General features: G+C 46.9%; 16 protein-coding genes and 1 pseudogene across 29 annotated transcripts in view; 7 read left to right on the top strand and 10 right to left on the bottom strand.

The window, feature by feature from the left end:
* Positions 1–1,108: 1,108 nt before the first annotated feature.
* LOC149347970 (VPS35 endosomal protein-sorting factor-like) lies at positions 1,109–30,643 on the bottom strand. The gene is made up of 21 exons (XM_089587801.1): positions 30,372–30,643; positions 29,780–29,876; positions 29,346–29,468; positions 27,554–27,716; positions 27,385–27,458; positions 25,476–25,604; positions 23,529–23,613; positions 22,570–22,647; positions 21,148–21,292; positions 19,785–19,878; positions 19,627–19,704; positions 16,852–17,133; positions 14,899–15,015; positions 13,075–13,128; positions 10,726–11,202; positions 8,904–8,981; positions 7,107–7,221; positions 5,549–5,884; positions 4,398–4,516; positions 2,960–3,106; positions 1,109–1,435 (listed from the first exon to the last, which is right to left on the bottom strand). The coding sequence occupies exons 1-21, from the start codon at positions 30,383–30,385 to the stop codon at positions 1,334–1,336; spliced, it is 2,907 nt and encodes a 968-aa protein (XP_089443927.1). The 5' UTR covers positions 30,386–30,643; the 3' UTR covers positions 1,109–1,333.
* Positions 30,644–30,807: 164 nt separating this feature from the next.
* On the top strand, positions 30,808–31,826 carry MED9 (mediator complex subunit 9). The gene is made up of 2 exons (XM_089587807.1): positions 30,808–30,938; positions 31,589–31,826. Exons 1-2 carry the CDS (start codon positions 30,877–30,879, stop codon positions 31,824–31,826), a joined length of 300 nt encoding a protein of 99 aa, XP_089443933.1. The 5' UTR covers positions 30,808–30,876.
* LOC149347972 (uncharacterized) lies at positions 31,826–33,642 on the top strand. The gene has a single exon (XM_089587802.1). The coding sequence runs from the start codon at positions 31,826–31,828 to the stop codon at positions 33,554–33,556; it is 1,731 nt and encodes a 576-aa protein (XP_089443928.1). The 3' UTR covers positions 33,557–33,642.
* Positions 33,635–57,113, bottom strand: Sirt7 (sirtuin 7). Of its 2 annotated transcripts, none has more exons than XM_089587804.1 (6): positions 56,871–57,113; positions 48,057–48,194; positions 42,245–42,423; positions 40,424–40,832; positions 38,328–38,515; positions 33,635–36,928 (listed from the first exon to the last, which is right to left on the bottom strand). In XM_089587804.1, exons 1-6 carry the CDS (start codon positions 56,892–56,894, stop codon positions 36,619–36,621), a joined length of 1,248 nt encoding a protein of 415 aa, XP_089443930.1. In that variant the 5' UTR covers positions 56,895–57,113; the 3' UTR covers positions 33,635–36,618. The 2 variants fall into 2 exon arrangements, with proteins under 2 accessions (XP_089443930.1, XP_089443929.1); XM_089587803.1 differs by lacking the exon at positions 56,871–57,113 and adding an exon at positions 48,304–48,931.
* LOC149347974 (lysophosphatidylserine lipase ABHD12-like) lies at positions 49,252–61,469 on the top strand. 2 transcript variants are annotated; one of them, XM_089587806.1, is made up of 5 exons: positions 49,261–49,405; positions 54,328–54,385; positions 54,847–55,118; positions 56,915–57,119; positions 59,222–61,469. In XM_089587806.1, the coding sequence occupies exons 3-5, from the start codon at positions 54,847–54,849 to the stop codon at positions 59,873–59,875; spliced, it is 1,131 nt and encodes a 376-aa protein (XP_089443932.1). In that variant the 5' UTR covers positions 49,261–49,405; positions 54,328–54,385; the 3' UTR covers positions 59,876–61,469. The 2 variants fall into 2 exon arrangements, with proteins under 2 accessions (XP_089443931.1, XP_089443932.1); XM_089587805.1 differs by lacking the exon at positions 54,328–54,385 and having other exon boundaries at positions 49,252–49,405.
* A 4,231-nt stretch (positions 61,470–65,700) lies between these two features.
* Positions 65,701–113,368, top strand: LOC149347975 (protein deacetylase HDAC6-like). 2 transcript variants are annotated; one of them, XM_089587808.1, is made up of 31 exons: positions 65,701–65,855; positions 66,001–66,169; positions 67,815–67,973; positions 71,583–71,623; positions 72,955–73,054; positions 74,980–75,051; positions 76,688–76,818; positions 78,239–78,307; positions 78,963–79,089; positions 79,632–79,697; positions 79,787–79,846; positions 80,631–80,720; positions 81,375–81,484; positions 82,850–83,173; positions 90,831–90,918; positions 92,163–92,203; positions 92,893–92,989; positions 97,767–97,838; positions 98,622–98,752; positions 100,932–101,000; positions 102,230–102,356; positions 104,372–104,437; positions 104,512–104,571; positions 105,777–105,866; positions 106,915–107,018; positions 108,375–108,442; positions 108,862–108,901; positions 108,972–109,032; positions 109,578–109,724; positions 110,343–110,471; positions 112,708–113,368. In XM_089587808.1, the coding sequence occupies exons 2-31, from the start codon at positions 66,119–66,121 to the stop codon at positions 112,771–112,773; spliced, it is 2,856 nt and encodes a 951-aa protein (XP_089443934.1). In that variant the 5' UTR covers positions 65,701–65,855; positions 66,001–66,118; the 3' UTR covers positions 112,774–113,368. The 2 variants fall into 2 exon arrangements, with proteins under 2 accessions (XP_089443934.1, XP_089443937.1); XM_089587811.1 differs by lacking the exon at positions 74,980–75,051.
* Positions 113,369–114,013: 645 nt separating this feature from the next.
* Positions 114,014–123,378, bottom strand: LOC149347976 (diphthine methyltransferase). The gene is made up of 8 exons (XM_089587812.1): positions 123,255–123,378; positions 121,137–121,252; positions 119,632–119,876; positions 119,007–119,161; positions 118,108–118,177; positions 116,957–117,022; positions 116,081–116,259; positions 114,014–114,268 (listed from the first exon to the last, which is right to left on the bottom strand). The coding sequence occupies exons 2-8, from the start codon at positions 121,248–121,250 to the stop codon at positions 114,123–114,125; spliced, it is 975 nt and encodes a 324-aa protein (XP_089443938.1). The 5' UTR covers positions 121,251–121,252; positions 123,255–123,378; the 3' UTR covers positions 114,014–114,122.
* LOC149347977 (ADP-ribosylation factor-like protein 4A) lies at positions 122,349–123,609 on the top strand. The gene has a single exon (XM_089587813.1). The coding sequence runs from the start codon at positions 122,527–122,529 to the stop codon at positions 123,127–123,129; it is 603 nt and encodes a 200-aa protein (XP_089443939.1). The 5' UTR covers positions 122,349–122,526; the 3' UTR covers positions 123,130–123,609.
* LOC149347978 (uncharacterized) lies at positions 123,426–148,948 on the top strand. Of its 2 annotated transcripts, none has more exons than XM_089587816.1 (2): positions 123,426–123,547; positions 145,347–148,948. In XM_089587816.1, the coding sequence occupies exon 2, from the start codon at positions 145,466–145,468 to the stop codon at positions 146,060–146,062; it is 597 nt and encodes a 198-aa protein (XP_089443942.1). In that variant the 5' UTR covers positions 123,426–123,547; positions 145,347–145,465; the 3' UTR covers positions 146,063–148,948. The 2 variants fall into 2 exon arrangements, with proteins under 2 accessions (XP_089443942.1, XP_089443941.1); XM_089587815.1 differs by lacking the exon at positions 123,426–123,547 and adding an exon at positions 123,710–123,845.
* Positions 140,117–143,279, bottom strand: LOC149347979 (uncharacterized; annotated as a pseudogene).
* A 623-nt stretch (positions 148,949–149,571) lies between the features above and the next one.
* On the bottom strand, positions 149,572–155,079 carry LOC149347980 (large ribosomal subunit protein mL62-like). Its single transcript, XM_089587814.1, has 6 exons — positions 154,665–155,079; positions 154,553–154,592; positions 152,911–152,970; positions 152,371–152,453; positions 150,517–150,689; positions 149,572–149,788 (listed from the first exon to the last, which is right to left on the bottom strand). Exons 1-6 carry the CDS (start codon positions 154,815–154,817, stop codon positions 149,701–149,703), a joined length of 597 nt encoding a protein of 198 aa, XP_089443940.1. The 5' UTR covers positions 154,818–155,079; the 3' UTR covers positions 149,572–149,700.
* A 2,605-nt stretch (positions 155,080–157,684) lies between these two features.
* On the bottom strand, positions 157,685–166,324 carry LOC149347981 (18S rRNA aminocarboxypropyltransferase). The gene is made up of 6 exons (XM_089587817.1): positions 166,103–166,324; positions 165,828–166,023; positions 164,959–165,152; positions 161,992–162,162; positions 160,078–160,120; positions 157,685–157,839 (listed from the first exon to the last, which is right to left on the bottom strand). Exons 1-6 carry the CDS (start codon positions 166,224–166,226, stop codon positions 157,725–157,727), a joined length of 843 nt encoding a protein of 280 aa, XP_089443943.1. The 5' UTR covers positions 166,227–166,324; the 3' UTR covers positions 157,685–157,724.
* A 4,038-nt stretch (positions 166,325–170,362) lies between these two features.
* On the bottom strand, positions 170,363–202,861 carry ebo (exportin ellipsoid body open). 5 transcript variants are annotated; one of them, XM_089587822.1, is made up of 19 exons: positions 202,236–202,861; positions 199,914–200,015; positions 197,898–198,010; positions 196,059–196,259; positions 195,351–195,510; positions 192,604–192,770; positions 190,427–190,596; positions 188,764–188,890; positions 187,000–187,245; positions 186,226–186,377; positions 184,472–184,549; positions 183,331–183,439; positions 181,136–181,282; positions 180,209–180,362; positions 178,480–178,626; positions 176,554–176,813; positions 175,336–175,581; positions 173,043–173,318; positions 170,363–170,932 (listed from the first exon to the last, which is right to left on the bottom strand). In XM_089587822.1, exons 2-18 carry the CDS (start codon positions 200,002–200,004, stop codon positions 173,049–173,051), a joined length of 2,838 nt encoding a protein of 945 aa, XP_089443948.1. In that variant the 5' UTR covers positions 200,005–200,015; positions 202,236–202,861; the 3' UTR covers positions 170,363–170,932; positions 173,043–173,048. The 5 variants fall into 5 exon arrangements, with proteins under 5 accessions (XP_089443948.1, XP_089443947.1, XP_089443946.1 ...); XM_089587821.1 differs by having other exon boundaries at positions 190,427–190,599; positions 199,914–200,010; positions 202,492–202,859; XM_089587820.1 differs by having other exon boundaries at positions 190,427–190,599; positions 202,492–202,859.
* A 4,501-nt stretch (positions 202,862–207,362) lies between these two features.
* LOC149347983 (small ribosomal subunit protein uS2-like) lies at positions 207,363–215,449 on the bottom strand. The gene is made up of 6 exons (XM_089587824.1): positions 215,308–215,449; positions 214,474–214,673; positions 213,348–213,641; positions 211,738–211,860; positions 210,881–211,089; positions 207,363–207,893 (listed from the first exon to the last, which is right to left on the bottom strand). The coding sequence occupies exons 1-5, from the start codon at positions 215,438–215,440 to the stop codon at positions 210,898–210,900; spliced, it is 942 nt and encodes a 313-aa protein (XP_089443950.1). The 5' UTR covers positions 215,441–215,449; the 3' UTR covers positions 207,363–207,893; positions 210,881–210,897.
* A 4,586-nt stretch (positions 215,450–220,035) lies between these two features.
* LOC149347984 (small ribosomal subunit protein uS2-like) lies at positions 220,036–231,311 on the bottom strand. Its single transcript, XM_089587823.1, has 6 exons — positions 231,222–231,311; positions 230,652–230,817; positions 227,145–227,344; positions 225,880–226,173; positions 224,888–225,010; positions 220,036–220,303 (listed from the first exon to the last, which is right to left on the bottom strand). Exons 2-6 carry the CDS (start codon positions 230,782–230,784, stop codon positions 220,100–220,102), a joined length of 954 nt encoding a protein of 317 aa, XP_089443949.1. The 5' UTR covers positions 230,785–230,817; positions 231,222–231,311; the 3' UTR covers positions 220,036–220,099.
* Positions 231,312–232,829: 1,518 nt separating this feature from the next.
* On the top strand, positions 232,830–249,346 carry Ntan1 (N-terminal amidohydrolase 1). Its single transcript, XM_089587825.1, has 11 exons — positions 232,830–232,979; positions 237,000–237,084; positions 239,074–239,176; positions 239,739–239,804; positions 240,323–240,431; positions 242,755–242,828; positions 243,453–243,506; positions 243,894–243,947; positions 244,293–244,393; positions 245,013–245,126; positions 246,101–249,346. Exons 2-11 carry the CDS (start codon positions 237,001–237,003, stop codon positions 246,269–246,271), a joined length of 930 nt encoding a protein of 309 aa, XP_089443951.1. The 5' UTR covers positions 232,830–232,979; position 237,000; the 3' UTR covers positions 246,272–249,346.
* A 4,913-nt stretch (positions 249,347–254,259) lies between these two features.
* Positions 254,260–282,521, bottom strand: part of LOC149347986 (voltage-dependent T-type calcium channel subunit alpha-1G-like) — a 362,795-nt gene continuing 334,533 nt past the window's right edge. For all 6 annotated transcript variants that reach the window (XM_089587828.1, XM_089587830.1, XM_089587829.1 and 3 more), the window contains 12 exons: positions 282,248–282,336; positions 280,054–280,246; positions 279,062–279,246; positions 278,825–278,951; positions 275,911–276,471; positions 272,537–272,646; positions 270,436–270,566; positions 268,874–269,023; positions 267,933–268,054; positions 265,675–265,923; positions 264,171–264,273; positions 254,260–262,067 (listed from right to left, as the gene is read on the bottom strand). In XM_089587828.1, coding sequence (XP_089443954.1) covers positions 261,292–262,067; positions 264,171–264,273; positions 265,675–265,923; positions 267,933–268,054; positions 268,874–269,023; positions 270,436–270,566; positions 272,537–272,646; positions 275,911–276,471; positions 278,825–278,951; positions 279,062–279,246; positions 280,054–280,246; positions 282,248–282,336 — 2,796 coding nt within the window. In that variant the 3' untranslated portion in view covers positions 254,260–261,291. The remainder of the gene's footprint in view (positions 262,068–264,170; positions 264,274–265,674; positions 265,924–267,932; positions 268,055–268,873; positions 269,024–270,435; positions 270,567–272,536; positions 272,647–275,910; positions 276,472–278,824; positions 278,952–279,061; positions 279,247–280,053; positions 280,247–282,247; positions 282,337–282,521) is intronic.

The following is a 282,521-nucleotide window of genomic DNA, read 5'->3' on the forward strand; positions in this document are numbered from 1 at the left end:
AAACTCGAGACTGCGTGCAAAATGTACACAATAGCGGCAACTTGAGACATACCATCCCTTCTATGCCCCCTCACGGCGACCAAATGCAAAGCACTGGCTTTAGAATGCCACCCCAGACGCAGTGTTCGCGACGCTAAGTAGCCCGATTAGTCCTCGTATGTTGCTTTCGCCAGACTGAAAGCACTGTGATGGGCTCAAATGAAGTCCCAAAACTGAATGAAGTCCCAGTCTAGGGACTTTAGGCCTAACCGCTAGCGGTATGGTTTCGGTTTCCTCAGTGTAGTAAATGGTGTGGTTTCACAGCCTAGCACCGAGACTTATTTGGTCGTAAGCGTTCTTTCTTGTCCGCTATCATCCAAGGTACTCAATTTGTAAATTCCAATGTACGAAAATTATGGGTGATAGCGGTCATCACGAATTAACCGCAGTAGCACATGCGTGCTGCAACTTCGCCTGTTCTGCTATCCTCTGCAAGTTCCGCTTTCATGCTCGCCGCGTTCCTCATCACAGTGACCGAAAACGAGAGGATCATTAGCGTCCGTTCACTTCCATCAGCGCATTCACAGCCAGTTGGCGACTGTGTTGTGGTGCGCAGTGCTGCACTTCGCTGCGAGACTCGCGGATGACACCTCCCGATGATCAACACTTTTTCCGCGTGCTGGCATTCAATTCTGAGAGGTAAAGAAGCTAATTGGTGTGACACAATAAGAGCAAAATGCTGCATCTTGAAATTGCCACGATGTGTGGCTGCGAGTTCTGAAGAAGTGGAATTTGCATTAGGTTTGAATGCTTCGGAGGTTCCGATGCTTGGCTACGCGCTCCTATTTCTTCATTTTCCCAAAATACGTACACCCATGCTTGCTTTACACTATTCCTTTTAGAACTTTAGTTGGACTAATTGCACTGTAATTGCTTGTAGCGGATCATTTTGCTATGCAGCCAGTCACTACTAATGTGCATCTCTGTGCTCTTTGCATGAATTTTAGGAAGGAAGAGACAGAAGCCATGAAAGGCAGGGCTCCTCAGCTTCTTTCGAAAGCCGTTGGGGCTCCACAAAGCTAGAACCTTGAGAATCCCTGCTTTACACTACGAGAGAAAGCCAACGCGCTCCAGCTATACACATTTATTTGCTCTTCTTTTCAACTCCCAACCACCCTGAACGTGATGCCACCAATCATTGGTTCAGAGCAGCTTTTATGTGCACTGCCATCTCCGCCGAAGCCAGGTGACAGCAATCCGGCTGCCATCACTGTAGGCTGGCAAGGTGCACTGAGGCAGTGCAGGAGCGGTGCACAGGGCACTTGTGGGATGGTACAAGATCGAGATGGCGGGCTCAGACGGGTGACGGAATCTGCAGCTTGGTGGCCAGCTCTGCGTACGGCCCCTTGTTGCCAGCTCTGCAGGCCCGCTGCTTGACAAACTCCAGGCAGCGCACCTGCAACGACAGTCGATGAGTTGTGCAGTTGTTTAATTAATGGCCAGGCTATAACCTCGCTCAGCTGCCAAGTTCCAAGTGGCAAAACATTTTGCCGTGCTGCGTTGCACATTCACACACAAGTCATCTAATTGCCACCAGTGTGTTCACTCCACAGATAGAAAGACAACCAGCGTTGTTGGTAGCACTTGTGTTTAGAGCTTGAACAGCATGCTCTGTTGTGTGTTTGTGATATCCATCGCTGCCCACTGGGCTCAATGGAGTTTATTTGATACAAGAGAAACCACCATCCATGCAAATGTGCGTGCATGACAAAGCATTGTTTCAAGCTCTATGCCATTTGTAAATGATGCCAGTGTACTACCATAGCGTGCAGTTCAAGCTTTCTGGACAAGTTAAGTATACTACGTGTGCGTTCAGGTGCAAAAGTGTTTTTGAAATGCTTTTGTGTAAGACAGTTCGGAGCACAGGAGCAGATTTACGACTAACTTTTCAAATGGGCGGTCCAGTTTGATCCACGTGTTTTGTAAACTTTTCTCGTAAAAAAAAATGGACTTCAGCATGGTTTTTCTATGTAAAATCCACCCCGATAGAGCACGTGGGATAGCCCTGCACATACGCAATGTATAGGCTGGATACTCTGAGTCAATGCGCTCGCGGAGTTCATCTATCCATGACAGTAAAGTTTCAGTTGGGGCTTAATTTAGTTCTAAGAGGATTCTGGTGTGGGCTAGTTGGTTCATACTTCCTACGCGGTTCATACTTCCAGCATACTTCGGTTGCGCTGTGTTTCTCTTAGTTTAGTGGAAGAATAGAACAATTCACATGCTGCAATACGCATGTGGCTTCTTTTTATCGTGCTACCACTGCGTACTACCAGAGAGAGGTGTAGCAATACATAGTGCATGGCCTAGCAACCTGATCTCCTCCGGCAATGGAATGTGAAGACCCTATGCAAACAATCTCTCTTCTTCCCCTTAGAGCCAGACACATTTTAACGGCAGTTGCTGCAAAAAGACGTTAAAAGGACACGCAAGACAAATTCAAGTTGGCCTGTATCAACAGGTTACCACACTCTACACAAAGAGACCATTCTCACCACAAAGGAGGCTTTTTTAATCTAGAAAACACCAGAAAACAAAATATGGGTGTCGCCATCACCGGCCGATTTCGTAAGCAAACAGCGCTATGTCTACGCAGTTTTTCCGGCATGGATCCCACAGGATATAGTCTACACCGCCATTCACTCTAAAACGGCGATCACAGATTTCAGTGTGGTCATCACTAGTTTGAATCGAGTAGCAAAAAAGTTTTTTAATGCAATTTTCACAGGAATAAATGCCTCTTTTGCTGCCGGAAGAACATCAGCATACCCAGAAAGAATCCATTTTTACTGAGAAAAAAAAATTAGATGGAAGTGTCCTCGGTGTTCCTTAAAACTCGCGCCACTATTTCCTCACATTACTTGGGGGCACCCCAAGAAGAACCAAATCTCGTCGTGGGTTAACGAAGGTGGACACTTACCGAGGCACGGTGGTCCAGGGCTGCATTCCGGTGGGCCAGGCCCCAGAGGCTCACCGCCAGGGAGAACAGTGGCCGCCGCTCCAGGTTCGCTCCGATGACCAGCCGCTGCAGAAGCTCCAGAGCTAGCCTGGCCTGGCGCTCCCCGTGCTACAAACATATGCACGAGCATTTCACTATTAGAGCACAGATACATACAGCAATCCTTCCTAGCACAGTATCACACAGTTCATTCTTGCTTTCTCTTTTCCATTCGTCCTGTCCTTCCTTCTTTTGTTTCGCCTTCTTTTGGTGAACCTCAGAACTATCTAGTACACAAAACCACAGAGCTTGGTTTAGCATGTTGCGTAAGTGGCTAGTAGTGGCTTTGATAGTGTAAGTTGAAAATCCGGCACGAAAATGCACATCACAATGCAAAGAAACAAGCTAAAGAAACATCACTAGTACTGTAAGGCTACAGGCTACAGGCTACAGGCGCAGGCGCATCTTTCGTTACAGGCGCAAAAAAAGACAGAACACAAGACAGAAAGATGGGACGAAACGCCACTCACAGCTGATTTATTCGAAGAAAGCATGCACAAATATATGCCGTCTTACATGCAAGGAATACTGTCATCATCAAAGTTGAAGTTGATATGTCATCTTCGAAGTTGATATGTTCACCTGTTCACTATCATATCAACTTTGAAGATGACAGTATTCCTTGCATGTAAGACGGCATATATTTGTGCATGTTTTCTTTGAATAAATCAGTTGTGAGTGGTGCTTCGTCCCGTCTTTCTGTCTTGTGTTCTGTCTTTTTTCGCGCCTGTAACCAAAGATGAACAGTTACCAACTTGCCCAGCGAGACATTCGTTTAATCTGAAGCTGCAGTGGACAATAGCAGCTCTTTGCTTTGCTGCAGGCAAATGTAGTTTAGTTTACTGATGCACTAACTGACGGTATTTCAAGTTCACAAAAAATTGTGCCGTATGTTTGGTTTATGGTTTATGGGGGTTTAACATCCCAAAGCGACTCGGGCCATGAGGGACCCCGTAGTGAAGGGCTCTGGAAATTTCGATCACCTGGGGTTCTTTAACGTGTGCCGTATGTGTCTTTCAGACTGTAAGCTTAGCCACACAGTTTATGCAGCTGAAAGTGATGCCGTAAGTGCCACTTGGTAATTCGGGTAGCACCACAAGCTGATAAAGAAAAGCAGGAGAGATTGTGACAAGTTGGGGAAAAAGACCCAGCCACAAGCCTAGCGGTCACATTATTGCCTATCACTGTGCACGTGTGTGTAGTACCATGATGACAGTCTGACACACTTATCAGCTGGATGCTCAATAATACTTGCGAGGTACCATTTATTAAAAATGCTCGGCAGCTTTGCAATTTTCAGCGCAACTCGCCACCTCTTGCCGAGAACATGCATGTGAAGATAACTGTGAGGGAATCTTACCCCAGCTTCACCAAGTGTACGCAGGTGTCCAAGCAGCTGCTCCAGCACACTGGTACACAGCTGCTCCAGCTGTGCCCGGAACTTGGGGTCACCACCGTACAGCGCATCGTTCGAGTCCACTGCAAGTCCAGCACTAAGGTGCTCACTGCCAAAATTTCTGCGTCCCACAAAGCTCACCACCATCAACAAATCTTTGGGGTCGACCTTCTAACATGTCATCTTCAAGAGCAGATTTATGTCTCTGTCATATTCTTGGCTCTTCATTGGCAGTAGTTATATGCACAACCAGAACCACAGCGATTCCAGATATGAATGCCAGTTACAGCACAGGCCAAAGGAGATGTCATCATCATCAGCCTGACTATGCCAACTGCAGGGCAAAGTCCTCTCCCACGTCACTCTAATAGACCTCTCCCTGACGTAAACAGTGTGCACAACCAGAACTACGGCAATTCCAGATATGAATGCCAGTTACAGCACAGGCCAAAGGAGATGTCATCATCATCAGCCTGACTACGCCCACTGCAGAGCAAAGTCCTCTCCCACGTCTCTCCAATAGACCTCTCCCTGATGTAAACAAAGTGACGTCAAAAAGGTGTGCCCTGATGGGCAAAATCGCCGACTTTTGGTTCTGAACCGGTTTTTCTGGTGCCGAGCGCTCCCCCACCACCTTTGTTCCCCAATTCGAAACGCATCACAGCCTATCTTCTCCGGGTGCGAGCCTTCTCAGTACGGCGCATGCTTTGGCCATCGGACCAGAAACACATGCACTGATGACGTAGGCCGGGAGAGGTCTATTAACCCTGTCTTTTTCCAGCTGCAGCCACCGTATCCCTGCGCACTTCTTAATCTCATCTGCCCAGCTAACTTTCTACCACCCCCCGCTATGCTTGCCTTCTCTCGGAATCCACTCCGTTGGAATCCACTTAAGGAGATGTATTTGCGCTCGAGCCAAGATAGGCTTGCCAGTAGTTCAAGATACAATTCAATGCACCAGAACAGCACAGAAAAGACACAGAACAAACACCGAAGGATTCTATCTTTTTCCTACTAATCAATGCTGCTGAGTCACATCATTCCTGCTCCTTAGGATAGCAATGAGCAGAAGTACCGCGGAACAGAGTGCCACAGTCGAGAAGACACAAACTCACCCTTGTCCAAGTGGTAGAGGTAGTGTTCCTGGCCCAGGGCCACGAGCAGGTTGAGTGCGTTGAGGAAGAGACGCGCCCGACCATCGCCGCCCGAGCTGGCCCACGCGGAGGCCGGTCGCTCGTGAAGCACCTGCAGCAGGCCACGCAGCAGACGTAGTGGCTCGTGGTCAGGGTGGTCGGGCACTACGAGCAGCGTCGACAGCAGGCTGCTCGTGTACGACACCAGGAATGGCTCCGTGCTGCTACTGCGTTGGGTCCCCGCACCTCCACCTTCGGACTCCACAGTGGCCGGCAGCTCTGGAAGCAGCTCGATGGCTGCCTGCAGGAAGGCGTCCCCTGTGCAGTACGTGGAATAATGGTCATGCGGCGCAGCAGTCTTGACGTACTGTCAACAGTAGCACCTCCTCTTTTGTCGGCAAGCATCTATGAGCATGATGGTTGGTTTGGTTTATGGGGTTTAACGTCCCAAAGCGACTAAGGCTATGAGGGACGCCGTAGTGGAGGGCTCCGGAAATTTCGACCACCTGGGGTTCTTTAGCGTGCACTGACATCGCACAGTACACGGGCCTCTAGAATTTCTCCTCCAAAGAAACTCAACCGCCGCGGCCGGGATCGAACCAGCGTCTTTCGGGTCAGCAGCCGAGCACCATAACCACTGAGCCACCACGGCGGCGCAATCTATGAGCATGAGTATGCGGCACCTGCTCTGTACACTTGACTGTTAAGGTGAAAGCCTTTAATGCCTCATTGTTGTCGACAGAAGGTTGTCAGCAGAGGTGTCACGCTTTTTCTAGTCAGACCAGAGAAAAAAATCTTTGTGCACGATGGGATTCCGAACCACCATCCTTCCGTTTTGTAGTCGAGCGGGCTAATGGCTACGCTACTTCCTGCCAACGCACATGTAGTTCTCCTTGTCTAGAACACTGGAGAGTGTCTGCAGAAAGGCGTCGAATCAGACGGATGCCTCCCAGACGCCCTCCAGTGTCTCCAGCATTTAAGATTCACAAACAATTGTGTGCTTAACATCTTAACCACACATCAGCGACACAAGCAGCAACACCGCGCTAAAGGCTTTCGCCTCACCGCACTTTAGGTCATCAAGGTGCCCCCCTGAATTTTTTGTTTAGTTAATTCATATTTATGTTGATCTGGATATTATCTTCCTACAGCAACCAGCACAGCATTAATACAAGATGAACCATTTAAACCATCATTATCATACATTGATGCAGTCAGATTTTACATTTTTTATCAAGTGACAAGGGAAAGAAATGTCCTTCCAAGCTCAGTTGTTACCATTATTACTCCCGAAAAATTTCTCAGCACTGAAATGCACAGCCTAACGGAGTAAACGTTTACGACTCTTTTCTCCGTTTTCTGTGTGGTTGCCTCACTTTTTTACCCTTTAAAATACTGGTTCTGATGTATTCACTGCATGTTTGCTTCAAAGCAGCAGTGATATTAATGCTGCATTGCGTTCACGCTTTACTTGCTACATGTTTCCCTCCGAAGTTAAAACGGGGTTAAAATAGACACACGCTGCGCAAAGGATGGGTACCTTGCGAGAGGCACTGGTTGAGGTACGCTGTCTGGCCTGACAGCAGGTACAGCTCCAGCCGTGACTGCACACTGCTCAGTGAGGGGATTGTGATGAAGCAGTAGGCAGCACAAGCCTGCAGGTGCAGACTCACAATGAAGGCAAGCACAAGGTCTCAATGAATTTGAAGTTCTTTACCTATATAGAGTCCGGTGATGAATGCTTGACAACTCACCAGTGGTAAGTGAACTGGCAATAAAGGTCCCCAGAATACCAAGTACTAGGCGAGCCAATGTCATGACCAGTTCCCTTTACATAAAACAGGCACACATCTTCCTAATTCTTTAATTCTTTTTTTTTTTCTGGACATGATTTGCACTGTGTTTTGGCAGATCATGAAAATTCGAATTTGATATAAGCACTAGATGGAATGAATGACCCGGTATCAAGTTTTTTCATTAACTAAGTTCAAATTTGCCTTTAACATAAGCGCAAAATTTTCCACAGGAATGTTCCAGGTGATCGACATGCTGTGAGTATTCAGGGCCATTTCACTAGACACATCAAGGGGCAAGGATTTCTTCTTGATCATCAAATAAAATAAACACAATAAACAAAAGCAAAAATCCACAGCTTGGAGAACACGTCTGAGAAACTTTGAACCATGCGAAAAATATTTATAAAATTAAAAAAACCGTCAAACAAATGATAACACTGATATAGCTATCGTACCTCTTTCTAGAGGCCTTAATGCACTGGTTACAAAGGTGCTGATTGCATGAAAATCGATTTAAACACATGAACGTGTTGTTTTAGTAGCTGCAACAAAAAAAAAAAAAGAGCTGTCATTTAAAGAATAAAAAAACAAGCACTGAACTCACAAAGCATGTTTACAAGACTGTGTTGAGCAGAAGGCAATTTTGTGCCAGCAGACTCAGGAAAAGGGCCCCTCTGCATCAGTTTAGCAAACCACATGAATCACTGCACTAAGTATAAAAGATAAGTGCCCTCTTTTCTTTTCGTTGTTTCCAGTTGCATGGCGCCATCTAGTGACCACACACAGCACTAGCACTTAGCTGCCGCACCAAGATAAGCGAATTCAAAGGCGCCAAACCATAAGCACACACACACACAGGAGAAGAAAGAAAGACGAGACAGAGCACCACTCACAACTGATTTAATGTGCAGAAAGACACGTACATATATATGTCACTGTCGGCGAATCGTCACTGCGTCAGCGAAACGTCGATAAACCTGTATAAGGCTGAAAAAGCGTTTTTTTGATCGCTGCTTATCCTCACGAAGCTGAATGTCTTCCTTGCGCATGCGCCGTCAGTGACATATATGTACGTGTCTTTCTGCACATTAAATCAGTTGTGAGTGGCGCTCTGTCTCGTCTTTCTTTCTTCTCCTGTGTGTGTGTGTGCGTATGGTTTGGCGCCTTTGAATTTAATTATGAATAACTACCAACTAGCCCAACAACAAGTTCTTCCAAGATAAGCGAATTAATGCCACGGATCTTACTCCACAAAGTGTGGCTACACAATTGGAGACAAAAGCCTCCAGGATATGCAAGTGGCGGTCAGAGCCAAAAGCTCTGTTATCAGCCAGCTTCTCGAGACCGCTCTTGCGGAGGTGAAATCCTGACTCGGGTGCTGCTGTAATGCAAAGCAGTGAAACCTGGTAACCATTAGCACACATCGTACCTGTGCACATAGACTGCTTTTTGCACATGCTGGAGACTTTCACCACTTGTAGCACACGCTTCATGAAAAGGTGTGCGTCACAGAGGAGGTAGTCTATAAGTGCGTGTCTCACCCGAACAAAGGCGGCCGTCTTGCGGGTGTGGTGTCCCTTCACCACCTGACGGGTGCGCATGGCCAGCAGGTTCACGTCCTGCACCCACATGCGAAGTGAGACAAGAGGCCACTAGATGTCACCACCTGCTTTAAAGCTTACTCTGCAGGAACATTATGTGGTACCCATACAGAGAGGGCATGAATGAATGCAATAGAGGTGGCAGCACCCTTCCTGTGATCACGCTGTTTTGTGGATGAAAAACAAAATCTACACAATAAATATGACCCAGTTTGAAACTGACATCGCAGCCTCTTCATATCTGTCACTATTCAGTGATGCTAATTAAAAACTCTGAAATGATGAAATGAGAGAGCAATTCCTTGCTCTCTTGAAATCTTAATCAACCTTTGGGGATTCGCCTAAATGTTCAACTAATTAGAGCACTGTTCTTGCCTTGGTTCCCCCAGTTCTACCATCTAGGGGCTACAGTTAGTCAGATATGGAGCAAGCAGAGCTCCACATGGGAGCCCCAGTTCCAGGAGAAGTTGTTGATCCAGCGCAAAATGCGTTACAAGATATGAACGCCCAGAATCGACCCGGCCCAAGAAGGGATACGAGAAGGTGGTGTGACTGCACAACACCGAAGTGATGGCACACACGGAACACAAGCTGCCACTGCACGTGATTCAACAACCAAGATGGGTAGTAATGTGGAAGGCTGAAAGATCATGCATACAAAGCGGCTAAAAGGCAGACAGAAGAGAAGGTGGAGTAGTCTGAGAACAGTGCAACGCATGAACAATGCAATGAATAAAATAGCATAGAAAGGTTGCTTCAGGAAGAAAACAGAATGAGCCAACCATTGAGTGCTGGGATCATCATCACTAACTACGTGCTGTCTTATCAAGCGGAGCTCTTCGGCCATCCCAGTTGAGAAACTATGGTTTGGAATCTGACCATTCCCCATGGCCACTTCGCGCGAGTTAACAAATAGTGGTGCTGCCTATTAGCTGGGCTGTCAGCCAACAGTGGCATACTGCAATATTTACTTCTCTACTAACTTCTTATCCGAGTTTTGAGCAATTCTTAGCAGTCTGTCTCAATGCCACAAGTAGCGTGACAGTCTGCTAACCTTCGACTTCAAGCCCAATCTTACCACAAGTTCTGCAAGTAGTTTTACAGTGGTGCCACCTATCAGCGGGGCTATCATTAATGGTGGCACTCTGCAACTTCAATTTCTCAACTATGTTCGTGTTTTGAGCAGCACTGAGCAGTTTGTTTGGATGCTGTAAGTGGCATTCATCATCATCATCATCAGCCTGACTACACCCACTGCAGGGCAAAGGCCTCTCTCCCTTGTCTCTCCAATTAACCCTGTTCTTCGCCAGTTACCGCCACTGTATGCCCGCAAACTTCTTAATCTCATCCGCCCACCTAACTTTCTGCCGTCCCCTGCTACGTTTGCTTTCTCTTGGAATCCACTCCGTTACCCTTAAGGACCAGCGGTTATCTTGCCTTCGCATTACATGCCCTGCCCAAGCCCATTTCTTCCTCTGGATTTCAACTAGGATGCCATTAACCCGCGTTTGTTCCCTCACCCACTCCGCCCTCTTCCGATCTCTTAACATTACACCAATCACTTTTCTTTTCATAGCTTGCTGCGTTGTCCTTAACTTAAGCTCTGAACCGTGTTTGTTAGCCTCCACATTTCTGCCCCTCTCTCTAAAAGGCAAACTCTAAGTGGCATTAGAGTTTGCTAACCGCCACTGTTCTGGCCCAACCAGGCCGATGAGTTCCACAATTGATGTTATCAGAGAGCTCCGTCATCCGGCACTCTCACCTGGACCAGCTGCACAAGCACAGCATCAAGAGCGCTGAACGCCGCCCGGGCGTCCACGTAGAAGGCCAGCTGCTGCTCGAAGTCGCGGCCGAAGCCAACCCGCTGCAGGAACCCGCACAGCAGCTGTCCGATGTGCCGCCGCTCGTCCTCGAGAGTGAGCGCGTTGAGGGAGGCGTGCAGGCACTGGCCCACATGCATGAGCGCATGCAGCACCAGGGGGTCCCGGGTGGGCTCCTTCTGCTGGGCCAGGAAGGCAGCCATGACCGCCTTGCAGCCCTGCAGCCGGGCGCCTCCGTCCCGCGGAAGAAGGTCCAGGAGGGGCAGGAAGTGCTCCATGGCACACAGCCGGCCAAAGTCAGTGACATGCTGCAGCAGCCGCTCGACGATGCGTGCCAGCTGCTGCGGGTGGTTCTCGTACGCCCGGTCCGGCACCAGCTGCCGAACCAGGGCACCCAGCAGGGCATCCACCTCCCGCACCTGCATGTGCTCAGGAATCAGCGTTTCGACAGGGTACATCACCACCACCACTATCAGCCTAACTATGTCTGCTGTGGGACAAAGACCTCTTCCAGCCCTGTCTCCTAGGCCAGCTGCAGCCTCCTTATTTATCCCCACAAACTCCCTAATCTTATCCGCCCACCCAACTTTCTGACTTCTCCTGCTAGGCTTGCCCTCTCCTGGAATCTACTCTGGTGGAATCCACTCCATTAGGGATACAGCACTGACTAAGTGCTCATTAAGTGCACACCAGTGAGGTGCTTGGCTTAGATTAGGGGTGTGCGAATATCAAATTTTTCGAATACGAATCGAATAAGAATACTTGGTTCCGAATATCGAATAATCAAGGACAGACGCATTTAACCACTACAAAACACTTATTTGAGCACCCAAAAACATCACAGTTCAACTATCAGTGATGAAATGAGCACAAAAGGTGTGTGTGGCTGCACAAAAAGTATCGAAGTCTCGAACATTGTTCTTACAAGAGTGGAAATATCAGAGAAGATGGCTAGTACACAGCATTGATCAAGGCTAGCTTGCCATAAGCACAAAAGCGCGTTGCTGGGATGAACATAAAAGGTCGTGAAGGAAAACCGGCTGCCCCACATGGTCAGGCAGTAGTAGTTCCCTTCTAGCTGAAACGACTTCTCAAGCCAAAGAAAATGCCCTCTCAATTTGCACTAAACTGGCACGTATTGCGAGGTATTTTGTGCACAGCTCTGACTATACCAGCTTCGCAGGTATAGCCACAAAGAAGCTCACCAGCGCAGTCAGCTACTGCATGGCCCAACGTTACGCATTGCTCTGGGCGCCGCCATGTTGTTATGTCTCTGTCGATAGGACTTGCAGACCGAAATGAATGCCAGTGCTCGCAATAGAATATTCGGCTAGATACGAATATTCGCGTCGTGTCGAGTATTTGAAACAACACGAATACTTGGATTTCGAATCGAATACAAATACTAAAAATATAATATTCGAATTATATTCGAAAATTTCGAATATTCGCACACCCCTAGCTTAGATATAACTTTCCCAACTCATATTTTAGAAGAAACGCCCTAGTGCACAGAACAGCAAAACCTAAAACAACCACCCCTCCGCAACAGTCCCTCTACTAATTCAACAAAGAGAGTGGCTGGCAAATTTCATCAATATAGTGTTCAGGTATATATTATCTCATTACTTCGTGGTTAAAAACCTACCGCACCTTGTGTGTTATTATGAAGCAGTGCTTAGTGCTGTGCTCGACTGCTCTCAAGGCCTACAAGGCACTGTTTTGCTTCCTGAGAGCGACTAGCTTGAGGGACCAATTGTGACTGTGCTCGTCGCCCCTTCTCTCTTTCCCTTTTCAGTCCCCTCATCCCTCTTCCCCAGCGCAGGGTAGCCAACCAGAACACCCTTCTAGATAACATCCCTACCTTCCCTCTTCCCCTTTATCTAGCTATCTAGTGCTCGGTGCTGTTTTTAATTTCACTGGGACAGGTGGACTTTTAAACCATGTTTTCAAAGCAGCAGTCTCAACTCAAAGTTCTGACACCAAGCCAGAACCAAGGATGTGACACAGTGTTCCTGACAAGCACTGATGCGAAACCCAAAAGAAAATGCTAGCAATCAAGGCTGAACGCATTCTTTCCACCTTTAAAGAGGCAAGGAGTTGATCTGCACAAAGGAACAAATAGCACTAAATCCTCGGCTACTAAACTTTGCTGGGCCACAAGATTTGCCTTAGGTTTCTGGTGGCATATAGTACACGCACAAGAGGATACAAGTGGGAACATGTCAGCAGCAGTAGCAACATGCAATGGGTGATCTACGTACGATTCAAACAACATGAGATGTCCTTACCGTGAAGTGCTTGCACGGGTACTCGATCCACACCTCGACGCAGCTCAGGTAGTCCTGCAAGAGATGCCAGCCTTGTTGCCAACCCACAGCTGTAGAAGCGCACGGCTAACTAGACTAGCACAGTTTCTGACCAGAGCACCACTGGACACCAGCGCAACTGCCCAGATTGCCACGTAACATCAGAAATCACGCAAGAAGAAAGTAGCCACAGGCTTCAACCACATTTCTTCACCACTGGATGCTTGGTTTATTGGTCACATATTTCTTTCTTTGTTCTGTGCTTCATCAAAGAGCCTGTCATGTCTCGTATGAAAGTGAAGTCCATGGCTCTAGGTTTAGATTTTGGGATTTACTGCAATACACATCAACACTGACAGTGTCTACGGTTGACCACACCTGTCACACATACAACTGGCTGCTTTACATACTAGAAGCCAGTTGCTATTTCCACAACAAAAAACTCCTTTGGGCCCAGACTGCATGTTATCCTGGTCTTCTCTCAATATAGGCAAGCATTAAAAGAAAAACTTGGGGTCTTCCTAACCACGTTCTTAAAGAAGAAAATGCGATATCATCTGAAAAATTCCAAAGGAGCCCCAATATGCTGAAAGTAGGCCCATCCCCACAAATGGATTAAGGTGGATTAGTGTGGATTAGTTTGTGGATTAATGTGGATTAGTGGGTTTGATTAGTACACTTCCATATGATAATCCAATGGAAGTTACTCAAACATCCTAGTCCTCAGATTTTCTAATTATGCGGTGTTGATGATGTCGTGACCAACTCGATCAATCAGGGAATTCAGTTACGGAGAAACCCGGTAATTTTGGCAAGATGAAAACCTAAATGCCATCGCATTAAAAACTTTAACTAAGACTAATTATAGTGCTTTTGTACCTGAAGCTCCACAGTGGACTATTACAGTCATGACTTCAAACACCCAAGGATTCATCAATGGGCATCAAAACCATGGTGTATGCTGCAGTGAAGATCTCTAGATTAATTCTGACAGCCTGAGGTTCTTTAACATGCATTTAAGCCTAGTACACAGGATTTTTTTTGCTTTTCGCTTTGAATGAAAATGCAGCTAGCACAGCCAAAATCAAAACCTCAACCTCATGGCAAACTGAATATTCAGCAATCACTTATGAACAGATGTCCACGAGGAACAAGAAAGCTGGAGACAAGTAATCGAAAAGTGTGTGGGGACGCCTTCGTCCCCTGCGTTCGCTTTCCCGCAACGCACTAGTTCCCTGTGGTTAGCTTCCCTGCAATGCACTCCCCTTAGTTGTGTTACTTTAACTAACAGGGGAGGGCGGTCGCGTCACCGCGACACTAGCGCCACGGACGGTGTGTTTTGCTGTGCGCACGCGGGAGAGAGACGGTCTTCTTCTGCTCGGCATCGGGAAAGCACGCGGACGTGTCGTGTGCCGCTCCTCTCTTCACCACGGGCGCCTCGTGGTCGGAACAGGCTCCCGCCACCCCGTCCCGTCCGGCCGCGGAGCTTCCCTTTTGCCCTAGCATGGGCGAACGTTCGTTCGTAACAGTGCTGGTGAGTCGGACATCCTCGATTCCTCAGCGTATTTTGTTGCTAGCTGGCGTTATTGTTGCTATATCAATAAATGCCTTGTTTGTGTTGTTCCTTTGTTCCCGCAGAGCAAGGCCTGCCGTGGTCGGCGAGCGCTCGGTAGCGTACGCGACCACGGGGTGGGGTCCGTGCAGTTTTGAACTGTGCCAGCCGCGGTTAGGCGGGGAGAACGTGTTTATATCTCCCCATTTAAAACCCCACAAGTGAGAGGTGCAGACAGAAAGGAGGGGACTCACAGCTGGGCTGCGCAGCTTGGCAATGACCTTCCAGGCCTGGCTGAGGACTTGGCGCCTCTGCTCCTCGGGTGGGTCGGCCAGCACCAGGCACAGTCCCAGCGTGCGAAGCAGCACATGCTGACAGGGTGAAGAATGCGAAAAAAAGAAAGAGGACTCTTAAGCTCAGCCGTAAAGATACGACGCGATAGCGTAATTAATTCCCATGTATGTAGAAGGTCATTCTCTCTTTTCATTCACAGATCCCTGGGAGTCCTCATACCACTCCTGGCGCAGTGGTGCAGCGGTTAAGCAATGTGCCACTGCCCTGCGATGGCAGGTGCTGCCACCAATGGGCCCTGTGCGACCAAGGTTTTGCTCTTCCCGAGCAACCAATCATTAATGTAATTGCCACCTGCCAAGGTGTCACAGTCATGCTTGTGATTTTTCACTCACAACGTCGACACCGACAACGCCGACACAGAATTTTCTGGACAACAAGGCCTTCAACGCTATCGCTTTAAAAGAGGTTAACATGCCACTTCTTCCAACCAAAATCATGATGGTCATATGCGGCACCATGTAGAAGGCCTTTGGAACAGATGCTCTATCAAACTGTGACAACTAAGCCCTGTTATACAAGCAGCTCCAGCAGCCCTGAGTTGCTAGAGTCAACGGAATGGTTCAGAGATCTATCAAGGCTCCTGAAGCCTTTAAGTAATGGCAGAGTGCACTCTCATATACGAGGTGCTAGAAGCTACACGCGGAGGAATAAAATCACAGCAGTATAATTAGAGTAATTACCTAATTCTAACATACCCCCAGATCTAATGCAAACTTGATTTCTGAAGTGCACCCCGTAGTGTGATTTGTTTTGTATCCAGTTGTAAGTGCACACCGTTTCAAGGTTCAATTTTCGTGAAAAAAGAAACACCACGTTAGATTTGGGTAAATACAGTATTGCAAAACATTAAAGCATGCATAATGTTGTAACGAGTCACACAATATTGCCTAGCACAAGCTTGATCAAAAGTGCAAGAGGGCTATTACAGCCTACCAAGTACCCCAAAATATATTTTAAGAACAATTAACAATACTGTAATGGATATATATATATTGCTTTTAACCTGTTCAGGTTGAACACATGGGCCAATTGTTTGCATGCCTGCAAAATTACTCACGGCAAAGGTGACGCTACAACAGCTTGGCGCGAGGTAATGGAATCTTTCAATGACTATTGAGTTTGCTGTGTAGCTGCAACACAAATCCTTTGAATTCATTTGCAACTGAGAATCCCGGAGGCACTTGACTCAAGTCATCCGAAAGTGGCTGGAAATGCGGAAATGCGGAAATGCTCAGGTCGATTCAGGCAGAGTGAATGCATGAACTGCTCACTGTTTGCCTTATTTTTTTAAGGCCGCTTTGCATTTACGTGCAATAAACCTAGCACCTTGTGCATTGCACTCGCACTGAAAGTTCAAATTGGCATGGGGTGTAACAGCAGCTACCCTGCGATACATCTGACAGTGCTCCTAATATTTTGTCCCCGATATATTAGGCAATGGTGTAAGCGGTGGTGCCTCTATTTGTGCAAACCGCCATCCATAAACTTGCCTACATACAATTTCTCAATATTGACGTTCGGAAACTAGTTTTTCAAATATCAACTTGTGCAAAAAAAAAAAAAAAGAACTAACATAATGTTGCTTTACCACTGCCTGCACAAGTACCATGCATAAAAAAATAAGGCTATTGTTAGGTTTTGTTTAAAAAGCTTGAGCAAGCTTCTGCAGCTGCTTTGGCTGTCCCATCAAATTTGAAGAGCAGAAGATCAACGAAAGACAGCGCAGGAAAGAAAACAAACTTGAGACAGTACTGTATCTTTCCAATCAGATCATGAAGTGTGTTTTACAATGTGCAAAACAAATTGCACTGCGTAACGCCAATACAACACAGGCTTTTGCACTCGGTGCGCACCTTGGGGAAGGAGGCGTCGTCGCAGTCCCTCATGAGCCCAACAAACTCGAGGGCCCGGTTGGCCACGAACTCGGGCCGGAAGGCGGTCATGATGGAGTTGAGCAGCAAGGCGCTGTTGCACTGAGCCTTGCACCGGGCCAGCACCTGGTCCAGCAGGTCCTCGGAGGCCCCGTGGGCCACGCACTGCAGGATCCAGTCCAGCGCCGGGCAGTACAGCGTCAGGTAGGTGGACAGGTCCAGCTTCTGCTGCCTCAGCAGCTGCTGCACCACTGGGCGCTCCAGCTGCACGCAGGATGAGTAGCACATGCACGGCACGTCAAGTACACGTGTGACACGTCAAGTTTCGACATAATGCGAAGCTGGTGCAAGCTGGCACTTGCTTGTAAATCGGCAAAAGTACCACGATAGGACCGATGTCAACAGCATGCGAGAAATTGGGCACCTTTCAAATAATTCTGCACCTGTCAAAGTACCACATGCATCTCTCGCGTCTCTCAAAACCTTGTGATTGCACAAAGTTGAGGAAGGTATGTTGCAAATACGTTATACTCAGCCACTTCGCTCGGTAATGCCCCATCAGGTCTTGAGAGTACAATTGAACCTTGTTATGACAAAGCTGAGCCTGGCAATTACTTCATTATAGCCATAGATTCGTTATAGCCTGTGTTGACCGAGCTTCCCAGGGGAATCGTCATATCAATTGTTATCATCACTATTATTTTATTATTATCAAGTATTATCATTATCATTAATCATGACGTGGTAAATCCACGTCATCTTTTCACGCAATTTCATTTTGGAATACATTGCCACCCGCTTTAAAAACATCCATTTCCTTGCCTGCATTCAAAAATAAGCTGAAGGTATTTTTGTTGGAATGCTGATGTGCTATTCTCTTTTTATGTATATTACCTGCGTTATTATGATTTTTACTCTGTCTTTGTGGTGAAGTATTGATTTTATATTTTCTTTATATTGTAGCGTGATACATGCCTTCGAAGAGACAGTAGTAGTGCATGCGCTAGTAGAGAAAGAAGTTGGTTGTCTCTCGCGCGCGTGCTCGAACCACTGAGGGGCCGCCGCAGATTTTTCCTCTCTGCGCCGGTGTTCTATTCGCGTTGCACGCTACAGTTTGGTGGAGCAGTGCTGGGTACGCTTCCCGACCCACGCACTCCGTACAGCGTCACTACGGACCTCACACCGGTTCACCAGCGACCCAGCCGCTGTCTCCGCGGAGAGTCGCCTGAATTTGGGCTCCTTCCCCCGCCAACAAGGACGACGCAACCTCGACCGCCGAGCCCAACTGACATGGCCACTGACACCAGGCCCTCGCCGCCGATCCAGCCTCTACCGTCGAGTCCAACTGCCATGGCCGCTGACACCAGGCCCCTGGCGCCGATCCTTTGCCACCCACCGCGAACACCGCCATCTTTTCACGGTGACGTGTTCGAAGACGCTGAGGATTGGCTGGAGACTTTCGAGCGGGTGGCACGCTACAACGGTTGGTGCGACGAGCGCAAGCTAAATAACGTCTACTTTGCCCTGGAAGAGTCTGCCAGGACGTGGTTCGAGAACCACGAGGCCACCCTTCCCACCTGGGAGGCGTTTTGCCGGAGTCTCCTGGCCACGTTCCCCAACGCTGACCGCCGGGAGAAGGCTGAAGCTGCGCTGCACTCCCGAAATCAGCGCACGAACGAAAGTGTGCGCATGTATACCGAAGATATGGCCCGTCTCTTCAAGCGCGCCGACCCCAACATGGCAGAGGAGAAGAAACTGCACCATCTCATGCGTGGGGTTAAGCAGGAGCTGTTCGCGGGCCTCGTGCGCAGCCCACCCCGCACGGTGGCGGAATTTATAACCGAGGCGACCACGATGGAGACGACGCTGCAGCAACGGGCCCACCAGTACAACCGGGACATCAACAGCATGGTGCCCGAAGGCTTTTCGTCGTGTCTCGGCGGCAGTGCAGACACACTGCGCGAACTAATTCGCTCAGTTGTTCGGGAGGAACTTAAACGGATCCATCTGCCCCAGGTTGCACCACCTGCGCCGCTGGCAGCGCTGACCGAAGTCGTCAGGGACGAGGTGCGACAGGTTGCGCAGGCGCCTCCTGTCCCCGAAGCGCCGCCCCGGTTCGAGGAGAGACAACCAACTTCTTTCTCTACTAGCGCATGCACTACTACTGTCTCTTCGAAGGCATGTATCAATATTATAATTTCCACTAACTAGGCTGTAATCATCTCTTGTATTATTGATTTATTGAGGGTCCCGGTGCAGTCTTGGACTTTGGGACCCTCGTCTGTACATTTATGATCTTGTGTATAACTTTTTGGGACCAATAAAATATTATTTCACCATTATATAAATTATTTCATTATAAACGGTTTCGCTATAACAAGGTTCGACATATCAAAAAATAAGCCTTACATTTGACTCGTTATCTCCTACACCAGGAGGAACATGGCAGGGAGTGTGATGATCATGACACGGACCAGGTGTTAACATCATGGCCACCACACCATACTCATTTGCGTGTTGGTGTGCCAGGGTACCTGAGGCACAAGTCAGGCTTGACCTCAAATTGCGATTTCCTAAACACTAAATTGATACTCCTCACTTCTCTGTTCAGAGGCTTTTCTTTTTTTTGGGGGGTGGCGATGGCTTTGCTTTGACAATAACTAGCAACCACAGAAAAACAACACAGAAAAAAGTACCCGTCACAAACTATGCGTAAACCACTCAGCAGAGTAACCGCCCCCTGGAAAGGCCACTGACCTGTGGGTATGTGAGCAGGAAGTGCCAGAAGTTCTCGAGGACATGCTCGTGGGCCTCTGGAGCGACCGACATGCCGACCTGAGTGAAGAGTACAAAGGAATCTGTAATGTCCAGCCAAAGCCAAAGAAAGCCGCAGCCACAGCCACAACTGTGCCTACCCTGCAGAGGTAGCAGCGCGCATAGGCGGCCACCAGGGGATCCCCAATACCACAGATGGCTCCCGTCAGCCGCAGCAGCACACTGGAGTATTCCCTGCACCAGAGAGAAACCTGCTGCGGAAATCTGCTACTTCCGGCTGCCATGTTTGGAGAAAAGGTTACAAATTAAAAGACGAAAACTAGTGCTGAAAGATGTGCTTCACAGCTCCTTAACTAGCCTTCCTTTAAAGCTGATGCACTTCCAGAACAAGTGAACCTCAGAGAAATCCTTTGATTGAAGCTTACATAGCTTCAATCAAACATAGCTTGCATGTATAACGTGATAAGGGAGTAATTACTCATTGACATCCACCCAAGCGCAACGTTTGACCAACACTGTTACCACTTCGAGTTATTGATCAATTCGCTCTCATCCTATCATAAGCTTGCTGTCCCGGTTAGCCCAATAGGTAGAGCGACTGCTCCGGTGAAGCGGTGGTCCTGGGTTCAAACCCCGGACCAGGATGAATTTTTCTTTTACTAAGAAGTTTCTGAGAAAGCTGTATAGCTTTCCTCTGCAGCCGCATGGCTGCGCTATGCTCGGGTGGATGTCAATGAGTAATTACTCCCTTATTACAAATCTACTCCACCTTGGGGGATTCCCCTAACGTTTGACCATGTATAATATGTATTCAAAACTTCTTGTTATTTAAACAAAACTCCAGTTAAACAGTTCATCAGTACTTCCACTTATTTATTTATTTTGCGCATTTATTAATTTTATTTAGATACCCTAAATGTCCACTAGGAGCGATTACATCAGTGGGGACATAAACCAGAACAAGATCATTTTGTAATGAGCAACAAGACGCGGCGCGCAACTACAACAAGTACAAAAACATCATTACGCAAGTGAAATATTTGTACAAAGATGTGCAATGCATATATAGAAGCAGTTGTGAATAAGTCATGAAAAAAAAGCTAATTTTGTCGCTGGAAGTGGAATGACTCCAGATAAGATGGTAGCGGTGACCGAAATAACGAAGACTCTGTTATCGCAGTGATCATCAAGAGAGATTTATTCCATTCTTTTATTGATACTCCTTGGGGCAGATATTTGTACTTCTCAGTCTGGGCAAAAGTATGGTTAACTCAGTAGATGTGACAGACATGATGCGAGGCAAAAGGTGGTGGTAAGATATCCCCGATTTTTACCACTAGCATATTTTTCAATGGCAAAGCATGAACGCACTTTTTCTTACTGATTATTACACCCAAAGTGAAGGAAGGTTCCGTATTTGAAGCACACGCTTAACACTGTGAAGGCTTGCATTACCATCAAATAAATTCACAACAGCAAGGCCGCATGGAGGGGGCAACAGACCTGCGGGTGAGGAAACTGCAGCAGCGAAGAATGGCTGTTTCAACGTAGAAGCGCGGAATGAGCTCCCGCACCGAGGCAATCTTGAAGAACCAGTTGCGGCAAGTCTCCTTGGCTGACTCGGGCACCTGGTCTGGCGTGAAGTCCACTGCAAGAGGAATTGTGTTCGGCGCAATGCTGTTTAAAGCACCTGACTGCAAATATACCACACACCATTCTTCTATGCACGCCTTTTCTTTCTTTCACTTTATGGAAATACAGTGCAAAGAAGATGGTCAGAAACCAGCGATGTAAATAAGGAGCGACTGTAGTACCGCATTTTAATGACAAAAATGCTAATCTAACTGAAAACAGAGCCTGTATGAGCTGGATAAGGTCAAATAATGAAGTAAATGTATGGCCACTACTAGTCATTTCTTACCTGGATCTCCAATCTTGATGTCACGAGTTTCAAACGAGCAGTGAAAAAAAAAATTGATCTTTGAAATCGCATTTGAAATCGCATTTTCTCTGCAATAAACGTGCCTTACGTTGCTGGACAAACATAAACATGGCATCAATATTCACTAATGGTGTCTTCGACTGGTCGTTTCAGATTGCTCTACAGCGCTCCGAGATGCAGCCGCACGTTCGGCTGGTCGAAATCAAGCACTCTGACTACATTCGGCTGGCTCTTTCAGAGAGCCCACCTCAAGCTCAGAGCGCTCCGAGCTGCTCCGAGAACAAAGTCGGAGCGGCCCCGAGATGTGTTCATGTGACAGAGCCACTTCCTCCGGGCAGCAATGCAGGTTCAGTGGCGACGGCGGCGTGGGCGGTGCAGACTGTGTGATTGCTGTCGTTGACACCAGCGGCAGCGGCGGCGCCACTGCGGTGTGGCGGTTCCGGAAGTTATGTCCTTTTTCTGCTTCCTGCGCTTTCGGTCTGAAAACTTGCTGACCATTCGGCTTGACCGGTCTCGCTATGCGCTCAGAGCTAGAGCGGTTCTCACTTTGACAAATGCGAACCGGATCGTGGGAACGACCCGTCGAAGACACCATAAGAATAAAAACTGGATGGAGTTGTCCACAGCACCCCTTTAACCCCCTAATGGACTCAATTTTTTTTTCGAAAATGGTACCAAAATGGCCACTTAGTACCTGTGCTGCCATCTATTGGCAAATAAAAAAAGCGCTACAGGGCAAGCCCTATTCGCCTTATCTCCTCAAACCGGACACAGAGTGCCAGTAAACGCAGGACAAGCTGGACTCGTCATGAGCCAGGAATGGCAGTCTCGTCCAAGTCTGCTGGGGGGTTAAGAACAAAGTTCAGACGAAAACCAGATGACGAAGGAGAAGTTCTGCGATTAATACACTGATTGTTCAGGCAAATGAGAGGAAGGGGCTCTGCACAAGGCAGCTGTTCCCTGTCCATCGGAATGACACTTACCGGGCAACGGGACGGGCACCTTGCTGCCGGGCTTCAGATACTCGGCCTTGGAGTGGATCCGCTGGTACACCAGCTGACCTACGCGTCGGGAAAAGCCGTCCTAGTCAACCAGAAATGTCAGGCACTTCGCACATGCAGTTCTCTCTTCTGGAAGTGAACACTACTCTCAACACACTGTAATAGACTGCTACACCTTCCGTGGTGCTTACATTTCCAGATTTCTGCAGGGCTGAAGACACACATAACAGAATGCAATATGCCAAGCAGTTGTGACTGCATGCATTAGCTTAAAGCCTGTATTTAGCCTCGAGGGTGGCGCACAATGCATCTCAAACATCATTAATTGTCTTCAAAAGCAATTAAAAAGCGTAAAAATGCTGTCCTCATTGACGAGGACTGTGCAAGAGAACTCATGGTTCATAGAAAGGCAGTTCCTTGTCTTGTGAAACAAACTTCCAAGAGGCTGTTCAACTTTCAGATTCAGGTTGGCCCACTCCTCACTAAGATGTTTTGGAGGGCTAGGTGCTCATGGAGCACCTAGAAGCAAGTTATGCAGTATAGAACCAAACTCTACGGTTGACTGCAGGCCATGCACAGATTGCCGAAATTATTTTTTGGTAAGCTAGAAAGCTGCTTCTTTGTAAACGCCTCCTCATGTAGGCACATCTCATTACCATTTTACTCTTGCTTACAAGAGTTCAGGTGCAGGCTAGTTGGTTAATCATGTTAGATGAAACAGTGCAAGGGATGAACCTCATATTTCAGCAACTCTTGCTAAACCTCTACTGCATACGTGCTATAAAAGCTAACGTAACTTACTTCGTTAATATGGGCCAATAATAAGCTGAACAGACTTACAAGTCTTGTCGTGTATTTTTAGTGGAGCCCACTGTAATTGAATTTACCCACTGCATGCAAATCACCCATAACATGCCTCACATGCCAGCTTTTGGGCTCACCAAAGTTGTCCAGGATGTCGGTGATGAGGACAAATTTGCTTGGGTAGAATTGCACTACCGATGTGTCCACCAGGAGCTTGGAGCACTGCAGCATGCAAGAATAATCGTTCTACTCACGGAACACTGAACAGGATGCAAGAACAACGCCTTTTGGAACACCTACTGGGATGCAAGAACAAGCAAATGCACAAACTCTGGACTAAACACACATAGCACAAGACTAGTGCCTTTTCTCAGCTTCGACCAGCATGCTATTTTGTACAGGTTGAAGCTATTTTATGAGCTCACAGTATTGTTTATTTGTAACTTCCGCTCTGATAAAGCCCAAAATATTAGACTGTCCACACAGCACAATGTATACAGCACGTTCTTAGAATGTCATGACGCCTGCCATTCCAACTTGTACAACAGCACACACCAAGAGCAACTAAGCGTAAAGTGACCAGACGTCCCGATTCAGGCGGGACATGTCCCTCTTTTGTGGGCCTGGTCCTGCTGTCCCGCCAGCATGCTTGTGGGACGGCGTTTTGTCCCGCCTTCGCTACACTGGCTACACGCGCTCTGCCTAGCTCCACAAACCAGCCTACATATGCAAAAACAAGCCATTGCCAGGCGGCTCGCGGAAAAGCGCTCGCAATGGCGAGTCGCGTCTTTTCTCGTCCTTTTCTCGAACTATAGCTAGATCTAGCCACAAAAACTTTTAGTGTTGGCTAGCTAGTGAACCGAAGTTAAATCCGGGTACAAAAATTGTTTGCCTATGCTATAGTTATGCGTTTGCCCACGCTCTTCCCTCCGCGTGCTTGCGTTTGTTTGTTTTAATGCTTCTTTGTCGCACCAATGATAATGCCTGAATGGAAGTGCAAGTTCAACGGAGAACTGGGTAAAGAGTTCCTATTCCTGAAGAAAGTGAAGTCGGAGTACGATGTCCGCTGCGAGAAATGTGGAAGAGACTTTTCCATCGCCCGCATTGGACGTCTTGAAATTTTAAAACACATAGGCACCGTGAAGCACAAGCGGTATATGTCAGCTGCTGCGTCTTCCATTGTACTGAAGAAGCTTTTCAGGCAAGAACATGACCCCCCCCCCTTAATGTCCCGCTTTGGGGCCAGAAGAATATGGTCACTTTAACTAAGCGGAAATTTGCAGCATTCACCAACAGTGCTAGACAGTTACTAAACCTTAAGGTTAAGACATTTGCTTAGTGCGCACAAGTTTGCTTAATATTGAGAACGCTTTTTTGAGTTTTTCTCACCATCGCATTATACAAACACCATCACCTCTGCCTGATAACAAACTGGAATGAGTGGCCACTAAGTCTCGATTCTCCACTATTATCGCACTGAAACTGTCACAGAAAGGAGAAAAAGGTCACACATAAAGCCATCTTTACTTTGTTTTACCAACAAAAGAGCACTATATACTCTTCTCATCTTTCTTTCTTTCCTTCTTTCTTTCTTTTTCTTTCTTTCTTTCTTTCCTTCTTTCTTTCTTTCCTTCTTTCTTTCTTTCTTTCTTTCTTTCTTTCTTTCTTTCTTTCTTTTTTGTGTACTGGCAGCAATCTGAAAAATGGCAATTCAAAGACAGTGCCAAGCAACTGGGTGTGTCTGGGCAGTGCTGCCACTGCTGTGTTTTCAATGTATAAATACATTCTATGGCTAGCATGGCTGATTTTCATCTACTTTTACATCCGCACTTTGCAAACAACACTTTTGCCGCAAAGTGCAGCATACCTGGATAACAATAAAGACCGCCCGTCTCTTGACTGGCAGTTTTGCTTGGCACACGATGGCCCAGGTTGCTTATGCACCATTAAACCTAACACAACAACAACAACAAAGTCTTTATAAGTGCATCCAACATTTCATGAGTGTATCTGCAACTAATATATATATATATATTTGCAGCACCTAAGCCGTGCCTGGACATACATGCTGAAAAGGTATATACCTGGATGGCGATCTTGAGGGCCTTGACACGCTGGTCCTGGTCCCAGGCCTGGCGCAGGGCCTGGTGGAGCTCCTCAATGCGCGTGGCATACTCCTGCTGCGACAGGTTCAGCATCTCCCGCACTGAGCCCTGCACGTGCAACCAGGCAGGGGTAAACAGAAAGGAGGTCCCAAGATGCCTGGACCAACACTCAAACATCAGAATTCCCACTCTGGCATACAAGCAGCTCCCAATTCTAACAGGCAATATGTGTGCCATATTCCTTAATCCACAGTCACAATATGACGGATGTTACAGGTGTGCACTAATGATTGCACTCCCCGACAGGCTGCCTTGGCAAGAAGACCAACCCACTCTAACAACCTATCCATTTGTTGAAAACGTCCGATATGCTCAGAAAGCTTTAGTTTTACATGACAAAAGGAAGTCAATTAATGCAGAAAGTTGGACAAGTCAGTGAATGCTTGTGACGAAAAGTAGCGCTTAGCAAAGACAACAGATGCACAAGAACAGGTGCCATCTGCCTATTCTTGTGTTTCTGTCCCTCTGTTGTCCTCCCTATATGCTACTTTTATAGCACAAAAAGGCAGACACCCTGCAGTGTTAAGGAAGAGCTTTTGTTAACATGCAGTTCAATGCATACTGTAATTTCCGGAATACAAGTTGCTGTTTTAATGCGATCATTGAAGCCCCATGAAGCCAAAATGCGTCGTTGGTAATAAAATTTGACCGTTGGCTGGAGGGAAGTGAAATCAGCAGACTGGAGCACTCCTATTGGCTGAAAGGAAATGACATCAGCAGACCAGAGCACTCCTATTGGCTGAAAGGAAGTGACATCAGCAGACTGGATGTGATGTCACTTCCAGCAAAGGTACCGACAGCTGCTAATGCTATCCCACTGCCAACTCATAAAGGAGTTAGGTGTCCCTGTGGATTATCTTTATGAATTTTTCATCGCTGCATTTTATACAACAGTGCGACTTATATACAGCAAACAATGACGCACCACTGCACGCTACCTTCTGCCATGCCTAGTCATTATGTTTGAAAAGAAAGTCTATGTGTAAAAAATGAAAAAAAAAAACAAGTTATTTCTAAAACGATCTTTTAACAGCAGATGCATATAATCTCGCCACAGCCAGACCGAATGCGGCAGCAGCGTGAAGCGCATGTCACTGCTGCATAAAGCCCAGCCAGTTTCTCGAAAGTTCCGATTTCGACGTTTTATCCATTCGGCTTTATGCATGTTATGCAGTGTCATTGCTCAACGTGATGCCGCCTGTGAGGCAAAGGAGGTCAGGTGCAAAATAAAAGCTGCATGTCATTAAATATGCTTTGAATAGTGACTGATTTCGACACGAGCGCAATGCCACAAAAGTGCTCTGGTCAATGAAGCCAACAAAAAAGGCAGAACGCAGGAAGAAGGCATGCTGGCTAGAGCTCGAAAATCGTCCGTGTGAGTTAGCTCCCGCATTCTATGACAAAGGGATCCTCAGTGTGTTTTTGCAGTGCTTACTGAATGAACAGGTGCATCTTATACACCGGTGCAACTTGTGTAATTTTTTTTTTAACTGCTGTTCACGGGGGTGGGTGCGGCTGATAGACTGGAAAATATGGTACCTTTCTCTTTTTGAGCTTCCATCAATAAATGATAAGGCGTTTGAGTAACATCTTTCATGCTGTTCGTACCCTCCCCTAGACTCATGCTATGACAGACAATATATACACAACATGACTGTCAGACTGTCATACACTCTTGCTTGACCTGCACAAAGGCACTATAAAGCATCACTATCAAGTGCATGAAGCAGCACAGTCTTACACACCCACAGGACATGGCAGTACGAAGGTGGAGGTGCTCGCTGATCAAAACTCAGCTGGTCGATGTCTTCCCAACATAGAAGCTCACCTCTTCAAAGTCATCCAACTGCTCAAGCCGATTCTTGACCTTGTCTGTGACCGAGCTCTGGGTCTTCACCACCACTTGAAAAGAAGAAAAAAAAGGAACTGTCACTGGGACCTGGCTACAACACACAGCCAAGGGCATTCAAAATACCACAAGCAGAAGTCGCCGTTACCTTTCTCGCCGCCCGACAGGAAGCTGGTGGCGATGGAGAGCTTCTCGGCAGTTGAGTATTTGGCCAGGATGGCTGCCTTCTTGTGCTCCCAGGGCTCGAAACTCGGCGACACGGTCTTCCCGCTGCCCTCCTCAACTATGGTGGTGCCCTGCTCCTCCAGATCCTGCACAAGCCACATGCGCCGCAGTTTGTTAACTGCAACATAATTTGGCAATTCCAACAGCTATCCTACACTTGTGAGTTGCTTGTTCAGAGTTTCTTAGGAATGCTGAGGAGAAATTTGAGTTACTGGTGCAACACAAGGATAGTTTTTCCTACCTTCCTATCTTCATCCTATCTTCGATCATAAAGTTGACAATGCAATGGGCAGTGACTTACTTCCAGCATCAGATAAAATGTGAGCAAGACAATCGAAATGCAAGCAGCAATAAGAAATGATCTCAGATGAGGGAGATTACACACTAGCGTAGTTGGACTTCATTTAGAAGACACCTCTTTGGAAGTGTTCACAGACTGTGAACACTGCGTGTGTGTGTTTCTGTATCCATGTTTCAGACCTTGATGCATGAAAAGAAGGAGAAAAAAATTTAGGGGACACTTAATTACTTAATTTACTCTTACTTAATTTAACACTTAATTTAAGTTACATTTTTGCTGTGTGTCACATGAAATGTTTTCACGTGGTGTTGTAATTTGTGTTATCTTATGCCCCTCCTGCTTGGGCCAACGCTGGCCTGCAGTATTTTGAAATAAATAAATAAAAAAATTACATTACTGACCGAAAGTTTAGGGGAATCCCCCAAGGTGGAGTAGATTTGTAATAAGGGAGTAATTACTCATTGACATCCACCCAAGCGCAGCCACACGGCTACAAAGGAAAGCTATATACAGCTTTCTCAGAAACTTGCAGCCGTATGGCTGCACTTGGGTGTATGTCAATGAGTAATTACTCCATTATTAATAACATTACGTGTTTAGAATGCAATAGCATTAAAGTCTGAAATCAACTCGGCCTGCTTCTCTGCCTCTGTCATTGCTGTTCGCCGCATACATTGAGTGTGTGTCGCCAGCGATACTTCATCTTCAGTGAAATACTTCCGTGGTCGCTCTCTCTGTTTGCGGTGATTCCCCCTACTATAGACACACGGCTTTGATAATGGCTCTACTCCAACCTGATATGCAGAGCTGTCTAGACACGTCAGCACACAACCAAGCACAGCTGCCAAGTGATGCTGAGCCTGCCACCGCACTCGGCCATGTCATGTGACCAGAGCACCTGCCGACTGCCAGTGCACCTGCCAACTTTGCCCTGTCACGTGGTCTCATGACATCGCACACCTTGTCAACCAATCAGCAAATTTTATGGCAAGACGCCGCCGGACACTGCCGGTTTTCAAGAGTCAGGCTTTTAATGTTCAGATTTTATGGCAGTCCCTTTGTCCAAGGTCTTTGTCCCATAAGTTTTAGGCTTAGTACAGCTGAAATGCTCGTTTTATGTGTTTGACGAAAATTAGTAGGTCTGCTAGTGTTGCGGCTAGGGTCAGGCAAACAGGTCTGAACAGAGAGAGAGAGACAGAAAACATGAAAAGGCTGCACTGCACAAACCACATGGAATTACTGTGTATATCTGTCTTTAAAATTTCTTTTGAGTCACAAAAAGTGTTCATTCTTCTCAAAGACACTTATGTAAACACTTCCAAGTGATACTATGCGGTCCGATGACTAGGTCGCGTCACTGAAGCTTCAATCCAACCATCAACATCTACAGGGGAGAGGTCGGCGAAAAGCTCACAGGCTGTTGGCTGGCCATGGCGGAGAGGGGGTCAGCTCCTTCGCTGATGGAAAGCGGGTCTGGACCAACCCAGGCATTGCTAGATTGCCTCAACCGTTCCGTGGGAGCTGGCCGTCGTTGCTCCTGTAGAAGTTAACACGGTGAGAGTCCAACAGATCAAAAAGAAGAACCATGCTAGTAGGGCAACACATGCTCTGCTAGTATTTACACTTTGGGAGATAGCTTCTGCTGTAACTTTAAGTATCACATATATTACAACAATGCATTAAAGCGTCCTACAGTGTCTAACATAGTGCTGTGAGAATTGGCAAAAGGTCATGCTCAGTATGAACAGCTCATTAAAAGCTTTGAGGGCAAAAAGTTGAAAAATATTTTACAGGCTGTCATCTCAAAATAACAAGTGCTTTTGTGCAGGAAACTGTGTGTGTACTTACTGTGATAACACTGCTCTTGAGCGGGTGGTCTGTTACCTCATCCAGAGCAGACCGCCGTTCCCTGCGCTCCAACTCATAGTTGATCACTCTGCTTTCCCTGAAGAAGATAAAAAGCACATGTTACCCACCAACTGCAACTCGATGCCACGTTCCTGACCATAGGAGGGTGAGTAAAATTCGTTCATCAAGAGCAACTGTGTCTGGTTGTTGTTGTATGCAAAGTTCCTCGAGACGCAACAAAACGGCGATCATTTATTAACTTTTCGTTACCGCATAATAAAAATCGGCGGCATACTCCGGAGCCGGTGCGCCGCTCCTGATGATTGTTGATGATATAACAGCGTGGTTTCTAATTTTAAGCGACGCACAGTGTGCAAAAGTTGTTCTCAACCAAGATTCAATGCTTTAAAAGAAAGACAGCTCTACTCTTTTTTAAGCGGCAGCGTATATATTGAATTGGCAGCAACGCACGATCAGTTGTGTATCCGCGCTCTAAGGGAACCGCTCCGCGTAAGCTCGCTATCGCTTAGGGTGTCGAGCTCCCCGACCAGCGGACGTTGTATAGCAAAAGTAGAAGAGCCGGGCGGCTTACCAAGTTATTGTCATAGCCGTGCGAATATCACCGGCGAAGAGCTGTGCACATTGGTACTTCAAGCGCTTCAAGTGCACCGGATCGGTGCCTGGCCGGATTGCCTTCCTCCGCGAACTGTGTACCGCTGAACACTTTGACCCCTAATAAATAATCTGGGCGAACGCCCACCACCCAATTCAATTAAGGCCAATGATTAGCCCGGTTTAGAGGGTTGCACAGAAACAGAAACCACTCAAAACAGTAGACGCACCTCCCACTACACTCATGCACAGCGATCATGCGCCACCTGAGCAGGAAGATCGAAATAGATTACAAGGTAGTAAATTCTTTGACAGGGCGAAATTAACTTGCCATAAGAGTCTGCTCTAAATTTTTACTTTTTGACTGTTTATTTTTGTAGGTTCGTAAACGGCATTGACGGCATGACGGCATATCTTGGCTTAGAGCTGCTTAGAGCAAACTCCTCGCTATCCTCGTCATCATCGGTATCATCACGACGTGCAAGATGGCGACGATTGAAGAAGTCAGCGGCGAAATCTTGCACCTTATTTACGACGTTATTCGAAGGTAAGTGATGCGTTTCTTCAGTTCCTAAGTTCTTAGTATTTAAGAACAACTCAGTTGCATCTGCTTGTAGCAAAGTGTGTGGAGTTATGAGTAATTACGAGCACGGAGTGAATCAATGCCAACCGGCTCGTGGCAATGCATTGCGATTTGGTTCTGGACGTTCTGGATCCAGTGAATAATTTGCAAACTGCTCGGTGAGACGCGCATGCAGCGAGTGCAGGCGCGTATTGTCACATGTGTATAGCCCCTTTAAAACTGTTGTGTTCGCAGACGTAACGTTTTTTTTTTTTTTTTTCTGTAAAAGTAGCGTGACAGACTTTAAAACTGTTCTGTGTTCCTAGACTTCACGTTTCTCTGCGAAAGTAGCATGACAGAGCACGTTGAAGCTAACGGGACCGAACTGGTTAATCTTGAACCTATGTTTTAAGGCTGCGAGCCTGAGACATATAACTGTTCACTGCTACCCGCTTTTTTCAGAAAAATTTCCGCATATCAAGTAGGATAAATCGATTGATGAAAGGGAGCAGCACAAGCCCGTGTTTCTCGATTCCTGCTTCGCTAACAACAAAAACTTGCTGGCATACCCTGACGTGTTGTGTCCGACATAGTAGTCTCAGTGCCTTTCCCCCTCTCTCTCTATCCCTGCGCAGCATCGAGAAGGACTCGCACGACCCCACACAGAAGCGGGACAGCTACGACAGTGCCGCAAAGATACAGGAGCTGCGCGGCAAGCTGCAGCTGTGTCGCGACATGATCAACAAGCTACCGGGCATCGAGCTCACGCGCGAGGAGCAGCTACGCCGGGTGGAAGCCCTGCGGCGCCAGCTAGTGCGCAAGCGCGAGCTGCTCGTCAAGTACAAGAGCATGTGCCACTTCGACATGAAGTGATGATGGCACCAGCGACGACGACGATACGCCTCCTGCTGCTGCGCCTCCACGGCGTGGCTTCGAACGCCGCCGCGCACCAGCGGCGCAGCTGCAGCCACTTCGTGAGAGACCACTATTTCAACTACTTCCGGGAAAGTGACGCTTACCGGCAGACCATAGCGAAGCGAGATGCGGAGCCAAGACTCCCGTCTTCGCCCGCATCTGCCCTTTCAGCCGTCGGCGACGAGCACTTGCCGGATGCTGTGCTGTCTTTTGCAGCTGTGCCAGCCAAGAGGGAGCATGCGCGCGCCATGGAAAAGGAGTGCTGCCGTAGAGTGGGCCACCTTTCGCCGGAAGTCGCAATTCGCGTGATGGATGCCTGGGCTTCCACGCCTCACGGCTCCAGCGGTGCCTACGCGAGACAGCTTCTTCGTGCCATTGACGTCACACAACTGCCCCAGCCGCACTTTGTACATCTGCTGTACCTGTTGGCGCTTGAGAAGTGTACTGTGCCGGACGAGTTTGTCAGTTCTGTTAAGCGGCGACTGCCAGAGCTTCAGCGTGAACAAGACTTTAAGGAAACGGCTATACTATGCAGTAGTCTTTTCAAGTTAAAGATCAAAGTCTTAGACGATGCCTTTCTCAACAGTGTTGCACAGCATGCCAGCGATGCTCTGAAGTTGAGCAAGGACAGGTTTGACATTATAGCCGCATTGAAATTCTTGCGGCTTTGCGAGCATTACGATGCGGACGTTCTCAAGAACCTGGCAACATATGTGACCAATCACTGCCAAGAATTTGTGCTCGTAGAATGTGCCCACATGTTGGCTGCATTTTCTAGCGTCGCTGCTTACGACAAAGGAACGTTCGAATGTCTTGAGCACAGAGTAACTTCCATACTTGGCATGCACACTCGAAGTGCCGCAGGTTCATCAAGGTTGCACCCTTCCTTGCAGCCCAGGGTTAAAGACGTTGCGAAAGTGCTGTGGGCTTTTGCAGCCGTGAGTCACAGTGCAAAAAAAGAAAGTTTACAAGCATCTGTGCAGTTTCTCGAGCAGCAGTTTGCATCGCACAAAGATCTATACCACGTGCTCGACGCATTGCAGTCACTGATCTGCCTCGACTGCTTTCCCTGGGACCTCATTGACAGGGCGACGTCACCGAGTGCAGAGCGTGTGGTTTTGCTCAGCAATAGAAAGAAAGCTACTATGCGGCTGGCATTTGTCACGGCGTCTGCACAGCTGGCCAGGGGTGGTGCTCTTTTGCCAGCGGCGAGGCTCGGCAGAGAGCCACCACTGTCAGGACGAGACGGTTTCGCCGAGCTGGCAGCTGTGTTTGGAGCACATGGTCTACGTGCCACCTGCCTGCTGCCACACATCCGCATTGCCGGCGTGACATTCTCCGTGTGTCCGCGCTCGTTGCGTGCTAGTTCAGTGCTGGACCTGGCAGACTTGCAGCGCAGGGCAGGACTTGCGGGTGATCATGCGCCTCGTCTCATCAGCGTGGAGCTACTCGACGACAGCGTCCTGGTGCGAAACAGTGGAATGCGTCTGCGCGGCATCATGGCTGCCAAGGTGCGGCAACTGCGTGTTCTGGGTGTGTGTGTGTTGGGCGTGACGCCCGAAGAAGCCTCTAGACTGGCTACCCTCCCCGATGAACGCCTGTGGTGGAATGCCTTTGTGCGAGAGTGCGCTCTAGGCGAGCCTAGACCGGGTGGTCTTGGAGTTGTGCTAGATGGTGACACTGCTTAAGCCCACTTCGGAAAGTGGGTGGCTAAGGCTTGTAACTTTGATGAAGTAGTTTACATGCATGGGAATAAGAAGACTCTGTTCCAGTGCTTTTGGTTCTTTATTAATGTACAGTACCCCTCGCAGCATGTGGTACACATCCAGTGACAAACCACATTAATGAAAACCATAACATGATTGAAGGAAACAAAAATGCCGTGACAGAACATTTATGTTCTCTAGTAGGCTTGATTCACAAGAAAATGAAGTTTACAAGCCCAAGCGGGAAAAATCTGACCTCATATAAAGTCCTTAACAGCCATCAAAACACAGCTCACTTGATTGACATTGCATGCACGATCTGCAGCCTTTTTTTTTCTCTCAAATATTTTGAATTGCCACAGAAAAAAAAAGTGCTACATTACCGTGGATTGCATACTTTCAGTTTGGTACACAGATGAAAACAAGAGTGGAAAAAAGTAGCTCGCAATACAGATCACTCCAGTTGCATGTATGGTAGGAAGGTGTCTCAAGAGGCTTGCTCTCTCTGGACCCTGCCTCACTCAAAGGAACAGCTCGATTAAAACGTTTTGTACAATGTGTATATTTAAAGAACTGAGCTTTGCTGCTCTTGCGCGTCGTTCAATGTATGTACATCTGAAAAAATGCACGCCGCTTAAAAACGCAGCACGATTCCTCTCGTCTCAATATCGCAGATGTGCCCGGACTGAACTATACGGTCACCTTAACCTGACTGGCAGGCACCATGGGCAGCAAGAGGGATACCACCAGAAATGTTTCTGGCTGTTGCAGATGGTCCAAAGCTTTGATAAATAGTACGGGTTTGCGTAAAGCATAGAGTTTCTTACTATTACCTAGAGGGAAAGCTGGCGACCCGTCTATGGGAGTTTGCATGGCGACCCCTCGAGACCACTTCAGCCACCATGGGCGCTCAAAGCATCATGGGGAGGTGAGCTACTTGTTGCGGAACTGCAACTTTTGGCCAAAAAATAATAGAAAAATTAAGCTGTTTGATAACTACAAACGTCCTAACATTCAAAAGCTTGTCTAATGATTGCAACAAATGAGCAGAAAAGCATTTGACAGCCGTCGCCGTAGCTCAGAGGTAGAGCACCGGACGCGTAATTCGGAGGTCGTGGGTTCGGATCCCACCGGCGGCAGTGGTTGTTTTTTCTTCTACTTTTCTAATCAATTAGCTTTAAGCGACAACATGTTCAGTAATATCTAAATTGATCAACACCACAAAAAAATAAAAATAAAAATCCCCTGTGCCCCTTGGTTTCTGTGGCTGTTGGCTTCTTTCATATTTATAACGAGCCCCTCATTTCCCTTCCCTTGTTTGCTTAATTGCTTAGTGAGGGCTTCGGTTCTGGCAGCCTGGACACCATAGGAAGCATAAGAAGGTTCTCACGCAGCTTCCACCCTCTCCGTTCGATGACGTTCTACGTCCGCCGCTTATGAACGTGGGTGGCGCTGATGAACACTCTCAAGGTTAGGTTACTTGTAAAACATAAATACCCCCGAAAGCAGAAGATTTGACAGCCGTCGCCGTAGCTCAGAGGTAGAGCACCGGACGCGTAATTCGGAGGTCGTGGGTTCGGATCCCACCGGCGGCAGTGGTTGTTTTTTCTTCTACTTTTCTAATCAATTAGCTTTAAGCGACAACATGTTCAGTAATATCTAAATTGATCAACACCACAAAAAAATAAAAATAAAAATCCCCTGTGCCCCTTGGTTTCTGTGGCTGTTGGCTTCTTTCATATTGAAGTGTAAAGTTTGCCCAAAATTAGAGACGACTCGCTCTCCTATTGGCCAAGTGATGAACACTACAAAAACAAATATTTCGTAATTAACAGGCGCACTTTTAAAAGTAAATATGTTTTCAAAAAAAAGGTTGTTGCTTAGATACTTTAAGAGGTTCTTTAAAGGCATTTCGGAAGAGTAGAACCTTTTATTGGCGTCGTGTGTCATCGCATTTTCACTACTATGACTTTTGCACACTGCGTTCGCACGAAAGTCGTCTGCGCACACACGAACAGCGTTTTCGGAATGAAACGTCTTAGTAGTGCCACTCCATATTCCCGAAAAATTACGACTGTGCCGCAACAAGTAGCTCACTGCCCCATGATGCTTTGGGCGTCCATGGTGGCTGAAGTGCAGCGCCGCCAGCTTTCCCTCTAGGTAGTAGTAAGAAACTCTATGGCGTAAAGACTTGGGTTTCATAAGTGTTCCTACGTTTTCTTCGCAGAAGGCTTGCATGCACTTCGTGGCAACATACACATGTGCTTGTCTTAGTCCAGTCCCACCACAATAACGAGCCTGTCGCTGGAACTCGTGGTTTTATCAATCGGGCAGTAAAGTGAGTGCACAATTACACCTCAGCTTCCCAACACCACGTGCACACCATTCTCTCAAGCCACAATTCAACTGCACGTGTGTCAAATGCAGTACCCTCTCCATCAAAAATTAATGCACCAATGCTTCGCAGGCAAACAGCAAGGACATTCAGGACTGAGTGCTTCCCACATACCCCAGTGCACATGAAAAACAAACCTTCGAAAAAACATGCAGCGGCACAAAACAGCAGTGAAAATTTGCTGCGACAGTGATAGCAGTAAAAACCACCAGGGGTGTTTGAAGGCAGCTTCACATGCATGCCGGTAAACACTCACTAAATGCTTTTTGGTTACATAGCACCGTGACAGTTCTCTCTGCAACCACCAGGTTCCACCAGCGAGCAACTTGACCCCAAGCCGCTTGCCGCACTTGCAACGACATTAAAACACCGTAACAAATGGCGGAACTTCTCTTCAATACTCCCGCTTTACATTTCCAGCATCTACTTTGCAAATCACTGGCTTTGCACCGACGCACACTTCCCCGAGTGCGTGCGCTGGTTAAACCGCGTACTCCTCTGATCCGACGCCGAGCTCAAGTTCGTGCCAGCAGCTCCCGGCCATCACTGCATCGTACTGTCACTTGCGACAGCTAGCACGGCAGAACATCCCGCAGTGCACAGATCGCACGTATGACTTTCTTTTCACAGCTGGTGCCAGCAGTGTGTGTCAGCGTTTCCGGCGCCACTTTGCACACCCCTTGCCGTACCAGCCCACCAGCCGGGGTCGTTTCTGGCTGCTAGCCTTTTCCTCTTCGTCGTCGTCTTCTCCGTTCTCTTCCTCCTTCTCCTGCTTGACAACAACTTCGCTATTGCTGCATGCATCGTCGTCGTCGCCATCCTCTTTCTTGATCGGCAGTGCGTAGCAGTGGTCCTCGTGCGGTGGCTGATCGGCCGCTATGGCAAGCGGTTGTCTGGTGAATGTGCGTAGCTCCTTCGGCCGCACTGGCGTGTGTAGCCGCCACAGTGGATCCTTGTGCCTGCAGGGTAATGCAACTACACTGTAGCCCACTCAAGCTGTAGAATAATACCCCTGTCACACTAGCAATTTTAATGTCATTCGAACCTAATGGCATTCGATGCATCGAATGTCATTCGGTCTCTTTCTGTGCTACACGGGAAAAAATAATGTCATTGGAAAATGATGGCACCGACGATCAGTGAAAAAAAAAATAGTCTAACTGAACGACATCAGCGAGCAGAAAATATGTTTGAAATTGCTGTGCAGTATTTCAAAAGCGGGTGAGAACATTTGTGTGCCGTATTATAAGCTTAAAATCTTATTTGCGGCCATTCTGCACCACTTTAGCCATCAAAAGCCAAACCAAGTACAAAGTCAACCACAAATCCGATAAACGTAAACAAACAAAATGGCTGACATGGCGGCGCGCGGACACGCGCGGAGCTTGGAAATGACTTCCAAAAGGTGAACTGCTCAGTTACGTCTTTAAGTTCCTTCGAGCTTAACGAACATGGCACGCCAACCAACAAGAATCACGCATCCCAAAATGACCGACGGTCGTGGGAAAGACGCTGCTTCACGCTCGGCCGCTGCGGTACGCTTCTGAGACCGAGAGTAACAGCTATCCACGAAGCCTCTAGTGTGAACAGATTCACACAAACATCAACTTTTTTTAGCAGGACTAAATAAATGCACTTTCTAAGTTTGACAGTGTGCACATTATTTTTTTCTCGTCGCTTGTTCCTGCTGCGTATCTGGTGTCCAGAGTACGCATTCGGTTCGAGATCGAATGCGAATGAGTTCCCCTAACTCATTCGATGGCGAATGTCATTCGAACCTAATGACATTACATGTCCCCGTGTAGCAGTCGATTAACGACATTAGGTGCTAATGTTATTCGAATCGAATGACATTAAATTTGCTAGTGTGACAGGGGTATAAGACAACCTTAGATGCTGCAGTGGAAGTTGGGAGATGACTGCGATTAGCATTCACGTGAGGGTGCCCTAGTGGTTTGAGCAGTCGCTTCATTTTATCCCGTTGTTTGAAACAAGCACCACCTCACTTCTAGGGAATTCATTTAGTACAACAGTGATAACCGTATTGCCACTTCCACGCTGATCACTTCGGTCTTGCTCTAATATCTCCCAGATGGCCTGGTTAGCTTGACTGATGTAGTGAATGCCATAAACGCAGACTGCCCGACTTGCAAAGACAGCACCCACATTTTCGTCTACGAGAGCGGCAAAGCGAAATGCTTTGTGCCAGCTGGGCACGCCGTTCCGAGACCAAGAACACTTGTTCACTAGCTATCAGAATTCGCAGATTATAATGGGAGCGCTTCTGAGCCGCTGCTACTAAAAAAATTCTGTTTAAAACGTATTACACCCCTGCGTGCGTTCCATCACTCAGCTTACCGCTCATACTCAGGGACTGCAAGCTGAAGGTGCTCCATAACGGCACGCATGACATCATCACACCGGCCGTTGATCTTGAGCACTGCTGAATCGTCCTTGGGCGTCCACTGCAGGTTTACAATGAAGAGCTTGGGCCGGTCACGAGCGGGTCGGTCTAGCCCCCACAGGCAGCGATACCGCCGAAGCACCTGCAAGGAGAGTAGCCAGTGTTTCAACTACTAACATTAACTCTATGCATGCATATTCCCTGTTGTCATAATCATCATTTATTTACCCTTAAGGGCCCCTGGGGGCATTACATAAGGGGGGGGGGGGGGGGGGCGAACAGTAATCAAGTCACAAAGAACAAAGTTGGAACATAAACTTAGACACATGTAGATACAGCTGTGAACACTTCAAAAGAAAAACAAGCGAGTAAGTAGGTAAACACAAGAAAAAGAAAGAAAAGAAAAAGAAAAAGGGCCTTCAACAGGAATCATTTGGGGAATAAATCAATTAACATCTGTTTAAATTTTAAGGAATTAACTTCATTCACAACACTGTCTGGAAGGACATTCCACTCGGCTATGGCAGCTGGCAAGAACGAGGAATTGAACGCATTGGTTGAACCATGAATGCGTTGAATACTACAGCAATTAAACAAACGTCGCGATGATCTTAAAGGGGGCAAAATTAGGCTCTCACGCAGTTGGGGAAAATTATAATAAAGTTTATGAAATAGACAGAGCCTTGCTATAACAATAAACTGTTGCGACAGGTATTACATAAGAAACGTTAATGGAGAGAGTACCTCAGTACAATGTAAATATCGGCTCCCATTGCTGAGTTCGACTGAGCGTGAACTGTCCAAGGGGTGAAGTTTTTGCTCTGCTAGGCCTCCCACTGCAAGCCACCACTCAATGCCTATTTAGAGAATTGTGACAGCCACACAGTAGGGGTAGCTGCCACACAGTACGAGTGGCTGTCATATTAAACGCCGCATTGCGTTCTTTCTTGTTTTGTTTTATTTCTTTTATTCTCTTGACAATGTTCACATGAATGTTACCCTTTCACACGATGAAAGCTGGCCAATTATGGCATTTTTGTTTTCGTGATGTTACAGGCATCATGCTAAAGTGATGAAGGATGGCAGCGAATCAAAACAAACGCACAAAAGAGCTAACAGGGCTAGCTCAGGGTCACTTCTGGTGAAGAATTTTTATTTACTTGCACTGTGTAATTGGTCCACAGAGAATTAGGCTGCCTATATTATTTTCAGGCTGTGTGCAAATACAGCTATGGACAAGTATTTTTCAGTACTAAAGCAAAGCCTCTTTAACTTGGATGTAAATGTTCTGTGAGAATGTGTGCGAATGTTCTAATTTTAAAAAATTTCGAATTATCAAACGAACGAACCTTTCCCCCCCCTTCCCCCCCATAAAACTGGCAAAAACCGTTTGAAACAGTGTAAATCTTTTTGGTGAAAGACTGGGCATTGGTCGCCTGCTTTTGAGAAGAAAACTGCACTGCAATGCATACTCTTCACAGTTCCTGCAATGCCTTAATACATGCACACCATACAAGTATCGAAGACCTACTCCAAAATGGTATGGCCATCTGCGGCATCCTTGACTATGTGAAGCCATATAGGCGGAGCTTTCTGACAAGTGGAGACAAGTCCAGCAGCACACCAATTAGAATCCAAAATGGCATAAAGCTGTGCTAGGCTGGCTGGCTGATGCATGGCCAACATAGCTACCATCTTCGCCGTTGGATGGCGCGAAGCTTGCAAAAGCAAAACCAGAACTATGCTGTCGGACTATTTCTCAGAGACAAGCCCACAGGGCCCTCCACTCGTTGTCACGCCTGCTGTTGTGTGTCATACTTCAGCACAGCCTTCCTTCGGGACTTCGTCCGATTATTAACAGGCACGAGCCGACCAGTGCCCAAACCTGTGAGCATCCGACGCCACAGGCTTGCATGGGCATTGGGCGAGACTAAGTCGCCAGCCTGAATTACTCTGATTATCCAATTGATTAGCATCGATCCATGAACCTTTAAAACAGTGCACTTCATGCTTCGCACGGGAAGCAGCGGCAGCAGCAAATTGTCCGAACCTTAAGGCTGGTGCCCAGGCAGAGGATGGCGTCACACCGGTCAGCAGCCCGCCCCGCGCCCTTCCAGTTGAGTGGCCAGCGGAGCCGGCCCGTCTCGCCGAAGTGCACGATGGTGTCGACCAGGTCCGCGGAGCAGACTTGACACTGGCGTCCCGTCCGGTGCCGCCTCAGGGCCGTGCGCTCGGTGACGTCGAAGAGGCGGAAGTACTGCCGCAGCGGCTTGCAGCGCGGGCACACCTCGAGGAACATGTTGCCGTGCACCTCCGAGAGGCAGGACCGGGGCAGGCCGCTGCGCACGTGCAGGCCGTCGCAGTTCTGCGACACGACGTGCTTGACGTGACCCGCACGCTGCAGCTGGGCCAGGGCCATGTGCGTGAACGTCGGGCACGCCTGACTCAGGTCCTGCACGCTGTGCGGCGCAACGGAGAAAACGCGGGGCAACTTCTCAGACTCTGGAGTTTTCTGAAAAACGGGGCCAGTATTTTGCAAGAATTGTTTCACCTTTTTATTATGACTGCAAAGAAAGCAAGGCAAAAAACATGGAGCACCATTTTAGGAGTGTTTTCAGTCTACACTCTGCCATACTTATCGGTGACTGAACAAAAAGGATTTTTTGCGACATGTTGGGCCTGTTCCTTTTCTGTCGTTGTGCAATGAAACCGCGCACAGAACACATCGAAGTGCCAAATAATGTGCACATGCAGCTGCGACACCCATGCTGAACAGCAAAGGAAGGTATGCTACGGCCCATGAGTGTTTTGCCACGGGACTGCCTGCCTCCAACCAGCAGTTGCTAAAAGGTGTGCGAGTGTGCATTCCACACACCTTGCGAGATTCCACGATCCCTAGTGTGCTTTCCTAACACATGAGAACATTTCGATGTCACTATTTCAAACAAATTTGATACTTTGTACGGAATTATGCACACTGTTGTTAAAACTTACCCACTGGTCTTTCACGCTCAAAAACCGACAAATTTCCTTTCTTGAGGCAAGAATATACTACTTAGGCGAGAAAATAATTGATTTAAAAAAACAAAAAAATGGCGCCTGAAAGGGATATACAGAGCACCACAAACACTGCTAGTGCAGTACAATTGGACAGGCAGCAAGCTACAAAACGGAAAGCAAGCAACTCGCTGAACATTAAAGGTGCACTGAAAAGGATTCTGAACTTGTCTTTTTGCCGCGGGAACTCGATCTACACGTTTCTAGCATTCTTAGAAACTGCAACTTATTGCCCTGAATGGCCAATTTAAATGGCCGATAATTAAATCGAATTAACGTCCGGCTCCCGCCCCTTTTTTTAATTCCACCTCGTACGATGGGCGGAGTCGACCAACGCGGGGAGTGCCTTTCAGCCAGCTACGTGGAGGCTTTGCTTTCGCTTTATTTTGTTTTTTAGGTTTCCATGAATAAATAGTTTCATTCGCAGATAATATAGCCGCAAAATAAGCCCGCAGAAATAAAAATACGGGCGGACTATTTGCTACTACAGACTACAACGTATTACTCCGCCGATGGCAGAGCGGCAAGCCGCCACGGGACTGGGTGACAGGCACTCCCCGCGTTGGTCGACTCCGCCCACCGTACGAGGCAGAATTTAAAAAAAAGGGCGGGAGCCGGCCGTTAATTCGATTTAATTAGGGAAATCGGCCATAAAGGGCAATAAGTCGCAGTTTCTAAGAATGCTAGGAACGTGTAGATTGAGTTCCCGTGGTAAAAAGACAAGTTCAGATTCCTCTTCAGTGCACCTTTAAAGACATCACTCAGGAGGGCACACTTTGGTGTCGTTGACATGCAAGCACAGGAAGCCACGCACTCAGGCAACCGGTGACCCTTGTTCAGCAGGGTCCAGACACCAGCGGGCCCCCGATAGTCTGGGATGCACGCCGCTGTGCTGATGCCGGCGCCCGTGTACACCACCAGGTGGCATGCCTCCGCTATGGCGGTCGCCAGTTCCTGGCACTTCTCGGCCAGCACTGCTGGGGGATCCTGTACCTGCACGGTGGTGTGTGTGTGTGGGTCCACATTCACAACCCGCATGTGCTGACAATGTAACCCAATAGCTAAGATATAAAATTGTGCATGATAGAGTTAAATATTGGCAAGGTACTTCCTTCCTTGATTAAAGGGACCCTGAAAATGATTTGATGGTCATATTCTAATGGAACAGATCTGCAGAGGTGGTCTTTGTGAGTATTGGAGCCAAACTTAAAAGTAGGGGTGTGCGAATATCAAATTCTTCGAATATGAATCGAATACGAATACTTGGCTCCGAATATCGAATAATCAAGGACAGACGCACTTAACCACTACAAAACATTTATTTGAGCACCGAAGAACATCACAGTTCAACTATCGATGATTAAATGAACACAAAAGGTGTGTGTGGCTGCACAAAAAGTATCAGTCTCGAACATTATTCTTAGAAGAGTGGAAATATCAGAGAAGATGGCTGGTACACAGCATTGATTAAGGCTAGCTTGCCATCAGCACGAACGCGTGTTGCTGGGATGAACATGAAAGGTTCTCGTGAAGGAAAACCCGCTGCTCCACATGGTCAGGCAGAAGTAGTTCCCTTCTGGCTGAAACGACTCCTCCAGCCACAGAAAATGCCCTCTCATCTGGCACTGAACTGGCACGTATTGCGAGGTACTTCGTGCACAGCTCTGACTATACCAGCTTCGCAGGTATAGCCACAAAGAAGCTCACCAGCGCAGTCAGCTACGGCATGGCCCTTGGAGGAAGGTATGCGCATTGCTCTGGGCGCTGCCTTGTTGTTATGTCTCTGTCAATAGGGCTTGCGGACCGAAATGAATGCCGGTGCTAACATTAAATATTCGGCTAGATACGAATATTCGCGTCGGGTCGAATATTCGAGACAACACGAATACTTGGATTTCGAATCGAATTCGAATACTAAAAATATAATATTCGAATTATATTCGAAAATTTCGAATATTCGGACACCCCTACTTAAAAGCTCTATGTGGGCCCTATAATTTGCAAACAATTGTTACAAATTGCTGCTAGCAGTAGCTTCCAACCAATTAGGGCAACACCACACTGCGCGTCCCCTACCCCGATGATGTCAGTGAGCAGTCTGGGCGAGGCTTCTCATAGGGCATGCCCAGGCGGCGTGGCCAGGATAGGGCTAGATGGGGTACGGAGGGATGCAGTCCTGCAGTATTGCATTTCCCATGTTTCTACATATGCATTTTGTTTGCTTTGGTTGAGAAATCTCTGAATGAATCTTCACTACTGGGCGATTGGAGAACCGCCAGAATCAAGCCGTTACACAACACCGGAAATAAAATGTGTTGAAAACTGCCACTCCATGTCACGAACTTTAGCATCATGCAGAATTGCAATTCACAAACATCATCATCATCATCAGCCTGACTACTCCCACTGCAGGGCAAAGGCCTCTCCCATGTCTCTCCAATTAACCCTGTCCTTTGCCAGTTGTGGCCACCGTACTCCTAAGCTAGCCTCACTGTATATGGTTCTAGCGTTAAACATTGCCAGGTTCAGTTTCCAATGGTGGCCTGTCCGCAGCCAGAGATTCTTAGCACCCTCTGCTGCGTCAAAGGTCTGACCGCCGCCTTGGTCAGTTGCTCGGCAGCCGCTGGGGTCTGAGGGCCGTGATGGCGTAGAGGTAGAGCATCTGCCTCGCGTGCAAGAGGACCGGGGTTTGAATCCCGGTGCCAAGCAATTCTCCACCGGGTTAAGAGGAACTTTAGCGGCTAAAGTGGTGAAAGGCGGAAGCCTGAGAGCTGCATTCTGCTACGCGATTGTTCACTGCACATTTTGTTGGTGCATTAATTAACTGCCAATTAATGACGCTTAAGCTTCGCCTTTAGGAGTGGAACCCCACAGCCTGTTGTAGCACTGCCATGGAGTCCAAGGAACGCCACCACCCCACAATGCCTTGCCCTTTGAACACAACGCTTTTTGAGGAAAGGAAATGGGGCTGTAATTCTCTGTCATCTCCATGGACACCTGAGCTGCACCGTACAGGAAGGGAGGAAGTGTGAGTGAAAGAAGAAAGAGGGGCAGTAATGAAGAAAATGAAAATTGTATTTGAGGAAAGGAAATTGCCCAGTAACTGTCTCACATCTTTGTGGACAGGACACCCATCAAAATGCCTGCCCAGACATCACAACAATTTGGACCAATCTGAAACGCCCTCTGGTAAATTGATTTTTGAGGAAAGGAAATGTCTCTCAGAACTCAGTGGACACCTAAACCTCCTAGACACCTAAACCTCCTACCAATCTGAAACACCCTCTGGTAAATTGATTTTTGAGGAAAGGAAATGTATCTGTCTCTCAGAACTCAGTGGACACCTAAACCTCCTAGACACCTAAACCTCCTACCAATCTGAAACACCCTCTGGAAAATTGATTTTTGAGGAAAGGAAATGTATCTGTCTCTCAGAACTCAGTGGACACCTAAACCTCCTAGACACCTAAACCTCCTACCAATCTGAAACACCCTCTGGTAAATTGATTTTTGAGGAAAGGAAATGTATCTGTCTCTCAGAACTCAGTGGACACCTAAACCTCCTAGACACCTAAACCTCCTACCAATCTGAAACACCCTCTGGTAAATTGATTTTTGAGGAAAGGAAATGTATCTGTCTCTCAGAACTCAGTGGACACCTAAACCTCCTAGACACCTAAACCTCCTACCAATCTGAAACACCCTCTGGTAAATTGATTTTTGAGGAAAGGAAATGTATCTGTCTCTCAGAACTCAGTGGACACCTAAACCTCCTACCAATCTGAAACACCCTCTGGTAAATTGATTTTTGAGGAAAGGAAATGTATCTGTCTCTCAGAACTCAGTGGACACCTAAACCTCCTACCAATCTGAAACACCCTCTGGTAAATTGATTTTTGAGGAAAGGAAATGTATCTGTCTCTCAGAACTCAGTGGACACCTAAACCTCACTGTAATGGGAGAGGAAGATGGGAGTGAACAAAGCCGCCCTATTCACTAGAGGCACTTTTGTTCATTCCAAACCATCGAGCTGGCATGGCAGAGTGGTAGCACTCTGGAGAAAATGAAAATTGTATTTGAGGAAAGGAAATTCCGCATTAACTGTCTCACATATCTCAGTAGACACTAGTCGAAAATTGTATTTGAGGAAAGGAAGTTGCCGAGTAACTGTCTCACATATCAGTAGACACTAGTGGAAAATTGTATTTGAGGAAAGGAAGTTGCCCAGTAACTGTCTCACATCATGGACACCCATCAAAATTCCTGCCCAGACATCAGGACAATTTGGACATATCTGAAAGCCTTCTGGTAAATTGATTTTTGAGGAAAGGAAATGTATCTGTCTCTCAGAACTCAGTGGACACCTAAACCTCACTGTAATGGGAAGGGAGGAAGATGGGATTGAACAAAGACACCGTATTCACTAGAGGCACCTTTGTTCATTCCAAACCATCCAGCTGGCATGGCAGAGTGGTAGTGTCTCTCGACTCTCGCACTCCAGAGACCCCAAGCTTGGCCAATTTCTTACTCGGTTTTATTTATTTATCTGGTCTGACTAGAAAGGTTAATGGACTAATTGGTTAAGTAAGCAATTAACTAAACTCAGTCAAACTAACTTGGAGCATCACTATACGATCCCTTTAATTGGTTGCATGGTTAGTAGCCAAAGTACAATTGGCCCCGTTTGAAATTCGCGCACTCTGACGTCGCGACTGTTTCGACCAACTGAAAAGCGTGACATTTCTGTCGACAGCTCCTGCTTACAACGATGAGGCATTAAAGACGTCCGCCTTAAAAAGCCACATGTCGACGGAATTGCATAACCAGGCCTGGAGTGCGGCCTGATCTCGGTGACCAGAACCGACAACACACTTTCTCACCAGAACAGGATTTGGCCACCCTGGTGTAGTACTTGGCCGCAACCTTCTATGAAAAAACCAATTAATTCATAAACATACGGTTAATTTAGTCGAAGAACACGTCTACTCAAAAGTTCGGGTGTGGGTACTGAACATCACTCTCTCAGTCAAAGCTATACATGACTTTGCAATATCAATAACTGAAGGAAAACGGAGGAACACAATTTTCATGAACTTTTTGAAGGCCATTGATAAAATTTTTGCACAGCAAGCTACTTCAGATACTGGGTTACATAATGAAAAAATTACAAGATTGCACATATGTCTGCTTAGGAGCGAAAGTGCGAGAGCCTTTCCCTGTCCTCTTTTTCTCCCTCCATATTTTTTCTTTTCGTTTTCGCTGTTTTTAACAATGTAGTTACAAAAACAAAAACTCATTAACATAATTCGAACAGAACTCAAATTAATTTTTTCATATTGTTTTTGCCTTTATGTATGAGAGCCCGCTGCATGAACTGTAACACTACCAGGTAGTTTCACAAACTGAAACCACATATATTTAACGCATCACTGACCACATAGTACTGCAACTGCACGTTCATTTCCATAGTTTTCATTTTCTCATCAGGTTTTTCTTTTTGTTTGCTAATTATATGTCTTTGACAATACTATAGCTGCTATTTCTGACATATTACCCAGTTCTCGTCACTTTAAGAAGCCTATGCTGTGATTCCTCTTTTGTTATTCATTTTCTCACGTGTTATTGCAAGAAACTGCTTTGTACAGGGATTGAGAATCCTGTCAAGAGTGCCTCCCAGCAACTTTTTCCTTGTGCTCCCTCTACTTTTGGTAGATATAAAAAATGCTAATGGGCATTAAAAATGAATTAAAATTGAAGTAAGAGCCAGATGCGATGTTTGCGAAGGTGTGAGTAGCAATCAGCAGTTATCGTTGAAAAAGAAAAAAAAAAGTAATCAGTGAGTTGGTGAGAACATTATGCTGACAGGCCTCACAAATCTACCAGCAATCGAGCAAAACATGTTTGGTCGATGCTAGTATCACAGAGCCTCTCAAGGCACGAACGACATGTAAGCATGGCAAACACTCCATCGCCTTTTGACTGCAGGTTGACCCCATGTTAATTACCTCAGCATTGGAGCTTTATTAGTGACCTTGATTTCAACAGCTGCAAAAGAAAATGCTGGAACCCACATAGATATTTCAAACGGCACACGAAACCTAAACAATAGAGGTACTACTGACCAATTATCACCTCGTCCACCGCCAACCGAAACTGCTGTAATAAATTCTTCACTCTGACACTACTTTTCTTAGCAGAGTAGCAGCGCTAAATGCTCTGCACTGTCGGCAAGCGAAATTTTAATAGTTTTCGCCCAACGTTGAAACCACACGAATGACTTCACAAACATTATCGCGCGATCCCAACATACGCTACCGTAAACCCGCAATCCATTGAACGTGCCATCGAAACTTGCGCGAGGAATCGTGGCAAAATGCAGCGAGCGCCCCGGAAGACGGACGACGTGCAACTTTAGCCAACAACCGATGCATAACGTCTGCGCTGGCTACAACCCCTTTAACTGCGAGCTTGTTTTTGTTGAGGCCGTACGAAACTCTTCCGCTAAACTGGCGCAACTTCGCCGGTACGCAGTTCGAGATCGGTAACACTAACCCGATTTAACGCGTAACCACACCACCCGAGTACCGACTTATAGGATTGAGCCAATGTTGACGATCTGCGTATACCTCCTGGAGCCGTTGCTCATTACACCGGCGTTTCCGCGACCGTTCCTGCAAGATCTGGACCAGGTCACGCGAGTTCTCCAACAGGCATTCTTCGTCCGGACTGCGCTCCCAGGCCGGCTTCTTCATCAGCTTCCGAATCTGCGAGCGAAAAGCAGTGAATGCATGCCCTACGCGGCCGGATCGCGACACTCCTCCCCACGGGTTTATTTACAGGGGGAGGCCGAGCGCCAAGCAAGACACGACCTACGTGTCTGGTTTTAGCCTGCTCCTCTTCCTTGAACAGTATTCTCCTTAGGTCTGCAGACTTGCGCAGCTCACGACGAGAAGATTCGAGGTCCTCCATGCCGATCGCTGGCGCCGAAGAGCTTCGGCGGGAGATGTTTTGATCCCTTCCCCTACTACGACCGACAAGTCAACAACCAGATTTGGCTGCCCGACGCCATTGCAGAAGGACGAGTTTTTGTATACCTACGCTACTACATACTCCTTGTTTGTTGTAAAGTGGCATCTAGCGCCGCGGCGGCTCTCTGTTCCAAGTTGTGCAAAATTACCAAAAAGTTATTTTTTTGACCATGAGCCATAGCATCAGTCAGTGCCTGCATCAGCTGATGTGTAAATCACTCATTGCATGCCGGGCAACATATGCTGCGCTTCGTGCTTGGGTGCACCCCCAACTCCTCCTCACTGGCAACTTTCGTTGCTTTCGTCTTACGTAACCCATCGTCGCTTTTTATTTTCTTGCGGGGCCACTTTCTTGTTTAGTGACCCGCCGTAGATGCAGAACTGTGCCACGGTGCCTTTCCCGCACAGTGTTTTTGCACATCATCGGCCTGATCGGTATGACACACGGATCACGCGCATCACATGCAAATGAAAAATTACGATTTTCGCAGTTTTCGTATCTCTCCAGCCGTCGTCATTCATGCAGCCTGTTTCCGGAACTATCTCCAGTTTGTTTTAAAAATATCTTATCTTATCGCATGCCATCACGCGTTTACGCGATTACCACTTGTACTTGGATTTCGATATGCTTGATTTATGACTTAAGTCATTGTTACAATTGTAAAGCAATAATCATAAACAAAACTTTAAAAGTTATTTTTTATTTTTCAGTGCAGTAACTTGAGCAAGTTTAATGTATGTTAGGATACATTAAAAGTGTTTTTATTTTTACTTGTCGTAAATGCGAACATTATCATCATCGTCAGATCTGTCTCAGAAAGAGCTGTCTGCTGGCGGAGGCGTTGCTAGCGGCAGTCAGTGAGCTACGCGCTTCCTCGGTTGCCGAGCGTGTCCGACTGGCCTGACCTCCGTACACACACATAGCAGGGCAGCAACGCTTCAGGAAGGTGAGCAGTCAACAGCGACCTTTCGACCCCTGTCCCCTACCAGCGACGCGGAAGCGTAGTGTAGAACCGCAGCTGAAGCTAAACTGCACTCAACTGAGTGATGCCGATTTCGGTTCCAATTAGCTCCATTGTGCGACACTGAAATGGCAATTCATTCCGCGCGTATGCGACGTGCGCGCCCTGCAGCTATTGCTGCGAGCTTGGCGCCTTAGAGATCTCGTTTCACACGGAGCTCTTCCTCCTAAGATGCGGGGAAGCGATCATTGTTCTCGGACTCCGATTACGTCATGGTCGCGAGGTGCAGTGGTAAGCGCGTACCGTCACATGAGTAGCGCCAGGCGCTCTTTGTGACGTCGAGACGGAAGGACACCCGAGCTTCTGCGCTTGTAGCTTTAGCTTTTTGTTTTATTCAGACAATGGGCATGAATAATTGTTGACGGGCGCGCGGCCGCGATGTCCTGTACAGTTTGCGCGCGTCTCCATGTGCGCTCATCATAGTAACTGGGCGTGCATTCAGTCGATTGGTTGCTTGACAGAATAAATGAGCTTAGATGCAGCAAAATAAAATGTAGTCTTATGGTTTAAAGCTCTTAACTGACGAGCCTTGGAGAATTTGTCTCGGAAAATGTAGCGAAAACGGTGCTGATGCGACAAAATGCGTTCACACTATATTGTGCGCTATCAGCATAGATATCTACTGCTCAGCTGCTGAGATCATGCTAGGGGAAAAGTGATGGGTGTTCTTTTTATGCATTGAGATACGACCTATCGTATCGCAAGAGCGTGAGGTGCCAATCCGCGCATGTTATCGGCGCAATTTTTTTGTCCGATTCGTTGTATCAAGTATTATACAGTAGATACAGTTTTCCTGGAATTTATCTGTGCGGTACTGGACTCCAGGTATAGTCGGTGTTCTTTTTTTCCTCTTGAGCTGGGATATATGGTGTCCATTCCTGAAGTTTCTGTCATCCTGTATTGCCAACGGATGGGTTTGGCAGTAAGCATGATGAATCACTGCAGTTTTCAGAACAGCCGCAGCTGTGTGGAGTGGATTTGCCCTCGTCAGGTGCCCAAATGGCCGACAGTACGAACCATACAGGAAAGGACACATTCAGTGCATTTGGCAACGCGCACAATGCATGTGGCTAAATTTGCTCCACATCTTTTTCCATGCTTTCTTTGTTTGCTTAAATCAGCTTGTTTGCTGAAGTCATGAAAACAAATTCTTCAGGCAGAAATATTTAACTAATTCCCGTCCTGAAATTATAGAATACCGTTTGTTAATAAAAACTCATCTTGCTTTTCACTACACTTTTCTTTCAGAGCGCTCTTTTTTTTTTCTGTTTGAAAAGTTTGCTAGCTTAAAAATTCACAAGCATAGCAAATTTATGGCGCTGCTGTTTTGTCATAGGCCATGGGTAGATCGGAGTGCATATGACGGGTACTCTCAATTATATTGCCCAGCAAGTCTCCCAACAGCACAGTTAACTGTATTGATTGCTCAGCACTTTAACATCCATGACTGCAAAAAGCAAAATGGCATTAGACATGAGTGCTATTCCTATGAGGTATTGATCGACACGACGATATGTCATTAAGATGTCAGGTTAGTTCCCCTTTTTTGGGCCCCACTGCTACCATGCAAAGCCATTCTGCAGTGGACCTAAGCCATGGATAACAATGGTTAAGAGGTTTGTTATCACCAACCATGAACTGCCATGATGTTAATGCTGTGAAGATGAAGGGAACCTGTAATGCAGGGAACAGATAACTAATTGTCCATTTGTGCAGCTGATGGAGTTACCAAGAGCAGGAAAAAATAGCCGGAAATGGGAGAATGTCAGGTGGGCAGATGAGATAAGGAAGTTTACAAGACTATAGAGTGATCGCAGCTGGCACAAAACAGGAAATCGCGCCGAAAGGCCTTTGTGCTGCGGTGGATGTAACAGCGATTATCACCTATCACTGTACTGAAGAGGCAAGTATATGCTAGAAATGGTCAGGCAAATAGGCTAAGCTCACAATTTGCAATGATAGTCCATATTTATGGGGCAGTGTCTTTTCGGATGGAAATAAGCTTCAATCAAATCAGTATTAAATTTGCTGCTGAGATGTGAAATTCAGGAAAATTATATTTTACTCGAAAATAAAGGATCCTGTTTGTAATGCTGAACTGATGCCATGCATGTGCATCAATTCAATTCGTGTTCGATTCTTTTTCAAGTGCTTGCTGGGTTTTCTAAATTGTCTGTTTCTTTTTACGTAATGACCATAATCTTCCTCTCAAACTTTCTTTTGATTACCATTGTGAGTTTGTTTTATACTGTGCTAATTTTTTAACTGTGCATGTAATGTTTATTTCTTTCGCTTTTGTAGTCATAAACTTGACCGCCCTGCTGAACGAACATGGGTGGTGAGAGGTTTGTCGATTCACAAGACACAGCTTTTTACTGCCATTGTGTGCTGAGCATGTATTAATTGAAAATTAATAAAGAAAGACATCTGTTAATTTGCTACAGATATATGTGCACAATTAAGCGCCATATAATGGATTGCAAAACTGTTTTGGTGAAGCCTCGTTAGTCCAGACTTTGAAAAGAAAAAAAAACGTCCGAATTATCTGAATGTAAAGCTATCAAATAGCCCCTCAACGACGCCAAAAACCGCTCGCGTGTAAGTAAAATTTATTTGGTGAAAACCTCTAAAAAAGTTATCTCCAAGTTTTGAGACGAAAACTCCGCAACAACGGCAATTTTCGCAGTTGCGTCAAATGCTCTAATCCGCGCTCACTATCGGGAGTGACCCGCCGTGGTGGCTCGATCGTTACGGCGCTCGGCTGCTGGCCCGAAAGACGCGTGTTCGAACCCGGCCGCGGCGGCCACGTTTCGATGGAGGCGAAACGCAAAAATGCGCCCGTGTGCTGTGCGATGTCAGTGCACGTTAAGGATCCGCAGGTGGTCGAAATTATTCCGGAGACCTCCACTACGGCACCTCTTTCACTCCCACCTTCCTCTCTTCCCTTACGGCACGGTTCCGGCCGGGCTCCCGATATGGCGCGCCATGTCAAGGTATGACTGGTATGACGAGGTATGACGCTTGCTCGACAAGCGTCCACCGAAATATTCGTTCTCAGGCTTGTACTTGATATTATGTTGTTTCCCGCGCACCTCTCACGCACGCGCAACGGCAGGCGTGTTAGTTATCGCTCCCCGCCGACAATCCGTGAGTCCGGCCGCATAGTTTCGTTTTGGGGACTCGCCGCCAGCCAGCGGTAACGGCGGCATGCGCATGTCAGATATGCCAGCCGAGTTCATATCAGCATGCCCTTTATATCAGCAGCATGTCCTTTATATCGATCATTTATTGCCGCTTATCTTTTTCTTCTCTTGCTTTTCGAAATCTTATCACATGCCGCTCGGGCGGAAATGTGCACTTTTCTCGCTATCGTCCGCGTGACTTTTCCGTTCTTCCAGGCTGTAACTCCACGCTCGTCGGGTGCTCTTCACCACATCCACCATGCGTGCTGTTCGAAGTTTGTGCTGAGAAGCCGCCTCACGTGCTACCGACGCATACACGTGAAAGGCTTCATTCAGATCTATACCGCGTGCACTAAAAAAAAATAAAATAATAGAAACCGCGGAGATCTTAGTCATTACGGAGCTATGATGCCTCCGACACTTCCGATAGGGTGTTTTTTTTTTTTTTTTTTGAGGAAAGGAAATGGCGCAGTAGCTGCTGGTAGCTGTCTCACATATCTCGGTGGACACCCGACGAGCGTAGAGTTACAGCCTGGAAGAACGGAAAAGTCACGCGGACGGAAGCGAGAAAAGCGCACAGTTCCGCCCGAGCGGCATATGTGATAAGATTTCGGAAAGAAAAAGGAGAAAAAGATAAGCGGCGCGATAAGTTATCAATATAAAGGACATGCTGCTGATATAAAGGGCGTGCTGATAAGGGCTCCGCTGGCATATCTGACATGCGCATGCCAATAGCCGTGGTTACCGCTGGCTGGCGGCGAGTCCCCAAAACGAAACTATGCGGCCGTACTCGCGGATTGTCGGCGGGGAGCGATCATTAACACGCCTGCCGTTGCGCGCACGTCAGAGGTGCGCGGGAAACAATATAATATCAAGTCCAAGCCTGAGAACGAATATTTCGGTGGACGCCAGCAAAAAGTGATACCAGTCATACCTCGACATGGCGCGCCATATCGGGAGCCCGGCCGAATTAACCGGTGCCAGCCCCAGGGCGTCGGAATAAACGAGCTTCCGACGACAGAGTCTTGCATCGGCGTTTGGCGAGAGGGGGGGGGGGGGTCGAATAAACGTGGTTCTGTTGAGGGAAGAAAATAAGCGCTTGATGAGGACAGTGCAATCACTTACTCTTTCCAATAGCAGCAGTGCAAAACTCTCGATAAAATGACATCATAAAATTAATGTACAGGTGCCGTCAGTATAAATGGAAAGCAGTATTAACGAAAAAGTTTAATCATTGCCCCCTCCCTCCCCCCCCTCGCCGATTCATGCATCCTTGAGTACATATGTGCAGCCTAATTGTGATTTCGCGAATTGCACTGTGCACCAACAAACATGGGCCATTATCCTTTAGATTTAAAGAAATTAAATTTTTTTCACAAAGTTATCTCAACAACTAGGGGCGTGGCCATATGCCTCGCTGGGATGTTGCAAGGGATCATGAAATAGGGGTCCAAACCGGGAACCCTTCCCTTAAATTGGAATTAGTTTTGAACTAAAATAACCCAGCCTGGTGAAAGCAAGGAAGAAGTGATAGTTCCAGTGTGTTTTCCATGCACCCAATGAACCTTTGGGTTGGGAACACACAGATGTCAAAAAGCACCAGCTCTTTGCACTATAGAGGACAGGTGCAATAGGTCTGCTACTGCTGCTTCATGTTTTTGCCAGGTTCACACAACGGTCCACTTAGGGACTTGCTGACATCCGGAGAGAGCTTATTGGAAAGGTCTGTAGCGGAATTCTTCCTGAATGTCTTTTGTTGCAAAACCCCAAAGTGATGACAATCTATCATGTACCCCTCTTTAGCCCTGTTTACATGAACCCGACAGGACCGGGTAGAGTCAGCGTTGGGTTAGGTGACTCGCCCCTGATTCGCCCCGCTTGTTGTCTACGTAAACTCGGTTCAAGCGCGCAAGTATCGCAGCGGCGCCTAGCATCGAGGTTTTTAGAAAGGCAGGTCAAGCGAGTTAACCTACCCCCTGCAGGCGAGTTAACTCGACTCGCTCTGCCGCTTATTTTACTCGACCCGACAGCGTTTACGCGAACCCGACGACTTGTTTTTTACCCGACAAGCAAACTTGACTCGACTCTATCGAGTTCATGTAAGCAGGCTTTTTTGCAAGTGGCGCTTTGGTCTGGGAACTTTTCCTCACAGAAGCATACACGAGGGAAAATGGTCTTGTGCAGATGCTGCGCTGGCGTGGTTCCACGACAGTGGCCGAGGCCAAAGTGCCTCAGGAGAAGGGGAAGCAGGCAGCTTGCCCACCTCAGAAACAGAGGCAGGTCGGCCTGTTTCCAGCACTGCTGTTACTGCTGGTATCACTGGCCGTCGGGGTGCTGGTCGTGGCACCAGCCGTGTTCTACGCATCGCCCTGGGTCCGGCGTCAGGCAGTCTTCCTCACCTTCGTCAACATCCCACCATTTCCACGTCTGAACGACCCACGATCATACGACCTAAGGTCGGGCTTCTGGCCTGCATGGCAGGTTTTTTCGGATCATGAATGGCAGTTTACCAATGTCACTCAAGAGAAAAGTATACAACAGGTATTCACCTATGGGATAGAAACATGGGGGATAACGAAAAGGGTTCAACTTAAGTTAAGGACAACGCAGAGGGTGTGGAAGAGAAACAATAGGTGTAACATTAAGAGACAGGAACAGGGCAGAGGGTCAGGGAACAAATGTGGGTTAACGACATCTTTGTCAATATCAAGAGGAAGAAACAGGCTTGGGCAGGGCATGTAATGCGAAGGCAAGATAACTGATGGTCGTTAACACTAACGGAAGTCAAGGGTAGGAGGGGTGGTAGAAAGTTTGATGGGCGGATGAGATTAAAAAGTTTGCGGGGAGAGGGTGGCCGCAACTGGCACAGGACAGGGTTAATTGGAAAGATATGGAAGAGGTCTTTGTACTGCTGATGATGGTGATGTCCATCATTACTGAAGCGCTCCTTTTGAGAAGTCCTAAAGGGAGTCTTTCAATGCCTCAAACTTAGAGGGAGCTTTTTGGTTTACTGCACTTAGAGATGCACCGCAATTAAAAATGATATTTGTGCAAACTGTGGAAGTACCTTACACACCACACAGGTAAAAAAGGAAGGTACGTTTGCAAGTGTTCGTTATGTTCGTCCTTCAGTTCTGCCTGCCGCCTTTGTTGTGTTAAAAGTGCCTTTCATTTAAAAGAAAGAGCCTGGAAACTCAATTAAAAGCAATTTTGTTTATTAACCATTGTAATGGTGGCACAAGTGATCATCGTGCTGCGTCCATGTGATGCCACATCTGTGAAGGTTTGAAAGTCCGAATGCAGTGCCACTTTGTGATCGCATACAGGGTTGTGAGCATGACTGTCAGGTATCTTGGGCCGTGGCAGGTCCACATGACACTAAGTCATAGGAATGCACAGCTGACGCAATCATATGTCACCAACTAAACCAATAAGATACCCGGTGGCATCAGTTGCTCTGTGGAAAAGTGGGCTTTGCAACTTAATTTGAATTTAGGACTTCGCTCTGGAGAGCTTCCAAACCAAATCAAGAATGTACCAGTATTGTCAACCATATTTCTTTTGCGTTGTAACCAGCAAAGTTGAGTACCAAGCTGACTCACAAAACTTCGACAAGCAGAAAAATTGTCATTACCTTGTTTTATTAACTTATTAACTCTAAATTGAAACTCCTTCACAAGTTCAGCTTAACAGTGATCTTGTTTGAGCCAATAAACCAGTCTATAATGAGCTGAGCTCCAGCTCCGTTGTTAGTTAGTGCAAATCATAATGACAGAGTGACTCTGCTACGAAAGCAAAACACTAATGGCTGCTGTATTGTCGCAGTGAAAGGGCATTATTAGTACCTCAAAGCCCCACTAGGGGCATTACACGAGGGATGGGCTAACATGTCATTTAATTAGATCAGTGATGAATGATTTGAAGGATTCCAGGCCAGTACGGATAAAAGCTCCAGCGGGCAGGTTGTTCCAGACTCTTGCGGTCTGGGCGAAGAATGATTTCAGATGCGCAGAAGTGGATGCTCGAGGTGTATGAACAGCTTTCGGATGACTGATGCGAAGTGAAAGGCGGTGTGCAGGGGTGATAACGGAATGACTCAAGAGGGAATGATAAAACCTGTGGAAAAGGCAGTCTTGTTGAGGGCAAGGTGACAGACAACCCAGACATTTCAGAGTCAGTCACATGATCTTAGCCTCCGCTTATGTCACCTGTGGCCGGGAATGCTGGAACATGGGGCTGTGCACACTTGCAGGTGTGCACACAACCTGTACATCGACTCTGAGGAGGCAGGGCTACGCCTCGGAGCCTGGCACATTCCTCCGGCTTCCTCCGTGGATCAGCTCGGCTGTCAGAAGCTAGACCAGGATTGGTTCACACATGACAAGCGGCCCGCTGTACTCTACCTGCACGGAAATGGTGGCTCTCGGGCTGGCGGGCACCGCGTCAGCCTCTACAAGGTGAGGGACTGTAAAGAGTTTAACTGCTGGCTCATGCTTGACCATCATCATCATCATCATGGCAGTGATGATCATGCTTAAGTAATGAATGGCCCTATGGAGAGGAGGAGAAAACAAAGGGTCAATTCCAGCCTGTTGTTTTGCTAATAGTAAGTGTAAGAAAGAAATATGTGTGTTTAATAGTCAAATTGGCACCACCTGGTGGTGGGAAGAGGAAGTTTAAACTAGCATTACACAAAGAATTTCTTGGTGCGCAATACCTTGCATAGTTGGTGCTCTACCGTTAGGCTTTTATAACCATGCTCCTCTGTGACTGCTCAATCACCTAACATGCTAAGTGCAGCAGAATCTCGTCTATTCGAACTTGAGGTTTATTCGAACTACTACTGTGGTCCCGTCTACCACACTTATTAAAAGACTGTGGAACCTCATTTTAGTTGCTTGTTTTCTGATGATGCATAAGACACTAGAATACATAGGCTACCAAGTGGCATTCGCCTACTAGCACTAAATAATTTAACTGAATTTCTCTTATCATCAACTGAATGATGGCTGGGACATGCAAAAAGTGTCTAGGACACGCGAAGCATGAAAAAAACTACAATATGAGCACTGATATGTTGTTTCTGTTATTCCACTGCTTGAAACAGGCTGGCTTACGCATTGCAGGGAATTAAAATTGCGTGTTAGCAATTGTGGCATCAAGAAGAAATTAAATTAAAAATTACTTATCGGTCATAGGGAATTATCCTGTTATATTAATGTCTAATGCATCATTAATGTCTAATGCATCAATCTAGTACTCTGTCCGGTTCAGGTCCCGCTTTTCTCAAGGTTCATTTTTATTTATTTATTTGTTTATTTATTGTGGTTTCGCTCGGTTACACTGACAACGCTGTTGCGGCTGAACCCATGAATGGGCACTTGAGAGCTGCGCTCTAAAATTGGCAGAGGACAAGTGTCGTGTTGAACTGACATTTACTTTATAGCATCAAGTTACAAGAGCAGTATGCATGCATAATCTTATGTAACCACACAGTCCATTTTTTTTTTTTTCCTGCTGCCTTCTTCATAGTTATTAGTTCTCGACCCAGCTCAAAAATGTTCCCATTTCCACCTAGGCTACTGAACTGGAAATCATGCCCTTCCAGCTGGAAACCATTGAATCCCAGCTGGGATGACATCGGTCCGCAGCTGAGAAACTCCATATCCGGGTGGATTTTTGAACTGGAAGTCATGTCCAGCTGGAACACTTTTTATTTCCACTTCCAGTTAGCTCCAGCTGGAGCTAGGTTCTGCTGGAATCTCAAGTGGAAGCATCACTCCAGCTGGAAAATGCAGCTAGAAAAATGCTTTTCCAGTTGAAATGGTAACCCTGACTAAAGTCTGCCCCATCTCCATTTTCATCTGGGAAGTCTGCATTGTGCAGGACTTCTTGCTTGGCACACAATGCTATCACAGTCATTGCGACCGCCAACCGAGAATTGGTTGCACTTTAACTCACACAGACAAAAAAAATGCACGCAATTGCAGTCCACTCTGCTAATTTAGAAGTTTAATGCATAGGATTGTGTTCTCTTTTAGGCACTGAGACTCTGTGAAAAGAACTTAGCCAAACTTGTGTGTTTCAAAATGCAGTTAGGTTTCGTTGACTTGTCCCTAAATTGCACTGAAAGGACACAGACACTGTCATCAACTGATTGAGCCCCATTTTGTGAAACCTTGGAAATCGTATGCACAGAAGAGAGTGTGCACCAGTGCACATAGTGGGTCAAAGGCCTGCAATGTGTAAAAACTGTTTGCAACGCTATGCACAGTGATTTGAATAACTCATTTCACAAGCCAGTGAGTAATAGAACCCACAGCGTACCAGTTCCAGTTCACTGGAGGCGTATTGTAAACTGGCGGTTGAACAAAAAGGAGCCATTCTCAAACTAAACTACTTATGAATGCACTGCAAGACTTTACTTCCAAAGTGCTAAACAATACCAAGAAACGTGTCCTCTCCTATATAATTTGTACTGTTGCTCATTGCATTAAAGCAAGCCTCAGGTGAGTTGCAGTGAGTATAGTAATGATACTGTGGGCGTATGTTTTCGCAGGTGTTGACTGGCTCCCTGGATGTGCATGTTCTGGCGCCCGACTACCGGGGCTACGGCGACTCGGGGTCTGGTGCCACGGGTCCTTCAGCTGAGGCACTGGCACAGGATGCCCGCACAGCACTGCGCTGGCTACAAGCGCGTGCACCAGGCCGCCCACTAATCGTCTGGGGCCACTCGCTGGGCACCGGTGTGGCCGTGCGCCTGCTCGAAGAGCTGCAACGCCGCGGAGAGCCACTGCCGACAGGCCTGGTGCTTGAGGCACCCTTCGATGCGCTGCACCACGTCGCAGCTACACATCCGATCTCAGTGCTTCACCGCTGGCTGCCTTACTTTCATCCGACCTTCGTCGCAAGCCTCAGGGATGACCCCGCCGTCGAGTTCGACAGCGCAACCCGCGCCCGCTCTATCTCGCCCAAGCTGCCAGTGTTGGTGCTGCATGCTCGCGATGATGCGACGGTGCCGTTTGTGCTAGGTGAAACGCTGCACCAGGCCTTGCGCGAGGCCCGCAAGGGCGACCCCGCTGCTGCACCACTACGCCTGCAGGCGTTCGACGGCCAGTTGGGCTACGGACACAAGCACGTGCATCGTGACCCACAGCTGGCACCGTTGGTGGCAGAGTTCTTTGCCTTGAATCGCACTGGCGCGCGGCACTAGGAGCGCACCTTCAAACCATGCAGCTCGGGCTCAGACATTTGACAGCGTTGACGCCGTAAAGCTCCAAGTGGTGCCTCCTGGGACCAATGTGCTTTTGTCGACTCTCCCGGTGATCCGTGGGAGAAACTCATTCAGTATTCAAACCTGGTGTCTAGCCACAATGGGCACACAAGTGCCACATTTGTGCTCGTGTGTTTTATGTTCGCTGTGAGGCAGCATATTTGTGGAGAGGGTGGAATGCCATACTGGACTCACTCCTACTATGTCATATTCCACTTTCTCCAGCCTGGAACACGGCAGAGCGTGTTTAGTGGGCTTCTTAATGATGCCACAATGTGTACACACGAGGCTTCTCAGATTGGGAAGGGAAAAGAAGCGTTTCAGTATCACTTGCAATGCGCTGTGCCCTTTCTATTCATACATCATTTTCAGGGCTCAAATATAACTTATTTGTCACTGGGCAGCGGGCGGGAGCAGTTCCGAACTGCAATGCGCCTTTTTGTACATGTGATGCACCGTGGAAGCTGTGCCTTTGCAGTCTTGTCTGCTTTGCCTAGCATCGTTCAGTGGGTACATTTTTCTCCGTTTGTCTTCGCAGTGTCGTGTCTATAGGCTTCAAAGTGTTGAATGTACGAGTACAGGCTGGTTTGGTTTGACGTGGTTGTGTTCCGCGGTGCTGGAGGGACTCTATAGGACGTACTTTTGGCAGCATGTAATGCATATCTGTGAACATGTGACGTACAGAAGCAGTGCGTGTCCACTAGTCCTCACCAGAGCATTCAAGTTATTGTTCTATATACTCATATCTGCTAACAACGTAACATAGGCAGTCCTGGCAAGTGCTACGAGCAGTTATTTGCAGCTGTTATGCTGTTCCCATGGGGAAGAGTGCATTATCAAGAAACAAGCAATCTAGAGAGTGGGAAACAATTGTTAATGCCGCTACTATCAAAATGTGTTTACTTTTCATCGTGTGGTGTTTGCATACGCCTGTTGCTCTTCTAGAAACTGGCTGATGAAGCAAACTTAGCTTTGTGCACTTTTCTAATGGTTATGAGTTTCTGATGGTTATGATGCAGGCCACGCCTTTCAGTAACGAAGCTTTTGCTCACGGGCATTCCTAGCTGTACACCCATAGTTTTGGTTTTGGAAGATTGCACCGCTGTAATGTGCATAGCTGAAAGCACTAAGAGCAAGCTGTGTTGTGTGTGAAAAGCGCCAGGACTTTTTTTGGGAGCAAGTTCTGTTTTTAAACATTTCTTTATGCTTGTTTTTGCGAATGGAACTTGGCTCACACCTTTACAAAAGCCAGATGGAACGTGATAGACTGCTAATAGCATATGGGTGAAATGTCAACATGGTGTGATAGACTGCTAATAGCGTATGGGTGAAATGTCAACATGGTGTGATAGACTGAACTCAAGTGGTGGTAGCTCGATATTAATCAAATGATTAAGTGCCTTAAGGGTGTGTGCCAAGCATAATGCCTGCTTATTTTGTGAGCAAGATGGATGTTTATAGTTCTTATATACATGTAAATGGCATATTTTTTCATTGTGATGGTATAAATAAAGACTGTGGTTTTACAATACAATTGCATTGCTTACGAGTGCAGCTTTATTAATAATTTGACTAGTAAATTTTCGGGCAGTGCCTGCAATAGAAGTCCTTGCTAATATAAAATCAGGTGCAAATATATAAGCGGCCATGCAGGAAGGAATTTATTACAAATTATTGCAATGGATGTAGGCTCAACAGACTATCTCGGGCACATCGATAATAGCATAAAGGAAAACGTGCAGCAAATAAAGTAGTGCATAATTTATTAACACTAAACTGATCAGGGTGCCCTTAGTGAAGACCTACAAACACAGAGAGGTCGTGGTTAAGTCTAGTAGCAATTTTTCTATTTTTTCTGTTTTGCAGCTTTCACATGTTACTGTTCTCTTGAACCTTTTTGCATTGTCTTTTATATCCTTGCTTTGCTTAGTTAGAAATTAACAATTTTTTTTAATCGAAGTACTGTTTCAAAACCATTGTCGAGCATATTTGAAATAGTTGTACAATAACACAAATTGTTTTTGTACTGTGTTGCTTCATTGTTTGATACACCTCGGCCACCTTCTCACATCTGAGAAGAAGGCGGAGATTTTTATTTGATTGGTTGGGAGGCTCAACATCTTTGCCTAGCCAAGGATGGCTGCTGAGGCTACCCGACCTTCTTTAAAGCTTCTACTATTAGCCAGTTATAAGATTTCTTTCCTGTGTCATCACTAAGTAATACAAACCAATGTTTTAGTCCCTCTGCACCACCGATTTTAATATTTGTGTATAATTCAGCAAAAAACAATTTCCCTATACCTTGAGCTTGGCACATGATGGCCTCAGTTGCCTATGTGGCGTAAAACACAACACACAATGGTTTTGCTGTACATGTTGCTTAAAATGCAGTGGTCTAGGCTTTTGCGAATGCATGTCCATTTGTACCAGTGCCACTTTGCATCATTTGTGCAAAGGCACCTAATCATACAATTGCTACCTATAGTGAAGAATCACTGCAGAGGATATGAATGGGAGCGCTAATTCATCTTGGTGAATGAATGTATTTTTTAGCATAGATGGGCTTTTGGGTCTTCCACACATGATCACAGATGTACACAAGCTAGAAGGGGCCCGTGCAGAAGTCTCGGGGAAACTGCTAGGACAGCAATGTGTTTGTGTGCAAGTATATGGATGGGGGTGTATAAGAAAAGCGTTATCTGTTGATAAATAAGAACACATGCCTATTTTGTCCGTAAATGAGGTATACGCAGCCAACCACTGACTGGGACCAATCAGCTGCCAGGTTAAAATAACCAGCTAGTTAACCAGCAGTAATGTAAATGGAACTGACTGGCATTGCCATCTTTGGAGAGAAGATAGCGCAGGCCATTCCACTATGCCGGAGTGTTGCAACTGATGTAACTTATGCCCTGCAGTTGGTGGCACACGAACTGTGTCCGCCCAGCATAGTGGCAACTGCCATCACACAGTCCAGATATGTACCCCCTTTCCACCCACTACTGTACACACCTTGAAACCAGATTGACACGTCCAGCCCCCTCCTCACAAACACCTTTCTTCGAAGGATGCCTGCATGCTATGCCAAATGCAGACTTATTTCCCCATCTCCAGCATCTGCACTGCCTTATGTTAACTATGAATGCATGCTCCTGGTATGGTGCCATCCCTACAGTTCTTCATATCACGTACATGGACATGCTCCCATAAACCACACCACCTAAAGCCGCCCAGTGCGACCTTGGAGCAGTGGGAGATGTGGATGAACAGTGGCACCCTGGAAGACCAAGCACACTGGCGCCATCTCCATGACATCGGCCAGAGTCACTGTTGTTGTCCTCGAGAAGATGATGCATACCCACTGTGGGGGATTTGCCAAGACACAGGCAGCGACTGACAGGTGCTCAAAACATCAAAAAATAATAAAATAAAACAAAAAAATATGAGTGTATATTTGCTCACTGAAATTAAAAATACCCGCTGCAGTGGCTAAGTGGTAGGGCACTCGGCTGAGCCGGAGTACCCGCGGGTTCGAACCCGACGCGGCGGCCGCGTTTCGATGGAGGCGAACGCAAAAGGCGCCGGTGTGCTGTGCGATGTCAGTGCACGCGTTAAAGATCCCCAGATGGTCAAAATTATTCCGGAGCCCTCCCCTACAGCACCTCTTTCTTCCTTTCTTCTCTCAGACTCCCTCCTTTACCCTTCCCGCACGGCGCGGTTCAGATGTGAGACAGATATTCATTTCCTTTCACCTCAAAAAAAAAAATTAATTTAAAAATCAAACACTGTGAGATTGGTGACTGGAAATGAGAACGGGGCTAACCGTGCCCTGTTTTGGGAGCTTTGCTTACTGATGAAAGGAAAGTGAATGGCGGAGAGCACATTCCTGTTGCTGTGCCAGATAAATTAACCTCGGCAGAGAAACTTAGACCGAGCTGTCATAACGGCCGGGTGCTCTAGCAGGCTCCTCTGTAAAGAAGAGAAGCGGCGGCAGGTCAACAAACAGTGATCTACCGTCTCGGGTTCTGCGCAGAGCGGGCACAATGGGAAGACCGCAAGACGTACTAAACCTAACCAACATTGGGCGCATTTGTTTTTCAGTCCCGGACTGTCCGGGACTACTTGCGGACTCGAGTCCGGTATTTGTTTTTCTCGGGCAGCCCGAAAGCTCCGCCCACCTGCTTGCATCGCCATAGCAACGCGTTCGTTTTTAGCCTATGGCAGTCCGCGGGCTGCTTGGGGCTGCTGAGAAGGCAGCAGACGATAGCTGCGCGCCGCGCTGGCAGCCATATTAAGTTAGACTCCGTGTGCATTTTGAGTGCTTTTCGTGTTCCTGGAGGTCGATATCATGCGTTAAACCTTCATATGAGCTCCGTAGCTCCTCTCTGAGCCATCGCAAGACTTTTTGTTCTTGCATCTTCGTTTATTTTCTTGAAATCCACCGCACACGGACGCGCGTTCGGAGCTGCGAGCGCGTATTGTTAGCTCGTGTCGTCAAGAGGTTCTTGTTCGCTTGTTTTGCCACATGCTGTCTGTACGCTTACCTGAAAGCATCGCAGGTGAACCACTCGTATACTGGAGCAGCTATAGAGCTTGTTGTCAACATTTTTGCGGAGGCTTTCGTCTATCCGCCTTTCCGCAACGAGTTGGGCTACTTTGTGCGAACTTCGCCGCAAGCAGTAGCGGCGAGCATACCTCCGAAGCTGAGTTCTGTAATGCACCTACGCTAAGCTGACAGTACAGTCTTTAAATCGACTCAGTATCATGATCGAGCGCACGGCGTTGCTTCGGCGTCGTAGTGGCCGTGGCTTGCATCGTCTGCTAGCAGATGACAGCGTCCTTGTACGGTAACCGAGGGGGAGCCCGGCTCTGGCGCCGTGTTCGAAAGCAGCCTATGGCAAGTAGGTCATGTGACCATGACGCTTTTCCTGTCCGAGCGGAAGCCCAGACCTGCCAGCAAGTAGTCCGGGACTGGAAAAACAAATGCGGCCATTGTTGTTGCTACCCACGATGGGGGATTGGCCAGGGTTTGGTCCAGATGTTGAAGAATAAAAACAGCGCAGCAACAGGGACAAGAGAAAAGACGGGACAGCTGCGCTGTTTTTTGTTCAAGTATGTACCTCTCACCGTTTTATTGGTGCAGAGCCAAACAGGAGAAAAATTAAAATTCATTTCTCTCAATAACTCTTTATTTCTTCCTTCATTCCTTCCATGCTTTACGTCTCCCGACGGAAGAGTCACATCACCATTATCACTGAAAGTAATTTTACTGTCCCTTACCGTTCACGTTTTTCTTTTCGGCGGACGCGGCTATTGCGACGCGCGTCTTTTATCTTTACTCTCACATCTTTCAACTCTCTTCTGCACGCACGTGACAGCGGTTGTGGCGCAGCCCGAGCCAGTGGGCAGGCCCGTGCACTTTCCCTTTCCTCCTTCCTACAGTCACAACAACAACAATGCCTTTTGTGCGATGCGATACTGAGGGAAACCTAAATCAGTGGCTTCTTTCCTTCCTTCGTTACAGAAACATTTCACAACGCAAAAGATAAGGGTGCCCCTGTTTTATGTGACTGAGGAACACTGTAAATTCAGAGCCGCAAGCGACGCGCAATCATCTGTCAAGCTTCTTCTTCGCGCACACACACACACACACAAACACACACAAAAAAAGCGCGCAAAGGTGGCGCCATCTGGTAGAGCAAAAAAGTACTCCAAACTTTCGTTTTCGCCTGTCGCGCTATCGCTCCTTCGCTTTTGCAGCGCTCGCCTGGCTCGTCTTGAGAAGTTTGAGGCGCGACCATAAACCTATAAATGCAGAGTCACGTGTAGGCTGGCTGTCACGTGCGGTGGTGCAGCTCGAGAAAGCAGCAGTGGCACCGCAGAACTTCGGAACTTCTCTGGACGCATACATGAAAAAACGGTAAGCGGAATTCACTACAAGCTGAAACCTTAGCTTGCATGCGTCGAGTTTGACGAGTATTATATTTCTTACGGAGCATTCACTCTGAGTGCCCATGCGACAGGGGCGTTGCAACCCTCGTGCTGTTGTTTATGTTCGTGTGAAGGACAAGCGTGTGCTGCAGCGCAGTGGAGGACGACACCGGCTGTCAACCGCAGTGTAACAAGGCTCATAGGTGGGATTCGTTCGTTCCCTGAGCTCGGCGCCAGGCGCTGCAGTCAAAAATGCCTGCTACCGAGCACGGAGGCGGGGGAGACAGCGCCTTCAAGTCGGCGGTGAGTTTGGTTCGACGCCCATGCAGCTGTTTGGCTCCATGCCACTGTAAACGTCAGCAAGCATGCTTGCGGAGCAACAGCTGGGGCCGGCTGTTTCAAGTTATCTGTTAAGGATAGCCGCAGTTTGCCGCGCGTCTTTTTTTTTTTTTTGTGACTGGCGCTAGCTGAAGTGGTTAATTGGCGTTAGACAAAGCAGAGGCAGGTCAACCTCTGTTGGCCAACAACCCAAGACGCCTGTTGTTGTTGGACAACAAATAAGTTATCATGGATTGGAGTGCCTGAGCTTATTTCGGTGTCTTGTTTTTTTTTTCTACTTGCAGTTCAGCATTTGGTGACTGCTGGTTGACATTGATATTTTCCGCGTGTTGGTTGAGCAAGTATTAATGTATTAATTAATTTGATATACCGACGAACTTGTGACCTATGCTGCTCGATTGCAAATAGCACTACAGCAAATATGTTATATGCAGTGCGATACGAGAAGACATTATAGTAAAGAAAGACAAGGGAAAAGTAGTAATTCACCAGAGTACCGTGGAGGTGCAGTATGTATAAAGTGTTAATTGTTGTCCTTTTGAAATGAAGCGGTAATGCCAGTGTGTAGATCTGGGAATGCAAATCATTTTTGCTTGAAGCAGGGATGAGGTCTGGGCTGCATGTTGAATGAAGAGGCAATAGTTACAGCCTGGCTTCAAATCATGAGTGAAATGGTGCAGGCAGTAATGAGGTGTGCATCGCTTGGAACAGTGCATTTTCTAGAGATAAGGACTTGAAGTGTGTGACCGACAGCAGAGTTAGTGCAAGGGTGTTTGAGTGCCTGTACTGGAGGAGCATTGACTCAGGGCAGAGAAAATAGCTTGATAGCTTATCAGGACACAAAGTGAATATACTGAGTTAAAGTATAGACGAGACCGAAGACATTGTCGGGGCGAAATGTGGTGTGAAGGAAGTTGGTTACTGAAGAACACAAAGTTTAATTGGGAAGTGAGACATGACTTCAGGCTAGGCGGTTCATAGATTCAGCAATTTAAACATTGAGCAAAGAACCACTTTTCATGGAATAGATCCAGTTTGAAGTTTTGCACCTTGTGTGTGCGTCTTTGTGCCTCTTCTTGTCCTGTCATCTTTGCGCGGTTTTATAATTGCTTAATTGGGAGCATGATGTTCAGCGGAAGTTCATAGTGCTCTGTTCCTTTAAAAGCTATTGTATAATGCTGCGTGTGAAAGGAAGTGTGGCTAAGAGTATGAATAACATATTGGCTGTGAAAATGACGAGAAAGTATTCAGATGCCTTCTGTTGCAATGTTGCATTACTTAGATGTGTTGTGTGAACGTGATCTTCCCTCAGTTTCATTGATAGTAGAGTGAAACTAAATGTAAGATTCAACACAGATGCTGGGTAAAGGTAGTTTAAGGAAGCTCTGTCTCCTATCTTCCACTTCAACTACTTGACTGAGGCAAGTGTCAGCTAGATGTTTGAGCGAAGCGGTTTTTCGAAGTTGTCAAGAGAGAACGTATGAGTGAGGCAGTGGGGATAATACAAATGAAAAAACATGATTGTCTCAGTGTGGTTCGGGGAAGTTGCTTAGAGGAATCACACTGCTATAGGTGTGTTGTGCAATGCATTGTGCACTTGACTCAACAGATGGGCACGGGCGAAGGCACAGGCCTGGTTTACGATGAGCGCATGGCTGAGCACCGCAGCCTTTGGGACGGCCGGCACCCCGAGCGCCCTGAACGGCTGACGGTCAGTTACCAGCGCTGCGTCGACTATGGACTGGTCAACCGCTGCGTCCGCATACCCGTAAGTGCCTTTGCTGCTGTGAGATAGGTTTATTAGTTGTGTCGCTTGCAAAACTATTTCAAAACATGGACCTCTTTGGTGGTCATTTTTCAGAAACAGTAGCATGCAGTTAATCTGCAGGTTTGCTGCTGGTTGAAATCAAGACCTGCGAACGCGGTAATAGCAGCATTAGTGGTACAGTTAAAATTTGATAAGCATCTCGTTAATGACGTTGAATGGTTGCTGAAAGTGCTTCAATTATTGGTTTGCTACATCAATGTTGCATTGCATTTTGTAATAACATGTTATAGTATTTCCGGAATTGCATTTCATTCATTGCATCTGTTACTTGGCTGTAAACTTTTTCGTTATTTAACGGTAAGTTGTGTTGCAGTTGTGGTCGGGCCTCATGCACATGACTGTCAGTGAAGCCATTGTGGCAGCTACATGCTTTTTTATAATTTGTAGTTAAGAACTTTGCAAATAAAATTCAAAATCAGTGGGTTAAGCATGCCGGGTTTGAATGCTGCAACACTTGCTTCCGTTTTTGTGGTGATGGCAAAGGGTTGCACTAGAGCTGTACATATTTGTACTTAGTTGGTTTTAAAAAAAAAAAAAAAAATTAGGGCCTAAGCGGACACGCTACCTATGCAAGCTCTGCAGGTTGAAAGTTGTCGCAGAGAATGAAAGTTTTTTTTATAATAGGTCCTCATGAATATCAGGGAGGTGACGTTTGCCACCTGAACCTTTTTTTTGGCCTTTCTTGTGTTTGGAGGAAAGGGTCCCAGAGATGTTGTGAGGACCTTCAATCTTTGGAAAAACCTTTTCAGTTGGCCTGTTCGTAAAAAAAAAAATTAAAGAATGACAAAGAAAAGGATGTCTTTAATGTGAGATTCTGCTTTTGGGCCAAAGTGAAAAGTCTTGTTCAGAAGTAATATATGGCATACTATTTCAAGTTAGCAGAGGGCAAGCTTATACTGGAAGCAGCTGGCTGTGCTATTCAGGTACACTTCTGTTGTCACGCTTCACATGTAACTCATCATAATAGCACAGTGGCTATGTCATTCTACTGCTGAGATTGGTAGTTAAATTAGGGCCAAGGAGTCGGATTTTCAGTGGAAGTAAAATGTGGTGATGCTCGTATGCTGAACATTTAACACGTGTTGAAGAACCACACATGGCTAAAGCTAATTTGGAATCCTCCTCTATGATTGGCTTTCACTTCCAACGAACGGCCATTGTGCCCTTAGAGTGAAATTCAGCTGCACATACATGGTCTGTTCTGAAAGTAGTAGGACTCATTTTTTTAAACAAAATTCATTCATGAGAATAGTACAAACGATTACAATTTTTCCAGTAGCAAGCACCCTTCCGCACCTACACGCTGCTGCCAATGAGTTTTACAGTTTTCGTACGCCTCCAGGAATGCCTGGACCGGAATGCTGTTTAGCTCCCTCGTCACGGCCTGTTGAACCACCTCTACCGATCCGTGATGTTTCCCCTCGAGCGTCGATTTTATTTTTGGGAATAGAAAAAAGTCTGGCAGGGCCAGGTCGAGGCTGTAGGGGTGCTGAAGCAGCGTTGCCGCCTTGTGCTGGGCAAAAAATCGGGGTCCTCATTCACATGATGAAGAAGAGCCTACCGGTTGGCCTTTTCCTCCTCTGACAACACTCCGGGCGCTAACTTCCCGCACGCTTTCCTCATGGATAAGTTTTCTGTCACGATCTCAAACTCGGGTTTGAGGAATGCTCAAGTCATCAGCAATCATTCTGATCCTCATTCTACGATCACTGTTAAGTAAATGTTTCACTCGCTACACATTTTCAGTGGTGCTCCAGCTGCTCCATTTGCTCCATTTTGATACATTTACATTTTGCTGCACCAGTCTGCTCCAAAAGTGACAAATCGATCAATATTGCTCCTTAGCTGCTCCAAAAAGAAGATACGGTCGCGGGAAAGCAACTATATTGAGCCATTCAGGATTTCGATTGACAACCTACTAAAATGTTTTCGCAGTTGCCAACCTAGGGCGTTGGTGGGCTGCCTTGTGGTAAAATTTAGCAGCCAGTTTTTATGGAGGAAGGAAAGAACTCGGGAGAGGCTGTTACTTCACATTTTTTGAAGCCGGCTCCTGTAGGGAAAGAAACTGAGCAGGGAGCGTCCAGTGAAGCCTAGTCATAAAGACCATCGTCGCCCCCATTGAAGCGCGTGATTTCAGACCTTCATGTAGTAAAGGTGTTGCGGGAGTTGACCTTGATGTAACGAACTGGCTACGCCCTCTCTGTTAGTGCTGAGCCACTCAAAATTTGTTAGAACCACGCGAAAGTTCCGTGACGATAAAGCACGAACTGACATGAGAGGAACGCCTATCGCATCAAGCCGCTGCAGTTGGCGCAACGCGCCGTGCTCCAGCGCCGTTGGCGCATCTCTGGCTCTTTCTCTTTAGGAACGTCATACCACGTGGCGTTACAACTGTTCATGCTCAAAAGCAGCGAAAAATGATAGGGCATAGCAAAAAAGAAAAGACACGAGCAGTGCGCGGCCATCACTGCCGCGTGGTTGTAAAGAAAAATGCAAAGAAAAATCTCAGACTTTTTAAAAATTTCGTTATGTCCACGTTTAACTGTAGAGCCAACATGAAAAAATGATTCTAGTAAACGTGTTCTCTGGACTTTTAGTCAAGCACACTTGGTTGAACTTGCGTGCAAGGCAGTGTGAGCATTAATAAAATATTTTCTCTGTTTTTGTGATTGTTTTTTTTCTAGCTACGCATGGCTGAACCTGATCTCGTTAGGAACAAACTCTTTGTGACTCCTTTATTCCGTTCATGCTGTTCCTATGTTGCTCCAGGGTTATCGTTCTGATACAAATGTGCTCCAGAATGGATATTTTTCTGCTCCAAAAATTGCTCCAGAACTTGAAATGGCTGGACCACCACTGCATTTTCGTTGGTCTTGCCGGTCGAAGGGCGTCTGAAGCGGTCGTCTTCCTCCACTCTTTTCTTACCTTCTCGGAAATGATTGTGCCACTCAATAAACAGCTGATCTACCCATGGAAGCGTCATCATAGGCCTCCTTAATCATGTTGTGAGTCTCTTTGCCCGTTTTACCAAGATTTACTCAAAATTTGATCGCGTATCTCTGATCCAGTAAACGCTCGATGATTCTGCGTGACGAGACGTTTCGACAGGGGTTCACAGTACAAGTGACCTCCTCTCTTCAACGGCCGAGAGCCTACTGCCGATTTTCCCCAGCGTTCCCAATATCCCCCTTCAACGATCCTGCACGCGCAGACAGCCTCTCGTCTGCCTGTTCGCCCAGGAAAAAACCAGTCCTACTACTTTCAGAACAGACCCTGTATATTCAGGCTCCCTTGGCTGAGATCTATCTGGTTTTCTGTTTGCGTCTTGTCTTTTTTGTGTTTGACCTGACACTGACACTACATTGCCAAGATGTGTCATTTGTAACAACGGATGTCTGGTTGTTATATAGTACAAAGTGTGCCTTTTGTATCTCGCACCACATGTGCAGCTTAATCTGTGCACCAGTCTTGCGTTGCAGACCTTTCATATCAGTTGTGACAGTACCATGATAAACGGCGGGTGAAAGGTTGTGTGTGCTTTTGTTGCAGGCTCGACGAGCTGAGGAATCGGAGGTCTTGGCCTTGCATGAGTGAGTAGCTGCCCTTGTATATCAGCCTGCTGTGAATGGGAAATGAATAGGCAGTGATTAAAGGATGCTACCAGCACGATAGGGTGCCGCAGTTACTAAAGCAAAAATTTGTTGCAGAGTTTCTTAAGAGCATACCATTTGAGATACTAAGCACCTTTTAGTTTGTATAAGGTTTTTAGGATTTGCATGTGACTCAAAAGACTTGCTAGCATGGTCAGTGTGCACGTAATAGTGAAATAGGCGAAGTCTGCAGTAGAAGAGACAAGTTTACACAGCACTGATGTGCTCCCACATCTTGTTTCTTTGTGATGTCATATTCATATGGTATTGTACTTATAGCCATGTGGTATATACATCAGATATTGTTTTCGATAGCGTATTTACTCAATGAATGCACCAATTATTTTCACTTTGCAAAGTGTACAGTTTGCTAGTATATTACCCTGTGTAATGAATGCACCTTTCAAATTTTTCTCAACTTTGGAGGGAAAAAAGTATTTGTGAAGTGAGTTGATGTGGTACATAATGTTACTCCTGGAAGTTGCATTTATCGGGACTGATGACGGTAAGATGTGCTCAGGTTCAAAAACACAGAACTTTATGGGGGTAGGTGCTAATCAAACTGCTTTCATCACTTGGAAACTGCACTTTATTGGTTATTGGTTTTCGTTAATTCTGATTAATATTAGACTAATACAATGAAAGCAGCCTTACTAGTGTTAACAGTAAGTGCCTTAATATCCGTTGATGTTTGTCCTCTTTTGTTTCTATGTGGTGTGCTTCACTGAGTAAAGTGGGATCTTGTTAATTCAGAATCATATAATTCCAAATGGCACTGTGGTTTTTCATGATCCAGTATATTGAAAAGAATATTGAAAGTATATTGAAAATGGAGTTTGAATAATTGAGCGGTCAACTCTACAGGCTGTTGTATTTCAAATGGAGGTAGATGTAAATGCTTCTCTTGTTTAAGCTGCTGGTTCATTTTGCTCATAAATTAAACACTTGCAGTATTTCATATTGGTTACTATATAATAATGCATTGCTCGCCTGTTTTGTACATCTATCACAAGGAGGATAGAGGGCTTTGCCTTTTCAGGAGCTTATGGTGTCACGGTTCTCGCTTGTATGATGGGCTGTGTTTATGTTAAACCTAACCAAACTCCATTGCTCAGTGCCATCTGTAGGTGAGACCTTGACGCAAGCTGTCACGTGGTTCAAGAGGGTGTAGCATTATTGTGGGTATTCACTGCTTTTCGGTGCAAACACTGTTGCACCTCTGGTCGCACCGGTTGGTCTGATGGTTTGAAAACTACCCTTGCATGGTGCAGGCAGGCCCACCTGGAGAAGCTCAAGGAGACCGCTGGCAAGACAGACGCTGATGCACTGGAGACCCTGTGTGCACACTTTGATTCGATATACATCCACCCGGTAAGCACTGTTGCTTCCAACCTCATCTCTCCCGACAGGGATTACGGGTTGTTTAGGTACTTGTTGAACGCGTCGTGCTGATATGATGTATGGTGACGTGCTGTCGGGATATGGTGACGTGCCTGTAGGGTGCCACTATTCCAGCCGTTGTCAGTATATCAGATAGGTCAATAAATGCATGCATGGATGCATGAACGTGGTAGCGTTAAAGGGACACTGAGGAGAGCACTATTAATATTTTTTTTATAGTAAAATCCGATAGTTCGGCATGTCATGGCTTTGTTGCCACTTGGCCGGCAGCGAAAGATGCATTTATTTCTAAGAAATTTGGATTCGAAGTTGAAAAAGTTTTTCCCGCCGCTCTGATTCAAACTTGGGATTCTCCTATGACGACACAGGACTAAGTGACGTGAAGCATGACGTGCACATTACGTAACGCAGACTCCGTGATTTCTGGTACCCAGCAGTGCGGCCTAGCAGCAGCCGAAAAGAAAGCTACCGCCGGCTGCACGTTGAAGGCATCTATCGGCTATTGCGGCTGTCGCTACAGTCACTTCGATTACGTTTGCACTGGCGTTTTTCCAGCGTTACGATGGATCTCATTCTCGAAGTCATCAACGAAGTTCTCTCAAATAGACACCTTTAGCATACCGTGTACCTTGTTACTGCTAGCGGAATACCGGGAGCCCGCCTACCGTCGGAAAACAGGTGCTGATTTGTCCCGATGCTTCAGGAGTGTGCGTAGCTGCCGGGCATGTGGCGCCATCTGGCGACGTCAAGGAGATTTGCGCATGCATTGGCTGCGCCTCAGTGATTCATGGCTTCTCGGTTCCTGGTGTTGCTAGAACCATTGGTTCTAGCAACACTGTTTTGTCCTATGACCTCATCGCCTCATCACGCTTGTACTTGCGAGTTTGGCCTGTGGCGGCGATACCTGTATTTTGGTTCTTGCTCTTTTCTACGTTACAAGAGCTTTGTTGTCAGTATGAGTGGCGTTTTTGTAATCAGGAGCTGGTATTCTGGCGATACAAGCCAACTTCAATTTCTCCTCAGTGTCCCTTTAAAGGCTCCGTTCACCAGAAGATCCGGTGTCGGCGTAGGTGTTGTTGACGTCAGCATTGTGAACGAAAAATCGTGGCATGGTTCTGGCTGGTGCTTTCCAGAGAGCAACCTAGGAGGCAGGTGGGCCACTAGGTCACATGACCTTGCGGTGTAATTGAACCTGCCCACCATATAGTGAGCAAACTGCCCACCATGGTAGGTGGCAGGTAAATTAACAATTTCTCGCTCGGGCAGAGCAACCTGGGCTACACAAGGCCCACCGGTGGGAGCCGCTGCCATCGCAGGGCAGTGGCGCATCTCTTAACCACTGCACCATTGCGTCAGGAGGAATATGAGGACTCCCAGGAGGGCTATGAATGTAGAGAATGACCTTCTGCATATTATGGGGTTTAAACCATTACGCTGTCGCGTCATGCCGTTAAGGTGGAGCTTGTCTCCTGCTATTTCTTTATTGTGACATTAGGATAGAAAAGTGTCCCTCATCCTGAAATGGGTACAAATTGGTTTTTAAATGGGTACGGCATCAGGCTTCTCTGCACAGAACCATCTGCGACCATGTAATTGTCAGGCCGCACTTCTGTGACCTAAATAAGAACTTGTGAGTTCCTGTCTTTTTCACGGTTCTTTCTTATTTTCGTGTTTCGATTGCACAATGGCCAGTATAGATTATTCTTGAATGGTGGCAGTGATTTCAAAGTGTGGTGGGCAATGGCCCTCTGTGTGCGGTTGTCTGGAGTATCATAATAAAGAAGTAAAGGTTTTCTTGACGCTCTCGCACTTCTTGAAGCAGTATCTCTAACATGTGCTGTGTACCTAAGATGTTTCTGGGAACAACTTCGCTGATACGGATTCTTTGTCTGCAGAGGACGTTCGAGCTGGCTATGCTGGCTGTGGGTTGCACCGTGGACCTGGTGACAGCCGTCGTCAAGGGAAAGGCAGGTTGCGCTTCACATCCTCGTTTTTCTTTCTCGCATTGCATTGAAAAAGCACCGCACAGAGAACACCGCAGATCCGACGCTGATTGGGACCTTTTTTCACCTTGTGGTTGAGGAACGAGGACACAGATTTTCGAAGTCAAAATGAGTGCACATACTTTTCCCAAACAATTTGTTCCTGACAGGGCTTGCAGCACATTTTGGTTTAATTTCCCAGATTGCATGGAAGACACGTCAAACTGTAGTGCACCATGGCATCAATGAACAGCCAACATTGGTGCACCTGAGCATTTGCATTTGTCTGAGCTCTCGGTGGCGAAACGCGAGTGTAGGCAGAAGCAGCCAGAGAATCATTGTTACTAGTTTGATTTTGATCGAAAGTACTAATTTCTGGATTTTGTTTATACAGTGTTCATAAACTAAGAAGGAACGTGTCTACCAAATTTGGTCATGATTTGTGCAGTAGAAATGTAGAAAATTAAGCGTTTTCCCATGAAGATGGCAAGTGAGGTTTTGCCGGTAGTTCCCTAGAAACATTGTTTCCAACATGCAGCACAATGGCAAACAGCATATCACGGTTTGTTTACTCTTTCTGGGCTGTTGAGGCATTTTGTGAAGAAGGCAGCAGAACCGCACCGAAAATGAAAGGAAAAGCTGTATAATCATGGCCTTGCAAGCCATAATTGGTGGTCAATGTAAAACTCAATCAGTGGTTAGCGAAATGCATCAGGTGACCTTTAAAAGTGCATTCATAGCCTCTATTTCTTAAGTCGACCTTCGTTTTATTGCTGTCTGTGCCACTTATCTTTACTCTTCAGCTTATCTTTACGTGTTTCCACCCATGGACAAAGTCTCTCCAGTGTTCAGTAACAGCAAAATAAGGAACAGTACTGCATCGCATTGAAGAAGGGCCTACCTATGAAGAAAGTGTTTCTAACTGATGAAAAAACCTTGTTAAGCAAAAAAGTGTCTCAAATCTTTGAAGTTGGTTTTCTCAGTTCATATTTGTGGAGCTTACTGCTCATTTAGGATAACTACTCTTTCTGTACTGCTCATCCAAAATTTATTTTAGTGTTTTCTCGGCGGAAATTTTTGAAGAATACGCTAAGGTACTTATCATGCTCTGCCTTTAGGTTTCTATGGCAAACAGTCAAATTTTGAAATAGCACTGACAGCAAAGCAACCTAATAGCTTTTAAATGCTGTGATTTTCTAAACAGGTGGTCATAAAACAACTCTTCCCCTTATCCTGTGCAAGGACTTTCCTATGGTCAACTGGGCTGGAAAAGTGAATTACCAGTGTTCAAGACAGTTTTTCTAAACTGACACACTCGCTGGCTCATTGCGATGCCAAGGAACACACCATCGCTGAAAACTTCATCAAAATCGATGCACTGACTAAAAAGTTGACCTTTCAGTCCTGCATTCCTCCTTGCATTGCTGAGCATTGTTATTTTGTTGTTACATATCGGAGTAGTTGTGCTTTGCCGTGGGTCAGAAGACTCCATAATAACTCAATCCGCCTTTTTCTCAAGGCTGCTCTACGCATTTTCAAAAAATAAAAACTGGAAAGTCCAAGGCCTAGTTGCAAATTAGCCCCCCCCCCCCCCCCCCCCCCCCCCTCTCGTGTTGTGCAGGTTCGCAATGGCATGGCCCTAGTCCGTCCACCCGGCCACCACGCCCTGCGCAACGAGTACTGCGGCTACTGCTTCTTCAACAACGTGGCCCTGGCTGCTCAGCACGCCCTCGACAAACTGCACCTGAAGAAGTGAGTCCCTGCTCCACTTGTGAATTCACTCCCCCACTGTGCTGCTGCTCATTTCAGTTTGTTTCATTTCCTCGAAGAACTATGTATAGGGGTCGTCGTATCACGGGTGGAGTGCAGTGAGACATTTGCTTGCAACCGGTTTAAGAATATCACCTTCTCTGCTCTTTTACGTGGAAACATAAACCTTGTTTTTGTGTACTGTATTTGAAAGTAGAAAGGTAAAATATTGCTCTGTTCATAGGCACTATTCACGTTTCATTCTGGCCTGATAGTACAGAGGGTCCTGTTTTGGGGATGCCGATTCTCTTGCCATGATCTTTCACAGCCATTACAAGAACTACTTTAGTCAGCTCATAGACTTATCTGCAGACAAGCTGTAGGCTGTCTCGGGTTTGTGAGGGTGTGCTGTCTCGCGAAACCAGCTGTGTTCTCACGGTAGTACAGGACGACAGGATGTAGTCTGTGCAGTGAAGCCCCGCTGTAGTAAACTTGCATCTAGAAAAAATGCGGGTATAATACAGTGAAACTGCAGTCCCGTTTTGCCTTCCATAGACAACCGTACTTAAATTTTTTTTAAATTTATAGTAAAACATCATTAATAACGAAATAGTTAAGAGTAAAGAGCATTTGGCCTTTGGAACATACTTCCCATTGAATGATATCATGGCACATGTGTGTTCTATATGTTAGAGCAACATATACATAATGGCATAATCGCAAGACCAACCAACAGTCAAAGCAGATTTCAAAAACAATAAAGCAGCACTTTTTTTATTTATTTATTATTTTTTTATATAGCTTGGCCACCTGGCTAATGAGATGTAAGGCAAAGCGTTCGTGCTGGGGGTGGAGAAGAAAGCCGGTTATGAACTTGGAAAGGCAGCGGCGTAGACCACTGAAAATGGCTGTAGCACTGGGTGGTGCAAAGCACGAAGTAGTAGCAGAAAGAAAAAAATAAAGGTGCAGCGATACTATGTGGAGGTTTTGGCGCACTTGATTGTGCCGTGTGCCGACTATTGCCATTTAAATGAGTGTTCACGCAACACTTTCGTTTTCATATGAGCTCAAGCTCCGCTCTCGCATTATATTCATGGCCGCATTATAGCTGTGCAGATGATATACTTCAGCAAGACTAGCAAGATTGAAAATGAAAGAACAAAATTGTGGCAGATGAAAATAATTTGCTCATAAGATGATTAGAGCAGGATGGAAGGCATTTCTGATCACTGTATTTAGTAAGTAGCCAATTTTTCGGACAGCATCCTTGGAGCCATGTCATCACTAACAACTGGCGTAGTAAAGATGCAGATACAGTAAAGATTTTTGCTAGTCCAAGTCAAACGGCAGAGAGGTTCGGCAGTATTCACAGTTAACCTGCCCAAGTTGCAACTGACCTGCCATTCTGTGTATCTGCACACAGGGTGCTGATTGTGGACTGGGATGTTCACCACGGACAGGCCACCCAGTATGCATTCTATGAGGACCCCCGGTGAGCTGGTTTTTTTTTTTTTGCCATTGATTTTGTATACTGGCAGCCAAATCAAAAGCTTTATATCACGTGAGGGACCGTTGACTTCATATGATGAGGAGGAGTGGGGAATATGTCAGAAGAAATGTGACGGAGGTGGACATCGAATGGGAGAGGGTAAGAGAATAGCAAAAATGAACTGGAAAGAGAACTGATGGAAATGTATATTCTTAAGAAGTTGTCAGTGGACACAGCCCGGGAGAAAGGGTCGGTAAATCAGGAACTATGATCCCGCTGAGACAAGGGGGATATAAAAGGAGAGAGAGGTATCATGACAGGCATAGTAATAGTGTGTATTTTATGTACAAAAATTACGGAGGGAGCATAGGAAGCAGTGCACATTTCAAGTTTTGCTAAACAAGCAGACTTTCATTTGTGCAACCCAAGACAGTAAGCAATTAGCTGTAACTCTGAAAAGGTCAACAATGTGAGGCAAGTTCAGGTCATTTTCCATTCACTTTGTTGCAACCTGTGTTGCTTGCGTTACGTTGCCACTTTCTGCGAGTGCCTGCCTCATCTTTGGACCGAAAATGCGGGTCTGAGTGCAATCTAAGTCACTCTGACAACAAAACATTCTCCTGACCTGGTTCACCTGGTTCGTGATTCACTTGTGCAGGGTTCTGTATTTCTCCGTTCACCGGTATGAGCACGGCGAGTTCTGGCCCGAGCTGCGGGAGTCTGACTTCCCCTACGTGGGTCGGGGCGCTGGTGCGGGCTACAACATAAATGTGCCCCTCAATCAGGTGCGTCCCCTTCTGACATTGCCTTCCAGTTGCAGTAGAGGCAGAGGCTTGTGCAGTTTTGTTTCCGTACATCGTACAGAGGGCAAACACTCGTCTAGAATGCCCAAGGTGTGTGGTTCCGAATGCAAAAGCAGTTTATGAAGCTTCTGGGGTGACTAACGGCCAACAAGGTGCGAAAAGACGGGGAAGTCCCGTCAGCATATACTAGAATTAGCACATTCAGCCAGTTCTGCTTGCCTCGAACCATGCTTTATCGTTATGATTGCCACGTGTGTAAGGTTGAGCACCCAGATTCGGTGTTCTAGACAAGCAGTTAGCCCTCTGTATTGCTGCTTGAGTCTGGTAGAGATGCTGGTCTGGTCAAAAACCATGTTTAGCCAAAGCATAAGGTACTTGCGATCACTGAATCTCCATAATTATTTTGAAGTAAGGAACTAACCGTTGGCTTCTTTACTCCGTTGTTAACTTACCTCTGTTTCCAGGAGGATGACTTTATTGAACAAGCTCGCGAACTTGCTGATGCAAACACATTCCTGTCGCAGGTGGGCCTTGGGAATGCCGACTACCTGGCCATCTGGCACCAGCTGCTACTGCCAGTGGCATACGAGGCAAGTTGCGCTTGTCGTTAGGCATTTGTACCAACCTCTCACTGCTGGCAACTTTTTCTGTAATCTGTAACTTTTCTGTAACTTTGCAGTTCCAGCCCGAACTGGTGCTCATCTCTGCCGGCTATGATGCGGCTCTTGGATGTCCCGAGGTGAGTGGGGATTGATCGTAACAGCACTGCGTAATGCAGTCCCTCAGAGAAAGCCGGCAGTCCTTAGATTTAGCCTTTATTCTTTATTCAAGAGTTACCCCGCATTTGCCCGAAGCGTTATAGCAGGGGGGTTACAGATTGGCAAAAAATACATCTTCACTTGCAGACCACACTTGCACTTCGGAAAGTCAGTTCCACTGTTGCACTGTTTTAACAAAAAATGAATTTGCAAACAAGTTCGTCCTGGTACGGTACTTTCTAATTTTGCGGGAATTGTCATGTCGTTGAGAAACGTAAAAGGGCTGTTTTAAGTAATTTTCAAAATCAATCCCCGTTTTTCCGTGAACAGCAATTTTAGCCTCAATTTTCTTCTACGGGAAGCGAGTGGTTCCCATTGCAATTCTTTTTTCATTGCTGTACAACTATCCCTTCGCCCGTACCTGCCCAAGACGAACCTTGCTGCTCTGTTATGAATTTTTTCAAGTTTTTCAATTAACACCCGATGTGCAGGGTCCCATACAATACAGGCATATTCAGTGATAGGTCGAACACAAGAGAGAAAAGCAGTTTTCTTGAGGTTTGGCTGCAAAGACCTTAAACTCCGCTGTATGAAATTTAGTGCCCTACCGGCTTTGGTAACCACATGATCTACGTGAGCATTCCAGGAACAGTCATCCGTTAGTCTCTGCATGCACAGGATTGGAACAGTGTACAAGGCGTGAAAGTAGAGCAGTAACGCAGAGCAGTGGTACAGCACTGTCTGAAGAGCTGCCATGTTGTGCAGGGCCTCATGCGCCTCTCGCCAGCAGCATACGCTCACCTGCTGCACCCACTGATGGCTCTGGCAGGAGGCCGTGTCTGCGTGGTTCTTGAGGTAGGTGCAGGAGATGCATTACGATCCCGCTTTTCTACTACATTGCTTCTTCATTTCTGTGTGGATATCTGTGCATCTTGTGCGTACCTGTGCATCTCGTGAAGTCTGGCTTCGCTAATAGCAGCCGTGCTCAGTGCCAGAGCAAGTCCTGCAGTTTCTAGAAAAAGTAACGTGCTAACGCGTGCAACCACTGAACGAGAGGTGAAGCACTAGACACGGTGTCTAGTGCTTCACCTCTCATTCTGTAGTTACACGTGTTAGTGCTGTTATTTTTTTTTCTAGAATCGGGATGTACCAACTTGCCCAGAAAGAAGTTTTGATGAGGTACCCTGCAGTTTGTAGTCGCAAGATTGCGTAATGTTAATCGTGTGTCGGAAAGCATTGTGTACAAAGGCATGATCAGTTGTGTAGTTTGCCAGCACCATGGCAAAAACTGTCAGCACTTCCGTGTCGTACCAGGGCCACAATTGTTTTCACTATGCAGATTTAAGAAAGCTGTCTAAAAAAACTGATTCCATTCCATTTTTGCATTTCACACCCTTAATCACTTGCTGAAGAGACGCCATGCCTCGGTTGTTCAGGGACCTAGCTTTCTGTTGTAGCCATGCGACTACTTTTGTGTTGATGTTGTTTAATGTAGCGTTGTCCTCTCAGGGTGGCTACTGTGTGCCATCACTGGCAGACGGCGTGGCACTGACACTTCGCACCTTGCTCGGTGACCCTTGCCCAAGCCTGCCACATCCGCTGGGCCCCATCAGTGACAGGCAAGTTGCATTCCTGTCTCCTGCTTCGTTCATTGGGGCTGAGGGCGGTGAACTTCCAACAGAAGCATAATATCCGCGCTGGGAAAGTGAGACTGCTGTTGAGAGTGAACTCTCAAAGCACCTCGGCCTGCGAGATGTGCCGATGCCAAACGGCCGCCGCCGGTCGCTGCCCACCATGCACGTGTACAGAAAGGTTCTAACGCGAAGCTTGGTGTGCTTCATATTAGCGCAGGCATCGCCTTCCAAGGCATACATTTCCACGGTTGCATCTGTTAAAGTTTTGTCTGCTTTGTTCACATCACGCCTTTATTACTACTTTATTGAGTCGAACCCATTTTTTTTCCCAAAGAAGGGGGATTGCACCACTGGGTCTGATGTACAGCCTTTGTCAAAAGTTTAGAGCCCAGGGGGTTTGCTTCTAAGCACTATTGTGGCGCTCCTGTAGCACTAATGGAAGTCCTACGCATCGGAGGGAGCAGGGCCAAAAATCTTCTTACCTTCAGGAGATTTGGGACGCTGAAGACGCATTACGAGCAAAGCAGTGCGGCCCAGAAGCAAACCCCCTGGGCTCTAAACTTTTGACAAAGGCTGTACTTCCTTCAGCCACTGTCCCCGCAGGAAGTGCAAGGTTTTCGACAGCAGGGCCCAGTTTGTGGCACCTCCTCGTTAGCTGTAAGAGTTGTTTGGCTATGCTTATTCATTGTATCTGAGACGCAGTGCCATTGCTGCAATACATATTCCTTCTTAATAAGTGAGCATTCTTAATAACTACGGCCATTATCATCATCAGCCCGACTACGCCCACTGCAGGGCAAAGGCCTCTCTCTCCAATTAACCCTGTCCTTTGCCAGTTACTTATTTGCCAGTTGCGGCCACCATATCCCCGCAGACTTCCTAATCTCATCCGCCCACCTAACTTTTTGGCGCCCCCTGCTACGCTTGCCTTCTCTTGGAATCCACTCTGTTACCCTCAAGGACCAGTGGTTATTATAAGTGGATTCAACTGTATTTGCTTCAAGTGCGTCCAGCGGCTCTCTTTATGTATTCATTTATTCCTTAAAGGTTCAAGGGACATTACTTGATGGGTGGGCTGACAAAATGGTATTATTTCAGATATAGATGATCTTCAACGGTAGATTTGAAGTGAACGGGATTGACGATAGTCGCCGCTTCGGATGGAAGGCCATTCCAGTCGTTGGCTGTTCTAAAGAAAAAAAGACTGAGAGATTGCTCGGGGTGGACGGCATTAGGGTGGCAATTACGGAATATCCGATGAGCACATGCGATAAGGGGGGCATCGTGGTTAAAGATGTGATAAAATCGTGTTTTTGCTTTGGCTCATTGTGGACAATGGGTCTTGTGCAGCGTAACGGAGACCCTGCTGAACTGCATATCAGTGCTTCGGCATCACTGGAAAAGCCTGTGCGTCCAAGGCACCAGCGGCACCAAGAGCGCGGTGGGAGGCGTCGAGCACGTGCCAAAGTCGGAGTACCGGGGCCAGCTGGGGGTGAACAGGCCGGAGCAGTTCCCGACGCGGAGCGGCTACTACGAGCATCCGCCGGAGGACCGGGAGCGGTTGGAAGCGGAAGTGGACGCGTTACGCTCGAGCACGAACCTCGAGGTGCCACCGCACCGCACTGCCTTGGTGTATGATGCTCGGATGGCACTGCACCGGTGCCTCAGTGAGAGGTCTGTGTGCACTCTCATAGTCTTTTTTTTTTTTTTTTTGGTTGCAAAGTGCTCGCATGCAGTGCCAAAAAAGTTGTAGCAAGTTGTAGTTGTGCCCCGAAACACCGTCACTACTATTTCACATAGAAACTTTTACTTGTTTGACCCTGCCTTTGCTTTGATGGTTTTAGCGAATTTTAGCTCCTTTTGGATTGCCTCCTGATTGCTGTTTATTCTTGTTTTTACTGTTTAGCCGTGTTATTTGTTGGCCTCTCTAAATGGTTGGTTGGTTGGTTGGTTGGTTGGTTTATTGGGTTTAACGTCCCAAAGCGACTGAGGCTATGAGAGACGCCGTAGTGGAGGGCTCCGGAAATTTCGACCACCTGGGGTTCTTTAACGTGCACTGACATCGCACAGTACTGTATGTGTTTCTACGTTAATATGTTGTGTTAAAATAGGTTGGGGTTTTGTAGCGTGAGCTACAATGGGGGAGGTTGAGCAGTTTCGCTGGCTCCTGGAGCTGTGCTGTGCACGTGGGAGGGGCAGTGACTTCACACAGCTGAGGTGCCTCGCTGGCGCACCAGCTGTGTTTCTGGCACAGCCTTGTCAGTGCCTTCGGCCCCCTTCTCTCTCTCTCTCTCTCATCACCCCATGTAAATATAAGGATGTTTTCAGGTGTCCACTGACCCAGGGCACAATGTTGTCAATGCCACTTAGCTTAAAGCACGGTTGAGGTGTCCACTGTTCCAGGAGGGCAGTTATGCACCTTCCCTCTGGTGCAGGTGTCCACTGAGATGTGTACACCTCGCCCTCACCTCAGGCTAGGTATATCCTGGCATAGCAGAGCTAAGCCACTGCCAATTTTTTTAAAACGTGACTTGTTTATGCTTCCTGTTTTTATTGTTTTTCGCATGCTCGCTTGGAGTAAGTTTTGTTTTCCTGACTCCGCCCTTCGGCCTCACTGTTGTTAGCCGTGTAGATGAAAAACAATCGGAGGGGACACTTGAGCTCCGCCTTAAGACTGCTCACCAGCCACAAAGCAATTCAGGTTTGAACTTTTTGTGTCGATAGGTGGCAGCACTTTAGTACCACAATAAGAAGGTAACTTCTGTTTCCCTTCCAGGTGTGTAAGTTACACCGCGACGCAAAACTATTAGTTCTTCCTTACATGAAAACGTAGAGCCGAGAACTTTGTGGATATGTAGCCTAAGCTGGGGGACGGAAGCACAAAAGAATTCACCCCTTTCAAGCTATCGAGCAAAGGAAGAAGGGTCAGAGAATGGACCTTTGTCGTCTAGCGCACCATTCTATCTGCCGCCGGGCAAAGTACCTTTTCTGGTTTGGGTGGCCTAAGTTCCCTGGCATCTTTTCTGTGAAAATTCATTTACAGTAATCCCTCGTTATAACGAAGTCAGCGGGACGGCGAAAAAATTCGTTATAAGCGATAATTCGATATAAGCGACCGCTCAAAAAAGCTAAAACAGTCTAGATTTAATTGCGCCACAACTGCGAGGAAGCTGGCGGATGACCTTGAGCCGTTGCCTAGCAACCGCTGCAGCTGGCGGACGCCGCGCGGCGTCCGCCAGCTGCAGCGGTTGCTAGGCAACGGCTCAAGGTCGGTCTCTGTGCCTCCTCGGAGCACTGCCACAGCGAAATCGCAAGTTCGTGGCCAATGTAGCTTTCGCTACAAAATTTTCTCGTAGCACATTTGTTCTACCAGCAACTTAGTTTTGGTTAGCGATCCTCAAAGATGATACAGTTTTCAAATTGCTTATACCAGAGTTTATTATCTATATCAAGAACAAGCTTTAGCTCATTTTTGTGATCCAGACGGGATCCAGGCTGATCGACAGGCCGGCAGGCCACGGCCGGTCTCGACGCGCGCGAGCGAGCGAGCGCGTCGAGACCGGCCCCGGCTCAAAGGAGCGCGCCCTACGTCATCATGACGCTGCCGCTCTCCGCGCTTGCGTTGGCTCCCGCTTCCCGTCATCGCGTTTTGCCGCGGGCGGCCCGTCGTTGACGTCTAGCAGGTTGGACGCAAGCGGCGCGCTGCGATCGGACGCTGCGGCGCCGTTCGCAACCTCGCGCCGCGTTGAATTGCGCTCGCTTTTCGCACATGTGTTCCCGCCGTAACAACAAAATTCAGTGACCCTAACGCGCATTTAGACCGTTTGTCTAGTCGAATGGCGCGAATCGAGCATGACCGGCCACTTTTCCGCATTCAAGACACCGCGGTTTTCTGGCATCGCAAAGCGCGAGGAAAACTTTATTGAAGCGAAAAGCTTCACTAGGCTCGTCAACACCGTGCTTCGCGTGGGCGCCGCCGCAGCGCGCCCTTCCCCCTCCTCGCCACCCCCTCCCTTCTCCTCCTCGCCACCGGTTTACCCTTCGCCGTTGCTAGCGGTTCTTATCGCGTTCTTATCGCGTTCTTATCGCGTTCTTATCGCGTTCTTATCGCGTTCTTATCGCGTTCTTATCGCGTTCTTATCGCGTTCTTATCGCAAGGCGTTGTGATAACGCCTGAGCGCCGGCGGCGGACATAAAAGAGGCCGCCCGCCGCGGCGCGCGCTCCATCGCCACTTCTCCTCGCCACCGGTTTACCCCTTGCCGCTGCTGCGCGGTCTCTCCGCGGTCCCAAGAGAAGGTTCTTGAAGCAAGGCGTTGCGAGAACGCACGTGTGAGCGGCGGCGGCCGTAGAAGAGACGCAGACATTCGCCATGGAAGGAAGAAAAGAAGACCCGGAAGTGGTAGCGAGGGAGTTGGCTCAAAATCTACACCGCTACCGTGGTGCTCCCAGTGCCTTGTGCGCGAACTGCGACAGCCATGATGTCAAACAAAGCATAAATGCAGCTTTTCGCTTGTATATCCAGGCTTAACCGGAGCTAAGCCACTGCCAATTTTTTTCGTGTGGATTCTGTCACGGGGAACACCAGGAATGCGCTTCCGACCGAGATTAACGGTTCGGGCGCGCTGCACCATGGAATTTGGCCCCGCTGAGCAGGGGGCACTCGACACTCTCTTGGTGCCGGTTACTAGGCAGGTCATCGATCGTGGGTTTGGTACTTTTGTGGCCTGTTCTATGCCTGCATGAGTTTAATTCGTCGGCGGTATTAATTTCGCACTGCATGCGCAAAGGGTCGGCGCCACGGCGGCGATGCCTACGCTCGGCGGCGGCGATGCCTCCGCTCGCCACTTCGCTCTAAGCGGGTCAAGCTCTTCGTGCGCTTCGAGTAATGCGGCTTAAAATGCATGCGCTTGGGTCGGGACCGGAAGAAATTTCGAATAAAGCGATATTTCGAGTAAAGCGATTTCGTTATAACAAGGGATTACTGTACAATGATAGGGTGTGGTATACAGGCCATAGTTAAGAGCAGTGCTGGTTTTGTCTGGCCAGAGCAGATAAATGCGAGTCATCTTTTGACACACCTTGGGTACACCTCCCCTTCGATGCTTCATATGTTCAATCCGGGACAAACCTTGCTGCGTTGCCTTGCTTGAGGCTGGTGTGTATTCTGTTGGCTATTCCATATTCCGCGTATTCCCCTGTTACCACATGGAATACAACCCCAATGACCGTTTATTGAGTGGACGCCGATTCGACGCCGGCGTTCACTGAAAAGCTTTTTTGTGCTCTCATTGTTTATTTTGCATTGTCTTTGCTTTTGTTTATATTGCTTTTCATTAAGGTATCCGGCCAGTGTTTGTTTGAGAGGGAAGTGATGCCGTAAAACTTGTACTGTTTGTTTGTTCGTGTTCAAAACGGTCGACATGCGAGTTTTAGTTGTGAGAGTTGCGAACAGTGTCACCTCGAAGGATTGCAGCCTCTCGCAACTATATTGACATTGTTGTGGGTTGTTGTATTGTTTCTAGTACCTTACCTTGAAGGTACCTCTTCTTCGATGACTGCCGAGCATGTTTGTAGCTATCGCTGCTGCCAAGTTCTTCAGTTTATTTATGGGCGCAGCCCAGTGAGAAGTTTTTTTCAGTGCCACGTTAATTTGCTTGTCTGTTTTTTTCTTTTTCATGGCATTATAACTACCTCGTGACAGTATTTAACTAAATTACAGCACAAGTACCATATAAACGCGTGTAAGAGCCGCACCCCTGTATGGGCCGCACCCCAAAGGAAATGTTTAAAAAAAAATAAATCCGTGTAAGGGCCGCACCCGAACTTTCCATGACTCAGGCGGGAATTCCTTCTAAATGCACGCGCCGTGGCCTCCGCGATCGGCTCCGGCTGCGAACAACGGTGCGCTTGATCGCGGAGGCCAAGCACGCGCACAAGAGCTTCCAAAAACCGTCCATGGATGGCGCCCGAGGCCGCAGCCATCATCATCGTCAATTTTTTTTTCTCCCCCGCGACTTCCCGCTATCTAATCGCATCAGTATCGCCAGCTCCAGCCTTTTATGGCGTTCGCCGTAGTTTTGGCTTTCGCGTGCTGCCGCCGAGTAATGCAGTTTTAGCACGATGCGCCAGCACCTTATCAGCTACACGGCTGGGAGTTAGCTCTCGAACGCAGCATGCGTGCGGCGGACAGGGAATTCGACGTGGCCGAGAAGTGCGTCCGATGATCGTGCAGTCAAAAGGGTGCATTGAGAAACACAAGCTGCAAAAAGCGCGCTTTCCGAGGAGAGCCGTGTGAGTTTCCCTAACTGCTCTGCTATGTGATGGAAATGCGGAACAACGGCTACGCGTTGACAGTGGACATGCTGCGCGGCTTCTTTGGGATGAGCGTGCACCTGAGCACAACACCAGCTCAGAGTCGAAATACTCCGTGAGTGACGACTGAACGTAGAATAAATGCCGTTCATTCCCTGATTGCTGTTTTTGCTTTAAAAGCAAAAACACCCGAAGATTGGCTCCCGAATCTGGAAAAAAAAGTGCGGCCCTTACACGCGTTTATACGGTACTTCCCTTCATGTCTTCCTATAATTTCACAACGAAACAAATCAAAGTTGGATAAAAGGCCGAGAGGTGCGGTTTGCAAAAGCACTGAAATCATCCTGTTGATACTCATGGTGACTTTGAACGTAAAATTCGCCATAGCACAAGCGAGTTTCTGTTTTGGACAAAGTTGCTATCACTGGTTTATGTTTTAAAAATAAAAAATTGCAATCTACATAGAAGGAAAGATGGGCATTGACAGCACCACCCCGCCTGTGCTCTTTTTGCAAGTTAAAACGGCAGCAAACCTCAACGGAGACCCTCCAACCAATGTCTTCGATGTATCGTCATGACGTCATGGGTTTGCCAGCGAAAATTACATACCTACTGTGGTTTCCAGGAAAGTCTAATTATGCGCCCTGCTTTGCCATGTTTTTTTTTTTACCACTCTCTATTTATAGCACCCCTTCAGAGCACCTTTCTGGTTAAAATGTGAGACTTTTGGAAGCGTGGTGTAGGAGGTGCAACTGGGTGTGACGCATATCAAGAAGAAAGGCAGTTGGGGAACGCTTGACACATGCGAAACCAGTTCAGAAGTGAAACTGGATGGTTTTTCCAGTCAGACCATGCCCCTATGACAGCATTGTTTACACCGCAGGGATGTCTATCGTGGAGTATGAGGACTCTGAAACCCGCAACCTTCTTTCTGCAGAGAGGGTGCACGCCTACCTGCGTACAGTAGACTCCACCTGCGCTGGTTACTGCGCGAACATTTCTGCAGAGATCTGCCTGGTCGGGTGGAGAATTGGAAAGTAAAGAGTGATGCTCGACCAAAGATTCATTAGAGAACAGACATTTCGATGCCCACCCGACACATTAGGGGTTCACTAGTTTGGAGTCGGGGGCATGTTTTTTAACTTGCCTGCGAGCTATTGTTCGGAGTTCATCGCCATGCAAGTCAAGAAAGCAGTGGTGAATGCCCCACTTGTCTTCGACCGGTTCTCACCACAAGGTCCAGCGAAAAAGAGCAGCAGCAATGCTTTAGAAATACAGCCCAAGCAAGAAAAAAGGAAATGTAGTAGTCAAGTTCGTCCAAATTCTGAGAAAAGCCTGCACGCACGAGCACAGACAAGCGGTTGGCGGTAGAGTGTAGCAGCGATGTATTTCCTATCGATGCTGTCATTGGTGAACTCTCTTAGGGTGAGATGCGGGTCTTGAAATGAACATTTTTATTTATTAAAGATATCGTAATAAATTTAGGTGTGTATGTGTTTCTTCCTCTTTCTTTCAAAAATATTAGTTTCAGTATGTCTCTATTAGTTTCCATATTATAGGAAAATAAATGAAGCCTAAATAGTGTGTTATGGGTCATTAAGGCACTTTCTGCATTTTTTTCAATTGAAATGGGGCTGTAAACAAGGACCTGTCATCTGGAGCTATGCTAAACCCAGGTTGCTATTCCCAAGCAACCTCTCGTGACCAATCATTAAATTTACTGCCACCTGGGACAGTGTGCAGTTTGCTCGCAATCAGGTGGGCACGTTGTGATGACACCACAAGGTTGCTGACTTAGGTGGCCCACTTTCCTCCTAGGCTGCTTCTTGGGATTTTTTGTGGATTTTTCGCTCACGGTCAGTGACGCCGATGATGCCGCCAGAATGTGTGCCACATGAGCTACTCGCTGTAGTGTTAAAAACTGTACTGCTTTTTTTTTTGCCTTTTTTGGGGGGAGGGACTTTATTGACTCCGATTGACACATGGTCTGTGTTATGGCTTTATAATGTGCTGGGTTGCTTCAGATTAAACAGTTCGGAGTTAGCACCCATCCTGTCTTCAGTGTCACTTCTGTGTTCCGTGTAGTTTTTTGTGCCGCCCTCATGTTACAAAAGTTAGGAAACGAATAAAACTGCGCAAAGAGTACGGGGTGCACAGCTTTACTGGTTCGCTTCAAATGTAGCAACTAGCCCGCCAGATTGTCCTACAAAAGTAAGGCTTAGCGGTAAATCAAAGTCTAGCCTCTCTGTGAGGCAGGAATGGTACCTCTGTTTCTCAACCCTCAGACAGACACTCTGCTAATTGTACCGCGGATCTGTTGATGCAATCGGTTCAAAGGAGTTAATACTGCGTTCCTAGCTAGCAGCGCATGGTGAAAAGCTAAGAAAAAAGTTTATGGCAAGGTTGTAAGTTATTCTTGATTTGCTTTGCCCACATTCAGGCCATTTTTTGACACAGTATTACTGGGAATTGCCTGGCAGCCTGTACAAAAATTTTTGCTCATTGCACTCCATTATGTTAACACAGTTGTGCAGGTTTGAAAACTTGGTGATGAATTTTTGCTGCTAAGGCTTTGCAGTGGGGAACACAGTAGCAAAAATTCTACCTTGACAGCCTTGCCTTAAACTGAAACTGAGATGGTGTAAACTGCTCTTACAGCTGACAAGCATGTCTATTCTTAGCGTTAAATACGCTAACCAAAATATTTTTTACATGCGTTACTTTTAAAGCCAGGAAAGCATGACTTCATGCCTACCTGCTGTAAAGACCATTTGTCCTGGCCATTTGCCTCTCACTAAAGCAAAGTGTAACCATAACATTAGGATCAGCCCACAGACTTGGACATGGCTGATGTTTTTTTTTATTTCACTACCGGCTGAAGAACAAAATTTTGCCTCGTTATGCGACTGTTCGAATTTTTGCATTGTCGCTGACCACGGCACACTAGCAGATGCACTGCCTCGTTGTTCTGCAGTGTTGTGCTCTTTTCTCAGCTCAGAAACCACTGCCATCATGCAGGGGCCATCCGGAGAGGCCCGAGCGCATTGTCAAGCCTTGGGAGGTCTTGGGAAAGCGGGGACTGCTTGACCAGTGCCTCCTCCTTGATGTGAGTACATTGAACAAGGACTAGGGCCATGCATGCATCTTTGTTTGTGCTTAGTTCAGCTGGCACTTTAATTAGTTAAGCTAAAAAACTGTCATTGAAAGGAAGGCATTGTGGAGTTGCCCCACGTTGCTGCATGCACACCTCATTGGTGCTCTTGCATTGTCATCATCTCGGCTAATTTGGCACTTCACTTCCGGTAGTTCTCGCTCACTGAATCCACTGAGTGGCTAAGGCATTTGGTTGCTAAACCCAAGGTTTAGAGATCAAGTCTTGGCCATGATGGTCTCATCTTCACGAAGGTGCAATGAAAAAAAGCTCCTGTCTTCTGTGCACTCTTGGTGCATGTGAAACGACCCCAGATGGTCAAAAGTAGCCGAAAACTCTCCACTGTGGTCTCTCTTATAGCCAGTGTCCAGCTTATACATTGAACTGTACATGTCTAACCTACTATAGGAAGTTGTTTTGGACCCGCTGAGATGGCTCAGTGGTTACAGCGCTTGTCTGCTGGCCCGAAAGACGCGGGTTCGATCCTGGCCGCCGCGGCTGAATTTCGATGGAGGTGAAATTCTAGAGGCCCGTGTACTGTGTGATGTCAGCTAGTGCACGAGAAAGAACTCCAGGTAGTCGAAATTTCCGGAGCTCTTCACTACGGCGTCCCTCAGCCTGAGTCGCTTTGGGACGTTAAACCCCAATAAATCAAATCAAGTTGTTCTGGGTTCTTTCTTGTGTTGTCACTTTGTACTTGTCGTTTTCTTGTAAAATGGAGTCTCACCTTAATATATCAAGATATGCAAATTATTAGCTATATCGAACTTTTCTTCAATATTTTAACAAACACAAGAAAGTTAGGTGGGCGATGAGATTAAGAAGTTTGCGGGGATACAGTGGCTGCAGCTGGCAATGGACAGGGTTAATTGAAGAGACTTGGGAGAGACCTTTGCCCTGCAATGGGCATATCAGGCTGGTGATGATGATGATGAAGCACTTTTGTTGTATTTTTTGCTGCTTCTTTGTAAGTGTCGTACCTCCTAGCTGTGAAGCTAGCCCTGCTCACTCCATTTGTTGTTCAAATGTATGCCTTGCTCTCAAGTATCTGTGCTGGGCCAAAGCTTCCTCAAAGCATCATATAAGTAGTAGCTCAAAAGCAACCCATCCTAGAGTGCATCAGTTTGTTGCCTGAAGTTGCTGAGCATAAGAGGCGCTGGCAGTGGAGAGCTTCATGCATCCCTGTTCTCGCTTTGCAGTCCCGGTCGGCCACCATTGAAGAACTGCTGCTGGTTCATGAGTGAGTTTCAAGTCAGTAGTCGCTGGCTTTTTCTATCCTTCTCTGGCCTATACGATGCATTTCAGAGAGAGTTTTGGCCACATTCCTATTCTTTTTCACATCCCAAGTAATCTGGTTGAGACAGATTAGCAACGGCAAGCCTGACCGGACACACAACGGTTACCGGAATCTCATTCTGAGAGCATCCACAGACGCTGAAAGAATGCAACTGTCCATGCTTGTAGCACCCAGGGTAGGTTTAAGAGATTAATGTGCAATGCACTATAGTGGAGAGCCCGCCTTTTGCGGTGAGCGTCTTCCTCTTAGAATGGCAAGGTATCTTCTAATCCTTTAATATGTACGGCCAAGGCAAGACAGACGATAGGCATCTTAGTCCGATTCTCTTTCTTGCAAAGAGCAAAAAAAAAAAAAAAACTATGCTGGTACTACCTTCATATATGAAACAATTTCTAGTCTGTTGCATGAGTAGCCGTTGGTTTGTCCTCAGTCCTTGTATTTGTCTTGTTCATGTTATATTGGTTTGTCCAAGTGCAACTCTGATGTCAAGTGTGATGTTTGCTGCGTTGCCATCGGATCGTCCTCTGCCTGTCTCCTATTCACTGCCACGCTTTGCTGCATTTGACTTCACTGCACTTGATTTCAATGTGCCTGATGTCTCCGCACTCGACTCGTCCCCTCCTGTCGTGCAGCAAGGAATATGTTGCCACAATGCGTGGCTCCCAGGAGCTGCGGGGTCGAGACCTGATTCGGCTGCAGGAGAAGTACTCATCACTCTACCTGTGTCGTGTGAGTGGTTCCATGTGTTTCCAGCAGTTGTAAGATCTGGGCTTCTTTGTTGTAACCCTGCAGGCCTTCCTCCCTCTTATGTGTTGTGTGTTCTGCTAGTCTGCCATTTGCACAAATCTCGCAGAGATATTTAAAAAATGGCTGGTGGTTTAACATTGCTAGGCAGTAATGGACACCGTCGCTACATAGCTAAAAGTGCGATTGAGATGTCCTCTGACAGAGGGAGTCAGTTATGTGCCTTTCCTTTTTAAGGAAAGGTGCATAACTACCTCAAATCTTGTCTTTGTGTAATGCTAAGACACTGACTGTGTTCGCATGACTCATCAGACATTGCATTTTTGTGCTCGTTCACTCATTGTTCACTCATTCGTTCCACTCACTCACCTACTCGCTTGCTCGCTTGGTCACTCCACGCACTCATCCGCTCGCTCGGTCACTCACTCACCCACTTGTTCGCTCGCTGAGTCACCCAGTCACTCCATTCACTCACCTACCTGCTTGCTCGATCACTCCATTCACTCACCCACTTGCTCGCTCAGTCACTTCACTCATTCACCCACTCACTCGCTCGGTCATTCACTCACTCACCAACTTGCTCGCTCGGTCACTCACTCACCCCGGTCACTCACCCACTCGCTCGCTCGGTCATTCACTCACCTCACTCGCTCACTCAATCACTCACTCAATGCTGTGTGTGCACCCTTCCTTCCTGTGTTCCTTTTGTTGCTTCATTTTTGCTGCAATGTTTAAAGGGACAGTGAGGAGAGCTCTATTAATATTTTTTTACAGCAAAATCTGATAGTTCGGCATTTCATGGCTTTGTTGCCACTTGGCTGGCAGCGAAAGATGCATTTATTTCTTGGAAATTTGGATTCGAAGTTGAAAAAGTTTTTCCCGCCGCTCTGATTCAAACTTGGGATTCTCTTATGACGACACAGGACTAAGTGACGTAAAACATGACGTGCAAATGACGTAACGCAGACTCCGTGATTTCTGGCTGCTAGCAGTGCGGCCTAGCAGCAGCCGAAAAGAAAGCTGCCGCTGGTCGCACGGTGAAGGCATCTATCGGCTATTGCGGCCGTCACTACAGTCGCTTTGTTTACGTTTGCACCGCGTTTTGCCAGCGTTACGATGGATCCCGCTCTCGAAGTCGCCAATGAAGTTCTCGCAAATAGACACCTTTAGCATACCGTGTACCTTCTTACCGTTAGCGGAATACCGAGAGCCCGCCTACCGCCGGAGAGCAGGCGCTGATTGGTCCCGATGCTGCAGGCGCGCGCGTAGCTGCCGGGTACATGGCGCCATCTGGCGACGTCAAGGAGATTTGCGCATGCATTGCGCCTCAGTGATTCGTGGCTTCTCATGTCCCAGTGTTGCTAGAACCATTGTCCAATGACGCCATCAGGCTTGTACTTGCGAGTTTGGCCTGTGGCGGCAATACCTGTATTTTGGTTCTTGCTCTTTTCTACGTTACAAGAGCTTTGTTGTCAGTATGAGTGGCGTTTTTGTAATCAGGAGCCGGTATTCTGTCGATACAAGCCAACTTCAATTTCTCCTCAGTGTCCCTTTAAAGGGCCACTGCCCAGGGTCCAGACATTTTTGAAAAACAAGCCCACTGCATAGATGAGGCATCGAAGATAACCTCTGCAAAATACTAGAGCCATGCGTGCCCCGAAAAGCTGCGAAAATTCAAATCAAAGCCCGCTCGTTCTTTCCTTCAACAAAAACGGGCCCGGCCCACTACTCTGAACCCCGTTGACGTCATGGGGGGTTACTTTCGCTGAAGGCACTCCATTGGTGCATCGTTCTGACTGACGGGAGATTGGGCGTAGCCTTGGCGTCGCGTCGTCTGCACAACGCTTTCCGCAGCTCCTTCTGTTCTGGCTCATGCCTACAAACCCGCATGAAGGAACAAAAAAAAAAAAAACTGCGGAGGGAGCGTGCGGCGCCAGCCTTGAACCCTTGCCATAAAAAGTAAAAAATAGTAAAACTGAGGGAGTTGGTTCGCCCCCCTCCCCCTGCCGTGATCACCTCACGAGACGCTGTGCGTACGCGCTCCCTTCTCAGATTTTTTTCTTCTATGCAAGCCCCCCAAAACAAGGTTTTAATTACTAGTGCAGCAGAGCCTTTCCCTCGCTCGCCCACTTGACCGCTCCGCACACACACCGCTTATCTTTCGTGCATCTTGCGTACGCCTTGACTCCAATGAATGACATATGCTTTGGAGCGGAGAAAAGACACAAACACGCATGGAGAAAAGCAAACGGGCGGTTGCCGGGTCCGCGCTTCGCCGTGTGTTTCGAACACAACCAACTTCCGCCCCTCCGCTCGTGAAACGGTGGGGAGGCCTAAAAGAAAATGAAAAGGTGGCTCGTTAACTGGGAATGACAAACAGATGTATGAAAGGATGCGCTCGCTAACAAGTCTAGGTGGTCGGGCCGATCGCGCCTCTCGATCGTTCAGTGTGCGGAGAAAATGCAAAAACCAAGAAAAGAATTCTATTGGAGGCGGGGCCATGACGTCGCCCTGTGACGCACTCCACAGACACCACGCCTCCAACTTACACCGGAGAAGGAAGGGGTGATTTTGCCTTGCCGATCCTACTCGACGAGGAGCGGGAGAGAAAAATTTCGAGGAGGGAATGGAAGGAGAGGAGGCTCGCTCAAAGTGAGGTAGAGAGTGTTTGGGACCATGGGGTGGGCAGGGGCCCTTTAAGGGGGGAGGCTACCCTTGAGCATAAACTTTTTTATTTCTTGAGATATCTGGATGAAATTTTCAGGGTAAGCTTGTAGCACAAACATTTGAAGAACTACCAAGTTTCATGGAGCTGTGCCTCTGGTTCTCAAGTTATAGGAGTATATCAAGGTAGTTCACATGGGTTCCTTGGGACATGCCTGGAGAATCTGCAAAATGTGCTGGCACTTTGAAATTCAGCATAGTCATTCCTGGATAGGTACCCCAGGGCATGATAAGGCCCTTTTTTGTAAATTTCTTTGCTGAAAAATTTTAGCACAGCCCTGAATTTAGTGTTACTTATTAGACCTTCATTAACCAAATTTTAATTGTTTGTTACAAATTCCAGAGACAATATCTTAAAAAAACGGGCTTGTCTTGCCCTCAGAAATTTATTCAGGTATGGTGCAAAAGAAACCTCATGAAATTCTGATAAGTGGTTCCCAAGATATGGCTTTCCCTAGCAGCCACGCCAGGCAAAATATTGATTCTGAGAAAATGGCCTTAGAAGATTGAGAGAACACCAACTTTTTTGTTTCTTGAGATATCTTGATGAAATTTTCAGGGTAGGCTCACAGCATAAACACCTGGAGGATTACTAAGTTTCACAGCGTTGTGCCCTCTGGTTCTGAAGTTAAAGGAGTATATCGAGGTGGTTTACAAGGGTTCTTTGGGACAGGCCAGGAGAATATGCAGAATGTGTTGGCACTATGACGTTAATTTATGATAATTCCTGGATAGGCACCTCAGGCAACAACAAGGCCCTTCGAAAATTCTTTGGTAAAAAATTTTAGCAGATCACTGAATTTAATTACTACTTAGACATGCACTAATTAACCAAATTTTATCAACAATTCCAAACACAATATCTTCAATAAATTGGCTTTTCTTGCCCCCCAAAATTTATTTATGTATAGGGTAAAAAGACCACACAGAAATCCGATGAGTGGTTTCTGAGATATGCTGGGGTGAGCAGCCATACAAGGAAAAAAATAAAAAAATTCAGAGATGATGACATTTCCAGGTCTAAAATGATCCTGCTGAATAGCTGGAGCTGTCTCCGTGCTTTCTTTTTTTTTGCCGCCTCTGAGTTGTCACTTCATTCTGTTCCTCAGCCTTGCCCATGCGCAGGGCATCTTTCTCCGCCGCTGACCGACCCACCCGTACATATCTAGGACGCTGGACGCGTCGATGCAGTCGTTGGCAGTGCGCTTCGCCATGCGGATGGACCTCATAGAATGTGTCCGTACACCGAACGCCTGTCGCGTCTTGAATTTCGTTGTAGGCATCGTGACCAACCGCGCAACGATCAACAAGCTACACGACACTGTTCAAAGGGCACGGCGACAGACTGTAAAGATGGCGATCGCAAAAATGGCGAAAGGCGAACACACTGCACAAAGGAGAGTGAGCAGCCGGAGCAGACGCCGCGCAGGGAGCAGCCGGCGGAGACCATCGCGTCAGCGCACGCAGCAGCCAATAGCAGCCGCCCGTTCCCCCGCGTTCTCGAGGAGCGCGCGCTTGGTCCAATCGTAGCCTCGGATTTCGGACGCGGGAAACTCGAAAGCAGCCGCGAGGCCCCCAATCAAAAGCTAGCCACGCCTCGAGCACGCTGTCGCCGTCGCCGCCGGAAGCAGCAAAGAGAAGCGCAAGAATTCACGAACAAAACAAGACCAAAATGGCGGTGCTCGGTTCAACGTGGGAGAAATGGCGCGCGCGCGAAGTTGGGGCATTTTCGGCGCTTGCTCGCGGCTCAGGGGCCGCCGTGGCGTGTTATATTTCTAATTTTCAATATTTTTACGGCGAATTAGGCATTGAAAAATTACAGAAAAGGTAGTTTATAACATATACAAACGAAATATATACTTTTCCAAAACTCGACTTTTTTGCGATTTTTTGGTTTTGAAAGGTAGCGTCCCCCCTTAAGTGTTGAGCCATTGAGAAAAGACTCTAATATAGTTGTAAACTGTGGCCCATCATCTTAGTTGCCCTTAGTTGCCCCTTGTAACACATAGGAAGAAAGCCATTCTCTTTATCCTCGCAGGAAAGCTTCTCCAGTGCATTGCTGGCAGCTGGTTCCTTGCTCCAGCTTGTGGACGCTGTCTGCATGAAGAAAGTGAGTATGGGGCACTTTGGGCACGGGGCATGTTGTCTGGGCTTACTGAGCTGTGTGGGGGTGGATGCCGGTGTTGTGGATGGGCAAGTCATTTGGGCATGCCCCCAGGTGTGTGTCTGTGTGGTGTGTGTACAGGAGGGGGAGGTGTGGTTTTAGTGCTGTGTGTGAGGGAAAATTTTTGAGGAATTGTGGCGATTCTTGGAAACAGTGCTGGAAAGGGGCATGACTCAGTGGAAGCTGTTATTGAGAGAGCGTGAGCTCTTGGGAGAGAAAAGTTTTACTATACTAACAACTGTGGGCCTGCATTGTTGCTGGCTATCAGCGAGTGTATATGTGCCATTACATTTTGTTTCAGTGTTGTTGTGTGTAAGGTGGACAGACAATGCCTCAGATGAAAGTTAACTTCTTTTTTTTTCCGTATCCACCATGGTAGTCCAGTTTGGCTGTGAAACAAGTGTTCTATTTTGATGGAGGTGAAATTCAAGGATGCCTGTGTACAGAGATATGGGTGTATGCTAAGCACCCGCTTATGTCTTGAACTAATCCAGAGCCTTTCACTAAGGCTTTGACTCATAGCCCACAGTGTTGCTTGACACACACAAAAAAAAAAAATCGTTGCCATTGTATTCATTAACTATTGATGCTTGCTTTCTTCTATTTCTGCATTTTTGTGTCAGTGACTGCCCACTTCTGTGTTTCTCTTTTAGTCGCCCGTCATTACTGTTGTCATTCGCGTTTAACTTGAGTGTCGTAGCTAAGGCAGATCTGCGTGTGAATGTGCAGTGCCTGAATGGCATGGCTCTGATCCGGCCTCCTGGTCACCATGCTGAGCGTGACGAGGCCAGCGGCTTCTGCCTTTTCAACAACGTCGCCATCGCCGCTCGGCACGCTCTCGACACACACGGGCTGCAGCGGTGAGCACCGTACATATTTTATGGATGGAAGGAGCTTTAGTTTTAAGACTTTGTACTGATATTCAAAACTGTGCCTTTTTTTTTTTTCCTTGATTATGTCACAAACCTCAAACAGTTCTGTGTGTGTGTGCAATACAATATTCACTGTGGTCACGTTTGTGTGTCTTGTACATTTTATGTCTGCATGGGGTTTACTGACACGACTAATTACAGTGAACCTGACTAATGTGTGGCATGCATTCGTTATGTTAAGAGGGGATTAGGGTCTCGAAAACTTTAATTTTTGTTTCTCAGCGTATCATGCTGAAACTTGTCGTTAATTGCTGATTTCAAATGAACATTTATATTTCAATTATCTCATCTGAAAGGAAAGATATGGCAAATTAACATGTCCTAATAACCATATTTGCACTATATAAAGCGACAACGAATATGACGCGAAGGGAGAGTTTGAGATGTCACAAAAAAAAAATCTCACGATTGTAAGTCAATCGGAGCTTGTTCAAGCCAATTAAGATGAAGATTCAGAAATAACGGAGATGGCACGCAAAGATGCAGAAGCAATGAATGCGCCTGTATTATCTGTATTATTACATCTTCGACCACAGAAAGCAAACGTAGCAGGGGGCAGCAGAAAGTTAGGTTGGCGGATGAGATCAAGAAGTTTGCGGGGATACGGTGGCCGCAGCTGGCAAAGGACAGGGTTAATTGGAGAGACATGGGGGAGGTCTTTGCCCTGTAGTAGGCGCAGTCATGATGATGATGATAATGGTGATCTTCAACCACAGCAAAGTCTCCGACACGTTTATGCATGCAGTCCCCCACGCAGTGGCCATCGTCTCCGCCGCTGCTTCGAGTTTCGTGCTCCCCTCTAAGTCCTGTCACCTTTCACCCTTCTTTCCATTGCCTACTCCTCGCAACTCTTTCAATGCCCTCTCAGACACCCTCTCCTTCAACCTCACATGACCTCAAGGTCATTGAAAAGTTGGCTTCTCCTGCCAGCTCATCATGAGTCTGGTAGTGAAGGTCACTGTAGCTGTCTTCAGGAGAAATGAGAGCCAAAACAATCGCGTTACGTTCGTACCTTTGTTTCGAATTAACGCGAGATTTGTTCTGAAAGCGATGAACTGAGGGGGAAAAAAAGCGCATTATATTCATGTAAATACGGTAGGTCATTTCTTAACGAGCCATTGTGGTAATTTCTTGTTTAAATTGTGGTTTCAAGAATATGCAGGCAATTTCAAAGGCCCAGCACACATCCTAAAGTTGGGAAAAGCCTATAAAGTCAGGTTATTTATCCTAAGTAAAAACAGATTTGTTCAGAAAAAAGGAAAGGTGTGGCAGTAATTAGCTCACATGGACCCATTTGTTTATCTGGTTTAATGAAGAAAAAAAAAAAAGGAAAGGTTTAGCATGCAGCTGAGGTATTACAGAAAACAAGCATACAAGTCTGCTGAAAGAAGGCTGTGAAAATTGTGCTCAGTTTTACTGGCACTACTGATTTGGGCCCTCCAATACATATAAATTGTCCTTTTTTTATTGCTTAAAGAAACGTACATAGAATTAATATTTTGCAGAGACATACTTTGGACAATAAAGGCTTCAAAATTGTGATTTTCGAAAATTTTGCATTTCATTCTTTTTTTTTTACTATTTCAAGGCCCATATTGCCCCTTAAGTTTGGCATAAGGGGACTTGGCAGTGCTTATCGAATTCCTACAGCTCTGACCGGCATGTCATGCTCGTGACAAGATCTTGTCACAGCACCCCACACTGCAGCTCCACATGCAAATTTGTGACTTGCACCTGAGTGTGTGCAGTTGCCAGGTTCTGTTCAATACCTTGTGCTGTCATGCTTGTTCAGTGTTGAGATATGCCTCCTTAGCCTAATTCGCATTGGGAGAAGCCATGTCTCTTGGCTTGTATGGAGCGTTTGTTTTAAGCGTGTTTAGGCAGTAGCCATATGTGCATTGGGGATTTTCTCTTTTTTTTTTGTTGTTGTTGAAAGGTATTGTGAAATGTATTATGTACAGTTAAGTTCGATGTCGACTGATTTGCAGCATCAACATTTGCATGCTTGTGTACAGCTGCTTTCTTCATTGTAGCCATCCACCGATTTTGACGGTGTGCCGTCTTTCCACACTTTGCGTTCTTCCGATAAGTGCACGTTTCTCCACAGCATCCTCTTGCTGGACTGGGACGTACACCATGGCAATGGAAGCCAGCATGCCTTCTACGATGACCCCCGGTGAGTGCTTTCTTCGTTTGTTTTCAGTAATCTTCAAGGACCAGGTGGGAACAGCTGAGATACTCAGCGTTTATGACCGCTTCTTTTGGGTGCCAGCCCCAGCTTTCAGTGTTTGCTCTCATGCATAGCATTTATTTTTTCCTTTCTCTATGCAAAGGCCCTTGGGGCTCATCAGTGTACACTGTGATCGAATTGTGTAGACGTTGTAGTAGTGCATTAGTTCCTTGAATGTTGGCTAGATGGTGCCACCTGTTTCATCTGCATGCATGCATTTAGCATTGCATTCGTTAGAAGGTGTGCTGTGCATTCAAGAAAAACTAAAAATTTCCCTGCCCGGTTTCGCTACACAAATAGGCCTGAAGATACCTGAAGGCCACATGTAAAAGAGGGAGGGGCAGATTCTGAATCGTACCTCAGTTACAGAAATTGATCAGCCTTTGTTACCTCAGTGACTAGGCAATGGCTATGCTTACTTTTTAGGTCTGAAGTTTAGTTCTCAACCTCTGTGTGTTCATGTCGTGTGTTGTACTAAGCTGCAACTGAAAACCCAAACCCTGTGATGAGTGCTAGGGGAAAACAATACTTGAGGCTGTAACACAGTTCTATCAATGATTCGCTGGTTAAAATGGTCTCCTTGTGCTGGCAGAAGTGTTAGAGCACATTTGGCCAAGATAAACCTGATAACTGTGCATTTTTTATGGACACCAAGAGTAGAAAATATTTCACTGCCTTCATAGCAAGCATATTCTGTTGTTTGTGGCCATGGTTTCTTCAGTGTGCCCCCCCCCCCCCCCCCCCCTTTTTTTTTCAATGCTGAGATTTCATATTCAGAGGGTCCTCTGGCCTAGCTAGTGCTGGTATTGTGTTGCTTCTCTTTCTAACTAATAAACCCTCCCTTGAATCCACCTTTGTCTTGCCAAGGCTAATATCTTATTGATTTACACGATTTCTCAAGATGCCTCTTGTTGGAACTGTTGAGTCTCATCAGTGGATCATGCACTTGCATTAGCTACTGACATATTTTCATTGTAGATCCGCACTGTTCTAGTTTCTGACTGCTTAAACTCGCGCGATACTTCTAGTGCATGATGTGATCAGAAGTTACTGACGATCAAACTTTAGGACTGCCTTTGTGTTCTTACAAGTTTGTTTGAATGAGAACAGTGCAGATACGTTCAGTGGTGGCTGTGAGTGTACTGCTGCTTTCAGGTGTTGGTCTGCCAATGCAGGGTGCTGTACCTGTCACTGCACCGGTACGACCATGGCATGTTCTTTCCGTGCTCCTCGGACGCAGACTGTGGGGCCGTGGGTAAGGGCGATGGCCAGGGGTTCAACATCAACGTCGCCTGGAATAAGGTACGCTGCACTTGTCACACCAGCATTGCATCAAAGTGGTGTCACCTAGAAAATTCTTAGCTAGGAAAAGCAAATTAATAATGTAAGACAGAAATTTGAAGAATTCAGCTTGCGACAGATGCATAAGTAACAGATGCTTAGCAACAGATGCATAGTAAAAGACACATACAGTCGACGACCGAAAATTCGGACGCCTGATTTTTTGGACATGCTTGATTATTCGGACTTTTTCGCGGCACCGCGACATGGCCCATAGAGCCAATGTGTAAGAGCGCTTGAAATTTCGGACGCACTGCAACTGACCACTCGGTTTTTCGGACCTCGTTCGCACTCGCCGCCAGTACCCAAGCCGCCATATAATGTGTACAGTGGAACCTCATTAATTCAGACTGCAGGAGATATCGAAAACTTGATCAAACAAAACGAAATTCAAGCTTAAAGGGAGCCTCTTGCGACGCTGAAATTCTGCGCGAGTCGGCACATTGCGCTCGCGTGTTTTCGAATTCGTACTGTCCTTGAATGTTTTCCGCCGCACGAACTTGAACCGTAGTCTGAGTTCACGGAATTCATCTTTGCCGAGTCTTTAGTCCTGAACACGGAACGCGAATACGATCGCGGAGCGCTTGATCGCGGAGGCTACGCGCACGCCGTGGCCTCCGCGATCGAAACGCACTTCGGGCGCGCCACCGGATCATATCGCAGCCACGATCTGCTCCGGCGCTGCGCCGTTCGTGGAGGCCACGCGCACGCACCGGAGCTTCCAAGTGCCGTCTACGGATGGCGCCGTGATCATTATCATCAACTTTTTTATCCGTCGCGATTTTCCGCTGTTCACGTCGGCATCAGTATCGCCAGCTCCAGCCTTTCGTGGCGTGTTAGCATGCGTGTTAGCGCGTTCGCCGTGATAGTGGCTTTCGCGTGCTGCCGCCGAGCTTCACAGTTTTAGCGCGATGGGCAAGCACCTTAAGCTACACGGCTGGGAGTTAGCTCTCGAACGCGGTCGGTAAGCGTGCGGCGGGTGGGAAATTCGACGTGGCCGAGAAGTGCGTCCGATGATGGTGCAACCAAAAGAGAAACACAAGCTGCAAAAAGCGCGCTTTCCGAGGCAAGCCGTGCGAGTTTCCTGAACTGGAAGAAGAGCTGCTCCTCTATGTGATGAAATTTCGGAACAACGGCTACGCGTTGACAGCGGACATGCTGCGCGGCTTCTTTTGGCATGAGCGTGCACCAGAGCGCAGCACCAGCTCAAGAGTCTAAATACTTCGCGAGTGACGATTGAACGCAGAATAAATGTCGCTCATTCCCTTGGTGGTGTATTTTTACTTAAAAAAAAATTTTTTTCGCACATCACGTGTATGGGCCGCACCCTGAAAATTGGCCCTCGAATCTGGAAAAAAAAAAGTGCGGCCCTTATACGCGTTTATACGGTATTTCGCGCGGCGAAATATAGTCATGAGGAGCTTTAGAATGTGTGCAATACAATTGGCCGCTTTCTCCGGCATAGTGGTAATAAGTTCGTGATTTTTTCGGTGAAATTTGATTTTCCGGACTGCCCGATTTTTTGGTCGTTTTTGCGGTCCCTAGAGAGTCCGAAAAATCGGTCGTCGACTGTAGTAAGAGATGCTTAGCAGCAGAAGCATAGTAACAGATGCGTAAGTAACAGATGCATAAGTAGCAGATGCATAAGTAGCTGATGCATAAGTAGCAGATGTACAAGTACCAGGTGCATAAGTAACTGATGCATAGGAGCAGAAGCATAATAAATGATGCATAGTAACAGGTGTGTAGTAACAGATGCATAGTAACGAGATGCATGAGTAACAGATGCATAGTGCTTGACATCACTACAGTAGCGGCGAAAGATCCCCAAATGGAAATGACCCTGCTTTAGTCCGTAAGCATCCTGGCTTATTGCTGTGTTCTTGCCTGGGGTTAGCTGAGAGCACAGTATTGTGTGCACAAGCAGTAGTGACATTGCTGTGTGCATCATCACTAAAGCCAGCCTAAATGTGCAGGACGGTATAGTTGACGCCGACTACCTGGCAGCCTTCTTCCAGCTGGTTCTCCCCGTCGCCTATGAGGTGAGTCATGGGGGCAAAGGGGCAGCTAGTTGAGTGGTGTGGCACTGCTTGACCCCGCACTGGATCTCGTGCAGTATGCGCCCGACCTTGTCCTGGTGTCTTGTGGCTTCGACAGTTGCGTCGGGGACCCACTGGTGAGTGTGAGCTTTTGTGATCCTACGGTGCCGGTAACCCCTGCTTATACTTAAGGCTGCTTGTCATGCAGGCACCGTAAATTGAGCTGAGATTTGCAAAAAGAAAACAAAACAACAGCCAGCACATGCACAACTCAAGATTTGTGGCCAGGAAGATAAAGGCTGCAATAGGCACAACTGTAGATCTTGTGATGGGGTGTGAAGTTGGAATAGAAGTGTGGCCTGCCCTGACAAATGGAATGTGCTGTTGCTGCACTAATTTTCTGCTTATCTTCGGAGGTTGAATGGCTGCACCATAAGCTTAATTGAAGCCAGGCTACAGCTTGTTGTTCTCTAGTTGGGATTACTACCGTACAAACTTCTGTAAGAGCCGCACTTTTTTCTTTTGAATTTAAGTATCAATTTTGAAGGTGCAGCCCATACACAACTTGAAAAAAAAAAAAAAGAAAAGGAATTTTTTTTTTTCTCAAATATCTAGTCCAAAACAGAGGGTGTGACCTACACGGGTGCAGCCCTTGCATGAGATTATACAGTATTTCTCCCTATCTCTCCATTGCAGTGGCTCTGTGGCTGAGCTGTTTTGCTAATAGACACTTTATGCATACCATGTACCATGTTACCGGTACCGGTACCAGAGTACCGGGAGCCTGCGTGCAGCCAATGCGCGTGCGCAAATTGCCTTGATGGCGCCAGATACTCGTCAGCTATGCTTGCGCCCGCAGCGTCGGAATCAATCAACGTGTACTCACCGCCAGTGGGCGGGCTCTTGGTACTCCGGTAACGGTAGCGGTAACACGGTACATGGTATGCTAAAGGTGTCTAATGTCCTCGAGGTCAAGGGTATGATTCCTGGCTGTGGCGACCGCACTTTGATGGAGGCAAAATGCAAAAATATCTGTGCACTAGGATGCAAGTATGCATTAAAGAACCCCAGGTGGGCGGACTTGATCGAGAGCGCTCTACTACAGAGTGCCCCATAGGTCAATGTTGTTTTGGCGTGCAAAGGCCCGCCAACTATTGGGAAAACCATCAACGCACTCCTACACGTAATAGGTTGCAGAAATGTGCACAGAATTTACATTCGGTTGCCTTAATTGGGTTGAGAGAATGTAAGGCAGTGTTTTGTTGTTGTAAGCAAGGCGAGCGTGTCTGGAGTGCAGACAAGCTGGACTCCCCATTGACTGTGGCTACCCGTTGTGTGGTAGGGCCACTGCCGGGTGACAGCGGAGGCGTACGCCCACCTGACACACCTGCTGCAGCCCCTGGCCAACGGCCGCATCATCCTGGCCCTGGAGGTGGGTAGTAGAACAGTGGCGGTGCATTTTAAAACAACGGTCGTTAACTCCGAGTTGAAATTTTAGCACGCGATACCGACGTTGCGCTTCGTACTGCCAAAAATAGCAACAGCTGGCTTCGCTTCAGTGCTTCCTTCTTTGCTTTACCCTGCTGTAAGAAAAGTTATGAACAGTGTTCTTTGTTTAAGGTAAACAAATCTCTCTTGGGCTTTTTACCTTCAACTTCCATCCCCAGTGGTAGAGAAGTGACAGTAGTCGCACTATATCACCCCCCCATACTGTGGCCATTCATGTCTGTCTAGAGTTCATGGCCAGAGATGGCACATTCTTTAACGGCCTCTCTGCCCAGTCCATAGGTTGAGGTAGCTCCAATATAAAAGGGAACATTCTTGTTGCATACAAGGACATATTGTGTCTGCTTCGGCACTGAAGTTGAAAGTGGCTTATGGGCATTATCTGTCCAGAGAACCTGCGGCTGTGCGAACGGATCTCGTTTAAGGGACACTCAGCGAGACAACTAGGCTATTGCCACAGCCAGCACGCCTCGTGTTAAACTGCACCACACTCTCGCGCTGTGCATTGTGTAGTGTTTGTAATCGACATCTAGCCTAACGTTACTACTCTGTTGGCCACTATGAAAGAATAAAACATGGCGGCTTAAGTAACAGGCTCGCTTTATCAGTCCCTCGCCCAATCTCATCAATCGGACCCCATCACAGTCTCCGGGAACACTAAGCATTGGAGAGCGTCATTTTCATTAACTTCCATCTGCTCCGTCCCGTGGCACTGCCTGCTCACCGTCGTCTTCTACGTAGCAAAAATCTGTGATTTCGCTCCGATTCGAATGGAGTAAACATTCTCTCTAGTTTTTTTTTAAATTGTGTGCGCGCGCGTGTGCGTGGGTGCGTGCGTGCGCGCGCACACCATTATCTATGAGCAGTGAAAAAGCAAGGCCAGCTGTTCATCTGGCCCACAACCCATGTTGTTTCCTGCGACTGTTGTGCGCATGCACAATGGCCCTGTGCTAACCTGACTCTCTCCGATGTAGGGTGGCTACAACCTGTCGAAGCTTCCATCCGCTGTGTGCCACTGTGTTGGAGCCCTGCTGGGACATCAGCCACCCCAGCTGCGCTCAGCTGCTCCCTGTCCAAGGCAAGCATTCCTCTGGGTTAAAGTTAGCAAGGCAACAAAAAGAGAGGGTAGTTGGTATTGCATTGCTATGTAGCTTGAATGCGCTGAGTCATTACAAGGACATACATTTGTTGTTTTGTTTCGTCCTTGGGGCCACTCGGCACATTCAAGGTACCGTATATTGCCGATTATAAGTCGACCCCTCAACTCGCGACCCCCTTTGGGCAAAAAAAGTTAGACTCCGAATTTAGGTCGTCGCTGCCGCACCCTGCGGTCCTAGCTCGCCCAAAAAGTTTTTCAGAAGGCCAAGTCATAAAGAAATATTTATTCGTTCACGAGACATCTCTGACTCATCGTCGCTTGTGAGGACACAGTCGCGGTCATCGTCTTATGAGCCACTGCTGCCGCTGGCTTGTCGATAACAAGTTGCTATCGTATTAAAACAAACCTTTGGTGCATATCTCAATTAAATTCAAGTTTTTTTGAAGCAGATCCACTTTTGCACCGTGTCTGACAACTATTGTGGAATTACGAGCGCACGGGGCGTGATATTATCCATGACTTGGTCGAAAGTACTTTTGACCCCGCTTATAGGCCGACTTTAAAGACTCCGCGTATAAGTCGACCCCCAACTTTAGAAGGACAATTTAAAAAAAAAAATCGTCGACTTATGCGCGGCAATATACGGTACATAGCAACTGTTCTGAGGTTGCTCGGTGGACACACAGGGACTACAGAGCACGTGTTATGCATAGTGGCTGCGTAGTTACCCTTCAGAGAACTAGCACTGCAGTTATTCATCCCCTGTGGAAGTGCTAGCAAGTGTGAAGTTCATGTCCGGCTTGGCTAGTATATGTATTTTGGCTAAAAATGGGCCTCTGGGTGCAGTAATAGGTCCTTGGCAATGACCCCAAAAAAAGCGCATTATTAGTTTCAAAATGCACCCTCCACTGAATATTTACGTTGCAAGGTGGCTATCAAGGTGAGAAATTTGAAATTTCGAAGGCTTCCCTGTGTCGTTCTTTCAAATTCTGCATCCTGGACGAATAGTTCAGTGGTTTTTACGACTGCGGCAATACTCTGTCTGCATTTTAAACAGTATGGAGTAATGCATGCATGCCCACGCTGGCGTGCGTGTCACACATAAGCTTGGGCATGTTAGGCCTATGCAACTCTCGTCTGTTTTTCTTGTTGCCCTTTTTTTTTTTTCATTTTCTTAACCACTTGAACTCTGTCCTAGCATTGTATTTGTGGCTGCACAAGATTCGTGCAAATGCACTATGCCCCTCCTCCCCCCCCCCCCCCCCCCCCCTTCTAATTTCTGTGCCACTTCAAAACGGAACGTGTTGGAAAGGTGCCCATGCAATTCCATTTCAGTGCCGTGGAGTCCATTAGGCGCACCCTGGGGGCACACCGTAGCTTCTGGCCCTGCCTGAGGTCATCTGGTTAGTGAACACATTTTATTGGCATTTCATTGATGTGTATGTGGGGACAGAATGGAGATACAGGATTGGCATTTTCCGACCTCTTCACTTCTTCCTTGTACTTGGATGCTTTTGGTCCTGAGATTCCAAGTGATTAAGTCATTTAAGACTCCAGCAGGCTTCCTCACAGTGTACTTGATGCCTCGACTAATGCGCGGATGCTTGAACTTTAGTTTTTGCTGACCTGATACAGCGGCTTAGTGGCTATAGGACCAGTGGCAACGGGAGGACATGGGATGAGATTTCGGTTGTGCCATCTACGTATCGATGGAAGCGAAATACAGAAATGCCCATATGCTGTGTGATGTCTAGTGCGTATTAAAGCACAGGCCGGACTGGAGAGGTTTTTAAGACCCTCATGATTGTTCTTACTCTTTCAGGTTTTGACCTGCCATCAAGGCAGTGGCTGGAGTCCAGCGGGTAAGTATGTCTCTTGACTTTGGTGCCGCTGGCTGCACTGGTCATGACACCGACTCTCCTTTTCTTCCAGCCTCATACCTGATGGTGAACCACAGTTGGACTTGGCTGCCCTGACCCTTGAAGAATCTGATGTGAGTGAGGCGACATGTCGCTTTGTGCACTTGAAAACTTCGCACCATTGCACCCATCTTAAAAAGAAGTCATCTAGTCCATACGGTTTGCTTTCCACCTGTGTAGTGGAGCACTTGTTTCACCCCTCGTGTTTAAGTGTCCTTGAGGTGAGAATTTTTTTTAGAGCGCAGCTCTTAGGCGTTCGTTCCTGTGTTCGTTGGCGTTGTCTGAGTAACCAGTTGCCCAAGTATTAGCAGAGCGAAATGCCACCTGAAAGGTGCTGCATGGGAAGATCCTGGGGGTTGGCTAGCAGCGTAACATGTCACTTGCCAGTGATGGCAGGCCGCATCTGAAGAGCTGCACTCAAATCTCGTGCTACCGACTGTCGTAATCATAACTCTTGGCTCCCAGGGTTGCCACAGTTGCTCTGCTACTTGTATGAAAAGCACACCACGTGGCCTAGGAGATTTTTGACCATGGGTGCTCTTTGCTTGGCCCCTTCTTGGGCTGACAGTATAAAGTAAAAAGAAACAAAAGTAACCCTGTCTGCCGGTGCGTGGTGCAGGCGCCCTACTGCATTGTGCCTGAGACCTGGTGTCCGCATTTGGACAGCCTTCCCCCACTGCCGCCGGACGGCCTGTGTGACCCCAAGGAGCCGTGCATGACCTGCGGGGTCGTGCAGGAGGTGTGGGTCTGCCTCCACTGCTTTCAGGTACGTTCACAAGCTGCCGTTGTGTTCCTGCCACTCTTTAAAGTGATATAGCTGTCATTTAGTGGTTATTAGCATGCGTTGAAAAACACCGTCATTATGTGCATAATGTGTTGAGAAACGGAGGAGAGTAGTGTAGACTAGAGGGAGGACAAATTCACACTGCGTCTGTTCACTTGTGCGGTCTTTTTTTTTCTTATCTACTTGCATTTTTTTTTCTTCATATTTTCACATTCATTGTACTCGTGATTTACTGCGTTTTTACGCTTGTTCCTCCTCTTTTCCACTACTATCGCTGTTCTGACACAACACAGTGGCTTGCCAGTCAGTTGAGCATCTTCTCCTTAAAGCTTTACTAGTGCATCAACGAATGCTGCTGCTGTTATTTCTAACTTGACGGTGACCATTTGCGATGTTCAAGTTTGTGCGCTTTGTGGTGTTTTCATCACCGGAAATCCCTGCCCATTCCACTTCCTCAGTCCCCCAGTGATGCAAGGTAGTTGCAGTATGAGAAAGTACAGTTTAGGAGCTGGTTCCATTGCATTGCTGGAACCGTTTACCAGCTTGCCCAGCTTGACATTGTTTGCAAGAGCTGGCCACACTGTGCTTTTGTGTTTCCAGGCGCAGTGCAGTCGCTACGTGAACGGTCACATGCTGGACCACCATACCGAGACGCAGCACCCGCTCGTGCTGAGCTACTCGGACCTCTCAGTCTGGTGCTACACCTGCAATTTCTACGTCAGCAACCCGGTACGTCCCTCGTGTAAGGCCCCAGGGTGGATTGAGTTATTTCGGTGGAAATCAAGAGGAAGAAACGGTGTTTGACGTTGGGATGCATGATGCAGACATCAGATAAAATGAGCGGTCTCTAAGGTGGCAAGAGTGAGCACCAAGATAGGAAAGTGTAGCCAGGGGTAACAGAGAGTCTGGCGGGGAGGCAAGATAATGGAAATTTGCTGGAATAGGGTGACCATGGCTGCCACAGGAGAGTGCTAATTTGACGCTGATGATAAAGGCCTTTGTTTGTGGCAGACAAAATCAGGCTGGTAATGTGATGATCGCAGCCTTATGGCTATAGAGAAGAGGTGTGTGCATCGCTGTCAGACCCTTGTAGCCATAGAGGAAAGCAGTCTGGAACTGAATTTGAGAAATTTGTACGACTTTCGATGAGAATGCTCATTTTGCTTATTTTGAGAACGAGAGTTAGCAAGTGTACAGGAATAGGAATCTGAATGAATGGTGCCGTCCCGCTTCATGTTTAGGCGAAACAGCGCTCCGGCACAAGGACGATTGAAGAACAGACGAGACCCAGCGCTGCTAGTTTCTCGTCCTTGTGCTGATACACTGTTCCGCTTAAATACGATATGTCAAATCAAATTGCCTATCAGTTTGCATTTCGGTTTTATGTGGTATCTTTGTTCTTATTCTGTGCTTAAGGAATGCATGATTGCAGAGAGAATGATTCTAAAAGTAAAAAAAAAAAAAAATTGAGAGGGTGGTTACCACTGTGTAACGCGAGGTTCAGGGACAGCTGTTAAATTATTTATATTTTATGCTATGTTGGAGTAGAGAATACGAGAGCGACTTCATACCTGTACAATACTAGAGTGCTCTTTCTGGTTTTCCACGCATGCTCGTTCTCTGACTATAACTCCCCTCTCCAGTCTGCCACTCTAGGTGCGCGGTACGGCATGTTTCACAGCACCTGCCGTGGATGGGCTGTGCTACATTCCTTCACTCTAACCACTCTGTCCCTTCTTCTTCCGCGGTAACTGCGCACACCAGTTATGCATGCGTCCGCCACTCACATCATACCCTCTTCCATCCACGCAACCAACCTTTGAGTTGTCCCCAGGGCAATGCGTCCACCGGTTATGCCAGCTACTACAACACACTGTACTTTTAAATACTACAGCGCGATACTCGGGAAGGGTGCACCTTCTTTCCTTACCACGGCACTAGGCGTCGATCGCCAGTGAACGAAGTTTTTGAGCGCGAATTTTAAAAATACCACTGCGCCCTGGACTTGTGGCGCCATCTCGGTGATTTTATACAAAGTAGAGTTTCCGTTTCTGCACGGTGCACATTTTTACCGCGTGGCAGCGATTTTTGAAGGGCGCGCGGGTGCGAAGGTTGACGCGCACTTGAGCGGAGTGATGGCGTCGACATCCAAAACCGCGCGCTCGAAAGATCGCAGTTTTGCTCAATCCCGACGACCCGGCAAGTGATCTTTTAGACTCATCGAGCACAGATGACTCGGACATCGATGTCGCATCGTCGTAGTTACTCATTTAGAAAGTTTGCAGTGAATTTCATTAATTATTTGTGATTGCTAATTTTTATTACCTATTTTGTAATTACTGTATTTCGTAATGTGCTTTTGTACTGTGCATTTAGCACGCGCGTTTTGTTATATAGTATTGTGCTATAAGTTAATCTTTACCTTGAAAAAAAACATTTAAGTAGGACTAATCAAGAACTTGAATATTTCACTATGCGTCTTGTAATTTTTCCTAAATCAAAGAGTACTGAGTGTATGGGTATCATTTTATAAAGAAATGTTGCCTATTGATATACCACAATTTGTATATTTTGGAATTTCGGTAAAAAATTTTTTGCCAGAGATATTACTCCCTACTCAGAAACTTTTTGCAGTTTTTGTTTTTTTTTGTTCATGAATATTTTTTTTATGTAAATCAATTTTTTTTGTATTTCTTAAAAATAAATCCTGCTTGAAAGCACGTTCATTTACCTTCACTTTTATGTACCGCATGGCACTGTACATTTAGTAGCTGTTGCACAAAGAATTCGTAACTAAACCATATACACAACAGCCAATTTCCCCGTGGTAAGGAAAGAGTTAACAGCTGTTGCTGTAAAATTTTCTGGGTGTTTGATGGAGGTGTAACCTGTATCGTCTTCAAAATGAGTCGCGGGAAAGGGAGAGATGCTATTTTTCGTGCTGACAATGCTGTTGCTGTTGCAGATGTTGCAAGCTGCCAAGGAGGATGCGTACCTGAAGAAGTTTGGCTCTGTTGAGTTTGTTCTGTGATTCAGTGAACATGTCTAGTGAAGGAACAGTTGACGTTTTTGTCGCTGGTTCAGTACAGTTTTTTTTTTTTCCACACTTCGAGTTGTGTTGGGGGCCCATACTGTAGAGCCATTCCACACCAACGGTGTCCTCAGATCAAGGATCCGTGCTTCCCACCGTCATTAATTTGGAAAGCCGTTGAATGAGCGTGGAGAGTAGCGCCATTGTATGTCCCCGTCAAGGTGTTTATTAAAAGAATGTTTTCTGAATTGCCTCGCAAACTGCTCAGAAATCACTGGCTACGTCAATGCCGCAGTGTGACTATTCAGACCCAGCAGCATGCACACACATGCAAGGAAAGCAGTTGTCCCCAGTGTCGTTCACCATCGGGCATGGCAAAACGTGGCGCACCTCACAAGCTAAATGCAAGATACAGATGAGCTGTGCCATCACCTCTGGTCATCGTCAAACAAAAATGTGCGGATGGATGCCTGGCCCAACTTCCGGAACTGGCTGTGTATGAGAGCTTTCGTTGGGCTCCTTGCCTGAACATGTTCATGGTTTGCTAGTTGATCAGGATTAGGTACAAATACAAATAAAAATGCAGTTTATGTCATGTTTTTGTTTTACAAAACATGGAGAGGTGAGAGAAAAAAGCTGCTAAACAGCAGCTTGACAAGCTCCCTCCCTCCGTGGTTACAAAGGGAACAGCAGAGCGCACAGAATGCATATACATACAATTCATTATGTACAACTTTCATGAAACGTTGTTACATACAATGTTGCACAGACAGTCCTGTTCAACATGACATGAAATATTGATCACACAGAACATTGGCGGTGAAGAAATAAACGTAGCATGGATGATTTTAAGGGAAAAAAAATTAATTAGGAAAAGTTCTTTCATAAAAGGTGTTGAACATATATTACATTAGTTATTAGAGCAATTGCTTACATGAACTTTCTGTGGATTACTTTTGGATGCGTACTAAAGGAATAAATTTCTGAACTTTGTGCTCGAAATGCGTGTCACGTCAATGCCCTTTTCGAAAAAGTAATTAAAGATAATCGGCAATGTGTGTCGCAGCATTTGGTCTCCATAATTAGTGCGGCTACGTTGAACTGCCCAGTACTCGGGATGTCTAGTTTTATAATAATGCTTACTTCTTTGCAAGTTTGCCAGAGTAATTAGCAGGATTAGGTAAGCACCCCACTCCTAATTGACCGGCGGAAATCGCCGTTCAAAATTCTCAAACATGAACACAGTAACAACAACATGCTTTAATGCTTGTGCTGTTCATAGATTAGTAACTTCAACGTCCATCAGATGCAAGGCACTGCACTGTGTTTTGTTGTCCATGATGTGGCACCTATGCTTCCTTGAGGGCACTGTGCCTCCAGAGGGCAAGGCGCTTGTCGTAGAAGGAGCACGAAGCCAGGGTGTCGGACTCGGCCCAGTCGATGCCGTAGACCATGGAATGGTGACCGTTGAAGGTACACAAGCGATCCAGGATATCTGCGCATAGTGTTCAGTTGTGATGATCACTTGAAAATGCTCATAAAATCTTGCTGTGGGCAACGACCTACATGTTACATGTTACAAGAATCGGGAGATTACAATACTCTCACATAGTTGCGATACGCAACAGCCAATAGCATCACGTTTTATATTGTTCTCTGTCTTTTTCTCAGCTACAAATCACAGTCAACCTTTCGTTCTGGTGGCAAAGAAAGCTGAAGCATCACTCTTTCAAACGAGATCAAAGACTCAGCGCTGCGCTGGCTCTTTGACGCGACAAGCGATGCAAAAAGGGCATTTTCTAACGGATTTTCGCAAACTGTCTTGTCATGATTGCATCTTCACGTGTCAGTTTCTCATGAACTTTAGGGTATTCAGCCATGAAACTTTGCAATAAGATGGAAAATGATGAGACATATCTAACTGTGACAAAAAATGAAAAAATCAATGTTTTTTTCACGACTTTTTGGCTCCAAAGACCTGCGCTCCCTCTACTGCTCACAGAAACATGCATAGAGACGCCTACTTTTAAGTGTATTGCCTCTTCCAACTTCTGGCATGAATTAACAAAATACAAGCATTTGTGTGTAGCAGCACATTTCATACAGATGGCTGGAAAACCGTTTCATAACCCACATTATACTGGTGAATTCCATTTGCACAAAGTGAAGACCAAGCTGGATAAAAAAAATAGTGAAAGGTGTGCCTCAATCAGAAAACAAAAATGGGATCACGCAGGCACATGAAAGGGCGAAGACGAACTGATATAGGCTCAAGCGGTGGAAGGGAGAACTTTTTTTAGCATGCACTCAGTAACTGCTGTTTTCTGAGTGCAAACCATGCTTATTTATTTTTTTTAAGTGGATCTCTACATCTGTGATCCCTTCAATGCCTTTTCAAGTTGTAAAAATAAATTCAGTTCTTTAAGGGGGGACATGGGTCTTTGAGCATTTTTTTTTATTTACAGACCAAATGCAATGAAACTGCACAGACTTGTTTAGTTTTTTCTGCTGATTTCAAATATGCAATGTCTTTAGTTATAGACCAATTAGTTCCTGAGATATTAATATATATCATGCCATTGTCTGCTGAAACAATAGAAAAGAAATGGGCCACCAGAAATTTAATTTAATACGTGGTAGATGCTACAATGTGTGAGGAATGCAACGCTGGAAGCAGTTTTCAGTTTTTTGTCCGTGTGGACAAATGGGCTTAATAGTTAGTTTTCAAGGGAGTTGACCAGACATACAGTGCCAGAAAACATGACACACTTGAAAACTAACTGTTAAGCCCATTTGTCCACACGGACAAAAAACTGAAAACTGCTTCCAGCGTTGCATTCCTCACACATTGTAGCATCTACCCACGTATTAAAATTAAATTTCTGGTGGCCCATTTCTTTTTCTACTGTTTCAGCAGACAATGGCATGATATATATTAATATCTCAGGAACTAATTGGTCTATAACTAAAGAAATTGCATATTTGAAATCAGCAGAAAAACTGAATAAGTCTGTGCAGTTTCATTGCATTTGGTCTGTAAATAAAAAAACGATCTAAGACCCATGTCCCCCCTTAATGTGAATACTGTTTCACATTACGTGTACCTGTTCACTGGTTGTACTGCCAAAACTTCATGTTCCGTCTCATAGTGCATTAGCCAAGCCCAGCAGCAAATCGTGACAAACACAGCTGCAGTCTTCTACGTATTCTCAATACTACCAGGTGCACTGACATTCTTTTTCAGCACTAGCTACGCACATGAGTAAATTCAGAAAAGCACGTGCAAGCCGCAAATGCGGTGCATTACCTGTGGAGCTGTGAGCGAGCACGCAAGCCCCGCCGTGCATAGCAGCGACAGCCAGTAGGTGGCGGTGCTGTCCACTCCCCGACCTCCAACGAAGCCGCCAGGCACCGCCTCCGGCCTGACCCTCGGCCAATGGAGTAGAAAGACTGCGGCTGTCCCAGAGCAACACTCCCTCGTCGTAGCTGGGCAGAGAAACGCTGTATTCACTTCTAGAGCCAGCACACAAGGGCATAGCCAGCTTAGGTATTCCTTGCTGCTGCATAGCATTCAGGCTAATAGTCTAGCATGTGATCACCTTGGAGCTACCTTATTTCTGCAAAGTGAGCTATCTAATTCTCATTATAAAACAGCTCAGACAAGACAAGGACGGTGGAAAGAAACATAAAAAACGAGTGCTGACTTACAACTGTTGTACGTTTCTTTCCGCTGTCCTTGTCTTGTCTGCGCTGTTTTAGAATGAGTACCCACCAACTCGCCCAAACTTCTAATTTGAGCTATCTAACATAATTTTCCAAGCTAGTTGTAGCTCTAAGATTGGTACTGTTGTATTAGGCCTACATCTGTAAAAACAAAATTGACAGTCTTGTGATCTGAAGGCAAACCCCCTAAAATCCGTACTGTAGTATTAGGCCTACATTTGCAAAAAACAAACTTAATTTACAATCTTATGATCTGAAGGCAAACCTCCAAAGATCCGTACTGTTGTATTAGGCCAACATTTGCAAAAACAAACTTAATTTACAGTCTTCTTATCTGAAGGCAAATCTCCTGAAATTCGTACTTTGTATTATATGCAAAAACCCTGTGTGAATCTACAGTAGTTGCACTGAGAGTAGTTGAACAGAGTTTACATGCAACTTTGAGATGATGAGTACGAACCTGCCCGATGCCAGCATGTGCTCTTCGGAGGGGTGTGGGGCAATGGATGTCACCCCCATGGTGTGCCTGCAGCAGTGACAAGTGCAATACAGCTTTCTTGCCAGGAAGTGAAATGGCAGGCTTTGCAGGCTAATGCAGGGTTTTCTAGCAAACTTTTACAGCTTCCACGTCTTGTTGCTTTCAAGCATTGAAAGTCCCTTTCAATGCCCGAAATTTATTAAGGTGTTCAACACTTTTGGTTATGTTTATTGAGGCTTTTAGTGATGTTAATGCACTCGGGATGTGCTGTAATTCTGGGCTTCAGGTTGGTGCCATGTGTTGTCGAAATTGCTGTGAAAATGTAATTGTTTGGTAACCTTTACTTACTGAAGTAAATGCAGCTTGTTCCAGCACTGCATTGACAGTGCTAACTGACCAAATGGATTCGAACGCTGCATACATTTGACATACTTTGTAATGCCCATGCAGTGAAAATTTGGAACAAAATAGCTATGTACTATGTGGTAAGAATATGTGGTAAGGTATGTGGTAAGATTATCAGGACATATAGTTCTGTATAAATAAAATTAACGTATTGCACTAATTCCTCGGTATCCAAAAACAATGGCTACGTACATGCTCGGGCATGCAACCAATGAATCGACAAAATTCAAAACCATTCGATCACCACCTCGTGCAGCAGTGTGTCCTTCGAAATTCTAGACGGTTTCACTGGAAGGTTCAGGTTCTTCAGTGAGTAATCTTAAAGCAGACCTTCTCTGCTTGTGACATTAACACACTGACTGTGCTCTAATAAATATTTTGGGAAAGCCAGTTTGTGTAATATGCTGTAAGGACTTGGCATTCTTTTCAAAGCAGGAAAGTAAATCACATCTGTAGAATCTGTATTATCCGTTGCACATAAAGCATTTCATGGCTAAACAATCAGATGGAAGGTGTGCCACGAATGGTACACTGTTGCTGGAGCTGCCCTTAACAAATGTAAAAGTTACATTTGTGGGGTCTCTTTTGTGCTTTTTGCTTTTTTGTCTTCTTCTTCAGCCCTTCCTATGTTCTCTTTTTTGCACGAGAGCTGAATCACTGGCAAACACATCTTTCTTGACAAAGTGTGATGGGTCATTAAGTGCTACTGTAGAGCTTTCTTTAGCTACCTGCGAAGGGTGCGCGTCGCCTGTGCGGGACTACGCTGGTCCCAGCGGCAAAGGCGGCAGTCGTCCCCTCCTGCAAACAAATAAACATTTCGGGATTTCGGTTATTTCGATTTTTGGCAGTGTAGTGTACTACAGTTAACATTCATCAAGTTACTAGAGGATGACAATGGTATTGTACGAAAATTTGCACCAGTGTCGCGAGCCTTGTGAAAAGGGAGTTGGGGAGGTGCGTGAGTCACTAAACAGAGGCTTACTGACAAGACTGCTTAAGGTACCCACAAACTGCAAAACTGATGTCTATTTTTGTTTTTTCAAATGAGCATACTAACATTGTATGTACTATGGAAACTTTTTACTGCGCGTTATGGACATGGACAATCTCGTCGAAAAAGGGGGGGCTAGAAAAGATTAATGGAGAGCAGTGACCTGTAAAAGTAAACTGACTAACTAATGAGATTGTTCATTTAATGTACCATTCAAGATCCATTACTGCCGTGCATGTGCTTTTTTTTTTAAACTCCTTGCTCTTGTACCTGCTTGACGAGGCCTATGAGTCCTTTTACACTCTATTAAAATGGGGAAATGCAACCCAACATGAAGGGAAGGTTGAGAGGTCAACCAGAAGTGGACCCTGGTTGGCTACCCTGCACTTGGGGTAGGGGACAAGCGAGCAAGCATAGAAGGTGGAATAATGTAAATAGTAGAAATGAGAAGAACTCGACATTGTCATAACCTGCAGCACAAGTGTGACACTTGCAGGAAGTGTACAAAACAACACGCATTCACGGCTGACGAATAGCACCTCTGTGAAAAAAAAAAATAGTATCTGCCAACCAGCCTGGAAGCAGCAATTATTACTACAGAAGTGAAAATGCCAAAGACCCACTTTACACCCTTACCGGTGTAGAATACGTGTGGCTGGAAGGCGTCCCACACGACACACCAGGCCTCGAAGCCATGACACTGTATCTGTGCAACCGACTCTAAGGAGGCCGGGCCACGACTCACAAGCGACACGCTTCCATCTGAACAGCTCACGGCCAGGTCCTTTCCCCTGCATTGTACAATGCCAACCTCAAGCATCCACTGCTTGCCACTGTTTGGACTGATTTTCACCTCACAGGTGGTTAGCTACCTTCCGTTTGATTTATGCAGTGAAGAAACACTACCAGCTGACACTGAAACATGCATGAAGGAAGCATGAGTTACTCTCTCAATATCTCCTCACTTGTCCTGTGTAAAACACTTGTTTTACTCTTGTGCTCTTTTACCTAACAAGCAGGCCTCAGACAAACCAAATCAGGTGTCAGATACCAACTTTATAAAACAAACTCTGCCCTACGGATGAACTTGTATGAGAAAATATCCACAGTGGACTTATCGCTGCGACTGATAGCAAGTTAAATGTTCCTGCAATACGGCACCATGCACTTGCATAGCATTTGAGGCTATGCACCTCGAAAGGCAGTTTGCCAAGCACACTTTGGGGTTAAGTAGATGACCTGGGAGAAAGGGACAACAGACCCAGGTGCCCAAGCCACGGACAGTGCCAGGCAACTGGCAGCTTGACAGGAGGCCATGGTCTCCAGCTGCCGGTCTTTCATATGGAGCAACCTTACGGAGCCATCCGAGAGGGCAGCTGCCAGCAGGTCTTTCTCCCACTTAATGTCGAGCACGCCTGGCAGGGGACCCAAGCTGCACATCCGTTGGACATCTCCTCCGCCCAGCCAGTGGAAGGCATTCAGCGCACCCTCGCGCTCACCCACCTCCTGTAAAAAAAGTGCAGATGAAAAGCCGAGGCTCTCCAAGATTCTGAGGCCACTTGAACTTGATTCTAGATCTGGAAGCCATTCGACATTAATGCGAGGACAGATGGCTAGGAGAAACGAACGAAATGAGCCCTGACTTTGAGCCGAAATTCTAGTCTTATCGTAAAATCTCCACTCCGTTCTCTTGTTACCATCATCACTCTGTTCTCGAATTTACGACCAACTGGACCTGCAGTTCTGCTCTATTTAAGATTACCTTGATACAGAGAATATTGCTTCCAGCCCTGACTAAACCTTTCAGAAGATTTAAAGCAACCTAAACTGCACCTTTTAGAAGTCCCTACCCACCACCTCAGAGGCCCTGCCCACCACCCATGAGAAGCCCATGCAGCACTGCAACATAAAAGCAACAGCGTAATAGAACTCCAAGCCACAACAGGAAGGCAATCATTGTAGCAGCAAAATATACACTAGTACTGCTAATACAAAACTGTCACATTACCTCGTATGAATTCCTGTGGAATTTTTCAGGATTTTTCAAAGGTTTAAGTCGGCTGGGTGAGTTTTACTGCATTAATTTAGCATAACATAAATGTCTTGTGCTTTGTGCTGTGTTTCGCAAGGCTAGTTGCAGATAACAGGTCATTAAAATAAAGATAACAGTCAAAGCAATTACTTTAACGTGAGCTTGTTTTGCAGCTTAGTTTGCCAACTGTGCAAGCATCAAAGGAAAAACTGCCAGCCCACTTCCGTGTTTTATTTTAGTAGATTGTCAGAATGAAATGTTACTTCCATGTCCCATTCTGCAGCTTCTGATGTGACATAAAGAAAGATGACACCAGAGGTATGATAAAAAAAAAAATGTGTGAAGTTGTATGACATTCCGTGTGGCCTTATGTTCCTAGCTCAAGTTTAATGTTTGCTATCACCTTTTTAATAATCAGTGGGTGCTTATTATCGTAACAGAATATTGGTGCTTAGCACATTACCAAGCTCACTGGCACAGCGATTCCCTGTGGAGAAACACTTTACATCAGATTTTGATGAAGTGACGATGAAGCCCATTGACAATACCAACGTTGAGTAAATACGGGTGAACTGAAAAACTCGCGGAGATGCAGCGTCGTATGAAACTGTACATCGAAGCGATGAGGTTTAATTTTGCCGCTCGCAGAGAAACCACCCGCGACATCACGCCGTGACTCGCGCATCGCAGCAGAATGACTTCGGACATAAGACGCTGATGGCAAGATGCCTTACTTCGTTCAGTCTGTACATTCCGACGATGAAGAGATCTGGCTGAGCCGGGCAGAACTCGACGCTGTCAGCCGGCAGGTCGAGGTCAGTAGACCACAGTTCAGCTGGTTCCGCCATGACTGTACAGAAGTATCGGATTTGCTGATATTTAACTTTTCGGCGGATCTGCCTAGCGCGATCGCGCTGACCGCGCTAAGTTGCGCATGTCCCCGTATCACCGTGCCGCGTACAGACAGCGTTGGGGCCATGCGGCGTGGTCAGCATGGCTAGGGGGGCGCGACTGGAATAAATGAAACGTAGCTTGGTGTAGCACAATAATAGTGGTACTAGCGGTAGCAAGTCCAAATTCCTCGTCACAAATGCCAAAATACCGACAAAGCAGATGTATCTGTCACCTTTCTTTAATAAAATTGATCACGCCACGAGTAACCGCAGTAAAATATTTATTTTTATGGTTTACTTGTCTCAATGTAGGTGGCGCAACAATTGGTCAATATGCCAAATAAATGCGTGTGTTGCAGAGAAGTTTCGTTTTCGAGTTGCGGAGCAGGCCGCTTCCTGCGTCGTCTGCTCGTCACTGCAGCCGCCGCGAACGCTTTTGTCTCTATGCTTCTGCTGGCGTACGTGGACGCCGTGATCGGAGGCTGTTACTGGATTTTGCGGGTTCTGTAATTTTTTGGCAGATGGCGACACCAATCAACTTTGCAGTGACGATAGCTTTCTTTTTTTTTTTAAGGTCTGAGCTTGCCAAGAGCTCCAGCAGCCTCAAACCGCCTATTTGAACCAACGACTTGGGCATGGGATCGCGCGCTTACAGTGACAGCCTTGCACTCCTGCAAATCGTAGCTCTAATTAGGGAAAATGTGTTTTTGTACAAGATGGATTTCTAAACGCGATCCCATTATCGTACAGATGTCGAGACAAAAACGGAATGCAAAGTGAAAATTAGTATGCACCATTGCAATCAGCATGTGCAGGGTTTGGAGAGCACAACAATTCATACGAAAAACCCCGCACACCGAGTATGAGCGAAAAATACAAACGGTTGAGCGGGTGCAAGGACGCATTTATGCCCCGATTGCTTCGCACGTAAACTACATCCTACAACAAAGTACCGTTCGCTCCCGTTACGGCTGTTCCGACTCGGCGCGAGCTACCGAGGCCAATCTACATTGGCAAGGCGAGGAGGCTCATTAGCGGCAGAAGAAGCGCGTGTGCGTCATTCGCGGCTGGCAACCATGGGGAAGCCAGCCGTGCTGCTGTCATGGCGGCCGCGAGGTCGGGGCGGAGGAGTTTTGCTGCTGCCGTAGGCGTCACCGCGAGTCGCGACCACCGTCGGGCGGGCATGCTGCGGGGCCGCGGCGGCAATGTGGGCCGCTAGTCTAGGCGCGACATGGGCTCGGCCATGGGCAAGGGCGCCTCCCTGCTCGACAGCCTGCCGCCCAACCAGTCGCTGCACGTCGTGATGCTCGGCCTCGACTCGGCGGGCAAGACGACGGCGCTGTACAGGCTCAAGTTCGACCAGTATCTCAACACGGTGCCCACCATCGGCTTCAACTGCGAGAAGATCAAGGGCACCAGCGGCCGCGCCAAGGGCACTAGCTTCCTCATCTGGGATGTGGGTGGGCAGGACAAGCTACGCCCGCTGTGGCGCTCCTACACGCGCTGTACGGACGGCGTCGTCTTCGTGCTTGACTCCGTCGACGAGGAGCGCATGGAAGAGGCGCGCCTCGAACTGCAACGCGTGGCGCGGGAGAACCCGGGCGTGCCGCTGCTGGTGCTGGCCAACAAGCAGGACCTGCCGGGCGCTAAGGAGCCGCGCGTCATCGAGCGCCTGCTCGGTCTGCACGAGCTCTCCGCCAGTCACTTGTGGCATGTGCAGCCCGCCTGCGCCATCATCGGCGAAGGGCTCGACGAGGGCCTCGAGCGCCTCTACGACATGATCGTGCGCAGGCGACGGCTCGCCAAGCAGGCCAAGCGCAAACCGCGCTCCTAGGACTACTCCCCCGCCCAGTCCGGTGTGTGTGTGTGTGTGACTGACTGACTGACTGCTGAGGTGCTGTGTGCGCGATGCCGTGCAGCAGCAGCAGCCCGGACGGACGTCGATAATTGTAATTTTACCTCGCAGGGTGGTGGCGCCGCCCGCCGGAGTGCATTGCAGCAGCTGCGGTAGCAGCGGCAGCTCTTCCGAGAAACTTGGCCGCTGCGCCCGTCACCGCGTCGTGCTCCAGTTTTCTCTCGGCGGGTTGGTGCGCGTTCCAAAGTGTTCCTGTTTTTCATCCCCTCCTCCACCCAGCAACAACAACCTGCCCTCCACGCCGTGTGGTGTCGTAGTCATATTTCTTCCCATCGTGTTCCGGGGGCAAAGAGCTTCCGCTGCCGGTCGGCGTGCTGCTCGACGACGCGCGTTGTATGTATGTATACGCACAATTATTCGCTACGCCGCCGCCGCAATAAAAAAAAAGAAAAAGAGCGAGCATGACCCATTGATTTCTCTTCCGGCGAACTGAGGGCCGCTGCCGGTCACGTGCCTGCTAGCAGCCGGTCGTTATGGTGATGGGGAACAACAAATCTCGGGGGGTCGTCTGCATGCCTCCGTGGTAGGTCGGGCTCCGTGCGACGCATACCGCGGCCTGCTGTGGCGTGTAGCAACAGGTTCAGCTTGCACGGGACGCACACGACGACGCGGGTCCCGGCTCTGCACCACCGCCGGTGAGGAGCGGCAGCAACTGGCATTGCGACACACGCATACTATCACGTGTGCACCCCTTACAATACACTTCATACCCCACTTCGTCCGCATGTGTGCACATTGCGTGGGTTGGCTCTTTGTGTGGTCGTTTTCTTTTCTTTTTTTTTGCCTGCTGCTCGCAAAGCGAATGCGCCCAAGCGTGGAGCTTACGGTGTAGTGTTGCGCCCTGTGTGTCGTCTGCTACAGGTTAACAGAGCGGCTAGAAACCGCAGACGACACGACGCCCAGCGCGCCGCTAATTAGGTTGTGCTTGGGTCACGACCCTCGTGCAGTCAGTCGGTGGTGGGTTGGGTTATCAAGAAAGAATACGCGTTTCTTTTTCTTCAATAACGGCGAAGGGAATCTCAGTTTTGCTGACTGCAGCCGGCAGATTTACTTGGAAGATGTACTCGGCACTGTTGCTTGACTGTTGTCTGTGGCCTTCATCCATCACCTGCACCTTGCCAGCAGTGCATGGAAATGCGGTCGTAGCGCCTTACCCCTTATTGCGCTAGATCCAGAAACACTACAACTGGTTTAACGGCTGCTGTTCATGGCGTCGCCCTGGGCCAGTTTTGAATGGCTCCTTGCGCAAACATTATGCGAAGCACCAGCGAAACAAATGACACGGTACTCGGGACTTGAGCGCCATTCGAACGGATAGCACGTAGTACTGACTTCCAACCCAGCATTTGACGTGAGCGCTCTGTGATCCCTTTCCTCCTACAGACCGAGCTTGTCTTCCAGTGACAATGCTGCTCATGTGCTAACTATAGTTGGGCACAACTCAAGAACGAAGCGAAAGATGCCCCTTGAAGGAGGCGCCTTACAGCCAATGACGTTAACCGATTTCCATGACCTTGTGATTTATCCGATTAATCTGTGGTTATTCCCCATTTATCTGCCACCCCCACCAAATTCACGCTGGCAGGTCCAAGAGGATCGGTCAAAGGGGGATAATCGGTGAAGAAGGAGATTCGATCGACGCCCTTGGCTGCAGGGCCTCCTTTGAGGGGCACCTGCCGTTTCGTTCTTGAGTCGACGACGTCACGAGAATTGGTCGCCGCCATTGGCTGGAAGACCTCCGTTGAGGGTCATTGGCCACTTTGTTCTTGATTTGATTATACTTGCGCACAACTTTTTATGGCAATGCAACACAAGCTAGGCAGGAAGGGAACGAGACGGTCCTTTGTTTCCGTGCTGTCGGGAGCGGCTTATTCGGTCTGAGGGTGCGTAGGGGGGAAGTTGGAGAGGAAGGGCGCGTGGTACCTGGTGCTGAGGAGCCCACTCTACGGCACGCGGAAAAAGGACCGTTTTCTTCCCTTTCCTGCCTAACCTCTGCTGCATTGCCACAAAAAGTTCAACGTCGTCTTGATGCGTCGGTGTTCAGGCAGCCCTAGCAAAAAATTGAAAAAGGAGAAATGCCTCAACTCTGCCGCTATGTATAACGGGCATGGCGCAATGGGTGGCTCAATGGTTATGCTGTTCGGCTGCTGACCTGAAGGACGCGGGTTCGATCCCGGCCGCAGCGGTCGCATTTCATGAAGGCGAAATGCTTTAGTCGGATAGAACTTAGCGCAACTGCTTTTCCCCGTCAAAGGACGCCTTCCAGTCAATGGCGCCGGGCGATTCTAATGACTCCCCTCCACAATGCTCCAAAGCGACTCCACAATAGAGAGAGGGATCTATCCCTGACCATGGAGGGGAGGGAATATCCCCTTTCATCTACCACTCCCTACTTTGTCACACTAGCAGTGTCATGAGGATCGGCCGACGCCATTGACGGTCTTTTGACAGCGAAAGGGGGGGGGGGGGGGGGGGAGGCGTGTGAACTGAGACAGGACGAAGCCTTGCGGACCATTGTTGTGACAGCTGTAAACGGAGCAACGCAGTTCGATGACACGATCACGGCGACGGGGCCATTTGATCCGTGGGTTAAGCTCAGCTTCTCTTGATCCCAGCTTATTACCGTAGCTTCAGTGCTCGCTACTCGTGGTTAATCTAATCACCGTATAATGAGACATATACCTATGAATTAGAGGACTTCATATCGGCGCTATGGTAGTCTGTTAGAAGACGGCTGATCACATCATTTTTTTTTAAAGAGCGTTTGCTCTTACTCATCACGTTTCGAGATTTCGTGGGGTCTGCTACCGCCCTGAGGTCACAGCGCCATTTGTGGTAGCAACTAGAAAATAGCACATCTCGCATTGAGACTTGTATAGAGCCGTCTACAATAGCATTGTAGAAACAACCACCTGCCGCGTGAACAAGCAAGCCAAGCTTGCGGACTGGGTGGGAAAGGTCACCCTCCGTTACGGGGCCATTCATCCCTCCACATTGATCTTTTAGATCAATAAAGTTTCTCCAATCCAATCAATGATGACGTCACTGTCCAAACGGTGGATAGACGTGGAACTATGTGAGTATGACGTCAGGGGACGTTTTTTTTTTTTTTCCTATCAATTCAAGTAAACCAAACAGCTAACGCTCGTTACCTCAACGTCTTCCAGACGGTGGCGGCCTTTTTTGTCAGAAACAGCGACCCTTGTCTACATCAGACCATCCAGCTGAGCAAGAGGGCGGGATGTTTGGCTAGTCCGTGCATATCTATAAGTAGGGACACGGTCGCAAATACAACCGCAAGATAGGAGACATGGACAGTGCTTATCTTGCGGTGTTTGCGCTGGCCTGACTGGAAAGGGTCAAGCTGGGACGAATGAAGGCGCGAGTGATATAGTCGAATACAACTCAAGAACCAAGCGGTTTTTCCCTGTCAAAGGACCCCCCTGCAGCCAATGGCGTCGGTCGATTCTCGTGACCCTGCTAGTGTGACAAAGCAGGGAGCGGCAGATGAAAGGGGATAGTCCCCCTTCCCTTCATGGTCAGGGATAGTTCCTTCTCTCCGTTGTCAAGCTAGCAGGTTCACGAGAATCGGCCAAAGTCATTGGCTAGAGGGGGGGGGGGGGGTTCTTTGGTTCTTTGTTGGGGAAAAACTGCTTCTTGATTTGTATCCGACTATAGTGCCTTCTAGCAGCCTCCAACACATCATCATCAGCCTGACTACGCCCACTGCAGGGCAAAGGCCTCTCCCATCTCTCTCCAATTAAGCCTGTCCTTCGTCAGTATCCCCGTAAATATCTTAATCTCATCCGCCCACCTAACTTTGTGCCGCCCGCTGCTACGCTTGCCTTCTCTGGGAATCCACTACGTTACCCTTAAGGAGCAGCGGTTATCTTGCCTCCACACCACATGTCCTGCCCAAGCGCATTTCTTCCTTTTGATTTCGACTAGGATGTCATTAACGCGTTCGTTCCCTCACCCAATCGGCCCGCTTCCGATCTCTTAAAGTTACACCTATCTTTTTTCTTTCCATCGATGGCTGCGTTGTTCTTAACTTAAGCTGAACCCTCTTTGTGAGTCTCCTCATTTCTGCCCCATAAGTGAGCACCGGTAAGCTGTTATATACTTTTGTCTTGAGGGATATTGGTAAAGCTGCCATTCATTATCGGAGAGAGCCTGCCATATGCTCTCCACCGCATTCTTATTCTTCTAGTTATTTATGATCCGGATCTGCGGTCTTGCTACTTCTTCAACACATTGGCTTTCAAAAATTTTGCTGCATATCCTGATGCTCCAGGAAAGCGCGGGCGCGATCGTTTTCGCGAAGGTGAATAATTAACATAATTAACACCCCATACCAGTTCCGTTAATCTTGGCCGCAAAATGCACCTAGATTGCCGCTAATTAGCGTGGCATACAACCACAGTCCATTAAGTACAAAGAGCGCTTTTTTTGATCAGGGCTCTTTCAGAAAGGCAGAAAGACCAGCATTCTTATCGTTCGCCAAACCTTCCGAGGTGTGCCTGGAATTTCCGCTCTGAGCAAAGAATGTAATTTGCCTTGAAAAAACAAAACATTAATTTTTACCACTCTCAGCTTTTACCTTCGTGTCTTCAAATATTTTATAACAGGCAGCTCTGGTATAAATAAGCACGAACAACATTAAAGGGAACGTGCATGCAATTATGCTATCAGTCATAAGTACTTACGATGCAGAAAAATAATTTCGTTACTGAGTGCCAGCAACGCGCTGTCTTCTATATATTGTTCGCGATTCTATATATTGTTCGATCGCAGCAGCAGCTATTGCGATGGCGGGATGAAAGAGAATAAGATACAATTGCTTGTTGCGTTGTGTTTAGGTCTGTTTGTTACTGCAAATAAAAACTTGGCGGTCGATTTGCGTAGTTGGGCCAAATACGAATTAGGTTTCATTCGTTTCCCCACACACCCTCTTGTTTTTCTGAAGGCACCCCTGAACCCGTAATGAGCTGTTTTTTTTTTTTTTACAGACAGCGGGGAATTTTTATCTTAGTCATGAACGTTGACGGTCGTCATGAACGTTTCTACCTTCCAATTCTACCTCTGCATGGCTCGACGTAGCTGCCACCGTGACGTCGCCGGGCCCCTTCTGATCTGTGCGCTAACTTCTTGAAGGCAGTCGCCGCCGTACCGCGGCCCGCGCTCCGCCTTAAGACGCCATGGTTCATGGGTTAATGCCCATATATGAAGGACTGTTCTTTCTCTACTTAACCTTCATAGATCCCTGGGAGTCCTTGTACCTCTCCTTGGCGCAGTGGTGCAGCGGTTAAGCGGGGCGCCACTGCCCTGCTATGGCAGGTGCTGCGCTCTTTGCAGCTTATGAGACCCAGGTTGCTCTTCCCGAGAAACCTCCCTCGACCAATCATTAATTGAACTGGCACCATTCATGGTTGCCAGATTACCAGGTGTATCATCATCATCAGCCTGACTACGCCCACTGCAGGACAAAGGCCTCTCCCATATCTCTCTATCGGTTAACTTGCCTTCGCCTTGCATGCCCTCTCCAAGCCCATTTCTTCTTCATTTCGACTATAGATGTCATTAACCCGCGATTGTTCCCTCACCCTCTCTGCCCTCTTTCTCTCTCTCTCTCTCTCTCTCTATACAGCAGGTTGCCCACAACCCGTTGGGCAGCCTGCCACAAAGCAGGCTTCAGTCTTCAGGCTTCACGACTTGCCATTACTCGAATAGTAGAAAGACAAGATCCGGCTCCTTGCACCTACCATGTTTACACAGATTCACAAGCAGCGTACACCGCCTGCCGCGCAGGGGGAGCTGACTATGCCGTTCTCAACACTATTAGAACAGAAGCCCGTCGCCTGCGAGAGGGGGGCTACACTGTCATTATCAAATGGATTCCTGCACACGAAGGAATCATTGGAAACGAAAAGGCACACCAGGCAGCGCGCGCAGCAGCTCTTTCCGCACCTTTGCCTGGATCCACATTCGTTTCCGTTTCTTGGCCCCCTGATGACGTTGCGCACCCGTCGTCGCCCCATATGGGTAGGGCGGAGACATGGCATCGCGCACAACGCTATCGTCGCAGCATACTCCAGCACTTGGCCAACCCTGAGCAACTATATCGCCGTCCACATAGCTCATTAAGGAGAGTGGAGGCTGTGCTCCTTCGCCGAGCCCAGACCGGCCAGCTTCTATCACCAGCGAAGCTGCACCTCATAAACCCGCCCCGACTCCTCAGTGCCCGACGTGCCCTGCCAGAGGCACGGCCGAACATCTCCTGTGGAGCTGCCCTACCTTTGACGCAGTACGGGAGAGAGCACTCAAGTCCCTGGGCGGGCTTCGACCTGGAACCCTGCAGGAATGGGTCGATCCGCCATCGCACATCGGGCCATCAGACGCACTCCGGCTCTGGCGAACTTTTCTTTCCTACTTCAAGGAAGATGAAGGGCCAGGCCATCACTTCGCGGAGCCGACCTCGGGACGACACTACCTCGAGGAAGAAGCGGACACCGGTCCCCAACCCGCACTCCGACCTTCACCCCCACCCCCACCCCCATCCTCACCCCCACCCTTAACCACTCCCCCAACCCAACCTCCATGAAGCACCTTAGTTCTGCCGCAAGGTATCGGCCTACGAAATGCAGAAATAAAGACGTTTAAAAAAAATGCGGGGAATGGCCACTATAAGTGCGAGCGCACTTTTTAAAAAGAACAGAGGATCACCTGTCTACATTATGTGTTGGCAATGCGATAACATTAGAAACCGTCTGTCTTTACCGGAAGTGACGTCACTTCCCTTCAGCCAATGGCAATACTCTCGTCTGGTGACGTCTCTTTCCTCCAGCCAATCAGAATGTTTCAATTCGTTGACCTCACTTCCCTCCAGCCAGTGCGCGAATTTTACGACCGACGACGCATTTGGCTCCATGGGATCTTAATTCTATCGCATTAATATACGTCTGAATATCAATGGCATAACGTTATTAAAAAAACATGCAAAATCTGAGTGGGCGCTGTTTTCCAGAAACATTGAGTAGTTGAAGTTCATTCACATTTTCCCGAACCATGTGAAAGTTTCTTGTTTAAAAGCAGTCAATACACTTAAAGGGGGCTGTGGAAACCGCTTTAGAGATCGATCGATTAGCGGTATAGATGTCGGCTGACATTTCAAACAGCACGGGGCAATCTCTAAACGGGCGTGAATCTTCCAGAGTCGACAGCTGCTACAGATGTTCCGGAAGACAAGAAGTTTCGACCACTTCGTCGCTCGCGTTTTCTCTCTCTCTATATTTTATTTCAAATCGATCTTCCTTTGTCTCTCTGCCGTTGCCTCGCCGCGTTGTTTTCGCCTTCGGCACGCAACATGCTACTCTGTGCCACGACCGCCAAACAGCCTGACGTGACGGCGTCCCAGAGCGGCGGCTCCTGGGGGAACAAAAGCATATGCTTCTATCTACGCGAACAAAAGCTTGTCGCGGCCGCCTGTGCTCCGCTGCCATCGACGCACCCGTACCGTCGTGCACAGCTTTCTTGAATAATAGCTTGGTGACACGTGACCGAGGAATGTCGATGATGTAAGGTGGCGGCGTACCGGTAGTCCGTGACACAGAACATGCCGTTCGACCCGGCTCGGAGGGGCCTCGCCACCGCATCGACCGACCGCTGTGCGCTTCGTCTCGAAGCCGTGCAGCGTGATGAAAGCCGCAGCTGACCTCGGCTAATCAGGAGCCGAACTGGCGGAGCTGTTCGCGTGCGGGGACGGCTTGGATTGGCCGCGAGCCCCACGCACTGGCCAATCAGAGTAGCCACACTGAGGCACCAGCCAAGCACGTGCGAGCAGCGCTGCGACTTGTGATTAGGCGAAGACTATACCTGCTTTGCGTAGTGCTGCGTGGTTTCAAGCGATGAGGAGAGAAGAAAACATTTAGCTGCGCCCATAGCGTGCCTGATTCGCATCACCTCTTTGGCGTGCATTTCTATAGAGTGGAGCGGCCTGTATACGTATGCCGCTTGCAGGCTGAAAGCACAGCCAGTCACATCTAGCTGGCAGAAGACTCTGTTCTGGCTTACCTAGAGGCCCGTGTACTGTGCGATGTCAGTGCACGTTAAAGAACCCCAGGTGGTCGAAATTTCCGGAGCCCTCCACTACGGCGTCCCTCATAGCCTGAGTTGCTTTGGGACGTTAAACCCCATAAACCAAACTAAACCAAACCACTAGTTTTGAACTCGTGTTCTTCAAAACATGACACCTGTTGGCGAAGTCGCACACATCGGTCGGTCGCATGCTTTTGATTCTGCACTGTAAACAGAAAGGAGTAAACAGGGTGTTAACAGTGAGTAAACAGCCTCTAGCATATACCCTTCTTTAAAGGGTGTGCGCTAGAGGACAACTTACTCCCTTTTTTACTCCCATATAGGTGTATTTTTGTTTAGAGTGTGTGTAGCAGGGATGGCCGTTCAATTAGGAGGCTGCAGTAAAACCGGATTCCGCCTGTTTGTGTGTTATGATGCGAAGCATATTAACGTAGGTTTTGGGCCTTCGCGCGACGCCCGGCGGTGGCCACCATTGACCTTGAAGTGAGATCACATGATGTGACGTCACGTGATGACGTCACACCTGCTGCAGGTGGGGCCTCATACAAAGCCACCTAGACTAGACAAGGCCTGTTCACTCCTTCTTTCCACAGGGGCCTACGTCACACTAGTTGCCCGACCGCGAAAGGCTTTGCCGCGAACGATGGGGAGACTTCTGTGAAACGCAGGCGGATGCAGCACAGGAGCATGGCACCTGGGAGGCGACGCGGGTGGATCCAAAGCCACCTAGACTAGACAAGGCCTGTTCACTCCTTCTTTCCACAGGGGCCTACGTCACACTAGTTGCCCGACCGCGAAAGGCTTTGCCGCGAACGATGGGGAGACTTCTGTGAAACGCAGGCGGATGCAGCACAGGAGCATGGCACCTGGGAGGCGACGCGGGTGGATCGTGCCACTGTGGTTAGGTTAGGCAGCCAACGTACTGACATTTCTCTTTTCCGGCTTCTCGGTTTTCGAGCTGCACGTCGTCAGACTGTTTTCTCTTCACTTGTGTGCGTTGAAACCATGATCTGGTGCTGAAGCAAAACACACTCATTTTAAAACCGCACCAACATAGGCCGGTGCCGTGTGCATGGGCGCCACGGAAATTACGACGGTGGCCAAAAAGTTGGGGTGTTTAATTTTCCCAAGAATGCAGCTCGCAGAAAACTTTGCTGATACTAGTTCCTCGCTAGGATTTTACGCCAACCATGCGTTCCAAGATAAGTAACTGCAATTTAACCGCTTTTGATTGCGTATCTTATGTTCTATAAAGCCCAACACTAAACAAAAGCGTTAGTTCTTGAATAGTGGCTTCGAGAGGACTGCATGGTGTAACAAATAAGCTTCCTCATACAGTTAGGCGAGCTCATTTTTATGAGCAAGACTTCATCCCAAGTTCTCACATGATGATAAACAAACGGGAAGAATCATGCAGCCCAAGCGCGATGGTTTCAAATTCAAAAGGACGAAGTGTGTTCGGTGTTCCCCAATCGCTCATCGTACTTTTCTTCTACACCTTCATCTCGCGAGTCCACAGCAAGAAAGAGAGCACGTTGGGAAAATGACGCTATCCGGCAAGCCATCAACAATTCTATCAAGGCAAGCGAGGAAGAAAAACCCCCAAATTCAGTGTCATCGTTTGAAGTATTGCAAATCAAGCTAGTCAACATTTGCGACACCAAGTTTCGGACAGTCACTGCGAACGAAAAGTCCTCAATGTTTCTTAGTTTAAAAACTGAGCCGTCTCCATATATGTGAAATGTGCTGTCACAGTCCTTCCGGATCTGACAATATCTTTGACTATAGGCATGGTGAGGCTGCACTAACTAGCATTGAAATTCAAGAATGCCGCCATTTAGGCTAGCAATCGGAAGTTAGCTGCCAGGCAGCTTAAAAAAATTAAACAATTGAAATATCTTAATGCTAGGCACCGAGAGCGATAAAATGCTCACATAGTCTTCAGGTTACTTTTTTCCATGACTGAATTGTTTTTGTTTATTTCAATGTTGTGCACGTCATCCGCCTTCGAAAATGGCAAAAAAACGCGGTTTTTTTAAAAAGCAGTACAATACATGAGATTCGGCTAGATACTGGATTTCATGCATTCTACTGCAATTCACTGCTGATGCCTCCGAAATAATATTTTGGTCTTAATATGAACTAACTGATATGAAGTGAAGAGAAGGAACTGTAGCAATGCAGTGCTTTGTCACAAGTATTACCATCGAACTATAAAATCGAATCACTTAGCTACAGCACGAAGTGTATCGCGAGGGTCACGAAAGAAAACAAATTATGGTGAGTTAACACGGTAGATATAAAACGAAATTAAGCAAGCGGTTAAAAAGCTGTTCTTCAGTCGCTAACTCATGTTTATTGTCTCATTACTGCAGCAATTTGGCCTCGGATAGTAAAATAATGCGCTGAAAACTGCCGGCAAACCCCCGCAGCGGCGAGCGGAGGACGGGCAACTAGCGTGACGTCACAGAGCAAGCGGAGAGGCCTTGAGTAGTCTAGGTGGCTTTGCCTCATATCGCGCCGTCGCACGTCGCCCGGCGGAGGCCTCCACGCTTCGGTTCCCGCCGTCGCGCTCGACGCGGCGGCGGCGCCACCATCGCTGCATCACGTGATATGTGACGTCACGCCAGGGATGAAGCGGCGCGCGCCCGCCGTCGCGTCAGTCTCTGTGCCCGCAACCGCGCCAGCGTCTTTGCGCCGGGCGTGTATGCGGTCAAGATGACTCCAAACGCTAAGGACGTTATGCAAAACGAATCAGTGGGGAAACAGTTTAGACTTGGTGTTGTGTAGAAATGCTCAAAGACAATACAGAATAAGTGACGTGCAAACCAAGAGTCATGCATTTACGGACCATAAGAGTGTGTTTGTCGGGCTGCAAAGAATAAAGTACGACGATTAACCTAAAACCACGTCTCCGTTACTTAGCCCCATCCACACTGAGGCAGCTGCTTAACATGCTTCGCATCCACTGGGCTTAACCTTGATAAGCCTCCAATTTAATTATACACAACACCAAATGTCCCGAGGACGTCCTAAAGTGGTCCAAAGGTTTTCATCCCGAGTATTTTTTGAATGCAGCACTGCCAAACGTCCTTATAAGGATGTCCACAGCTTGCACGTTGCATGGATGACGGGTGGATGGAAATTTCTCCAACGGGCTATCGCGGGACAATACTGTTTAATTGAACTGAATTCAAGTCAGCTTTATCTTCTTCATGCGCCTTTCATTAAATATAAACTGCAGTTTGAATGAAAAGAAACTTGTCTGCAATAGTGATCTAATCAAGAGAATCATTCAGACCCCAAGAAATGATGTTCTGCGCATTTATATCTTAAAATATGTGTGCTGTTTAACCAGGTCTTATGTACCGCGTGTTTCTGATGGTGTCTCAGCGCTATATTCCTGGACCACAGTAGATGTACAGACGTGGAAAGCTTGTCAGAAGTACCGCTGCCAAGCAAATGAATCAAAATTTTCGAGCAGGTACTGGTTTTCAAAGCCATTACTTGCACTGAATCGAAACCGCATAGATTCACGAGCGATAAAAGCCTGAGCGTCGTGTTCCTTAGAAGGCAGCTTGCTTAACATTTATCTTTTGTTCCGCAACACACCGCTCAGGCGCTAGACAAGCCTGCTGACGTCTGTACTCTGAATTTGCCATTCAGGCGGCAGAACAAAGTTCAGAGAGATTTATAGCCATCACTGCATGACGAGACTACGCGAACAACGCGTGGGGACCTGCGAAGGTTCTTGCTGCTCGTGGCCACAAACTTCTGAGAATTTTGTTTTTGTGAGCATAAAAGAAAGAAAAAAGAAAGCAGTTTTACTATTGCTGAGAATGCTGCCCGCAAAAGTTCGTGATCACGGCGGCGTCCCGCATTTGAGCAATGCCGAAAGCAAAACGTCCACATATACTATATCGATATCCGTTGCTGTTCTGACGTCCATGTACTATATCGACGTTCATGACTGTTTGGACGTCTAAGTGTATTTTTAGCGTTGAATTAATTAACCTTAATTAATTAATTAACCTCAACAACCAAAAATTTCCCACGGCAACATTTTGTCACACTATCTGTCACAATCACACTTTCACACATTCATCTTCGGAGAATGACGTAATCGTACGGACAAAATTTTGCGGACACTTTTTGCTGACGCGACAGAGCCATATAATGCTTTCGCATTAATAATTAAGCAAATAACGTACATTCTCTGAGCCAATTCGTCACCTTACGTCCCGTTCTGAAAACAGACTAAAAACGTCCTCCGGCTGGGTAAGTGTCTCCTGAGTGCATTGACGCCAGACAACAGGAACAGGCCAGGACTTGTTGAGGATCAGAAGAGGACATCCACACTATGGCACAGTGCCCTAAAGAACATCTTCAGGACGTCCCCAGGATGTCGTGTTGTCTAGTCAGCGCATCAGAGTTCGTCTGCAACCTGCTTAGGCGGTTAGTGAATGCGTGATACGGTCTCTTTTGTGAATCCCTACTCGGCGTACTTCTAACTTTTCTCTCGTGGTCGACTGACTACTCCTGCAGCTCGAAAAACGAGTCACTGATCTAGGCGTAGATTCTTTTCAGGCGGCAGCGCCGCTCGTCTTAACGAGCTCAACGAGCAATACGTTCTGTGGCCTCGCACTGTCGAGAGAGATTGGCGCGACAGTTGTGCAATATCTGTCGAGCTCTATTTTTTACCCTGCGCGGCGTTCCACTGGAACGTCTCTCTTTTCTCGATTGGCCTGGATAAAAGGCGCCGTGAACGACGCTGCACTCAGACTTGCATCAAGCTTATATGGATATACTGGACATGTATGTACATAAACGGACGTACTGGTCCACAACAGGTCCAGTACTTAGATCTGAGCGTTAGAACAGTGAGGGAAATGGGATTGACCTGCGGAGTCTTATAGGTCGTTTTCGCCGTGGCATCCGTGGCATCTACACTGCGGATGCCATGAAGACAAGCACGAATCCAGGCGGTGCTTATTCGCACCACCTGGACTAATCCGAGGTCCTCAGTTGTGTTCATTGTGTAATCCTTCATACACCGCCTAAACAGAGCGGATACTCTCACTCTGAACGAAAACACGTGAATACAGTAAAACTCAGCGCTACAGCGAAATAACAAATGGCTGTTTTAATCCCATTCTTTTTTTTTTGCGGGGGGGGGGGGGGGGGGGTCATACGACTGACCTTTGGGTACTTGACCTTTGACCTTTGATTTGAGACACTGGGGCACCACATCCTTGACATCTGAGACATTGAGCACCACACCGACAATGACCTTCAATGCCTCACTAGGTCAAACCACACTTAACTGCATGGTGGTAGGTCCCAAGCTATGGTAGTATGACCACGTGATCATATGACTATGAACATTGGGTACCTGACCTTGGTATTTCATTTAGACAGTGGAGACCGTACTTAACAGAGCTTAACCTATCTTTCATAGCCGGTGCTATTTGAGGTATGTCCTCGTGACGGTTTGCGCTTTTCCGAATAAAATATGCCTGGCTATTGCATTCCCATGCAGTCTGCAATACTAGGGCACCAGTTTTCGTTTATGTAGGTATATACACTCACGCTGTAACGTCCAGCAGTGCTATAAACTGAGCACCAGTCACACCGCATGCGTTGCAGGTCATACTGAATGCGACTGTATGCGTTCCCTTGAGAGATACGAAGTTGTTCGTTTCAAAATAATTCCGAGAAAATTCATTTCTAGGTAGCCATGAAAGAAATGGGTGATGAATGATCGCTACTGCTGCCAGAAAAACAAAGCCGCGCCCGTTTTATTCATAAGAATCATCGAATGGTCGGCGATGCTCCGAAGCAGTCAGTATGTGAGCTTATCTTGCCGGTATACTCACCCACGTGGCAGAAACATGGAGTCTAACGAAGCGGGTTCATCTTAAATTCAGGACAACGCAGCGAGCTATGTAAAGGGAAATGATAGGTGTAACGAGGAAGAGAGCTGAATGTATCAGGGAACACACGCGATTTAATGACATCTATAGCCGAGACAAAGCGGAAATGTGCATGGGCTGGGTATGTAATAGGTAGGCAAGGGCGTCCGCAGAATTTTTTGCAGGCGGGGGCCCCATTGGTTGTTGGCGCCGGAGGGGGGGGGGGGGGGGGCATGTTCGTAGCAAAAAGGCACTATTTGCGGTATGAATTTATTTATTTATATATAAATAAAAAAATAAGTGAAATACACACATGAAATAAAAATTACAAACAGCAAATTAAAGTGTGGCTAGGAGAGATACATTGCAGTTTATCAACGAAGAAACAATTAAAATTAATAAAAAATCCAAAAATATACTGTCACTTCGTGGAGAAGAGTGCTCAGTATTGCTGCATACGGGTTCTCGACTCACCCGGATTGATGACCAGCACACAGCACAATATGGTCACAAACACGCAACTACAGTCACTCAGTCAGTCTTCCTTGAACAGCAACTGTAGACTCCTCGGATTTTTCTGGGCGAATTGCGTGATTACACGGGTGATAAATTCATTTCTGTGCTTCATTACACGCTCTCGGTGCACACTCATCACACACATTGATTGGAAAAACGGTTGAACGCGTACGTTGAAAACAAAAGATGTCTATACATACAACGAAAACTTATTTACAAGATAAATGCACGCTCGCAGCTTCATACACCTCGCTCCATCTTGCTCGCGCATCCGCACAGTCGAGCAACCGCACGCACACTGCTCGCCGCTCGTCGCTTTCTCGTCCACTGTCTTGGTTGTTCTCAGCTTCGTTGACAAACGGCCACTAAAAACACCGAAGCACAAATACAGAGGCGCGCACACGTGCAAGGGCTTACTTCCGTGCGACTTCCAAGGGGAAGGGACACTCGCCACTCCGGTAGGAAAATTTGTTTTGTGTTTTTATGGTGTTCAGAGCCCCAAAACGACTCAGGCTATGAGGAACGGAGTAGTACAGAGTTCCGGATAACCTCGACCACCTGGGTTTCTTTACCGGGCACTGACCTCGCACAGTACACGGGCGCTGTTGTCATTTGAGGCCCAGCCAGAGGTGACAGGCGAGCCAGGCAGGCGCCATCGGGCTGGGCTGCGTTGACCAAAGGCGCTGGTTTTCGGAGAAGACGCAAGGGACGCTGGTGTGGGGGCGCCTCTGGAGACTGCGTCGCCGTGAACAAAAGATGCTAATCCCCTTTGCCGAAGATTCTGATAGCGGCGCTTCTACCGCACTGCGCTCTCCCGTGGATCGGAGGCACAGCGAGCGGCGGCGGCGCCAACTCATCGCCCGCTTGCCCCTGAGCAGCCTGACAAAGCGGGGGTGGACACGGCTGATTTGTCTTTCCCTCCTGAAGAATTCATCGGTGGCCGGCTTAACGAAGGCGAAAACAAGATGCACTGTGCACTGTCTGCCTCCGTGTCGCTATCTGTCTAGAGATCAAAGAAACAGGCACCCATTTCAAGACGGCTTGAAACACATGCTCGCCGGTGCCGCTGTATGTCTGCAACAGGTCGGCCTTCAACAGAGCTAACGATGGCGTGGTTTGAAAACGGCGTAAAGACGCGTGCCCGGACGCGGCATTTCGCAGATGTGACCCAAAGCGTGGAAGCGGGGCTGCTTTTAAACTTTTGGCTGAGCCCACCACGGCCCCTGGCGTGCGGCCATCACTCACGGTTCGAGGGAGGGATTTTCCAGGGGGGTGCAGCCGCCCCCCCTTGCCCCCCCCTCCGGACGCCCATGTAGGTAGGTAAGATAACTCCTCGAGGGCAACGGAATGTATAAAGAGAAGTCTAGCGTAACCGGGGCCGACAAAAAGGTAGTTGGGCGAATTATATTAGAAGGTTTGCGTCTATAAACTATAAAGTGGCCCAGCCGGCACAGGATCGGGTTAATTGGACAGATATGGCAGATGCGTTTGTGTTCCACTGGGCGTAATCAGGCTGATGATGATGATGATGAGAGCTTAAATCTACTCATTTAATAGTCTTTATCCATACCAAGCGGCGTTCTTCAGGTTTATTACGCAACCATTACAAAATATGAGCATATTTTCTTTTTTTTAAAGAGAACGCATTCTACACCACATACGGCAGTGACAAGCAGTGAATGGACTAAGTTGGCTATAGGAATGGTAATAACGCAATTAACGAATTACGTTGAATTACAAAATTTCTCTATATTCGAAGGATTCGAATACACGTGCACTCACACCGCAACGTTGCTCGCAGCAAGGTGAGGGCTAGAGACAGAGAGAGAGAGACATAAAAAGATGAAAAGCCACAGAAATGCGCCAGGTTAATGGTTGGCGCGCGTCGATATTAGGGATCGATAATGCCGCTGTTTCCGCCGGTTCAGTACTTTTGTCGTAGTAGATATCAGTCGCCGTGTCTTTTTGCAGAGACGGCTGCAGGGTATCGCGTTTCAGGCGAGCTATAGACGCACCAATTTTTCACGTTCTGTTCCCCGCCGCCCGCTTGATAACCGTGCGCAGGGCTTTAGGAACGCCAGAACATGAAAAGATATGCTAGGCGCGGGTTCAACCCCCTCCTCAAGCGTGAAACTTTACATAAGAAAACCACAGTGAACCCGTACCCAATTTTTTCGACGAAACATGTCCAAGAAACAAATCGTTCAAACGGGATCCGCCCAAACCACAACCGGCCCTGAGATATGCCCGTGTATACTCGGGCCTATCTTCCCCCGTCGTGATAACGTGTGCTTCGAGTAATATATTGCAACACTCTTTTTCTGCCACAGTTTTGGTTGGATGGATGGAAAAAACTTTATTGTTAATACATTTCAAGTGTTCTTGACCCTTACGGGTCACTGGGCGCCGTGGTCGATCCTTGGTCCAGGATGCCGCACTTGACTGTTGCCATCGTGGCTCGGCGCACAAGGAATCGTTGCGCTTCCTCGTCCTCGCTGGCCAGCAAGTGCTCCCACTGCATCACACTCGGGTTGTTTATTCTTGGCTCTAAGTCTGCCTTAGGGCAGGTCCATGTGACATGTTCTAGTGTAGGTTTACCCTGACACCACGGACATTCGTCTGCATATTGTGTAGGGAAAAACTTGTGTAGTTTGTGCAGGTGTGGGTAGGTACCGGTTTGTAGTCTGCGCTGTGACATCAAAAGGCGACTCACAAGTCGCGTGCGCTCACGAAACAGTAAACAAAAATCTCTTAGCGCGATTACGATGTTCCCTAATGCGAAATTTGAACGCAGCTCTGTAGGCCTTTTGATTTTGCGACATACAGAGGTAAAGAATTTGACAGATATGTGTTTGTATGTACAGTTACGAAGAACTCTTTTTCACACACATTCTTTAAGTAAAACTCCTCTCCGATTCTTTGTCATGAAGGTGGCTTTGTGGTCGGAGGAGTAGATGGAGATATGTTCAGCCTGCTGCACCAATGCCATGGTTCTCGAATATGAGGTCGTCACAGGAGTGGGATGAGTTACGAGAAGAGGAACGGAACGGGACATTCTCGCGAATATCATCATCAGACTGTCTATGCCAACTGCAAGACAAAGGCCTCTCCCATGTCTCTCCAATTAACCCTGTCCTTCTTTGCCAGCTGTGGCCACCGTATTCCCGCAAACTTCTTAGTCTCATCCGCCCACCTAATTTTCTGCCGTCCCCTGCTATACGCTTGCCCTCTATTGGAATCCACTACGTTACCCTTTCGGACCAGCGGTTATCTTGCCTTCGCATTACATGCCCTGCCCAAGGCCATTTTTTCCCCTTGATTTCGACTAGGATGCCATTAATCCGCGTTTGTTCCCTCACCCACTCTGCCCGCTTCCGGTCTCTTGGTCTCTTAACGTTACACCTATTATTTTTCTTTCCACAGCTTCCTGTTTTAAGTTGAACCCTCTTCGTTAGCCTCCACGTTTCTGCCCCATAGGTGAGTACTGGTAAGATACAGCTGTCGTATACTTTCCTCTTGAGGGATTTTGATATTCATGATCTGAGAGAACCTGCCATATGCGCTCCACTCCATTCTTATTCTTCTAGTTATTTCCCTCTCATAATCCGGATCAGCGATCACTACCTGATTTAAGTGGACTATTCCCTTACCACTTTCAACACATCGCTACCATTTGTGAACTGCTGTTCCATTGCTAGGCTGTTGAACATTACTTTGGTTGTCTGCATGTTATTTTGCGCATGCGTACTAACAGTTGCCACTTTTAAACCAGCGGAGCGCGGGAGAAAGGGGAGAGGCGCGCATACGCAGAACGGCCATGTGGAAAAGCCGTATCGCACTGCGCTGCTGGATGGCAATGCTACTGCAAGCTGCCATATTCAAAAATCGAAAGCTTTACTAGCCTCGTCGAGCCAAGGTCATCGGCGCAGTACATTTGACCTTCAAGTGGAGGAGTGTCAGCCACGTGACGTACCGCGTGACTCGCCGCGCAGCTAGCAGCCGCCTCGCCAGCTGTGTTCACGTGACTAACCACGTGACTAGCCGTTCGCTTGAAAGAGAGACGGCGCATCATCATCGTTATCAGTAACTTTATTTCCACACTGTGGGGCTTACACCCATGCTTTAGACGGCAGCCAGGGTTCCGTAGGCGCTGCAGCGTCTTCGGCCAGTTGGATTATCTTTGAGTCTCCGGGTCCGAGCTGAGAAGATAGGTTTTCCACTGGTCCTTTGACTTTACTGATAGTGTCCCAGGGGGAGTCCGAGGGCATCATACTATATGGTCGAGCGTGGCCCTAGCTTGGCATCTATCACATTTTAGAATTGTTCCGGGTATACGACGCCCCACATAGCCGGACTGGGGAACGTGTTTGTTAGTAGGCGACGCCAGTAGACGGCCTGACTATTGCTGAGTGATTTGGCGGTCTGGCGCATATTGTAACAGTCGGGTGCCTTGCTCGCTCCAGTCTATAGTGTTGGAGGATGTATATTCATGACCGCAGGCAGTCACGCTCCGTGTAGCCTTCAACCAGCCCGCCCGCTCGGAATGTGAGTCCTCGAGCTAGTTCGTGGGCCGCTTTTCCGGCGAGGGAGGCGTGTGCGGGGGGGGGGGGGGGGGGGGGGGGGGGTGCAGAGAACCTGATATGTCTGCTTTCTCTCATTGTCTGCAGAATGTCTCGCTTCAGGAGAGATTCTCCCTCTGGCGAAGCTCATCACTGCCGACATTGACTCGCTAGATATGGTACTGGCAGTTGTTCTTGCTATGGCAGTTTCTTCTGCCGTGTTTGTGTTGTCCGTGCGGGCCGTGGCACTGGCAATTAATTTAGCTTCTGCACTGACTGCGGCAACAGCCATCCTGCCGTTGCCACCGTCGGCTGCGTCAACGTAGACCACGTACTGTGAATTTCAGAGGCGCTTATCTAGGACCTCGGCTTTCTTTTCCCTGCGCTCTTTACGATACACGGGGTGCATAATCTTTGGCAGTGGTGGGATCATTAGTTTATTCCACACTTCTCGCGACATATTGACTTTTTGTCCCCGCTATCCTTCGTACGGGATGGTCAGCCTGTCTAAGCTTAATTTTCATGCCGGTGGGGCTGCTTGCCATCTCTCGTATTGCGAAATCCTGCCTCCTTCTGTTATTTCCCCTAGGGTGTTGTACTCCTGGATTCAAGAGTCTTCCTGAACTGGCTCGGACGAGGAGTCCTAGCGCCTGTTTGGTGCATCTGCGTATGATGGCCTCTATCTTTTGCTTCTCGTGACACGCGAAGTTTAGATAGGGGGCAACGTAAGCTATCCTACTTATGACAAAGGTCTGGAATAGCCTAATTAGACTTTCTTCCCTCGTGCCAGAGCGCCTATTGGCTATTCTGCGGGTGAGTCTCATGGTTTGGGCGGCGGCACCGCCTCTTTATCGTCTCCTGACTGGATCTGTTCGCTTGTAGCAACAGACCTAGGACACTGATTATGTCAACTTTTGGGATGGGGAGTCCACCCGCCTCGAGGTAGATGTCCGGGGGGGGGGGGGGGGGGGGGGGGAGGTTTGCTGCGCATGGCGCGACAGAGAAGGAGCTCTGACTTTTGCGGCATTTCAGGCCCCGGGGCTCGACGTATTCAACTATTTGGATGAGTCTTTGCAGGGTCTTCTCGATGTCGGCATCGCTGCCTTCAGCTATAAATTGGTAAATTGGTTTTTGAGGAAAGGAAATGGAGCAGTGTCTGTCTCACATATCTCGGCGGACACCTGAACCGCGCCGTAAGGGAAGGAAGGTAGCAGTGAAAGAAGAAAGAGAGAAACAGGTGCCGTAGTGGAGGTCTCCGGAATAATTTCGACCACCTGGGGATCTTTAATGTGCACTGCCATCGCACAGCACACGGGCGCCTTTGCTTTTCGCCTTCATCGAAACGCGGCCGCCGCGGTCGGGTTCGAACCCGGGTACTCCGGCTGGCGCTCGTCTACCGAGCCGGAGTACCTTATCCACAGCGTGATGTCGTCTGCATACAGACTGTGGTTAAGGTCTCGTATAGCTGCTAGCTTCTAGGGGAGATTGATCATGGCTACATTGAAGAGAAAGGGTGAGAGCACCGAGCCCTGTGGTGTCCCCTTCTTAATTTAGTTGGATTTGCTTTATCCGATTTGGATTTTGGCCTCTCTTCCCGAGGGGAAGTCTGAGATAGATGTAGGTCCTCTCTCCTACACCTATAGGTCTTGTAGTTTTTCCAAGACAGCTCTGTGTATTACATTGTCAAAGGCCTTTGCCAAGTCGAGCACGAGGGTCGTTCTGGTGTCCTTATTTTCCGCGTCTAGAATTTGGTGCTTCAGTTGAAGCATGACGTCCTGGGTCGTGAGCTTCTAGCCTGAGTCTCACCATGGAGTGGGGGGGGGGGTAAAGGCCACTGTCCTCCATGTAGTTATTGAACCGCGTTTGAATTACGTGCTCCATTAATTTCCCGGCGCATGGCGTTAGAGAGATAGCGCCGCTATCGCGTGCATACACACTGCCGCCTCGCAGTTTCTCGCTATGGATGAAGCAAGTCGGTCGGGGCCGTCTACGCCGTCAGAACGGTCTCGTAGACGACGGGCTTAGTCTGGTCATGCGGCTGACGTTGCCAATCATGCTATGTATTTAGCTACAGACAGGGAAGTGAAACGTACAAAGCTAGCGGCAGAGACAGTCGAAGAACGGGAGCGTCGACTGGCTTCTGCCTCTGGCACCACTTCGGCGACGGACGAAGAGGTTGAGACTAACCTGGCTCAGCAACACAGCATAACCACACATAACAAAACTTTCGCTCGCATAACCGGGCTTAGCCGAAATAAGCCGCAGCCATTCCTCATTCCGTCCCCCGGCGTAGAGATTATATTTCATCTCACTAGTCTTTTGCAGCACTGTACTTGCATAAAGAAAATTTGAGCCAATCAGTATGGCGCGCGTTCCATAAATCTGTTCCTCCGCTTCCCTCATTCGCGACTGGTGGCTCCATCTCTGGGGAGGAGTACCAGTACTCAGCTGCTTTATCTTTGCAGCACGTGGCGCTAGAGTCTCTCTGGCTTTTTCTTTGTCAATGCGAACCGATTCGAAGCCTTCAAGGCTAATTGCTTCGCTTGTTTGAAAAAACTGTGCACTTTCGAAGGACGGCACGTAGGAGACGCGACCTACTCGGCGGACGCCATGCTTGTCAGTGGCGCTGCATTACTCCGCAGCACACCACCACAGAGCTGTGTCCATGCGCGGGCTTTCTCTATTAATTTAACCAGTGATTGAAACGGACGCTGTGGTTTAAAAATACCAGCCCGACCTATACCTACCCAGTTACTGTATTAATTGTTTGAAAATAGTTCTACACTGTTCATATAGTCAAGGAACTATATGTTCCTGCAGCCCTGATTGGACGAGTAAGCTGTAAGTTCCACAGTGCTGCAAACAACTTGTGGAGATAAGGAAATTAGGTGGGATAACGTGGTTGTGGCTGGTGCAGGAATGGGATAATTGGAGACCAGCGGGAAAGGCCCTTGGCCTGCAAGGCCGATGATGACGATGATCGCAACGAGAGCCACGCGCTCGCATGCTCCCTTTTACACTGAAAGGCACTGTACGCGTGTCCTCTCCAACGCAGGCGCAGCCGTGGCGTCGTCCCCGGCGCCGCCGCCGGCGGGCGGCACGCCGCCGCTGGACCCCACCGACCCGATCCTCACCAACCCCACAGTGGCACTCGCCGTCAAGTCGTTCCGGAACATGCGCAGTGCCGCGCTCACGCCCGTCGCCCGGAGGCTACGGGAGATCATGATCAAGCGCCAGCAGCAACGCCAGGAAGCGCTTCAGCAGCAGCAGCAGCAGTTGACCCCCGGCCGCGGCGGCCCGGACTGGACCGAGGTCAGCATCGCCTGTCCCCCGCCAGGCACCGTGGTCGGTCGCAAGCCCGGCCGCACGCTCATTCCTCCGGGTCAGCTCATCCGCGACGCGCTGGGACCCGACGTGCTCCTGGTCGTGGGTGCGCTGCTGGTGTTCCTCGGCTCGGCCGTCACCATCTTGGCCACGTACGGCAGCTTCGGCAACCCGGAGTCCGGTCCTACGGTGCTGGGCCTCGGCCCACCCCTGGTGGGCATCGGCTTCCTCTTCTGCCTGCTGCGGCTGTTCTTCTGCCGGACCCAGCGCTTGAAGAACGCCTGCTGTGGGTGGCTGCTCGCCGCCAGGGTGCACCCCAGTCGCGGCGGCAGCAGGGCGACGTCCAACGCCACCGCGGCCACGGTCACTGCGCCGCTTGCCGCAGACCTGCGCGGTGCGGCCTCGTACGACGCGACGCGGTTCAGTCAGACGTGGACTATCACATGACACTCGCATCCGGAGTCGGGTTTTCTCCCGGTCGGTCGAAGCCCAAGGGTCTAATATGTTTTTTCAGGTGCCAACCATATGGGGGTCAGATGAGCATGAGGTTGCAATCCTTTCTCTAGCACAGCAGCAGCAGCAATGCTAAAAAGTGCAGTCGGAGGGAACTTCACAAGCAGCACCTGTCGGTCTCGAGTCCTTCCCAGTAGCTCGTCTTGCTACACAAGTTAAGGATGCTGCTGGAAGGTCTCCCGGGGGCAGATAGGTCATGGGCAAGTGCCCTGCATATAAACATCTTCAACAAAACCAGCTAGTTGAAGTGCTGACCGTGGGAGACTGCAAGCCATGCATTAGCCCAAATTACTGCTTCTCAAGAACAGAGGATGTAACACAGGTACTGATGCCATGTCGTCCCCATGCCCACCACCGCCAACTGATGGCACATGGCATGCATTAAAATCCATGGCCAAAGCACATGGAACAGTTTACAACTTGCGGGGCTTACTTGCACAAAGTTGCTGCTAGAGCCCATCAATTGTTAATTCCAGCAGCCCAACATTTGTTCAATATTACTATATAAAAAATGGCGGGACTGGCAACTGTGCCTGTACAAGTAGGTCTTCCTTGTATCAGTTCTGAGAAGTTGCAACATAGAAGTTGTTTCCGTGCAGAGACAAGTATGTTCCGTCAGAAGCACGCATGCCAAAAAGAAAAAAATTACTGTACTGTTTTTCAAGACAATTTCATCACTGTTAAGGTGTTTCTTTTTTTTTTCTTGCCGCCACACATACCCAGGACAGCTTGAGATAGGTATTTGAGCTAAGTATAAGCATTGCAGTTTGGAGTCATCTCCTGTTGATCACTGAAAAAGCACTCCAAGTTAAAGCATATTAGTGCTACTGTAATTGGTGGCCACAGCTGATGGCTACATGTTGCAACCTCGTTCTGATGCTGCCCTTTCAGTACTTTATAGAGAATATGAAAAAAGCCCTAACGATAATACCAATGCCATCAGGAATTTCCAATTAAATCTTCACAGTTGCTAGGCTTCACAAGACCCAGCTACGTTCAAAAGGCAGGCGACATCTTTACAGCTTGACTGTTGTAAAAATTGTCAAATTTCTGAACAGCTTTGCTTGTGTCACAAAGAAGAAAGCTGTACCATGTACATATTATGAAAATTGTGCACGTATTGCAGTTTTTGTGGGAAAATGGAAGACACTACAATTTCGGCATCATGTAGACAATACTTAAAGTAATACCAAAAGCAGCAGTGATCATACACAGCAGATTTCTTAATCTCACAGTGACAGCTAAGTACACGACAGCTGGACAATGAGATGACAGACAGAATAAAACCACTAATTCCTCTGTTAGCTTCCATGTAGAAGCCATGCATTTAAAACCTCGCATCACCAAACTATCAGGCTGATGTGAAGACAGACCTTGTGCTGATGTGATGACAGACCTGCACGTCAGAACTAAATATTTGTTCCTCAGGATTACTTGATACCAGGAAGGCACTAGGTGTGTGTAGTCAGTTAATGTAATGTTCTTGGCAGTCTGTGCAAATGCCTAGTTGTTGCAGTTCCACGGCATCGGCTGAGTTAAGGCAACAAGAGGGAAAAAGCGTTAGTACATTTTTGTATGTCCTACAAGTGCTATCCACAAGTAACCTTTAGTCAGAGCAGTAACTGTCAGTGTGTACAACTGTGCTGTTTGTGTATCTAGGTATGAACAAAATTATGGCTGTTATGAAAGAGTGGCTGACATCTGCAGTTCTGTTGTAACAACTTGTGCCTCTGTGTGCTCCTGACATTTGTTTATAAATGTTATAAATGCCTGCACAGTTCTACGCAACTCACACTACCTCAAGTGAACACAGTGCTCCATGTAGTTTACAAAAAAAATAACAAAAGGCAGAGGTATTCATAACAGGACGAAACAAAATTAGCAAGTTTCATGACACATAAAGAATGTCAGTTATGTAGTATGTATTCTAGAGACCAGGCTTCAAAGATGAGTATACATAGAAAACAACTTCAGTAAGAGTTTGCACCTAAGTAAGTGTTGTTCATATTCACTTCTCCCAAATATTCAGAATGGGTTTATCACATCCCACAAACCAAACCTTTTGTCTCTGGACACATTTTTATCAATTCGACACACAAAGAAACAAGCTATGATTAAGCCCAACTTTTATGATACCTTGCCTTTTTGATGCATTCACACTTTAAAACTCTCATGAGACTTCAAAACCAACACGGTCACTTCTGGCTTTTATTTCAGCTTGGTATTTCAGCTTGGAATTTGCCCATTCTTGCTGGTGCTTCCTTTAAAGGGTAACTTGGGAGCTTTTTTTTTTACAAATCCCTCTCTTCAATGTAAGAAAACTGTTTTTCAAAGGAATGAAAGAAAAAATAACCTTGACACAGGAAATAAGCGGAAACTGGGCCATGCACGAGTTACAAGCATTACCGGCAAAATTCCTGTGTGGACAATGAGTGAATCAAAAGTGGGACACAACCAAGAAACTTTAAAATAGATTTGCATAAGAGCAAGACACTACATTGATGCAAATTTTCACGTTTGGTTTGCACAGAGAGGAGAATGTACAGTAAAAGTTTGCTTAAACTGCATAAACTTCAAAAAACTCCTGGTGTCACCCTTTAAAAACAACTGAAAATATTCTTACAAATGATAACAACCACCAACATGATGTTGTCACCAGCTTGCTGCAGCCAAACCTGTATTAAGTTAAGTACTACATAGTTGCGCTTTCCACCATCTTATGCTGCAGCGAGATATCTTGATGCTGAAATGGTAGAAGGTGCAACCACTATGGAAGTGCTCTGCTGAAATCAACTGGAACTGTTTTGTTGCCACAATACATGTTTTAAAAACATTAAAAGCATTAAAAGAGTCCTGCACACGATCTTGATTTATTTGATTCATTCTTAACTCACTTGTTTGTTGACTTCATTCATTTCTGCACTTCACCTGAAGGGACAGCTAAGAGCAATCCAGTACGCTTTAAACCACTGTGACGCAAACTATTTCAGTGCTCATTTAAGCCGAAGGGCATTTTGATGGCATATATTACATTCAAGAAAAACAGTTGGAGTGAAGCAGTAAGTAAACCAAAGGGTAGTCAGTTGCCGCAGTCTTACTTTTAATTCACAGTTGCTCAAAAAAAGCTAATCAAATCCTGAGTCTTTCATGTTTGGCTAAAGTATTTTAGAAATGTATTGCAGTTCTTTCCCGTTTCCCTGTGGGAAATGGGATTCATGATCTGTTTGGTTTCTGTGTCACATCTGGCCTCACCAATTTTACTACACGAGAGGAAAAGCATACAAGAAAGTCCCCTACCGCACCAAACACAACTTTCTGGCTACCGTGAAGACATCAAAAGTTCAGGAGATGAGTTACGGCATCCTTTTTTTGGCAACATGATACAGGCAGACTCTTCCATGTTCAACACACGATGCCCATGAAGCCCACTTCAAAAACAACACTTTCAACAAACAACTGTATTTCAAGTCAGCCGTATACAAATGTGACTAGTGAAAAATCCATGCACGGCAAGTTTTTCTTCTGACGGGGTATAATCTTCTCCGCTGGGCCAAAAACTGGCAGTGTTGGGCCTAGAAGATGCGAGGTGGCTGCATGAGACGACGCCACTGGGACCTGGCACGCTTCTCGTCCACCCTACGGGCCGAGGCTCGAGCTCGCCTAAACAGAGTAAACAGCTCTGTTGCAACCAGCTGTTCATCACCAACACTGTCTGATTTAACTATTAAGGATGACAATGGCCTTTGCGAGCTCCAATCACTTCTATCCTCTGCGAGCCACAGACATCCAGTCATTAAGCTATCAGAATGTACGAATTTCACTGGCTAACTTAGCAAACTTGATACAGTACAGTGAGCTCTCGTTAATTTTACCTTGTTTATTTCAAACGTTCGGTTTACTGAAACTGGTGGTTTGGTCCTGCCAGCATCAAATAAGCTAATGAGAGGAGATGTCTCTCCTACATTGGATGGCCTCCATCTTGGACGGTACGGCCAGGGGATTGCAGGGGCCCGGTTTACGTATCTAAGACTAAATGGTTTGCTGGCTCGTTCTCTGCAATCCCGGCATGGCGAGGAGCCCACAACAAACCAGACGGAGGTGTGGGGAATAGAACGGAGTGTATTGACTAACTCTATATATTTCGTGCAAACAGAATAGACAGAACATAACGACTCACCAACAATGCCTTTGCATCTTTCCAAGCATGATTGTGTTTTAAATTTGAAATTTCTATATGCCCATTTGTTGTTGGAGTTAAATTAGCTGGAAAAAGAAGTGCCGTCTCCTGCTGTTAGTGCTCCTTGGTTGGCGCTGCTCTTTCTGCCCTTCTCTTAGTTAGAGTCAAGCTTTTCAAGAAGCCCCGCTATGCACCACACTGATTTGCATACCTCTGCTCGTGCAACTGCTGGGTGGCAGCATCCGGACCGGTGGGAGGTGGGCTGCAGGCTTCGGACACCAGGGCACGCAGCCGTTCGAGACAGATGCGCGTGTTAGCGTGTTGGCTGCGCTGCTCCTCGCAGCTCAGCACAAGCTGGCCCCGCTTGTTCACCAGATGGCCCCACTGCAGCGGCAAATGGCACACCATGGTCGAGTGTTGCATGTCTCCGTGCAGGCAGGCAGGAGAACACAGCACTCTCAGTGAGATGACAGCTGAGAAAGACAATACGGAGAGCTGATGGTGTGTGCACTTTCAAAACCTGTTCCCAAGCGCTTGCCACAGTGGTTAAATCGCTATGGTGTTTTCTGCTGGGCCCAAGGCTGCGGGATCGATTCTTGGCTGACGTGGCTGCATTTCGATGGAGGCAAAAATCAACAATGCCTATGTGCTCTGCACTGGCAGCGCACATTAAAACATCTCAGGTGGTTAACATTAATCTGGAGCCCTCCACTGAAGTGTCTCTCAAAGTGTACGAGGAGCTTCAGGACACTGCGTTCCACATAACACAAACCACCAAATGCCAGGGCACTGTCCACTGGTGTTCGTTTCACCAATTTTGACGTGAAGTACTCAGCCACAACTGTCACAGTGCAGAAGTAGTGACCCTTATGGCGAGTATACATTGTTATATATGTTGTTCCATTGACAGTGGACACCAGAACTTTCTTTGCAAAGGCAAATGAGTTACAGCATCTGTTGCATGCTATGAAGCATGTGTAAGCTTCAGGCTCTTTCATGTGAGGCGACGAAGCCAATTCTCATTGAGTAACGATGTAAGTCGACCAACTTGAACTTTTGCACACCATGCAACTCCTTTACTGGCTATTACTGGGCCCACGTGAAGCCTGCTTACACTTATCCGCGACCTTCAACAACACTCGTTTTGACCCTGCATATTCAATTCCCAGCCCCCAATAGAGAGTAGCAAGTATGAGCAATCGACTCCAGGCCAACCTTTCTGCATTCTTATTCATTAAGCTCTCTCTCTCTCTCACGTATTTCTGAATTAGGAATACGGCTAAGTATGATAAGTCAGGCTGCTTCAGCAGTATCTGCTACTTTTTATTTGATGTCACCTTAGCTAACTAAGAATAAAACAGTCTCTTGTGGATTGTGCCCTTTATGTACCTACTCTAACCTTTTAATACGTCAGCATTAGGAAGGAAAAAACTGTCTGGAGGCGGCGGCATCTGTGCGCACCCTCCACAACAAAGGTAGAGGCTGGCCTAAGAATGACTGAGCAAAAATGAATAAAACAATCAATTACGAATAGAAACAGAAAGATAATAGAATCAGAATTGGAATACATTCGTGAGTGAGAGACAATAGAATCAGAATCTGATTTTATGATTTATGGAGGTTTAACGTCCCAAAGCAACTCAGGCTATGAGGGACACCGTAGTGAAGGGCTCCGGAAATTTCGACCACCTGGGGTTCCTTAACAGGTACTGATATAGCACAGTACATGGGCCTCTAGAATTTCGCCTCCATCGAAATTCAACCGCCGCAGCTGGGATCGAACCCGCGTCTTTCGGGTCAGCAGCCGAGCGCTGTAACCACTGAGCCACCGCGGCGGCTGAATACATCTATTGGTGAGTGAAAGACAATGGAATCAGGATTGGAACAGGTAGGAAAATAAGATGCTATCACATTTCCACTGCATCAATCTAACTGACTGCCTCTAAATTTTTCCCCCTGACAAGACAGCCCTGAAATCAACACATTATTGCACCTACATCCTTTGACGGAAGTTGGCAAAAAAAAAAAAAGGTTGTTTTTTGCTGCGGTGCGTGTGAGTGGTCACCTGTGTTTTTAGGCGTTCTCGTCCAGCAGCGGGGATCCAAGCAGCCGTTTCGAGATGGAAACGGATCTCAACCTTGCTGTTCACTGCACACAAGACAAAGACTATAGTGCATTAGAAAATCTGCTCTTATTCTCAACACATTGTTGGAGCAGAAGTGTCTAGCATGAGGCGCATCATGCTAAATAACAGCACCACAGTGTTTAAATGAATTCGTCATAGGACTTAGTAGCTCTGATCTCTATATCAAATAACTGTGCTTTTCTTCTTGAGCCTTTTCAGCACTAATGGACCAAAAATGGCAATTTTTCGTGGGTGCCACTGACAAGCATTTTCAATCAAGGAACATCGTGTGATTTTATTGTCTTGCACACATCTCAAGCTCACACGCAACACATTCAAATAAGCAAACTTAATTTACTATACTAGTACCGTACACATGCTATAAACTGGGAAATGAGATCACATTTTGAATGTGCATATATTGAAAGTGTACATCTGTCAAGTGTGAATACATTTTACATGAACAAGTGAAGTGCTCACCTTTGTTGACATTCTGACCACCTGGCCCACTGCTACGGCTATAGGAAATCTCCAGCTCACCTAGAAGAAATGCCAAGAATGAGCCGTCAGTCGATCACCATGACACCGATCATCAATGAGCCGATCACCATGACAGAGAACCAACCTGGTGTTCTCACAGTCTGAAAATTTGCCGTTATGCCTCCGACTACTGCTTCCTTTCAAAGCCTGTAGTACAGCAAGCTTTTCAACATTGTTTGTTTTTTGGTTTAGTTTATTGGGGTTTAACGTCCCGAAGCAACTCAGGCTATGAGGGACGCCGTAGTGGAGGGCTCCGGAAATTTCGACCACCAGGGGTTCTTTAACGCGCACTGACATCGCACAGTACACGGGCCTCTAGAATTTCGCCTCCATCGAAACTCAACCGCCGCGGCCGGGATCGAACCCGCGTCTTTCGGGTCAGCCGCCGAGCACCATAACCACTGAGCCACCGCGGCAGCTTTTTCAACAATGTGATACGTTTTCTACATTTTGAAGCACGGCGGAAGCATTAAGGCAAGCTTTGAAAGATCAGTAAGTGTTTATGAATAGAAGAGCATTATAACTTACTTTTGCAGACACCTAAGTGAGAAATAAAAACAACAATGCTTACTGTCTAACAGAACAGTAAAAAATAACAGCCAAAAATGTATAATCTCTGCTTAAAGCTTAATTTCTTGCAAAGCTGTTATGGAGAGATAGCAAAGGGCAGTATAAGACATATGAAGTCTGAAGAGAATGGAAAAGAACTCTAAAGTAAGCACAAATCCTCAGAACAGGTGGTTTGTTTAAGTGCAGGGGATAAACATCAAAGAATAAATAAGAAGCAATAAGAAGCAATTATTCACTTCAGGTTATGCAACCGTGTTGCTTCCAGCAATGAATTATCAACTGCAGCATGACAGTAAAAGGAATACATTACTGCTTGCTAGTATGTTTCTTTTCTGATGCCTCAGCAATATGTTTCTTGAACTTTTATCGATACAAAAATGAGGCCAGAGTAGCATTCCCAAACAATATTCTATGCCCATGAGATTAAGGTTAAGGCTCTGAGGTCAAGTAAGTAAAGCGTGGGAATCAATCAAATGACACCAATGTGCTCATCACATCTGCTCACCAGGATACCTAATGAAAAAAACAATATATACTTAAGTCATGCAACTAAAAGCAAGGCAGTCCAACTTGTGTGATAGGAAGCATACCATACTCTGCCTCTTGTGAAGCTGAATGTAAAAAAATTATTGCCACACCTATGGTTATGAAATCAATCAGTAATATTCCCATGCTTGTGATGTACGATCACAATGGAAAAAGAATGCAACTTTATGCATTTCATTTCCAGCAGATGCCGAATTAGAACTGCAATTCAGCAAACATAGTGCTTAAAGGATTGTAGTTTCTAGCACATGTTGTGCCATGGCAGACAAGTAAACATGCAGGAAAACTATATTAGCAGCATTCCTAACATGCGAAATGCGCGGTTGATGTGCACAGCGTACAACGCTCTCTCAGATGCATTTGTTTTTGGCGTGCCTTCGTTGTTATTCGTTATAAGAACTGATCATAGCACAGGCCTTCCAACTGCTATGTTTACAATCTTACAATCTTTATCCGCGCGGCTTACCTTCAGGTATGTGCCCTTGAAACGTCAGGTCTTGGTCCTCCTGGGCAGATAAATAGGCGCGTGATAGCGAGCTGTGATGCGCGCGCGGTCAAGTAAAGTGTCTCCAAGTTACCTTCTTGTCATGTGCCGGTGGCTCAGCCGTATGCCGGCCAGTTGAAAGCGCATGGGAATGCGCCCAAAGGCTATCGACCGGGCTGCGATGTCCCAAAACCGTGCTCAAAACTAATCGCCGAGCGGTCATCGTACCCATGCGATTGGCGAGCATGTCCTCACCCTCAGGTCAGCGGCGGCATTTCGCATGAACGAATCGGCCAAATGCTTCAGGAGACCGGACAGCCGTTTCTGATACGGATGCCTCTGAGCGGCCACGATACCTTAATGCCAGCCATAAAGAAGTCCAAACACAGCTGATACAGATGATCCAGTGCTCCACCTGATCCGACCTCAAGGCTCAGCGTGGTCTTTGAACGTAGCGTAGAAAACCAAGTTGCCCAAGTCACCTGCAGTGCCTGCACTGGCCTGCACCGCGAGGAAAAAAAAGCCTCCGAGATTTGTTATTTTTCTTGCGAATATTGAGACGCTAATGGTGCCGCTCTTTGCCGTACTACCGTTTGCTGTATTATTATTTATACATTACATCGACGCTAAATATACACATTACGTAATTACTTTTCAAGCACGAATTAACAAAGCTACAGTGCACTGTAACAAAGCCTCCGAGACTAAATAGGAAATAGATAGCAGAATTGTTAGTAGTGTGCTTCAAAAAAAGACAAAGCAGGAGCAGCCGCTGTCGACAGCCGCAAGAGGCGCTCCTGAAAGAAACCGGCGAGTTTACAGCTGGCGTTTGTCCACAACCGGCGTTCATCTTCACTTCTTCGTTTTCTAACCTGAAACAGCTCGTTTGGCGTGCTTGGAATCAAGCTGGCTGGACCAGCGCATGTGAAGCTAACAGTTTATCAGTGACGGAACCAACGAGGCAGCACCTTCTAGGCTGCCCAGTGAAATTAATTGAACCTCGCAGGGGCGCAAGCGTTTAAGACGCATTACGGCACAAAGGCCCCGTGCGCGAGAAATCAAATATACCTTAGCTGCGGCTTCACGGAGCCGAAAACTTGCTGACTGGACCCGTGCCAAAGCAACACCTTGTAGAGGCATGTTGTAGGCGGAGCCACATTAGGCAAATTCTTCCCTAAAGGCTTAATAAAGTGTTTCAAGTTGCTGCACAACAGAACTGCAAAACTGTATGTCGTATTTTACACACAAATGTTCTAGCTTCTGTAATGAAACCGCAGGTTTGGCAGCAATACTGGCACGAGATCTACAACTATTTATATATAGACAGCTAAAACGATTACAAAGAACGCCATTCTGTGCGCCTCATTTTCGAATTCAAAACTATGCTTACGGCAGTTTTATATAAAATCCACTGCAGAGAGATATCACAATTCCATATCACAGGTGTAGCCGCCGCGGTGGCTCAGTGGTTATGGTGCCTGGCTGCTGACCCAAAAGACGCGGTTCGATCCCAGCAGCGTCGGTCGAATTTCGATGGAGGCGTATCTCTCAAGGCCCGTGTACTGTGCGATGTCAGTGGACATTAAAGAACCCTAGGTGGTCGAAATTTCCGGCGCCCTTCACTACGGTGTCTCTCATAGCCTGAGTCGCTTTGGGACATTAAAGGGACTGTGAGGAGAGCTCTATTAATAATTTTTTATAGCAAAATCCGATAGCTCGGCATTTCATGGCTTTGTTCCCACTTGACCGGCAGCGAAAGATGCATTTATTTCTGAGAAATTTGGATTCGAAGTTGAAAAGTTTTTCCCGCCACTCAGATTCAAACTTGGGATTCTCCTATGACGACACAGGACTAAGTGACGTAAAACACGACGTGCACATGACGTAACGCAGACTCCGTGATTTCTGCAACCAGCAGAGCGGCTTAGCAGCAGCCGAAATGAAAGCTACCGCCGGCCGCACGTTGAAGGCATCTATCGGCTATTGCGGCCGTCGCTACCGTCGCTTCGCTTACGTTTGCACCGGCGTTTTGCCAGCATTACGATGGATCCTGTTCTCGAAGCCGTCGACGAAGTTCTCGCAAATAGACACCTTTAGCATACCGTGTACCATGTTACCGTTAGCAGAATACCGGGAGCCCGCCTACAGCCGGCGAGCAGACGCTGATTGGTCCCGATGCTGCAAGCGCGCGCGTAGCTGCCGGGTACGTGGCGCCATCTGGCGACGTCAAGGAGATTCACGCATGCATTGGCTGCGCCTCAGTGATTCATGGCTCCTCGTGTCCCAGTGTTACTAGAACCATTGGTTCTAGCAACACTGTTTTGTCCTATGACATCACGCTTGTACTTGCGAGTTTGGCCTGTGGTGGCGATACCTGTATTTTGGTTCTTGCTCTTTTCTACGTTACAAGAGCTTTGTTGTCAGTATGAGTGGCGTTTTTGTAATCAGGAGCTGGTATTCTGTCGATACAAGCCAACTTCAATTTCTCCTCCGTGTCCCTTTAAACCCCATAGCCCAACCCCCATATCACAGGTGTGAAGAGCACAGACAACAAGAAGCAACATGACACACGTGCCAAAAGATCGCTCGCATCCGACAGATCCAGATATGAATGCAACAGCATTCATACACACAAGCATCTCCCATACACATGCAATAAGAAACATGCCTCCTCGTCTTCAGATCGATTTAATTTTGCTGCACAAGCCACCATGCAGAGCACTGCACGTTGCCTACTGCATCAGCAATGCAGCGTGTGCACATGCTTGTCGCATGCAGTTGGAATTTTAGAAAAACACGGGCACTGTACAGGTCTGGCTCACACGCAACACTTGTTCCACTTGTCAAACAACCTGTGAAGTAGGCCCAGCCCTGAAGCACATAAACAATGCTGGACTCCCACAAACAGGCAGTAGCTGTGCATTGCAACAATCTTTCTTTGGAACTCAGCAGTTTCAAGTTAAACCTTTTACATGGCCCATGTTGATGGTTGTAAAATGAGTGCTTTTACAGCCACGTTGGACCTTTCACAAGGCCCACAACGCACTTTCTTGTTTGTTTCAGAATACTTCAACAAACAATGAATACACACGCTGTAAAAAAAGAAGACAAGAATGCATTACAGAACTGCCATGATTTATATATACAGTCTTTACTATGTTGAGTGTAGGTCTGCTAATGCACATTCGAGTGCAGGGTCTGTGGCAGAGGTTTTCAACTCCTGGGGTTGCTCCGGTCGAGGCTCCTTTTCTTCCGCTTCCTCGTCCGAACTGCACAGATAAAGAGAGGCACATTTCCTGGTACCACAGCAAGAAGTGTCTCGGAACACTTTACTCTCAGTCATTAATAGAAACAGCCTATAAGGCGCCCCAGCAATATGGAATCCTGAGTGCACGAAAGGTGTGGAAACATCAAATGACACAATACTCCACTAAAAGTAAAGAAATGAGACTACAGTCAAGCCCACTTATAACAATATTCAAGTGCCATGGAAATGCCATTGTTATAACCATTAATTGTTATAACAGGGTTGTGCCGAAAAAAAAGAAAGGATGACAAACTTCAGAGCATTTATTGACAGTAAATACCCAGAGGGGTTTGATTGTTCTAATGCCTGTAAAAGCTCGTTAAATCGAACTTCAGGGAACCGGAACGATGTTCACTGTTCACCGATTACCAAAGCACCGCCATCACTGCGCCACCGGGAGCTTTGCACACCCCCACGTCACAGGAATCAAGCCGGCTTTTTGGAAGCTATTCTTATGGGAAATTCAAGAAGCATGCAGAACCAAGGGTGCGGTGACAGCTGACAAGAGAAAAACCGCGCTGGCTGCATGCACGCGCGCTGCACTGACTGATTAGGGGTACGCATGGCGTGCGTAGCCAATGCAGCAATGCAGCAGCTCTCCTGACGCGATGACGCCTGCCTCTTTTGCTTTCGTGGCGTTGCTGCGCCAGCTTAGTCCATTGGTCGGCCCCACACATGCACGCTTTTGTGTTGTAAGCATGGTTTTGCTGGTGTGGTTGTAGCATTTCTTTTCTTTTTCTGTAATGGTTGACACTCAATTACCAGATTTAATTGTTATAACCAATAATGTGCCTTGACAGCATTGCTATAAGCAGTTTATTCTGCCATAGAACACATGGCAAAGCTGATGGTGCCATGACCGACCATTGTTATATCCGATATATTGTTATAACCAGTATTGTTATAAGTGGACTTGACTGTATATACTTTTTGCTGGATGTCAAAAGCACTAACCTTTAAAACAAAATGTGAAAGCAAAGGCACCGTAATTTACAAGCACTATGCAAAATTGGTGCACTTATCCACAGATTACGTAAATACATCCAAAAACATTCAGTTTAATCTTTACTTGACAGAAATATCTAAAAACAAAAGAACAAATAGTAAATTCTGGCATTTTTGCCCAAACTTTTCTGCAGCTTATTGGTTTATGGTTTATGGGGTTTAACGTCCCAAAGCGACTAAGGCTATGAGAGACGCCGTAGTGGAGGGCTCCGGAAATTTCGACCACCTGGGGTTCTTTAATGTCCACTGACATCGCACAGTACACGGGCCTCTAGAATTTCTCCTCCAAAGAAATTCAACCGCCGCGGCCGGGATCGAACCCGTGTCTTTCGGGTCAGCAGCCGAGCACCATAACCGCTGAGCCACCGCGGCGGCTTCTGCAGCTTATTCTTCGAATGTATGAGAGAGCCGGGAACCAGGGTATTTTGTGACCAATGAACATGTAGTTGTAACAAGAGTAGCACGGCCAAGCTTCTTTGACCAGATACTAACCAGGCACTAACTTATGTAATACCTCTTGTGGGTCTTTAAGGTAATAAAATGAATGAATGAATGAGATAAAAAACAATATTTACATTATCATCTATTAAAGGGACCCTGAAATCATTGCAGAGGTGGTCTTTGTGGGTATTCGAGTGAAATATGAAAGCTCTGCATGGACCCATAATTTAGAAATACTTTTTTAAAACCACCATTGCAGTAGCTCGCAACCTATTAGGGCGACATATCTCAGTGCGTCTCCTACCACGATGACGCCAGTGGGCAGATGGGCCAGCCTTCAAGCTCGCACTGTCTGCCCACTGATGTCATCGGGGTAGGGGATGATGATGATGATGATGATGATGATGAAAACTTAATTTGTAACAAGGAAGTTTTGGACACGTAGGTCCTTGGGCCCCCGCACGGCCCCACTGCACTCAAATGTTCATGTCCCGGAGGCTCATGACATGCGGTGAGGTAAGCCGCCCTGCGAGCTACTGCGACAGCAATTTTTAAAAATTATTTCTAAATTATGAGGCCCATGCACAGCTTTCAAATTTCACTCGAACACCCACAAAGACCACCTCTACAGATCTGCTGCACAACAATGCGTCCACTGAAATCATTTCAGGGTCCCTTTAATGAGTGCAGCAAAGAGTGTTGGTTCACAGGTGGCAGCACTGTCCCACCACCGATACACTGTGCAAGCGCTCACCTCTCAGTGCTGCTGCTGTCAGTGGGTGGCAGCTCCATGTCACCTACACAAGAAAGGCACAGTCACCATTACAGTATACCATCTTCCTATCAAAGGCGAGGTTTGTTAGCCACTCTGAAATGTTAGGATGACATTTTAAAGGTGCACTGAAGAGGATTCTGAACTTGTCTTTTTGCCGCGGGAACTCAATCTACACGTTCCTAGCCTTCTTAGAAACTGCGACTTATTGCCCTGTATGGCCGATTTCCCTAATTAAATCGGATTAACGTCCGGCTCCCGCCCTTTTTTTTAAATTCTGCCTCGTGCGGTGGGCGGAGTCGACCAACGCGTGGAGTGCCTTTCAGCCAGCTCCGTGGAGGCTTTGCTTTCTTTATGTTGTTTTTTAGGTTTCGGTGAATAAATAGTTTCATTCGCAGATAATATAACCGCAAAATAAGCCCGCAGAAATAAAAATACGCGCGGACTATTTGCTTCTGCGGATTACTACGTATTATTTTGCCGTTGGCAGAGCGGCAAGCTGCCACGGGACTGGGTGAAAGGCACTCTGCGCCTTGTTCGACTCCGCCCACCGTACGAGGGAGAATTAAAAAAAAAACCCGGGAGCCGGACATTAATTCGATTTAATAGGAAATTCGGCCACACAGGTCAATAAATCGAAGTTTCTAAGAATGCCCAGAACTTGTAGATGGAGTTCCCGCGGCAAAAAGATGAGTTCAGATTCCTCTTCAGTGCACCTTTAAGGCTTCCACAGTGGAGAAAATCCGACAGTGTTATAAGCGAAAAATCCCCGGAGAAGCAACCTAGTTGGGCCACCTAGGTGATGTGACATTGCGGCATCATCACAAGCTTCCCATAGGATTGTGATGATGCTTCCCACCGTGGCAGGAGGCAGTTATATTAATGACTGGTCATGAGAGGTTGCTCGGGGAGAGGAACCTGGGTCTCACAAGCCCCATCATTGGCTGCATTTGAGCTCACAGTGAGCTATGAATGTAGAGTAGAGAATGACGAATACTACATATATGGGCATTATCCCATCAACGCTATCCCATCATACCCTTAACCCTTTCACTGCCAGGTTTTTTTACTCACATCTGCACACACCCTGCCGGTTTTTTTTTGCATGTTAGTTTCCTGGAAATTTTTTGCTTGTAACGCACTAAAATGCTCTGCAGGACATGTAGACATGTTTATTCAGGATAATCGTATAGATATTAGTTGTAATGAATCAAATCTTCCAGCACCAATCTGGCCTGTCGGATTTCCTCTTCTTACGCGGATTTTTCGGTGGCAGGGGGACTTCATCGCTGTCATCGCTCGATAAGGCATTTAGGTGGGCTCCTTCCTCGTTCTCAATATCATAGGACTCCGAATTCACAAGCAATTTTGAATTTCTTCGTCTGTCAAAGCGTGGACGAGTGTGGCACATAGCCTCATGGCTGCTGTGTGCAGACCAAAACGAAGTGACTCGGATGTGGAAGCATGCGCGCCATCTGTTGTTTAAAATTCACCCTACAAGATCTATGAATTTACGGAGTCTCTCCATAGATGGCGCTACATGGTTGCAAAGTTTTTTTTTAAATTAGTACTAGCGGGAGCGGCAGGGGGTGAGTTAGAAAGCCAAAACGAGTTAACTCGGGAGAGGCAGGGCGTGTGCATATGTGGTAGCCCAGGTTATCTCGGGAGTGGCAGATTAAGGGTTAAGGCGGAGCTTAGATGTCCCTCAAGTTTTTTTTAATTATGTTGATAGGACCAAAGCAGTAGTTTAAATTAACCGGATGTTGATATTAAGCAAGTACAAACTAAAAGAGACTCAACTGAAGTAGGAAGACTGCTTGCGTCATCTATTTTTTTATCTTCATCCCTCCCATTACCGCGCTCGCCCAACACTGCACTTCGAAGCAAAGAGCCTGCCTCGGTTCTGCCTGTCCCAGCGAGCCTGCTCCAGGTGTTTCTGCTGCACTTCCAGCACTCCAGCTCCGTCAGCAGCTGCTCCGTAGGCCTCTAATAGCTCCCCGTTCAGCTCCAGGAAGGCATGGCCCCACTTGAATGGCCGCAAGCAATCGGCGGCCAGCTGCTCAAAGCCTGCACGTCCACAGCAAGCAAACTCGCACTCAGTGGGCACTACTACAGCAGGCGATTATTTTTTGGAGGGCTGGGCACGAACAGAGTATCTTAGATACCGATACCCTCAAAAATTGTATATCCGATACCAATACGAAATACCAATCCAGGATTGATTTCCAATACAAATACTTGGTATTGAATAGTAGATACTTCAATACACCATTGAAATCGTCAATATTAACAAAGCTGGTAACATGATTTGCTAAGATAAAAAATTTCTCGATGCTTTTTGGAATTTTTAGTGTATCTGATAGAGTGCACTGTATTTGATCGAAAGGGTTTAAATGAATCTGGCCACATAGATATTTTTAAGCTCCACTTTTGGCGCAGCTGGTTCCGTTAAAGCTTTAGCCCTGGACTGAAGCCATGGTGACGTTGAAACGATCACTTCCGTGAAACAATCACTTCCGTGAGCAGCCAAGCAAAATCTTTTTAAATCTCACGTCCTTCACGGGAACTGGTCTCCGAGTACTTAACCCTTTCAGGCGCTTCGTACACAATTGTGTAAGCGACAAACTTACAGCTTTTTCTGAGAAACTAGAGCACTTAACAGTGATTTCATTATTGAAATCAAATTGAGCACCCTTCTTGTTGCAAATAAGTTGCTTTTTTGTACCATGTAGCGAATGCAGTAAATAATATTTCACATAAGAGTGAGCTACGCAGCACTTTGTCCGCCCTTTTTGTGCAGACAGATTTTGCCCAGAGTGAAAACATCGATTGTTTTTGCTCATGAGCGTAATGTGAATCTTCGAAACACAAAGCGATTCCACGATCCCTAGGGTGTTTACCTGACACACGAGAACATTTTGATGTCATTATTTCTAACAAATTTGACACTTTGTACAGAATTCTCCACATTGTTGTAAGAACTGACCTGCTGGTCTTTTACGCTCGAAAACTAACAAATTCCCTTTCTTGAGGCCTGAATATACTACTTAGGTGAAAAAAACAATGGATTTCAGTGAAAACAAAAAACGGCGCCTGAAAGGGTTAAATACATATGAAAAAACTTGAAAGTGTTTCTGATGCTCTTTCGTTTGTTAATGCAGTGTTTACCGGTAGCCTCTGTGTTGCCCTGTGCTAAAATCTACAAGCTGTGTGTGCTTGGGAAAGCCGAACAGTATTTGAAGTTGAACACTCTATGCGAAAGGGTAGAAGGAAAACAACAAAGAATAAAAACGCTGAAAGTTTCTATTTAAAAAAAGCATATTTTGCTAATCTCTGTTATTTAAAAGCTTTTTTACTTAGCGGCAGTAAGTAACGGCACTTTCTGAAACCGCCGGTCGGAATGAGCCCCGTGATTCAGCTGTGCTTTAAGCAAAAAAAATGAAAGTCTCTCTACAGCAGCACACAAGCTTGCTGCCGTGTTGTATTTCATGAAGGTGTTTTTGTCAACGGATAAGAGTAAAGCATAGCCACGTCAACTCAAGGATTACAAAGTTATACCGTATTGTGCGTTTTTATCGTAAAGACTTTCAAAAATTTTCCCGCCTCAACTGCTCGCTCGTTTGCGGTGAAACTGCACACAGACCTTGCGCAATACGGTAACTTTTGTATCGTAGCAAGTTTTACAACGGTACTTACTTAGTTGAGCCGTGCATGATGCGAAATCGTAGTTGTCTGCGTAGAGATCGTCGAACCAAAACCCGCAGACGCCGTTTTTTCGCTGAAGGGCGGCAGTGGCGCCATCTGTTTTCAGCAGTGAAAAGCGTCACGACAAGGCGCCGCGGCGATTTTGCAAATGATATCATCTCAAAGGTAAAGCCTCGTTAAATCAGTTGTTCTGATAATCTTTTTTGCTCAGTTAGCCGAAAAAACGGCATATTCAAACAGCACGCGTACAGCGTAGGCACGTGCTTCATGCAACGCTCACCTCGGCTACCTCGACGCCTTGTTGTGACGCTTTTCACTGCTGAAAACAGATGGCGCCACTGCCGCCCTTCAGCGAAAAAACGGCGTCTGCGGGTTTTGGTTCGACGATCTCTACGCAGACAACTATGATTTCGCATCATGCACGGCACAACTAAGTAAGTACCGTTGTAAAACTTGCTACGACACAAAAGTTACCGTATTGCGCAAGCTCTGTGCGCAGTTTCACCGCAAACGAGCGAGCGGTTGAGGCGGGAAAATTTTTTAAAGTCTTCACGATAAAAACGCACAATACGGTAGTTACAAAACACAAGTTTTGCTAGTGCCTCTTGAAAGCTATGGCTTGTTGTAGCATTGCTCCTCTAAACGAAAGGAATGCGTCAGCTGATGCATTTGATGCTGCCGACGCTGATGACCCCATTGACCCATGTGTGGAAGTGCTTGACTTTTACCATTTTTATAAAGCAAACAACAAATGTTCTGTAAGCCCCTGATCATGAAGGCGAGCCTTCCATTTCTGTTGGGCAACCACCACAACTTTAAATAGGGGCAAAGGAGTGCTGTTTCTACCATCATGGTGAGCCTGTCTTCTCGTTCCTTCTGTCACTGAATGTGCAGAAGCACAACACATGTGTCGTCTATCCGCCAAACAACAAACGTAGAAAGAAAGACAAGTGACAAGGCCAACAACATTGGCATTCTCTCTTTCTAACTATTCCCTTTTTAAAGTGCACTAATGCATGAGCGAGCACTGCCTTGTCAGTTTCAAGTGTTATAACATGGTTTGATCCACGTGTTTTGCGACACAAACCAGCTAGACCCTCTAGTGAAGTTCAACGGTTCAACGAAGTGGAAAGCCACTGGGTGCAAAGGTTGCGATACCTGTGATGAAGCAGGCAGCAGCCAGTGCCTCGACGCATGACAGCTGCAGTGGGCGGCCGTAGTTGACTGGGTTTGCAGCCACCAGATGGGGCAGCAGGCGGGGATGGCCGCCCCGCATTTTGCTAAACGGCACTTCGTTTAGACGCGCCCATGAACAGTCAACGAGTGCCACGCCACGTTGCGCCACCACCTCCCTGCAGCAATTGTTTATTGCGGAACTGAGCAATAACTGCATTCAATGCTATGAATAATGTTCTCCGCACATCAAATGGCAACATATGCATGGAGACAAACACACATCACTAAAGCAGCCAAAAGCCAACAAAAGCAAACTGCATCAACTGTACATGTTCTGCTTTTTTATAGCTACATCATATACAAACCAGTTAATGCCAGCAAACACTGGCAGGGCACTTTAATATAGCTACACCGGTCACGAAGCTTCTGTGTACGAGAGCTTCACATGCCTCCTGAAGCGACCCTGCTACTGCGATCGCGGCCTTTCTATTTGAAGAAAGATCAAATCTCTTTCTCCAATTTCTGGTGATCCTGCCGCACCCACGCAAAAGCGCGACGAAAGCGTAGAATTCCTGCTTAAACTTTGACTTCTATGTTTTAAAAATAAATCTGCAAATGCCACTTGTATTTTACTCTGCGTTCAACTTTATTAAACACTTAATTCCTTTATGGTGGTGCTATAGCACAGCCGTTTCTATATGCAACGAAACATTCATGGCACAACGGCTGTTTGCTGCTCTCGATTTAACGCTGGCGCCTCGTAGTGACTAGTTCTGTCGCTGCGTGACACTTCGGTAACTTCTAGGCAAGTTTTCATGACGGTTCCGGTTAGCGTCATGTTGCCTGCTCACCGGTCTTGCGGAGACAAGCAGCGCGTGGCCGATGGTGTGAGCACAACTCCCGGGAAGTGCTGGCCCGGCCGCAGCACTCGCACGAGCCCCTTGCGCGCGAGCTTGCGGCCCGTGCAGCGATTGGGGTCGCAGTGACCCAGCTCCCACATCGCTACGGAGAATGGCCACCGTACTCGTTCCACACCTGCGTCGTCGCCTGAAATATACGCGCCGCGATGAGTTTCGAAACTGTTTGCCGACCCGCACTGCTCTCCATCGTTACAGCGCCGACTCACCATCCGAGTCCCTCTCCGGTCTCGGCTCTGAGCTGCTGTCATCGCGGGCAAGCCGCTCTTCCTTGTTCGCTCGGCCTGCTGAATGCTTCCCGCCTCTGTTTTTTCCGTGGAAGCGCTTCTTCATGGCGAAATTGTGCGGGTGATCGCGGCCAGTCTCTCGAGAAATGCTAATGTGCGGTGTTTACCACATGCTTTCCATGCGCTGCGCGCGTCTCAAAGTGGCTTGTTAGTGATCTTGCTGTGGCTTGTTAATGGAATGGGACAGCAGTTCTGCTAAGTTCTGCACAGGTCACTAGTACTGACTATATTTAAAAAGTAACGTAATGGTTTTTAAAAACTCAAATGAAAACATTAACTTCACAAACTGGTTTAAATAACAAATTCAATTGATCTTTTTTTGGAGTCACGCAAAGGATCATGGGAAAATCAAAATCGTCTGCTAGCGCTACTTGGCGCTACTTTTGGTTTCAATCCCGAACCTCTGCCATCCTTTCACCGAGTTTTCCATCAACATTATCGCGCAAATGTATACTGGGTACCTGCTACACATTCTTTACAGTGTCCACGCTCATATGGTCAACTTAGATTATCAACCTGCTTATGTTTCCAAATATATGTATATGCACTTCGCCAGAATGCTTTGCAGCGACAAGGAGCACTTTGCAGGGGCAACAGAATCGAAGAGTGCAACAGAAAATTCAACGACATCGCTGCACCAATCTTGCTCTCTTTCTTGTTGCTACAAATGCACGTACACAGTATCTACCAATTATCGTTGTCCACTTCATTCGTGGAGTACAGCAAATAGTGCTGGAATTTTTGCAACGCTCGTGTTGCTCCCGTTTCAGCACATCACTTGTAAACCGATGATTGGTTTGATTTATGGGGTTTAACGTTCCAAAGCGACTAAGGCTATGAGAGACGCCGTAGTGGAGGGCTCCGGAAATTTCGACCACCTGTGGTTCTTTAACGTGCACTGACATCGCACAGCACACGGGCCTCAAGAATTTCTCCTCCAAAGAAATTCAACCGCCGCGGCCGGGATCGAACCCGCGTCTTTCGGGTCAGCAGCCGAGCACCATAACCACTGAGCCACCGCGGCGGCTGTGAACCGATGAATCCCCCCCTTTTTTTCCCCAATGGATCCCCATCCTAGAAGGATTTCTACACCTATAACACTCCATTTACTTGCGCAGCCACGTACATTATCCACTTATAAACTTGCAATAGTTCATACTGCACATTTATGGCTTGATGCTGTGGTTCTAAACAAGACAGCCTTTCCATACAGCTTCACCTACTCTACAAGCAGGCGAAGCATGTGTTCAACACCAAATTTGCAACAGTAAATACAAAACTGGAAAAATGATACGTTCAAAGCCAATTTCTCATAATCAACCTTTGCATCCCCGCCCTAACAAAAGGAATCTTGAAGCAGGGAGGTAGCAGGCATCTACAGTCAGATACAACCAAAGAGTGAAGCAGAGGCCTTCCAGCTAATGGCGATAGCATAATGTCATAATGTTGTGGTCGACTGCCTTACACCTGCTAGTGTGCACCTGCTACCGTGCTGCAACTGCTGGCAGGCGAATACAGCTGCTCAATGCGTCTTCAGTCTGCAAGAGTGACTGAAGAATGCACAAGGCAGCCAAAGTCTACTACACTTAGTAGTAAAGGAGTAACTACTCATAAGTATGCGCTCAAGTGCAGCCACACGACTACTGGCCTAGGGATGGAACCCAGGACAGCTAACAGATAGCAAGGCGAAACGAAATTGGCATCTCGAAGTGGGAAGAGTTGGTCTAAAGTATAGCGGAATCCCCCCTCCAAGCTGGAGTAGATTACACAGGTTTTGACATTTGTGTTTTAACTTGGTCAACTGGCCATTCTCGTCAATTGCAAGAATGCAATATACAAGTTTTCATTCCGACCTTTCCAAATAGACAACATTTCTTGTTTTTGAGAACAGTGCCATATGAACACGACAAACTTCATCAATTTGTATTTCAGAGCCAGATGTACTCATGATAGCACATATGTTTGCAAAACTTTTAAACAGATGATGCAATTTTATGGCACACGGGCATCTGTGGCTAAAAAGCACCACAGCACAAGGTGTTTTCGTCTATTCAAGGTGAAGTCAAAGACCTATTTCACAAGAACCTCACCTTAAAGAAGCCAAGTACCGGGCTAGGGGAAAGCTTGTACCCATTGTGTCACCGGCAAGTACCCAGCAGCACTGGGTACTGAATCCCGCACTTCTCGCATATGAGACAAATGCTCAGACCACTAGACCACCGCTGCAGTAACAATTTAAAACAGAAATAACATACTCATTATCCTGGTGAGTCAGCCATTATGCACCATGGGAAAACTGGTGCAAACTTAAAAAAAAGGTAATAAAGAAAGACTCAGTACACAATCTCGGGAGACTAGATCATTTATGACGTACATTTATACATTTTCGACTGTAAACAATGCTCATATGGGCAAACAAAAAAGACTGACAGCAACAAGTAAAAACCTTCTATAACTTAGTTCAATATGCAGAGGAAACAGCACAACATGATCTTCATAAAAACTGTCATAAGTTGGCAAACGAAGCAGAAAAGAAAAAAATGGAAAGAAAATACAAACATATGATGTGGCTAGCAAATGCACTCTCAATAAATAACTACGCATCAATAGATATGAGGCAGTACTCCAGGAAGCACTGACGACATAGGATGTCTATATGGGTTGCTTCCGTAAGAAAGAAAAAAAGCGATACATGTCGCAAGAAAAAGGGCTTCAATAGCTATGGTCAAAGTGCAAGCGTGGGCTTGGTACATACTTGCTGGTACCTACACAATGTATTGGTACTTCAACAAGTACCAATACGTGGTACCTGCTGAAGCAAGTAAATCAGATGCATACAGTAGGCAGCAATAGTTTCTGGATGCGTTAAACATCCCCAGGTGGTCAGTGGTCGAAATTATCCTGGCAGCATTTCTTTCTTCCTTTACTCTTTCACTCCCACCTTCCTCTCTTCCCTTGGTGTGCTCATGGCAAACCGTTTCCTTTCCTCAAAAATCAGTTTTCAACTAAAAAAATTATTTTCAAGAAGTCACACAAGCCAATCGGCTGAAATGCCTGAAAATACAAGGGTATATGCATGCTCCAACTACTGATATCATTATAAGATGACCGAGTTGCAGGGAAGTGCTACAGTAATCTTCTTCCGCAGCACACGCATCCCACAGATTTTTGTTGCCAACTGTACATATTAGAGGAAGCTAAACAACACACATCAACACTACAAAGAACACAAGAAAACGCACAAATGCAAACTTCCCTCCAGTAAGCTGAGCACATCAGTTGCAAAAAGCTCTTTTATTCTGTGAAATTCTGAAATGTCAGCTCTGGACCGCAACGCACAATGTGTATGAGACTGGCAATGGATGATGTGTAATGCGTGGTGTGTACGACTGCCAAGAGTTGCCCAGACCATACATACAACAGGAACTCCTTTCGCTTCAGATAAAGCCACTGCACCACACAATAAAAATGATTACAGGCCATGGCTACTAGCAGTGCTGAAGAGTTAAGGCTTTCTCCACAGCAAAGTCAGTAGCAATTGTTGCAATGTAGCTTGTGAAATTATAAGAATACTGTGTTATACAGGGTGTTTCACCTAAGACTTTCTGCAATTTTTAAAAATAAGCTATTTGAATTAGATGCGCGCTTTTTCTGGCATAGCATTGTCAGCGGTGTAGTACATCATAATGCAGCTAAGACGTGCTAACTAGCAGGCTTGTTAACCAATATTTAATAGTTAACTTTTAAACTATTACAGTTGGGCTCCTTCATTATTGAGAGGCATGTAGCACACCATAAGTGATGTCCATATCCGTTTTTAGAATTTCAAGAACTCGATTATCCTCGGCGCTGTTTCCCAACAAATTTTGGCTATCTCGACGAAATAGGTTCACTGGAGAGGTTGCTTTGCCTGCAGGCTTCTCAAACCGCATGTATTTTGGCGCGATGTAGGCGAAATTTGTTGGGCTACAGCGCCGAGGATAATCACGTTCTCGAAATTCTAAAAACGGATATGGACATTACTTACGGTGGGCTGCATGCCTCTAAATAATTAAGGAGCCCAACGGTAATAGTTTAAAAGTTAACTATTAAATATTGGTTAACAAGCCTGCTAGTTAGCACGTCTTAGCTGCATTATGATGTACTACACCACTGACAATGCTATGCCAGAAAAGCGCGCATCTAATTCAAATAGCTTATTTTTAAAAATTGCAGAAAGTCTTAGGTGAAACACCCTGTATAGCCGCTATAGCGTCATGACCACTGTGCTATACAACGCTCGTAACATTAAAAATATTGGCATGGTAGAAGATTGTTGTAAACACTTATGCCCGTGTAAACCAAGTTTCTTCACAATTCCCAAGTAAGCATCTTGCCGGCTTCTCAATTCCATTTTCTGGACGCTGTCGCAGCAGGACTTGGACAGCGATGAGTCTCGTTTCGGTCTCCAAGCACAACCTTACGGTGATTTGTTCTGCTAATAATATTTATCCAAACTTCAAATAGACACATCTTTCTTCCATATAACAAGTGCGCACGTGCACATCCATACAGCACATTATATAACGTCCGTGGTGTTCGCAATAATACGCACATACTAATAGTTCGTGACCCGACGAGTGCGGGCAACATCACTGAGCACGAATTATCCCCATGTGGCACCCGTCACACGGTTTCTGAAGCAACGCAGGAGTGGATCTTTGCTTCCGCTAATCCAGCCTTTAACTTGAGCAAGGCCACGCAATGTCCCACCTGCAATGAATAAACGCAGATTAAGATGAGTGTAGGCATGACTGACATGGTCACTATCATAACTATGGTCCCACTGACCATTAGCTACAACTACGTTTCAGACCGAGAGACAATCGCTATGCTGTGCACTCCCCCCTCCTCCCCTCTTTCCTGACATGCAATATTGGGGTGGGGGTGTGGGGGGGTGTCGACTTACATTTGAGTCGACTTACTGTGTAACTACGGTAAGATGTGGTTCATTATGAGCTAGCCTCCACATGCTTCACATACTGGATGCTTCAGCTAAGATGTTCTGCAATTTTTAAAAATGGGCTTTTTAAGTAAGAACAGTGCATTTTTTCGGCATAGCATTGTCAGTGGTGCAGCGCATCAGAATACAGCAAAGGCGTGCTAACTAGTAGGCTGCTTAACTATTATTGAGTTGTTAACTTTTTAACTATTGCTAGTTTACTTATTTATTGAGAGGTGTTAAGCTTACCGCAAGTAATATCCATATAAAATAATTTTTTTAAATTTCTAAAACGCGGTTACCCTCGCCACTGTGGCCTAACAAATTCTAGCTCTTTCAATGAGCTACGTACACTGGAGGGGTGACTTTGCCTGCAAGCTTCTTGAAAGCATATGTATTGTGGCACAATTTAGCCCAAATTTGTTGGGCCACAGTGCTGAGGGTAACTGCGTTTTCTTCTAAGAATTGATATGAATATTACTTAAGGTGGGCAAAACACCACTCAAGGTTAATCCCTGGCTCCAGGAATAAAGGAAAACCTTAAAAGTGATCAGGAGACAAGAAAGTGAAAGATGGAGAGGAAGACAGGAAAGGACAACCGTCAATTTCTCCCAGTCAGGTCAGCCCCTGTGTTTCCATCTACGAGAAGCAAGAGGGACAAAGTAGTGCGTAGCCTCTGCCATGGGGTCTTAAAAGGCCCAAACACTCGGCATCGGCTCAAACACCAAAACACCCCCCAAACCATAGAGTTTCTTACTATTACCTAGAGGGAAAGCTGGCGGCGCTGCACTTCAGCCACCATGGACGCTCAAAGCATCATGGGGCGGTGAGCTACTCGGTGCGGCACAGTCGTAATTTTTCGGAAACATAGAGTGGCACTACTAAAGCATTTCATTTCGAAAATGTTGTTCGTGTGTGCGCAGACGACTTTCGCGCGAACGCAGTGTGCAAAAACCATAGTAGTACAAGCGCATAGACACACGACGCCAATAAAAGGTTTCACCTTTTCGAAATGCCATTAAAAAACTTCTTAAAGTATCTAAGCAACAACATTTTTTTTTAAAAACATATTTACTTTTAAAAGTGCTCCTGTTAATTACGAAATATTAGTTTTTTTAGTGTTCATCCCTTGGCCAATAGGAAAGCTAGTCGTCTCTTATTTTGGGCAAACTTTGCACTTAAATGCTTTTCTGCTCGTTTGTTGCAATCATTAGACCAGATATTGAATGTTAGGAGGTTTGTAGTTATCAAACAGCTTTCTTTTTCTATTATTTTTTGGCCAAATGTTGCAGTTCCGCAACAAGTAGCTCACCGCCCCATGATGCTTTGAGCGCCCATGGTGGCTGAAGTGGTCTCGAGGGGTCGCCATGCAAACTCCCATAGACGGGCTGCCAGCTTTCCCTCGAGGTAATAGTAAGAAACTCTATGCCCCAAACCCCCCTCCCTGGACACAGCCAAATGCCGCGCACGGCTAGATGAAGATGGGCTAAGCCCACATGCACTTGAGAAATTGTGACATGTCACAATTCACCATCGCATGCATCACAAGTACTGCGATTTGGGCTTGTTGGTTACCGATCATATTTGAAACAGCGCAATGACGGGACACAGTAAGGAGACGCCACGAGCGCTGACTCGAGTTGATAGTCAGCACTCGTGATGTCTCCTTACTGTGTCCCGTCATTGCGTTGTTGAAAATATCACCTGCATGCTGCAGATGTCCCTGCGGCGACTGAATTTCAGCACAAATGTGACGAAAATAGCAAGCTGGAATTAAACCACTGCTCACTGCATTCAAGCAGACAGCCATTCATGATACCCAGAGTGACTTTCACCTGGTCCTCACACACAACCGTCCATCCTGAGGCGAGACATACGCACCCAGTCTCAGCCAGTGGCGCGCCGCAGGTTGCCCACGAGGCACTCCAAATCCCGCTTGAAGCCAAAGAAGTCGCGCTCCCATTTGAGCCACTTGAGCTCCTCGGGTGGAACCAGTGCCGGAAGCAGCCGGCCGTAGAAGACTTCGAAGTCCACCTCCGCCAGGGAGAAGAGCAGGCGCTGAAACTCATCCCTGAGCAGGTCGCGCACTGGCGACGACACGAGGCACCGCAGCACAGCCTCCACAAAATGAGCCAGCATGCCCTCCCGGAAGGCCACCTGGTGTGGAGTGCAGCAAAGGAGAACACGTCCGCCACCCAATGACTTTAGGGGAATACCCAAAGGTGGAGTGAATTCGTAATAAGGGAGTCATTACTTATTAGCCTTCATTTAAACGAAGTTCTAGAACAAGGAAAGCTCTACAGCTTTCACAACTGCGAAGAAAAATTCAGGGGGCACTTTGACTGTCTAAAGTGCGTAGAGGTGAAAGCGTTTTCTGCACCACTTTGACTGCCTCTGTGGCACTGGTTACCTCACCACTGGATGACGTCACACAGAATTAATGACTAATTACTAAGCAATGGCGAATTACTAATTAATGGCAATTACTGATTAATTACTAGATACTAATTAACTGCTAATTAATGACACTTAAGCTTCGCCTTTAGGAGTGGAACCTGACAGCGTGTTGTAGCGCTGCCAGGGAGTCCACAGGAACACCACCACCCATTCCACTCTGATGCCTTGCTGGTTGGAAGCACCTTTGAACACAACCCTTTTTGAGGATAGGAAAGGGCGCAGTAATTCTCTGTTATTTCGGTGGACACCTGAACCGCACCATACAGGAAGGGAGGAAGTAGGAGTGAAAGAAGAAAGACAAAGAGGGGTCGTAATGAAGACAATGAAAATTGTATTTGAGGAAAGGAAATTAGCCAATAACTGTCTCACATATACCCATCAAAAGCATGACACCTATGCTGACAAGCTTCTGCTGACAGCATTCTGTCAACAAGGATGAGGCATTAAAGGCTTTCCCCTTAAAAAAAGACTGCCTTTGGATGAATGCTAATGAGTAATTACTCTCTCATTATATCTCCACCACAATGGCTCAGTGGTTACAGTGCTTAGCAGCTGACCATAGGTAGTAAAATTTAATCCTGGCTGCGGTAGCCATGTTAATGAACCCCTGTAAGGTCACGGGTGCCATGGGTTTCAGTAACTTGGCACGCTGCTGCGACAAAGATACTGGACACTTGACGACTTTGATAAGAAGGTGACTTTATGTAACTGTATTTACAAAAGGTTACAGCAGTAGTCGGAGACAGCTGACCGCAGCCTGCCAAGCCAACCACCGAACAAACTGGCCACGGGAGGCCATGCCCCCGAACTCAGACTGTAGAGACTGGCGTGCCTTGCACTAGCTCCCAAAGCTAGAAATCATGGTTGGCTGGTCGGACTATGTGACTACCCGAAGTCAGCGCAGTGGCGCGTTGGCGAGCATTTGATGACCGACGCAAGCGCTCAGAGTTCGACATATCCAATGTTTAGTTCGCTATCGAAAATATATTTTGCACGTATCATGCTAGAAGAACTTCCGAGTGTTTGAGTTAAAGCATAATTCGCTCTATCCAAGTTTGTTATACTCGGGTTTGACAGTACCTAGATCCATGCATGCCTCAACCTCCACCTTTCCTTTTAAACACTTTATTTCAGAACATGTCAGACTGGAACTGCTTGTAGGGAACTGTTTCCCCCTTTGGTCACTCACTTGGGCACTTCTTGAGAGGCTGTGCGTGCATGTTAGGAAAAAAGGAATCAAAGCCAAGACTCACAAGGCTCCACCATCATCATCATCATCAGCCTGACTACGCCCACTGCAGGGCAAAGGCCTCTCCCACGTCTCTCCAATTAACCCTGTCCTTCGCCAGTTGCGGCCACCGTATCCCCGCAAACTTCTTAATCTCATCCGCCCACCTAACTTTCTGCCACCCCCTGCTGCGCTTGCCTTCTCTTGGAATCCACCTTTCACCTTTCAAAACCCATTGATGTTCCTTGAGGCTAACAGGATTGACAAATTTGTACAATACACAATAAAAACTGAGAACATTGTACACAAATGCTGCTTGTAGCAGTGACAAGCTTATACGAAGCAGTGACTACACACTTCGAGGCTCCCCGTTTTCTAATTCACATTGTCTGTGTTGTCAAAAAAGAAAAAAGAAAAGATATGTTTGCAAAGATCATAATGTGCTGGTGAAGCCAGAGAGATCACTTCTCCCACCTCTCACTGACAAACCTTTTGAAAAAGGCGGCACCGGCGGTTGAATGCGTCCAGCGCTAACACACACTGGCGAACGATGTCTGGCTCGGGCAGGTGCAGGAACCAGCCAAAGACGGACAGGATGCGGCCAAACTCGTGTGAGTTGTTCAGCTGCTCGGGGGCCGCCACTCCGCCGGGGAAGAAATAGCGCCAGTGGCAAGTGACACTCTGCTGCAGCAGATCGAGCAGCCCCGGACCCAGCACAGGCGTCAGGCCAGAACACTGCGCAACAACAACAACAACAAAGATTCTAGCCGCTTACCCTCAGGGTGTGACGAAAACAGTGCAGGAAACTGGATGTAGGGAAGAAATGACACACACGAGCACTGTGTGTCAATGCAGTGATGCCACCACGCATGACTGCCGCAGCCAACGGTGCTTCGCAGCTAGCCACCATCGTCTTCTCTCTTGTCCCGTCCTTTTTGCCCAGTTTTTCATTGTTCCGGGACTGACCTGTTTAATATATCTAAACGCGAATTACGACAGCTTCACTGCATACACTCCTAAAAATTGTACCTGTGTTCCTATGATATGTATATTTAATCATTTGTTTATTGTACCTCTTTGTGCCCTCTGTATTTATTGCATTGTTGTTGTTTTTCTTCTTTTTTTTTCTTTCTACTGTATTTTATTTTGTCTCTGCTAAATCGCGAAGAGTTTAGATGTGTATATTTATGTTGTTCCATGCCTTGCTGCTGTTGCCCTGTAGAGGGGGGCTGTGGGCCTTTGTCAAGCTGCCGTTTATGAGCAGCTTTTACCCACAACCTCCTCCATCATACCGATGGAAATAAAGATTATTATTATTATTATAACGTCATACCAACTAGCCCCTCACCGCACCCTTCTAGATATCACAAGAGGTCTAATCTTGTTACCAGTTCACTGGAATAATCTCTCACTAAAAGTAAGGCACAGTTGGTTTCAGCAACGCCTTTGGCAGCGAAGCACGCAAGTAATGGTGGTAATGATCGTAATGGTGGTAGTAATATTTAGCGCAAGTCTTATAAAAATATTTGCTCTCGCGCTACAATCGCTGATGCAAAGGCAAATGCTGTTTCAGCCAAGATGCTCAGCTATCACCTCCGAATTCGGAGCTCCAACCCATCCGTACAGGCTGATGCGGACACGTCCCAAGCAGCGGACCCTCCCAGTATCTCGGCTGAGGATCGGCCGAAGTGCGAGTGAGCGCCTGACCTGAACAAGGCACGGCTGGATCTGATCGAGGCACAGCCGGAGCACGACGGGCAGGAACTTGGTCAGGCTGGGCTCCCGCACCAGGGGCTGCAGCAGGGACATGAGCCACTCGATGCCGGCCACCTCGCTCTCCCCCCGCTCCTGGGACACCCGCTGCTCCACCATGGCGAGCAGGCGCTCCACCTTATCGGCCCCTAGCTGGGCGGCCAGTATGCGCACCGCGCACTCCAGCAAGGCAAGCACGGGGTCGTTGCTGCCACCTGCGCATGGAATACCCCCCCTCTTTGATGACGATCTCATTTAAACGGCGCAAATGCGTTGGAAACACACAAGAAATTTTTCTGCTGTCACAATAGAAAATCTTGAGTGGGAGTTTTTTACGATGCAAGGGCATCTGGGGCCAAAGAGCACCATTGCACAAGATGGTTTCAGTGTTCTCAAGGTGGGGTCAAAGACCCATTTGCCACGCATTTCACCCTAAAGAAGCCAAGCACCAGGCCAGGGGGAAGCTTGTACCCATTGTATCACCGGTGGGTACCCGGCGGCACTGGGGATCGATCCCCGCACCTCCCTCATGCGAGGCAGATGCTCACTACAGTCAAGCCCACTTATAACAATATTCAAGTGCCATGGAAATACCATTGTTATAACCAATAATTGTTATAACAGGGTTGTGCCGAAAAAAAAGAAAAGATGACAGACTTCATAGCATTTATTGACAGTAAATACACGGAGGGGTTTGATTGTTCTAATGCCTGTAAAAGCTCGTTAATTTGAATTTAAGGGGTCCGGAAAAATGTTCACCGTTCACTGATGACTAAAGCACCCCCGTCACTGCACCGGCGGGTGCTTCGCGCATCTCCACGTCACAGGAATCAAACCGGCTTTCCGGAAGTGATTCTTACGGGAAAGTCAAGAAGCGTGCAGAACCAAGGGTGCAGTGACAGCTGACAAGAGGAAAACAGTGCTGGCTGCACGCGCACTGCACCGACTGATTGGGAGTGAGCATGGCGCGTAGCCAATGCAGCAATGCAGCAGCTCGCCTGACGTGATGACTCCTGCCCCTGGGACGCGTGAAATATGTGAAGCTGGGAGTGTGGGGAAGTTAGCAAAGAACAGGGGAAGATGGGGCACCGTATGCGCTGCCGGTGTCAGCCGTAGCTCAGAGTGTAAAAAAAAAAAAAAAAAACGCGTCTGCGCATTTTTTTCTGTGAGCAGCGCACCCCTCAGAAACATTAATAATGGACTACTCCACCAAGGCTCCTTGCGATGCTCCCTACTTTCTTCTCTGCATGAGTCTTTCGCTCACGGGAATGCATCCGTCATTTCTCCTCCTGTGTATTTGCAACACGCAAGCATCCTCGGCACGCCCGGTGGCATCGTTTCTGAGTGCGTGGTCACGGGTTCTTTTGCGTTCATGGCGTCGCTGCGCTGGCTCAGTCCGTTGGTTGGCCCGACACGCGCACGCTTTTGTGTTGTAAGCGTGGTTTTCTGGTGTGGTTGTAGCATTTCCTTGTATTTTTTTTCTATAATGGTTGACACTCAATTACCAGATATAATTGTTATAACCAATAATGTGCCTTGACAGCATTGTTATAAGCAGTTTATTTTACCATAGAACACATGTTAAAGCTGATGGTGCCACGACTGACCATTGTTGTATCCAATATATTGTTATAAGTGGGCCCGACTGTACTGCCATCTATTGGTGGCTCAAAGAAGCTGGTTCCACCAGTGGCATGGCACGGTGGTGTGGCATACAAGAAAATTTCAAGGGTGACCCACTAGTGGGCTATGACGCACAGCGATTAGGACTCTCGATGCCACAGTGGGCATGTTAATCGAATGCGGGCTTTTTCTGAGAGTCTGTGCATCCGCATGCTCTATTTTTCCATGCAAATATGCTGGCCATGCTGGCAGCATTACTTTGCAGGCTGGGAGGCAGACGCTCGAGCAGCAAGGGCCACATTGGAGCCAGCCCCACAGCAGCAATCTGCTTGGCGTGGCTCCCCCCATTGTCGAGCACCTCCACCATGGCTCGCAGAAGGCTCAGGCTGCGTTCCACTGCTGGTCCTGCAGCAGGCAAGATGAAAGGAAACTTATGAGTACAGTCTGCTCTTCAGAGGGATACCGAAGTGGACAACTCCATCCCATTTTCATTCAGCAGCAAAAGGCACATTTGTGCCTTTAAAACTTAAAAATGCAAGTCTTTTTTTTTTTTTCCCCCAGTCACTCTGAAGTTTAAATTTGTGATGTCAGTGATGAAAGAGACTCCGTGATCACCGGCCCAAAGTGAATGGTATTGCGGCCTAGCCTCAGAAATCTGCACAGAAAGCTATGCACAATGATGGCACCCACCCTCTTGGTTTGGCTTGGTTTATGGAGGTTTAATGCCCCAAGGCGATTCAGGCTATGAGGGACGCCGTAGTGGAGGGCTCCAGAAATTTCGACCACCTGGGGTTCTTTAACGTGCACTGACATTGCACAGTGCATGGGAAAATGGTGTACGACGGCACCTGTACTAGGAGGACAGATTGAAGTTGGCCAGTATCGATAGATTACCATGTTCCAATGACAAACAGGCCACTCTCACTGAAAACGGAGCTTTCATAACTTACAAAACGTTAAAAAAGCTGTTTTTGGCAAGCAAACTGCGATGATGTCGAAACGTTTTGTATGAGGTTCTCTGAGTGACTACACCACCATTGACTTACAAATGGCAATCACGGAGTACTCTCCAACCTTGCTGGTCGACGGGAAGAAAAATAACTCCATTTATAAATACATTTTTTTCTATTTTTTCTCTACAGATGCTTCTATTGCTGTCAAACACGAGCAGAATAGACAGGAAGAGCAATGCAGTCAATTTTCACTAACAAAAATTAATTAAATCCAAGGCTCAAGTTTGACAATTAGCTCAGGAGCAAAACATGTACTATAAAAAAAAATACGAAACGGGAACGAGACAACTGAGCCATAAACAGCAAATAAGAAGCTCTTATCCAAGGGAAACTCAATACTAGCAGAGGGCAATTTCAGAGACTTCATAGTTCAAGAAAACTTCGTCCTGGTCCAGGGTTCGAACCTGGGACCACTGCTTCACCGGAGCTCGGGTGGATGTCAGTGAGTAATTACTCCCTTATTACAAATCTACTCCACCTTGAGGAATTCCTCCAAATATTTGACCAAGGCAATTTCACTTCAAAAGCGTGAGGACTCTCCTTCAGAAGTGTTAATCAACCTCACTCCTACTCGCTCTTCAGGAGCTAATATGTTGACGTTTTTGTGTTGCCACCTCAGTTTTCTTGTTCGCGTTTCATTCGTTCCTCACAGTACGTCGTATAGGCCCAACCCGAGAGAATTGAAGGAGCAATGTTATTCTACGCCACAATCAGAAATTCCCTTGAATAGACCCCCAAAACCCTTATTTCTAGCATTTTTCCCCAGCAATTCTAAAACATTGACCAGTAAGGCAAAAGAAAATGGAACTAGAAAAGTTTGGCTCCTAAAGTTCCCCTTTACTTGAATTTTAGTCGTAAAATTTTGGGGGAGAAAAGCTAAAATTCCCTAACCCCCCCCCCCCCCCCCCCCCCCCCCCCCCCCCCCCCAAAAAAATCCCCAAATTCCCCAAAAGGGGCGTGCAAGTGGTACATACCTGGTGGCTCACGCCGCACCAGGGGCTGAGTCAAGGCATTCACCAGGTTAGTCTCGGCAACTGCTCTCTGGTTCCAGCACTGGGCGGCATTAGGGGTGCCGGCCCATTGCAGACAGAGCGCCGCATGCACCGACTGCACCACCATCTGCTCACACTGCATGTTGAACATGCACCCTCTCAGAACAGGGGTCCGCATACACTCCACCAAAGCGTTATCGTGTGGCCTGCAGGCCATTAAAATTTCATGTCGAGCCATTCAGGCCATTACAGTGAGTACCGTTTTTTTTTTTCTCCCTTTTTTTCCCTACCGTACCTCTTTACCGGTGTTCGTGGTTTGACACTGGCCACTTATGCATTGTGCCTTGCTCTCAATCAGCAGCTGAACATTCTTTGGGTAGAATTCTCGAGGTAGTAATTCTGAGGTAGCACTCTTTTTCGAACACTGTGGCTTACTGGTTCACTCATATTGCCAACAACTTTCGTCAGCATCACTAATCACAATTGACAGATTTCATTTTCCACTACAATGATTGCAAAAGGTTCATTAAATTTGCTTCTCAAACCTGCGAAACAGCACATTAGAGAGCTTCATGCTCAAACAAAATACAGCTGGGCAAAGCTCAAAAGCACAAGCTTTCATCGAATGGAAAGAAACACAGTCGAATCTCAATCCTTTGCCCTTGATGGGGCCAAAAATGATCACAAAATACGTGGTAGTCGAACTAGAACAGTGGTAATCAGAGCAAGGGTCTGAAACGGTCTGCTGTATGGCCAAGTGAATTGGAGACATGTCGGTGCACGCCTGCCTTTTTCTTGCACATGAGGCTGCATAGCACTGGGGGACGGATATGCGGTTGCCTCCGACACAAGCTAGCATCACACCAGTACCACTAAGCACTGCTAAGAATAGTGGCAAAATTTCCCCACCTGAGGGCTGAGTGGTCGCATGGTCCCCTGGCACAAATGGTCGCAGAGCCGCTGCATGGACGGTAGTGAGAACACCTGGCGTGGACGAATGTCCTTGCACATCATCAGAAGCAGGCTGCACCCAGCTCTGCACACCTTCTCGGGGCACTGCATGGAAAAGCGGGGATTCTGACCGTTTGCATACAGAACTGCACCACCTAATCGCGGTCAAAGTCATCGTCAGCCAACTATATCCACAACAGGACAAAGGCCTTGTGCCAGTGATCTCCAATTAAGCCTGTCCTTTGCCAGCAGTAGCCACCCCCTCCCCATAAACTTTCTAATCCTACCTGCCCACCTGCCTCTAGGCTTACCTTTGTTCCGCGCCAGTCAATACTCTCGTATTTCAAGTGCACACAGCACGAAGACAATCTGAACACACTGTTCACACACTGGAATGCAATTTTATGTTACCAGAGATGATCTGTCCTAGGTCCGATTTCAAATTGCACAAATGCCTCGGCATCAACATGTTAGCATTACAAGAGTGTGCAAGCGGAAATGGCGACCGCTGTCACGCAAGGCACGTGGCATAATGAACCACAGTAAGCCACCTTGAATATAACGAACAGCGAACTTTAGTGTGTTGAGCTGAGATATGATGAAACTAAGTATGCCACCTCATATATAATGAAGTTTCCTGTGTTATCTCTGATATAACGAACCTTCATGCGTTACCTCTGGTATAAGGAACTTTCACGTGTTACCTCTGATATAAGGAACTTTCATGCATTGACCTCAGATGTAATGAACTTTGTGTGTTGACCTCGGATATAATGAGCATTGCTGTGTCAACCGCAGATATGCTAATGCACTCAAATGACCCACCAAGGATCGCCTAAGAGTTTTATTTGCAGTTATTCATACTGAAGTGGAAGCACAAGCTTGTTTGGTTTGGTTTGACGGCTACTTGACCATTTACTGTTGATCCCATGCTTGCACCGGCTGGCAAAAGAGCTGGAGTGAATTAGAGCAACAAAGCAGTGTTTACAGCACAGTTTTTGTATGCCTCATGTGACCTCATCTTTAATGTCATAAGAGCCACCGTTTAGCTGTTAGAACTCAAACCAAAACTACATGGGAGCAGAAATTGATTGACAGGTTATCTTCAGGGTGGAGGAGAATTTGATGTGGCAGTATACCTCGTCTCAAACACACTTCTAACCAATGATTAGCGAGGGAACAAGAGTGTGCCATCTCACGTACAACCACTGAAATCTACCAGGGCCATGAGACGCCAGCATTATGCGCAGTGCATGTCAGGCAGTGGATATGCACACTTACGGCAGTTGTTTACAGCTCCATTAGAAAGCACTAATCGTACACAAAGCCACAAGCTCCCATGTTCTCTCTAACCATTGATCAACACAGCAACACTAAAAAAAAACTACAGAGAATATTTACTACATTCTAATCGGAGCGAAAGCACGGATCTGTGCCATGCAGAAGACAACGGTGAGCAGGCAGTGCCGCGGGACGGAGCAGATGGAAGTTGATGAAGACGACGCTCTCCAATGCACAGCACGAGAGTGTGGTGCAGTTTAACACGAGGCGTGTTGGCTGCGGCGATAGCCTAGTGGTCTCGCTGAGCGTCCCTTAAAGAAAGTCTGTTTGTGCATCCGTGGGTTCGACTCCCAGTCGTGGATACTGATCCAATTTCTTTCGCTCTTTTTCATGGTTTGACCTCTAACTCAGCTGAAGGTCAAATTTGCTAGGTCCGCGATTGAAGCCTGACGTCCTGTAGTGAAGCTTTCACTTCGAAAATGGCTCTACCATTACGCTTTCGCATTAAATGCAACACAGCTGACCAACACAGCTGGTCGTGGTTTATGATTTGTGCAATGAAATCAAGAGGCTCCACCAACACCTGTGTCAAACGCACAAGAACGGTTGCTCACACCAGTGGCATCACCAGTTGCATGACTGCGATGCCATGGTCATGTGATACATTACACCAATGATCCCACTCACGCCAGAAGTGAGCCGGCGACACCTTCGCCGAAGAAAAACAACCCACAAATTCGAAATTCTGACGTCCTAGTTCTGTAGCTGGGCAGCATGTAGATTTACATTCAGACTCCCCCCCCCCCCCCCTCGAGAGATGACAGTACTAAACGGAGCACCTGAACCAACCTGCACACAAGTAACGCACTCACCGGTTCTAAAACTGGAACCAATGCGGTCTCGAGGAGAAGTTCCGAGGGTACTTGCGACGTGGGCATGAACAAAGTGAGGTGCCGCACGGAGGCCAGGAGCTCTGCCTGCCTGAAAGGCCACAAAGTTGGTTGTATCGGCCAGCTTGAACTGAAGCTTGCAGAATCGCGTTAGAGGCCACACAAGATGTTCAAAAGTGCATGCATAGACTGACAAAAAAAAAAAAAAAAAAATCTCCTGGCTTGGTAACCTTTCTGGTGCAAAAGCATGTTTTGTAGTGTACTAGTACTTGCTATTTAATCAGATCCGCACTGCACTTTCACTATTCAAACATCTTAAAAATTCAGAAATTGCGAATTTCTTGTTCATCTAAACTCGTGGAGAAACACTGCGACATTCCCAAACAGTAGTATTTTGCCCTTGGCACTCAAGTTTACTCACTCTTCATGAAATTCACTGTAAGCATCTGGCAAAAGAACACACACGGGTATGTTATAGACATTCCATAAAATCAACGATCATGTTATATCCATCACGTGATACATGTACATACATAATTACCAGTTTTACAGGCAAAGGTTCCGAAGTAAACGCTGTTCGGGGGACCTCATGATTTTTTATGGCCCAAGGGCAACTTTGTGGCCAAAGAACACCATGCCACAAAGTATATTTGCCTACACAAAGTGGAGTGAAAGACCCATTTCCCAACCATTTCACCCCAGGTAAACGGAGCACCAGGCCAGGGAAAAGCTTTAAAGCCGGTGACAGGGATTGTCCCACTCGCATTAGAGCTCGGACTGCAGCTCTTGTATCCATTTCACAAGCTGTTGTGTTGCATTTTGCCAGCAGTGCATTGCCTCGCCATTGATCGACCGCTAACATCCCTCCTCCAGTAAGGAGGTGTCAGGCCACCTTACAGTGCTTCATGACAGCATTCAGTAAACTCCTTTGTCATGTGAGTATTCAGCCAAACTGTGATACCAGGCATATAACGTGACAGTGTTAAAATCCACGGTCATCAGAAAATATGCCATCAGCGTCAGCGTTGTGAGTGAAAAATCATGAGCATGGCTCTAGCAGGGAGTGCCTAGAGAGCAACCCAAGAGGCAGACCTCCCCCTGTCCACATGTAAGCCAAACTTACACATTCACAATGTGCTCTGCCCAGGCCTTGTCTGCGCTCAGGACCAGTTGGTGACTGCGGGCAGCAGCCTGGCACAACCTGCACGCACACAAGAAAAAACAAATTTTTGCCTAAATTGTATAAAGGTGTGAAAGCAGAACTGCATGAACAGTAACAGAGAATTCTCTGTGTCTTCACACTGCAAATAGATGATGATCACGATGAAGATGTTCAAGGCACAGCGCGAGAGTGTTTTGCAGTTCAACATGAGGAGTACTCTGATGTGGCGGTAGCCTAATGCTCTCGAGCACCAGCCAGCGAAGGTGATCTGTTCACATCGCCGCAGATTCGACTCCCGTTGTGGCATTATTTGTTTGATTTATCTTTATTTGCTTATTTCTGTTGACACAAACCCAAAAACATCCCGAGATATTCACCACAAACTGACAAACATCGCGAGATCTTGCTTGGGGTTTACCCATCAGAATACTATATCAAGATCAACCGTTGCAACAGCTTCGTTACGTGGGGTTCACAAACACGCATGCTTCAATAAAGGCAGCATTGGGGATTCCAGAAGCTAAGGAATTCACTACAAGAAGATAAGTTACATTCAGGTTCAACTGTCTCTATGGCATCAGACGCTAATTAATTCGCAGGCTGCTGGTCTTTGTGGGGTTTAAAATTGGGGGAGATAAATACGTATTCCCGTTTAACCGCGGCTGACACAGTTCAAAACCGCGCTGACCCCACCCCGTGGTCGCGAGCGCTACCGAGCGCACGCCGACCACGGCGGGCCTTGCTCTGCGGGAACAAAGGAACGACACACTGGCTGACACAAACAGGGCATTTATTGCTGCAACAACAATAACGCCAGCTAGCAACAAAATACACTGAGGAATCGAGGATGTCCGACTCACCAGCACGGCTACGAGCGAACGTTCGCCCACGGTAGGGCAGAGGGAATAACTCCGAGGCCGGACGGGACGAGCTGAGGGGAACACGTTTCCACACGAGGTCGCCCGCCGGCGAAGAGCGGAGCTGCGAGCTAAACGTCTGCTCGCTTCCCGGTCCCAGGGAGAAGAGAGCCGGCTATCCCGCGCGCGCGCGCAGCACAACGCCATCCGTGGCGCTGGTGTCGCTGCGACGCGAGCGCCCTCCCCTGTTAGTTGAAAGTAACCGAACCGAGAGGAGTGCTTTGCGGGGGAGCTAACTACAGGGAACTAGTGCGTTGAGGGAAAGTGAACGCAAGGGACGAAGGCGTCCCCACATCTTGCAATGGCTATTTTGGACGGATTCCCGAAAGTCAGCCAGGTCTGTGGCCAGCTCGGCAAGTGGTCACACAAGTACCCCTGTCAGTGTGAATCACATGGCGCATTGTTTCTCATGCAACAGCAGGCATAGTGACAATCTTATGGCCCCTGTCAGCCGCACATCAACCAGTCAGCCAAGCGATCGCGCCCTTTGATGTTGACAGGCCTGCCCATCAGTTCGAATAAACTGAAAGTTTGAATGAAGCGAGTTCCAGTGACATTCAAATCTTAACATCAATAATGTTGCATTCAGAGACCTTTCACCCTGAAGTTTCCAGCACTGCCATACACTAATTGAGCTGTGAAGATGACGTGAGAGGATGAGTGGGCCCCGTCAAGCAGATACGCCAAAGGAACCGACAGTCTTTGAAACAAATGAAACTCAACGCCACAGTGCTATGCCAGTTTTTCTGCAGCGCTCACAAGTGAAGGAGCATACTATTTTAAATAGCACGGCCTCACCTCAAACCAACCTCCAGCGCTAGATCCGTGCTGAAGCAGGGAGCGACGTGACCGAGAGCCTGCAGCACGTTGTGAAAACGGCGCAGCCGCTCGACGGAAGTGGTGACCTGGGGAGACTGGAAGTGGTTGAGCTCGGTCTCCAGTATGCTCAGCTACAGGAGAAAAGAAGGCACGGCATGTCAGTGGGCCTCAGGTGCGGCGTGCAAAGTGCTGCATCATCATCATCATCAAAGGCCTCTCTCATGTCTCTCCAATCAACCCCGTCATTTGCCAGCTGCACCCACCATGTTCTCGCAGACTACTTGACCTCATCTGCCCACCTGACTTTCTGCCACCCCCTGCTATGCCTGCCTTCTCTTGGAATCCACTCCGATACCCTTAAGGACCAGCGGAAGAAAAGAGCCCAGTGATAGCTGCTGTGCTGTGCTATGCATGAGCAATGTTTCTTCCCTTTACTGACATCGTTTTCCAAAACTCCAAGCCAATGTCTTTGAGCTGGGGGTTCCACTTATTAAAAGCTGTTATAGTAAAAAAAAAGGGGGGGGGGGGGGGGGGAAGGGCCTGCTGGTGGGCCTTAGATACATAACCCTATAATCCTGGCTTAAAAATGCAAAAAAGAAAGAGATAAGCGCAAGAAAGAGACAAGTGCTGCGCAGGATATGTCCGTTTACCTTGACACAGAAAAAGAGGGTACTTGCACCAACAACAAATCCTTCCCCCTTGCAAGTTCTCACAGCGGGTTCTCACTGTGAGAACTCTCCCACAGGTTCTCACCATTTTCGCGCTGGCGTCCTTGGGGAAACACTGCCCTGCCTTGTGAAGCAGGTCCAGCTGAGTTTCCCGCATGGACTGCGCCATGGTGCCCCTCGCCAGGCAACAGCGCATCAGCATCTGGTCCATCAGCGCCCCCACCAGCTCCCGGTGCTCTCGGCCCTTGTCTTCGCTGGGCTCCCCCCCAAGAAGCCTGGCCAGCACGGTGCCCCACATCTCCAGGCACATGCCGTGCCGCTCTGGATTTGACTGCAAGTAAACAAGGCGGCAGTCCTGAATGCCATGTTTGCTCGCATAATGAACGCGCTTAATTCTTTTAAATTCAAGTTTCACATTTGGTCCTGATCCGAGAGACAAGTCTATTACTAGGGGCGACGAGTGATTGAATACTAATTGCTCAGGCAGTTTTCCTGACATCAGTGTATATAGCATTTCATGGTCCTTTTAAATGCCCTTTGACGCACGGTAGAGGCCTCGATGATATACGACCACGGCCAATACGAATTTCACTATGTTACCAGCTTGTAATATTCCCTGGCCAAAGTGCGCTGCATGCAATGTATAAGATTTTGGATGTGCCGAATGTTCTCCTTCGCCACTGTTGGATGATACAAATGCAGGAGCCACAATCACTACGCATTGCTCTCACATCGCTGGTTATGCAGTATGCCGTGCAAGGACTGAGCGGTGACACACGGCCCACGCGTCACCTTTTCTGTGATTGCCAGTTGCATGTGGCACACATTGCGAGCACACAGGTGTGCCGTGCAGCTGCAAAATATGACACACCAGCCATAAAAATATCTGCAATATGTGCATGAATGCATGTCACGTGCTTCGGTGTACGGATTTCATTTGCTTTTAGATGACACGAATTGTGGCTGATATTTTTCGCAACACAGTGAGCATCGTAACAACAAGATTCCACTGCACTTCTGACACTTCAACGTACAGTAGACTCCCTTTAAGACGAACTCCAAGGGACCATGAAGACTGTTCATCTTATCAGAAGTTCATCTAATTAGGAGTGCTTCTTAAAGTGATGTTCGAGCATGCAGTGTGTGTCCAAATACTTCGTATATGTGAGCAAAGCCATGAAATAGTCTTTTAGGAAAAAAATAATTGCAACATAAGCATTTATTGCACTACTAGTGCAGTGCATCAGGCACTGTTGAGTGTTGCCCAGTCTGTTATTTTTTTTTGTGTGTCTGTCGAGAAAATCGTCTGCTTGCTACAAGCGTAGGCATATCACTTAACCTTCCAAGATATCCTTCAGTGCCCTCACAGGGGAGGAGCAGCGACAGTTCTGCTTTCACAGAATCGCCCTTTCAACGGAGACGTGGTTAGGTCTCTGTGCCTCCCCGCATCGCATGGATCGTTGGCGGTGCCAAAAAGCTTTCAATTTTTTAGCCTTTTTTTCTTTCCTTCCACTGAAATACTGCTAGAATGGTCGAGTAAAGCTGCATGGCTTGGGCACGGCTGGTCGTGAAAGTTCATCTTAACCAATTAGCACGTGTGCAGTGTACATCTTAAGCAGATTTTTTTTGCATTGACTCTATGGGAAACCAAACAAATGACCACCACTGTTCATCTTAACCAAGGGTTCATCTTAAGCGAGTTCGTCTTAACGGGAGTCTACTGTATTCCCCTTGAGACACACAGCTGAAGACACCGCGCCAAGTGTGAAAATGTCAAAGCCAAACGAGCACGAACGCATCTGCAGGAAGAGGGGAAAACGAAAAGAAGAGAAAAATGAAGGTGGCTCACCTCCTGGAAGGTGTGCTGGAACAGCTGCGACAGCATCTTGGAAAGCACAGGCTCATTGCCCTTGTAAAAGCACGGCATAGGCTGCTTCACGACAAGACGCAGAAAATCGTTCAGCTTGTCAAGGTAGCTGCAGTCGGGAAACGAAAATCAAAAACAAGACAAGACACAGCTCAATGAGCTGAACTGCCAAGCAATGCAAACTTTCAGAAGCCCAATTCATGTTTTTAGACAAACACAAGTCAAGACAAATACAGTCGACTCTAGCTAACTAAATTCAGACTGGAAGGGGACTGAAAATTTTACGTATTAATATGCAGTTCGAATTAAGGGGAGTCTTTTTAAAACATTCGATGTTGATTGAAACAAAAGCACCAATTTGAAAAAAAAGTCTGAAAATGAAGCAAGCTCAAATTAATAAGATTCCACTGTGCAGAGTCAAATGATTAACTGACTAGTTTATCAGCAACCGACTGCTTAAACAGCTGACGGATTGATCAGCACCAACTGACTAAACGATCAGTGGATTAACTGGTAGGTGGATCAGCACCGACTGGTTAAATTGTCGGTGGATTAACTGACTGGTTGAGCAGCAACTAAACAGTCAGTGGAGATTAACTGACGGGTTGAGAAACGGTCAGTGGATTAATTGACTGGTTGATCAACAACGAACTGGTTAAACAGTTGGTCAGTTGGATGGATTGACTGATGGATGTACAGTCAAGCCCACTTATAACAATATTCAAGTGCCATGGAAATACCATTGTTATAACCAATAATTGTTATAACAGGGTTGTGCCGAAAAAAAAAATAAAAGATGACAAACTTTAGAGAATTTATTGACAGGAAGGACCTGGAGGGATTTGATTGTTCTAATGCCTGTAAAAGCTTGTTAATTCGAACTTCAGGAAACCGGAACAATGTTCACTGATGACCAAAGCACCGCCACCACTGCTCCACCAGGAGCTTCGCGCACCTCCACGTCACAGGAATCATTCTTATGGGAAATTCAAGAAGCATGCAGAACTAAGGCTGTGGTGACAGCTGACAAGAGAAAAAAACCGGCGCTGGCTGCATGCACGCGCACTGCTCAGACTGATTTGGGGTGTGCGTAGCCAATGCAGCAATGCAGCAGCTCTCCTGACGTGATGACGCCTGCCTCTTTTGCTATCGTGGCGTTGCTGCGCCAGCTTAGTCCATTGGTCGGCCCCACACATGCACGCTTTTGTGTTGTAAGCATGGTTTTGATGGTGTGATTGTAGCATTTCCTTGTTTTTTTTTCCATAATGGTTGACATGGTTGACGCTCAATTACCAGATTTAATTGTTATAACCAATAATGTGCCTTGACAGCATTGCTATAAGCAGTTTATTTTACCATAGAACACACGGCAAAGCTGATGGTGCCATGACTGACCATTGTTATATCCGATATATTGTTATAACCAGTATTGTTATAAGTGGACTTGACTGTATACCTCAAATACCCCATGCTAGAATACTACACAACAGACAAATCATCACAGCGCACGCATACACGATGTTGCACCTTACAGCGACATTTCTGGGGTGGATGAATGACCACAGTGCCAGCTTTCCCTCTCAGCCATTACATGAAACTTAATGACTCCGGCCGCCTTTTCATGGCTTCACAATGTCTTACTGACCTGCTGTAGGTGGAGTCAGCATCATCAGGCAGGATGGTTGCCGGCAGGACACCCATGGTGAACCTCTGGAGCAGCTCTTGGCAATCTTGACCCATCACGGGTGATACCTCACTTGCAATTGCCTCGCACAGGCAGCCGAGGGACAGGATGGCCAGCTCAACTGTCTCGGCCTGCTGCAGTGCAAGGACACCCCAGAGTTACTCCAAACGACAGTGTCCAGTTTTCAACTGAGGCGAAATCAATTGTCTATAGTTGGATACAATACAAGTCACCAGTGAAGGGACAATGACAGCCCATTTACCTATATACAGGATGTTTCACCTAAAACTTTCTGCAATTATTAAAAGTAAGCTATTTGAGTTAGATGCGCGCTTTTTCTGGCAATAACATTGTCAGTGGTGTAGTACATCATAATTCAACTAAGACGTGCTAACTAGCAGGCTTGTTAACCAATATTTAATAGTTAACTTTTAAACTATTACCGTTGGGCTCCTTAATTATTGAGAGGCATGCAGCCCACTCTAAGTAATGTCCATATCCATTTTTAGAATTTCGAGAACACGATTATCCTCGGCGCTGTGGCCCAACAAATTTTGGCTATTTCGACGAGTTAGGTTCACTGGAGAGGTTGCTTTGTCTGCAAGCTTCTCAAACTGCATGTATTTTGGCGCGATGTAGGCGAAATTTGTCGGGCCACAGCGCCGAGGATAATCGCGTTCTCGAAATTCTAAAAACGGATATGGACATTACTTAGAGTGGGCTGCATGCCTCTCAATAATTAAGGAGCCCGACGGTAATAGTTTAAAAGTTAACTATTAAATATTGGTTAACAAGCCTGCTAGTTAGCACGTCTTAGCTGCATTATGATGTACTACACCACTGACAATGCTATGCCAGAAAAAGCGCGCAACTAATTCAAAAAGCTTATTTTCAAAAATTGCAGAAAGTTTTAGGTGAAACACCCTGTATAATGTTTACTGCATTTAATTCCCAACACGTCAAATTACAATTCCTTAAAGTTTCAGTTCATTCAGTGCGGAAGATATATTTAAAAGAAACTTTTTTCATTTCTTTTGCGAAAACCTACCTGGTCTGACAACCTCTGACTGCTGACGTCACAGCAGCATGCCCTCCCCTTGTCATCTGCTGCAAGCAGGTCGCTGCATTGAGGTGCTTGCATGCATAGCATCTTTTTTTTTTGTCCTAGCGAAATAAAATGCATTTTCCATGTTCTTTTTTTTCCCCATAGTATGCGAGCTGAGTGATTCTTGGTTTCAAAAGTGTACTTGTTTGAGGCGCCCGTATTCCGACTGTTGAGAAAACAGAAACTGATGGGCCACTGCTGTATTATTTACACTAAGAAGCATGTTATGCGTGTGTTATGGGTGTGCTCTCTCTTTAGCAGCAAAGTGCTCCTGCATATGAAATGCAGCACATGCCGTGCCTGCCTTCACCAATGAGCGCGGTGAAGGGCGCGGCAGAGGTGCTCCGTCGCCGAGTGCCAAGTTCTTGCCCGCTATTTGTCGGCAATTTTTCACCACAATGGCTGCACCTCCATACAGCCTGCTCACCTGCTCTCGGTAACGGTGGAAAACAGTATATTTCTTAAGAAATTTCTTAAGAAAGTGTCAGCAGAGTATTACAGTACCTGGATATTCACTGTAGCGGTGATCCTAAATGACAGAGGCAATGTCTGCCACTTCTTGGAACAAGAGAATGCGCCCAATTCAAATCACGCCCAGTTGGACATAACGCTGTGCAGCAGCTCAGCAACTATGGCGTTCAACTGCCAAGTTCAAGGTCACGGGATCAAATCCTGGCTGTAGAGGCGACGTTTCTGTGGAGGCGAAATACAATAACGCTAGTGTGCCGTGTGATGTGAGGGCAAGTTAAAGAACCCCGGGTGGTTAAAATCATACTAAACACCTCCACTATGGTACCCTATTTCACCGTCCTTCACATCTCTTCCCTCATGGCGTGGTTGAGGTGTCCGCCAAGCAGTGGGACAGTTACTGTGCCATTTCCTTTCCTCGTGACCCAATTTTCATTTCATTTAGTGAATGCTTCGAGAAAAAGAGCCCTGGCCTCGGCAGCCAAAGTTTGATAAGCTGTTCTTATTGAAGGAAATAACAAAAATTAACATTTTAAAGCAATAAAAAATGTTGAGAACTGCTCACCAGAGGGTGATTGTTTCGTGGAATCACGGGAGCCGCAGCGCAGCGGCAGAGGGCATCCATGAGCTTCGGATTAACCTCCCTCTGGTGTGTCCAGCTCAGCGGTATCTCGATGCACCGAAATGCCTGGCGCACATTCTCGCCACCGCCAGGGCCTCTGTTTACCAGATCTGGGTTTATGGACACATGCAGAGCGATGCACAAGAAAATATATACATCAAGGGAGCAAAATTATCAAGACCAAGTAGACTGCAGATTCGCATCATGAGAAATTCGCTACGGTTGACGACGATAACGATGCAAAGGCAGTGTTATTAACATCATCAACCGTAGCAAGCAGTAGTAGTAGTAGTAGTAGTAGTAGTAGTAGTAGTAGTAGTAGTAGTAGTAGTAGTACTGCTACTACTGCTGCTGCTACTACTACTACTGCTACTACTGCTACTACTATACTACTACTACTGCTACTACTACTACTTGCTACGGTTGATGATAGTAGTAGTAGTAGTAGTAGTAGTAGTAGTACTGCTACTACTGCTGCTGCTACTACTACTACTACTACTACTGCTACTACTATACTACTACTACTGCTACTACTACTACTACTATACTACTACTGCTGCTCCTACTACTACTATACTACTACTACTACTACTATACTACTACTACTGCTACTACTACTACTACTACTACTATACTACTACTACTACTACTACTATACTACTACTACTGCTACTACTATACTACTACTACTATACTACTACTACTGCTACTACTACTACTACTACTACTACTGCAGTAAATTTCTCATGATGTGAATGATGATAACAGTGCAAAGGCAGCGTTCCGTTTCTGAGGTGACAGCTTCAAAACCCCACAATTCAAGTTCCATGATAGGCAGGATGATAATTGTACCCTTGTAGCATCCCTCGATGCTAAGATGAACCAACAGCATGCATTTCAACAATTTGCTGGCAGCAGTAAACAAAACTGCATGGTTACATTTCCCATGCTTCCGCATACAGATTTTGTTTGTTTTGGATGATAAGATGACAGGAATCTGGATCATAGGAATCTCATGATATTTGCGTCATCCAGATTCTACTGTACATCACCACAGGACAAAGGACACTCCCATATTCCTGCAATTAACCCTGTCCAGTGCCAAATAAACATACAATTCAAACATCTGTTTCAGCAATCATACTGCTACATAAGGAAGAAAAAAAAGTGTAAGTAAAAAGATCATATAAAACAAAACAGTCACCTGAAATCAGGCATTCTCACAAGATGCCAGATGCTTGCAAAAAATAAATCAAAAAGCAAATTCGCTCTCATCACCCTGCGCTAAAAAGGTTACTGCTTTGCTTTACTGCGATTGGAAGGCCATTCCACACCTTAGCAAAGTAACTACAGATCAACATCACGGAAAACCATTTTTTAAATTAATGCATCTGTGTACTGTTAGCAGACATATTCAAGAAAACTTTGCTCAGAATAACACAAGACAGAGGGAGAGACAGGCACACACACACGAGTGCTCGTGTGTGTGTGCGTGTCTCTCCCTCCGTCTTGTGTCATTCTGCGCAAAGTTTTCTTGAATATGTCGCCACACCAACTGGCCCAACGTTTTGCTCTACTGTTAGCAGAGTCCTGTGTGGAATTCTTTTCGGCTTAATTTATACTGCTTTACAAATTGGAAAAACAGCGCAACGGAAGACGACACAAGAGAAGGACAAAACACCAGAGCTGACTAACAACCAAATGGTTTATTGCTACAGGGCAGGCGGCATATAAATGAAATGGCACGAGTAAAAACACACATTAAGCATGAGAGAAAGATACCGCACAACCACACAACTTGACTGAAAAAAGGCCAGGATAAGACCAGGATGCTCATTTCGGAGGCTTGCCATATCAAAAAGCTAGGTAACACCTGTATCAGCAGCCCATCGATAAATCTACTACCTAAGGAACTTGCGTATCTTTATCAGTGACGTGCCTTTTTTCAGTCAAGTTGTGTGGTTGTGCGGTATCTTTCTCTCAGGCTTATTTTGTGTTTTTACTCGTGCCATTTCATTTATATGCTGCCTCACCTGTAGCAATAAACCATTTGGCTGGTAGTCAGCACTGGTGTTTTGTCCTTCTCTTGTGTCGTCTTCCCTTGCGCTGTTTTTCCAATTCGTAAAACATGTACCAACCAGCCCGTATTTGCCCTCTTCTGTAATTTATACTGTTTTGCGCACCAAACAACCCAAACATGAGCATGGCAATGAAACCGCAGATAAAACTGTACTTTCAACCAAATGCAAAATTCACAGTTCACGGCATTCGCGTAAGAGAAGCGCTCTTTCAGAAACTCGCAGAGACTGCTCAGAGCATGGCAGGAACTAAGCTGCCAGGGCACAACTAAGTGACCAGTGGCTAACAAACCTGTGCCCACCCTACCTGGGAGCCCCGACACAGGACGGTAGTCTTGCAGCTTTCCTCTGTGGCTGTATGGCTGCGCTTGGATAGATGGTACCAAATAATTACTCTTTTATTACAAACCTACTCCACCCTGGGAGGTTCTCCTAAACACTGGACCAACGCAGTTCCCCATTCGAGCTGTTGATCAATTTACTCTCGCCCCACCATAAGCTAGCTGTCCGTTACAGAGTTTCAGTGGAACCTTATAGCTTCGCTTAGGCGGATGCCAATGAGTAACCACTCCCTTATTAGCCTTTTTCATCTCCGTCAGGCAGATGACATACCTGTGAGCACGGGCCAGAACTTAGACATCTCGTTCACGACACCACAGCGGAGCTCTTCAACGCGGGCTCCAGGTCTGCATTCTGAGGCGCGAGACAATTCCTCCAAAGCCGTCTGTAGCATCAGGAGCCCCAGCGACTGCGTCTCAGCCACCTGGCACAGCTGCAAACACGTGGCCGCACATCCGCTCTTTCACTCGTGAAGCGGTACACCGAGAACAACTCCTCACGATCTTTGCTGTCAACAAAAATCAATTCAGTGACCCTTTGCAGCCACTCCCGACGTTTTTTCGGCGGCAAAAGGTGCACTTATTATTCAGGAAATGGAATTCAAAAACTGAATACAATTTTCCTTGCCACTCGATTCAAAATCATGACGTCAGGACCAAAAAGGACTTCGTGATCACCGTTTGGAAGTGAATGACCATGTAGCCTGGCCTCGGAGATCCAGGGTCCTAACTTGACATCACTGCACTCTGCTTGAGAAAACTGACTCGTGGTAGCAATACCTGCATTCCATATTATTTTGCCCTTTCCTAGCTTACAAACACTCTATTTACAGTGAAGGTATATTCTTTTGTCGCTGAAAAGCAGCACTACATCTATACGTGCCAACTTGAATTTGTCACCAGCGGCACTTTAAGGCCGTCCTCAAAGCTACAAAATGCTGCCACTGGGAACTTCACAGAAAAAGCGAAAGAATGCAGTCACCTGCAGGATGTGATTGAAGAAGTCAGGCTCATTGCCAGGCCAATCTATGAAGCCGAGGTCCACAAGAAGCTTGACAACCTTGTTGCGCACAAAGGCCGGTTGCTGCTGCCCGGACAGCTGTGCAGTCATCAGCATATACTGCAGGTCTCCACGCAGCACCGACCGAGCTGACCTGTCCAAGCGGTCCCCTGAAATGGCATCCTGCCAGCACATCGAAGGCGGCCCCTGTCAGAGGGCATTCACAACCCCCCCGAGCCCTGCAGATTCACTGTCGATGGAACCAACCACGACACGTCCACCGCAGAATGAGAACCTCCTCCACTATCTCTAATTTAGTAGCTATGCACTCCACCAGGTGTGGCCACCAACCAAATCTGCAACAATTACCCAGTCTGCTCTAATCCCACTCTCTACCACCCGTTCTACACACTCCTTCCCTTGGAATCCACTCTGCTTTCTTTATTGGCTCTATCCGTTCTCTACAGTACAAGTCCTGCCGAAGTTCATTACTCCCTGCACTTGACCTTTGGCAGCGGACGTGAGCTGGCAACAAGACTGAGTGCTGCCTTTTCAACTGCTTGGGTGTCCAGTTCAAACTCTTATTTATAGTACTCAGAAAATGAATCCAAAATACAACATCTCAGAAGTTTTCTAAGCTTTTCACATGGAAAAAAAAAACTGAAGAGAAGCAGAAAACAGTGAAACCTAGCAAGGATAACACTAGGGTGGACATTTTCTGTTTCACTCCAAACATTTACTGAGCTGAGTGTCCCAGTACAAACTTCCAATACCAAGAAACCAGCAAAAAAAAAAAAAAAAGAAACTCAACAGAGGGTGGGACAGGATGTAGCTTTCCAACTCTATCAACACCACAAAGATTACAAGCATGTAAGCTTGCAGAAGCATGCAAGCTTCTGACTGATGGCTTGACTGATGGCTTGGTCGCAAGCTTCTGATTGATCTTGGCACTGGGTCCAACAAGGGGAAGCTTTGGGCCAGTTGGTCAGACATGTTGGGGAGGAGGGATAACCACTGGCACTGGGTGAGTGAAATTGGCAAGTGAAACGCCAATTCACCCAACCTTTTTATTTTTAATTTTGTAGGTGCAATAACTCTCGCTTGCATGCACCTATTTCAATAATTATTTTTCTAATAGTGTGTGGAATACATCAGGAATTTCTCAAAAGAGATAAATCGGCATGGGAAAAAAATTACCTGTGGTTCAACCCGGTTGAACCTAGTAAGACGAGCGAAAGCTCTGTTAAGGTCAGCACACGAAGGTAAGCACACGCCACATGCTTTTATATGGCGAATGGCGCGTCACCCGATTTCCGGCAGTTATGAGAGTGCTGTCGGCTCCACATACGCAGCTGTGGCGAGCCGCAGTGAGTCACGTGATTCGACAGTTGCGAGGAAAGCGAGCGCCGTCAGCTCAACGCGTGCAGCTGTGACGAGGCGTGGCGAGTCACGTTGAACGACTTCAGAGGCCTCCGCTCCTCGTGGTTTGAAGGTCAAATTTCATAGCCACATGACCTTCACCTTTGTATGGGAGAAGCAGGGTTTCGCTCTAAAAAAAAATATCGCAATGCCCTTTCAATGTCACAGTGATGTCTTGTTGACATAGAAGGGGCTCACATAACCTTACTGTTACCTGAGTGCCGTCAGAGTTGGAGAGCTACCCCCAGAGCAAGAAAATAATGCCCAAGAGAATAATTACCCTGCAATCAGTACTAAACAATAAAACAGTAATGTGTGCTAGAAAACTCGATCACTCAATCATAAGCACTCATCTGGGCACTGAAAAGCAGAACATATTGTTTTAGACGTACTATTACTCACCTGTAAGGCTGAAAATGCAAAAGCCAGCAGTTCTGGCTGTGTTTGGCTTTTAATGATTCGTAGCCACTGCAGCCAAATTCCCTCCTGCCGGTTCAGCTCCGACAGCTGGCACTCTGCCAAAAAACCCAAACAGAGACGGCAACAAATGTCCGCATGAGAAGGAGGTACCCAAAGAGATTCTAAAGGGCGCACGCCTCTAATTGCCATTAAGACATTGAGAGACATTGAGAACAAATTGGAGCTGACCTGCACCTACCAATTCATCAGCATCAGCAGTAACCTGACTACGCCCACTGCAAGACAAAGGCCTCTCCCGCATCTCTCCTATTAACTCTGTCCTGTACCAGCTGCGGCCACTTATCCCCGAAGACTTCTTAATCTCATCCGCCCACCTAACTTTCTGCCACCCCTGCTACGCTCTCCTTCCCTTCGTATCCAGCTCGTTACCCTTAACAACCATCGGTTATCTTGCCTTCGCATTACATGTTGTGCCCAAGCCCATTTCTTCCTCTTGATTACTGCATTCAAATGACAGAGGGGCTACTTTTGCTATTATGAAGGTTGTAAAGGCCTAAATGTAAAGCAAAGGATCAAACACATATCGCCGCTAGAGGCTGTTTTCACAAGCAAATTGCAATTTTGTGTATGCGATGAAGTCAACATATGCATAACTATAGTCCACTTCACACATAGCAAGCAATGCTGACAAACCTAACGCCCCTGTTTGCGCAGGCCAAGACCACATCTGAAAAGTAGTTTGCCACGCAACCAAAGTGAACACAGGCACATTTCGTTTCTACAAATCTCAAATACCATGACTGGGAACCTCCCTCCACTTCATTTCACCTTGTACCACATGTACAGGGTCGTCCAAAAGTTCCCAGGCCACAGGGCCTGCTTTAGAGCGCTATAGTTGGGCAGCTACGACACCCCTGGAGCCAAAAATCTCTGTAGAGGATAGTAGAGGTACTATTCTCACCTCTGAGAACCTTGATGCCTTTGATGCTATCGTAAGTGGCAGTATACGCCGCGCGAAAGCAGACCCTGTGGCCTTGGAACTTTTGACGGACCCTGTACCTTGTACCTTGTACCACTTCGAGAAGCGAGAATGACATGTGGAGGTATCATGCAAAGCTGGTATGGCGAATCGCTCCGACTCCATCAGCACCAAAAAGCCCAAACACTGAGCGCCTCACAGCTTCAACTGTGAATCTCAATGCTACCTCTTTGTTTTATACCACTCTTTGTTTTTGTCCAAACACTCAAATACTCACCGAGGTTTCGAAAGGAACGAATGATAAGTGGCGGAGTAATGTATTTTTGCGGGTGTGCTACTTCCGGAGCCTCCACTGCGTTGCCTACTATGTAAGAAATGTAGTATAGAAGGTTTTTGGTTTATGGGGGTTTAACGTCCCAAAACGACTCAAGCTATGACGGACGCCGTAGTGAAGGGCTCCGGAAATTTCCACCACCTGGGGTTCCTTAACATACGACATCGTACAATAAACGGGCCTCTAGAATTTCGTCTCCATTGAAATTCAACCGTCGCGGCTGGGATTGAACCCGCGTCTTTCGGGTCAGCAGCCGAGCACCATACCCACTGAGCCACCGCAGCGGCCCATTATAGGAGGAGCCAGCCAATCGATTCTCACTAAGAAAAAAAACTTTTTGAAAGTTTCCTCGGGGTGCCTTTGAAATGAGTCTTCAAGAAATGCATAACAGAAAAAAAATCACGAAGGGCATATGAGCAGACACGGGGTAAATATAACAAGGTTAGCCCAGACAACGGCCAAGGATTAAGGATCAAGATTTTGTGGGGTCTAAATAGTGTGGGGATGTACAGGCTGCCCTCACTATGCACACGTCCACACATGCGTACACACATGCACTTAGGGGCAAATTAAGAAACAAGTACACGGGGACGATAGCAGCACTTCTATTAAGGCCATATTTTGACGCCAGAGCGGATCACCTCTGTTTTGTGATCGTTTCACAAAGAAGACAAAAGAGGGGCACCTATTTCACGCTTCCGCTGGTTGCTGGTGCGGTCGCTGAAGAACTCGTTCACCAGCGCTCCCACAGTGCCCTCGAGGGTGTCAACAGCCATGGTGTTCTGCACTGCACATAACAAGAGCACCGTGCAGACTGAATCAAGATTCTACAGTAGCCCACGGATGGTGCTTGACATTTAGTGATCACTGCACGCTATCCAAGGAGCATCGAGTTACCTGCAACAACAACACTCCGTAAATAAAGGAAGTGTAATTCAAACCGACTTTTCAGGGCAGCACTCCTGGACTCCTGAATGGTGGACACTATACTACAGAAATGTTTGCAACATTCCTATAACAGTTCCGATTCCATTTTTCTATTCATCAGTTTCACAATTTTTAGAACGAAAGCTTTACTCCTCCTGAACAAAGCCGAGGGTCATGTGGCTGCGAAATTTGACCTTCAAACCAGGAGGAGCGGAGGCTTGGCTATAAAGTCATGCCACGTGACTTGCCACACCTCGCCACAGCTACGCGTGTTGAGTTGACGCACTCGCTCGCCTTGCAAGTATCGAATCACATGACTCGCTATGCCTCGCCACAGCTGCATATGCGGTGCCGACAGCACTCTTGCAACTGCCAGAAATCGCGTGACGTGCCGCTCGTTTAATAAAAGCCTGTGGCATGTGCTTACCTTCACACAAAGCCATGGACGAGTAACGTGCCGGAACTAGTGCTTCGACGATATATTGTCGCCGTCAAGCGGAATCTGAAGGTTTTACAATATGGAAAGGCATGAGATTGGATAACCATGCTCAACGGAGCTTTCGCTCGTCTTTCTACGTTCAACCAGGTTGAACCACAGCTAAATTTTTTTCGCTATTTCTACTGCTCCACCCGGCTGTCACATAATTTTTGACCACCAGCATGTAGCTTGCATCCCACTGAAGAAACTAATGCAAAAAGAACACGGTCACTGACCAAGTCAAGAAATTCAAGCCGTTTTGGAACCTCGTATGGGTTCCTTGATCACCGAGTGGAACAAGGAATCGTCGCAACTTATGTACACAACACATGGCGTAACGAGCGTGCGTAGATGGGTGGCATATTTCCTTGCATCCGGTTCATGGTAGCTGGTGTCGATTGGATGATTAGAGACTCTAGCAGCCACCGAGATGACACGTTCCTTTCCTTCGTGACGTGGTCCCAGTCAATCATGTGAGCATGTTCTTACACATGCTCGGCAATGGTGTTCGTCGTGTGATTATTATTTCTTGCATCACGTTTGTGGTCAAGCTGTCTTGAGAACTTTTCTGTTTCGCCAATGTAAGATAGAAATATTGAGGTCAGTTCAAAAGGAGAAGTGTCTATTACATACTTGCACCAAAAGAACCAAAATACTAACACCACTAGAACACCACCACCACCAACCAATCAGCCCGCATGCACATTCTACTGATAGTATTTCTTATGGTCACTTTAAACATGGCGACGTGCCGTCAGAGGACCTTAAAAAGAAACAATGAATATCACTTTCACTGCCTAATGATCCACTGCTAGGAGAATTGAGACCTGCAGAAAAGGTGCGGTTATTTATGCCAAGCAACTATCTGGCAGAGAAGTCCAACAGTCAAAAATCTGTTGTATTTATTTTGTTGCTGTGTGCTTTCTACATCAGTGCCAAATACATGCATGAGGCAAAACCATCAACGCAAAAACATAAGGCACTCATTTTTGCCATCGCCTCATGCGGCATTGGCTGCTGCTTGTGAAATTTGACTGTACTCCCAAGACCAACCACTGACCTTTCATTCATTAGCCAAGTTCAGCAGATCTTGCTCCTTAAAGACAGCTATGAAACCTGAAGCTTGGTTATTAATACCCATAAATTGGAAAATCAGCAGTATACGGCTAAATTTCATCCATACTTTTTGTTGTCTTGTTGCCACACATTAGTAACAAAATTTGGCAGTTTATGCTAACCACCATTATGATTAAAGCACAGATAAGCAGAACTGTTCAGTACACTAAACTGAGCATGTGCGCTGTTTCTCTGCTAGTTTCTAATACTGAAGCAGCAATACATATGAAAGCAGCAGCATTGGCACATGTTTATGTAGTACGTTTCTTGAGAAAGAATCAATGACCCTTAACATTTTAACCGCAAAGCCAAGGGCGTGTCAACACCCCTTCTCCCCCTAAACAACGCTTCAGAAATTTGTTGACTCCATGCGTCACTTTCTTCGTGCGCCGGTCGATTCATGGTTAGGGTGCGGAGCTGCTGTGATCACACTATAATTAAGCAGGCCACACCAAACTGACTTGTCAGCGTCTGAAGTGGCGTTACCTAGTTATACGTCCGGTCCAAACATGACAGCTGGCGAAGCTTTCGGGTTCATTAATGTAGAAACCGGTGGATCGCAGAACTGCAACTGTCCAAATAAGCCGCCACGCCGCCTCTCTCCGGGACAAGTTTCGAGCATAGCACGGGCCACGATGATTTAACGCGCACTGTCAACGTCGTTAACGTCCTTCGCCGACAAACTTGCTAGAACGTCACACCGGCAGGCCGCCCCGAGCACACAAACACAAAGTACACACACCGAGATTACCGAGGCCGGCTCCACTGAAGCGTACACAATCAGATACTGGCGAATGCACCAAGCACAGCAATTATAAGTAACGGATGACGACGATCCAGCACAGTCTACATGGCACCAGCATCACATCCGACGAACCGTCAAAACTCAAGGTGCCCAAAGGCAACCCAACGTGTGTATCAAAGCTGTTGATCAAATCGATAAAAAACCGTCAACTCCGCTCACAGCAAGACGGGCACGTCTAGTGGGCGACGTCGCCGCGACGCTGCGCCGAATCGAGCCCAACTAATGAAGGCGTTCCGCATCGCTGCCACTACACGGCAGCACATTTTCTAAGAACTAAACAGCGGGAAATTTAAACACGCTATACAAGTAGTGACAACAGCAGCAGGCCTTTGCGCTAAGCAGAATACTCTATGCCACCCCTTATCTCAAATTAGCGAAAGCAGAAAAGGACAAATTGGATAGCATAATACGGCAGGCCTATAGAGCTGCGTTAGGACTCCCACTAAATGCCTGAGCCAAAAGGCTTATGAGGTTAGGAATACACAACACCTACAATGAACTGAAATAAGCCAATTTAATGGCTAAAACGATGAGATTGGCCAATTCCAGAACTGGCAGGAGTATTCTAACCAGGCTTGGAATTGACTTTCAACTAACGAATCAAAATGCTAAAGTAGACTTGCCCCGCGACTATAGGGCAGCCCTACTAATCAAACCACTTCTCAAAAACATGCACCCCATGCACCATGAGGGTAGAAGACAAGCACGAGCCAAAGCCTTACATAATAAATAGAGACAGTGCACTGGAACACTTTATGTAGATGCGGCAGAATACAAACATACGAATGCCTTTGCAATTGTGGCTGTGAACGAGGATCGTCTCTGCAACAATCGGAACGAAATCCTCTGAAGCAGCAGAAGAGGAGGCGGCTGTGTATGAGTCTGGCTCCCCGATTTTGACGAAGGACTCCATGATCACATATCATGATCTTGCCAATCATTTTAAACTAGAGAGGAGAACAGAAAATTAAGCTTGACTAAAGAACAAGAGGTTATGTCGTCTACAGCCCCATCACTCCTCGTGCACATTTATCCTGATCTATACAACCCGAATTGTAAACACTGCAGCCGAGCCAACTGCAATCATATCCTATGGGATTGCACCACCTTCGGGTGACCTAGTTACTGCTTCTTCTCTCAAGCGGTGGACTGAGCTGGCTAGCTGGAGTGGACTGACAAAGTCGTCGAAGGCCATGTACTCTCGACCACTTAACGCGACCTCTTAGCACCAAGCTCTTTCCGACAAATAAAATGTTTTACAATCAACCACTTCTGACGAAATGTTTTTCAAAATGTTTTGCTATCTAACAGCAGCAGTTAATGGAGACAACAGTGCCTGCTTACCCAGGCTCGGTACAATGCTCCGAGCACTCCAGACTGTCCGACTCGACGGCGTTTACAAGCACATTGAGCCAGGGTCGAGTTGAGTCAACCTACCTGTTGCGGCGGAGTTGACTGGACCCGACCCCTCGACTCCAGACCCGACTCAGTGCGCGTTTACATGAACCCAGTAACCGGTTTGCGACCCGGACTTGACTCAATCCAGCCCTGTCGAATTCGTGTAAACAATACGACTACTACCACTGGGCAGGGGTATTGACTCAAGTGGCGCCCCAGCCTGATTGTAGTAGTAGTCAAACATGACACTATTTATTTTGCGTGCATGACACCACATAGAAGTCGCTGTTTGGTTTTGTCCACAGCCAACAAGCCATGCCCCACCCTAACCCACCAAGCATCACAGATGAATCGAACCAGGATGTTGCCACCTACTTACAGCATGCAAAAGCAGCTAGACCAGTTCCGCATCAAAGCAACGGACCCCCGACGCAGCAATCTGTGGCGATGTGACGAAGCATATAGGCTTGGTGGTCATGTGGGCGCACATATCCACCATTGATAACTGAGTGGAAGGCTTCTGGTTTGGTATTTTAAAGGCTCTACAAATGACTCAGTGAATCGACTGCAAAGTTTTAATGCAAAAGCATTACTAGTCCCATTACAAGAAAAGCTGGCGGCGTGCGTTAAGCCTGTTTCACATGCAAGTGAAAACGGTAGCGAATCCTGCAGCCACGGCCCAGAAACCCGTTTTCAGTCATCGTGGCAACTCAAGCAGCAAGGTTCCAACAAGTTGAGAATTTTTCGCTGCGACGCGCCGCTCAATTCGCTCAGTCGCTTGAAGGTGAACCAGCCTTTAGAGTGTGTACTCGCACAAAAAATCCCAGCAATGACAAGAAAAATAGGGTGTCGGCTGTAGGACACACACACCAAGCCGAGCACTGCCATTTCAGACAATCATATACATGTTCGTGTAATACCCCCACTGGCTGCAGTCTATGCGAGGCCAGTTTTCCAGACTACATTTATACCAAAAATGTGAGCAACCAGTTGTCGTAGATCGTTCCGGATGGTGTCATACGATTTATCGTTGCATATAGCTTACATGTGCTACTAAAGTTGGAGGCTAACTTGCGACAGGGATTCAAACTGACGACATATACACCTTCAATTGCATGCCCTCCCAGACTCTTTACCTCCTCCCTTGAGGCAAGGTTGAGGTGTCCACCAAGGTGGGAGACAGCATACACTGTATAGTAACATTGGAGGCTACCTTGCCACAGGGATTCTAACTGATGACATAGGCACCTTCAATTGTACGCCCTCCCAGACTCTCTACCTCCTTCCTTAACAAGGTTGAGGTGTCCACCAAGATGCAAGACAGTTACTGCACCATTTTCTTCCAAGAAAAACCAATTCTTGTATTAAATTTTATGATGCGACCATTAGTCATTCCCCATTGTGGGTGGCAATCATACGATATCTCATTGCATATAGCATACGTCTCTCTAGTCAGGTTTGAGCCTAGCTCACAACAGGTATTTGAACAGAGTGTCTGCGTATTTCACTCGGACTTTTGTGCATTCGGCGCTTGTGGGGTCAGTGTTCAAAGACAAGTCTTCATTTCTCAGTGCACAACCTGCGTTGAGGTCGAACACTCACGATGACATACTAATGCTTTCACCTTCACAGCATGTAAGCAGTAAGTGCCCTCAGTTTTTTTCTTTTCTCAACAAGCCACTCTTTCAGTAAGGCTGCACATGGCCAATGTGATGCATGTTGTGCAGTTGAAACCTTACTACATTCACAAATAGACACCACATTTACTTACCTTCTGTCTTTTTAATTTCTTGCAGTTTTTCACTTTATTCTACGCATCAAGCCCATGCTTATATAGAAAAAATCTGCAATGTTTTCTTCTTTACTTTTTCAATACCTGGCACATTTTGCAAACATGCCAGTTTTTTTTTTTATCATCAACCTGCTTTACTGATACCTCAGTCTAAAACCACTCTCATCTACAAACAAACATCACTCAAGAAGCTCAGAAACAAGCAGATGAAGGTTCCACATTGCAAATATACTGTGCTGTTAGTTACCAGTCTGACCCTAAAATGTAATGTTAATGCAAAAGTGTTAAAGGCCCCGTTCTCCCGAAAATCCTGAGTCGGCGTTGTTGGCATTGTGAAAGAAAAAGCACAGGCATGGCTCTTGCAGGTGGTCACCAGAGAGTAACCTAGGCGGCAGGTGGACCAGCTATGTCACATGACCTTGCAACGTCATCACAACCTGTCCACCAGATGGTGAGCAAACTCCACCGTGGCAGGTGGCAGTTAACGATTGGTCACTCGGGAAGAGCAACCTGGGCCGCACGAGGCTCACAGGTGGCAGCACCTGCTATCGCAGGTCAGTGGCGCGTGGCTTAACCACTGCACCACAGCGCCAGGAAGTGTACGACTCCCAGGGGTCCATGAATGTAAAGAATGAACTACACATACGAGAATTAACCCATTACGCTATCGTGTCAGACCCTTAAAGGTGCACTGAAGGGGAATCTGAACTCGTCTTTTTGCCACGGGAACTCGGTCTACACGTTCCAAGCATTCTTAGAAACTTCGACTTATTGCCCTGTGTGGCCGATTTCCCTAATTAAATCGAATTAACGTCCGGCTCCCGCCTTTATTTTTTGAATTCTCCCGTACAGTGGGCGGAGTCGATCAACCCGTGGAATGCCTTTCAGCCAGCTCCGTGGAGGCTTTGCTTTCGCTTTATTTTGTTTTTCAGGTTTCCATGAATAAATAGTTTCATTCGCAGATAATATAGCCGCAAAATAAGCCCGCAGAAATAAAAAGAGGCGCAGACTATTTCCTTCTACAGATTAATACGTATTACTCCACCGATGGCAGAGCGGCAAGCCGCCACGGGACTGGCTGAAAGGCACTCCATGCGTTGGTCGACTCCGCCCACCGTACAGGGAGAATTAAAAAAAAAAAAAAGGCGGGAGACGGACGTTAATGCGATTTAATTAGGGAAATTGGTCACACAGGGCAATAAATCGTTGTTTCTAAGAATGCTCGGAAGTGTAGATCGAGTTCTCGCGGCAAAAAGACGAGTTCAGATTCCTCTTCAGTGCACCTTTAAGTTGGAGCTAAGTGTCCCCTCCAATTTTTATGTTCAATGTGCAATTTTACCAAGGGTGGCCCAGACAGATCCAAGTTGCGTCCCCGAGGAAGATGAAACATTGAGCAACTTCAGATTCACGTGAGCAGTTTCACAGATCATATTATTCCTGCATCTTCCCCCACGCAAGCTAGCTTTGCACAATGACGGTTCCAGTGTTGTAAGCATTATGGTTACGGCCCTCACCAAACCCCCCCCCCCACCCAACACACACACACGCGCACACACACCTATAGTCCCAATATACTATAGCCAGGACAGCCAGAGAAAGAATGACACAACACAGCTGGTTTGTAATGAAAACAGTTCATTCGTCCATAAAATGATAGTAGTAGTTTGTACCCTGCAAGATATGTGCAAAGACGGCTGGACGCACACCACCTTTGTCAATACACTTCATATTAAACCCTCTTGGCTTTGGAATGGTTGCAATGAAACGGTATGAAATGGCCGCATGTAAGCCTGAATGGGGATGGCCCTGATTTTGCAAAATATGGTTTGGGCACAAACCGGATGAAAGGCTGCCCTGGTACAAAAGAACTTTGCAACAGGTACCAAAGCTTTGGTACCTGCAGTATAATGCTTTGGTAAAACATTTTTGATGAGACCTAGATGTATGAAACAAAAAAGATGGTGGGAGCCACAGGGAAGGTTGAATGTCTTCCGGATATCACAATTTTTTGTTCTTGACTATAGAACTGACTAGTTGCATGGCAGGTTGCCGTGAAAGTTTTTGTGCGCGATGTAGAAAAAAAAAATTAAGTGCCGCACAGCAGCGTTTGACTTGAGATCGTCCGTCTTCCTTCCACTATTGGCATGACCTGTGAACACACAAGGGAAAAAAAAATTGTTAGTCTCAGGCTCTTGACCACAACTAGGGTACCAGCATGCACCGCTACAGTGCTGCTCCTGACCACATTTAATACGACAATAAACTAGCATTAGCGATTATATTGCTGTTTTTTGTGCAGCGCATGACTGAAAACACTCCCAATGTGTCGCAGCCATTGTTCGGCTGACGAAACTGAAACAGCATCAAGAAGAAATTCAATTATAATTTATTTAGCGATCGTGTGCAAATACCACGTGGTCAGTCATGTATTCTATTGTCTAATGCACCCTTTGAAAGAGAAAACATGCAACAAAAACTTTGGAGTCTCTGCTCCTTTAGTACGAATGATTCGTGGTTAATCTAATCGCACCTACCGGCACACAGCTAGCTAGTGCAAGGTGATTAACCGCGACGTCATGACAACAGGTTGACGCCAAATACCACGTGGTCAGTCATGTATTCTATTGTCTAATGCACCCTTTGAAAGAGAAAACATGCAACAAAAAATTTTGAGTCTCTGCTCCTTTAGTACGAATGATTCGTGGTTAATCTAATCGCACCTACCGGCACACAGCTAGCTAGTGCAAGGTGATTAACCGCGACGTCATGACAACAGGTTGACGCCAAACACCACGCGGTCAGTCATGTATTCTATTATCTAATGCACCCTTTGAAAGAGAAAACATGCAACAAAAAATTTTGAGTCTCTGCTCCTTTAGTACGAATGATTCGTGGTTAATCTAATCGCACCTACCGGCACACAGCTAGCTAGTGCAAGGTGATTAACCGCGACGTCATGACAACAGGTTGACGCCAAACACCACGCGGTCAGTCATGTATTCTATTATCTAATGCACCCTTTGAAAGAGAAAACATGCAACAAAAAATTTTGAGTCTCTGCTCCTTTAGTACGAATGATTCGTGGTTAATCTAATCGCACCTACCGGCACACAGCTAGCTAGTGCAAGGTGATTAACCGCGACGTCATGACAACAGGTTGACGCCAAACACCACGTGGTCAGTCATGTATTCTATTATCTAATGCACCCTTTGAAAGAGAAAACATGCAACAAAAAATTTTGAGTCTCTGCTCCTTTAGTACGAATGATTCGTGGTTAATCTAATCGCACCTACCGGCACACAGCTATCTAGTGCAAGGTGATTAACCGCGACGTCATAACAACAGGTTGACGCCAAATACCACGTGGTCAGTCATGTATTTTATTGTCTAATGCACCCTTTGAAAGAGAAAACATGCAACAAAAAATTTGGAGTCTCTGCTCCTTTAGTACGAATGATTCGTGGTTAATCTAATCGCACCTACCGGCACACAGCTAGCTAGTGCAAGGTGATTAACAGCGACGTCATGACAACAGGTTGACGCCAGTGGCCGGACTGCCTCTTTTGAGAGGCATCTGCTGCCTCGTTATTGGGTTGTACCAGACTAGTATAACAGCTGTAATCGAGTGCTTTGTGTTGACTGAAGCAAAATTAAAACTAGTTTACCTAGCCGTTCTGAAAGTGGAAAAATCAGTACTTTAATGATGTCTGAGAAGTTTAGTCTCCGGCTTTACACTGGGTGACCTTGCAACAAAAATGGCCAAAAAACGGCAACAAAACGAACGAAAATGGCACAACTCGCATGTTTGACTAGGTTCACAGATTCTTCAAAATCTAGTAGTGTCACTCTTGTGAGCAAAAAATGGAAAGGTGGACCATACTTCTAGAAGGACAACATTCCTGAAATGCCCACTATCTGGACATGCCCAAGTGGGCGTGGCTCGAAACTGGCCGTAGTCTCTAGCTCCAACATACTATACGGCAAACGCTGCCGCCACCACCTTGGATAGCGTTAGTTGAGTAGGAATTTCCAACTCCTTCAAATCGAAAATGGTGCCTTCTGCGCTTTTGAACACTTCCATATATAAATAACAATAATAAGAACAAGCTTCGTAATTCACATTTTCACAACAATTACTTATATATACAATGGAACCGCAGTTTCAGCCAAGATGACGTGGCAGGCAAGCAACACAGCTAAACGGCCCAACATTGGAAAGGTATTGGCAAATGCCATTCATTCACAGTTGATGACTTTGTTGTAGAGCACAAGCGTTTATGTTGTTGTATATTACGTGAAATATATTTTAAATAGTCGCGATTTTTCGCATGTGCGTTTTTTTGCGAGAAAATAGATGTTCTTCACGAATCACGTCCTCGGAGTCCTGTGCGTACTCATATTTTTATGTAGACATTGCAGCGAATGAAACAACTAAACCTTTCGGCTTTATTAAAGCAGAAAAATGGCTAAGATATTGCTTGGGCACTGGCTCTCTTTCTTTTTTTTTTACCAGCGGTGTATATCATCATCATCAACATCAGCCTGACTGCCCCCACTGCAGGGCAAAGGCCTCTCCTATGTCTCTCCAATTAACCCTGTCCTTGGCCAGTTGCGGCCACCGTATCCCTGCAAACTTCATCTCATCCGCCCACCTAACTTTCTGCCGCCCTCTGCTACGCTTGCCTTCTCTTGGAATCCACTCCGTTACCCTTAAGGACCAGCAGTTATCTTGCCTTCGCATTACATGCCCTGCCCAAGCCCATTTCTTCCTCCTGATTTCGACTCGGATGTCATTAACCTGCATTTGTTCCCTCACCCACTCCGCCCGCTTCCGATCTCTCAACGTTACACCTATAATTTTTCTTTCCATAGCTCACTGCGTTGTCCTTAGCTTAAGCTGAACCCTCTTCGTTAGCCCCCACGTTTCTGCCCCATAGGTGAGTACCGGTAAGATACAGCTGTTGTATACTTTTCTCTTGAGGGATATTGGCAAGCTGCCATTCATGATCCAAGAGAACCTGCCACATGCGCTCCACCCCTTGAAAATATTTCTGGCTACACCACTGACATCAAGCCCGAACACTGAGCACAGTGCCGACAGCAGCACCAGAACAACGTGGCACACTGCTTCTCACCCGGCTGTGCACCGCACTCAGTTCCAGTTGGTGTCGGTGCCGGCACCCCACTCTGTGCACGTTCCAGACGGTGGAGCAGGTGGTGCAGCTGACCAGTCCTCAATGGCGGCTGCCGACCAGTCTTCTGTGGCCACTGGGGCGGCAGGCACGGTGACTGTTTGCACCGTCACGGTTGTCTGGAAGGTAGTCACCTCGGCGGCAGCCGACCACTGGTGGACCATTTGGAGGCAACGGGAGAAGAAAGCAGACACAGTTAAGAGGTAACACTACAGTAACTTCATCTTCACCAGCGAGTGAAAAAAACGTAAAGAGGGGAGGGGGGGAGGCAGGGAGGAAGAGTCAACACTTATAAGGTTAAATATCAACTAAGGTTTTATGCTAACACATCAGAATAAATGTATTTTTATACAAGCACAGAAGCTTTGAAAGCTGCATGGTAGAGCAGTGAACTTTCATGCAACATCATAAAGTTGAAGCCCTATTTGCGATGTACGAACGCTTTGTTACTAACAAAGCATATTAAGTAGAATCGACATTTGAGCTAGCTGGTATATAGCATTACGGAAAAAATATAGCGCACTCCGGACAACAGACAGTGCTTGTGTTGTTTGGTCCCCCTTGTCCGTTGTACGGAGTGCGCTATATTTTTTCCGTAAGGCACGCTAAGCTTCTCTCAACATCTGTCAAAAGATGCTCCACCTTCCACCCCATTCCGTCATCAAGGAACACGGATCAGTAAGCAACCCCAGAATAGGAACCACCAGATTGGGAGAGCCACTGTAAACCTATCTTCACTTGCTATACACTGCACAGTGTCCCGTCCGAGAGCGTGCAACACACCGAACAGAATCACTCACATCGGCCACGTCAGGCTGGCCAACAGTGAGGTCTCCTCCGCCCCACTGCTCCGCCTGGTACTCGACCGTTTCCTTGAGGCCACGCTCGGGCAGGGCTTGCTGAGCCTGTTCCTCTTTCTCCGCCTGGACAACATATACCACACACCAGCAGTTGTGAAAACCATTAAACAACCTGCTATGACTGAACATGCACATCCACCACAACTGTACATAGTAGGATTAAAAAAAAAAGCGAAAACCAAACGGATGGTAACCTCAAGATTCCCTGGGTGAGTGGCCATGTCACAGCAAGGGTAATTCCACAACAAAGGTCATGCATGCCACAACGGTTACACCACAAGGGTTACACCACAAGAGTTATGCCACAAGGATCATGCCGCAAGAGTCATGCCACAACAAGGGTTATGCCACAACAAGGGTTATGCCACAACAAGGGTTATGCCACAAAGGTCAACCACAACCCTCATGTTGAAAAGCACTAATGTGTTGTGGAGAATATATTTTCTACATGCGACTTTAGCTGTTGTAGATGCAGAGCAAACAGTATTCATGCACTTTATTTGTGCCTAAAGCGAACAAACACTGTTCAACCCTGTACAGATTTGTCTATGCCTAATCTGTACACCTACATCCACAGCCGAAGGCGGGAATGCGGTCTTAGAAAAAAAGTTTTATAAATGAAGTCAAATTTATGAAAACATCCGGGAATATGCATGCTTGTTTGTTGATTCCAATTATGTAATTTAATTTAATTTAAAACAAGTCCTTGTGCACTTATAAATATGTTATGTAACTTTCTCCTGAGAGCTTTCAAGAAATTTTGCTGCAGGAAACTTACTAGAATGCACGCCATTGGCTTCTCACTTCACCACTTCCCAAACGGGAAAAAAGATTTGTATTCCTGTGACAACTTCAGTGACAACTTCAAGGTCCTATAACTCAACTTCTATGAGAGGCAGGATGATAATTTTACCCTTACTGCATAGTTTGATGTCAAGAGAAGCCAATGGCATGCAATCTGGCCAGCTTCCTGCAGCAAAATTTCTTTAAAGCTCTCAGCAAAAAGCTACAGAACATATTGCACAAGTGCACAAAGACTTTGGTTTGGTTTGTGGGGTTTTTAACATCCCAAAGCGACACAGGCTATGAGAGACGCCATAGCGAAGGGCTCTGTAAATTTCGACCACCTAGGGTTCTTTAACATGCACTGACATCGCACAGTACACGGCAATCTAGAATTTCGCCTCCATTTAAATGCGACCGCCACGGCCGGGATCGAACCCTGTCTTTTAGGGCAACAGCCGAGCACCATAACCGCTGAGCCACCGCGGCGGCACACAAAGGCTTGTTTTGCATAAAACTAAATGATATATTTGGAATCAGCATGCAAAAGATACTTTCCCTGAATAAATCATAACTGCGACTTCATTTAATAAAAATTTGTTCCTATGACCCTCTTCCCCCCCATAATGGCAAGTGGAGTTGCTTTCAGTAACACCAAAGTCCTGGATACATGACAAAATGTGCCACCTTGATGTCAGCCCCAATGGCAGCACCAACAGCTAGCAATCTTTGCTTGGGAAGTAGAGCACACACAGTGCTACACTCGCCTCCTCGGGATCGCGGTAGAAGAACAGGTCAACCATGATCTCCCACGGAATGTCGCGCAGAATCGTCCCGCGCATACGCAACACCTCTCGCGTCAGCATCCACCACATCAGTCCGATGGAGTGCTGGCTCTTGTTGTTGCAGGGGATGGCGATGTCCACGTAGCGCAGGGTGGCATCCGTGTTGCAGAAGGCGATCACGGGCAGGTTCACATAGGAGGCCTCAGTCACGGGCTGGTGGTCCGCCCGTGGATCGCACACCACCAGCAGGCGCGGCTCGCGGAATGCCGCCTGGATCTGCGCAGCCACAAACGAGCGGAGAAGAGGGGCTTAAAGTGCTGTCGTGCTGGGATTGAGCAAGCAAACCTTTTCCAATGGCCAAATGCAGCAAGTGCGTTGCTACAAGAGTGCAAGGACTCAACGGACTCAACAGCAGTATGCACATCACACCAGGAAGTCAATGGTCAAGAATTAAGCATATACTTAGGACAAACAGACGTTCACCTGTAGTTCAACACAATAGAAAATGATGGATTATGTAAAGCCGAAAGTTGGGCAAGTTGGACAACATTCATGATATAAAAATAGCGCAAAAGGAACACGAGGGACGGAAAGAGAACGACGCTGACAAGCGCTATCCCGAAAGGATCCTGGACATCCAATGACATGAGATGTTTCTGCTGGTAAAGGGCGACCGAGTGCTGCCAGGTATGACGCTCTGACACAGACAAGCGTTCTGTTTAGCGCTGGTCTGCATCGTTCCCTTTCAGTCCCCCGTGTTCCTTTTGCATTATTTTGTCATCATGGATGGATTATGTGCTGACTGTTACGGTAACTCTTGCATCACTGCCACTCGTACTGTTACAACAAAAAGAAGACAGAAAAATAAACTAAATAAAGCAAATTCACGAGGTTCAATGCACTACCTATCAAGTTTGGATTGGAGTGACAGGAAAAAAATATTATAACTCTAACTCTCGTTTTTTCCTCAAACAAAGCATCTTTTTCACAAATGGCCCAGCTATTTGACTGTACTTGTACCTTTATACTAAGAACAAAAACTTGATGACGCTATCCTCAGCATCCGTTTTGATGAGAGCCTCTGCTACTGACACGCCTAGTGACTCGCCTGGTTGGTGAAGGTCCCAGGTGTGAAGCGGCCGGCAATGGGTGTGGCACCTGTGAAGCTGGCAAACTTGAGCACCGCCCGCTGGCCGTAGGGGCGGGAGGAGATGGCGCACACTTCGGCCGGGTTCTCGATGGCCACGATGGCTCGCGCGGCCAGCAGCAGCTTCTCCCATGTCTTCTTGAGGTTGATTAGGTGGATGCCTGGAATACAGGCCCACCAAATTCTTCTTTATGATCATCATCATCACCCCTCCACCCCCAGCGCTGGGTTTTGAATCAGGTCAACCGACAGGGGGCAGTGCGACCGACAGCGAAGTGAGCAAACTGGAAGCCATTTCCAAGGCCAGAGCGGTCGAAACAACAAAGTGCCGCCTTGAAAATTGGAATAGGCCGAAGCGATAGGTAGTGGTGACGACACGGCGGGACGGACACCGCCGTAGCGTCTCAAAGTTGGCTAGGACTTTAGTGTAATGTCCGCCCGTTATAAAGCGATAAGCCCCACATCCAATCCAATCCAATCCCGGCAGTGTAGTTTAGTTTAGCCTCTGGGATCTACACACACACACGCACACAAAAAAAAGTCTTGGCGCACCGCAGTTTACTTACAAAATAGGTCGGTGATGGCGACACCTGTATTTAATTACTTGGCCTCTTCTAGCTTATAAAAGCCCACTTTTCAGTGAATGTAGCGCCTTTGTCATTAGAACCACCACAATGTGGCAATCTTTCAATACAAGCCAACTCCAATTTGTACCGAGTGTTCCTTTAAAAGAAACTCTGTGGCTACGGCCACTGTAGTTTCAAGCTGACTAACTACTAGTAAAGGACCGCTCACCATCAGAACGCCGTTTGAAGCAGTACTCCTTCATTTGGAAGTCGAGGTTTGCCGTGCCAAGGTGGGTCTTGGCTGCCAAGAACCGCCGAACGTCATCCTCCTTGAGGGACAAGACGTTCGTACCTCCAGACATAGTATCTTAAGTTTCAAGCAACAATGAAATCCTGGAAAAAAAAAAAAAAGTTATCCGTGATCATTCTATACGAAGACGCATTTTCTGAAACAATTCATCAAATTACAATTTCTGCCCACTGCCTTTAGTTGTGCGTTTTGCGTTCTTTTGGACCGTTTTACAACATATATTCTGACTCGCCTACGAAAGCCAGGGATTTCAAATCGTTCAACTAGCCCTTTCATGCAGCTAGTGCAGTCAATGATGGCAGCAAAAACCCGGCACTGACAAGATTGCGGCGAGTACTGTGCAATAAATGCGGAATGTACAGCCAGGTCACCACGAAGGTACAAAACAATGACAAATATCGAGATAAAAATTATCAACCTGACATGGGCGAGGTACCGCTTACTGGTTAGTATAGCGAGACCGGCCCCTAAAACTGAAAAGCACAAAAATCGCTCCCCGATTATTACAAGGATGCTCAGGTTGGCGAGATTCGTGTTGGAGCAGGAATTCCGATCCAATTGCTCGAATGCTGAGCTGCGCAGTCGGCATCAAACTTGTGTGGAACGCAGGAGAGACGTACTGCCGCGCAAAGAAAATGCCTGGGCGAAAGTCGGGCTAAAAGACCACGTGGGGTTTTAACGTTCCGAAATCGCAAGTGGGCTATGATGGACGCTGTATAATGAAGTAATCGGATTAGCGGATTAAACTTTTACCTCCTGGGATTCTTTTAACGTGCGCTGTCAATGCACATAATACGGGAGCTTTTGCATTGCGCTTCCTGATCAAATGGGCCGGCGCGGCCTGTATTCGATCGCGCTCCCACGGGCTCGGTATTCGAACGCCAGAATCGGAGCCACCGCAGCGAGTAAGTTACCTGAAAACTATCAGCTGCTAATTTCAGCTTTTGTTGTGTGCTGTGGTCTGGTCGAGCATTCTACACAAGTTTGCCAAGTCTGACGCTGACAGAACTGCCACGGACATTGCATAGGTCAGCACGATGACAGTTATACAAGACGCTCGCAAGGACACGTATCGCGTTCGTTCACTCCAACGCTACTGCCACAGCTACGCACTGCAACGTCGCCTGCAAAGTTTCCGGCAGGGTGGAAATTTTAGCAGGTAGCTGGTCCTTACGCAACACAGTATTGCTAAGAAAACGTACAGTGGCGAACGAGAATTTCAGGCCCTCAACGACAACGTGTTTTCACTGCATTCGATCGCTGACGAACGGCAGCACAGTTGGCGGCTCAATCGGTGCATGAAAATGTCATTTTTAAAACCGAGCTCGCTCTGGCCTTCACAACTATGCAACTAACTTGCAAACAGGGAAAAAATTCGAAGGAGTGCTTACAAGCGCCGTGCCGGCCGGCGAGCTGTCAGAGTCCGATCTCGGTGTTTCACCTAAATTAACAGAATCAGGCAATAATAAGCGCTGGTCAACATTTCTCTCATAAATCAGGCGCAAGTAATTACGGCAGCAAAAAGTCAGCATGCCCAAGTAACTGCGGAAATAATTCGAACACTTACGAGACGACACCAGCGTCGACGCGCTCACGTCAGACAGCCAGTCACGTTGTGAAAAGGAATCGCTAGCGCTTTCGCGCCTCCTGGCATGTAAGCAGCGACAGGCCCGTAGATCTGTGGCCTCCGCGATTGGCTACACCATCGCGCTCTGGACTATCTCGGAGGCCACGTTAGGTGATCAGTAGCCACATTGAAAGCCGGGCTTTATGCGGCTTATATTCGCCTACTGTAGGATTATTAACTGTAGTATTTTTATGAAGCACACTGAGTGCTTGGGCAAAAACAAATCGTGCTTAGAAGACTCCTTGTATGAACGGCATGGGCTTAATAAAACGCACAGACGTTTCGGTCGCTGAGCAACATACTGCAGGTGTTAGTCAGGATCTCGAATACTGAGCGTAGTACAAAGGCATGTCTTGTACCACCCCTTTCAGCACACCTTGAGCACCACGTTTTCTACTTGGCCTTTTTTATAGTAGAACTTGGCACTTAATTCAAAGCTCTGTACTTGTTGGGAGGTGTTAATTTCCTTCGAGGATGCCAGGCGTAAGCCTGGCACCCTCGAAGGCCACCCTGGCCACCGGATGACTGCGCACGGATCGACTCAGGCAATTTTCGAAGAGAACATGTACGCTTGGCAAACAGTGCGGCGTAATCCGACCAATTCATTTAAGGTAGTTATGCGCCTTTCTTCTTTTTCAATAACTGTTCAGCTATTAGAACCGCCCTGTGCTGTCGCCTGCCTCTGTCCCGTCTCTTTGCGGTTTTTGTTCTTTATAATTATTCTGGGACCCTCCTCTATGGCACCTGTAAGAAAAGAACTGTAGCGCAACCAAGACGTACACAAGAGAGGACCACACAGAAAGTTCTAAACAATCTCCACGGCACCTTTCATTCCAATGTCCTCCAGCAGGCCAAACACAGGCGCATTTCCCACCCAGTTTTCCCGCCGCGCAGTGTGTGATGTCAATGCACATAAAAGAAACCCAGGTGGTCGAGATTTCCGCAGCCCTTCACTCCGGTGTCCCTCATAGCCAAAGTTGCTTTGGGAGTTAATGTGTGATGCCAGTGCACATTAAAGAACCCCAGGTGGTATAAAGTTCCGGAGCCCTTCACTACAGCGTCCCTTATAGCCGTAGTCGCTTTGGGACATTAAATCCCAATAAAATAAACAAAACCAGTAAAACCCCCTCAACAATCCTCCCTCGCCCACAGCACGGTAGAGGTGTCCACCGATAAGAGAGTGTTACTGCGACATTTCCTTTCCTCAAAACTACTTTCAGCCCACCTAGCGCGACCAGGACCTCATTTTGAACCCCTTTCTGCCGTGAGAATAAATGTTTTCCAATCCAATCCAAATCGACATGAAATGCTCGCGCACTGGAAAAAAAAAAAAAAAAGGCGCGTGACTGTTTCACTCTACGTCTCAGTGGTCACGCCCCCCCCCCCCCCCCCCCCCCACAAGGTGGGAGGGAGGAGCTTGGTCATTACGGGCAAAACCTTGGGCTGCTCGGTGTAAAGCTAACCGCCATCGAAAAGGAAAATTGATGGCCACTAGACATCCCATTTCAACTAACCAAAAATGAGAAATGAATCGTCAAATAGTAACTTGGTTTTTGGCGTCGGTGGATTCAGTTGGCACAAATCGGTCATGCAGTCAATCATAAAGCTAACGCATGCCCCTTCACATCAATTCAATGGATTCCCAATGCAGCATTGTCAGTTTTCTTCCAAATGACACTCACGTAGTCCTTTTTAGGTCTGGACTGCGACGTCGTTTGAATCAAGAGGCAAGGAAATTTTTACATCCAATTTTCTAAGCGATGAATCTTCTGATGCCAGACAAACTTCAGGAGTTGGAAGGAGCCAAAGCATAGATTTTTAGCAACAAAACTTTATAGTTTTCCTGCACCTAATTTTAGTTAAGCTTCAGCAACACTAGTTATTTGAAAAGTGTATGGGACAGATCAGCATGGCTGTATTACAAGGGACAAAATAATCAAAACTCTTGAAGACGTTTATATTTTTTTTCGTCCTGCAAAACTATACAACCATGCAGTTTTACCTTTTGCACTATCTTGGGGGCAGTGCCGATGACCACCGACGTCACTGGTGATTGGTACTATAAATAGGCGAGATGAAAAATGCCACAGTGAGAAACGAAATACTTAGTCATTCATTTGCAAGTGCCATACACTATCCCATAATATAACTTGGTAAAGATGTTCGCAGCAGCTGCTGAATGCGTCGACATGTCACTGTCCAAGCATGTCAAACTCTCAACTCTGTCAAATGTATGCAGCCGTTAAAGGTGCACTGAAGAGGATTCTGAACATGTCTTTTTGCCGCGGGAACTCAATCCACACGTTCCTAGCATTCTTAGAAACAGTGACTTATTGCCCTGTGTGGCCGATTTCCCCAATTAAAATGAATTAACGTCCGGCTCCCGCCTTTTTTTTTTTTAATTCTGCATCGTACGGTGGGCGGAGTCGACCAACGCGTGGAGTGCCCTTTAGCCAGCTCCGTGGAGGCTTTGCTTTCGCTTTATTTTGTTTTTTAGGTTTCCATGAATAAATAGTTTCATTCGCAGATAATATAGCCGCAAAATAAGCCCGCAGAAATAAAAATACGCGCGGACTATTTGCTACTACGGGCTACTACGTATTACTCCGCCGATGGCAGAGCGGCAAGCCGCCACGGGACTGGGTGAAAGGCGCTCCACGCGTTGGTCGACTCCGCCCACCGTACGAGGCAGAATTAAAAAAAAAAAGGCGGGAGCCGGACGTTAATTCGATTTAATTGGGGAAATTGGCCATGCAGGGCAGTAAATCACAGTTTCTAAGAAAGCTCGGAACATGTAGATCGAGTTCCCGCGGCAAAAATACAAGTTCAGATTGCTCTTCAGTGCACCAATCTGGTTGACAAAGGCCAACACCTCCCCCTTGCTTCTGTCCTCACCACACGCATTCCCATTCCCTCACATTAACCTTTTCAGTGGACAAGACTGCCCAACACAGTGACCTCAGAGAGGTGGAATAAAACGAATGCAAAACCACCCATTAAAGAAACACACAAGGACAATGTTCGACCGATTGGGAAGCCTTTATTTAGGCCCTGTAACAATCGTAGGCGTAAGACAGAGCCTGCTCAGCCCCAGGTGGTGTCAGTTCCAGCTCCCCACTCGGTGGTAGCAGAGCCAGTTGCTGGAGCAGTCGGTGCAGCTGGTGTGGCAGACCAGTCCTCGACTGGGGCAGCGGACCAGTCCTCAGTAGCGACTGGTGCAGCCACAGGGGCCGCCGCTGCTGCCGGTGCAGCAGCACCAAAGGTGGTCACCTCAGCAGTCGCAGACCACTGCAGAGACAAAGCTCACTTTTAGAATACAGTTCACTCAGTGCTGTCACCACCACATCATCATCATCATCCCGACTACTCCCACTGCAAAGCAAAGGCCTCTCCCATGTCTCTCCAATTAACCTTGTCCTTGGCCAGTTGCGGCCACCGTATCCCGGCAAACTTCTTGATCTCATCCGCCCACCTAACTTTCTGCCGCCCCCTGCAACGCTTGCCCTCTCTTGGAATCCACTCCGTTACCCTTAAAGGGACACTGAGGAGAGCTCTATTAATATTTTTTTTTATAGCAAAATCCGATAGTTCGGCATTTCATGGCTTTGTTGCCACTTGGCCGGCAGCGAAAGATGCATTTATTTCTAAGAAATTTGGATTCGAAGTTGAAATAGTTTTTCCCGCCGCTCTGATTCAAACTTGGGATTCTGCTATGATGACACAGAACTAAGTGACGTGAAACATGACATTCACATGACGTAATGCAGACTCCGTGATTTCTGGCGGCCAGCAGTGCGGCCCAGCAGCAGCCGAAAAGAAAGCTACCGCCGGCCGCACGTTGAAGGCATCTATCGGCTATTGCGGCCGTCGCTTCGTTTACATTTGCACCGGCGTTTTGCCAGCGTTACAATGGATCCCGTTCTCGAAGTCGTCAACGAAGTTCTCGCAAATAGGCTCCCAAAGCATCGCCGGGTGGCGCTGCTGCGCCTGATGTGCAGCGCCATCTATGGGAGAAAAGTAAAAACTGGGGCGCTGCTCGCTGCTCGCGCTGCTTTCACCACGCTTCTTTGCACGCGCGCTTTCTTGCACGTGCGCGCGCCCGCGCTGTCGCGATGTGTCGCCTGCATGAGCCACAATAAGATCGTTCAGACTGACGCGCAGTACTGCAATGCAAACTTAATTAAAGGGGGGAAACTGATTAGTCGCGTCTACTGTGTGGAGCAGACGGTCGACGATGAGGAGGCCCATTTGACTGTAAAATGCGTTTCTCGAGAGAGTATTAACGTCGTACTGTATGACATGTAACTAGAGGTAAGTCCACGGTATAATTATATGCTCGAAATATGCGAAGTACTATCAGCTCTGAGAAATAAAGCGAGACACTTGTTGATCGTAGTTGTCAGTTGTTGCATGCGATGCGCAGGGCGATCCACTTACGTGCGAGTCGAAAGGACATGCGACCAGGCAACAGTTCGTCAACATTCTACTCCACCTTGGGGGGAACCCCTAAACATTTGACCACCATTGTTCACACTTGCAAGTGCGACCTGCGGGTCGCCTTCTTGCTTGAAACGAAAACTCTCCGGAATAACATTGCTTGCGCGCTTTCGAGAATTTCGTCTGCTTTGACCGCGTCTCCTGCACTCGCGCTCGGTGCGATTCTCAATGCACTACGGTGACCAGGAGGATGTCGTGACGGTATTGATGTGCACCGCAGTCGTATAAGCGTCATGATGACAGCGACAGCGGCGCGCTTCTCAGGGCCGGCCTGCCGACCCGTTTGCCTGCCGCCGCCGTCAGAAAAATACGCTAATATTGTTTGTTCGCGTTCATACCAAACCCTGGAGTAGAGCAACGTCAAAAATGAATCATTTTTGAGGATCGTTGGCCAATACCGAGCTGCTGGTAGAAGCGATAACTGCGATACAAGCATATTTCTTTTCCAAATCCGCTTTGCTGATGCCCAGTGCTGCTCGCCTGTTGTCACCTGGCTCCGCAGTTAAAGGCATCACGGAAATCGATCACGTCTTTGTTTTATTATGTGACGGTGAACATAGCAAAACGGTGACGCGAGTAGCACTTTTATTAAAGCGCTGGCCAGTTCCGAAGTGCCCTCAACTGCAGCATCGATGCGAAATGATTAGGCTTAGCGACGACTACGGCAGCGAGGGAGCAGCGCAGCTCGTCGCCCGGCGTGGCCGCGGGCGACGTCGTTGCCGAAAGCTCTACTGTCCGCGGACGGCGTCATTGCCAAAAGCTCCACTGTCTCGCCGATTAGTTCAGCGGCTTGCGACTCGCAGTCGCAAGGCTGGAAAATCGAGCAGCGAGCGACTTGCCTGCGCGTCGTCTGCCACTTTTTTCGTGCATGGTAGGGACAGACTCACTGGCTCTCCGAAGAGCGCGGCCGCATACTCGCGTGTTCGCGGTAAGAGTGGATCACCGTGTACATACGCTTTGGTTTTTACATTACGGCCTTCGTACTACCTCCTTTTTGCTTCGCCGAGACCGCGTCTGTCAGCGCGAAGATTGCGCCTCGCGCGACTCTCCCGTCGCACGTGCACACAAAGCTAGCAGGGCGTCTGCTACGGCGCCGCCCCGAGTTTCCGCTGCTCGCCGCTGCGGCGCTGGCGTCGCGCTCCCAAACTTGAGCTTGGGTTCCCTATAGACACCTTTAGCATACCGTGTACCTTGTTACCGTTAGCGGAATACCAGGAGCCCCCATACCGCTGAGAGCAAGCGCTGATTGGTCCCGGCGCTGCAGGAGCGCGCGTAGCTATCGGGTACGTGGCGCCATCTGGCGACGTCAAGGAGATTTGCGCATGCATTTGCTGCGCCTCAGTGATTCGTAGCTTCTCGTGTCCTAGTGTTGCTAGAACTATTGGTTCTAGCAACACTGTTTTGTCCTATGATGCCATGAAGCTTGTACTTGCGAGTTTGGCCTGTGGCGGCGATACCTGTATTTTGGTTCTTGCTCTTTTCTATGTTACAGGAGCTTTGTTGTCAGTATGAATGGCGTTTTTGTAATCAGGAGCTGGTATTCTGTCGATGCAAGTCAACTTCAATTTCTCCTCAGTGTCCCTTTAAGGACCAGCGGTTATCTCGCCTTCGCATTACGTGCCCTGCCCAAGCCCATTTCTTCCTCTTGATTTTGACTAGGATGTCATTAACCAGCGTCTGTTCCCTCACTCACTCCACCCGCTTCTGCTGTCACCACACAAGACACACTTGATCCCGACTGAACAATCCCTGGGCGACTGATTCCAACTGCGGCCAAGCCCAACCCTACTTTGGAAGTATGGCCACCACAGCACAAAGTGGCCCTGCCTCAGACTAACATGTTAATGTGCCGTACTCATCACTTTGTCATCAATACGCTGCCAGAGTTCTTCATGTTATAGTGGAGTCTGTAGTCCTTTTGCATAACTGCGTGCATTCACGAAGGGTGTGTGATTAGGTGGGGGGAGCTATTGATGCCTTGAAGGTCCTAGAGGGTATACACGTAGCTTCATCTGACAGTGTGTGCTCAATGCACCAGTACACGCAGCTGCGAAGGCTATACCGTATCTACTCGTGTAATGAACCAATCCCCCCTTTTGATGCTGCGAATTTACCTGTTCTTTAACCTCGCGTAAAAAGTGCGCACCAGACATTAGGCGCTGGTGGTGTTCAGCATATTCGCTTTATCTCGATGCAATTGGCTGGCACCATCAACCATCACATACAGAAAAAAAAAAAAAAAAGCGGGTCACACCATGATATAGCATATGCATTTTGAAGTAAACGATGCGAAACACTGGTGACACGAAAGTGGGAGACGCAACTTGTTGACCGGTGCCTTTGTTAATGGATGGATAGACGAACATGAACAAGCTCTCTGCCTCCCAAGAGGCTCAAAAACACCGATACGATGGCCTGCACCGTGATACGCGCTACCCTGCCGGATCTCTCGTCTTGCTGTGGCTGCCATCCCGTCGTGTGGGGTTATGTGAAAAACTTCTGCCGCACTACACAGGTCCTTATCGCGTATTACGGGCAGTGACCGACGTAACCTATGGGATCACGCCGCTGCACCCAAAGTCGACGTCCGCTCCACTGAAGTCCGAAGTCGTTCATGTTGCTCGCATCAAGCCCTATCACCCACCATCGACATTGCACGCCTAACAGGCACCGGGATGTTGCCTTCAGTCGAGGGGGATAGTGTTACCGATGAACTGGTTATTCAATAAGTGGACGAATCGTGAACGAAGAAGTGGCGGTGCACTGAACGACGACGACGTTGACAGCTGGGCCCTCGGTGTCTGAGCTGAGTGCTGGCCATCTCAGAGCAGCCGCCAATATAGACTTACCGCCGTAACATCCCCGTAACAATATGATATTGGCGTATCATTAAAATTGCTGACTATGGCCCATTCCTCTATAATGACGTAAACTTTTCTGGGGGGAAGAAAGTCACGACTAAACATGGCACTAACTGCCACACACATTTCCCACGCAAAGCAACCATCAGTTACAGACAGTGTCAAGAAACTTCCGGTGGGTGTGACGTCACACCATTCTCGTGGCTAAATCGATACCCAAATTAGACATCTTTCAGGGATCTTAAGTGCTAATTACACTTAATCACACATTCTCCCATCTAATTTGACACAAAATTCGAAGTTTTTCCGACCACTGTGACAATTTCCTGCGGGACACTTTTACAGTTTTATTTTGGTCTCTCGAATAATTCGACATTCGGTTAAATCCGGATCAATGAGGTTTTACTGTACCCGCATTCACTGAGAGTTGTGTTTCCCGCTAGTGGACAAACAGCATTGCACTGCACTACCCGAATTAAATACTAGCTACAGAGAGAAAAGGAGAAGCACTCACATCAGTGACCTCGGCAGCGGCTGTGGTCACGTCGCCTCCGCCCCACTGCTCTGTCGTGTACTCGGCGACCTCCTTCACGGCTCGTTCAGGAGCCACCTGTTGGGCCTGCTCCTCCTTCTCAGTCTGCAGTAGCAACAACAGCAGCACACATTAGGCAATAATACAACAGGCTGAGCAAATCAGAAGAAGACACATGTTGTCGCTAAGCCACTGCAATTATGCGTCTAGAGAAAAAACAGACTAGCACAGACTACTGCCAGTGAGCTTCGCAAATTGTAAAAAGCTTTCACTCCTCGGTTTTCAGTGCACAGCATACTCGTACCTCTGACCTACTTCATCAAGGAGTCAGCAGCAAGAAAAAGCAGGACATCTCCCCCACCCCCAAACATCCTCATCATTTCAGTCACATGTGAACTGGCCCAGTAGTCCAGCTCTGTTCATGTCGCATTTCATCTTGCAAATAGGCAATACAGTTACTGGACAGCTGTGCTGCGCACACAGCTTTGAACATTCAGCAGCATTATGCGATAATTTCTAGTATTTTTACCGCAAAGGTATCAAAATTTTGTGAAACCTGCCGCGCTAAGCCGCCGCAACAACACTCGTCTGTCAAGTTGGCTTTGCACTAAACAAGGCAGTGGCAAAGTGGGTTAGGACGACACAAGGCCAACGAGTGCCATGAAATGGCATCCAACACTCGGAAGTAAAGGTGCCGGATGCAATGCACCACTGCGACGTGATCAGCGCAATTTTGGTACACAGTGCAGAGCTTTCAGAGATGCAGGCCGCAGCAAATTGGAATAAGATGATTAGATGTGCACGGTCTTTTACCACGGTCCATAAATGCCAAAATGGCCGACACTGAGGCTTGAGTGAAAGCTCCCCATCAGGACTACCAAAACCTCAAACGATCACACTGGTCCAAAAAGATGCCAAGCCAGCCCAAAACTTTTCGCAGCATCAAGACGCTACAGATGCAGTGCCACACTTGCCTCCTCAGGATCGCGGTAGAAGAACAGGTCGACCATGATCTCCCACGGGATGTCGCGCAGGATGGATCCCCGCATGCGCAGGACCTCCCGGGTCAGCATCCACCACATCAGTCCGATGGAGTGCTGGCTCTTGTTGTTGCAGGGGATGGCGATGTCCACGTAGCGCAGGGTGGCGTCCGTGTTGCAGAAGGCGATCACGGGCAGGTTCACGTAGGAGGCCTCAGTCACGGGCTGGTGGTCCGCCCGCGGATCGCACACCACCAGCAGGCGCGGCTCGCGGAAGGCCGCCTGGATCTGCACAGCCACAAACGAGCGGAGAAGAGGGGCTTAAAGTGCTGTCACGCAAGGAATGCGCCGTTGCAAGGAAAGCGTAGCAAGAACATCCCTACCTAGATTAACCCCTGCTTCTTCGCAGATTTTTCAAACTGCTATCAGAAGCAAATGCATTCAGCCACAAAAACACATCAAGCTCATGGAAACTGATCCTACATGTGAAGGTTGCCTTTGCAATGCAATTAACTAAATATAACGAAAAGCCGAAACGTTAGCTCTAAACAGCACAACACACACAACGGCAGGCCACATAGGCTGCCAAACTAGATTTCTACAAAATGGCCAGCTTCCAAGTTCACCTGCAATACCACATTGTTTACAAGACTAATGTACACAGCACAAATAATAGGTTCACCATTACAGGTAAGCTTTCCAGGCAGTAGCACACCCTACAATGTGTATGAGTACTGGGTCAGTACAATGTAACGATCCCACCCAAAATCAATGTAACTTTCGAATTTGCTGCCCCTTACCATGTTTGCTCTTGGTTATTGGCTGAAGCCTAGGACGCCACATCGCTTCAGCCAATGAGAAAGAGCAGGAGATTAAATCCCAATCCAAATTGCAATATTTAAAGAGATTCAAGGGCTTTTAAACACAGTTTTCGAAAATCTGGGGTATTCCAAGGATTTCACGGGCATCGCAAGCCCTGCACATATGCTGAGCACGACAAAGCTTGCACCACTGAGTGCTAAAGCTAGGGAATGCGTAAAAAGGTATGCCTCCAATTTCATTTTCAGCATAACGTGCTCGCTCTACTGTCCGCAGAGTTTGTTTGTACGACACAGCCGTGGCAACCCTTTACGCATCTGACAGCAATTTGTGCCAAGTTTATGAACGGTTAACATAACTCAGCCTTTTCAAGGCAGGCTTAAAACTGGCAACCAATTTGTGCCAGGACACTTCAATGCCTAGGTGCAGTACTGCCTTACCTGGTTAGTGAATGTTCCGGGTGTGAAGCGGCCGGCAATGGGTGTGGCACCCGTGAAGCTGGCAAACTTGAGCACGGCCCGCTGGCCGTAGGGGCGCGACGAGATGGCGCACACCTCGGCGGGGTTCTCGATGGCCACAATGGCTCGCGCGGCAAGCAGCAGCTTCTCCCATGTCTTCTTGAGGTTGATCAGGTGGATGCCTGCAACACAATCGCGTGCCAGATGACCCCAGTGCACAATACGTACCTTGCTTCGACCTTGCTCGAACTAGCAAAGTAGAGGCTACCCATGGTAAGCAGAAAAGAGCGGAAAGGACCTACCACCACATATTGTAGCTGCAAAGGACGTTGATGAGTTTAGGGCACTGTTGTCATTACAATATGGTTTACCATAGTCTCAGTTGGTTCACTTCGTTTTGTATATTGTGTATTTAGCCCTGTTCCTTTTTTTCGCATGCACTTTGTTCTGTTAGTAGCCTTCTGCCATCGTACCCGTTCAATGTTTCTACGAAGGGTGATGTTCATATCTTTGTGTTTACATGAAATGGTTTTTGACTGTTTTTGTGAATTTATTCGTTTTGGTGCTGGTATTCCTAATTATTGTATTGTTTCGCTTTTTGAATCATGTATTTTCTTGCAGCTAGTTTTTTTTTCTTTTTGCAATCATGCGCATCATTTTTTGTAGGCATGTCTATGTATGCGTTAACCCCATTTTTGTAACAGTTTCATTTTATATCTATGTACCACTCCCCTCAATAATGCCCTGTGGGCCATGAGGGTACCAGAAATAAATAAATAAATAATAATAAATAAGAAGTACACAGGACAACGGTGCCCATGGTGCACCACTGAGCTGGTTGTTACATCGCGTGCATGCCACCTGTAAGTGTGCACAAAGCCCCTTGCCCTGAAGTAAATGAGCAAATTAAAAGTTGTCAGCACTTGAGCACACACGTGTGCTTTCCATGTGACACAAGAAGACCTACACGACAGTCATGCGCCGCCTTCCAAGTGCATTAGGATGGTGGCTTGTTTGCACAGTAAACTGACAAAACTGAGTCTGCACATGCCCCAAAAAGAGAGCCCTAATCATCAGCTAGACTGTTTCCTTAAAGGGGCTGCGAAACACTGCCTGGGGGGATACCGGCTATACTTCAGGTGGGTTCTTTATGTCACACAGATGCTGACTTAAAAAGAATTACAGGAATCGGTGGACAGGAACGGGAGTTATTCAGTGAAGAAATTTCAAAATACAAGCAAACAAAACGCTGCCCTCAACTCGATTTTGGCGGGGCTTCCCACTCCTATTTCGCTCTCCCAATGACGGCACTTGGCGCAACCAATCAAAACAGCCAGCCAGAGCACGTCGCGGAAGTTTGTACTCCATGGTTGCCTGCTCTCTGTGAGACTGGCAGTGTCGTTTCCATGCCAGAGCGCCCCTGGTGGCGTATTTTTATTTTACTTGCTTTGCAGGGTTTTTATCTAAGACAAACAAGTTGTTTTTGTTGATCTAATATAAAACGCAGACAGGTGACAAAATGTGTCTATATTTATTCACGCAATTTGCAGTATATTTACTGTTTGTCCGATCATCAAGCTCGTGCCAGGTGATGTCATATCGCTGCTAAAAACCCGCCACTGTGTGGCGACACCATCAGAGCCATGAAGTTGTTTTTGGGAGGACATTAAAATATTAAAAAACAGAATATATGCAATGTTACCGACGCTAATAGCACCATTATAACTCACTGTATGCAATCAACAGGCAAAACAGTTAACTGAGATTGTGTTTCTGGGCCCCTTTAAGATGGTGGCTTGTTTGCACAGTAAACTGACAAAACTGAGTCTGCACATGCCCCAAAAAGAGAGCGTAATTATCAGCTAGACTGTTTCCTTAAAGTCGACACATGCCCATTTCTTGCACCGCTTTTGTGCTCACTCAATTCATGGTATGGTAAACTGCACATGGTACACCAGGAATTTAACATGCCAAGGTTTGTCTCCTGTTTACAGTTTGAAAGTAGTCTTGTCACTGCCACCTGCTAGCATGGAAAGGCAACAAAGCATAGGTGGAATTGCGAGCAACAGAAACGGTCAGTGTAGCAAATGACACACATACTGCAGGTGTCACGTTTGGCAACTCCGCCATGTGAGTCCGTGACAAGTGCCCATTAAAGGTGCACTGAAGAGGAATCTGAACTCGTCTTTTTGCCGCGGGAACTCGATCTACACTTCCGAGCTTTCTTAGAAACTGTGATTTACTGCCCTGCATGGCCAATTTCCCCAATTAAATAGAATTAACGCCCGGCTCCCGCCCCTTTTTTTTTAATTCTGCCTCGTACGGTGGGCGGAGTCGACCAACGCGTGGAGTGCCTTTCACCCAGTCCCGTGGCGGCTTGCCGCTCTGCCATCGGCGGAGTAATACGTAGTAGTCCGTAGTAGCAAATAGTCCGCGCGTATTTTTATTTCTGCGGGCTTATTTTGCGGCTATATTATCTGTGAATGAAACTATTTATTCATGGAAAGCTAAAAAACAAAATAAAGCAAAAGCAAAGCCTCCACGGAGCTGGCTGAAAGGAACCTGACGCGTTGGTCGACTCCGCCTATCGTACGAGGCAGAATTAAAAAAAAAAGGGCGGGAGCCGGACGTTAATTTGATTTAATTAGGGAAATCGGCCATACAGGGCAATAAGTTGCAGTTTCTAAGAATGCTAGGAACGTGTAGATCGAGTTCCCGCGGCAAAAAGACAAGTTCAGAATCCTCTTCAGTGCACCTTTAAGGTGACGTGAGGTCAATACAGACGGATTACCACTTGATAACGACAGTGAGGCTACTCCACCATTAAACAGAACTATGAAATAAAAAAACAGGGGCCTACACCGCAGGCCATTTCCACAAGTGAGCGTCGGTGATGTCTAGAGAGGGATTTTTTTTTTTTTGTTGAATGTAACAGTGGTAGTTTTACGCACCCACATAAACTTTCACATCGCTGCCACAATTCTATCGCACACAAATGACGAAAACGAACACCGAGGCCATGAGTTAGAATCTTGCTTCTGTCTCTTTTTTTGATGTTCTCCGGCTATTCGGCCACTACGCCTCCCGATTCGTGGCCGATCCTACAGTGTGTGCGCCACATCGGAGTGGGGAGAGTATTATCTTTAGCACCTCATTTTTAATTAAGCAAATTAACGTGCGGTCAGCTGATGCACAGACGTCGGGAGCGCCACGAAAGGCCCCGACACCAGATTTTGCAAACAAATAACCGGAGTTTCCCTCAATGTCCCTTAAAACTGCGAGACGACACCACACCACTTCTCAACAATAACGCGGTACCATCTCTGCACACCTGGCCCGCGCGCGAAAACGCTTAACTATGGCTTTCGAGTGTGCATGTGTGTGTATACATATATATATATACTTGTCTGAACATTCAAGCTATGCGACGCTATGAACTTTGCCCAGTTCGATCACCACATTTCAAAAGAGAACCAGTGAAGGCATTACCATCAGGCCGACGCTTGAAGCAGTACTCCTTCATCTGGAAGTCCAAGTTGCTGGTGCCCAGATGGGTCTTAGCCGTCAGCATGCGCCTGACGTCATCCTCCTTGAGTGCCAAAACGCTGGTGCCTCCCGACATCGTGATAGGAACCGTAGAAGCAACGGCGGTTACCTGCGGCAAGCATGCAAATGGGAATAGTTAGGCCTAGACACCGACTTTCACCACGTGGGCTCGGGCCGGAAAGTTTTTGCGACTGAACTTCGGCTGTTTTGCAAACAGATCACTATCGTTACTATGCTATCGAGGTTAGTAGTAACAGATCTGCCCTTCATACGACGGATCAAGCCGCATTTTATTTTACTGCAATACAATTTGGTGACGGCGTCAGCGACGTCGGCAACTGGTGTGCTGGCCGGCACATGTGCAAGCAAACATTATGAAGTTTTACCGCGTAATACTTTGCACACACATTATTAATTGATGCCGGACGTATTATTTAAGCTTACAAAGGTTAAGTTACGAGAAATCTGGCCCTAGAAACTGATGAAAAGTTGGAAAACAGTAGGACCACATACTTAGCAGATGCCACTTGGGAAGCAGTCGCGCTGGAAAAGGACCCGCCGGAAGTTGGATAGAAGGCTCCTCACTCTTTCCGGATGTGTCCTAATACGTCTCTTCTGTGCCCGTGGCAAATTTGTATTAGGGTCTTCAACAAAGTCTACTTGCAAGCTACACATAAAAAAATTGAGATTTAGAGTAGCAGTGTAAATTCATAAACTTTTATTTCACTTCTTTTTTATTTCAAAAAGTTTGAGAATCGTGCGGGCAAAACTTTGATGAACGTATTGGAGCTCGTCACGTCGTTGGTCACGTGCTTCAAAAGAGGGAATGCAAGGGAAAGGGTACACAACAGGTTGAGCAACGTTTTTGGATCCCTTTCAGTTTGCAAGCACCCCCGGGCCGCGCCCGAGAAAGCGGCCCCCGTCCGCTTCCTCTCACCACGCGGCGCTGCTGTCGCTGTCGGCCCGGAGCCGCCGGAGCGCTTGGCAGTTGCTGTGACAGCCCGTTCTCATCCGCGATAACATTGGGAACGAACACGTCGAACTCAAATTTGCTGTGCTTTTAGAGCTGTCACATTGAAACTTCAGTCTCATGGTTAAAGAAATGTTTCGCCTGGCTAGTAAGGCTGAGATAAAGAGCAGGCTGATGCTAGTTCGCAAAAAAACAATTGTTTGCATTGCGCTTTATCGCATCGCGTTTGCGATGTTTAGCGCTGATGATATGCGTCTGTTGGAGTAAAGCTATCAATATTTATTCGGGAGAATGCACGAAACATTAATGAAAGGTTAAAACTAGCGATGTTCCGCTTCTAGATCAGTCACGAAATTCCGCGCTATATTATCAACGAAGCACAACAGAAACGAGCAGCATTTGGCACGTTCTTTAGAATGCCAATTTCAGTGAACACAAGTATAAATGCAGACACACTTAGCTGGTTGCAGGAAGGGAATAACCTATAGAAGAGCTTTTTATTTGCAATGATCGCACAGACGGGAGCAGCGTCCTGCACTTTCATTTTTAGAATGTTAATTTCGTTGAACACAGACAAGCATTAAATGCAGACACACTAAGTCGGAAGCACGGAGGGAATGGCTACAGAAGGCGAGCTTTTTTATTTGCAATGACAACCTTTTCTCTGTTCTCGAGCCGACGGTTCACGTCTCTCGCATAGAAGTGCATTCGTGTCACTATGACAAAATGCAGCACTTGGCACGTAAAAGTGGCCATATGCTCTGCACATCCAAGCCGAGCAACGTTTTGCAGTTCCAGCTCGTCTACACCTCTCAAAAAACGTCCCCAAAAACGGGACCTTCTTTCAAAGAAATCGAGATTGCTTTGTTTACAATTTTGGTGAACTCTAGTATCTTTTTGGTGGAATGCTTTAAGCACCCTTGCTTGAAGCTTTTGTATACTGTAAGATAAGCGTCACTGCCAACAACTGGAACAGGGGAGCTGATATCTGCTGGCTGCTCTAAATCAGGCGGCGGCGACGATGGCGTAGACGCGAAGGGCCACTCTGGTCGGGCAAACAGCGTGGCGAGCGCCACCGCGCGGCAGGAAACGGAAAGGCGACAATCCGCGCACCGCAGCTTTCAAACTGAAAGGGATCCAAAAACGTTGAGGTTGAGCGGGGAGGAAACCGGAAGCGGGAATCGACAGCGCGTGTCAATTTCGCTGGTTTGCGAACTTCGGTGGGAATTTGTTTACATCGAACAAGTTCCGCAAGAATACAGACATTTCACGTGATGAAGACTACATAATACAATCGACAGGTGAGTGGTCCGTTCCTAACGACATGCTTCTTCTTTCTCAACGAGTGCGGATTAAGCGAAAGCGTCCCCAAGCTCAGCAACTTGAACGACGCTTGACACTAGAAGAGAACGGAACGCCTGTGGAGGCGTGACCGCTCCGTCGTGCTCAGATGCGGGTTCGCTGGTTGTTGTCAGTCAGGGATCGTTGCTTTAACGGGGCGTACTTGATGCTCACCTAATCGTCCTTTCTTCGGTTGTGGTAGCCGTGGCATTTTACCATGCCATGCACGTCACTGGGATCGAGCGAGGAGCGCAATCAGCATCCCAATTACCAGCTCTTTTTCGTGCCTCTAATCGCCGCACGCGATGTTGCGATCATGGCCAAAGTTTGAATATTGTTTCGATCGTTCACCTGCTTCTAAGGTTTACTTCAGAGCTAAGCCGCACTCCGTGCGTCGTTTTGAGATTGAGCACTGTCGTGTCGGTCCCCCCCTTTGTAACTGTCGGTCAAAACAAAGACCCGTACAACCAGCCGCGCACCGTCGAGCCTAGGCCTAATTAAGGCGCTTAATTATCAGTAAGCGCGCCGTGACAACGGCTTTACGGTGCCTAGTGCTTTTCGAAAATCGCACCGAAGACTGGTGATGTAGAAGAATTCATTATTTTTATGGTTTTTCTTGTTTCATCCCCCTGGATCCCACTTCCTAGCTAGTGGCAGCACGATGTCGCGCGATGCACTGCGGTGAGGCAGGCAGTCTTCCTAGAAGATGCTGTGGAATTCATGTCACATGCCTGCACATGCAGGTAGTAGCTTGCCAAAATGCGCAGAAACTACTTTTTGTTGATTCGAGCCGCGGGCCGGTATTTTTCATGCAGTTTGGTGTGCCGGTCGCACTGCACCTGACGCTTCTTTCACTTTTATAAAACAGCAGCTAAAGGCTCGCTGAGGTTTAGGAAACGCGAAGTTGTGTAACACTTTTCAGTCGCAGAACGTGTTCTCCGGCGAAGTAGCGTTCTCCGACCATCGGCGCGTCTTACTTCCTCGTACAGCTGATCCCCCGCGGCCTGGTTCCATCGTTGCACCTGTTGACCCTGCGGATAATAAATGTTGCTGCATTGTTTCTTTTTTTCATTTGTCAGAGCCGCACCGTCTTGTCTTTCCTCCTGAATGTGTTGTTCTTTTGTGCGGGCTCGCTGGTAGAGTTGGCGGGGTTGCCGAATTGGGTCGCTGCCGGGCTTGTGTGATGAGCCAGGTTGTGTGACATTACGCGGCTGGCGCCGCCGCATTGTATAGTGCTTATTTAGCGGGACTGGTTTGTGAATCCGGCGTAGCTTGCAGCCGCCGTCGCTTGATCGCGCCAGCGGCCATGCCATTGTTTCCCAGCACCTTCTTAAAGGGTAGATGCTTTTTTTTTAGCTGGAACCCGACAGCACTTGGCTTTCCTAGGTCTGCCTAAGTTTCCTTGAAGCTAGTCTACAATCCTGAACGTGTAATGTTGGTAGACTTGCAGTACTTACGATTGAGCAGATGCTGTAATGAGCCAGAGGAGTAGTTAAGTGTTGACCAATAAATTTTGCGTGCAACATTTTGGTGGCAACATTTTTATTTTGTTCCCGTTGTAACTTCGGTACTTTTGACTTAATGCTTGGCTTACTGCAAAGATACAGGTTCATAGGTGTTATGTTGCACATCCAGTTGAAGAAAGGCAGTGCCGCTGTAATTGCCTGCAACCTAAACCTCGGGATGTAACCCCGTTTCAGCAACCCTCAGTCGTTGATTTTTATTACTGTGTTAAAGGAACAGTGAGGATAAATTTGAGGTTAGCTCGCACCAGTAGGTTACTGCATTCTAACGATGGAGACGTTAGTTTAACTTAAAGTGGAGCTTTTTAAAGCTGTAAAAGGCCAGAAAATGAAATGTGGATGTTGCCATCACCAGTCAATATGCAGATAAACTGCGGTGTCTTGACAGTTTTTTGGCCACGGAACCCAGAGGCTGGACTGCACCGTCATATATAATGATGGTTATGGAGTTATTTTCAGTGTAGACATCACAAATTTAAATCACGCTGTAGTTGTGGAATTTTTAATTGCAATGTTCTTGGCAGTGAATCTGTGTTTTGCTGTAGGACAGGCAACAACATACCCGTAAGGAGCTGGAGAATCAACTCTTACTAAGAATGGACAGTGAATTTTTGCTTGTGACATGTTTTCTTCCTTTACGTGATGCCAGGCACAAAAACAAGGATTTTTTTTTTGAGGGGCAGAATGTAATTTCTCCTAACTTGTGGAGGGGTGCTGGCAGCTGGCTGAGGGGGCCTTAGATACATGCCTGCATGATGCGTTGGACATGGGTGTATGTGGATTACTCCATCATATTCCCCTACAACTGCAAAATAATTTATATGTGAACTTCTTGGTGCTGTTTCGGTTTCAGTTTCAACAACAGAATGATGGCTGGGATGTATAAGGTACATTTAGGTCTGTCGAGACATGAAAAAGACTACAATATACTCGCTAGTGCATACTTTTGATTCACTTTAAGCCAGCCTGCTTCAAGAGCTGAAATGATAACAAACAATATGTCAGCGGTTATATTGCAGTTGTTTCATGCCTCACATGACCTAAAACCCGCTGCGGTAGCTCAGTGGTTATGGCGCTCGGCTGCTGACCTGATCCCGGCTTAAAGGTCCTTAAAGGATCCTTAAAGGTGCACTGGAGTGGAATCTTAACTCGTCTTTTTAATGCAGGAACTCGGATCTACACGTTCCGAGCATTCTTAGAAACCTTGAATTATTGTCCTGTGTAGCTTATTTCCCTAATATAAATCGGATTAAACGTCCCTGTTCCTGCCTTTTTTTTTTTTTAACTCACTGCTGACGGTAGGAGGAGTCAACCAACCTTCCAGCCAGTCCCTTGGTGGCTTATCTATTATAATGTAACCTCTATACACTTAACACAACATCATCTAACCTTGTGTTTGGCGCATGATAGCCACAGTTGCTTATGCGCCACAAAACCCCATATAACTAACTAACTAACCTTGGTGGCTTGCCGCTCTGCCAATGGCGGAGTGATATGTAGCGATCGGCGAAAGCAAGGAGTCCGCGCATATTTTTATTTCCATGGGCCTAGTTTGCAGCTATGTAGTCTCTGACTGGATCTATTTATTCATGGAAACCTAAAAAACAAAATAAAAGCTAAAGCGAAGCTGGCACGGGACTTGCTGAAAGCCACTTCACGTGTTAGTTGACTCCTCTTACCTTCAGTGGCGAGCTCAAAAAAATAAGGCGAGAGCTGGGACGTTTAATCCGATTTAAATGAGGGAAATCAACCGCACAGAACAATAATTCAAAGTTTCTAAGAATGCTCGGAACGTGTGGATCGAGTTCCCGCCGTAAAAAGACAAGTTCAGATTCCTCTTTAGTGCGCCTTTCACGCTGTCGCATTAAAACATGCAACTAAAATTGGGTGTCTATAGTCCTGTAAGACACCAAAAAAGGAATTTTCTAACACAAAAGGACATTTCAGAGCTATGTTTTGTAAGCAAAGAAGATGGAAACATTGCAACATTACGAAAGTACACAAAGACGTTGCAGTGAGCAGGATGTCCTCTTCTGCTTGCACGTGACAGGCACCTTAATAGAACGCTGGTCTGCATAAATGTGTGTTTTGATAACTGTAAGTATTTTGACTAAGGTAAGGTAAGGTGCTGAGAAAAAGTCACTTCTAGTGTGCATTTTATGTGTCTCCTATTCCTTGGACACGATTTAACTACTTGTAGTGGGACGCCATTTTGCATAGGGACAAATTTATGTCCGTTTCTCAGGAAAGGTGAAATCTGGGTAGTATGGTGTGTGTGGTCTTGTCAGTAGTATGTTTTTTTTGTAGCCCCCCCGTTGCCTCTCTCCACCTTTTGTAATTCACCGATGCCCTTTTACTGCTGTCTGATGCATGCATTGATGGGCGAAGCTTGGAAGGGAAGTCAAGGAGTGTGTGCAGTGCAACTCTAACTGTTCTCTTGCTTTTCCGCATGTCCAGGATGCCTCTTGTGATAAACGGGGCTGTGGTAGACCAACTTCCTCCCGACACGCGAACGCTGTTTGAGACCTATCCCCATTTTAAGGTGAGTGCCTGCAGGATGCTCCTTAAGTGGCTACTTCATGTGGGAGAGTAGCATAATCAAAGCAACAAGGTCTCTGTAGGCTGGTTGTGTAGTTGACTTCTAGTCGGAGAGAAGTTTTATGACACTGTTGCTTACTTCTAATGGTCCTGCTGCTAGTTTCTTTGCTGTTTGTGGTTAAAAGCCCAAGATATTAGCTTTGTTCACCAGAGGCCTTGCCATAACTGCCTCGTTACTTGTTTGTGAGACACTGCCTACTACCCAAAAAGTACCTGCTTTACCTTTTATCCCACCCATTGAACTCGAAGTTCCTGTTATGATCCTGTTTTCATCTGATGCAAGCAGCTAGGAGGTCTTTTGGGGTCAGGCACCTTTTATGCTTGTGATGTATGCTTGCGAGTAGAAGCTTTTGACGCAAACCAGCATTGGGTGGACTGGTGCTGAGGACCTACGATGGGACGTTTAGAGTGTGATTGTGTACATGTCACCTGCCCTGAGTCTGTACAGCAATTCTGAACTGTCAGGAAGCCTGCAGAGGCAGATTATCCAGCAGATTATCCAGCACTGGTTTGGTCAGTAGTTTCGCTACTGACCAGTAGCTTGGTCAGTAGCTTTCGATCGCAGGCGGGCTCTACACTGTACCCCTCGGCTGTGGTCATCATGACTTGCGATGGCAGTGCACGTATAGGAACGCTTGGTTGAATCATCGGCCTTTTTTGCCGAAACGGTTGTGATGGTTCATATCTATGTGAAAATGTAAATGCTGTTTTAAGAAAGTCTTCTTTTCTTTTTGCAGTGGGCCTTTCTAGTACATTTCAGTTTGGAAGTAAAAGCGAAATTGTGTGGTACGGTATGTGGGGTTTAAAGTCCCAAAACTGCACACGCGCTACTAGAGGCGCCATTGTGGAGGGGTCTGCTGCGGCATCTCTTGCACTTGAGCAAAATTAAATTTGCCATGAACGTGCACATAAGGCAGAATGCATGTGAACAATACAAACAAGAAATTAGACAGAAGGCCTGTACTGTGAATGCAGTAAAACCTTGTTGATACTTTTTTTGAAGATGTTTTATAAAAGAAAACATCGTCCAAACTGCCCAATTTCAAAAGTGTACTCTGAATGATTTACAAAGCATTTATTGATAATTTCGCTTCATAAAAATATCGATTAGCATTTCTTGGCACAAGGTATAATTGCAAAATTCAATCCAATTTTGCTAGTGCTTGCAAAATTCAATCCAATCTGAAAAGAATGGTAGGAACTTTGCAGCACACCTGATCCCTCTACGACAGTGGTAAAAGTAACCGGAATTCCTTCGTCATTTTTAAATGCTTCGCCCCCTTGCACGTAAGCACTGTGGGGAAGTCATCGCTACGACTGACTATTGCAGCATCCTTGCTTTTCAAATGCTGTGTTCACTATGCCCGGCCTGCTGGTCTGTAAGGGCATCATCGTAGTTCCCAGATGGTTCGCCCCCTTGTGCTTAGATATTACGAATAAGCAGTTGCGTTTCTGTTCATGTCGACTCCCTCCTCTCATCTGTTAGTGCACTGTTGTCGTTTTTGGACGCTTTGCTGTCTTTGCACCAACGCACTGTGGAGGAGCTACTGCGGCGGGTGATTGCCACTGCATTCCAGCTCATGTTGCATGCCCTCATGTTCTGCCTACTTGTGTGTTTGCACATGTGTGGTTGGTCGCTAAACATGTTAGTGTTCGCCCAGAATTTGTCGAAATGTTAAACATAGTAGCCGGGAAATCATTCTATCCGGGAACATATTAAGTGGGAGAAAAAAAGTGTAACTCTATGGGACGTTTTTAATGCGCGTGGTTTTGAGTGTATGAACTGGATTGTATTGAGGTTTTACTGTGTGTGTTCTTTTTCTGTTCATGGCTGTGAGCAAAATATGGAGGTCAGTCATGTAACTTACCAGAAGTGTTTATGACAGCTTTATTAGATTCTTTTTCCTTTTCTTTTTTTGTTTCCCCCATGCAGGAGATAGCAGCAGCCCTCATTTCCCAGGTCCCCAAGGTGATTGGGCCTCTCGGACTGCTGTACGTTCACCAGCGCGAGTTTGCCGTCACTGTGGCACAGGACAGTGAGTCTCGCTTTGTTTACTCGCAGGTTCCAAACTGAGCTGCGTAGAACTTTAAGGGACGGCGATGAAAACTCCGTCCAACTTTTTGTCCTTGATAAAAATTGGTTGTTCAGTTCTTCATGCAGTGCGTAAGGGTGCAGGTTCCCTTTTGTGTTGCGGCTTTGGGAAGTTAGTGCCACCAGTTGATTCCCGAGGGATCAAAAATTGGCCAAGAGTTCATATGGCAGGACAAGGCTCTAAGCATTATTACGAGCACTTTAAGATTGAGCTCGTTGGTTGATGTGAAACAAGTTGTTAATGACGAAGCAAACACCTGGCTGATTTCATGGCCATTTTTATTTTTGAAGCTCTTAGGCTAATAAACGGACCACTTGCAGCTAGGCAGAGCCAACCAATGTCGCTCTCGGTTGCATTCACATGTCTGTTCATTTTACTGGTCTGTTTTGTTTTTGTTTACAGTCCTTGTGTGCATATTCACTCTGTCATAGACCTCAAGTTGTTTTGCTACTGTTTGGTTTTCTATGTCCTTACTCATCTTTGCATCGGACTTCTTTCATTGCAGAAAATGTCAGTGTCCTTGGAACTGATGAAGCCACCACTTGCATCATGGCTATCGTCCGACATACAGGTACGATGGTTGATGCCGTTAGGAAATTCGAATTTCTTCCTAACGCCTTATGTCACAGGGGTGGAACCGCTGGCTGCAGTGTTTAGTTTCACTGTCATAATATAGGTTATCGCTTCTTCAGGTGCTTGAAAATGGTTTGTGAGAAGCATTGGTTGGACATTCCCAGCTTTGTCTTCGCTCTCAGTAGTCTAAATATGTGAACAAAAACTGTTCAGCTATTGTCCCTAGTGCCTTTTGATTGAATTATTCCTAATGTGATAAGTTTTTCTACGGAACAGATACCCTGTGTTGAGGATTTCGATGACAGCTTAAAGGACGGGATCTTGAAACCTCTCGGCAGCAATGCACGGAATGTTTGTAAGGAGCAAACTTTGCCAAAAAACACGGAGTCTGCTTTTTATTTTTATATAATTGTTCTCTTTGTGCAGTTTATTGTTGTGAAGATGCTTGATGACCAAAGCCAAGCTAAGCTAGTCCAAAACGAGGGTATTGGCATGACAGAGGATGTTGCATTCCAGGTTCCGGGGCCGTGTCTCTAGCGCACTTTGATGGCTCTGGCCTGGAGCAAGGCGTGGCCTCCATAGTGCGCCGGGTACAAGAACTGTCGCTGCCCATTCCAGAGGGAAGGTAGGTGCCACGCTTTCTCTTGAGAATTACAGCAACACTTTGTGTCTTGTCTTTGGCCTTTTAATCGCTAGATATGCACCCGCAGTTTTGAAGTGGGGAAGGGATCTTCAGCAGTAATGACTTGACGTGTGGCCGTGCATCATGAGTGTAATGGTTCTTGGTGTCCCTGCACCAGTTTTGTGTTTAGTGGTTGGTTTAACGTTTGATCGGTTAAATGTCTTTATTGCTTTAAGGAAGCAGGTAATGCCAGTATGCAACTTGATACACATGCCTCTCTTTCTGTAAATAGATGTTTGAGCTTACTGAACTCTATGCTCTTGTGTGGTAGGCTGCTTCCTTCTCTACCTGGTGTGCTGCTATATTAGGCACCTGCCAGTATGACGAGAGTGGATGATATATAAATGACTGGCTGCGAGAATGTCAAAAGCATACGAAAAATGGGTAAAACTCTTGCGGTGCACTGTGACTATGAGGGCAGTGGCCACTGCGCTCCTGATTTCGAGAGATGTATAGTTACTGGCAGGCACTGGGTTTGGGACGGGCAGTGACTGCGTAAGCATGCCATCAATTGCTGTTTCTCAAAAGAGAATTCGGCATCCATGTCCTAGCTGTGTAACAATTTGACTTTGGTTTTGTAATGTAAGCCATTTTTTCTTTTTCTACTTTTTCCTTCCTTTCATATCCCTACATATTTCGACCAATCTTTCGAACAAAATCCAGTTAGAAGCTAGCGCTTGTCTGCGTCTTTTCTTGTCTTTGTCGTTTTCTGCGTGCTTTATGTCAAATATGAATTAGTGTTGCCGTTAGCTCAACAATGTTTTACTGCAACAGGGCATTGATTTCAGAGGCCTTACCAGGTGCTATGCTTGCAATATCTGTGACAGCTGTGACGTCACTAGTTGGTGCCGCTCTGCTGCTGTGCTTAGATGTGCAACAAGCATGAGTTGGTTGTTGAGTCCAGTTGTCTTGTGGGGTTTCACTTGCGCTGTTTGCCAACATTCTTGGCATGCCTGCCCTTGGCATTCTGTGGAATTTTGTGCTAATGAGAAAATTCGAAACGGCGTGCAGTTCTGCTTTTAGACTCTTAATAAGCAGCTGTGTGGCAAAATTTGAGGTGAATTAGGGTGGTCTCATTACTGTGTGTGTGTGTGGAAAGAAAATTCAAAACCTTCGGAAGGTACTGGCTCGTTGAAGAAATTGTCAACAAGTCTTGTCGTGGCAAACATGAAGATTTGGCTTTTCCCTGCTGCGCCTCGTCTGTCGCCGCATACATGTTGTAATTAGAAGAAAGATGTGCTTATGTGGATGACTTGGGAAAACAAACAATTTGTTAGACTTCGCACTGCCTCACTACCTGGGGACATTGTGCTTGAGTGACAGGTTGTGACATTGTATTGTGGTTATGGCATCCATCTTTTAGAGCAAAAAGCTCTACTCCTCCCATGCTGAGCCTGAAGGTCATCTGGCTCTTAGATTTGACCTCTAACAGGAGGTGCGCTGCATGTGGAAAATCTTGCTTGGCAGGTGCCTCAATCTTCATCGATGCAGGAGCTGCGCCCTTGGCAGTCACGTCCGCCGCTGTGCTGGCTGCTGCTTGACTGCTTCTCCTCGCCAGATATGGCATGTGATGTGTCACGTGATTTGCTCCTGCACTTGGCAGTAACGTCCGTCGCTGCACTGACTGCTGCCCTGGTTGCTCGCTCTCGCACTTGTGTCACGTGATGCATCATGTGATTTACTCTCGCTGAAGTCTTGAAAAAATATAGGTGAACCAAAGCTAAACCATGTCTAACCATGCTTAACAGAGCTTTTGCTCTGTATGTCCTGACTCAGCTGAGTTGAGCCACAGCCACTTTTTTTTCTTGCCTTATTTCTCTTTATTCTTTCGCTCCCTTTTAGTTCTTTCTTTTCTGTGTCACGGTACAGGGTTGCCAGCCACAATGCCAGAGTGGCTTGCCTGCCTGCTTTTTTTTTTCTCTCTATCTGTTCTTCACGTTTATGGCATTGTGTTGAATGTCGGGCAGTTGAAACAGACACTTAGTGTGCGGACGTAACTAATCACATTAGTGCTTGAGAAACTCTTCAGTGTCATCGAATATTTTGTGGCATGTTTTTGCTTCGGTATAGTGCTTCTGCTTTTTTGGACCAATGGATGTCGTCTGTTTAAAAATGCGTGGCACACACGACACGCTGTGTGTTGCCTTAAAGCCAAGAAGCGGCTGTGTGTGCAAGTGCTTGGTAGCATTATAGCATATTGCAAGCGAGTCTTCTCTGTCTGTTTGCAAGACTTCAGCTCAGGATTGGTCGCATTCCCTGTGTGCAGGTTCGAGGTGTACCTCGTGGGAGGCTTCCTGGATCGCAGAGCCTACTCGGAGAGTTTGGCCAACCAGTTGCTGTGTGAGTTTGTTGGCTCTGTGTGTAGTCTTGCATGACACCATTTTTGTATTAAATGCAGTAGCACATGTGTGAGCAAATCGTCTTGGCAGATTTATGCTTCTGGTTAGTAGCCTAAGCTGGCATTATGTGGTGCTGCTGGTATTACAGAGGAGATTTGAAGCATGGCTTGGAGGACGTGAGTTTTGAGTGCTGAAATGGTAGCAATAGTTCTGTTTTAACTAGTAATGGCTGTTTATTAGTATGTGTGATGGGTGCAGATTGCAGAAACAGGTGAATGGTTCTTATGTGTGTTTAATGGCTGGCGATGGTAAACAGTGCATGTCTGGTGTTAAGTGGTGGTCTACCTGTGGTTAGGGGATACTGTTGCAAAGAGGCAGCATTGAGGGGTGGGGTTGTCGTTCGGGGCAGCATCGAAATTTTCAGTGCACACTGAGAAAAGACACAATGCAACTTGTGCGTAATCGTGACTTATTTAACAAATGATATTGTGTTTTCAAAAGGCAGCCGTATTTTTTCAATTGTTTTATGTTTTGCATGGTACATTCTATGCTGGTAGGACAGTTGCTGCAGGCACATGTTGTCATTCTGCTTACAGGCACACAATGTTTTTTTTTTTTCTCGCAGATGCCCTTCACAAGCAGCCTGTGAATCTTCACCTGGTCACAGCCTGTGTGTGTGGTGAGTCTCACACTGTCTGCCTTATTGCTGAAAGACTGGAGGCATTGCCTTGGTGGTCTGTCTAATCTTTATTTGTGGATTATCTCTGCTGTTGAGTGTCAGCACTGGAGCACATATTAGCAGAGACAGCTATTTGTGCAGTAAAACCGTGTTCATGCATTGAAAAAAAAAATGACGAATATTATTTGCTGGAAAAAAAAGGAAACTACAAAACTGTCCAGAGACCATTGCTATTTCAGGTAGTTTGTGTGGGTTTGTTAGGACATTTGATCTGTAGTGGTGCTGAAATTCTGTTTAACTGGGCTGTGAGTTTTGGTTTTTCCTTGATGACCGTTTTCCTCACAGATCTCTTCATTCAGCTGTTGTGTCAAACCCTTTACTTTACAGAGCTGAACAATGTCCTCCGTGGGAACCTCAATTGGCCAACTATCTATGGCATTGGTGAGTAATTCCTGTGTAGCCTTACTTGGCAAGGATAAGTGATGCCGTACTTTATATATGCACATTTCGTGCTTGCTGGTGAAGCGTAGCTGTGCATGTGACAGATGAGATAGTGTGTTTTGTGTTTGTTCGTCTTTTGTAGCTTATGTTATGTCTGTGTTAGTGGTTGCTTTGCATTTCTAGTTTTCATCCTAGAGGCACCTATTTGTCATTGTTAAGCAAATGTGAAGAAACAAATGTGCAGTATGTTGCCCTTTGTAAGAATTGCCTTTTAGTGAACCTTGTGTTCGTGTTTGTATGACAGAGGGAACAAAAAAAACAACTTGACAATGAACTGTTTCTCAGGTGTGAACATCAAGAGTGGGGAAATTTTCCCAGCCACATTCCCAGACAAAGGCCCCGAGCTTCCTCTTCGCTCAGCCCGACATTTCACTGGCTGCCACGAGGCAAGTAGCTTGCAGGTTCCAACTCTTTCCGGAGCTGGTTACTTACTGGTGCATTGGGTTTGATGGAGCTATGCCCTTGTTTTGATCGAACTCCTTTACTTGAAACTGGCGTGCACCAGCATTTAACTGCACTGTTGGCAGGCATTAATGAGCACTTTGTTCTGATTTATGACTGACCACTGTTTACCCTCGGAGAAAGGAATGGGCTGTCAAGAACAGTTAATATGAATCGTTAACAGAACTTCTAGTTACAGCATCTGCCCCACTGTAGTTCTCTGCTTCTTACCTGCTGCTTTATTTTTGAATGTTTAGCCGCTTGTCTGGAGAGGGTAAGACGGTGCTTAAGTCATTGCATATTGCTTGAAGAGGCTTGCTGCTCTCAACAGTTAGTTACTGCAGTGTGGCATGCAGTACTTATGATTTTCACAATAATGGGAAGGACCTGTAAAGTGTACATGCGCCCTGCTGGCTAGTTTGTAGCAGTTTTGTTAGAATTGTCCCAAATAGTACATATGTCGAAAGCTTCTTAGCGAATGTGGTGAGACGATGTGGCATGCTAAAACTGCATTACGACCATTAGGTACATTTTTGTTATTAATGTGAATGGATGGCGTTACAGATGTGCGACATCTATGACTGTTCGCTAGGAATGATGCGCATTGGCCCCTTCAACTATGAGCCAATGAGAGGGGTTGACCTGTGGCTGTCGCAGAACGACGACTTCATCCTACAGGTATGACTTGCATTTCCAGCTGTTTCGCCCGCACTGGCCCAGTGCAGTGGTTGTCATAACATTATGACACGGAGAAAATTTGAAGTAATGAGTTTTTTGGAAAAAATTGAGAAAGAAAAATGAATTTTGGTGGGACGTGCAATGTGGTTAACTGGAAACGGATGGTGTATGGTGGAACCTTGATATGAATCTCACGGGGTTGTAAAAAATGTTCGTATAATCTAAAACGGAATAATCCGTGTGCAGAAGCACGGGAAATTGTGCAGATCTGTTTACGGCTGACGGAATTTATAGGTATGCGACACTGCTCACTCGCGACATCAGTGCTGTGCTGTCGCTCACTGCTCCCGGTGCATACCACGGTACTGGCATGTAAGCGGGAAGTGCTTAGTGCTCGTGGGTGCAGTGGCGGCGCGCATGTTCGTATCATTCACAGTGGCGTGAAAGAGTTCGAAACACCCTAAATTCTGCACATTGTACACGATGCACTCCTGTCAGGGAATTCTACTAGTTCGTGTCATTCGAAATTCATATCAATCGCGATGGTATCATTGAGATTCTACTGTATTAGGGTGGTGACACAGTGGATTCTAAGGGAAGGAAAATGCACCCGGATTAGCAGAGTTGAGTGGGATGGGGAAATTTTGAAGTTTGCAGGCTTGGGGCAGCTGTGGCTGGCACAGGACAGGTACACTTGGAGGTCACAGGGGATAACCGAACTGACGATGAGGATGACACATTCGTCTACCACCACTGAAAAGATTCGTTGTACAGTGTGGCACTGTTGCGCGCCACAAAGGTTCCTTTTCTCAAAGGTTACCTGCGTAGTGACTGGTGACTCAAGGAAGAGTTCCGCCACATCTTTTCTCGAGTTATCGCACCGCGGTATCGCAGGCTGGCGGCGTGAGTGGTTTTTTTTTTAGGCACGGCTCTTGAACCCGAGCAATGACCTTGTGGGGCTGCTTTTGGCACAGCACCTGTCCACGTCCCCGGAGGTGGAGTCGCCCATGTTTGTCATGCAAGTGCGAGCGGCGCTCAAGTACATCCAGCAGCACCCGTTCCCGGGCGTCACGGTGTTCCCCGACAATCGGCCGCACTACTTCCGCAAGGACGAAGGGGGCGCCTGGATCCCGTTCTGCTACTGAGGTCATTGAAAACATTGGTATAAAAAAGACAAAGGAAGAAAGCAGCTCCTTCTAACCTGACTGGTTTGCGTTCTGACGTGCCAGCACTGTCTTGTCGGTGACAAGACTGTGCAAGATAGCGCAAGAATGCTGAAGAAAGAACGCAGAATCAATAGCTGAACTTCCAACATTGGTTAAGAGACACTAAGGACGGCGTGTTTCAGTATTTTTCTCGGTGAAAATTTAGTTTTCTTGCTTTGTGAATATGATGATGTTTGGTTAGTAGCAAAAGGTGAATTTATTGTTGAGAAAATTGAATTAAAAGACAGACTCCGTGCTTGCCGCTTGGAAGTGATTACTGGCGGTGCAGCGTAACCTCAGAGATCCGCGTCTCGCAGTTTGCAGGCAGAAATGTCCGGTTACACCTGTATTTAATTTTTCGCGGTGGCTCAGTGGTTATGGTGCTCGGCTGCTGACCCGAAAGACGCGGGTTCGATCCCGGTCGCGACGGTTGAATTTCTTTGGAGGAGAAATTCTAGAGGCCCGTGTACTGTGCGGTGTCAGTGCACGTTAAAGCACCGCAGGTGGTCGAAATTTCCGGAGCCCTCCACTACGGCGTCTCTCATAGCCTTAGTCGCTTTGGGACATTAAACCCCATAAACCTAATTTTTCACTTTTTTCTTGCTTTCACAGGCTTTGTTTTCAGCAAAAATACTCTCTTTGTCAATGCAACTCACGAGTCTGTTTATGCAGGCTAACTTCAGCTTGTCCTCTGTGGCCCTTTAAGGTATCAGCACGGTACTCGGCACTTATGCGATTCCACTTATTGGAATTTGGTATATGACAGTCAACTTTGCTCCCGAGTGCTCTGTCTGTTTCTTCTTTCTTTTTCCGATACCTGCGTGCCTTTTTTGCTTTATCCGATTCCGTCTTTCCAAGCCTACATCATCGCTGGAATGTTGCTGTTAACCGGTTTGTTGGGTTTCGGCGACAGCTGTTTGTGTTGCCTCGCTTCTGAGCTGGTGCGATATCAAAGCTTATCTATAGCTCGGGAATGCGTGATGACACGAGATGAAACTATCCGTGCACAGTATTCAGAGTTGAAATACTCTTAATGCAGGGATTCTCATACTGTGTTCTGCAAAACCCTCGAGTTCCTTGCTTGGGTTGCTTGCTTTCGGGGTTTCCCAAGCACCTAAATCCATGCATGCCACAACTCTTGCCTTTTATTTGTCCATTGTTTCTTTTTGGGTGAAGTGTCCACTTTTGACATATGGGAATTGCTTAGGGCAGGCTGTTTCGCTACATAGCCGGTCGTTGCAAAGTGCACATGGATATTTTGTAAGAGGCCATGTATCTTTGTGCTTTTTGTTGCGTGCATTTTGGGAAAAGAGAGGAAGCCAAGATTTGGAGGATTTCTGAGTTCCTTTTGAAAGTTGTTTGGGGTTAGTGCAGGCTAAGAAGAAGATTAAGAAATAAGCCCCCGTGCTAATGGTGATGTCCAGGTTTTTGAATCTCCTGTGAAGGTATAGTGCAGGTGGCTATCGGAGTTCTAGCCACTGTCATGAGACACGAGCTCAGAGGCCAAGGAATCTCGGCCTTTTTTTAAGCTCTCTTGCTTGTTGTTCTGCTGCTTGTGTAGCACTTAATGAGTGATTGTGGAGCTCTGGACGAGCACGAGTGGTTGTTGAGTTCTAATTGAGTGCTTGTAGGAGAGGGACTCCCTTCTGAACAACGTGTTTCGTTTTTCATTCATTCCTTGCTTTTGTGCCAAGACAAAGGAGAATGGACTGCTGCTGTGAGCTTGTCTCTTCAGGGGCGTCTTCATTTAGGTTGCCATTTGTGGCATTTTTTTAAAATCAGAGCCGGTGTTTATTTGTGCCTTCCTGCTTGTTAAAGCTTATTTTCATTTTGTTTCTGGAAATTTTAATATAAGGTCTACTGCTTTGTACGCCACCACTGTTCTCACTTAGTGTCCTTATGTGGTATGGTGCTTTCGTTTCGGCACATTCTTTGTCTTGATGTGTTTCCAAGTACGGTGAAAACCTCCTGTGACTTCATTCTTTTTAAGCTACATATTTAGTTTTTATCTTTTTTTTATCTGCTTCATATTTTTCTATTCATTTTAGTGCATTTTCGCATGTGTGCAATTCATGTTCGGCTTCCTCCAGAGGAAAGGGTTTCCATTTGTCCTGTGTTATGTCTTATCAGATCGTACATGTTCATGCAAAATGATGGTTGCCTGTTTTAGCCATGTGGTTATTAAGCAGTATTGTTTCTATGCGTTCTCTCACATGTCGCATGTTGTTTTTACATGTGAAGTCGAGAGATATGTACATTTCTTAGCTGGAGTTGAAAGTGTTGTATTTTATGATTATAAAGGGGGCAAAACAGTTTCGCATGCTAAATAGTTATGTATTTAATATGAAGGCATTAAATTCTTGCAGTTTTTGAGGCTGACATTGTAAAGTTGGGTGTTCTACATTTTATTTCTACTCATTAAACAAATAAGTAATGCTAACATTTTGCTATTGTGTATGCATGTATATGTAAAGTAACTACGAACATCTTTCATGCAGTGTTAGCAAACACTGTTTGTTGCAATTTGTATGATACATGGAGTTTGTTGTGCTTAGGCACATGCACCGAAATCGAGAGTGGTCACAGTTGAAATTTGTAGCTGTAAGCTTGTTAACTGTATCAATTGCATCGCCTTTTTGGCTGACTATTACTATCTACTTTTGGAGGTGTTGTGTTAAATTTCACATGTTGCATATTATATGTGAGATATGCCATGTTGCGTGCACACTTGTCTTCACATCTTATGCACATCGTTCGCCTTTAATACGTGCCTTAACTGTGGTTAAACAAATCACACATGTTAACAGCACGACACACACATCATGGGAAGTGGCCTCTCTATAACTTGTTGTATGTTGAGTTTCGTGAAATCAAGTTGCTGTTCGCAGGTTTTAATGACCTGCCGTTCTTGCTCTTGTATACATGTTGGTGCTCTTTGGTGCAATGATATCACATTCAAAGCATAAGACCATTGCCTTTTTTTACGCAATAAAGTTCCTTTATATATATTTCCTATTCCGGTGTCTATCTTTTCTCATTGTATATGCATGCTACAAATATTCAAGGTTCTTTTGCTGTTGAAAATGGTATGTGGTTCTACTGCTTGGCCCTCTGGCTGGGTGTTACACAAATATGTACAGGTGGTGAATTTTTGCGAGTTGTGACGTCATGTTTACTGACGACACTTTCGTGATTCATTATAATTTACTGAAAGATGCTGTCTTCTGGTCGCTATGTTTCGCCAAGTCGTAATATACTGGAGAAAAATGATTAGTATTATTCCAATGAATATGCCGTATAAACGCGTGTAAGGGCCGCACTTGTGTATAGGCTGCACCCCGTTTTCCCGAAGGAAATGTCTAAAAAAAAAATCTGTTAAAATGCTTTCAGGACCTCAGATAAAGTAACCGTGCTATACCTGCACCTTTGGTAACTTGTTGGTGCGGGTGACGACCATACGCACCCGAGACCTTCACGACGATATGCCAGCTGAATAATACCCGCACCTATACGGTGTCAGTCTTAGGAGAACCGGGGTCCACCAAGCTTGTGAGCTTTTTTGCCACCTGGTTTCCTTCGTTATATATAAAGCAGTAAGCAAAAGTTACCAAACCTTTCGCAGGCCACGAACTTGGGCTTACACTCGGCTGGTCCATGAAAAGTGCCTAGGCTTTTCATGTGCTGCAAAGACACAGACCCGAGAGGAAGAGAGATAGAAGGTGAAATACTTTATTCAGTGACTGATGTCCGAGCCAGAGCCGGTCAGACTGGGGTCCAGAAGCAGGAATGGCACTGCATTGAGATGGGCAAGGCTTGGGTGATGGACGCATTGGCCATGGCTGCAGTTATTGTACTATCATGGAGCAAATTAACTGACCTCTCTCCCCCTCCGAGTTCCGAACCATGCCACACTGCATGAGGGCGCCACTTGATGATGCACTCCTGCTGTCGAGACCGGTACAGAGCTTGGAGGGAGGGGGGGGGGTCAGTTACTTTTGTCGCTGATAATAGGTACAAGGATCATAGTGGCTTGGGTTACCGGATGCTCATCATGTGAGCCGCTGTGGGGAACAGTAACTTTGAATGTGGGTTATTCCGCAAATGTGCTGCGCTTAGCCGTAGCTTTGGCGACTTTTTGTAATTGCGACTTTCCCCAGACGAAGTGAAGAGATAGATCGCGTGCAGATCGTTCCCCATCATGCACTGCACCGAGCAGCCGCATAAAAACTCGTCAACTTGATTCGCGTCAGCTTCGGTGTCTAACATTGTAATGGTGGCTGGCCGCCTGGCATCATACGCTGCTGTCTAATGTGTTCATTCCCTCATATGCTTCCGAGCACATTGCCTCTTCATCTTTTACCACTTGCATTCGTGAGGAGCGGAAGATTCACTTTCGGGTTCATTTTAAATTGCAGTGAATGCTGTAGGTTTATGAATATTGCAGCTATTCTTGCATTCTTGTAGTACCATGCAAGAAAAACTGATTATATCAATTGATTATCTTTCAAACATCCTGGCAGTGTTTTTTGGGCGCTGTTACGTTCTCGTGGCGATAACAGCCTCTGTCGCGTGGAACGTATTGCTGATTGCTTGTTCATCGTGACGCGTATGAAAAACTCTGATATCATGAACTATATAAACGCCACGGCAGAGCGCTGCGCCGCTCTTTCCTGCCCGGCTGCCGAGATGGAATAAAGGCATTCCGACAACCTTCAGTGTCGCCGCTTGCTCGTCGTTTGTCGAATCGCCCGGAAACCTAACAGCGCAAATATATCTTGTATTGTGGAAAATTGGTCCCCTAATTTTGTCCATCTTAAATCCGCGTGCCCCGTGAAAGGAACTGCGACATTTCACTATTCTGGCGAATCAGACGTGTTCCAGTATGAGAGCGGAGTGGCGTGCCAAAATGCCGACGGAGTTGTGAACCGAAGCAAAACTACTGCACTTTCCTCTTCTAAATAGACGTTCAGACCAGACCTCTGCGGGGTGGAGCTTTCGTTTTCACCACTTAGGGGCTTAGGAGGGCCAGTCGCATGGCCCACCACCATACCCTGTGGCCTGCATATTTTTGACAAAGTCTGTACGCCAGCAGTCGCAGGTGCCGAAGGTAGACAGTGCCGTCACTGCTGGTGTTAAACTTTAACACAGTCGCAGGTACCGAAGGTAGAGAGTGCCGTCACTGCTGGTGTAAAACTTTAACACAATTTCTGGGCTTACCAAAGGCTGCGCTCTTGGTCTGAGTGACTTATCTCTGCTGAAATGTTCATACATACCAGCCACACATATTGAATTATGGGACTACAGAGTCCATATATGATGAGAAAGCTATGCGGAAGTCCGTAAGCTTTTCACGTCTTCTGCACCTAGTGACAACGCCAGGTCCCAGGGATATCCGAATCGTAGCCAAATATCCTAACACATTTGAGTACTTGCAAGGGATGGCTGTGGCACATCCTTGTTTTAGATGTCTTGATACTATCCGGTGGATATCCCGTTCGGGTGTCATTACGGACACTAACTTGATATGCATATTCTTCCTGTAGAGATGTTCTGACACGTTATCCAGTGGATATACCGTTCGGGCAGTGTTACGAACATTTACTGGAATCGCGTCTCGTCTCATTACGTTTGTGTAATGTTCGCAAAAATGTTCGTATTTGTTCTAATTAGAAGATATCTGCAATGTGTTCCATTCATTTTCATTTCCTGTTTGTATCATCACAGATTCATAATTGAATCAAATAATATTGCCTAACGTTCAAGAGCCAGTGGCTCCGAAAGGAGGATCTTAGATTTGGAGTATATAAGCTCGTGGAAATCCTGCGTTCTGTGGATGTATGCTCAATGTGTTGGTGCTGAATGACTTCTGGTTTGTAGCGCTTCTGTACGCTCATCTGTGTTTTGCATAAGCTTGCTGTTCATTTCATTTTTTTACCTTGAATACCCCGTTAAGGGTATTACATAAGGGGTGGGCAAAAATAAATTTCTCTTTATACATGATGAGTGCAAACACTTTCATGGAACATCGAGGGACACGTGATGGTAGTGATGTGGTGGGAAAGTCGTTCCAGTCAGCTGCTGTTCTTGGAAAGAATGACGTTGAAGAGGTGGTAGTGCGGGTACGTGGTCTTGAAACTTAAAAGGGTGACCAGTGCGCAACGAAAAATGCGAGGCAGTTACACAGATATAGGGTTCTAGAAGAAGTGCGAATAGTAAGACTTCTGATAAAGACAGACTGGCAATGTGGCCATGTTAGCCTTGAGAGCTTGTGATGTTATGCAGATTTTGCCCGTACAGATGTCAGCACTGGGTCAAGCAACTACACCATTGTAATCAGCTGCAGTAATTCACATATAAATTCACATATAAATAGCAGGAAGCGTAAGTTAGGCATTGCTAATATTATGGAGTGAGCAAGTTTTTTTCTTGGGCCGATAAAAATCGTCTAGAAAATTTGCCGTTGTTTGACCAATAACCAATACGATCTTGTTGCGGCTTATGAAAATCCTCAGGGACTTTCTACGGACCTCCCTTAGACAAAAAAAGTGTGGCCAAAAGGATATCAGAGCGATGTCCGCAGGTGTTTCTCCACACTTACTGCGTATATCCGCATGTCCTTTCAAGATTTCGCAGAGACATCCCTTGGATGTCAGTGCTGTCACTGAGTATTGGTTCCCATATCCTTTCAATGTATTTTCTGCATGATTCTCATATTGTGTGAATTACATCAAATGGAGTCCGTATGTATTTCAACTCTGTATGCACTGTGCACGTGACTGCATGTTTGTTATTCAGGATTTCATGAATGTCATTCAGAAGTTGTAGGTCGTCTTGAAAAACGGCTGGTTTGTTTATACCAAGGTACTATTTAGGTAGCTTTATTTTTTGTCATTAAAAGAAAGCGACCAAATGAACAGTTGCTGGTGCACATCTCTCGTCCAATGCACATGCAAAGCCCCATTGAGGAGAGTGCCTCGGAGAAAAGTGGATTTTGTTTTCTGAGACCTGTCTTGCAATGTTATAGCAACACCGCTGTTATTTGCGAGCTTTTTATTGCGCGATGTTACCTCTTAAGGCTGCAAAAATACAACTTTTTGTAAATGGTTCCTTACTGCAAACATTTCACTCAGCTGTTTTTAAAGACGATCTACATCTTCTTGAATTGACACCTTGTTCCTGAAGCCCGTAATTAAATAGCTAGCTAATTACACTTTACAATTAATTTTGGTGAACGAAAAATACTGAAGACTAGATGATGCCTCTCAACAGCCCTCAGTTCTTATCACTGGGCTAGGACATCATCATCATTATCAGCCTGACTACGCCCACTTCAGGACAAAGGCCTCTCCCATATCTCTCAAATTTAATCTCATCCACCCACCTAACTTTCTGCCACCCCATGCTATGCTTGCCTTCTCTTGGAATCCATTCTGTTACCCTTAAGTACCAGCGGTTATCCTGTCTTCGCATTACATGCCCTGCCCAAGCCCATTTCTTTCTCTTGATTTCGACCAGGGTGTTGTTAACCCGCATTTGTTCCCACACCCACTCCGCCCGCTTCCGATCTCTTAATGTTACACCTATCATTACACTCCGCATTTTTTAAAAGCTTTGTTACCTTTAGCTGGGACAACCTGCATATGGTCTCCTTATGAGCCATATGGAAAGCTTACTGAATTGAAGGGATCGTCATATGCAACGTTTCACCAGGGATTTGTTATTACTTAACATTAATCTATCCATCTAGCTTGACCAAATATGCCTCTGTAGTGCCCCTTTTGAAGAAAATACAGCAGCATGAAGCGGCAGCTGGCAATCGCACCTATTGGGAACCATTGCCTTGTAAACTTCCAGAACGCTTTGCGATTTGTCCGCCAGGGGACGACGCAGTGACGTGGTGACAAAATGAAACTCTACAGACCATCAACTTGTGGAATTTGTTATTTTAATAATGACGTAACAAAAAGAAAAAAAAAAGGCTTGTTCCCCAGCGACACATTTCTCGTTTGAATTAACAGGATCACAGCTTACTCGCTTTGGCCACAGAGCGAGTCACACTTTCAGCCACGCGCTTTTCCAGTCAGCTGCCAGTGATAATGCAAGCAACAAGTACCATCTCGACAATTTCAACACTCTTGAACATCCACCTTCGTCTCCACACACTAAACAGAAAGGAATAAAAGGAGTATTCCCTTTTTACTCCTTTAAACCTCTAGCACACTTCCTTTTTCAAAAGGGAGTGTGCTAGGAGAGCTTAGTCTCTTTTTACTCCCATATAGGCGTATTTGTGTTTAGAGTGTACTCCACAAAGTAAACCTAACAAACATAGCTTCCAGCTTCCAATAAGCACTTTTGATAGGGATTGAAACATTTGCAGGAAAATTCCTGTACCCAGCTTCGTCTCGTGCTGCCATCCAGCGAATACTGCTATCAGGCAGGAGGGAACGTTGAGAAAACGACGGAACAGGCGTCACATATGCTTTAGATCAGCTTTTGACACACACAGCCGAAGCGCTCCAAGATACAGGAAGGCAAATAAATGACGGTGAATGATTCTTCGCGTTAAGGCTTTGTGAAGAGAAGCTTACCTCGCATGAGGGTATTTGCAATGGAATAGTGGCACAATGAATGACACGAGAAACTGTACAGAACTTCACACTTCGCTCCCTTTAGCCGTCATTAATTGATGCGCTCATTGCAGGTGCTCCCACTGAAGGTCACAATACTGAAGACATTTTTCTTAATGCAGTAAGTGGTGATGTGCACACAATCAAGCTTGTTCTTGTGTATATGTATATATTTTTGAGGAGCAGTTCAGAGCTCAGTACAGAAATACCAAAGCTGAATGCTGCATGCCAACATGTTTTCACCAACATCGCACACAGTATATAAGGTTGACACGCAGCTTACACCTACCTATTGCTTCCTTGCGTTTACCAGGCTGTGTGACACAAGTACAGGGTTAACTGCCTTGCACGTGTTTCATGCCACATTTCGGCATGCTTAGTAAATGTACCATCGAAAGATGTAGTGCCTAAAAGAAAATGTCTTGCAACACTGCGGTATTTTTTGACACATGATAGACATGCACCGTGTGCTTTTGTAAACTTGATAACATACACTGAACAGGAGTAAAAAGGGAGGAAGTTGTCTTCTAGTGCACTCCCTTTTATAAAAAGGAGTGCGCTAAAGGACAGCTTATTTCCTTTTTACACCCATATAGGTGTATTAGTGTTCTGAGTGTACTTGTCACTGAGGCTTTCAAAATAAAAAAAGGGGGAGGAGGAATTCGTTAATGCGACCCTCTGTTGTTGGTCTCCACATCAGGGGAAAGCGAACCCGGGAAAGTCGGTAGGATGTCCCTACGTATGTACAAGTTCGGACGTTCAGAATTCCAGCACTTCGTCCTTAAGCACTCGCGCGCGCGTTATAGAGGTCTACTCATCCATGTATCTAAAGTGGTGAATACAGCGGGTGTCGAGAGTGTACCTTTTGCTTCGCAGCTAACCTGCCCGTCAAGCTTCGAACATCACAGTCGGGAGTAGGCAGTGAACCTATATAGAGACAACAGAGAGGGCCTGTGATAGAAGACTTCCAGCACATTCAGTCCCGTAAGGATTTTTTTTTTCTTGTCGTAACGTGAGGCTGCAATGGTTATGCGACTGCTAAACTGGGTTCAAGCACCTGCGTACACTTCCTAAGGTCATGTTTGATAGGACACAGCCTGCAACTATATTCACGCACCTGTGTTGCATAGCGACGAACTGCGCGAAGGCCTGACATGCACATTCCACTACAAGGGCTTCGCACCACACTGCCGTTTTCTGTGCTCAAAATAACCACTAAACAGCGCCCACCTGTTCCCTCTGGCAAGCAGTTAGAAATACAGAGCGCTCGAAATAAGTTTATTTGCAACTGTTTCTTTTTAACTCATCTTAATGCCTCTGTCTTCTTGAAATGGTTAACCACGTGAATCTCACAAAACTCGACTTCATATTCAACAATATCCCACCGCTGAAGCGAGCTTAAATTCCTGAGCCAACGAATAGAGCAGCCCGCAACAATGGCCTCGAATACCACTGGATGCGACGTCACACACACACACACATTGCTGCGACTCGACAGTCTAATGAGAAGAAACACGGTAGTTGATAATGAGAAACACGGTAGCTGCGCAAGCTATGAAAAGTTGTATGAGGCACATGGGATTTCTAGCATCACACGGCGAAGCCCGAGAGCTGGCTATGTAGTGTACAGTGAGGCTCACGTTCAAGCTCTCAAAAGATACCAACAGAAATGCGTGAAAGGATTGAGTGGTCCCAAGGAGGTGTGTGTCATAGGTGCCAACAAATACAAGCCATAAAGAATGGCTGGAGGCATTTTTTTTTCCACACACACAAGGTCGGGTTGGTTGAAATGGAAAACAAAGCACATCGGATAATGCGTGTCAAGCTGAACGGTTTCGACAAGACAAAGCTTATATCCGAATCAAGCTGTACAGTGCTTATCCGCTTGCATCTGCTCAACGACATCGACGATTGAACGAAGTTTACATTCTGCAATGCCAACCATTCTTTGAATCGGCGCATTCTAACCTTCTGGCTGTGCTCGGAGCTATCTCTAGCCAAAGTCCTGGTACATTGATTTAGAGTGGCTCGAAAAATAGCTCCTCCCATCTTCCGATAGAGTCACACAGAGAAGACCAAGCTTCTAGGAACACGAAGGAAATAATCCTGCTGTGGTCTTTGCGTCTCTCACGTGCTTTGCAGGTGCCTGCATTACAATTCAAACAGCGTAAAAGCAGTTCAAACCACACTTCCACATCACTTTTACAGCTGATGGATGGCGCTAGCGTGGACATGAGCTTGAGGGACAGACATATAACCACAATTGAAAGCTGCTGCTCTGTTGAAGCCACACACAGGTCCATGGCAAAACATTGCTCTAACACTCGCCAAAGAAAAAAAAAATTATCAGCAGTTGCAACCTTTTGCTTTACCAGAGCACTTCCAAGGACACAATAACAAAAAAAAATATCTGAAGGGTATATGGATAGTCGGTTCGCGCTCCGTTTGCGTCGGAAATTCAGGAACCGCTTTCTTTCGCAATGCTTTGCAGGGGTCAAGCCTGGTTGATAACCCCGAACGCACACATTTGCGACTTCAGGACTTGCGGCAAGATAAGCTTAGCGTCGCAATGCCGCCGCATACAAAGTGGCGGCAGCGACAACTAAAGAAGAGGCGAAAACACACGCAAGCGACGATAGCGCGGCGAAACACGACAGAAGCACGCGTGATATTATCAGCAAAGAAAAAAAAAGTGTCCTTTCTTCCCCCGTCCAGAGAGGGCGACACCGCTCTGTGGCCTTGGCTTGCATATCTTCTGCGTTTCTTCAGGTCGCCCGACACAGCACTGTGGGATGCAGCGAATGCATGCTTTGTCATCAACATCAACAGCGAGAATGAAAGCTATGTAGAAGATGAGGCTTTTCTCTCCCCTCTCGTCGCTATAATGGAGACACTCCTATACATAAGCCGGCAGAAAAAGATGCTTCGCAATGTCCATGTTACGGCGTTCGGACTCTGAATTTCTCGATTTTCGCGGCGTAATCGGTTTTTCTTTTATATCAAACTTCTAACGGAGCTTCTATGTGCACCTTGGCTCCGAAGAGGCTGGGGGACGAGAGAGAGCTCCTGATAGGTTTTCAAGAGAATGTACACATGATGAGAGGCTAGCGTATACAACTCGTTATCAGGTCAGTGGCTGGATGTCGTTTCCACTTGACTGCGCAAGCGCGGTTACACTGTTGTGGAGAGAAGAAAATCTCAGTGGCGTTCGGGCTGAGTGCATGTGGGTGTAGATTTATACAAAGTGTGCGCCATATTCACTCTTTTCACACGGTATGGTTAGCTTGGGTGGAAGTAGTTGGGGAAATGCTGCTATAAGAGTCTATAGAAACAGAGGGACCCTGGAAAATGGCACCTTACGGCTTCACACGGATATGATGGTTGCTGGTTCTCTAGAAGCTAAACATAAATTTTGTCTAAAATGGTTAAAAATCTCACAACTCTTATTATACCTCGAAAAGCACAGATTTTTTTTTCTGTGCGCAGTTTGGCAAGTGGGTGCCTTATTTTTGCACTTCGAGTCGTGTGAAACCATGCACATTACTATAATAAGAAACTTACTGAGCACAGATAAAAAGAAACAAAACTAACAGCAGTGTGTCATTCATGAGTTCGTAAGAAAGGGAATATAAATAAGCAACAGCCAGGATAAAAATTTAGAATGTGCTCTTTTCTGTAAAGCGTGAATGGTTCGAAGTTTTTAAAACGTAAATTTCTTTTATGGAGCTTGCTGGATTTTATGCTTCTGTATCATCTTGGCGTGCACTATAAATGCCACAAAAAAAAAGATAAACAAACGTTAAAACTGCAAACTGCACGAGTCTGCAGTGATGTGGGAGGTTATGTATTCAAGGACTTTATGCGTAATCTTGTAGTTGCCTAAACGTGACTAACTTAGTCTTCTGTAAGTAATCTCAGCCATTGTAAAGCAGCAGCCCTTAGTTGTGTAGTCAAAAAATAAAAGGGATGAAAAGATTTTTTTCTTTGTGGCAAAAATTCGGCACTAAACTTCTTTCCTCTGAACAACCATCTCTTAAGGGCGGTAAGACAGCAACGTTGCATGTTCAAACCATGCAACTCCCTGTTCAAGCGAAGTTTAGCCTACACGGTGCTTGACATAGTTACGTATGACAAAATAATGAAAATTCGCGAACATCTGTTTTTAGACCTGTTTTCTTTCATTTTCGCCTCCAGCAATTCAGTGACACTAGCCAGGCAACTACCATTCAGGAAAGCTTCGTTGCCACTTCTGAACCATAAGCACTAAACACATAGATACCATGCTTAACTTTAAAACACGTCAGAATAAAAAAAAAGACATCCCTACTGCACACGGGGCATACTAAAGCACTGTGATACGAGTGCACTACCACCGTGAGTGTTCTGTTTGCTACACACGCAAACGAAGGGCAACATGTGTGAAAATTGCCTAGTACATCCTTGGTTAACGCATATTCAACATGGCTTATCCCTAGGACGCTGACATACTCGTTAATTACACACTATGTAAAAAGAAAGACGCGATACATCTAAACGATTGCTGGCGATTGTGACATAGGAGGCATGGGCAGCACCATTCTTGGGACTAGCCTCAGCTTGAGATTGGCAGAAACCATGGAGGAAGAAAAAGATTACGCGAGGGCATGGCGTCAGCTTTTTTTATGCTGGGCATACAGGTGCGGCCATATTGGCATGTCAGCTCCTTCTCTTTTGTCCTTCTTACCTTCCTTCTGCTTTCTGCATTGTTCTCAATTCAGAGATCTTCTGCCAACCCATCGTAACTTAGTGAACATAGTTACTCTGGCGAGCTTGCCAAAATGATCTTCAGGATGAGAAAAGAAAAAAATGTATAAATGGCCCGCATGACGTTCTCCAGGTTTTTCTTAACGCCGCATTCAGTATTTCGGAATGACCTCTCCTAACCTTTTTCTTCCTCCATGGCAGAAACAGTCGAATATTTTACTCGGTGCTAGTCATCTTGCTAACGTGGCACATGTGGGCTGTTTTAACAACTTGGGTAGTGAAAAAATATCAATGGCTTCAACACGCAGGGTGTATATAGTAAGTACATATCTGCTTCTCCTTGACTGCCGCTTCTACCTGTCCTTTTGCTTCTGCAGCCCTTCGCCGAAAACGAGCCGAGGAACTAAGAAGCTTGGCATTATATCTCTTCAGTCTTTGTTCTAGGGACCAGATAAGTCATCGACCAGTTCTCGAGAGAGGGCTTAATTACTCATCATTCGTATTGAGCATGTGAAACATACGCGAGCTGAGAGACTGATTTGCAAAATAAGCAGCTTAGGAAATACGACAGTTTGTTACACAGAATGAATGTAGCAGACGGGCTACAGTTGGAGCTTGAATTTTGCGTCGAGCTAATATCTATGGTTGAAGAGTGTCAGCGTACTGAACTGATGCATTAGCAACGGAGTAAAGCAAGTCTACTAGATACAGCGTATTTCTGCTTTAGTGGTGTGCAACGTGGAGCCAGCTCTGGTGAATTGAATGAATGGACCGTTATTCCCCAAGCAGCACAGCTAATTGGCCCAATATTGGAATCACGTTGGCAAAAGCCGGCCCTACAAAGGACCAGAGTGAAAGCATCCATTTGCAATATTGTGCCAATTACTTGTGCTGTTTGGGTTAAGCCTCTGACATTCCTGGTGCGAAGTCTGCCGTAAGTGTTGGGAGTTCAGACAAATGCATTTCACGCCGGTCACACTAAGTAGCTGTGAGAACCTCACCTGGCACGGAATGAGCAGAGGGCTGAATCACGAACAGAAAGTTATTACCACAGGCAAAGAAAAAAAGAAAGCCACCAATCAGCTCGACAGTGATCCCGGTTGTCATCACAGCTCGCGTCAAACAAGGGTCAAATCAAACATGCGACGGTAGTATGGCAGGCACCTCACATGGCTCATTCATTCGCCTTCCACATGCACTTGGTCGGCGGTGGTTCTGCAGGAGACGCTATGGAAACAGGTATGTTGGTAGAGGGGAACATGAGCTCGTCTTGAGTTTTGCGCTTGAATTTTTTTTTCTTTTTCCGGAGAAACCCGGACTTGCTGCACAACGCCGCGGCAGCGATGGCCCCACTTCTCTTTTCCCGTGCAGTAGGGCTGTGCTGCAGATGCTAAACAGTATCAGGAGCGCTGTGCTGGGGACAACAGTACGGTGCGCTGCGAAGGTGTCCTGTGGCAGAATTCCTGCTGCGGCAGCAGCCGTTGGAGGCAATTCTCCCTGACGATCGAGAGAGGACGACGCAGGGAACCTTGTCCCTCGGCACTCACGAAAAAATTACAACTGGTTCTAAGAGGTGCAACTATGCCACGGTCACGACACGGAGTCACTGCCGGGCTGGATTCCAACAAGGTCGCCATTGTTCTCTTCGGCGACAACAACAACGGGTGCCACGGTCGCTTCGTCGCCGCCGGCAGTCGCCGCTGCGGCCGTCATCGTCGTTGGCGTTCGGGCGTCGCCTTCTTCGTTCTCGTCGTCGGTCGCGTCGGCACCCACCGTCGTGCGCAGGGACGACGGGAACTCGGCTGAAAATGTCCAAGACGTCGACTCGCTCGAGTCCGGGTCGACCGCCTTGCTCAGTTCGGGATAATTTGGGAGCAGGTAGCGAAGCTTGGATGTCGATGTGCTCGTCGTCTCCGACTCTTCGTCGGACCCCGAGGGCGAAGACGATGTGCTCCCACTGGTCAAGGCGGACCTTGACGACTGTGGGGGCTCGGTAGAGAGTTCGGAGTCTGCGAAGTCACTGGAGGCTGCGGGCTCCGCAGACCCTCCGGCCTCAGAACACTCCTCCATGGCCAGAGGGCTGGTGGACTGCAGCTCCTCGGACTCGAGGGCACACGACCTCAGGTCAGCGACGGCCACTTTGTCGGTCGATCCGCTGTCAGGTGATGCGCGCCGAACGTTGACGTCGGGCGGAGAGGCTGTCGATTCATCACAGGCAAGCTCAACGTCGGTGACATCAATGTCTTCAGGCCCGACTCCCGAGGATGATGACGATGAGAAGCTTTTTTCTTTGGACAGTGCGGCGTCCGTTTGGTCTGGAATGCTGATGTTTATTACCGGTAGCGTTGATGATGTGGACTCGCCACCTGAAACAGTAATTTAAGGACCATCGGTTATCTTGCCTTCGCATTATACATGCCCTGCCCAAGCCCTTTCTTCCTCTTGATTTCGACAAGGATGTCGTTAACTCGCGTTTGTTCCCTCATCCACTCTGCCCGCTCCCGGTCTCTTAACGTTACCCCTATCATTTTTCTTTCCATATAGCTCGTTGCATTGTCCTTAACTTAAGCTGAACCCTTACAACAGTCTTCTTTGGTAATTGAGACAAACCCTTCCATGACATTGGGTCCCTATTTGCAATGACGGTGTGGTAATCATGACTAATAGCACGCACTGACAGCTATTGAATCACTTAAGAGGATTACGGTGCTACGGGAAACACACTCAAAATCAGGCGTTCGTCCTGTGTCGCCTATCACGTCTCGAAGCCCTTTAACCTTTATTAACGTGTGCCCAGCCCAACAAGTCCAATGTGCATACATATAGAGATTTCATTAAAACACGTGAGGCACTGGGTTTGCTTGTGGCGAGTGGAGCGCGGCTCATTTTGAACCCAGCGCTCCATATGATTCGACAGTGCTGGAAACTCTGAAGCGCACCTCTCCGCAGCTTACCGATGGCAGCGGTTCACAGAAGCTCCACTTCTAACCCTGGCAGCAAACTTAGTGACCTCGGTATTTTAATGCGCTAGCACTAAAACCTAAATTAAAATTCGTAAATTGGTTTGGCGCAGTATCCGTCTCACATATCTCGGTGGACACCTGAACCACGCAGGAAGGGAAGGGAAGGGAGGAAGGTGGGAGTGAAAGAAGAGAGAGACCCAATATCAGATTTCACCGATGTTTGTTTGTCCGAAGCTTTTCGGCATGACTTGATGGTTTGGTTTATTGGGGTTTAACGTCCCAAAGCAACTCAAGCTATGAGGGACGCCGTAGTGGAGGGCTCCGGAAATTTCGACCACCTGGGGTTCTTTAACGTGCACCGATAATGCACAGTACACGGGCCTCTAGAATTGCGCCTTCATCGAAATTCAGCCGCCGCGGCCGGGACCGAACCCGCGTCTTTCGGATCAGCAGTCGAGCGCCGTAACCACTGAGCCACCGCGGCGGGTCTGCATGACCTGCGGTTGCTCAGGAGGAGTAACCTGTCTCTCACAAGCCCCACCGGAGGCAGCACCTGCCATCGCAGGGCAGTGGCGCATTGCTTAACCGCTAGACCACTGCACCCGGAGTGGTGTGAGGACTCCTAGCGATCTATGATAGTTAAGTAGAGAATAACTAATCCCACATATATGGGCATTCTCCCATTGACGCTATCGTGCCGTACCCTTAAAGCGGAGCTAAAGTCCAATTTCGCTGGTCTTTGTCTGAAACCTGCTTGACCTTGAAAATCGAGCCTCGAACCGAAGCCGAAGTGAAAATGGAAGTTCTGTAGCGCAACTAAGTCGCATTTCGCCTAACCACGCTAAATCGTCTTCCATTTTTTTAAAAGGTTCTAGCAGCACATCTAACCATGTATGCCTTGGCAACTGCTTGTTCAGTTATTGGGTGATTTCAAGACCGTAGCTTGGTTTGGGCTAGTTTGTAACAGTTCTTCGAAACAGCGCAAAAAGGACACAGACGACACAGAACTGAACGGGACAGGCGCTAGCGCCTGTCCTGCGGTTCTGTGTCGTCCGTCTGCCTTTGTAAATTCTGCCTTGTAAGAAAACATGGTGTCAGATTTTACGACTAGTTGATAACTCGCTGTTTTCTTCTCTCATTCAAGGCAAGAATGTCATTAAATACTGCTGTCTCTGAATGCCCACTGTGAAAGGGCCGACTGCGGACTATAATAGGGTTGCTGGTTTTCATCGAATATCAATAAAAAGTGTATATGATCATAACATCCCCAATGAACTGCAAATCAATGGCGTCACCAGACGAAAAGCTCATTAGAATTTGTCAGGGAAGAACAACACTGGCCGCTACTCCAGCATTATTTGCAGGTTCCGATAAGATATCTACCACCTTCTATGCGGCTAAAAGTTTCCGAAAGCTTTAGACGGGCATGCACACTTTCCTGAGAACTGCATGGATAAACGAATATCGGCAAGGAAGGAGTGGCCGTTCGCTCACAGTGCAACTTACCAGCATCATCGCACTGGAAGTAAAAAGTAAAATTTGCTGGCAACGATGACATCTTGACGATGGGCCTGTGGAATTCTAACTTGGCTTCCATTGCCAGCTTGTTCTGAAAAGAAACACGGCACTTTACAGACGGATACCACATTTTTTTACATGCTGTTCCTGCTAGAATGTCAAGAGCAATGACACGTAAGAAGAAATGGTTGGTAACACAGCACATATAAACAGTAATTCTCTTCATTTGAAGTTTCAGATCAAATGCCGCAAAATGCACGGCTTTTGAAGGCGATATATTTTGTATGGGCTCTAGTATGACGCCATGTAATGAAATCAAGAAGAAAGATTATAGTCGAAGCTGCTGCAAAACATGAAATATGATTATTCATCTTACGTTTATACTGCAACACTATGTATCATGCTACTACACTATATGTCCCATGCGTAAAGCTTGTTAGCAGGTATCAACACGTAACAAAAATCATGCAAAAAATGTGCAAAACATGCACAAACTCTCTCACTATAAAGCTAAGAACAAGAACATTAATAAATCTTGTTGACTGCTTTGTTAAAGCTATCTCTTTTCTAAAGCTATAATATGCATTCAGCATTGAGCCCGTGATTGAAACTTTGTCCGTTCCAAATGCAGGGTTGTTTGGTGCAGGATCCAGAGCATGTCTTCCAAGCCAGCAGTCCACGAGCTCCACTCATTACAAAAACAGCCACTTCACCCTTCCAGCACATTAAAGTACACTAGATCCAAAATACAGTGTGGTATGGCGGCAACTGCGTAGATTCTAATATGATGCCATGTAATGAAACCACGAGAAAAGATTATAGTTTAAGCTGCTGCAAAACATGAAGTACGATTATTCATCTTACGTTTATACCACTACACTATATATGTATCATGCTACTACACTATATGTACCACGCCTCACCTTACCTCCTTCATCGCTGTCGCCCTGCCTTAACCCTCCCACTCTGCTCAACATGTGGGACACCCAAGGCCACCCCCCATACTCTACCTGTAGGAATGCCCCCAACCCATGACAGTTCCCCTTTTACCCAACACATTGCCCTCCTCATGGGAGGCCGCTCTGTGGGCTGTTCAACCAGCTAGCCAAACATGGCTAGTGGACAGAAATCTTCGTTAAGCCCAGGCCCGTGGACTCTCGGACAAGCGGGAGCCCACCCTTGAGGACCTTTTGTTCTTTTTAAACGTGGTTGTTCCCCCTCTTCACGAACGCCACCTCTGCGGACCTCCCACACTCTAAGAAAGGAGTAAAAAAAGGGAGTAAAGTCCTCTAGCGCACACCCTTTAAAGGGTGTATGCTAGAGGACAACTTGCTTTTTACTCCCATATAGGTGTACTCGTGTTTAGAGTGCAGATTTCATACACAATCTGCACTCTAAACACGGGTACACCTATGCATGCACCTATGCAAAAAAGAGTGCAGACCATGGGGTCATCCCGCACGAGATGAGTAACAAATGTCCCCACACTCGCCTTGGCTTCAAGGAGTTGCCTTTCCTCCTGTTCCATTTCCTCTTGGAGTTCGGCTTCCATGTCCAGCTCGTCGTCGGCCTGCTTGTGGGACTCTTCCAGGTGCTTCATGAGCACCGCCACCACCACGTTCACCAACACGAATTGCGCCATCAGCACAAACACCACAAAGTACAGCGGCGCGATCACCGCCGACACGCAGCAGTTGCGCACACAGTCACTCCTCGAGTCACACTCGTCGCGTAACGTGTCCTGCGTGAAATACGAAGAACGCACAAGCCACCAATGAACTTCGCTCTTGTGCACACTGGATTGTTTATTTCGAAGCTGCATGCTTTAGCTTTTACACTGTAGAATGGTTTTACTGAGAGGGTGTAGGACCAAGAATGCTCCTTTCTCGTATAAAACTGGTCTAAAGACTGTCTATAGACTTCTTATAGACTCTATTGCCTTCCTATAGATACTTCCTTTTGTCTATTCATAGTCTATAGTATGTCTATAGAAAAAAAGTCAACTAAAAGTGTACGGCCATGAATCTATAAATTGTCGATAGACTGTTTATAGGATTTGTATTGCCTGTAGAATAGTCTATAGGATATGTCTATAGAAAGTCTATATACTCTATAGACAGAAGTAAATGGACAGTCTACACTCATTCTACAGAAATTTTTGTATGTAGTGGCTGCGTGTACAGTCGTGAGCATTATGAGAGGGAACAAGCTTTTCGCACAAAATTTGGAATTATCTGGTTATTTCTCCACTAAATTTGAGATTGACTTTTGAATATTATATGCCAGAAGGAAAACTAGTTAGAAAACAGAAAAAAAATTCTGTGTCGCATATAATTATAGATTAATTATTAAATGAATGTGCTTTGTTCCTTCTCATATTGCTAACGACTTTAAATTCGGAACATCAAGCAAAAACGGATTGTGGGTTTATGGGGAGTGCATTCATCACATCACCGGCTGTCGCCCGCTCACGCGGGCGCAGCGCGCAATGATCCTTCGCTTGCGAATTGGATGCGTTTGGCACGGGGAACGACGTGCGCACCATGGGTTCGCGACGAGTGCAGTGTGTGTTGGGTGCGGTGCTGACGAAACACTCGAACACTTGCTACTTCGCTGCACCGCGCTCATAGATGCCCGTCGCGACATGCTTGCGGCCTACCGGGCGCTGGGCATTCTCCCAGACTCCGTCGCAACGTTATTGTGGCCGCATGGCAGTGCGCGCACCCGTGAGCGAACAATGGTGAGCCTCTGTGAATTCCTCGAACAGGCGGGCTTGACGTCCCGTCTGTTCTCCGCCAGGTAGTTGTGTGCAGTGACCCGAACGCTCCGCGCGCGCTACCTCGGACGATGATCAGCTGGACGCCCCCACTCCAGCTGTTTTGTGCTATGTGTCGTGCGCGTGTGATGGAACAGCGATCGTCCAGATCTCCATGCGCGTGCGACTTGTATATATGTAAATTTTTAACCTTTGTAGATATGTAAATAGATTCATTGAAAGTGTACCCCTCCTCCTGTCCTTTCTACTGTCCCCTCACCACTTTTCTTTCACTTCTACTCTCTACCTGCTATCCTTTATTTCGCTGCCCCAGCTCAGGTGCTTCCTGTCGCGATAGCAGATGCCAGGGCAGCAAACATTCTTTTATCTTCCGTTTTGAAATGTAAATAAATAACCACTTACTACTACTTATGGGGCTTAACGTCCGATAGCGACTCAGTCTATGAAGGACGACATAATGGAGGGCTCCGGATAATTTCGGCCACCTGGGGTTCTTTAACGTGCACTGACATCGCACAGCACGCGGGCCTCTAGCATTTCGCCTATATCGAAATGCGAAATCGCGGCGTTGGTTCCTGAAGATGCTGGAGTAGCTAGTTTATGGTTTATGGGGGTTTAACGTCCCAAAGCGACTCAGGCTACTGAGGGATGCCGTAGTGAAGGGCTTCGGAAATTTCGACCACCTGCGGTTCTTTAACGTGCACTGACATCGCACAGTACACGGGCCTCTAGAATTTCTCCTCCATCGAAATGCGACCGCAGCGGCCGGGATCGAACCCGCGTCTTTCGGGCCAGCAGCCGAGCGCCATAACCCCTGAGCCACCGCGGCTAGTTTTACAGCACAATCTGTGCTTTGCTGACCCGAAAGCACAGATTGTGCTGTGACACTAGCAAGTAAAACATCTTCAGGGACCAACGCTACTTCTCAGCCATCAAAATAAACGAGAAAAGAACAAGGCGAATCGGGTGCGTACCTTCATGATGCCGTTCCAGTTGTCTCCTGTAGCGACTCTGAACAAGGTGAGGAAGGCCATTCCAAAGTTGTGGAAATGGGCATGTTCTCCAAGGCCCTGGCAAGGGTGGCTTTCGTCGCACTCTGCAAAGCGTGAGGCACTGGCTCAGGACTCTGGGTTGCGGGCGGCAACAAGGAGTTTAGACATACCCAACAATTCTGGACAAAAGCATTTCTGAATGAGAAAAAGTTTATGAGCGCGATTTTTTCATGCAGTGTAAGATTTCATTATAACAATTAATCAATATATCTGCAGATCTCCCGTCGACGAGCTTGAATTTTTTGTTATTAACATTTTTGCTATCGTCAAAAGTGGTCCACATTGGTTTTCTATGGAATTCTTAACTGTTAGATGTGAGCGATGGAAAACTTTGAAACGAAGATTTTGCTGCATGCCAGCAGTATTTCCATAACAGTATCTCACAGTTTTCCAATATTAAAAAATTTTGTCTCAGAATGTTGGAATGTTGGACAATTGAGTTTACGAACGCAATTTTCATTAAATGGAAGGTCTTACTATTAAAATCAATATATATCTGCAAGGTCACTTGATGACAGTCTTGAATTTTTTTTCTAATACCGTTCTCGCTATCGTAAAAAGCGTGCCCTATTGGTTTTATATGTTAGTTGTAACTGTTCGATGCATAAAAGGAAGATTTTGCGACCTATAAGAAGAATGAACCATTGCCTTCAATATTTTCCACAACAGTATCTTACAATTTTTAAATGTTCAAATATTTGGTTCGAGAATGTTGGACATGTCGGGCACAGTCTGGTAGAAATATGGTACGAATTCTTCGGACCAACACGAGTTGGAAAAAGAACAGGACGCGACAAAACGAAGCAATTTTAACAAAGAAGGGGTTGTTGTAACCTCGGTAACCAGTCCGGTTACCCACTCACCGAGCCTGCCAAAGAGCTCGACGCCAAGTGCAGCGAAGATGAAGAATAGGAGGAAGAAGAGAAGGCCGAGGTTTCCGACCTGCGGAAGCGCTTGCATCACGGTGTCCAGCAGAGCACGGATTCCCTTGGCCATCTTCAGTAGTTTCAGCACTGCACGCGAAGCAAGCACTGTTGGTTAAGACTACGGCCCCGGAAAGGCTTCAGCTCTGAACTGTTTGCCGCCGTTACACTTTGTGAATATATAACGGTTTACAATGTGTAACTTTAACGTCGTATTTCTGGGCCTTCAACTGTTTAGGTCTATTCCCTTAAGTAATATGTAAAGCAAAATACCACCTAGAGAAACTGCTACATGTCATTTCTAGGTTGCCACATGTACATCGCACAGGGTTACAGCGCATCACTCTGGAGTCACCATACTTTGTGTTAGATGCCCCAATTGCAAAATGATGCTGTACACATAAAACGCGTTTATCCACATGCACGTGTTCATTCCTGTGCACGTGAATGAGTGAATAAAAAGCAATGTTGTAAATACCATGTGCGCGGTCGTGCTACCGATAAGTTATCGGGATATTTCTACTCTGAAAAGTCTGTTTTGATTCGCAAGAACGAACACCTTCGTTTGATATTCATGGGCATTCATAGGTGTAGATAGTATTCATATCTCCTTATCTATATGCCATCGTGCACTCAGTATTTTGTATCTTTGTATCTCTGTGCTTATCATCAGATGTCAACTGGAAATTTTGAATCGTGTATGTTGTAGTGTTAATCTTTGCGAGGTTTTTAATGCTGTTTACTTTTTATTCTCTTAGCCCCTCATAGGTGTAATACCACTCATACTTCAGTATCTATATGCCATCGTGCACTTCGTATTTTGTATCTTTGTATCTCTGTGTTTATCATCAGATGTCAACTGCACATTTTGAATCCTTTCTGTTGTGTTGTCAATTTTTGCCGTATTTTAATGTTGTTTACTTTTTTTTGTCCCTCCCCTCTCTGATGTACTCTGTACCTGAAGGGTAAAATAAGTGAAATGAAATAGGCATATAACACAGCTCAGATCACTTAATCTGATCGGCTTATGAATAAAAAAAATGATTGTGCGATGTGCTGAAATACGCAGAGGTTGCGCAAACAAGCCGCTTAGGATTATATAGAACCCTGTGATGACATTACTTGCACGCCAATTTCAACAGTCCCAGAGGTCTGGGCGAGTTCTTTTTACCACGTCCCACTCTTAAAACATGATACTGTGAAGCCTGTCCCATTACGATCTTATTTGATGGAAGAGATGTACACAGCTCTGTGTTCGTCCTTCTTTTCTTCCTGCTTCTTTTCTTTGACTGCGTGCCGTTGCGCTGAAAAACTATGACGGAAGAGATTAAGTTAATTTGGGAATCCGCAAACATAAGGTTAGAGCTGCTGCTGTGGATGGAATTTATGCCACCGTACCTGCAGCGAATGGTAATCGCTTGCGTCTGTCTTTCACGCAGGACGCTATCAAAACAACCAGTTGACTGAAAGGCCACGAGTACATATCGTGGGCGTTAACTCACCTCGGGCGATGCGAAGCACACGCATGACACGTATTATGGTCGGGTTGATTGGAATCAGGTCTGACTTCATCTCTTCCAGGACAATTCCCATGATGGACAGGATGACGATCAGTATGTCCAGTTGGTTCCACCTGGGCGCGGTGTCATTTCGTATGATCCAGCACTTTGACATTCAAACATCAACACACTTAAAAGCAATAAGAAAAAGGATATATGCGGGACACCTTGTTGACCAGAGGTTGTTGCCTGTGCCTTCACATAAACATGAGTGGCACTCTGTCTTTAGTTCAATACAGGCTTTCCGCACAAATATAATGACGTGGTATCAAACATGCACAGCGACTTCCAGCGCATGTTTACGAGTTGAACGACACCCCCTGTTGCGAACGTTTTCTTACCTTCATTTGGATATGTGCACCATTGATGCTGTTTACTTAGCAAATAATTAAGCAGCTCTCGGCCAAGAACAAAAATTTCTACAAATGGAGGCGGAATTTTCGGCTTTTCTTCGTTTTTGGTTATCTTTTGTCCGATTTCTATGCCTTTCAATGGATTTTTCAGTTTCGCTTGTGAATCCAAGACAACCAGAAGTTGAAAGATTTTATGCTGAAGTTTGGGAGTCCCAGTGCACCACAAGTCAAGCGCAGTATAAAGATAACACAGTAATCTAAATTCCATCTGGTCGAAAAATACGACAGAGTTGGTTCCAGAATACGACACAGATTTTCTGTCGTCCTGTCGCGACAAAACTTTCTGTTGTACAATTGTATTGCGCAGCTTCCCGTTGTCGTGACAGAACTGGCTGTGTTCTGAGAGCAAGCGACAGCTGAATACCCCAGAAGGCTGCCATTACGACACAATTTTCTTTTGTCACGACAAGAATTTCTGTTGTTATGACAAAGCCAAACCCCAAAACATTGCAATATCTGTTGCAACGACCGAAAAATCTGTCGTGTTTTTTTTGTAGGGCATGAAATGGTGTAGTTATAGCCACGAAGCTAAATGTGTGTGACATCCTTTACACAGTCCTCACTCATGACTTATATATATATATATATATATATATATATATATATATATATATATATATATATATATATATATATATATATATATATATAAGGCCACGAAACACAAAATGATATTTTTATAAGTGCACAAGCAAACGAGCAAGAAATTCAAACCATTTTAAATTTGAACTACATTTAAACTTGAAACAAATTATAGCTGGTGCTGCGCTTAACAACATTTTCTGTCTTCTTCCTGTCGTCCTCTGTTGTCTGTTGTTTTGTCGTCCTCTCTTGTCCTGAGTTTCGCGCTGTAACTATGAGGGGCAATATTCTTGCCTGACCAAGGCCGCAGTGCCCAAAGCATGTGTACAATCTGCAGCAAACAACAATGCAGCAAATAATACATTCTTTAAGAACATAATAAATAAAACACTAAACAACAAAACATCTAAAAGATTTAGGACAGCAGCTTAAAAAATAAAAAAATCAGATTGAGGTACACAATGAAACCATTCATTAAAACAATGCACAAAATATATTTAACAAATTTCTTGAACACCATGTTTGATTTAGAGGTGTGCATTTTTTCCAGAATACAAGGACTTTTCAGTAATGCCGATAGTTGGAAGCATAATATCTACTTTTCGTAATTTGGGTGAATCAGTAGGATTGAAAGTATGTCGTGCCTAAGGTTATATGGAGTTCGTTTTCTGGCAAAGGTCTGATTAAATTGTGCGTAATCATCAACATGCTGAGTGGTTAAACTGCTCTTCAACACGACAATAATCTTAAACTACGACCTGTAGCTGAACAAGAAACCGCGAATTTTTATCGCAGTCAGAGACATCGTACAGAGAAACCTAACTTAACACAATGACAGAGAAGGCGGACAGGTGATCACGATGAGTGTCAGAACTTGCTGATCGGAACATAAACGTTAATCAAAGTGACGCTGAGAGTTCTAGTAGTCAATTCATGGACAAGGACACGATGAATATTTCAACCTTTGTCTGAGAATGCACACGGGGTCTTGTTCTATGTTCTGTTGAGTTGGGACGAGACACGCACGTAAACAGGCGAGCAACACTTACTTGTCAGTGAGGTATCGGGGGACACCAAGTGCCACGACTTTCATTGACAGCTCAAGCAGGAAAACAGCGGTGAAAAAATAGTTGAAGATCTTCAAGGCATATTCCAGTTCCTGCGTTCAGTGCAGAAAGTACAAAAAGAAAAGAGAGGAAACAGTTAGTTGCTCCTGCGTACGGCACTGGAAGGAAACACCTTGTTAGGCATCGTCTGCCACATAATTCTGGGTGAAGTGTCCGCAAACGGCAAATAACGAACGGGTTTTGTTTCTTTGCATATTTACGGCGAATGCATAGTGTATGTACTGTGTTTTCCAGAAGTAACCAGGCTGCCCTTACAGCTTCTCATTCCACCAGGAGATTTATTGTCAACCAGAGGAGGATAGCGATAGCACAGGTTCACGTCACGCAGTTCATCCTCGCAGTCAACGAGAGATGGCGACCGCAGCATTGCCGCTATGGTCGCCGGACTGTTTTTTTCTAGGGCCATGCCGGCATGGCTATATCTGGCAAAAGACGGTACAGGCACAAACCGCCTCTGGAATTGCCCATCCAGAACATCGGGTGGCAGTTATTTGCGAAATGTTTTGAAATTAATGGGAGCCGTATGGCGAAGGGCAGTGCTACTAATGGCGGATAGAGTAACTCCGCCTATAGGATTTATTAGGAAGTATTCACCATCGTCACAGTGGACGCCATTTGGTTGTCGACTTCGTCTTAATGCTGCATATACAAACGGCTTACGATACCGTTTTAGACAAATGGACAGTCCGCACTGTGACAACTGTGCCGCGATAGAAACTGTGGAGCATATCTTGTTTGAGTGCCCTGCATATGCTAACGAGCGTGCGTACTATGAACATTGCATGCAGAAGCTCTGCTCAGTGCCCCTTACAATGGACAAAGTTTTAGGTCCCTTAGCCTGCCTTAGGCAACAGAGACTTGCAATGACTTTTCTATTCACATATTTAAAAGACATTGGACATCTCGATAAGCTTTAAATGCACTTGCACGTCACCTTCATGCATTCTTCATGCAGTGAACTTCGTCAGCCCATTTGACGGACTATGCACTCCATCACTCCATAGGTTACATCAAAACTCGCCATTTCATCCTTAGTACCCATTTCATGGCCGCATTTTATCTTCGCTTTTTTTTTGTTTACCTCTTCCACTCTGCTCTCCTTCTGTATCTCCCAAATTCCCCTCCCTACGCAGAGTAGCATGCCAGCGATCTTTAAACGGCGGATAAATTCTCTGTATTTCATTAAAGAGTCTCTCTCTCTCTCTCTCTCTCTCCATGAAGCATGCTGAAAGGCCGCGCGCGTGTCTAATGAGCTCATCGCCACCTGCTCCGGCCTGCACTGCTGAAGCGACGCCATGGGCAACAAAATGGAGCCTATGGCATCACGTGAATACTTTATATGCAACGTTGATAGTAACGTGCTCCTCAGTCTGGCCTGACTAACTGCAGCGGTTGAGTGCAGTTGAGCCTTAGTGCTATTTTTGCAGATAACAGGTTTATCACTGTCTGCACCACTACAGGAGCATGTATAGTGGCGTGACTTGCACCTTTTGTGTCGCAGTGCTCATGTGAGTACTGCGGCAAAAAGCAAAACTGCATGCTTGGATTGGACGGCCATTAGGGATATATTTGCAGAAAATAATCGTCTTATGCTTTCTAGTACTCCTTATTCTCTGAAACACTGACTTTTGTGGCGGTTGTGCCAGGTTTCTATTCTAGGTGCTGCTGGTATTCACTATATTGGTCTGCCATCCTGAATTTCTTTTCTTGGCCTCGCTCTTCAAATCAAACCCAGACAACTGTTGTCTGTAGCTATTGGACTCATGAAGCTAAGGTTTTCATGTAGCTAATAACTAATGTCGGCCCCAAGTGTGTTTTTATTTTTGTCTTTCACTTTTATTTTGATCTTTTCTATTATTCCGCAGTGATCTGCCTCTTTACAAGAGGTCGTTACATCCAGCGTTCTTGACTCTGTTTTAAAATCTACCAAATGTAAAGCAGGTGCGCTTATGTCAAGTCGACGTCCTCGTGACACGAGCCCTAGCGGTGTGGGCACGAAATGTGTGGGAAAAAGTCCCCAGTGTATACGAACGCCAGCCGAGACTTGCAGGCCAATACATATACTTGTGCAGGGCTCATCTGCTCTTACGAACAGGCCGGAGCAACGGCGTCCCACTTATAGCTCCGCAAAGATTCCCAATAGACACTGAACCTCCCCTGGACGTCCCGCGGACATTTCGTCCAGGGGAGTTTTAATGCCCTCTGGGTTGGTCGCGAATTACCGGAAAATACTGCAGCTCTGCGCTACTGTCACCTGTTTACTCATCCGCACCAGCACAGTGCACGACTGCAGCTGCACAGAATCAGCGGCATGGCTTCATACGACTACGAATAACAAATGCAAAGTGAATAAGGTAGGGGAAAGCCTCAGGGTGCTTGCCAATTAACGTTTTGACAAGTCCTCTTGTCGAAACACTGGCAAGCCTATGTCCAAACTTTAATTGTCAAGCACCGTGAGGCTTTCCCCTACCTTGTTCACTTTGTGATTATCAAGAATCATCTGCCCAACCTATCTCTAATACAGATTACGAATAACAAAGTTACCCGAACTCATTGGCACCATGGTGTAGTTCTCTAACCTCAGACTGAAAGGTGGGCAGTACGGTCCTTCAACTGTTTTGTGTCATGTTTTTGAACAATTCAAAAATTATAATCTCTTCTTCCTTCTGAAAGGAGAAACTAGCGGCGCCATGCTGCTAGACTAACTATCCAGAGTTTAACTACCAATTCGGCTTGCTTCAATGTGCACAGCCTGGGAATGGAAAGCTGGGTGCTATACCGGTTACGATTTGAAAACTTGCGCCCTAGTCCTCCCAAGCGCTCTCCGGAGGCCATTTCATTCTCGCTATACACGGTTTTGTGGAATGTTTTTATTCTGGCAACACTGCGATTTAGCCCTAGAACACGTCTTGTCTAAACGCTGGCGCGTCACCTGCCTTATCAAACACTGCGCTGAATGCTTCGCTTGCCTCTTTTTTCTCCTCTTCCCGTTCCCCAGTGCAGAGTAGCAGGCCAGATATTAATTTTTCAGGCCAACCTCTCTGCCTTTACCGTCAATAAACCCTCTCTCTCTCTCTCGCCGCTCTGCCTTATCAAGAACCAGCGAGACAGGCGTCGTCTGCATCAGTGCTTTCTCGATCGCTGCGCGACACGCGTCGTCTGCAGCGGCGCAAACCTTTCAAACTCACGTCATTGATACCGAAAGTGCTTTGGGGCTAGTATCATCATCAGCATTCATGTTTCTTTGTAAACGACAAAGCCGTGAACAGTGCGCGTGCCGGAGCCACGGGACCTACCAAGGGCATGCGGTAGAACTCCATGGCCATGGTGACCACGTTGAGTCCGATGACGGCGGCTATGGCCAGGTCGAAGTACTTGCTGGTTACTATGTTGTGGGTGAAGAGGCGCGGGCGTGAGTAGCCCGCGTAGTAGGGCGTCTCTCGCATGCGGCGCCTCTTCTTCTCCAGCTTGCGAGCCCTCTTTGCGGCGCGCAGGGCCCGCTCCTCCCGCTCCTGCTCTTCGCGGCAGCGGTGGAAGTTCTCCACCACCACGCCCACGAACATGTTCAGCACGAAGAAGGCCACCAGCAGGAGGAACGAAATGAAGTACAGCAGGCGCCACTCGTTGTAGTTCTCTACGGGCTGGATGCCCTCGCCGACGGCGTCCAGTCCCGAGTACATGATGTTCACCCAGCCGTCCTTCGAGGACAGCACGAACAGGGCCATCAGCGCCTGGCCCAGGTGGTCGAAGTTGTACTTGCGGTTCGTCCACATCATGCCCCTCTCGAGGCAGTCTTCTTTCGTGCGCACGCCTTTCACGTCCGGCCCTTCGCAGAAGTAAAAAGAGCCCTTGAACAGCTGCAAGGGAAAGAGCAGAAGAGAGGAATTAGCGAGTGTTGTACGCTCACACAGTGAGCACAAATGCACAGGATACACTGCACCACCTCAGCTATACGTGCTCACGCTGTGATGTTGTGGGTGATGTGAGGCATTTCACTTTAGCGTGTCCGCGTTTTTAAGGCGGAAGCCTTTAATGTCTCATCGTTGTAAGCAGCAGTTGTCGACAGAAAATGTCACGCTTTTCAATTGGTAGAAACGGTCGTGACGTCACAGTGCGCGAATTTCAAACGGGGCCGATTGTACTTTGGCTAGTAACCATGCAACCAATTGAAGGGATCGTATAGTGATGCTCCAATTAAGTGGGACTGAGCTTAGTTAACTGCTAAATTACCCAATTAGCCTAATTAGCTTTACTAGTCAGGCCATATAAATAAATAAAACCGATTAAGAAATTGGTCGAGCTCAGGAATCGAACCCCGGTCTTCAGCGTGAGAGACGAGCATGCTATCCACTCCGCCATGCCAGCCCGATGGTTTGGAATGAACAAAGGCGCGTCTAGTGAATACGGTGTCTTCACTCACTCTCATCCTCCTCCATTCCCTTCCAGCGAGGTTTAGGTGTCCACCGACAAATGAGAGACAGATACATTTCCTTTCCTCAAAAACCAATTTACTGACGAGCGAGGCGTACAACCGAATGGGCGATGGCGTTCTATGGACTCCTTGGCAGCGTTGCAAGACGCTGTCGCGTTCCACTCTTAGGGGCATCAGTGACCACACTTTAGGTCAAAAAAGTGCCCCCCCCCCCCCCCTGAATTTTGTGAGACAGTTACTGCGTTACTCCTTATGCTGTCAGGGAAGCCAGCGCTACGCAGACGGAGCACTTGCTGCTCAACACTCACGTTCACTTTGTGCTCACAAGACTTCTGAAGTGCTCCGTCTGCGTAGCGCTGGCTTCCCTGACAGCATACTGGCGTCTGTCGCTGAGAGCCTTATTAAAGAGCTCCGACAGGGACGCAAGACAGCAGGCTGCTGCAATGACGGCCCGGGGGGACGTCCGGTGCCTGTGCCCTACATGCACAACTTGTCCCATCGCCTCAAAAAGGCCGCGGGAAAGTGCGGCATCCCTGTCGTTTTGACTGCCCCACAAAAGCTGTCTAGGATGTGCCGAATGGTCAACAATGCTTACCAGGCAAAAACCTGCGCAACAAAACACGCCAGGCGGTTTGTGAACTGCACCATCGGTGTGGTGTATCTTATCCCACTGACCTGTGGTAAATGTTATATTGGCCAAACAGGCCAGTGCCTGAACGAAAGGCTACGAAAACACCGGACTACAGTCGAAGCTCTGATGGCGGGTGGCCATTTGGCCGCACATTGCCGCAAATGCAAAGTCAAAACAACAGGCGGAAATGAAGAAAAATGCGTTCCACTCTTTAGCCACACGAGAGTGCTGAGGCGGCTTCATAGGCAGGGTGATAGGGAGATATTTGAAGCATTTTGCATTGATAAGGCAGGGGACAAGTGCGTGAGCACACCCTCAGTAGCCCTCACGAGAAAAGAGTTAATCTATCTGTCGAAAAACTTGCTTGTCAATTTGGTTTAAATCTTTACTGTTTGCTTGACAACCTGCTTCGTGATAAAGAGAAGGGGGCGGGGGTACAGTCTCCTGAGCATGCGCCGAATAGAAGTGTAAAAATCTGTTATGTGTGCATTAAAACGTCAGTTGAAGTCTAGCGTGCTGTCCCGTCGGTTTCCTGTGTCGCTGTCCTTGTGTTTCCACGCTAGTTGCAATGTCGCAGTCATTAACGAATTCACACCAACTAGCCCAACTGTCTTCCATGATCATGGTGTAGATTTTGAGCCAACTCCCTCGCTACCACTTCTGGGTCTTCTTTTCTTCCTTCCATGGCGAATGTCTGCGCCTCTTCTACCCTCTTCTACGGCCTCCGCCGCCGCTCACGCGTGCGTTCTCGCAACGCCTTGCGAAAGAACCTTCTCTTGGGACGGAGACCGCCGTCCCAAGCGGTTAACCGATGGCGGGGAGGAGAAGTAGCGACGGAGCGCGGGCCGGGGCGCGCGGCCTCTTTTATGTCCGCCGCCGCCACTCGGGCGTTATCGCAACGCCTTGCGATACCGCGATAAGAACCGCTAGCAGCGGCGAAGGGTAAACAGGTGGCGAGGGGGAGAAGGGAGGGGGTGGCGAGGAGGAGGAAGGGCGCGCCGCGGCGGCGCCCAGGGGTGGCCCACGCGAAGTGGGGTGTTGAGCCTAGTGAAGCTTTTCGCTTCAAAATTTCTGTTGTATTTTGATACCGGCTCTGTCGTATTTTTCGACTGGGATCACTGGCTCAGTGGACAACCTGATGCCGTACCTGGACTCCAAGGATTCCGAAGATGATGAAGAATGTGCAGCAGATAAGGACAATGTTTCCGATGGGCCTCAGGGAGGACATGAGGGTCTGCACCACCAGCTTGAGTCCCGGTGCACGGTTGATGACCCTGTGCAGACAGAGAGCAATGACAGCGGAAACACGGTTAAGCACCGCCCCCCGCGGTCTAGCTACACCCTCCATTTGGAAGTGTTCACGTGTGGTGGCATGCTAGGCTACCTGAGGGGTCTGAGTGAGCGGAGCAGCCTGAAGACGCGAAGGATGCCAAATATGCGGGGGCTTCCGTCGGCAACGAAGGTGAGGAGGAAGTCGACGAGGGAGATGGTGACCAGCACTCCGTCCATCTTGTTCCAGCCGCTCTTGAAGTACGCCTTGTCCCCGTACCAGAGGCCCTTGGCAATCACCTGCTCGGAAAAGGGGGAAAAGGTGATGATTTGCAAGGATATGAATGGTCTCCTTATATTGCTCTTGTATTCCTGACCTGATAATTATGTCTAATCTGGCTAAATATCGCTTATAGTTTGGCTGAAAGGGGAGGCAGCAGTGAGGGCAAGAAAGCAGACAGCTTAGGAGAACTGGAAAAAAACAGCGCAGCGGAAGACGAGACAAGAAAAGGACAAACACCAGCGCTTCAACACCAGTTCTTCAAATATGCACCAACCAGACCGTATTTGCCCTCTTATGGAGCTATAAGAGTTTTGTTGATAGTGAACTTTGTTAAACATCAAGGAAGGTAACAATCGTGACAGAAAAAGGTAAATAGCTTCGAGTGATTGTAACCTTGACACTCTTTAAAAGAATGTGCAGTTCGGTGAGCAGAATAGACAGTGTCCAACTGAAAGTGTGCCTCTGAGGCTGCTGTGATGAATTTTAGGACAGGTCAAAAACGCATGGTACGACATGGCCATGTCCTTGCTAAAGAACGCTAAAGAACTCTAAACAACGGTAAAGAATTGTTAAAGAACGAACAGCAGTATCCCAAAAAACATGACGAAGAGCGCAATGGCATGCGTTGCTAGCTCTGGCGCACAGACCATGACCTGTTTCTTCGTCTGAAGAAATCATGAACCTCGTCCTTGTCTTAAGGCCTTGACAGCTCAGACAAGGAAAGACAAGGAGATAAGGTTCCACCAAGCGAAATGCCGTGAAACTACTAGAGGGCATATGATTTATTGGTCCACAGTGGAACAGAGATGATAGGCGTGGCTCACCTTGACAAGCATCTCGAAGGCAAAGACGACAGTGAAGGTGTAGTTAGCGGCTATGAGCAGCTCCCGCTCGAGACTGCGCGGGGGAATGTTGGGCCGTTCCATGGCCAGTGTGATGCAGTTGAGCGCAATGAACACTAGCACCGTGTAGTCGAACCACCGGCCGTCTGTCAGCCGGTTGCAGTACACGCGCACCCTGCGAACGATTACGATGCACAACGTGAACGGGCGGAACTTATTTCAAGCCTGAAGTAACAGAGGGACAAGAATAGAAGACTGTTTGAGCCAACAGGTAATATAGCCCTTTTTTAGCTAACCAGTACTATGGGGGCCAAATTCTCCAGGACGCGCGACAAGCGATTTTGGCTAGTAGCTGCCATGTTTGTTAGCGATCACCTGCTATCACTAGCACACGTCACAGCACACGAGTCGGACTTTCCTCTCGACAAGTGTGAGCACCAACCAGCCGCTAATCACAGAGCTATCAGCTTCGGTTATCGATTACGTGTCCTAGAGAATTTTGTCCCCTACAGTACATCTCAACTGACTCATTGAACTCAGAGCTCTTAACAGTTTCGAAACACCGTCTTCATTTTAGACTTGGTCAGCGTGACAGCGGTGCTTTGAAACTAACTTGGCTACGTCATTCCTTTCTTGGACTTCACGAGTACAGAAGCATAAGACAGCTGTGAAGCACACTTTGACAAACGCTACACAAACGAGAATTCACCCGATTAGAACCGATTTTCAGTGTCCAACTTTATCCGATTTAACGCAAGATGCCTGCAGTGCTACTCAAGACCCAATGGAAGCAAATGGCTTGCCCTTAGCGCACGCCCATATTAGGCTTTTATGTACGCCATCATTATGGTTTATCTCATTTACTCCCTTGTAGGAGGGAGGCTTTTAGGAGTTTTCTTCCACACAGGACTGGAGCACAAACGAGGCGCCATGTTTGCACGTGCTCAGTATAAGCTAGCTGTCAGAGCTTTGCCAGCAACAGAAGCAGACAGGAAGTGGCAAGGGCAGCCGGGGAACCAGCTTGGACGACTGTGCTGCTATCATGTGACCCTACGTCGCGGGTTCTTTTTGCCGTCTGCAAGCATGGCGGCGGCGTAGGTGGCAGGAGTCGTCTGCTTGTGCTTTGCGAGCTATTTGGGTTGCCTGTTATCGTAGATAAAGCGATGCAACCTTACAAGACTACCAGAAGTTCCGAATAATCATTGCAGTTTTAAAGGTCACGCACCACGCTACGGCTTACTGAAAAACAGCGCAGAATAAGCTGAAAATGAGTATGCCAGAGGCAACGTTGCATGACAGGTGTTTTTTTTTTTCATTCACATGTCTTTAAAGCTTGATTTATATGACTCGGGAACAGTGAGATCTCGCAGGCTTTATCAAGAGTTTGGTGGTCGAACTCTGTTCCGTCGCTGTTCGATTTCGATGCACCGCACTACAGTCGACTGTAACATATCGTAAAAAGCACTGAGAATCCTAAGCGGGAGCTCCTGCGAGACGCCAGAACGTACAGAGAAAGACAGGTACCATGGAAGTTCGCTGGGAGTTTCGGAGGAACAGTTTCATGCAGGTAAAGCGTTGACACTCCTGCGTGTTGTGTCGCGGCAGGCGCCCATGAAGCAGCAGAAACTGGCAGCGAGCCAGCAACAGTGATAACGATGGTAGCTGCCATTATCACGCGAATGAGCAGATGCAGACAAGACACTAGTTGGCAGTGCGGAAGGTGCAAAGTTTTTCATTAGGATTTGGGGAGTGTTGAAACCAAGAAACTCCGTTTCAGAATAGGAGTTAAAAGAAGAAAAATCCTCAGTTTTATTCCATAATTCAGCGAAGGGAGTAAAATAGTGTGTTTTCTTTTTGCATTAAGTGGCATTTTGCTATACGTTCTGAGATACTTAAACCTTTTCTTCCGTTAAAAAGGCTATGTAAAATCTCCCACGCAAAGCAACATTTGCAAAAAAAGCTCGTACCATTCTTCGTATCTGCAGGGTACTTTTAATCGCCCATAAACATTACTGTGGTATTCAGTAACTAAATTTCTAAAGAAAAGCGTATTCCGATAATAAAGCTAAAAATCAAGTGAACAAGCAACGAGTGCATGTTCTGTTTCAAAAACATCATCACACAATGCAGAAAACAGAAATCAGTCATGGCAACACGATGTTGTTGGAGGACTTACTTGCTGTCTGGCGGGAACAGAAACAGTGCGTAGTCCTGACGATTTTCGAAGCACCACCTCCACCATTGAGGCTCGAAGAACCAGCAGAGCTGCACATAAACAATGGTTAGTCGGATCCCCGCGACATCGGACACTGACCTCGAAATTACAATTCATATTCAGTGAGAGTAGAAAGTTTCAAATACGATGGTGAGTAAAAAAATCTGTGAAGCCTTGTCACAAATATAGGAATGGTGTGGTGGACCAGTATGGTAAGGTTTTTACATTGGCAGCT

This window comes from Amblyomma mixtum, chromosome 4 (genome assembly GCF_055824585.1).
Source record: "Amblyomma mixtum isolate Tamu chromosome 4, ASM5582458v1, whole genome shotgun sequence".
NCBI classification, from domain to species: Eukaryota; Metazoa; Arthropoda; class Arachnida; order Ixodida; family Ixodidae; genus Amblyomma; species Amblyomma mixtum.

Excerpts from the sequence above, each read along its gene's own strand:
- LOC149347970 (XM_089587801.1), bottom strand. Across the intron at positions 27,717-29,345 it reads CCATGGCCAGCCAACAGCCT|GATCTGGAGGAGCAGGGCAC; the intron begins GTGAGCTTTTCG and ends TGGCTTGTGCAG. Across the intron at positions 22,648-23,528 it reads CGACATCCTGGACAACTTTG|GTCAGCTGGTGTACCAGCGG; the intron begins GTGAGCCCAAAA and ends CCCGACGCGTAG.
- MED9 (XM_089587807.1), top strand. The coding sequence starts at position 30,877 with ATGGCGACGATTGAAGAAGTCAGCGGCGAAATCTTGCACCTTATTTAC. Across the intron at positions 30,939-31,588 it reads ATTTACGACGTTATTCGAAG|CATCGAGAAGGACTCGCACG; the intron begins GTAAGTGATGCG and ends ATCCCTGCGCAG.
- LOC149347972 (XM_089587802.1), top strand. The coding sequence starts at position 31,826 with ATGATGGCACCAGCGACGACGACGATACGCCTCCTGCTGCTGCGCCTC.
- Sirt7 (XM_089587803.1), bottom strand. The coding sequence starts at position 48,399 with ATGGAGGACCTCGAATCTTCTCGTCGTGAGCTGCGCAAGTCTGCAGAC. Across the intron at positions 48,195-48,303 it reads AGCAGGCTAAAACCAGACAC|ATTCGGAAGCTGATGAAGAA; the intron begins GTAGGTCGTGTC and ends TTTCGCTCGCAG. Across the intron at positions 36,929-38,327 it reads GCAGTCCCTGAGTATGAGCG|GCACAAGGATCCACTGTGGC; the intron begins GTAAGCTGAGTG and ends ATTACCCTGCAG.
- LOC149347974 (XM_089587805.1), top strand. The coding sequence starts at position 54,847 with ATGCTGCGCTGGCGTGGTTCCACGACAGTGGCCGAGGCCAAAGTGCCT. Across the intron at positions 55,119-56,914 it reads CCACGATCATACGACCTAAG|GTGTGCACACAACCTGTACA; the intron begins GTCGGGCTTCTG and ends GCACACTTGCAG. Across the intron at positions 57,120-59,221 it reads ACCGCGTCAGCCTCTACAAG|GTGTTGACTGGCTCCCTGGA; the intron begins GTGAGGGACTGT and ends ATGTTTTCGCAG.
- LOC149347975 (XM_089587808.1), top strand. The coding sequence starts at position 66,119 with ATGCCTGCTACCGAGCACGGAGGCGGGGGAGACAGCGCCTTCAAGTCG. Across the intron at positions 92,990-97,766 it reads CATCACTCTACCTGTGTCGT|GAAAGCTTCTCCAGTGCATT; the intron begins GTGAGTGGTTCC and ends TTATCCTCGCAG. Across the intron at positions 98,753-100,931 it reads GACACACACGGGCTGCAGCG|CATCCTCTTGCTGGACTGGG; the intron begins GTGAGCACCGTA and ends GTTTCTCCACAG.
- LOC149347976 (XM_089587812.1), bottom strand. The coding sequence starts at position 121,250 with ATGGCGGAACCAGCTGAACTGTGGTCTACTGACCTCGACCTGCCGGCT. Across the intron at positions 116,260-116,956 it reads CACATGCTGGCATCGGGCAG|CTACGACGAGGGAGTGTTGC; the intron begins GTTCGTACTCAT and ends TTCTCTGCCCAG. Across the intron at positions 114,269-116,080 it reads GCTCGCTCACAGCTCCACAG|ATATCCTGGATCGCTTGTGT; the intron begins GTAATGCACCGC and ends CACTATGCGCAG.
- LOC149347977 (XM_089587813.1), top strand. The coding sequence starts at position 122,527 with ATGGGCTCGGCCATGGGCAAGGGCGCCTCCCTGCTCGACAGCCTGCCG.
- LOC149347978 (XM_089587816.1), top strand. The coding sequence starts at position 145,466 with ATGCGCAGTGCCGCGCTCACGCCCGTCGCCCGGAGGCTACGGGAGATC.
- LOC149347980 (XM_089587814.1), bottom strand. The coding sequence starts at position 154,817 with ATGCTCGCCAATCGCATGGGTACGATGACCGCTCGGCGATTAGTTTTG. Across the intron at positions 150,690-152,370 it reads GAGAACGCCTAAAAACACAG|TGGGGCCATCTGGTGAACAA; the intron begins GTGACCACTCAC and ends TTGCCGCTGCAG. Across the intron at positions 149,789-150,516 it reads CAGCAGTTGCACGAGCAGAG|GCGAGCTCGAGCCTCGGCCC; the intron begins GTATGCAAATCA and ends TACTCTGTTTAG.
- LOC149347981 (XM_089587817.1), bottom strand. The coding sequence starts at position 166,226 with ATGAAGAAGCGCTTCCACGGAAAAAACAGAGGCGGGAAGCATTCAGCA. Across the intron at positions 160,121-161,991 it reads CTGGGACAGGCAGAACCGAG|GTGACATGGAGCTGCCACCC; the intron begins GCAGGCTCTTTG and ends TTTCTTGTGTAG. Across the intron at positions 157,840-160,077 it reads GACAGCAGCAGCACTGAGAG|TTCGGACGAGGAAGCGGAAG; the intron begins GTGAGCGCTTGC and ends TTATCTGTGCAG.
- ebo (XM_089587821.1), bottom strand. The coding sequence starts at position 200,004 with ATGGCTGTTGACACCCTCGAGGGCACTGTGGGAGCGCTGGTGAACGAG. Across the intron at positions 196,260-197,897 it reads TTGCATTTTCAGCCTTACAG|GATGCCATTTCAGGGGACCG; the intron begins GTGAGTAATAGT and ends ATGTGCTGGCAG. Across the intron at positions 176,814-178,479 it reads TCTGCCTCCCAGCCTGCAAA|GTGGCAGCAACGACCCCGTG; the intron begins GTAATGCTGCCA and ends TTCCATGCGCAG.
- LOC149347983 (XM_089587824.1), bottom strand. The coding sequence starts at position 215,440 with ATGTCTGGAGGTACGAACGTCTTGTCCCTCAAGGAGGATGACGTTCGG. Across the intron at positions 211,861-213,347 it reads TCTACCGCGATCCCGAGGAG|GCGGAGAAAGAGGAACAGGC; the intron begins GCGAGTGTAGCA and ends TATGTTGTCCAG. Across the intron at positions 211,090-211,737 it reads GCCAGCCTGACGTGGCCGAT|TGGTCGGCTGCCGCCGAGGT; the intron begins GTGAGTGATTCT and ends ATGGTCCACCAG.
- LOC149347984 (XM_089587823.1), bottom strand. The coding sequence starts at position 230,784 with ATGTCGGGAGGCACCAGCGTTTTGGCACTCAAGGAGGATGACGTCAGG. Across the intron at positions 225,011-225,879 it reads TCTACCGCGATCCTGAGGAG|ACTGAGAAGGAGGAGCAGGC; the intron begins GCAAGTGTGGCA and ends TTGCTACTGCAG. Across the intron at positions 220,304-224,887 it reads CCGCTGCCGAGGTCACTGAT|TGGTCTGCGACTGCTGAGGT; the intron begins GTGAGTGCTTCT and ends TTGTCTCTGCAG.
- Ntan1 (XM_089587825.1), top strand. The coding sequence starts at position 237,001 with ATGCCTCTTGTGATAAACGGGGCTGTGGTAGACCAACTTCCTCCCGAC. Across the intron at positions 239,177-239,738 it reads CGTCACTGTGGCACAGGACA|AAAATGTCAGTGTCCTTGGA; the intron begins GTGAGTCTCGCT and ends CTTTCATTGCAG. Across the intron at positions 243,948-244,292 it reads GCCAACTATCTATGGCATTG|GTGTGAACATCAAGAGTGGG; the intron begins GTGAGTAATTCC and ends ACTGTTTCTCAG.